The 288,358-nt window shown below is 47.2% G+C and overlaps 3 protein-coding genes and 1 long non-coding RNA gene across 12 annotated transcripts; 3 read left to right on the top strand and 1 right to left on the bottom strand.

Annotated features, from left to right (window-relative positions):
- Positions 1-13,651: 13,651 nt before the first annotated feature.
- LOC119956914 (octopamine receptor-like) lies at positions 13,652-18,702 on the top strand. Its single transcript, XM_038784479.1, has 2 exons — positions 13,652-14,858; positions 18,418-18,702. Exons 1-2 carry the CDS (start codon positions 13,658-13,660, stop codon positions 18,552-18,554), a joined length of 1,338 nt encoding a protein of 445 aa, XP_038640407.1. The 5' UTR covers positions 13,652-13,657; the 3' UTR covers positions 18,555-18,702.
- A 4,814-nt stretch (positions 18,703-23,516) lies between these two features.
- On the bottom strand, positions 23,517-67,958 carry LOC119956781 (creatine kinase U-type, mitochondrial-like). Of its 4 annotated transcripts, none has more exons than XM_038784191.1 (10): positions 67,940-67,958; positions 53,120-53,281; positions 43,617-43,815; positions 39,808-39,903; positions 36,389-36,610; positions 35,226-35,311; positions 31,505-31,628; positions 27,830-27,964; positions 24,252-24,377; positions 23,517-23,752 (listed from the first exon to the last, which is right to left on the bottom strand). In XM_038784191.1, exons 2-10 carry the CDS (start codon positions 53,257-53,259, stop codon positions 23,636-23,638), a joined length of 1,245 nt encoding a protein of 414 aa, XP_038640119.1. In that variant the 5' UTR covers positions 53,260-53,281; positions 67,940-67,958; the 3' UTR covers positions 23,517-23,635. The 4 variants fall into 4 exon arrangements, with proteins under 4 accessions (XP_038640119.1, XP_038640115.1, XP_038640116.1 ...); XM_038784187.1 differs by lacking the exon at positions 67,940-67,958 and adding an exon at positions 54,573-54,655; XM_038784188.1 differs by lacking the exon at positions 67,940-67,958 and adding an exon at positions 54,354-54,479.
- LOC119956782 lies at positions 53,243-81,974 on the top strand. The gene is made up of 2 exons (XR_005458681.1): positions 53,243-53,359; positions 81,753-81,974. It is a non-coding gene; the product is annotated as an uncharacterized LOC119956782 (long non-coding RNA).
- A 10,552-nt stretch (positions 81,975-92,526) lies between these two features.
- Positions 92,527-242,347, top strand: ppip5k1a (diphosphoinositol pentakisphosphate kinase 1a). Of its 6 annotated transcripts, none has more exons than XM_038784073.1 (30): positions 92,527-92,658; positions 109,693-110,123; positions 129,281-129,476; positions 130,247-130,337; positions 135,868-135,953; positions 137,556-137,710; positions 140,691-140,792; positions 141,644-141,805; positions 143,169-143,290; positions 146,172-146,273; positions 147,276-147,362; positions 153,282-153,357; positions 154,839-154,948; positions 155,884-155,969; positions 158,412-158,537; positions 168,468-168,589; positions 169,692-169,874; positions 172,241-172,382; positions 175,673-175,896; positions 183,499-183,626; positions 186,811-186,925; positions 187,177-187,284; positions 190,701-190,817; positions 194,535-194,702; positions 195,813-195,906; positions 210,613-210,738; positions 215,856-215,918; positions 233,522-233,659; positions 234,834-234,962; positions 241,625-242,347. In XM_038784073.1, the coding sequence occupies exons 2-30, from the start codon at positions 109,980-109,982 to the stop codon at positions 241,951-241,953; spliced, it is 3,831 nt and encodes a 1,276-aa protein (XP_038640001.1). In that variant the 5' UTR covers positions 92,527-92,658; positions 109,693-109,979; the 3' UTR covers positions 241,954-242,347. The 6 variants fall into 6 exon arrangements, with proteins under 6 accessions (XP_038640001.1, XP_038640002.1, XP_038640003.1 ...); XM_038784072.1 differs by lacking the exon at positions 92,527-92,658 and adding an exon at positions 218,142-218,321 and having other exon boundaries at positions 109,980-110,123; XM_038784074.1 differs by lacking the exon at positions 215,856-215,918.
- The last annotated feature ends 46,011 nt before the right edge of the window (positions 242,348-288,358 follow it).

The raw sequence follows: 288,358 nt of genomic DNA on the forward strand, positions 1-288,358 counted from the left end.
GGAGTCAGGAGGTGAGTCACTCTCCCTTCCCAGGCTCTGACCTGCTCTGGTAGCTACAGTATTTATATAGTTGGGTCCAGTTATGTTTCTGATCATTGGTAACCCCTGCGATGTTGCTAGTGGGGGATTCAGTGATGGTAATGCCATTGAAATGTCAAGGGGAGATGGTTAATGTTATGTATTCAAGTAACACTGTTTGCTGGTGAAATGTCATGTGATACATAATGACGTCAGAGGAGCATTTTATGACTTTTGGGGGAGTTCGCCATCTCACTCTGTAGCAGCAACATCTCTTAATAAACCCCGCACTATGTTTTTAAGAACATCAAGTGTGGCAACCCCATCTCCTTTTTTGCTTTGTGGCTAACACCAAATATCTAACAGTTAGATTCTCTCTTGTTGGAGATGGTTATTGCCTGGCACTTGTGTGATGTGAATGTTACTTGATCAGTCTAAGCCAGGTTGTCCAGGTCTTGCTGCATTTGGACAGGGACTGCTTCATTATCTGAGGAGTCGCGAATGGTGCTGAACTCTGTGCAGTCAGCCGCAAACATCCCCACTTCTGACCTTATGATGGAAGGGAGGTCATTGATGAAGCAGCTGAAGATGGTTGGGGCTGGGGATAGCACCCTGAGGAACTCCTGCAGTGATGTCCCGGGACTGAGATGATTGACCTCCAACCACCAGAACCATCTTATTTTGTGCCAAGTATGACTCCGACCAGTGGGACGTTTTCTCCCTGACTCACATTGACTTCAATCAGGGGCTGGTTTAGCTCACTCGGCTAAATCACTGGCTTTTAAAGCAGGCCAGCAGCGCGGTTCGATTCCCGTACCAGCCTCCCCAGACAGGTGCCGGAATGTGGCGACTAGGGGCTTTTCACAGTAACTTCATTGAAGCCTAAATCTGTGACAATAAGCGATTTTCATTTTCAATTTTGCTGGGGTTGCTTGATACCACACTTGTTCAAAAGCTCTTTCAACATCGAGGGCAGTCACGCTCAGCTCACCTCCAGTGTTCAGCTCTTTTGCACGTGTTTGGACCAAGGATGCAATCTGGCAAAACACAAGCTGAACGTGAGTGGGAAGGTTATTGCTGAGTAAGTGTTGCTTGATAGCTCTGTCAACGACCCCTTCCATCACTTTACTGACGGTTGAGAGTAGACTGATGGAGCTGATTTACTGAAATGGTTTCTCCCTGCTCTCTGTGGACAGGACATACCCAGCCAGACAGTACTGGAACAGCTTGGCTGGGGAGACGGCTGGTTTGGATGTACAAATCTTCAGTACTATAGCTGGGATGTTGTCAGAACATAGAACAGTACAGCACAGGGCCCCAGAGCCGTTGCTGTATATTTATTTGCCTTTATTTATGTTTCAGAACCAGTTGAAGTTGTTAAAAAAAAAAAGAGTTGCTGGCGAGTACTGAAGGGCCGGTGTCCAAGCCATTATCTCACCTTTTCTCTTCACATTCTGCCGGAATGTGTGGGTTTTCCAGAGGAATTCCTGTCCTTTTTCTCCCCCTTGATTCTTAGCGTACGGTGAATTTTCTGTTTCTGTTGCTTCGAAATTATTGTTCTTGCTCTCAGCTGGTGACCTAGTTGACAGTGTGACACACTCCCAGTGTTCAGGCACGTTGTCATCGCTGCCCAACAGTAAGGAGCTGGGAAGTGACAACAACGACTCCGATACGTTGGCATTTATAGATAACCTTTAGTATCAGAAAAGATCCCAAAGCGCTTCACAGCAGCATAACTCAGCCAAGGTTCGACACCAAGCCACGAACGGCGATATCAAGACAGGCGGCAAAAGGTTTGGCCAAATGTAGGTGAAGGAAGAGGGAGGGAGGCGCAGAGCTTTTGGGACTGTAGGGGTTCTATGATTCTAAGAACAAAGCCCAGGCAGCTGCAGGCACGGCCGCCAATGGTCAGCAATTAATCGGTGCTGTGCGTGAGGCCAGAATTGTTGAGCTGAAGGAGGTTACAGGGATGGGGAGGGGCGAGGGCGTGGCCCCATTCGGTAATGTTCTAAAGAACAGGAATGTGCCGGACTCAAACCCTGATCTGGAATCTCTCACTGGAATCACCAGAAATTATCCGGAGGCACCTGCCACCTGTTTCTGATTCCTATTTTGTGATCCCTCTTGGAAATGGTGGTGAGGTGGATATCTGGTAAGGACCCAACCAGAGTGTGATGCCTTCCAGAGCCGAATACCCTGCTGATGCCGACGGCCCGGCTTGCGCCTAAATCAGTGGCATTTGTGAAGGGGTCCGGCTGGGGGCCAGAATGAGTCAGCACCTTGGGCAGCATCGGAAATAAAACTCAACAGAACTCGGAACAACAGGGCCTCGCCCACCCTTCCCCGCCTGCCCAGTTTAAGCCGCGTGTGGCAGGGAGTGGGGGAGGTGCAGGGTCCAGTGAGAAACCAAAGATTTAAATTAATAAAAGGCTGAAGAAGTACTGGGATGGGGGTGGGGGGGAGAGAGAGAGAGAGGCTGGGCTGTTTTGAGAAAACACTGAAATCTCCCTGCAGTCCCACAGGAAGCAGTGGAACTAAACAAACAGCACTCGCTGAGGGAGGGCTGAACTGGTCAGAGACAACAGGATAAATCTGAAAATTACACTGAGGCTCGATACTGGTGAACAACACTTTACACCAGAATGTGAACACACACGTACCCAGACACACACCCACACACACAGACACCCACACACACACACGTACCCAGACACACACCCACACACACAGTTCCACACACACACACGTACCCAGACACACACCCACACACACAGACACCCACACACACACACACGTACCCAGACACACACCCACACACACACACGTACCCAGACACACACCCACACACAGTTCCACACACACACGTACCCAGACACACACCCACACACACAGTTCCACACACACACACGTACCCAGACACACACACACAGTTCCACACACACACACACGTACCCAGACACACACCCACACACACAGACACCCACACACACACACGTACCCAGACACACACCCACACACACAGTTCCACACACACACACGTACCCAGACACACACACACAGTTCCACACACACACACGTACCCAGACACACACCCACACACACAGTTCCACACACACACACGTACCCAGACACACACCCACAAACACAGACACTCACACACACATAAATACACCCACACACACACAGACATAGACACATCCACAAACACATACCCAGACACACACCCACACACACACACACACACATAGACACACCCACACACAGACACACAACTACACCCACACACACAGATTTGCACGCACATACAGGCACACAGATGCACACACAGATGCACATACATACACACACACACTGATACAAACATACATACAGATACACACACACATACAGGCACACGGATACACACACACAGATACACACGCAGATACACACACACACAGATACATACACACGCACAGATACACACACACAGATACACACACACAGATATACACACACAGATACATACACACACTGATACACACACACACACACACACACACAGATACACACACAGATGCATACACACATACAGATACACACACAGATACACACACACACACAGATACACACACACACAGATACACACACAGATACACACACACAGATACATACACACACAGATACACACACACAGACACATACACACACAGATACACACACACACACACACACACACAGATACACACACAGATGCATACACACATACAGATACACACACAGATACACACACACACACACACAGATACACACACAGATGCATACACACAGATACACACACTATCATTGTTGTCAAACTAATGTCCTGTAGGGAAGGAAATCTGCCGTCCTTACCCTGTCTGGCCTACATGTGACTCCGGACATGGCTGATTCTGAGCTGCCCTCGGAAATGGCCGAGCGAGACACTCAGTTTTAGGGCAATTAGGGATGGGCAACAAATACCGGCCCAGCCAGTGACGCTGTATTCTCAGGAACAACTACATTTAAAAAAAGGAGAGGTCCTCTCAGAAACAGACATGTCTCAGCTACGGACACACATTAATAACTGGGTGTATCAGCCAGCTCAATCCCATCATTGCCGATCATTGACTTTCTCCAGCAGCTGGTCACTTGTTAATCAGCAGGAATGCAAACCCAGACTAATATTTTTTAAACCCTTTCCTGCAGACGGCAGGAAAGGAGAGTTATGAACAGTAGCTGGGTCAGATTTAGTTTGAGACTTTCCAGTTCTCCAGCCACTCTTGCTGAGCTGATGTCTACGTACTTCCTCTAGAGTTTTTTGAGTGTTTCTAGAAGAACAAGTGTATTAATACCAACAAACGACGGAACTGCCTCTTTTCGACTAGACTCCAATGCAAACTAATACTGTGATCAGCAAGAATGATTCCTGTGGGCGGCACAGTGATTAGCACTGCCACCTAGGGACCCGGGTTCGATTCCCCGCTGGGTCACTGTCTGTGGGGAGTCTGCACGTTCTCCCCGTGTCTGTGCGGGTTTCCTCCGGGTGCTCCGGTTTCCTCCCACAGTCCGCAGATGTGCAGGTTGGGTGGGTTACAGGGAGTGGGTCTAGGTGGGGTGCTCTTCAGAGGATCAGTGCAGGCCCAATGGGCCGAATGGCTGCCTGCTGGATTGGAGGGATTCTCTGAAATTAATCCTTTCACAGTGTCCTTAACCTCATTTCCTTGCCTCCTTTTATGTCTGTGTGTTTCTGTCTTATTCCACCATCACATCAAAGGGCAGCACAGTGGTTAGCACTGTTGCTTCACAGCACTGGGGTCCCAGGTTCGATTCCCGGCTTGGGTCACTGTCTGTGCGGAGTCCGCATGTTCTCCCCGTGTCTGCGTGGATTTCCTCCGGGTGCCCCGGTTTCCTCACACAAGCCCCGAAAGACGTGCTGTTAGGTGAATTGGACATTCTGAATTCTCCCTCTGTGACCCGAACAGGTGCCAGAATGTGGCGTCTGGGGGCTTTTCACAGTAACTTCATTGCAGTGTTAATGTCAGCCTACTTGTGACAATGAAGATTATTATTATGACATCTCTGTTTGTGTGTTTTATTCTTTCGGGCTTTCTTTTCACTACTTTTTTTAAATCTCTGTTTCTCTATCCTTTCTCCTTGTGTCTGTTTCTCTCTTTCCCCCTCTCCATCTCTGTTTGCTCTATTTTCAAAGTATCTCAGTGCAATTCTCACTCCCTCTCTTTTGTTCCCCCCCCCCCCCCGGCTCAGTCTGTCAATCTGTCTGGTTCCCTGTCTCTCCGTCCTCTCGCTCTCTCTCCCTCCTCTCCCTGTCTCTCCCTCCTCTTCCTCTCTCTCCCTCCTCTCCCTGTCTCTCCCTCCTCTTCCTCTCTCTCACTCCTCTCCCTGTCTCTCCGTTCGCTCCCTCTCGCTCACTCATCTCCCTGTCTCTCCCCCTCTCTCCCTCCTCTCCCTGTCTCTCCCTCCTCTTCCTCTCTCCCTCCTCTCCCTGTCCCTCCCTCCTCCATGAATCTCCCTCCTCTCCCTCTCTCTCCCTCCTGTCCCTGTCTCTCCCTCCTCTCCAGGAATCTCCCTCCTCTCCCTCTCTCTCCATCTCTCTCTCTCTATCTCCCTCCTCTTCCTGTCTCCCCCCCCTCTCTCCCCCTCTCTCCCTCCCTCCTCTCCCTGTCTCTCCCCCCTCTCCCTCTCTCTCCCCCTCTCTCTCCCTCCTCTCCCTGTCTCTCCCTGTCTCTCCCCCTCTCTCTCTCCCTCCTCTCCCCCCTCTCTCTCCCCTCCTCTCCCTCTCTCTCCCTCCTCTCCCTCTCTCTCCCTCCTCTCCCTCCTCTCCCTCTCTCTCCTCTCCTCTCCCTCTTCTCCCTCTCTCTCCCTCCTCTCCTTGTCTCTCCCCCCTCTCTCTCCCCCTCCCTCTCTCTCCCTCCCTCCCTCTCTCTCTCCCTCCTCTCCCTCTCCCTCCTCTCTCTCTCCCTCCTCTCCCTCCCTCTTTCTCCCTCTTTCTCCCTCTCTCTCCCTCCTCTCCCTGTCTCCCCTCCTCTCCCTCTCCCTCCTCTCTCTCTCCCTCCTCTCCCTCCCTCTCTCTCCCTCTTCTCCCTGTCTCTCCATCCTATCCCTTTCTCTCCCTCCTCTCCCTGTCTCTTTATCCCTCCTCTCCCTCTCCCTCCTCTCCCTCTCCCTCCTCTCCTTGTCTCTCTCCCCCGCTCCCTCCCTCTCTCTCCCTCCTCTCCTTGTCTCCCCCCCTCTCTCTCTCCCTCCTCTCCCTCTCCCTCCTCTCCTTGTCTCTCTCCCCTCTCTCTCTCTCTCTCCCTCCCTCTCTCTCCCTCCTCTCCCTCTACCTCCCTCTCTCTCTCCCTCCTCTCCTTGTCTCCCCCCCCCTCTCTCTCTCCCTCCTCTTTCTCTCCCTCCTCTCCCTGTCTCTCCCCCCTCTCCCTGTCTCTCCCCCCTCTCCCTGTCTCTCCCTCCTCTCCCTGTCTCCCCCTTCTCCCTCCCTCCTCTCCCTCCCTCCTCTCCCTGTCTCTATCAAGCTCTGGTCCTGTAACAAGCTGAGAGTGAAATGGGACTGCCCAAGACGAGTGGGCTGGTTTGATAAAGGATTTTAGTGGGACAGAGGCAGGAAACATTCCACTTCCTTTACCAGGAGCTGTGGAATTGAGCCGAAGGCCACTGAAACAGCCGTCACTGCCTTCGACAGAAGGTCCATTATTCCGAGGAAAAGCTGGAAAGCAACACGGGGACATGTCCTGAGAAAAACTGGGAGGGAAACATGGGAATTCTAAAGGAGTGGAACAGAGATTCCAATCAAACCAACTGAAGATCAAATTAACAGTGGGAGATCCGATTTGCTGCCAAAGTGGGGTCGACAATGAAAATGGGTAAGAGCACAAATTAATTTAATCGTTGCAGTGACTTCTTCACTGAGTTGAAGTGATAGGTGTTGAGAATTTGGAATCTGCCTTTTGTTGGGCTGTGACCTGTTTGGCAGCAAACGTCATCAAAATGTCTAACGGATTTATTCAAAGTAATGTTTAAGGGTCACATTCCCACTTTTTTCAAAGTTCAGATTTGTTTTATACAGTATCACCAGTATGTTGATGTAAAGTGTGGAGGGTAAGGGCAGCACGGTGGCACAGCGGGTTAGCACTGCTGCCCCAAGGCACCGAGGACCCGGTTCGATTCCGGGTCACTGTCTGTGTGGAATTTGCACATTCTCCCCGTGTCTGCGTGGGTTTCACCCCCACAACCCAAAGATGTGCGGGGTAGGTGGATTGGTCAGGCTAAATTGCCCCTTAATTGGAAAAAAACAGATTTGGGTACACTCAATTTATTTTAAAACGTGTCGCGGGTTTGTGGAATAGGATTACATATGAATTAGGAGCAGGGGAGGCCTTTCAGCCCCTCGATTCTGCTCCACCATTCAATACGATCATGGCTAGTCTGACTGTAACCTCAACCCCACATTCCTGCCGACCCCCCGATAACCTTTCACCCCCTTATTAATCAAGAATCTATCCAGCTCGGCCTCAAAAATATTCAAAGATTCTGCTTCCCCGTCTTCTGAGGAAGAGAGTTTCAGAGACTCACCCCCCATCACAGGGAAAAACATCTCTCCTCAATATCTCCGTCTTAACTGGACGACCCCTTATTTTCAAGCTGTGATCTCTAGTTCCTGATTCTCCGACAAGAGAAAACATTGGGCACGATTCTCCGACCCCCACGCCGGGTGGGAGAATCGCGGGAGGGCCGGGCGAATCACGCCACGCCGCCCTGGCACCCCCCCGCGATTCTACCACTCCCCCAAAAATGGCGTGTCGCGTTTTTCGACAGGCCGCTCGGAGAATCGGCGCTCGCCGTTTCTCACTTCCGGGGCCGATTCTCCCCCCCCCCCCGGGCGGGGCTAGGAGTCACGGCGGCACGTCAAGCATCACGCCGGCTGAAGCGGCCGATGATGTAGGCCGCGCATGCGCAGGTTGGACGACGCCAACCCGCGCATGCGCAGTTGGCGTCTTTTCCCTCAGCCGCCCCGCAAGACGTGGTGGCCTGATTTTGCGGGGCGGCGGAGGGAAAAGAGTGCATCCATCACGGACGCACGGCCCCCTTGGCATGGCCGTGGTACTGCTGTGCCAATCGGGCCCCCAGATGCCTCAAATGGGCATCTGGCGCCCGTTTCACGATGGCAGCGAGCAGGTGTGTTTGCTGCCGTGTTGAAACGGGCGTGAAGGCCTGGCCGCTCGGCCCATCGGCTTTGGAGAATCGCCGCTCGCCGTAAAAAACGGCGTGTGGCGATTCGTGGCGTGTGTCGGGCGTGGGGGGGGGGGGGTGGAGAATAGCGGGAGGGCGTGAAAAATGTCGGGAGGCCCTCCCGCTATTCTCCCACCCGGCGTGGGGGGCGGAGAATCGCGCTCTCAGAGTCGCCTCTAAACTCCAGCGGATACAAATCCAACCTCTCGAACCTCTCCTCAGAAGACAACTTGCTCATTCCAAGTATCAGTTTAATAATAAAAGCGGAAAATACTGGATAAACTCAGCAGTCCTTCATCATCGGTGGAGAGAGAAACGGAGTTAACTTTCTGGATCAAAATGATCCTTCCATCTCTCTTTCTCTCTCCACAGACCCTGCCAGACCTGCTGAGTTTATCCAGCATTTCCTGTATTTATTACAGATTTCCAGTGCCTGCAATACTTTGCTTTCATTAACCTATTAAACCTTCATTGAACTGCTTCGCATTTGCTGTAATACCAATATTGTCCACTATACTCCAGTATCGGCCTCACCAGCTCTGTACATCCAAACATAACTACCCTATTTTTGTAATCAAACCCCCCTCACTTAAGGGCTGGTGTAGCTCCGTGGGCTAGACAGCTGGTTTATGATGCAGAACAAGTCCCGCAGCGTGGGTTCAATTCCCGTACCAGCTTACCCAAACAGGTGCCGGAATGTGGCGACTAGGGGCTTTTCACAGTAACTTCATGCTTGTGACAATGAAAGGTTATTATTATAAACAAAACATTCTATTAACTTTCCTCATTACTTGCTCTTTCTGTATGTCAGTCTTTTGTCATTCATGCACTAGGGCGCCCAGATCCCTCTGTATCTCAAAGCCCTGCAATCTCGCACCGTTTACATAATAAACCTTTTTATTCTTCCTGCCAAAATGGACAATTTCACATTTTCCCACATTATACTCCATTTGCCAGAGTTGTGCCCGACTCACTTAACCTACTAATGTCCCTTTGCAGCCTCCTTACGTCGTCTTCGCAACTTACTTTCATTTAAATCACCTCAATCGTCACTAACCCATTAAAACCAGTCGGGGTCTCTGATGGGTTGAACTGATTCCAAGATGACTGGGGTTTGATCTTGCAAGAATGGGACCAAGTTGGCACTTCTATGCCAGGTTCAGACACCTAGCCCCGAAGGGTTGGCAGTGTGTTATGGGCCAGGGTTTAGAAAACTCCAAAATATATTATGGCGTTCAGCTGACCAATAACTGCTTGTTGAATTTGGCTAGGATGGGCAGAATGGCCTGCCTTTCAGGCGTTATTCAAAGGACTTCTTAGGCGCTTTTAATCAAAAAACAAGCTTTATTCTAAGGATTTAGTTAACATTTGTATAAACACACACAGCAAGAACTTTGATCAACTACAAACATAAAGACCCCACACAACTACAGTAATCTATATATAACCCTTAATGAATTCCCCCTTAACTGTTCCAATTCAATAACAAAATCCAAGTAAAACCCTTTTCAAAGGTGTGGCCCAGCACACGCCATTCTCACTGGTATAAGACTTGCTCTTGATACTCTTGTTCCCCTTTTGAAGCAGCCGGTTTGAATTCCTTCCAGAAAGCAATTATCTCTTTAGTTACCAAGTAGTCAGGAGGCAGCTTTTAAAATGAAGATAGAGAAACAACTTTCAACCTGTGCAGTGCAAACCAGTCCAAAGCTCAAAGTAAAACTCCACAGAGCCACAGCCCAGCTCCACCCACACAATGACATCACAGAAGCCATGTGACAAGACAAAAGCCGCTATTAAAGGGACAATCCCACGGCAAGTGCTCCAGGACATTGCTGATTATTGACCAACCTGCCTGGCTCATTATTGGCTCTGGATACCGTTGTTACCCAAAGTCCTAATGGATTACGTCATTCTGCATGGACAGTTGGTGTGACGTTGATCCGCCCGTAAACGACGTCGATTTCACTGGTATCTCTCCAGCTGCACTGCCCGATGCCATCTGTCAGATGATCCAACAGACCAAGGTCCCAACTGAGGGAAGAGCTCTTTCCTTCACATCGGTTAGAATTATAGAATCCCTACAGTACAGAAGGGAGCCTTTCGGCCCATCGAGTCCGCGCCGGCCCTCCGAAAGATCACCCCATTCCCGTAACCCCACCTAACCGTTGGACGGCAATCCATCTAATCTGCACATCTTTGGGAGGAAACGGAGCACCCGGAGGAAACCCACGCAGACACGGGGAGAACGTGCAGACTCCGCACAAAACAGTTACAAGAAACCTCAAGTGAGAGATTTCACTGTAAAATTGATATTGATTTCAATGGTGATTTCTACGTTTGGAGGGTATTCAACATGCCAATTAACTCATTCAGATACTTTATTCATCCCTGCTGCAGAGTCTCAGGGTGGGCTGGGGACTCAAGTGATGAATTGCGGAATTCTGAGCAGTAAACGTCAAGGTGGGGAGGGTGGGGGTGGGTGCTGTAAATATTCTTATATTCCGGGTTTCGCTGTAACTTCGCTCATTAACTTTGTTGCAGTCGACACCCGGGCAAAGTGGGTTCAGACGACCGATTTACTGAGCGATGTGGTGTTGACAGTGCCTCGTGAATGATGCATGTCTGACTGAGCCTTCGACAGCTTGGATAGTTCCTTGTCGAATACTGGGACGTTCAGTAAAGGTGAAGCTCACGGCTCTAGAATTCTCGGCCCAAACAGCAATTGTCCCTTTGAGGAGCTTGGGTGAAGGGTCAGAGTTCACAATGGCGGACACACACCAGCGCGAAGAGAAGACCCTAACCCTAACCCTAACCCAAATCCAGCATTTTGGCAACACTACGTTTTTCTCAAAAGACTCGAGATCTCGGAGTTAAAGGGAAGGCCGGGGGAAGTAAAGGCTTTCAAAGCATTAACTTCCTGGAAACAATGAGTCACAGTAAAGGGATTGGGATGAGGCATAAAATACAAAGTGTGGAGTGAGGACAGAAGAGCAACATCCAGGGTAGCAAAAGAATATAGAGAAATAAAGATTGTGTGATAGAGATTGGGGGGGTGGGGTAATGTTGCGATTGAAAGCCTAAAAGTAGGAGTAATATAAAGGGTTAACAGGTGGGCTGTGCTGACGTACAAGGTGGATGATGGTGCACCATTAGTTAGTCACGTGTTAGACTGTCAAGAGAGAGAAGTTGGAGTCCATGCCTAAGAGCTACATGTCTACTCTGTAACCTGTTTTGATGTAATAATAAGTGTTAAGCAGATACCAGAATCTGTCTAAGAATCAAGTCCCATGGGCCCAAGAGAGAAGAACCTAACTGCAGGGCAGCAGAGGAAGATCACAACATTGATGATTAATTTAGATTGTTCTCTCTCACAGGGAGAACGGTTTCCTACCCTGGGTTATAAAGGTTTGTAGACAGTGTAACAGGCAATGGGTAACACTGGACTTTCCCATGAGTATCCCAGGACCATTGCTCCCAGTTACCTCTGAAAATGAAAATCGCTTATTGTCACAAGTAGGCTTCAATGAAGTTACTGTGAAAAGCCCCTAGTCGCCACATTCCGGCGCCTGTCCGGGGAGGCTGATACGGGAATTGAACCGTGCTGTGTTGCTTTTAGGGGTTTGACCATTCAGCACTGCCACATCTAAACCTGGCTTCACCCAAACTGGGGCTGAGAGACTTACAGTAAGCAGCAGAAACCCAGTCTGGGTCTCTCTTCCCCCCCCCCCCCCCCCAATCTCTCCCCAGCTCAAGCTACACCACACCTGACTGTTGACAGGCTACTGACCACCCAGCATAAACCTGGGGGGGTGGGTGATTAGCACAGTATCTGCAACGGGGAAATCTGTCCTCACGGCAGACATCAGTTGATGAAATGTCCAAACTAGGTTCTAATTGCCTGGAGCTAAAGGGGAGGAATTTTGCAGAGCGTTTTTCTTTCCTTATTGACTCTGGGTCATTTCTGGGTTTTTTGCCTCTTCCGATGAATCACGTGACTGATGACAGGCTGGGGGAAGGGAAGGGGGTGGGGGGTGAGATTAGTGACAGGAGGTGGGAAGGGGATTGGGCAACGGCATTGACATAGCAGCAGCCGTCATGGTGTTATGGGTCAGGCTTGATGGAATATTCACCATCCATCATTTTGAAATGTTTCTATTACCACAAATATATGTTCACAAAATTGAATTCAAGGCCCTTATTAGACACTTAACCTAACTTTCTGTAATTGGTAATGAGATAAAAATATTTTAGCTTTCGTTGTTTTGAACAGAAGGATAAAGAAGCTGTGATATTAAACGGCAGAGACTCCCTGGTGCCAATGCATCAGCAATTGCATGCTTTGGAAATCACATTGTTAAACAATTGCATTGTTAAAGACAGGTCACGATCATTGGCTCGACCTCCTAAATAGTGGGCACAGTTAGGGGGAAACCATAAGGATTTTTTGTAAATTTGCTGAGCCGTATGAAGAATAAACTTGCTGAAGGTAAAACACAAGCTGCTGTATTATTCCCCCACCATATTCTATTATTGATCTTAACAACCCATGTTATTTCTGTATCTTTTCAGGCTGATCAGAGCCAACTGGTCGTCTGCCTGATCCAGCCACCAACTGTTTCTACAAGTGAAGATAAGGCAGGGTATTCATGGGGCAACCTCCTGAGATCAAGAACCGGTGGACTGGCCTGGGTGGTGGTGCCAGGGTGTGACTGCCGGCTCCAGGGTCACAGAGCACCAAAGACCAACTCATTCACTGGGCGAAGTTTTGATAAACAAAAGAAAATTGTTTTGATATCGCATTTTTTTCACGACTGTTGGACATCTCAAAATGCGTCACAGCCATAGAAGTAATTTTTGAAGTGTGGTCGCTGCTGTCATGCAGGAAACGCGGCAGCCATTTTACGCACAGCAAGATTCCACAAACAGCAATGAGATAATGACCAGATAATCTGCTTCTTTTCCCGATGTTGATTGAGGGATAAATATTGGCCCCAGGACACCAGGAGCCAACACCCTTCCAGCGCCAATGGGATCTTTTGCATCCCCCCCAGTGGGCAGATAGGGCCTCAGTTTGACGTTTCATCCGAAGGACAAAGGCTCCAACAATGCAGCACTCGCTCCGTACTGCACTGGAGTGTCAGTTTAGCATTTTGTGCTTGAGCTCTGGAGTGGCTGTTGAACCCAAAACCTTGGAATTCAGAGGCGTGATTGTGGCAGTCATCTTTTTTTCTGTGCTAAACAATAAGTTATTTCTGTTTTCCAAGGGATTACTATTGACCAACCAGCCACGCTGACTTACTGAGCATTAATATCCCAGCAAATCAAACTGATGATAAGGCTTGTCTTCGCAGAGTCGCAGGTCACCACCGAGTTGAGTGAAGTTACATCAACGATGAGCAATCTTCAGAGCTTGACCTCAGAAACGTTGGGATCCAATAGCAGTGGACAACCACCACAATTTCTGGCAGCCACAGCTACCCAGGCAATCCTATATCTGCTCATCTTAATCATTGCTCTTCCATTGAACATCCTGGTCCTCGTGTTGGTCTATAAATGTCGACCTTTGAGAAGTATCCCCAATATGTTTGTGGTATCCCTGGCCCTGGCGGATTTGCTCGTTGCTCTTTTAGGCCTGCCGGTCATCATCATAGCAACCAGCGCCCAGAGTTGGCCATTTGGTGGGACCTTGTGCCAAACCTCGGGCTTCCTAACCTTCTCGCTGAGGAACGTCTCCATCTTGTCGGTGGCCGGCATTGCGGTTGACAGGTATTATGTCATCGCAAGGCCGTTTATACTCACCATAACAAGGGTCAACGCGAGGAAGATGATCGGGTTCTTGTGGTGGAGCGGCCTGCTCTGTGGAGTCCCACCACTTTTCGGTCTCGGCCTCTACAAGTTCTCCCCTGCAAGGTGTTTGTGTGACTACAGCTGGTCTGACGGAGGGTCTAGTCTGGCTTATGGGATCTACCTTTTCATTTGGATCTATTTGATGTCTTTGCTAGTGGTCGCCATCTCCTATTATCTCATATACCAAGTTACCCGTGACCATGTGAAGCACAAAACCCAGCGTTTCACCAGTAACCTGTCTCCTGAGCAGGAAGGTAGTCCCACCCTGATGGAACTGAGGTCCTTCAGACTATTGCAGTCAAGCCTTTCGCGAAAGTGGGCCAGCTTTATATCTTCCAACTCGACCTTTAACTTCAACGCAAGTAGCACTTCTGACATAGCAATGGAGTCAAAAACAACCAAAACCATCGCCGCTGTGTTAACCGCCCATGTTGTGACCTGGATGCCCTACTTCATTTTGAACTTTCACCCTGGCTCTATGTCCGGTAGAAAGGTTCCCAGGATGTTGGATTTCCTGGCAACTTGGCTGACCTTTGTGAACTGTGCTCTGAACCCGGTAGTCTACGCTCTCCTGAACCGTCAGTTCAGACGTTGCCTGAAGGAGAACATTCGCCTGTGGTTCGGGGTCTCCGTGCTACAGGCTTCAGAAGGGGTCCCAGGACCAGCTATCGTTGCCCAGAACGGGGGCATCAGCAAGAAGCAAACAGACAATGGAAATGGCCCGGCTCCTCTCTCTCTCACTCGAGGTAATGCCACCTTCTCCTTTCTTTCATCCTGAGCTTGGGGCCTGGAGGGGAAATTAACCTTTAGTCCGTTAAAATTTCTAGCACCTGTCGGAAAGTAGGAGCATTTGATAAAGGACCACATAACTACTTTGTCTCCAGAATAGAAGCGGAATTAAAGGGACGGTGATAACTTGGGTGAGACAATAAGTGAGCCTTTGACTCCTTAGGAAGCCAAAGGGAATTTTGCTTATTGCAAGATGATGGAACAAACAGTAGACGTGTTTTGCAACCGTTGTACAGAGTGATGGTGTGACAACATCTGGAGTCCTGTGTATACTTTTGGTCCCCTGATTTAAGAAATTATATAAATGCATTAGAAGCAGTTCAGGGAAGGTTCAGGACTGATATCTGGGATGGGGGTTTGTGGTGGGTGGGGAAAGGTCAAATGGGCATGTGTCCATTGGAGTTTAGGAGATTGAGATGTGAACTTTTATTAAATTAATTTACGGGATGTGGGAGTCGCTGGTTAGACCAGCATTTATTGCCCATCCCTTGTTGCCCTTCAGAAGGAGGTGGTGAGCTGCCATTTTGAACCACTGCAGTCCCTGGGGTGTAGGTACACCCACTGTGCTGTTAGGAAGGGAGTTCCAGGATTTTGCCCCAGCAACATTGAAGGAACGGCGATATATTTCCAAGTCAGGGTGGTGAGTGACTTGGAGGGGAGCCTCCAGGTGGTGGGGTTCCCAGGTATCTGCTACCCTTGTCCTTCTAGATGGTAGTGGTCATGGGTTTGGAAGGTGCTGTCTAAGGAACCTTGGTGAGTGAATCTTGTAGATGGTACACACGGCTGCCACCGTTTGTCGATGGTGGGGGGTTTGAATGTTTGTGGAAAGAGGAGCAATCAAGCTGCTTTGTCCTGGATGGTGACGAGCTTCTTGAGTGATGCTGGAGATGCACTCATCCAGGCAAGTGGAGAGTATTCCATTACACTCCTGACCTGTGCCCTGTAGATGGTGGACAGGCTTTGGGGGGGGGGGGGGTCGTCAGGAGGTGAGTTACTCGCTGTAGGATGCCTTGCCTCTGACCTTTCTGGTTTCCACAGTATTAATGTGGCTGGGTCCAGTTCAGTTTCTGATCAATGATAACTTTCCGGTTGTTGATTGTGGGGAATTCAGCGACAGTAATGTCATTGAATGTCAAGGGGCGATGGTTAGATCCTCTCATGTAGGAGATGGTCATTGCCTAGCACTTGTCAGCCCCAAGCCTGGATATTGTCCAGGTCTTGCTGCATTTGGACGTGGACTGCTTCATTATCTGAGGAGTCACAAATGGTGCTGAACATTGTGCAGACATCTGAAAACATCCCCACTTCTGACCTTATGATGGAGGGAGATCATTGATGAAGCAGCTGAAGATGGTTGGGGCCGAGGACACGACCCTGAGGAACTCCTGCAGTGATGTCCCGGAGTTGAGATGATTGACCTCCATCACCACAACCATCTTCCTTTGTGTCAGTGGCGAGCTCTCCCGGGATTCCCGTTGACTCCAATTTAGCTCGGGCTCCTTGATGTCATACTCGGTCAAATGCTGCCTTGATGTCAAGGGCAGTCACTCTCACCTCACCTCTGATGAACTTAGTGAAACATATAAGATCCTGTGGGTCCTTGACAGGGTGGATGCTGATTGAATGTCCCCCCAGTTTGGGAGACACTAGAACACAATTTAAAAATAAGGATCTCCCATTTAAGACTAAGTTGTTTCTCTCAGAAGGTTGGGAATCTTTGGAACTCTATTCACCAGAGAGTGTTGTGGGCAGAGGCGTTGTATATTTTTAAGGCAGAGGTTCAGAGATTCTTCACTAACAAGGGAGTCAAAGGTTATCGGGGGGTGGGGGGGGGGGGGTGGAGGAACGTGGAGTTGAGGTCACACTCAGTTCATCTGTGATCTTATTGAATGGCGGAGCAGGCTCGAGGGGCTGAATGCTCTACTCCGCTCCTAATTCACATGTTCCTACTTATTGAGTGGGAGGGTGCAGGGTTCAAGCCCCCATCTAGACATTTCCGACAAGTGGAGACTTGAACTTTGGTTCAGAATTAAGAATTGAAATCCTGCGGGTTGATTTTGCTCATTGGCTGGATTGGATTGGATTGGATGTGGATGCCTTCTCCATTAATGTCTAACCAACCCCTGCCCAGCATCAGATGGTAGAATGATAGTCCCAGTCATGGGAAAAGGCAGACAATTAATCCTTCCAATGGGCTTCAAGGGGAAGAATGAGAAGATGCAAGGACCACCTCTTTGTTTGAAATGTGGGACATTGGATATGGATAGGGTCACCTACATGTGTGATCTTCCCTCCGCACAACCCATGGTCACGATCTGGGAATGTTGAATGGGGTGAGATATCACAGAGTGGCCAGTAAAAGTGAAATCTGGACCTGAGCAGGGAGGCAACATCTTCAGGAGCGGACAGGACTATTATTGACTGCTCAGCCTTCTCTCTCTCTCTCCATCTCCCCAAACCAAGGCCATTGTGCCTATCAGCTTGCTGTTTCCAATGGCCCTTTCAAGATGGTAAATCTGGACAGGGACACGTGCCAATTAATCATAGCTTCAATCATATGAAATTGAAGACAGGGATCTCAATTTCAGGGTCCCTGGAAACTACAATGTTGTCTCTTCAGGTCATCAGGTCCCCCTTTGATTTTCCTAAGGCACCATTTGGTTATCATAGCCAACTGGTCCCAGCAAGACAGTTACTGTCACTGCACGATATAGAACACTGAGAGGAGGAAGGAGAAAGAGCAAGTAACAAAAAGAGACAAACCTCATTTACAGGTAGCACAGTGATTAGCACTGTTGCTTCACAGCGCCAGGGTCCCAGGTTCGATTCGTGGCTTCGATCACTGTCTGTGCGGAGTCTGCACATTCTCCCCGTGTCTGCGTGGGTTTCCTCCGGGTGCTCCGGTTTCCTCCCACAAGTCCCGAAAGACGTGCGGTTGGGTGAATTGGGCATTCTGAATCCTCCCTCTGTGTACCTGAACAGGCGACTAGGGGCTTTTCACAGTAACTTCATTGCAGTGTTAATGTAAGCCTACTTGTGACAATAAAGAAGATTCTTATTATTGAAAAAGAGTGAGTGTGAGAGGCTCTAAGGAAGAGAAAGATGCAACAGTGAGAGAGAGGGAACGAGAGCGGGGACAATGAGAGAAATGAAAATGAATATCGCTTATTGTCACGAGTAGGCTTCAATGAAGTTACTGTGAAAAGCCCCTAGTCGCCACATTCCGGCACCTGTTCGGGGAGGCTGGTACGGGAATTGAACCGTGATGCTGGCCTGCCTTGGTCTGCTTTCAAAGCCAGCGATGTAGCCCAGTGTGCTAAACCAAGAGAGGCCAAGTTTTCATTTTCTCTGTGAACTGTGACACAGGGTGATTGACCAACTGGTTACAATATAAATCTGACTGGAATCGCGCTTGTGCATTGGCATTGGCAGTGTTCCCTCACTCCTCGCACAAGCTGGTATAGCTATCAGAGGGTGGAAGCTAATTGAAATTTCTTTATTGTCTCCTGATTGTAGAGCTGCAGAGATCAGTGTCACCGGCATTCCTCGGGGATTCCTCCCTCTACAGAAACTCCCTGGTGAGACCACATTCGGCATCCTTCCAGCGGAGAGCTAGTCCTGCTCAGAGACATCCCAGCCACGTTGCCATGTGAAATTGAGACCAGCAACAAACCTACTCTGCAAGTGGTCAATGGACATCCAGAAAGAAGCAGGGGTCCCCAGCAACGTCAGTGACCTCCTGGAATGGTCAGTGACCCCTGGCAATCATCAGCGACCCCTGGCAATCATCAGTGACCCCTGGTAATGATCTGTGACCCTAGGCAATGATCAGTGACCCCTGGCAATGGACAGTGACCCCTGGAAATGGACAGTGACCCCTGGCAATGGACAGTGACTCCTGGCAATAGACAGTGACCCCTGGAAATGGACAGTGACCCCTGGCAATAGACAGTGACCCCTGGCAATGGGCAGTGACCCCTGGAAATGGACAGTGACCCCTGGCAATGGACAGTGACCCCTGGCAATGGACAGTGACCCCTGGCAATGGACAGTGACCCCTGGCAATGGGCAGTGACCCCTGGCAATGGACAGTGACCCCTGGCAATGGACAGTGACCCCTAGCAATGGACAGCGACCCCTGGAAATGGGCAGTGACCCCTGGCAATGGACAGTGACCCCTGGCAATGATCATTGACATCTCTCATTGCACTGGACCCCAGCAATGAATGGTCAGCACCAAATCTTGGTTTTCCTTTATGAAATATTCATGGATAATTTTGAAAATGAAAATAATAATAATAATCGCTTAGTGTCACGAGTAGGCTTCAAATGAAGTTACTGTGAAAAGCTCCTAGTCGCCACATTCCGGCGCCTGTTCGGGGAGTCTGGTACAGGAATTGAACCGTGCTGCTGGCCTGCCTTGGTCTGCTTTCAAAGCCAGCGATTTAGCCCAGTGTGCTAAACCAGCCCCTTCTGTCATTTGGAGGCATTGGGCCTGATTTTAACTCTGCAAATGGGTTTTATGTGAGTTAAAATCTCACTCAATATTGCCTCCATTAGCTCTCAAGGGTAATTCTATACATTTCAAATGTGTTGATTGGTGAAGCCTTTTATCGCTGCCCGGATATTCCATGCATCTAATGTAGATTTGTGGCAGGGCTGGTAGAATATTACTAAGATGTTAAGGGGTATGGAGCCCGATTTGCGAGCCCCTGCCAGATCACAGGTCAGCTTTCTCTACCAGCTATTGGTGATTGCATTGTTGAGGATTTTAAGGAGCTTGTTCTGGCAAAAGGAGATCATGAATACATGGAAATACAACAAACCTGGATGATCATTGTGGGTTCTACATGGGAAGTGAGAAATTGTCGGTCTCTCCCCTTTAATTAGTATCAATTGAGTAGCTTCAGGTTCGTCTCATGTTTTATCCAGTTCCCAGTGACTGCAGTTAAGGCAAAACATCATTTTCTGTTTTAAATTGAAACTTGCAGAAGAGAAATGTTGGCAACGCGGAGCTTGCGCTATCATTGGTCTGCAAGGCCAATCCTGAGGACAAATATCAGCGATGCATGAATGCTAAAATCCACCAGGAACTGGATAAGAAATACTTCCCTGCCCCGATCAACGTGTGCATTACATAACAGCTGGTCAACGCAAAATAAACCTTTGACTCTCACTGATTTACCAAGGTTATTAAACTTCTTGCAGACTGGATAATGGAGCTCCAGGTATAAGTGAAACCCGGAGCTCAGGCCCCAGAATGTACGAGAAATTAAATCAATTATCCTTGGACTCAAACTCTGAAGTCAGCATTTTGTTGTTAAATATGTCTTGATGTTATAAATCTGTTCACTTGTCATAACTTCTAACATGAGCGAGGATGACTGGTGCATTTTCCCTTTGCGCTATTTTGGGATGTTGAGTTTCAGACTTCAAGGATACAGGCACTTTGTCCACAGCACTAGCTCTTCCTTAGGAACTATCAGCCTCCCCCAGTGCAGTGAGACTTGAGTGTTGTTAAGCTAACAGACTATGGGGGGGCATCACATTCCCTCACTGACGTCCAGCGCTGCACTTGTGCAAACATAGGCAATGGAGAGTCATAGAGTTAAGGAGGTCTACCGGACAGAAAAGGCCTTTCAGCCCATCACATCTGTGCTGGTCAAAAACAACCACCTACCTAACTATTCGAAACCCACTTCCCAGAACCTGGCACATAGCCGTGTCTGCCCTGGGATCGCAAGTGCAAGTGATTCCCCCACATGGTGATGGGATGGGGGTCTGTGTCTGTGATTCCCCCACACGGTGATCGGATGGGGGTCAGTGTCTGTGATTCCCCCACACGGTGATAGGACTGGGGTCTGTGTCTGTGATTCCCCCACATGGTGATGGGTCTGTGTCTGTGATTCCCCCACACGGTGATGGGACGGGGGTCTGTGTCTGTGATTCCCCCACACGGTGATAGGACTGGGGTCTGTGATTCCCCCACACGGTGATAGGACTGGGGTCTGTGTCTGTGATTCCCCCACATGGTGATGGGTCTGTGTCTGTGATTCCCCCACACGGTGATGGGACGGGGGTCTGTGTCTGTGATTCCCCCACACGGTGATGGGACGGGGGTCTGTGTCTGTGATTCCCCCACACGGTGATGGGACGGGGGTCTGTGTCTGTGATTCCCCCACACGGTGATGGGACGGGGGTCTGTGTCTGTGATTCACCCACACGGTGATGGGTCTGTGTCTGTGATTCCCCCACACGGTGATGGGACGGGGGTCTGTGTCTGTGATTCCCCCACACGGTGATGGGACGGGGGTCTGTGTCTGTGATTCCCCCGCACGGTGATGGGACGGGGGTCTGTGTCTGTGATTCCCCCACACGGTGATGGGACGGGGGTCTGTGATTCCCCCACACGGTGATGGGATGGGGGTCTGTGTCTGTGATTCCCCCACATGGTGATGGGACGGGGGTCTGTGTCTGTGATTCCCCCACACGGTGATGGGACGGGGTCTGTGTCTGTGATTCCCCCACATGGTGATGGGACGGGGGTCTGTGTCTGTGATTCTCCCAAACGGTGATGGGACGGGGGTCTGTGTCTGTGATTCCCCCACACGGTGATGGGACGGGGGTCTGTGATTTCCCCACACGGTGACGGGACGGGGGTCTGTGTCTGTGATTCCCCCACACGGTGATGGGACGGGGTCTGTGTCTGTGATTCCCCCACACGGTGATGGAACGGGGGTCTGTGTGATTCGCCCACACGGTGATAGGACGGGGGTCTGTGTCTGTGATTCCCCCACACGGTGATGGGACGGGGGTCTGTGATTCCCCCACACGGTGATGGGACGGGGGTCTGTGTCTGTGATTCCCCCACACGGTGATGGGGCGGGGGTCTGTGATTTCCCCCACACGGTGATGGGACGGGGGTCTGTGTCTGTGATTCCCCCACACGGTGATGGGGCGGGGGTCTGTGATTTCCCCCACACGGTGATGGGACGGGGGTCTGTGTCTGTGATTCCCCCACACGGTGATGGGACGGGGGTCTGTGATTCCCCCACACGGTGATGGGATGGGGGTCTGTGTCTGTGATTCCCCCACATGGTGATGGGACGGGGGTCTGTGTCTGTGATTCCCCCACACGGTGATGGGACGGGGTCTGTGTCTGTGATTCCCCCACATGGTGATGGGACGGGGGTCTGTGTCTGTGATTCTCCCAAACGGTGATGGGACGGGGGTCTGTGTCTGTGATTCCCCCACACGGTGATGGGACGGGGGTCTGTGATTTCCCCACACGGTGACGGGACGGGGGTCTGTGTCTGTGATTCCCCCACACGGTGATGGGACGGGGTCTGTGTCTGTGATTCCCCCACACGGTGATGGAACGGGGGTCTGTGTGATTCGCCCACACGGTGATAGGACGGGGGTCTGTGTCTGTGATTCCCCCACACGGTGATGGGACGGGGGTCTGTGATTCCCCCACACGGTGATGGGACGGGGGTCTGTGTCTGTGATTCCCCCACACGGTGATGGGGCGGGGGTCTGTGATTTCCCCCACACGGTGATGGGACGGGGGTCTGTGTCTGTGATTCCCCCACACGGTGATGGGGCGGGGGTCTGTGATTTCCCCCACACGGTGATGGGACGGGGATCTGTGTCTGTGATTCCCCCACACGGTGATGGGACGGGGGTCTGTGTCTGTGATTCCCCCACACGGTGATGGGACGGGGGTCTGCGTCTGTGATTCCCCCAAACGGTGATGGGACGAGGGTCTGTGTCTGTGATTCCCCCACACGGTGATGGGACGAGGGTCTGTGATTCCCCCAAACGGTGATGGGACGGGGTTCTGTGTCTGTGATTCCCCCACACGGTGATGGGACGGGGGTCTGTGATTTCCCCACACGGTGATGGGACGGGGGTCTGTGTCTGTGATTCCCCCACACGGTGATGGGACGGGGGTCTGTGTCTGTGATTCCCCAACACGGTGATGGGACGGGGGGGTGTGATTCCCCCACACGGTGATGGGACGGGGTCTGTGATTCCCCCACACGGTGATGGGACGGGGGTCTGTGTCTGTGATTCCCCCACACGGTGATGGGATGGGGGTCTGTGTCTGTGATTCCCCAACACGGTGATGGGACGGGGGTCTGTGATTCCCCCACACGGTGATGGGACGGGGTTCTGTGTCTGTGATTCCCCCACACGGTGATGGGACGGGGGTCTGTGTCTGTGATTCCCCCACACGGTGATGGGACGGGGGTCTGTGTCTGTGATTCCCCAACACGGTGATGGGACGGGGGTCTGTGATTCCCCCACACGGTGATGGGACGGGGGTCTGTGATTCCCCCACACGGTGATGGGATGGGGATCTGTGATACCCCCACACGGTGACGGGACGGGGTCTGTGTCTGTGATTCCCCCACACGGTGATGGGACGGGGGTCTGTGATTCCCCCACACGGTGATGGGACGGGGTCTGTGTGATTCCCCCACACGGTGACGGGACGGGGTCTGTGTCTGATTCCCTTTACAAGGTGACCCGGTGAAGGGTGGATGATCAGATCTGAATGCAGTCTCACAGTTCCATTATAAGGTTGACAAAAAGCTTACAAGTAGCCAGAATTCTGTGAGTTTAGATGGTCGGGGAGTTTATTTATCTGGTTTGAAAGTGTGATCATTTCCAGACTTTTAACATGTCTAACGTGCCATCACTCTCAATAATGACAGAGTAACGCGAGGGATTATCGTCGGTTCTGGACCAGGGGGGCCGGGACCTTTATATCTTGCCCTTTCTGAAGCTTCTTCTCACACTCAACTAAATAGTTGACTCCATCAACCACCAACTGAACCAGCTCCACCTGTAGAAGGAAACAAGACCTGGTTACATCTGTTCAAAGGTTACGTCGGACTTGTTACACTATTTGCTGGAAAGATAACCCTTTCTTTACTCCGTTCTTCGCTTCCTTCTCCCGCCTACCCCTCGTCCCACCTGCTTATTCCTCACAAGCCCCTTCCCGAAAAAAACCCCTTCCTCTTCGCTGCCCCTGTATTCCCAAGGAGACCTGTTCCCTCGTCTGTCCTCACCTCACCTGTCTTCTCCTCACCTGTTACCCCTCCCCCCCTCCCACAACCATCTCCCCCAAAAAATACCGTCCCCTACCTGACCTTCTCCCATGGACATTCCCCTCATTCCCAAACCCCTCCCCCAAAATTCCCTTCCCTGTCCTCTCACCCTCCTCTTCCTCGTCCCCTCCCACACCCTCCCTCTCTTCTATTCCCCTCCCCCACATCACCCCTCTTCCCTTCCTCCGTCTCTTCGTCTCACGCAGATGCGTTTGGGTAGAAAGAATAACTAACCTCGGATTTCCCCAAACGGTCCAGGTTCGAGATGTCAAACACACTGCCCACGGCCGCAGTGTCCACTCCTCCTGTCCCACGTTTCTGCAAACGCAGGTTCTCCAGGATTTTTGAGAATCGAGGATCCTGAATCAGAAATATAATTGACATAACTGCTAGCTCCATCTAATATCTCTCTGTTAAAAGCAAACAAAGCACATTTCTCAGTCTTTGGGCAAGTGATGAGGGGTAGACATCAACAGCACAGGAAAGGCCCCTTCGGCCGATCGCGTCAGTGCTGGTCAAAAACAACCACCTAACTATTCTAATCCCATTTCCCAGCACTGGGCCCACATCCGTGTCTGCCCTGGGATCGTAAGCGTCCATCGAAATACTTCTTCAATGCTATGAGGGTCTCTGCCTCCATCTCCCTTTCAGGCAGCGAGTTCCAGGCCCCCCCACCCTCTGGGTGAAAGGTTTTTCCTCACATCCCCTCTAACCCTCCTGCCCCTCACCTTAAATCTCTGCCACCTGGTCACTGATCCCTCCACCAAGGGGAAAGGTTTCTTCCTGTCTATCCAACTATGCCCCTCGTAATTTTATACATTTCAATCCTGTCCCCCCTCAGCCTCCTCTGCTCCAAGGAAAACAACCCCAGTCTATCCAATCTCTCTCCATAACTAACACTCTCCAGCCCAGGCAACATCCTGGTAAATCTCCTCTGCTCCCTTCCCAGTGGCTATCACATCCCTCCTATAATGTGGATTCCAGAACTGCCCACAATACTCTAGCTGTGGCCTGACCAACATTTTATACAGTTCCAGCATAATAATAATAATAATAACCTCCCTGATCTTAAACTCTGTGCCTCGGCTAATAAAGGCAAGTATACCATCTGCCATCTTACCCACTGTACCCACCTGCTCTGCTACCTTAAGGGACGGGTGTACATGCAGACCAAGGTCCCTCTGATCCTCGGGGCTTCCCAGGCTCCTGCTGTTTATCATATATTCCCTTGCCTTGTTTATCCAGTCCAAATGCTTATCCGGATTGAATTCCATTTGCCACCGATCAGCCCCTCTGACCAGCCCGTCTATATCCTCCTGTAATCCCAGAGTGTGAATAGGCTGCTTTCTATAATTGGTGATTGGAGGCCTTCAGGAAAGGGATATGTACACACTCAACTCACACCTGCAATATGTTTCCCCTGCCCTTAACTGCTGAGAAATAGGCCATTTGAAGGGAGGGTGGCAATTCAACTTGGATAGATTCCTGGAGATTTCATCACATGACCTACCTTCGCCTGCCCCACCCAGATGCTCTCATCATTGGTCGCTTGATGTCCATATCACCAAGATAATCAGAGAGCATAACCGCTCTTCCAACCCAAATATACAAAGAACTGGCTTCCATTTACATTGTTCCCATTTCACAATGGACACAGATCATTCACACCACAACACAATGGCACGGGGAGTTGAATAAGGGCTCAGGTAAGTTTAGTTAAGGCTGTGCTGTCAACTGGGATCTGCACAGAGATGGTAAACCCCTTTATTCCAACGAAACTCACTTTATCTGGAGTCGCAGCTGGTATTTACTTCCTGATTCAGGCTGAGAATAGGTTAACTGGAAAAATGAAAGGTGTTAATGAATGATATGGCCTGGTGGGAACTTCAAATCCTCTGAGAATTTGAGCGTTTGTTTTGCTCTATGGTTCTTGTTTATTACAGCAAGACGCCTCGCAACAGGAAAAAAATACTTATTACAGCAATTTACAATGTGAGATTAGATACAGAGTAAAGCTCCATCTACTGTCCCCATCAAACACCCCCACGACAGGTACAGCATGGGATTAGATACAGAGTAAAGCTCCCTCTACACTGTCCCCATCAAACACCCCCAGGACAGCTGCAGAAGGAGGTTAGATACAGAGTAAAGCTCCCTCTACACTGTCCCCATCAAACACTCCCAGGACAGGTACAGCACGAGGTTATATACAGAGTAAAGCTCCCTCTACATTGTCCCGTCAAACACTCCCAGGACAGGTACAGCACGGGGTTAGATACAGAGTAAAGCTCCCTCTACACTGACCCCATCAAACACTCCCAGGACAGGGACAGCACGGGGTTAGATACAGAGTAAAGCTCCCTCTACACTGTCCCCATCAAACACTCTCAGGACAGGTACAGCACAGGGTTAGATACAGAGTAAAGCTCCCTCTACACTGTCCCCATCAAACACTCCCAGGACAGGTACAGCACAGGGTTAGATACAGAGTAAATCTCCCTCTACACTGTCCCCATAAAACACTCCCAGGACAGGTACAGCACGGGGTTAGATACAGAGTAAAGCTCCCTCTACACTGTCCCCATCAAACACTCCCAGGACAGGTACAACACGGGGTTAGATACAGAGTAAAGCTCCCTCTACACTGTCCCCATCAAACACTCCCAGGACAGGTACAGCATGGGGTTAGATACAGAGTAAAGCTCCCTCTACACTGTCCCCATCAAACACTCCCAGGACAGGGACAGCATGGGGTTAGATACAGAGTAAAGCTCCCTCTACACTGTCCCCATCAAACACTCCCAGGACAGGTGCAGAAGGGGGTTAGATACAGAGTAAAGCTCCCTCTACACTGTCCCCATCAAACACTCCCAGGACAGGTACAACACGGGGTTAGATACAGAGTAAAGCTCCCTCTACACTGTCCCCATCAAACACTCCCAGGACAGGTACAGCACGGGGTTAGATACAGAGTAAAGCTCCCTCTACACTGTCCCCATCAAACACTCCCAGGACAGGTACAGCACGGGGTTAGATACAGAGTAAACTTCCCTCTACATTGTCCCATCAAACACTCCCAGGACATGTACAGCACGGGGTTAGATACAGAGTAAAGCTCCCTGTACACTGTCCCCATCAAACACTCCCAGGACAGGTGCAGAAGGGGGTTAGATACAGAGTAAAGCTCCCTCTACATTGTCCCATCAAACACTCCCGGGACAGGTGCAGAAGGGGGTTCCCGGGACAGTTACAGCATAGGTTAAAAGTTAAGCTCTTCGTCCATGGTCCCCTTCACTGAATCCCAGCACTGACCCTAGTAAGGCTCCCACGCTGCCATCGTGATCATTGCTATTTCTTATACCTGTGGGCTGCCAACTCAACCTTGCCCCTCTCCTGTGGTATGGTGACCCTCAGATTAAATCACCATTAGTCAGCTCTCTCCCCCTCAAAGCAGAAAGCAGCCTATGGTGTCTGGGACGACATGGACTTTACTTCCACTTTCCATCGGTAGACTTGTCTAAGTCAGGTTCTGTTCAGTCCTGCTCCATTTACACAACTGGCTCCACGGGTCTGTTCAGTTCCTTGTGGCCCAGAATCCCTCATCCCCCAACCTGTTCCTGAATTTCACGTGGAGCTCTATCTGTATTTGAAAGAGGAAGACCAGTCCTTTTTCCCTGCACTGATATTCTGTGCATTTCCAATGTTGTTTTAAAACCCTCCTGTGCTTTTAAAGAATTTATTTCAGTGTTATGCACTCTTCAGAGAGCTGACGTTCATTATAGTCCATCTGGTAAATAAGATTGAAATGGTACCTTGCTGAGCATGGGGAGTTTGATGTGTACCCCAGCTCGGAGCCCAGTGCCCAGATTTGACGGACAGGCCAGAATGTATCCGAGTCTCTCGTTCCACATAAACTCCCAGCCTTTCTCAGCGATGAGTCTCTCAACCTGGAAAAACATTGTCCATTGCAGAGCTCGGCGTTAGTATCCAGTTTTCTCAGAGTTGGCAAGAATGAATGGACGCACAGAATGACATTGAGTGTACAACACAGAACCAGGGCATTTAGCCCAATGGCTCCATGCTGGTGTTTATTCTCCACAGCTAACCCCATCAACAAATCTTTCTATTCCTCTCTCTCTCTCGTCAGTTCATCTATCTTTCCCTTAAATGTATCAAAACTCTCTGCCTCAACTATTTCAAACGGTAGTGAATGTTCCACCGTCTCACCAATCTGTGGTAAAATGTTCAACTCTCCTAAAGTCTGATAATGGTTCAGAGACAGACAGGAGGAGGTTTCAATTCTGCTTTGTAACATCCTCATCTTTGAGACACAATTCAAATCTTCATTCCCACATCATCGGCTTGAGTGATATTCTCGGTGAGATTCCAATGTGAATGATTCATAGAATTTACAGTGCAGAAGGAGGCCATTCGGCCCATCGAGTCTGCACCGACCCTTACAAAGAGCAGCATTCTCAAGCCCACATCTCTACCCTATCCTCGTAACCCCCACTTAACCTTTTTGGACACTAAGGGCAATTTAGCATGGCCAATCCACCTAACCTGCACATCTTTGGACTGTGGGAGGAAACCGGAGCACCCGGAGGAAACCCACGCAGACACGGGGAGAACGTGCAGCCTCTGCACAGACAGTGACCCAAGTCGGGAATCAAACCTGGGACCCTGGAGCTGTGAAGCAACTGTGCTAACCATTGCCCTAGGTGGTGATAATCTAGGTGAGAGTTCCAATGTCAATGATATTCTAGATGGGAGATATATTTGTCTTGTTATGTGACTCTGATTTTAGGGATGCCTCCTCTCATGAGAAATACGGCCCATCCAATGGGTGGTCCTCGGGACTTGGCTCAACAACAGCTTGTCTTTTCATTGTGCCCGTCATGTAGCACAAATATCTCAAATTGTTTTCTAGGACTGCTAGCAGACAAAATTAGCTCTTTAGCCACACAGTAGAACAGGTGATCAAAAGCATTGTCGGAGAGGTAGGTTTTCTGAAGCTTTGCACAGGAGGAGGATGAGACAGAGAGACGGAGAGTTTTTGAGAGCAAATTCTAGAGCTCAGGCAGCTGAAGGCACAGCCGGCAATGTTGGAGTGATTAGAATCAGGGACACGCATGAGGCCAGAGTTGTATGAGTGCAGATATAATGGAATCCCTACAGTGTAGAAGAAAACCATTCGGCCCATCAAGTCTGCAGTGACCCGCTGATGGAGACCCCCCTACCAAGGTCCACTCCTGTAATCCCATAATCCCACCTAACCCTTGGACACTAAGGGGCAATTTTAGCATGACCAATTCACCTAACCTGCACATCTTTGGACTGTGGGAGGAAACCGGAGCACCCGGCGGAAACCCACGCACACACGGGGAGAACGTGCAGACTCCGCACAGTCACCCGAGGCCGGAATCAAACCTGGGACCCTGGAGCGGCGAGACAGCAGTGCTAACCACTGTGCCATCTCGTGCCTATCGCGGACAGATGTGGGGTTGGCGATTACTCGGATAGGGAGGGTTGAGGTCCTGGAGAGGTTTGAAATCATGATGGGAATTAAGAGTAGTGGAGTGAGCGTTGGTCAGGGGTGGGGGGGGGGGGGGGGGGCGGCACAGGGTGATTTGAGAACAGGACTTTGTGGGAATCAGCAAAGTTCTGGGTGAGCTCCAGTTTCTAGAGGTCGGAAAATGGGAGGTGGGTCAGGCGTGTGTCAGAGTAGTGAAGTCTCAAGATAAACTAATAGATAATAGGGCAGCACGGTAGCATTGTGGATAGCACAATCGCTTCACAGCTCCAGGGTCCCAGGTTCGATTCCCCGCTGGGTCACTACCTGTGCGGAGTCTGCACATCCTCCCCGTGTGTGCGGTGGTTTCCTCCGGGTGCTCCGGTTTCCTCCCACAGTCCAAAGATGTGCGGGTTAGGTGGATTGGCCATGATAAATTGCCCTTAGTGTACAAAATTGCCCTTACTGAGTTATGGGGATAGGGTGGAGGTGTTGACCTTGGGTAGGGTGCTCTTCCCAAGGGCTGGTGCAGACTCGATGGGCCGAATGGCCTCCTTCTGCATTGTAAATTCTATGTTCTATAAATTGCAATTTTGTGAAGTAACAGAGGGGTGTCCAATCTGTACGGTACAACACTCTAATACAAATCAGCACCTTTAACACACGGGAAAGGGGGGAACTAACTGAAGGGGCAATTACTCTGAGTTATATTTTGACATATTTGCTATAAGGGAAGCTTGGTCATTCCAAAAGTACATTGTGGATCTGGGCACTGACCTGCTTGAAAATCTCACAAACGCAATGCAGCGTCCATTCTGATCGCTGATACCTCACCGCGTTCACAAACCCAGGGGATGGACAGGTCATTATTGTGAAGAGCCAGGATTAATGGCCGGCAGCACAGCCAGAGTTTGTGTGGGAGGAGATTGCAGCGAATGAGCCCTTTGATGGCCAAAGCCCCACAGAGCCGGCTTTTGTTTGAAACCGCTTGGCTCCTATTTAAATTCAAGGGAAGCTGTGGGAAGTGAAATCCTTTGTCGTCTTTAGTGTTAGGCCCCACCCCAACTGCTAAACCCAGTCCTGACCAACAATGGGGTGTACAAAAGCAAGGCAGGGATCGAAAACTGAACAATTCTGTCGGAGAAAAGGAGGGGGGGGAGGGAGAGATCTGAAATTTAATGAGGAAGTGATTGAAACACAGAGCAGCTGCTGAAAGTGAAGCCAATGGCGGGGAGTGGCTGGGGGGTGCTTGGGATTGTTTCCTCCTGGACCACGTCAGATAGAATCACACTGTACTGAATGAGGCCGTTTGGTCCATTTTGTCTGTGTAAGCTCATTTAAAAAATAAAATAATTTAGAGTACCCAATTCATTTTTTCCAATTAAGGGGCAATTTAGCATGGCCAATCCACCTACCCTGCACATCTTTGGGTTGTGGGGGTGAAACCCACGCAGACACAGGGAGAATGTGCAAACTCCACACAGACAGTGATCCAGAGCTGGGATCGAACCTGGGACCTTGGCGCTGTGAGGCAGCAGTGCTAACCACTGCGCCACCACGCTAGCTCATTTTTTTTTAGCCAATATCTCCCATCCATCCTGCACTTTCCCCACAACCCTGCAAATTCCCCCCACACACGTTGAATGTTATGACAGAATCTGCTTCCACTGCCCTTTCACATCACAACAATTCATTGCTTTAAAAAAAATCTTCTCATCTTCTCTCTGTCAATTATCTAAAACCTGGGTCCTGGAGTCTCCAGTGAGACGAGTTACTCCCTGTTTCCTCTGTCGAAATTGGATAGATGCTTGAAGGGGATAAAGTTCCAGGGCAATGAGGAGAGAGGGTGGGAGCAGTGAGGCGAATTGAATAAGGGCCAGTACAGGCACGTTGGGGCTGAATGGCCTCCTCCTGTAGATTGTAAGAGAGTGGAGAGGGGATTCTGGTGGATGGGTTGTTACTTGCAACAGTTTACCTCTTTGAGACCTCGACAGAATTTATCAAACACCCGCTTCATGTTGCCTCCCTTCTCCATGGAGATGATTCGCGTGTGGTCTTCCTCGTTGACCCAGATTAAGAAAGTCTTCTCGTTATTGTGCCTGTAAGAGTAGACAGAGACAGAGCAGTTTAAGCCGTTTATTAAAAAAGAAGGCACGGTTGTATTGAAACTTGGAAACCTTTCTGTGATCACCTTACTCCGCCATCTTGTCCTTGCTGACCTACGTTGCTTCCAGATCTCCCAATGATCCATATTCAGATATTGAGCTTTCTTCCTGGTTTAATCCCATTCCCAAATCCATGATGTCTGGAATTCTCTCCCTAAAATCTCTCCGCCGCTCTCTCCTTCAATTACCTTCTTAAAACTTACCTTGTTGACCCAGTTTTTCAGTTCTCTCACCCCCTCCCACCCCTTGCAGGGGCAGTTTAGCACAGGGCTAAATCGCTGGCTTTGAAAGCAGACCCAGCAGCACGGTTCGATTCCCGTAACAGCCTCCCCGAACAGGCGCTGGAATATGGCGACTAGGGGCTTTTCACAGTAACTTCATTTGAAGCCTACTCGTGACAACAAGCGATTTTTCATTTTTTTCATTCATTTCAGATCTATTTCTTTGATTTGAGATCCATTAAAACAAAATATTTGTTAAGTGTCGGGTCATTTCTCTACATTATAGATTATTGCTGCTGATTGGAAAATGTTGCTTCGAGAATCTTATAGCATAGAAGGCCATTTAAACCATCAATCCTACACTAGCTCTTTGAAAGAACTGACCACAGAGCCCCACACACACCCTGATCTTTGCCTATAGCCTGCTCATACTTAATCATTTGAGTGTTTGCACAATAATCATTTGAAAGGTATTATTGGGTCTATTTCCACTACCCTTTTAGATCATCGTAACTTGTGTCCCTTCCTCATCTATTTGAATTCCCTTAATAGAATCCAGAGAATCCCTACAGTGCAGAAGGAGGCCATTCGGCCCATCACCTCTGCATTGACCCTCCTAAGAGCACCCTACTTTGGTCCACTCTCCCGCCCTATCCCCACAACCCATAACCCTACCTAACCTGCCCACCGTTGGACAGCAAGGGGCAATTTCGCATGGCCAATCCACCTAACCCGCACAGCTTTGGACTGTGGGAGGAAACCGGAGCACCCGGAGGAAACCCACGCAGACACGGGGAGAACATGCAGACTCCGCACAGTCACCCGAGACCGGAATCGAACCCGGGGACCCCGGCGCTGTGAGGCCGCAGTGCTAACCACTGTGCCACCCTCTGTAATATTATTTTAAATTTACAGGTGGAGCAAGGGACAAGGTCTCCAAACTGCTAACAGGTAACTTCTAGTCCAGGCAGCCTGGCAGTGAAGGATAGAACTGGAGCCCATCTTTACACACTTTACAAACTTTAATTCCAAGCACATTACAAACATTCACCTCCTAATCCAGCCACCATAGTTTCAGTCTCCACCCCAGTTCATGCTCACCGTCTGAATAAAATTACATACTCGATTGCTCTACAATTGCAAATTCTTCATTCCATGAAAGAAACTCCCAAACAGAATAATAAAGATTAAAACCAGGGAATTGTTTAAAAACAAACGGATGCTGCAGCGTGGGGAATGGCAGAGTTGGGGATTTAAATGGAGCCATTCTAGTTGCGTTCTCCCTCAACGGTGGCACAGTGGTTAGCACTGCTGCCTCACAGCGCCAGGGTCCCAGGTTCGATTCTGACCCTGGGTGACTGCCTGTGTGGAGTTTGCACATTATCCCCAAGTCTGTGTGGGTTTCCCCCGGGTGCTCTGGTTTCCTCCTACAGTCCAAAGATGTGCGGGTTAGGTGAATTGGCCATGATCAATTGCCCAAAGGTCAGGTGGGGTCACGGGGCTAGGAGTGAGGGATTGGGCCTGGGTAGGGCACTCTATTGGAGCAAGGGCCGGTGGAGACTTGATGGGCCCAGTGCTCTCCTTCTGCGCTGTAGGGATTCTATGATAACTGATTTGGTGACCATACATTTAGCTGTCTGGACCTTAAGCTCTCGAATCTCGACCCCATCCCCCAAACCTCTCTCTACCTCTCTTTTCACCGTTAAGATGACCCTTAAAACCAAAGTCTCTAAGCAAGATTTTGGCCATCCTGTCCCAAAATCTCCTTTTGAGGCTCATTGCCAAACCCTGTGTTAAAGCTTTTACTTCTTGTGTTGCTGTTCAATGTCAGATGGCTTTCTCTCCCAGACCTGCAGTGTGTTTCCTACAGGGTGTTGGGAAAATGATTGTTTTGGCTTTTGGACCACGGTATATCTGGTCGGCAGCTTGCTCCTTCAATATTCAGATAAATCAAACACATTCCACTCTACCAGCCCAATAACTGAACCCCTCCCCACTAATCCACCTACAGAATGGTTGGCTTGGGAATGATAGACCTGCTGTACAATCGAGCCTTGCCCTACAAAGATCGGCAGCCTGTCGTCAAGTTGCCTGGAAACTGCGATGAACGATCATGCAGATGAATAAAGCGAGAATCGCGACCCCGAAACACAGATATAATCACGGCTCACCCAAAATTTTAACCCTCAATAAAACATTAAAATCCCAATGAAAGTACTGAGCGTGATTCTGTGCAATATGGTCCTGCCGATGTAGATCAGATTGGCCACTCTGGATTGAGCCATTGCTGGAGTTTTGGCCGCGTAATGTTCCGACCACATCACCTGACTTTGGCAGAAGGTTGCATATACCGCGTGAAGGTTGGGTCCCGTTGCCATTGATTATTTTTGCTCATGAGTTTCCACCGCCACAGGGAAGAAATGCTGCAAGAAGCAGGAATCCAGGGTGGGCAAGGTGGGAGCACGACGGAGAGGGGATACGAGGAGTTTGGGGGAGGAGAGACATCTACTCTGGCTGCCACTCTGGGCTGGGGAAATATTCAGGCCGCAACCTGAAAAGACAAAGCCTTCCAACCTCTGTTGGGATATCAAACATTCGATTCCCACACCCATCATATTCCATTCACTGTCTTGGTTCCCTTATCCACAATTTCCGTGTTCAACAGAAAATCCACCACAATATAGTTTCACAATTTTCAATTGGCCTCCAGTGTCCTCCTCCTCCATCTCTCCCCCACAACCCTCCAACATCCTCCTCCTCCCCTGCCAGTGCCCCCACACCGCCCAGAGTTCTCCCCTCCTCCCCTTCCCCTGCAACCACCCGCAGTGTCCCCCCCCCTCCTCCCGTGTTTCTGCCCGCCCACCGCCCCCCAGAATCCTCCCCCTCCTCTCCGCACCACTCCCGCCCCCAAACCTCCCCAACATCCTCCACTTCTCCACCCTTCCCCTGCCCATGCAACGCCCCACCCAGTGACCTCCCCCTCCCTTTGCCCCTCCCATTGTCCCCCAGCATCCTTCCCCTCCTCCCCTCCCCCTGACCCAGGCACCAGAGCAGCCTCCACTACCCTCCCCCCCCCCCCCGCTCTCCAGCACCTGCACCCCCTCCCAATATTGTCCCCCTTCATCTCTCCCCTCCCCCTGCATCCCCCCCAGCATCCTCCCCCTCCAGACAGAGCAGTGCTTTGGAAGAATTTTCTCTATCCTTTGATCCGTGCTACCGGCCATCAGACGAGACGGGAATAGATTCCTGGAGGACAAATGGAAACGGCCGGCCTGGGATTGGGATGTAAATGTGGTTCTGATAAACTCACCAAATGCCACGGGCATCAGGCCAATCCCGAGCCATCCCTGCCGACATCAACAACGGTGACACCGGTTTGTCAAACAAGAAGTGATCCTATGGAAATAAATGGTCATATTTTTAAAATCTGTTTACTCAGAAACCAGGGAACGTGACCAACAAAGCTACTCACCCAGTGCCATTCAGGTCACATTGTTAACACTTGTGTCTCTGAGTCAGAAAGTAGTTGATTCAAGTCCCATTCATCAGACTTGAGAAAAGAATTTAAACTGTCCCCATCAAACACTCCCAGGACAGGTACAGAACGGGGTTAGATACAGAGTAAAGCTCCCTCTACACTGTCCCCATCAAACACTCCCAGTACAGGGACAGCACGGGGTTAGATACAGAGTAAAGCTCCCTCTACACTGTCCCCATCAAACACTCCCAGGACATGTACAGCACGGGGTTAGATACAGAGTAAAGCTCCCTCTACAGTGTCCCCATCAAACACTCCCAGGGCAGGTACAGCACGGGGTTAGATACAGAGTAAAGCTCCCTCTACACTGTCCCCATCAAACACTCCCAGGACAGATACAGCACGGGTTAGATACAGAGTAAAGCTCCCTCTACACTGTCCCCATCAAACACTCCCAGGACGGGTACAGCACGGGGTTAGATACAGAGTAAAGCTCCCTCTACACTGTCCCCATCAAACACTCCCAGCACAGGTACAGCACGGAGTTAGATACAGAGTAAAGCTTCCTCTACACTGTCCCCATCAAACACTCCCAGGACAGGTACAGCACGGGGTTAGATACAGAGTAAAGCTCCCGCTACACTGTCCCCATCAAACACTCCCAGGACAGGTACAGCACGGGGTTAGATACTGAATGAGGCTCCTTCTATATTGATGAACAAACCCCTCAATCAAACTTAGAAGGGAACTCTCACTGCAAATGCTTGTGTCCTCTGAATATGACAGTTAATGAACATAGACTGTGATGTAATGGGCCCATTTGGAATTTGGTTAAGATTTACAAAGTCATTCAGCTATGAACCCTTACAGATACAGGACACTTTCACCCCAGCATCTCGGCTGAATTTGAGTCCTGTTGGGAAATACTAGCATCAAAACCCAGAACCCCATCCAGTGCCCAGGAGCTTAGATTAAATGTAAGTTTGGTGTCTTACGTCAATGAGTTGCTGCTGCTCCTTGTCCGTCATACTGGCCAGGCTGTAATATTTTCCAGCGAGGTCACCCTTTAACCCAGCCAGTGCCTCGACAGTCACCCTCTCCACTTCTCTCCTCTCAGCCCGAGTGCAAGCAGGGGGCATACTGAGTCCGCGGATACTTCGACCAGTCCTCACACGGGAGGAGAGGACATAATTGTTATCAAACTGTCCGTTCCTAATCTGCGAAGAGAACATTGAGGAGTAGTACAGACATTATAGTTGGTTCAATGAAGTCTTCAAAGTTTTTAGCAGGTAAGGTATAAGAATTTATTAGCTACTGGAAGTATTTACAAATACATAGTAAAGGGTCCGAGCTCGGAGCTGTCACCATGCTTGCCACTACACACATCTCTGTCACCATGCTTGCCGCTACACACATCTCTGTCACCATGCTTGCCGCTACACACATCTCTGTCACCATGCTTGCCGCTACACACATCTCTGTCACCATGCTTGCCGCTACACACATCTCTGTCACCATGCTTGCCGCTACACACATCTCTGTCACCATGCTTGCCGCTACACACATCTCTGTCCATCACTATGCTGACCCTTGGATACGGGACATGTATGTTCTTGTATTACTGTGTGAGCGATGTTATACTCAGTCCCACATTAACCCAGATGATACAGAAAGCGAAGGGCAGACAACTAATTTAATGTTCTTGCTTTATGGAGCCATTTTTTGGCAGCAGGAACTATCTCTGAGTTTGTGATCATCACAAAGTCTCTTGGAACTGGATGGGGTTGATCTTGATTATATGTGTTAATACAGGAATATAGGAGCACAGGGGTACGAATAGACCATTCAGCCCAAAGGCTGGCTCTGCCATTCAGGATGATCAGGGCTGATCAACCACTTCAATGCCTTCACCCCCACACTCTGAATGTAAGGCAAGCAATAGTGAGTCAGCAGCTCATCTTATCATTTCTGCTGATTTTTTATTTCCATTCTCCACCCATTTAAACCCCTCCCACACCCCCATGTACACTCTCCCCTATCACTGACTCTACCCACCCATTTAATCCCCCCCACATCCCCAAGTACACTCTCCCCTATCACTGACTCTAACCACCCCCTCCCACACCCCCATGTACACTCTCCCCATCACTGACTCTACCCACCCATTCACTCCCCTCCCACACCCCCATGTACACTCCCCCCTATCACTGACTCTACCCACCCCCTCCCACACCCCCATGTACACCCTCCCCTATCACTGACTCTACCCACCCATTTAATCCCCTCCCACATCCCCATGTACACTCCCCCCTATCACTGACTCTACCCACCCCCTCCCACACCCCCATGTACACCCTCCCCTATCACTGACTCTACCCACCCATTCACTCCCCTCCCACACCCCCATGTACACCCTCCCCTATCACTGACTCTACCCACCCACTCCCACAGCCCCATGTACACTCTCCCCTATCACTGACTACCCACCCCCTCCCACAGCCCCATGTACACTCTCCCCTATCACTGACTCTACCCACCCCCTCCCACAGCCCCATGTAAACCCTCCCCTATCACTGACTCTAACCACCCCTCCCACATCCCCATGTACACTCCCCCCTATCACTGACTCTACCCACCCATTCACTCCCCTCCCACAGCCCCATGTACACCCTCCCCTATCACTGACTCTACCCACCCCCTCCCACACCCCCATGTACACTCTCCCCTATCACTGACCCTACCCACCCCCTCCCACATCCCCATGTACACTCTCCCCTATCACTGACTCTACCCACCCCCTCCCACATCCCCATGTACACTCTCCCCTATCACTGACTCTACCCACCCCCTCCCACATCCCCATGTACACTCTCCCCTATCACTGACTCTACCCACCCCCTCCCACATCCCCATGTACACTCTCCCCTATCACTGACACTACCCACCCCCTCCCACAGCCCCATGTACACTCTCCCCTATCACTGACTCTACCCACCCATTCACTCCCATCCCACACCCCCATGTACACCCTTCCCTATCACTGACTCTACCCACCCATTCACTCCCCTCCCACACCCCCCTGTACACCCTCCCCTATCACTGACTCTACCTACCCATTCACTCCCCTCCCACATCCCCATGTACACTCTCCCCTATCACTGACCCTACCCATCCATTTAATCACTTCCCACATCCCCATGCACACTCTCCCTATCACTGACTCTACCCACCCATTCACTCCCCTCCCACATCCCCATGTACACTCTCCCCTATCACTGACTCTACCCACCCATTCACTCCCATCCCACACCCCCATGTACACCCTTCCCTATCACTGACTCTACCCACCCATTTAATCCCCTCCCACACCCCCATGTACACTTTCCCCTATCACTGACTCTACCCACCCCCTCCCACAGCCCCATGTACACTCTCCCCTATCACTGACTCTACCCACCCCCTCCCACACCCCCATGTACACTCTCCCCTATCACTGACCCTACCCACCCATTCACTCCCCTCCCACATCCCCATGTACACTCTTCCCTATCACTGACTACCCACCCATTCACTCCCCTCCCACATCCCCATGTACACTCTCCCTATCACTGACTCTACCCACCCATTCACTCCCATCCCACATCCTCATGTACACCCGCCCCTATCACTGACTCTACCCACCCCCTCCCACAGCCCCATGTACACTCTCCCCTATCACTGACTCTACCCACCCATTCACTCCCATCCCACAGCCCCATGTACACTCTCCCCTATCACTGACTCTACCAACCCATTCACTCCCCCCCCACAGCCCCATGTACACTCTCCCCTATCACTGACTCTACCCACCCCCTCCCACACCCCCATGTACACTTTCCCCTATCACTGACTCTACCCACCCCCTCCCACAGCCCCATGTACACTCTTCCCTATCACTGACTCTACCCACCCCCTCCCACAGCCCCATGTACACTCTCCCCTATCACTGACTCTACCCACCCATTCACTCCCCTCCCAAACCCCCATGTACACTCTCCCCTATCACTGACTCTACCCACCCCCTCCCACTCCCCATGTACACTCTCCCCTATCACTGACTCTACCCACCCATTCACTCCCCTCCCACACCCCCATGTACACTCTCCCCTATCACTGACTCTACCCACCCCCTCCCACACCCCCATGTACACTCTCCCCTATCACTGACTCTACCCACCCATTCACTCCCATCCCACATCCCCATGTACACCCGCCCCTATCACTGACTCCACCCACCCATTCACTCCCCTCGCTGAGTCTTTTACCTCTGGGAACCTCCCTGGAATATTGCACCGTTAAAAATAAATAAATTTAGCGCACGTTTGTGCTCACGTTTGTTTATATGCTTTTACAGTAACACACATCTCCTACTCACTTTACTTGAATCGAGATCTGTGGGATGCTTCATCGTCTTTGGATCATATCCATTGTGCCTTTCCATAATCACAGGATCAAATATGTCAGCAAAGACCTGCGTCACAGGAGGAGACATTGATGGGAAATGATCCATAAAGGTTAACGTCAAAAACCATCAAATAGCCCAGTATAATAAATTGAGTAAAACTCCCTCACCCACAGAGCAGAACAGACAAACATAGGGGGCGGGATTTTCCCATTCGGCGGCAGAGTGTCCACGCTGCCGGGAACGCCGTCGCATTTCACGACGGCGTGAACGGGCCGCTGGGAGGACCGATTCTGGTCCCTACAGGGGGGCAGCACGGCACTGGAGCAGTTCACACCGCTCCAGCCTCCCATCTGGCGCTGCACCAACCCGCGCATGCGCAGTGCGTGCTCCAACCCGCGCATGCGCGGTGGCCTCCCTCAACGTGCCGGCCCCGACGCAACATAGCGCGGGTGTTCAGGGGCCGGCGCGTAAGAAAATAGGCCCGGGGAGTGAGAGGCCGGCCTGCCGATCGGTGGGACCCGGTCGCAAGCCAAGCCCCATCGGAGGCCCCCCCATGGGATCGGAGCCCCCCTCCTATCCCCCACAGGCTACCCCCCCCCCCGACCCTGCACGAGAGTTCCCGCCGGCTGCGACCAGGTGTGGGCGGCGCCGGCAGGACTCTGCCTTTTCAGAGCGGCCGCTCGGCCCATTCTGGCCGGAGAATCGGCGGTCCGGCCGCCTGGAGCGGCCCACGGCCGGCGCTGCCGCAAACGTGGCGGCGCCAATGGAGCCGAGGAGAATCGCGTGCCGGCGTCAGGGTGGCATGGCTCGGTTGCGGGGATTCTCCGTCTCGGCGCGGAGCTGGGAGAATCTCGTCCCAGGGTAACTCATTAAGGACAGTTTTCAGAATGGGTACAGTCAAAACTCTCCTTTACAATTGCAAAATATTTGCTGACTTCTAAAAAAGGTTGCGGAAATCTCACAAAATGTGTTTCCATAACCCTGAGGCAAGGTAACTGAGCGAAGAGCAATGGAAAACTTTGGCAACAATGTGTTTCCAAATTAGATAAAGCAGTGGTTGAATATAGAGTAAAGCTCCCTCTACACTGTCCCCATCAAACACTCCCAGGACAGGTACAGCACGGGGTTAGATACAGAGTAAAGGTCCTTCTCCACTCTCCTAGTCAAACACTCCCAGGACAGGTACAGCACGGGGGTTAGATACAGAGTAAAGCTCCCTCTACACTGTCCCCATCAAACACTCCCAGGACAGGTACAGCACGGGGTTAGATACAGAGTAAAGCTCCCTCTACACTGTCCCCATCAAACACTCCCAGGACAGGTACAGCACGGGGTTAGATACAGAGTAAAGCTCCCTCTACACTGTCCCCATCAAACACTCCCAGGACAGCTACAGCACGGGGTTAGATACAGAGTAAAGCTCCCTGTACACTGTCCCCATCAAATACTCCCAGGACAGCTACAGCATGGGGTAGATACAGAGTAAAGCTCCCTCTACACTGTCCCCATCAAACACTCCCAGGACAGGTACAGCACGGGGTTAGATACAGAGTAAAGCTCCCTCTACACTGTCCCCATCAAACACTCCCAGGACAGGTACAGCACGGGGTTAGATACAGAGTAAAGCTCCCTCTACACTGTCCCCATCAAACACTCCCACGACAGCTACAGCACGGGGTTAGATACAGAGTAAAGCTCCCTCTACACTGTCCCACCAAACACTGCCAGGACAGGTACAGCACGGGGTTAGATACAGAGTAAAGCTCCCTCTACACTGTCCTCATCAAACACTCCCAGGACAGGTACAGCACGGGGTTAGATACAGAGTAAAGCTCCCTCTACACTGTCCCCATCAAACACTCCCAGGACAGGTACAGCACGGGGTTAGATACAGAGTAAAGCTCCCTCTACACTGTCCCCATCAAACACTCCCAGGACAGGTACAGCATGGCGTTAGATACAGAGTAAAGCTCCCCCTACACTGTCCCCATCAAACACTCCCAGGACAGGTACAGCACGGGGTTAGATACAGAGTAAAGCTCCCTCTACACTGTCCCCATCAAACACTCCCAGGACAGGTACAGCACGGAGTTAGATACAGAGTAAAGCTCCCTCTACACTGCCCCCATCAAACACTCCCAGGACAGTACAGCACGGGGTTAGATACAGAATAAAGCTCCCTCTACACTGTCCCCATCAAACACTCCAGGACAGGTACAGCACGGAGTTAGATACAGAGTAAAGCTCCCTCTACACTGCCCCCATCAAACACTCCCAGGACAGGTACAGCACGGGGTTAGATACAGAGTAACGCTCCCTCTACACTTTCCCATAAAAGTCTTTGACATTTAGATTACTGGCAGCTAGTTTCACCGCGCAGTTAAAGGCGTCCTTGATGTCATCAGTCTGAGTTGGACGTGACCTGGAGCAGGGAGATGGAAAACCAAGTCTGACCCACTATATCCAGCCCCTCCCCAATGTGATGATGTCGCCTGTTCAGATTTATACCAAGTGCTGCGTGGTATATCTGTTCTCTGTCGGAAGCAGCCTGTTAATAAACTCATGTGATGTGTGTGATTTTATTCCTGGTGCACAACCTTGGAAACTGCAATGGGTCAAAGTCAAATAGTTAAACCAGTTCAGCTGTTGAAATGTTGAATGTCCCCAGAAATCATGATGTACGTGGTTCTGTATGTAACTTACTAACAATACTGATGTTTAAATTATGCTCTTACATTTCATTCTGAATGTCTTTGGGTAATAAGCACCTATCAGCGTTTCTGTGAATAGTGTAGATTGGAATGTCTATTTATTTTTACCTCTGCTTATGTTAATCGTTTGTTCAACATATCGGCTTTAATCTGCTTTCAGTCAGTGATCTGAAAACTGTAGTTCTGCACTCCACTGACACCCTCCTGCTCACACTCCATACCTTTTAAATCTTCTGATATTTCAAACAATAATTCATTGCCATTTACTTCTGGGACCTGCTGCATCATGTGACCCCCTCCCCCATTCACCATCTTTTCCAAGGGAATGTGATCGAGATTGGCTAACAGCTCAATTCCTCGTTTCCCACTCAAAGACTCTTAGAAGAAAAGAAATGTCTCGTGTCCTGTCCAGCGTGGAGTGCGGCAGATTTGATGATCCAGTCGTCAACTTGGGATGTTCGTCTGTTCCCTCAGAAACCCGTGTGAAAGATGGAAGATCAGGGAAATACTGAGGTCAAAAAAGTATGAGCGAGACCAAGGAACATGAAGCAGTCCTGGTTGGCTGACACCAGCCCCGTTATTAAGAGCCTGTAGATTCTAGAACATTGTTGAAAAGAGACATGTTGCCAAAGTTTTACATCCTGCACTCATCCGGACAAACACAAGGATGCCAAATTTCAAAAATTCACAGCAATTTATGCGACAGGAGAAGAGGTTGCTGAATGGTTGGCAAGTTAACTCTGATTGGTTGAGGTGTTGCTATGGAGAAAACAATAGGGAACTATAGACTCCCTCAGCTCCTGGGTATTTAAAAAAAAAGGTGCAATGCTTGATCATATTCCTTTTGTTTGCAGAATGAATGCATGTCATTTTATACGGTGTAAATTATGAGCTTGACTGAGTCTTTTAAATTCAATGTTAGTTCAGCTATTAGCATACTTAGGTCATGTCAGTACTTCACTGATACTTGACAATGCTGTGCCTAAACTAGACCATAACGTAATCAAATGTTGTTGTGCTCTTTCTGTGTTTCCTCTTTGTGCACATTCACTGCACAGTTATCTTTACCTCATAGGATTCCTCATCCCCCGCGACCATGCCCACGGTCTTGATGAAAGGGTGCCCGGGATTGTCCACTCCAGTCTGGATGGATTGGTCCAGTGTCCAGCCCATGGGTGTAGTCTTATCCCGAAGCTTGGCATATATACCAGGGGTCAGACAAGAGGACATGCAGTTGTTGTGCTTTCGAAGGTCAGGATAGTCTGCACTGAGAATGTAAAGCAGAATTAATATACATCCACAACTATGTTTGTATGTCTATCTCGCCTTTAAAGAGGTTAAAAAAGAGCCTTCACGGAAACATAATCCAAACAGGAACTGACACCAAGCCAAAGAAGGGGTTGTGTGGTTGAATAGTGAAGGACTCGGTCACAGGAGTAGGTTTAAAGCAGCGGCTGAAAGGAAGATATAATGTTTTACTAAACTAAGCCTAGACTCGAAAATTTACATTACTGGATAATGAAAGGACCTCTGACCCACACTGGGGTCCAGCGACACAGTGGGCAAGTCTCACATGAACTTGCTCCTGAGTTTGATATGTGTTTTGGTGAAATCGTATTTCAGAGGTGACACTTGAACTCTGCCCCGTCCCCACTGGCAGACCCACTGAATGTCAAGCACACGAGCAGAACCCACGGGTGATACTTCTTCCCCCCCCCCCCCCCCCCCCCCCCTCACCCCCCACAAAGACAGTGGATGCTGACAGCAGGGGGCGATGTAGTTGGGGATGTTAGTAGTACCTCTCCTGCTGCAAGTACTGTACCTATACCTTAATATCAACAGCTATATTAATACAGTTCTCCATTTGAAAAAACAGAGTAGCTTGTGTACCTCATGATACCAAATTAGCTTTCCAATTTACTGAAGTTCAATGGGCAGCAGCGGCCTCTAACAAAACACCACAGGATCAACCACAAATTTCTTTATTCATGATCCCAAAAGGTTTTCCTAATTTCCAGTGTGTTCAATCTGTTGTGGTGACCTACCAGGGCCACGCGTTTAGGCCCGATTAAAATTGGCCATTTCGAATGAAAGGATTGGACACTTTTAAACAAGCCCCAGTCGCCCCAGCACAGCCTCATGGGAATTCGGACTGGCCAAGTTTGAATACACTCGAGGTCAGACAGGCTGACAAGACATGTTCAGACTTGCCCTGTCAATCAGCAATCAAGCGAAAATCAATCTAATTGAAATGCACCGGACTATTGTTACAAACCCAGGTCCGGTCAGACTCTCGAGCACCTAGAGTTCCCACCGTTACCTTATTTGGTAAGGGGTACGTGCAAACAAGGTCACAGGAGATGGACACCTGGGGTGGGTCCAGGTGACCTGTCAATAGGGCATCAATTGGATCATTGGACACTAACAGCCTTTTTCGATACTCCATTGGCAAAAGGTCACAGGAAGTGCGAAAAGGGCGTGAAGCCAGAGGAGTATAAAAACAGGAACTCCAGACCCCTCGGGAGCGAAGACTCGGGATGCGAGGTGACCTTGACCAGATCGGGGAAGTGAAGACCAGACCAGGCCAGACCTTGACCAGGCCAGAATGAAGGAAGGAAGAGACCATCAGCAAGAAGCAGCTTCGTAAATCGGGGCAGAGAAATTCCAGGGATCAGATCCATAGCCGACCAAGCCACCGTGAGACCCACGCAGACACGGGGAGCTGCCAAGCCACCGTGTGACCCACGCAGACACGGGGAGCTGCCAAGCCACCGTGTGACCCACGCAGACACGGGGAGCTACCAAGCCACCGTGTGACCCACGCAGACACGGGGAGCTGCCAAGCCACCGTGTGACCCATGCAGACACGGGGAGCCACCGTGTGACCCACGCAGACACGGGGAGCCACCGTGTGACCCATGCAGACACGGGGAGCCACCGTGTGACCCATGCAGACACGGGGAGCCACCGTGTGACCCATGCAGACACGGGGAGCCACCGTGTGACCCACGCAGACACGGGGAGCTACCAAGCCATCTTTTTAATAATAATCTTCATTGTCACAAGTAGGCTTACATTCACACTGCAATGAAGTTACTGTGAAAAGCCCCTAGTCGCCACATTCCGGCGCCTGTTCGGGTACACAGAGGGAGAATTCAGAATGTCCAATTCACCCAACAAGCACGTCTTTCGGGGCTTGTGACCCAAGCCGGGAATCGAACCTGGGACCCTGGCGCTGTGAAGCCATTGTGCCAACCATTGTGCTATCGTGCCGCCCGGGTAGTACACACTGATCATGAATATCGCTCTACGAGTAGTATACAATGATTTTGGATATCGCTAGTATTTTGTGGGTAATTTAAGGGTTAATTGTGTTCAATAAACATCGGTGAATTTTGAACTCGTGTTATGGTTTGTTTTCTCGCAAATAAAGGCACCCGAGGTAAAACCTTCGAATAAGTAAACTGGTCAAAAGTTGAGATTTTACAGAAACATCACTGCAAACCCAAAATTCAAAGCTGTTTTATCCTGGAGGACTTCCCACTCCCCGCCGATCATTTGAGTGGCCTGAATCTCAGACAGATAGATTGAGAAATACAGCACAGAACAGGCCCTTTGGCCCACGATGTTGTGCCGAACTTTTGTCCTAGGTTAATCATAGAATTTTGGACACTAAGGGCAATTTTTCATGGCCAATCCACCCAACCTGCACATCTTTGGACTGTGGGAGGAAACCGGAGCACCCGGAGGAAACCCACGCAGACACGGGGAGGATGTGCAGACTCCACACAGACAGTGACCCAAGTCGAAATCGAACTTGGGACCCTGGAGCTGTGAAGCAATTGTGCTATCCACAATGCTACCGTGCTGCCCTTAAGAAGAAGTTAATCTACACTCCATTATTCTACCCTAATCCATGTACCTATCCAATAGCCGCTTGAAGGTCCCTAACGTTTCCGACTCAACTACTTCCACAGGCAGTGCATTCCATGCCCCCACTACTCTCTGGGTAAAGACCCTACCTCTGACATCCCCTCTATATCTTCCACCATTTATCTTAAATTTATGTCCCCTTGTAATGGTGTATTCCACCCAGGGAAAAAGTCTCTGACTGTCTACTCTATCTATTCCCCTGATCATCTTATAAACCTCTATCAGCAGGTAGAGAGCTTGGCACTCACGTCTGAGTCACAGGGTTATGGATTCACACCTATTTTGAACACACGAGCTTATCATTTCGGGTGACACTGCCAGGCCAGGACTGAGGAAGTGCTGTCAAAGGCATCACCTTTAAAATGAGGCATTAATCTTTCTTTCATCCGTCACCTTGTTTACACACACAATAATTATTGTCTTCACAAAGCAATAGCTGAATCATTACACCTTCTCTTTCCTCAGCAATTTGGAAAAGGTGACGATGATTTCGTGTATTTTATTTCTTTTATTTTGAAAAATATTTTTATTCTCCATTTTCAGATTTTCTTCAGAGTTTACACCCATCAACAAATAACCAATACAATGTCAATCCACCTACCAACAACAACGATCCCATCCTCCCCACCACCCTCCAAACAACAGCCCGCCTGACAATATAAGCATCAAATAAAACTAAACCTCCCAAGGAGGAAAAAAGAAAACGGAATCAGGAATCGGACCTGGTCACCGTTGACATATATAGTTTCACCCCCCCCCCCCCCCCCCCCCCCAACCCCACCCTAATATTCAAAGCCATCCAATCCCTGAAAGAATACCGTCAATGGCATCCATGAATTGTAGACAACCCCCTCCCAGACTCCTCCCCTCCACTTCCTCTTGTAAACCCCTCCCCCCAAGCTCGGTTCCTTCCCCCAACTTTTCACCCCGGCTAGACTCTCCGAAACCTGTTCTGCCAGGCTCCGATGGTCGCAGCCCCTCCCCCCACCTCACTCCCATTCACTGGCCGGCTTAAACCGGCCAGCGTGGAGGCCCCCCCCGCCCGGGTCTCCTTCCCCCTTGCCCGCTCCCAGGAAAACCAAGAAATCCCCTTTAGCACACAACCCCCGCATACACACCCAAGCCCCAAAGAACCATCATTGCAAATTAAATTCCCAACTCCTCCCTTGTCCAAATATATACAGCGTTGACTCATTTAGTACATACACCAACACGCAGTGAAAAAATAAAGTTACATGAGGCTACATCGGTACACGACCCGCTCTCACTCCCATTTCTCAATTCTGCCACAGTCCTTCTGCCTTCGCAAACTCCTTCGTTACTTCCGCCGTCCCAAAGTAAAAGTCCTTGGATTTGTAGGTCACCCTCAGCTTTGCTGGATATACTATGCCACACTGCACCTTGCTAATGTACAGTGCCTTCTTCACCCAGCTAAAGGCAGCCCACCTCCTCGCCAGCTCCACCGTGAAGTCCTGGTATATGCGTATACCGGCTCCAGCCCACTGCACCACCCGCTTCTGCTTTGCCCAGCACAGGACCTTCTCCTTCACACTGTACCTACGAAAACACAAAGTTACTACTCTTGGCGGCTCACTTGCCTTTGGTATAGGCCTCCACGACCGATGAGCCCGATCCAGTTCATATCGAGAGGGATCGTCCCCCCTCCCCCAATAGCTCCGCCAACATCGTGGCAAATACTCCGTCGGCCTCGGGCCTTCCACCCCTTCGGGCAGACTCACAATCCTCAGAGTCTGTCGCCTGGATCTGTTTTCCTGTGCTGTGATACTGCCTCTTCCACTTCCTTCAGTGTCTCCCCTTGCTCCCGCAGCTCTGCTGCTGCGCTTGATACTGCCACCCTCACCGGGGCAATCGCCTCCTCCACCAGCACTTTCGATACCACCCCCATCTCCTTCTTCATCGCTTCCATGTGCTTTGTGAACTGGTTTTCAAGTTCCACAACCATCACTTTGGTCATTTCTTCTGCTGGGAGCGATGCGGCCTCCCCTGGTGCTCCAGCCTCCACTTTCCTTACAGTTCCTGCGCTGACTTTTCCACTCACCGGCGGACTTTCATTAACCCCTTTTTCACCGTTGTTCTTTCTCCCAAGCTTGGACATTTCTCCTCCCGGTGCCTTCTTACAGCTTTTTCAGCCCCTGTTGCCCCTGGGACTGGGTGTTAAAACCGCAAAATTTTTATTCCCGAGCGGGAGCCCTCCAGTGTACGGCTGCCTCCCGCTCGCCGTCACCGGAAATCGTATTTTACTTCTTTAATCTCTCCAATTTTCACACAAATTCGTCCAACTTTTTGACACCTCTTGTATTTGATGGTTCCATCATATTAGGGGGAATATTAGGGGGGGGCAGCACGGTAGCCTTGTGGAAAGCACAATCGCTTCGCAGCTCCAGGATCCCAGGTTTGATTCCGGCTTGGGTCACTGTCTGTGCGGAGTCTGCACATCCTCCCCCGTGTGTGCGTGGGTTTCCTCCGGGTGCTCCGGTTTCCTCCCACAGTCCAAAGATGTGCAGGTTAGGTGGATTGGCCATGCTAAATTGCCCTTAGTGTTGGGTGGGGTTACTGGGTAATGGGGATAGGGTGGAGGTGTTGACCTTGGATAGGGGGTAGGGTGCTCTTTCCAAGAGCCGGTGCAGACTCGATGGGCCGAATGGCCTCCTTCTGCACTGTAAATTCTATGTAATCATGAACACATTTATAATTATGGCCTCACAATGTTTGCGATCTGAAACATTCCCCCACCATTAAAACCGACAGGAAGAACCTTCTTTTCCTTTTTTTAACCAAATACTTTATTTCTCCCCAGCAACTGATATCTCTGCCAAACCAATACGGGTCTGTCCAAGATTTCAACCTTTTTTCAAAACTGAGAACTCTCTTCAAATGTCCCTACTTGAGACCAGTTTTCAAACATTTCACCGAGTACAAGAAAAAGATTATCATGTGACAGGTGATCATTCTTTGTCTTCAGAGTCACTGTTGCAATCTTCCTTATCTTTCTTTTATCTGTCTAGCTCTGATCATTGCTCTGGACTTTACTCTCCCGTTCAGGCCTGGATTTAATTAAGTCTCCAGACCCACAGCAATGTGGCTGACTCTTTGAGAATCTTTGAGAATCATAGAATTCAAAGTGCAGAAGGAGGCCATTCGGCCCATCCAGTCTGCACCGGCGCTTTGAAAGAGCACCCTACCCAAACCCACATCTCCACTCTATCCCTATAACCCAGTAACCCCACCCAACACTAAGGGCAATTTTGGATACTAAGGGCAATTTATCATGATCAATCCACCTAACCTGCACATCTTTGGGCTGTAGGAGGAAACCGGAGCACCCGGAGGAAATCCACGCAGACACGGGGAGAAGGTGCAAACTCCACACAGACAGTGACTCAGGCTGGGAATCGACCCTGGGGACCTGGAGCTGTGAAGCAATTGTGCTAACCACCATGCTACCGTGCTGCCCCATCTGACCGAGTAAACCACTCAGTTCAAGAGCAATTACGGATGGGCTACAAACGTTAGCCTGGCCAGCGATGTCCACATTCTCTATAAAATCAAACCTTTGTTTCTTACAGAATTTACAGTACAGAAGGAGGCCATTCGGCCCATCGAGTCTGCACCAGCCCATGGAAAGAACACCCTACTTCAGCCCACACCTCCACCCTATCCCTATAACCCAGTAACCCCCAACTAACCTTTTGGACACTGAGGGCAATTTATCATGGCCAATCCACCTAACCTGCACGTCTCTGGACTGTGGGAGGAAACTGGAGCACCCGGAGGAAACCCACGCACACACGGGGAGAACGTGCAGACTCCACACAGACCCAAGCCGGGAATCGAACCCGGGACCTTGGAGCTGTGAAGCAACAGTGCCAACGTGCGGCCCGTTGTAATTTTAGAGAGTCACATGTGGGCCTGATTGGGTAAGGGCAGCAGATTTCCTTTGTGAAAGGACATTACATTAGTGAACCAGATGGGTTTTTACAGCAATCCATGATAGTTGTCATGGTCTCCAGCACTCGGACTGGCTTTTCAGTTCCACATTTTATTTATTGAATTTAAATTCCACCAGCTGCTGTGGTGGGATTTGAACCCCTGTCCCCAGAGCATTAGCCTTGGCGTCTGGATTAGTAATCCAGAGACAATACCACACCACAAATGTTTGGGTCACCCAATTCCATCACTTTGAATTTTACCTAATCTTTTCCTGTTTCCTCCTTCAGTGAAAACCTCAAAAGTGCATCTTATAATTTCACCTGGCATTCGCAATGAAAACTATTTGGAGCAGAGGCAATTATACATTGAGTAACACACTAACCTCTGGGTGACCGCCTGACAATCTCATTAACTGATATGACAACTAGCAACATACTATGACTAATGTGTAATCTACAGGGGCCAGCACGGTAGCACAAGTGGATAGCACTCTGGTTTCACAGCGCCAGGGTCCCAGGTTCGATTCCCCGCTGGGTCACTGTCTGTGCGGAGTCTGCACGTTCTCCCCGTGTCTGTGTGGGTTTCCTCCGGGTGCTCCGGTTTTCTCCCACAGTCCAAAGACGTGCAGGTTAGGTGGATTGGCCGTGATAAATTGCCCTTAGTGACCATAAAGATCAGCCATGATCTCATTGAATGGCGGAGCAGGCTCGAGGGGCCAGATGGCTGACTCCTGCTCCTAGTTCTTATGTTCTTATAAAGGTTAGGAGGGGTTATTGGGTTATGGGGATAGGGTGGAAGTGAGGGCTTAAGTGGGTCGGTGCAGACTCGATGGGCCAAATGGCCTGCTTCTGCACTGTATGTTCTATGTACATGCCGAGTGTCCAAAAAAGAAAAATCTTGGTAGGGTTACTGGGTTATGGGGATAGGGTGGAGGTGTGGACTTGAGCAGGGTGCTCTTTCCAAGGGCCGGTGCAGACTCGATGGGCCAAATGGCCTCCTTCGGCACTGTAAATTCTATGATGTAAAATTACTGATATATTTTGGACGCCACTCTTGTTCAAGAGTTGATACTTAGCTGTAATGTTATTTTTCTGTCCTCTGAGGTGACAACTGAACATGAGGTCCAAATTGGATTTCAGTGCCATGTAAGGATGAGGCTGTGAAATGTCACAGTTTTCACATGAATTGTGAAAAAAACCTTGTGATGAAACTCTATACTATGTTCTGCGAATTGGAGAAAGCATTTTAAGCTGTGTCACCACTGGGGTGAGAGACAGGCGCTGGGATCAATTTGAAATGATATATTAATAAGTACCAACCAGTTTTACATCTGGGTGACCTGACTGTAAGTCCACCCCCCCCCCCCCCCCAATAGTGAATGGTACAAGATCTTAAATAAACCCAAGACAATCTGTTATCATGTTCAATTTACTGTATCTGACTGACAATTATAGCTGTTACCTTATCTCAAGAATGATTCTGGATTAAAGGGTTTAATACCAGGTTAATGCTGGCTAGACTGCAAATCTCAGGTTGAATAATCGTCAAACAGATGTCCAGAATGTTGCAGTGTTAATGTAAGCCTACTTGTGACACTAATAAAGATTATTATTATTGATCCACACTAGCTAATATTTCTATCTCCTGCACTTTCTGATACCCAATGTTACAACGTGGTGAGAGACATCCTCCACATTTCCCACATTCCCACAAATAAAACATTTGCCTTTTTCAATCATTGTCGAAGCTTTAATCTGGGCACCTTGGCTTGGGTATGTTGACGTTACTCTGACATATTTTCTGGTTCTTCCCCGAGCCCCAGATTGTGTCCTAACTAAATAAATAATGAGGTGCGTTTTGGTGAGGGCTCTCCACAATACTGCAGTCGACATCATAGAACATACAGTGCAGAAGGAGGCCATTTGGCACATCGAGTCTGCACCGACCCACTTAAGCCCTCACTTCCACCCTATCCCTGTAACCCAATAACCCCTCCTAACCTTTTTGGGCACAGACAATGACCCAACAGGGAATCGAATCTGGGACCCCGGTGCTGTGAAACCACAGTGCTAACCACGTGTGCTACCGTGCTGCCCAACGACTGGAGAAAAGATTCCATGAGCTAAACCCACTCACAGCAAGATCTTTTCAGTTTCTATTCAGAAGGCCACAGCCAGCTCACGTGAACAGCTTTCCTATTTGGCGATGGGATTAGTGTTTGAACCTGGGCTTTAAGCAGCATACAGAGGCTCCTTGACGAGGTTTGGAGAAGAGTTAAATATAGCCAGACCCATCTGTCACCCAATTTTGCATTACTCCTTCAGATGAAATTTCCAGCTTCTTGTGGAATTAAACTCTGCACATTTCCTAAAGTTGGGGTTGGCGGGCCGGGGTGAATGGGGGGGGGGGGGGGGGAGGGTTGCTGTATTATTGGGTTGACCTTGGGTGGGGGTCACACATTTAAGTCGAGGATTTAACAAAGAGAGAGAGTCTGCTTCGATATAAAGCAGAAAAAGCACAGCCCAGCTAGATAACTCTGTCCAATAAATAATCAGATATCGACCAAGATATCTGTTAAAATGGCTATGAATGATCGATTTAATAATTCCATCACAAGTTGGAACTCTTTATTCTCTAAAGCTCTCCAGCTCCTGAAATGCTAAGTAGTTTTTTTAAAAAACTCTTACCTGGCGGGGTATAGTCTCTTCTGTTCGCTTCCTGCTTTGACATGGTCCCTGGTGAGCAGGTACCCCACAGTCAGAGATCCGGCTGCTAACAGTGGCACGCTGACCCTCTTGCTCCAGACCCGGGCAGCAGTGCTGAACATTTTCAGAGCGAGTCCCAAGAACCTGCAAGGGAAAGACGGCAGCGAGAGGATTGAGAGCAGAAGGAGGGGGACGTGATGTGAATCCAGAGGAAGCTTTGGGGTGAGTGCCACGCCGATTACAGCAACGTGCGCAGTCAGAATGCCGCAGTGAGCACATTCCTGAGACACACTGCCCAAATCAGACACACAATGTCACACAACTTCCCCCAACAAACACACACACACACCAGTCCCCCATCTCAAAGGAACCTTCATTATTTGCTCAGCCCATCTATGTTCTGAGCACATTTTAAACTAATATCACCAACCTGACTTCACCTTTTTTAAAACATCTCCCTGTGATTATTAATGTCCCTTAACCACCCACAGCAATCATTCCAATTGCTTTCCCCTCCACCTGTTTGTGTGGATGACAAGTTATTAGCAGTGGGCATGTTATTTATATTATTGTACGTTATTTACAAAGTCATTTGAGTGCTACACACATTGGGATTGTTCGCCTTCTGGTCACGATGGAAGCACATTCCAAAGCTGGGTTTGTGCAGTGGGCGTTCTCGCTGTTTGAAAGGTCAGGGAGGGAGGAGATCAGCAACAATGTGGGCGCACAGGCTCCGGTTTCAGCACCAGGGCGGTGGACAGCGCCCAGTGGCACCAGTCCCTGGGACCCAGGCAGCAGAGGCTGGGGGGGGGGGGGGGATAGACACCCTGCAGGGTCCAGGAGGTGGCAGAATAAACTGGGTTAACCATTCCCCTGCCTCCCCCCCCCCCCCCCCAACCTGAGAGTATTGAAACCCTGCAGATCATTATCTCCATTCTATATCACAGACACACACATTCTCCATACCCCCAAATCAAACAAATCCTAACCCTAACCCCGCCCGAAATCAGCATGGTGTATTAATAAACCCCCCCCCCCAAAAAAAAAACACCAGATAATTCCTTCAATTGCCAGCAATAATCTCCCCGTCAACGCAATGCAGTAAAACAGCTCCACACTCTGCATTCACCCCTAGCCCTCTCTCCTCTCGGCCACCACGGGATGTGTCAACATTACACATCGGACACCCCCCAATCCCCAAAATGTGAGACCTCACCAGCACGTTTTCCACCTGCAAGCAGCGGTATGGCTGCCGTCCAGTTCCCTGTACAACATGTGCCTTCTATCCAAACGCTTCAACATGCAGGGATCTCTCCAGCCAATAAAGGCTCTACAGATATACAATAGTGACCCCCCCCCCCCCCCCCCAGCAAATGTACATCATTTACCAGCACTCCCTCTCCTTCGGAATGTCCTACAATACGCAAGTACCCACCCCCCTTTCCGAATTGTGTTCCGCTCCCAGCCTCCCCCCGGCCAACTAAAGAAGAACATTTTCTTCATGCCCAGAATAGCGAGGATGGGAGTCTGGAATAGTCGAGGTGAATAACGCAGATACATTTACGGGGGAATCTACATAAACACAAGAGGGAGAGAGAGATGGGAGGTTGGGTTGAGATGATGTAGCGGCTGGGAGGTGGCTGGTGCGGAGCATAAACGGAGCATGGACTAGTAGGGCCGAATGGCCTGCTGCTGTGCTGTCTATTCTATGCAATGTTTTGAGCCCTTAATACAGAGCTCTATGCAGCTCCCCCATTATATAAGATGTAACTTTCCGCAGCTATGCACCACCATAGGAATTCCTCAATCAATACAGAATAGTGGGAATAGAGTGTATCAGTGACACTATTTCAGAACTTCACCCACCCCAAACCATCTCCATTTCTCCTGTTCAGTCCGACTATGGCACCTAACAGACCCTCTATCCAAATATGACAGGCCACACAGTTGCAAGCTTTTTCCTGTTAAATATCTTAAATCATGTTGTTAGCACTGTTGCTTCACAGCGCCAGGGTCCCAGATTCGATTCCCGGCTTGGGTCATTGTCTGTGCGGAGTCTGCATGTTCTCCCCGTGTCTGAGTGGGCTTCCTCCGGGTGCTCCGGTTTCCTCCCACAAGTCCCAAAAGACGTGCTGTTAGGTAATTTGGACATTCTGAATTCTCCCTCCGTGTTCCCGAACAGGCGCTGGAATGTGGCGACTAGGGGATTTTCACAGTAACTTAATTGCAGTGTTAATGTGAGCCTACTTGTGACAATAAAGATTAGTATTAATCCCTTCCTCCAAATAATGGCAGTCCAATTCGTCCATTCACCATTTTATATCTTCTTCACCTAAATACCTTACCTGTACTCCCATTATTCAAATACATCCATGTACGGACATATCCCACAGTCAATTACAGTGACTACTTCTATTGATATATTCCCTTGACACAATAAAACATCCCAAGGTGCCTCCCAGGAGACATTCTAAAACAACATTAGACACCGAGCCACGTAAGAAGATATCAGGGCAGAACGGAAAATGTTGGTCAAATAGGCAGGGTTTAAAGAGCATCATAAAGGGAGAAAGGAAAATCAGGGGGAAGAGGTTTAGGGAGAGAATTCCAGGGTCAAGGTCCATGCCACCAAAAGCACGGTCACCAAAGGTGTCGTGATTCAAATCAGAAATGTTCGAGAGGATTAGCTAAGTGTAGAGACCTTGGAGAGTTGTAGGGCTTGAGGAGATTATACAGATCGGCAGGGGTGAGGCCATGGAGAAATTTGAAAACTAGGGTGAAATAAATGTAAAATGGGAGCCTGTCAGGAAGTTTCAGTAATAATCATGGGGTATTTTACTCTACATATAGACTGGAAAAATTAGATGGACAAAAGTAGAGGATGAATTCATAGACTGTTTTGGGTTAGTTTCTTAGAACAGCACACTCTGGAGCCAACCCTAGAGCAGGCTTTACTAGACCTTGTATTGTGCAACGAGCTTGGATCAATTAATAACCTATCGTGAAGATGCCTCGAGGCGACCCATGTTTACAGAAAGGCCGACTATCGTGTCCCTCACCACATTCACAAAAGGTTCTCCATAATTACTGTTAAAAAGTCACAGTCATTGTTGGCACTTCTGTATTATTGAATGTAAATTTGTAAACGGGGCTGCTGTTTCACCGTAAGTGACAGTTCCACCCTGACACATTGCTTAAGGGTGGAACTCAGGATTATTTGATTATTTTACTTCTTCACACCCATTGTTAGCATTTGGAAAATTGCGTGCAAGCGCTGGAAAGATTAACAGGCTCAATATTGCACAGTTTAACAACGTCATGTTCCCGCATTCAAAACCTAGCAAGTCCTCGGATAGGAAATTACACTCAAATCTTCAACTTCAGAAACAGGGGCCCTAACTGTTGAACGAAAAACACGGTCAGACAGAAAGTCACTGGATGCCTGTTAGTACCGTTTCCAGGTAATTACGTAACAGACTTAAAGCACGCTAAACAAAAGCAATGATGGGCACAGCTCAGCTGACCAATATGCAAAATGTGCAGACATATTCCATACCATACACCTGCAGCATTTTATCATCAGGCAAACTGAGGTATTTTCAGTTGATATCATTGAGGGATGACATGTAACTGAGATATAGGAGCAGGAAACCAGAATTAAGAGCACAGGAATGGAAAGAGGAGCCATTGCTGGCAATTCTCTGGCTGTGATTAGATACAGTAAGAAGTCTTACAACACCAGGTTAAAGTCCAACATGTTTCTTTCAAACACTAGCTTTCGGAGCACCTTCCTCAGGTGAACTGAAAATACCTCAGTCTGCCTGATGAGCCGATAAAATGCTGCAGGTGTATGTGTCTGCACGTTTTGCATATTCACCTGAGGAAGGAGCAGTGCTCCGAAAGCTAGTGTTTGAAACAAACATGTTGGACTTTAACCTGGTGTTGTAAGACTTTCTACTGTGCTCACCCCAGTCTAACGCCGGCATCTCCACATCATGTGAATAGATAGATAGGGATGGAAGCATGTTTGTGCAGGCCCACCCAGCAAGATGACAGTGGCGAGATATTGAAGGATGATGGTGTGGTCAATCTGTCAAAGGCTACAAACTGGATGAGGAGGAATAATTTGCCTTTTAAAGATAGATAGGATACTATCTTGTGACTTGGATAAGATGTTTTTGTTACTATGGCAGGAGCAGTTCTGCTCAAAACTCACTGTTTACTGTTGATAAACCAATGTTTCATCCAAACTGACACTGTCTACGTGGTCCTTCATCGTAAAATCTATAAAGGCAACATCCATTTCACTCCCTCAACAACTATGTCTGTTACTTCATCCAAAAACATTTCTGTGGTAGTATGAACTAGGGGTATTACGGTATCTGGGAGTGTGAGCTGCCATTGGTGCAGAGGGCTTGCTGCCCATTGGCCCAGGTATTGTGTTTCTCCGTATTCCTATTGACTAAGAAGGAGGTAGCTCTGCCTACCAGGCGGGGTATAAGAACCCGTGTTCCCCAGCAGCCAGGCCATTTCTGTACATCTGCTGCCGGGCTCACTTCTTGATGATTAAAGCCTTCCGTTTCAGACTTCACCTATGTTTCGTGTCCATTGATTGTGCATCAATTTCCTTTAAGTTACACAAAGGCAATCTGTCTTCTCCAAATCTGTGCTGTCCCTCCTTAATGCACAAATCTCTCCCAGTCCCTGTTGACCTTCCCCCTAAAACCGTAGCCACCACTGATACGTGTAGTGTCTCCCTCCTCCTCTAACCAAAAAAAAAAGACTGTGTTGATAAGGAGCAGCGGCCTTCAGATTCTCGGCGGGAGCAGTGGCCAGGAGCCGTTGGGAAGGTAAGTTTACCTCTTTAAAACTTTAAAAACTTACCTGGAAGAGTGACATCACAGCAAAGCAGTGACTGATTGGCTGGTAAGGAAAGTGCTCCAATTAGCAGCAGCTGGGAGAAATTTAACTCTTCGTGTGTTGGTAAGTATTGTGATTGGTAAGTAAAATCTTTGTTCCTTTCACTTATTAATTATTTGATAGTATAGTTTGTAGTCAGTTAAGGTAAAGGGTAAAAATGGCAGGAGATCCCAGACCCGTGTTATGCTCCTCGTGCTCAATGTGGGAGTTCAGGGACGCGGCCGATGTCCCTGACTCCTTCATGTGCGGGAAGTGTGTCCAGCTGCAGCGCCTGTTAGACCGCATGACGGCTCTGGAGCTGCGGGTGGACTCACTTTGGAGCATCCGCGATGCTGAGGAGGTCGTGGATAGCACGTTCAGTGAGTTGGTCTCACCGCAGATTAGGATTGGTGAGGGAGACAGGGAATGGGTGACCAAAAGGCAGAGAAAGAGCAGGAAGGCAGTGCAGGTGTCCCCTGCGGTCATCTCCCTCCAAAACAGGTATACCGTTTTGGATACTGTTGGGGGAGATGACTCACCAGGGGAAGGCAGTAGTAGCCAGGCTCATGGCACCATGGCTGGCTCTGCTGCATAGAAGGGGAGGAAAAAGACTGGCAGGGCTATAGTCATAGGGGATTCAATTGTAAGGGGAGTAGACAAGCGTTTCTGTGGTCGAAAACGAGACTCCCGAATGGTATGTTGCCTCCCGGGTACTCGGGTCAGGGATGTCTCCGATCGGCTGCAGGACATACTGAAGGGAGAGGGTGAACAGCCAGTTGTCGTGGTGGTGCATATAGGCACCAACGATATAGGTAAAAAAAAGGGATGAGGTCCTACAATCAGAATTTAGGGAGTTAGGAGATAAGTTAAAAAGTAGGACCTCAAAGGTAGTAATCTCAGGATTGCTACCAGTGCCATGGGACAGTCAGAGTAGAAATTCAAGAATAGTCAGAATGAATACATGGCTTGAGAGATGGTGCAGGAGGGAGGGGTTCAGATTTTTGGGACATTGGAACCGGTTCTGGGGGCGGTGGGACCATTACAAACCGGATGGTCTACACCTGGGCAGAACTGGAACCAATGTCCTGGGGGTGCTTTTGCTAACACTGTTAGGGAGGTTTTAAACTAATGTGGCAGGGGGATGGGAACCAGATTAGGAAGTTAGAGGTCAGTAAAGAAGTAGCAACTAAAGCCAGTAAGGTACGAGACAATAAACTCAATGTGACTAAGGGGAAGAGTAGACAGGGAAGAGATGATGAACGCAAAGGGACAGATGGTCTGAGGTACATTTGTTTTAATGCGAGAAGTGTAGCAGGTAAGGCAGATGAACTTAGGGCTTGGATCAGTACCTGGGAATATGTTATTCGTATTACTGAGACTTGGTTGATGGAAGGGCAGGACTGGCAACTGAATATCCCAGGGTATAGATGCTTCAGGAGGGATAGAGAGGGGTGTAGAAGGGGTGGAGGAGTTGCATTACTCGTCAGAGATGATATCACAGCTGTGATTAAGGAGGGCACAATGGAGGATTCGAGCACTGAGGCAAGATGGGTGGAGCTGAGAAATAGGAAGGGTGCAGTAACATTTTTGGGACTTTACTACAGGCCTCCCAAAAGCGAGCATGAAGTAGAGGTACAAATATGCAGACAGGTTATAGAAAAATGTAGGAGCAATAGGGTGGTTGTGATGGGAGATTTTAACTTCCCCAACACTGAATGGGATTCGTGTAGTGTTGGAGGCGTAGATGGAGCAGAGTTTGTAAGGAGCATCCAGGAGAGTTTTTTAGAGCAGTATGTAAATAGTCCAACTCGGGAAGGGGCCATACTGGACCTGGTATTGGGGAATGATCCCGGCCAGATGGTTGATGTTTCAGTCGGTGATTACTTTGGGAATAGCGATCACAATTCTGTAAGTTTTAGAATACTCATGGACAAGGACAAGAGGGGTCCGAAAGGAAGAGTGCTAAATTGGGGAAACGCAGAGTATAACAAAATTCGGCAGGAGCTAGGGAATGTGGATTGGGAGCAGCTGTTTAAGGGTAAATCCACATTTGAAATGTGGAAGTCTTTTAAGGAAAGGTTGATTAGAGTGCAGGACAGACATGTTCCTGTGAAAATGAAAGATAGAAATGGCAAGATTAGGGAACCATGGATGACGGGTGAAATTGTGAGACTAGCTAAGATGAAAAAGGAAGCATACATAGGATCGAGTCAACTCAAAACTGATGAAGCTTTGGAGGAATATCGGGAAAGTAGGACGAATCTCAAACGCGCAATAAAGTGGGCTAAAAGGGGTCATGAAACATCTTTGGCTAACAGGGTTAAGGAAAATCCCAAAGCCTTTTATTCGTATGTAAGGAGCAAGAGGGTAACTAGAGAAAGGATTGGCCCACTCAAAGACAAAAGAGGGAATTTATGCATGGACTCAGAGGAAATGGGTGAGATTCTTAATGAGTACTTTGCATCGGTATTCACAAAGGAGAGGGACAAGACGGATGTTGAGGCTAGGGATGGATGTTTAAATACTCTAGGTCATACTCTAAGTTGTCATATGGAAGGGGGAAGTTTTGGGTATTCTAAAAGACATTAAGGTGGACAAGTCCCCAGGACCGGATGGGATCTAGCCCAGGTTACTGAGGGAAGCGAGGGTCGAAATAGCTGGGGCCTTAACAGATATCTTTGCAGCATCCTTGAGCATGGGTGAGGTCCCGGAGGACTGGGGAATTGCTAATGTTGTCCCTTTGTTTAAGAAGGGTAGCAGGGATAATCCAGGGAATCCTCTGCACCAATGGCAGCTCACACTCCCAGGTACCGTAATACCCCTAGTTCATACGTCCCGTCAGTGGTAGACAAACTGTTGGAGAAGATACTGAGGGATAGGATCTATTCACATCTGGAAGAAAATAGACTTATCAGTGATAGGCAGCATGGTTTTGTGCAGGGAAGGTCATGTCTTACAAACCTAATAGAATTCTTTGAGGAAGTGTCAAAGTTAATTGATGAGGGAAGGGCTGTAGATGTCATATACATGGACTTTAGTAAGGCATTTAATAAGGTTTCCCATGGCAGGTTGATGGAAAAAGTGAAGTCGTATGGGGTTCAGGGTGTACTAGCTAGATGGATACAGAACTGGCTGGGCAACAGGAGACAGAGAGTAGTGGTGGAAGGGAGTGTCTCAAAATGGAGAAGGGTGACTAGTGGTGTTCCACAGGGATCCGTGCTCGGACCACTGTTGTTTGTGATATACATAAATGACCTGGAGGAAAGTATAGGTGGTCTGATTAGCAAGTTTGCAGATGATACTAAGATTGGTGGAGTTGCAGATAGCAAGAAGGACTGTCAGAGAATACAGCAAAATATAGATAGATTGGAGAGTTGGGCAGAGAAATGACAGATGGAGTTCAATCCAGGCAAATGCGAGGTGATGCATTTTGGAAGATCAAATTCAAGAGCGGACTATATGGTCAATGGAAGGGTCTTGGGGAAAATTGATGTACAGAGAGATCTGGGAGTTCAGGTCCATTGTACCCTGAAGGTGGCAACGCAGGTTGATAGAGTGGTCAAGAAGGCATACAGCATGCTTGCCTTCATCGGACGGGTATTGAGTACAAGAGTCGGCAGGCCATGTTACAGTTGTATAGGACTTTGGTTAGGCCACATTTGGAATACTGCGTGCAGTTCTGGTCGCCACATTACCAGAAGGATGTGGATGCTTTGGAGAGGGTGCAGAGGAGGTTCACAAGGGTGTTGCCTGTTATGGAGGGTACTAGCTATGAAGAAAGGATGAGTAGATTAGGATTGTTTTCATTGGAAAGACGGAGGTTGAGGGGGGACCTGATTGAGGTCTACAAAATTATGAGAGGTATGGACAGGGTGGATAGCAACAATCTTTTTCCAAGAGTGGGGGTGTCAGTTACAAGGGGTCACGATTTCAAGGTGAGAGGGGGAAAGTTTAAGGGAGATGTGCGGGAAAGTTTTTTACGCAGAGGGTGGTGGGTGCCTGGAACGCTTTACCAGCGGAGGTGGTAGAGGCGGGCACGATGGCATCATTTAAGAGGCATCTAGACAGGTATATGAACGGGCGGGATCAGAGGGAAGTAGACCTTGGAAAATAGGAGACAGGTTTAGATAAAGGATCTGGATCGGCGCAGGCTGGGAGGGCCGAAGGGCCTGTTCCTGTGCTGTAAGTTTCTTTGTTCTTTGTTCTTGAGCTGACCGACAGCTTACATGTGATAATATCATTACTGAAGATTTTGGTTCAGTGCTAACAATAATATGTCCTACATACATATTCCCAGTTGGAGTGGGATCCTAAATTTGATTAAGAATGTTAACATTTTTTTCATTTTTGGCAGACAGTCACATTCCTTATCAATAGCTGAATTGCAAGTTAAAATTGCTGCATTGGAATTGAATAAAAGATAACTATAATTGCAATAAGAAGTCTTACAACACCAGGTTAAAGTCCAACAAGTTTGTTTCGAATTATTAGCTTTCAGAACACTCAGTGCTCCGAAAGCTAGTGATTCGAAACAAACCAGTTGGACTTTAACCTGGTGTTGTAAGGCTTCTTACTGTGCCCACCCCAGTCCAATGCCGGCATCTCCACATCATGGCTATAATTTCAATAGTCAGGATTAATAAATCAATAAGATGTTGAGAGGGTATTTTGGTGATTATATTTCCATCCTCCCTCCCCTACTGCACTGCCTCAATGGGTCACGCTTTTGCATCTGAATTGGAAGGTCGTCCTACTCCAGACACTGGAACAGAAAGACTAGGCTGACGCATCCTGTGTATTACTGAGGAAGTGCTGCAATGTTGAAGGTGCTATAGAACATAGAACAGTACAGCACAGAACAGGCCCTTCGGCCCTCGATGTTGTGCCGAGCAATGATCACCCTACTTAAACCCATATACCCGTAACCCAACAATCCCCCCATTAACCTTACACTACGGGCAATTTAGCATGGCCAATCCACCTAACCTGCACATCTTTGGACTGTGGGAGGAAACCGGAGCACCCGGAGGAAACCCACGCACACATGGGGAGGACGTGCAGACTCCGCACAGACAGTGACCCAGCCGGGAATCGAACCTGGGACCCTGGAGCTGTGAGGCATTGATGCTAACCACCATGCTACCGTGAGGCCCCGGAGGCCATGCTATCTTTCAGGCAACGTGTTAAACGTGTCTGCCTCCTCAAGTGGGTGTAAATGATGCTTTGGCAATATTTTGGAAAACATCCCTGGTGTCCTGTACATTAAAAAAAAAATCCTCCTCAATCAACATCACTAAAAGCAGATGATATGGTCCTTATCAGACCAACAGAATACAACCACTCTGATAAAGAAGGAGAACCTTGGCCACCTTGTGGTCACCGACACCATGGACAATTCTTCCAATGCTGCCTGCGCTTGGCGATAGTAATCATAGATTTCATAGCATTTACTGTGCAGAAGGAGGCCATTCGGCCCATCGAGTCTGCACCGGCTCTTGGAAAGAGCACCCTATCACCCACACCTCCACCCTATCCCCATAACCCAGTAACCCCACCCAACACTAAGGGCAATTTTGGACACTAAGGGCAATTTATCATGGCCAATCCACCTAACCTGCACATCTTTGGATTGTGGGAGGAAACCGGAGCACCCGAAGGAAACCCACGCAGACACGTGGAGAACTTGCAGACTCCCCACAGACAGTGACCCAAGCCAGAATCGAACCTGGGACCCTGGAGCTGTGAAGCAATTGTGCTAACCACTGTGCTACCGTGCTCCCCTAGAAAGAGGTGTAACGAAGAGGGAAGAAGGGGAGCAGAGGAATACAAGATGTGGCAACCCAGACTGTGTGGCTTGAGCAGTATATAAAACAGAGCCACAATTTCAGCTCTCTATCGACGGGCGAAGGATCCCAATGCAGTGAGCATCTAGAAAGTTCACATAGATTTGGAACACGGGTTTGTCCTCCGTTCTGTTTACTGGAATGTTTATTACTGAATGAACTCTTGAAGTGACTGTGTCATTTGTGGTTACAGTCATAGAGTCATGGAGTTTAACAGCACAGGAAGAGGCCCTCCGGCCCATCGCGCCTGCGCCAGCCATCAAGCATCTATCCATTCTAATCCCACTTTCCAGCACTTGGTCCATAGCCTTGTATAGTCATAGAGTCATAGAGGTCTACAGCGCTGAAATGGCCCTGCAGCCCATTGTATCAAAAACAACCACCTAACTATTCTAATCCCATTTTCCAGCACTTGGCCCTTAGCCTTGTATGCCCAGCCCATCTATTTTGGTGTTGATCACACCATCAGGGCAACCTTCAGCTTCCTTCTTCCTCATGCGTTTATCAACTTCCTTGAATGTATCTATACCCGCGACCGTTACATCTGCTGAGACTGCGATGACCGAGGAGTGCCCAGCTATGGCGCTGGACGCTCACGCCCAGGTGGGGCCTGAGGAAGGCCACCAAGGCCCTCAAGGTCAATGGGGCATCACGAAGGGTGGGAGGAGGTTTGTGTGAAACATGAACACCAACAAAGATGGGATGGGCCAAATGGCCTATTGCTGTGCCGTCACCTCCATGTAAAGCTGCCAGCAAGGAATGCAAACACAATGCCCTGAATTTTCAGTGTGGCATGCGAGCGAGATTGGTGGACCTGGAAGAATCATAGGAGCATAGAATCATAGAATTTACAGTGCAGAAGGAGGCTGTTCGGCCCATCGAGTCTCCACCGGCTCTTGGAAAGAGCACCCACTAAAGCCCATACCTCTACCACATCCCCGTAATCCAGTCGCCCCACCTAAGCCTGAGGGCAATTTATCATGGCCAATCCACCGAACCTGCACAACTTTGGACTGTGGCAGACACAGGGGGAACATGCAGACTCCACACAGGCAATAACCCAAGCCGGGAATCGAACCCTAGAGGAAGTGGAATCCGCTCTCACCTGCAATCAGCTGTTGAATTCAATTTCATTGTGGCTGGCCAACTAACTGTCGGCGAGTGGGAAACACGTGCTGGGTACTGAGAAAAGGAAGGGTACAGGCAGGGTTTTAGATGCAGCAGGCACTGGATTGGAAGCAGTGACATTAGCTGTTAGCTGCCGAGGCTAAAAGATGCCAAAACCAAAATGCCAGCAAAGGGCATCGTCATGGGTTTTGTACAGAGAGATTCACCACAGGAAAGTTACACCACAGAATGAAAATCAATATCTTGCAAACGGTCTAATTTGAGGGCTATGGTGATGGCAGCATTGCCAATGGCTCCGAGTAGGTATTCAGGGAGCCCAGTGGTGCAGTCCACGGTGAAGATGTGGAATCAGTTGAGGAGGCATTTTAGGATGGAAGGGATGTCGTGCAGCCAGCTGGGATGGCCACTTACAACAAGAAACATGGACGTTCGCAAAGCCTAAAGGGAAATGTGGACAATGTACGATTCAGGCAGGCACAGAGCCTGAATGTATATTTGTGAGCAAAGAATCCAGACAGCATCAAAACCCCCAGCCGATTGGCATTTTGATTGGCATCTCCGTAAGACAGAGGGCTGATACTCGAGTAACCGATACAATCCCTGACATTTCGGTGCCACTCCCTTTACTCAGGAAGCATCAACAACAGGGTCAATGACCGCTTAGGACATGCCCAGCCATCAAGGCACCCGCCCCTTTATTGGCCCAGATCGAAGACAGTGATTGAGAACTGTCCAATTGATGGGGTCCAAACCGAGGGACCGCCCAAAAGAGCGCGAAGCTCCCCAAGGATAAAGAGAGACACCGCCATGTGTTCGCTCTCTTTTGGACCGGGCGCTCCGGCAACGTCCGCCTCCAATTGCAGCGCCACCAGAAGCAAGTCCAAGTTCAATGCTCGCTACCAGACGGATGAGCCCAGCCGAACCGCAGTTACTTCTCCAGACCCAGCAGATCCAGATTCAAACAAAGGCCACTGTTCCTCTGACCTAAGCCGGGTGCTTGAAGTTAAGTACAGGTTGTCATAGTTGTTAGGTGTAGTTTAACTAGTAGTGTTTATGTTGCATGTTAATCTTGTGTGTAAATAAAGTACCATCGATCTTGAACTAACTAACTGGTGTTTGGTCTTTGATCGATACCCGGTTGAATCTTGTAGCGGTATCATTTGATACCTGGTGACTCTGAGCAATATAATATCGATATCTAAAGAAAGAAGGGCAGCCTTATTGATTGCCATATTTATAGCAGGTAAAAAAGGCAACAGTCAGTGCTAACGCCACTGTGCGAGAATCATGGATTTGAGCTGGGGGGGGGGGGGGGGGGGGGGGGTTGGATAGTGTATACAGGAGGTGGAGGGAGGTGGGCTGGTCAAGGTGAGGGATTTGTATTTGGAGGAAGGGTACGCCAGTCTGGAGGAGCTAAGGGAGAGGGTAGTGAGTTCAGGTATCTGCAGGTTAGGTACTTTGCACAAAAGGTTTGGTGGGGGTTCCCTAGGTTGCTGGGATACACCCTGCTGGAGCGACTGTTGCCTCCAGAGGTGGAAGGGGAGGGAAAAATTGGGGATATATATAAGTGGCTGGGGAGCAGGGAGGTGAGCGGGTGGTGAAGATCAAGGAGAAGTGGGAAGCGGAGTTGGGAATGGAAATCAATTTGGGAGTATGGAGTGAGGCACTGCGAAGGGTAAACGGGACCTCCTCTTGTGCAAGGATGAGCCTGATACAGTTTAAGGTGGTGCATGTGACTCGGGCGAGAATGAGTGGGTTCTTTCAGGGGGTAGCAGATGAGTGGGAGAGGTGTGGGCGGGGGCCAGCGAATCACACGCACATGTTATGGGGTTGTGAAAAATTGGGAAGATTCTGGGCGGGTGTGCTTGTGGTCTTAGCCAGGATAGTAGAGGAGGAGGTGGACCCGGACCCTTTGGTGGCGATATTAGGGGTTTCAGAGTAGCCGGAGCCCATGGAGAGGAGGAAGGCCGATGTCTTGGCCATTGCCTCTCTGATTGCACGGCGGCGCATGTTGCTGGAGTGGCGGTCGGCATCGCCAACGGGGGTAGCGGCTCGGTTGGGTGACCTGTACAACTTGTAACAGTTAGAGAAGATAAAGTATGAGTTCAGGGGGGGGGGGGGTTTGAGGAAAGGTCGAGGATGTTTGTGGCCGTGTTTGAGGAGCTGTTCATCGTGTGGGGGTGGGGGATAGGGAAGTGGGAGGGTGAAAGAGGGGTAAAATTTGTACAGACTGTATAGGTGATTGTTGGGAAGTATGTTTCCCGGGGTGTTTACTTGCTGTAACCTGCTTTGAACCATGTTTGTAATAAAATATGTTTTTAAAAAAAAGAGTGAACATCAATATTGGCTTGTTCACTCTGAATCACCAGGATACATTCACAATTTCCAAAGTGCAATCTGAGGGAGTGGCAATTTAAACAAAGCGCTTCTGGATTTTGGCCATCTACAGTCATAAGGAAAAGATTACCAGCTTCTCAGTCCTTAAACCAAGGAAAATGTGATTTAAAAGGCAATTAAAAACCTATATATTTTTGAATAAATTACCTAAGCTTTCGATGGTTAAAACTTAGTGTTAAATAAACAGAATCCAAGAGAGAAATTACGTTAAATGGAGTTTGGTTTATGTTGAGCAGATGCATCTGGAATGTTTTCAAAATACTTTACAACTGAAGCTTATATGAATTAACAATCAAACATTGATATAATAGATTCTCTCTTTTCCTTGATGTTCGATAGTCAGGTAAAATTGTGTTTAATTAGAAAGATAAAGTGACACAGTAAACCAGGAAGTTCTGTTACGTGGTAGAAAAATAGCAATATAATGAGGATTAACTAAGTGTGGAAACAAAGCTAATTCAATAAGAGTGCAATACATAATAAGACGACATTTTATTTTAAAAGAGTTACCTATTTAACAAAGATAATCACTCACCGTTAAGAGCTGCTGAATCTCAACTGCTGAGCTGGAGTTTGGAAAAAAAGCGTGGAAACAGGTTGGTGTTCCAAGTACTCTGCCGGAATCTGATTGGAGGAGGGATGACTCACGTTGCCAAGTTAGGGAGGATTGCCAGATCTGCTCCGATAACAGGGGATCACTCTTGCCAACAATTAATTTGTCTTTCAGCAACTTCTGCGAATTGAGACGAGCAATCGCCGTCCTGCACAGCTCTTGGTGAGTGTGGGGAAGTTTGAAGCAAAGGATATTTTCTTTTCCCAGTGGGAATATTGTAACAATATCCTTTCCAATCTTCCTTATGGAAACTCCAGATGTCAAACGCTCTCTGCCACAATCCTTTGTATGACTCAACTATTCGGTTGGAAACTAATTACTTTAAAAGCTCTTCAATTACAGATGAATCACCACAGTACAGATTTCAACATCAATTTAACAGACGCCCCTTTTGGATTCTGTTTAGTTAACACTACGCTTAGCCTATCTAAAACTACGAATTTGTTTTAAAAATACATATTTTAATTGAATTTAAAATCACATTGCTCCCCTAAACTTGCATTCTGCGTTTTTACGAAGCTCCCCTCGGCCTATGCGTTTGTGCGTGTTGACTTGGAATTGGACCAGATCACCAAGCTGATACAATGAAGTCTTTATTTAAACCTCAAAAAGTGTGCGGTTTTCACGCTGCACAAAGTTTACCGAGTGAAATGGCAAAATTATTTTTTCCCCTAGAGATACGGCCTTCAACCTTCCCTCCTTCCAGAAACGGGACATGACAGGAGCATGAGGAGGTCTCACTGTGCAGAGGGTGGAGTAGCTACCACTGGGCCAAACGCTCCAGGTTCAAGTCCCAGATGGCCAAGGAAGGCGTGTTCATAACACGGCCAGACAGATCGGTTATCAGCCTGCAAATCCTCCCAATGCAGGCGGTAAAAGTGGGGGTTTCCTGAGCAGCCATTATGCAGAAGGCAATGGCAGACCACTGCAGTCATTTGCTAAGTTTAATTGTGAAGAATCCAATGAAATTCCATGGTTGCCAATTCCATAGAGTCGGAGAGTCATGGACATTATACAGCACAGAAAGAGGCCCTTCAACCCACCATAGCTGTGCTGGCAGTCAAGCACATCTTTATTCTAATCCCGGGCAAAATTCTCTCCTACCTGGTGGGGCGGGGGTCCCGGCGGGACGGAGTGGCGCCAACCACTCCGGCGTCAGGCCTCCCCAAAGGTGCGGAATTCTCCGCACCTTTAGGGGCTAGGCCCGCGCCGGAGTGGTTCCCGATCCGCCGACTGGCGTCAACGGCCTTTGGCACCATGCCGATCGGCATCGGGGCTGGCCGAAAGGCCTTCGCCGGTCGGCGTGAGTCCGCGCATGCGCCGGAGCGTCAGCGGCCACTGACGTCACCCTGGCGTATGCGCGGTGGAGGGGGTCTCTTCCGCCTCCGCCATGGTGGAGGCCGTGGCGGTGACGAAAGAAAAAGAGTGCCCCCTTGGCACAGGCCCGCCCGCTGATCGGTGGGCCCCGATCGCGGGACAGGCCACCGTGGGGGCACCCCCCCCCCGGGGTCCGATCGCCCCGCGCCCCCCCCCCCCCCCAGAGCCCGCTCGCGCCGCCTGCTCCCGCCGGCACAGAGTTGGTTTAAACCACGTTGGCGGGAGAGGCCTGACAGCAGCAGGACTTTGGCCCATCGCGGGCCTGAGAATCGCCCCGGGGGGCTCACCGACCGGCGGGGCTGCGATTCCCGCCCCCGCCGATTCCCGGGTGGCGGAGAATTCAAGACACGGCGGGGGCGGCATTTATGAAGGCCTGGGGCGATTCCCTGACCCTGCGGGGGATTCAGAGAATTCCACCCCCCCATTTCCCAGCACTTGGTCCATAGCCTTGTTTTGCTATGGCGTTCCACGTGCACATCTGAACATTCCTTGAGCATTGTGAGGGTTCCTGCCTCTATAACCCTTTCAGGCAATGAGTTCCAGATTCCCACCGTCCTTTGGGTGAAAAGAATCTTTCCTCGCATTCCCTCTAAATCCACTGCCTCTTAAATCTATGCCCCCTGGTTATTGACCCCTCAACTAAGGGGAAAGGTTTCTTCCTATCTACCCTATCTATGTCCCTCATCATTTTATACAACTCAATTCCATCAGCCTTCTCCGCTCTAAGGAGACCAACCCCAGCTTATCCAGCCTCTCTTCATAGCTGAAGTGCGCCAGCCCATCTGCCCATCCAGGGCACAGCCCAGTCCATCACACAAACCTGCCTCCCATCCATTGACTCTGTCCACACCTCCCACTGCCTGGCGAAAGCGGGCAGCATAATCAAAGACCCCTCCCACCCGGCTTACTCACTCTTCCAACTTCTTCCATCGGGCAGGAGATACAGAAGTCTAAGAACACGCACGAACAGACTCAAAAACAGCTTCTTGCCCTCTGTTACCAGACTCCTAAACAACCTTCTTATGGACTGACCTGATTAATATTGCACTCCTGTGTGCTTCACCCAATGCCGGTGTCTATGTATTTACATTGTGTACCTTGTGTTGCCCTATTATGCATTTTCTTTTTCTTTTATTTTATTTTCATGTACTAAATGATCTGTTTGAGGTGCTCACAGTAAAATACTTTTCACTGTACCTTGGTACATGTGACAATAAACAAATCCAATCCATTCAAATCCAATCTTGTGCAATTGCATGCTTCCTATAGCGTGGCGACCAGAACTGCACACAATACTCTAGCTGTGACTTAACCAGCGTTCCAAGGTCCCTCTGGTTCTCTGTTCTTCTTAGCGTCCTTAGAATGAATAGAAACATAATAGTGAAAAAGGGGCCATTTGGTAGATCGAGTAGGCAACGGCCCTACAAAGAGGCACTTGATCTACGCTCTCTCCCCGCCCCATCACTGTAAACCGGCGCATCGATCATGGCTAATCCGCCCAACCAGCCCATCTTGGGACCGTGGGAGGAAACTAGAGCACCTGGAAGAAACCCACACAGGCACGGGGGAGAAAGTGCAAACTTCACACAGTCACCCAAGGCTGCGATCGAACCCGGTCACTGGCGCTGTGAGGCAACAGTGCTAACCACTGTGCCAACGTGCCGCCGCTCATGCCATCTTAGGGCCACCACCTGTAATGAGAGAGTGAGTGGCTGCACGAGCGGTTGTATGTTAATAGAGCTAAGATGTTTATATTTTGTAAAAATTTCAATAAAAATTATTTTTAAAAAAAAGGAGTGTTCCATGAAAAAAACTCTAAATTTACACACGAGTTTGTTCGATTGGTAGTTGCTATAATTTGTGCCCTTTACAAAGATTTGTGCCTTTTTTCTCCTAATGTTCCCTTCTTCACTTCCCTTATGCAGCGAGTCATTGTGATCTGGTGGGTGTTGCCTGGAAGGGTGGTGGAAGCAGATTCATAGTTCGAGCAAAGAGCCGGCACAGACACAATGGGCCGATTGGCCTCCTTCTGCGCTGTAAGGGGGTAGGAGTTTCTGGTCCTGCTGCTCTGAGGCAGGAAATTCCCACCCAAGGTCAGTGGATCTTTCAAAGGTCCGTCAAATTGTCTGTCCCGCCCGTGACGATTCCTGGGGAAGGCAGGACCGGAGGATTTACCGATAAATCTTTCCATCTTTCTTTCTCTATTTGCTCAGGGGTGCGGGACTCAATAATAACACCTGAATTATCATTACAGGAGGGGTTGACTAACTCTCCATCAGTCAGAGATTAAACCCTTTGCAAGCATCCATAGAAAGTACCGGGGTGCTGGAACACACATTTAAAATGCAAACTACGTGGCGGTGCGTTGGCGTAGTGGTTAGCATTGCTGCCTCACGGTGCCGAGGACCCGGGTTCGATCCCGGCCCCGGGTCATGTCTGTGTGGAGTTCGCAAATTTACCCCCTGTCTGCGTGGGTTTCGCCCCCACCACCGCAAAGATGTGCCGGGTAGGTGGATTGGCCGCGCTAAATTGCCCCTTCAGTGAAAAAAAAATAAAATGTGAAATATTTCACCAGGTTAACACCAGTCTGCCTCAGAATTGAATCAGCTCTCCTTTTATTTAGATAAGGCGTGGCTTTCATTGCACGTTTGCAAAGTAGGCGCAGTTGTATTAAGTAACAGCACCGTTTGCATATAACCTGTATTTTGACACTGACATCGTTTTCATCCATCCAGGCAATGGAAGAATCCATTTCATTGTGGCCGTGTGTCCCTTTGAACATCTGGTTTTACTGTTTGTTAGTTGCAAATATTCTAAAATATCTGAAATCAAACCCTGGATCATCTCCAGCAAGGGAGAAAGTTCGGGAGGTCAGGTAAAAGTAACATTACTAAAACAACAGCCCTTGGAGCCTTGACTAATCTACCTGCCTAGAGGGCTGGAAATCGGGAGGCAGTGGGGTAGTGGTGTTGTCGCTGGACTATTGACCCAGAGACCCGAGTAATGCTTCTGAAACTCAGTGTTGACACCAAAGCAAAATTTGCGGACTTTCACGACAGAAAAACTTGCATCACATCTGGACCGATTCCGGTACCATTGAGGGGCTAGCACCTGGGCCACGTGGAACACAATCGATTCCCATGGAAAATGGTGCGGGATTCGCCAGGTCCATGATTGACACTCGGGAGGCTGACAAGCTGCAGCCGCACAAACACATTACGCTCCCCACACACACTCATCCCAGCCCCACACACACATTACACTCCCCGCACACACTCATCCCAGCCGCACACACACATTACACTCCCCACACACAATCATCCCAGCCGCACACACACATTACACTCCCCACACACACTCATCCCAGCCCCACACACACATTACACTCCCCACACACACTCATCCCAGCCCCACACACACATTACACTCCCCACACACACTCATCCCAGCCGCACACACACATTACACTCCCCGCACACACTCATCCCAGCCGCACACACACATTACACTCCCCACACACACTCATCCCAGCCCCACACACACATTACACTCCCCACACACACTCATCCCAGCCGCACACACACATTACACTCCCCACACGCACTCATCCCAGCCAACAAGATGGCACTGGCTGTGCTGGGGTGCGCCCATACAGCTGATGGGTCGGCTGGGGCCAGAGGGCACCTCGGGAGGTGGCCTGGGGGGACACCTATACGACCCGTGGCTCTGAGTTCACAGTAGGCTGTTGGCGCTGTGCCCAGCTGTATGGCTGCCTTGCCGGGTGCGGCAATGGTGTTCCGTGCCCGTCCCACCCTGACCCCACAGCTCACCTCTTGGTCACCCCCTGCTATTCCCCCCCCAGCCAGCGGAACAACTGTCAACAAACTATGACGATGTCGGACACTTTCCACCTTCCCTCTTTCTCCCTCAGCAGCCGGGGACCTCGGAATGGCGTAGGGAGGGGTTGAAGATGTCGGCGAACATATCTGCCAGCTGTTCCGTGAAGGATCTGAGCACACGGCCAGGGACCCCATCAGGACCCATCGCCTTCCGAGAAGGGCACTTTTCATGAAGGCTGATCTGACTTTGGAAGCTGTGACAGTGGGTACGGGTATGTCCAGGGCTGCCGGGGCAGTTGGCAACGGTTTGATAGTTTCGTGCTCCAACCGAGCACAGAATGCATTGAGTTCATCGGGGAGGGGTGCACTGCTGCTGGAGATTCTGCTCCATCTTATTTTCAGAAGTGCGATCGCGGGATAGATGGGTAGGTGACCGTGATTATTTCTACTCTTGCGCCAACAGGATGGTCATGATGCCCACTCTTGACAAGGATTTGGACCTTTTTTCCATCTAACTTTCTCTCTTTCTTGAAGGTGATGATTCCTGCCGTATGCATTGTGTTTTTAAATGCAAAGCTACTTGTCCAGTTCAGTCAACCTTTCTCAGAGTCAAACTAGTTTTCATGCTGCGGGAGCAAGGTAGGGCTGTGGCTCGTTTGGAAAGTTTGATAAAAACACGGCAGTAAATCACTGACCTTTGTAACTGACTGTGTGCTGGAGAGTGAAACCTGTAAATGCTTCATTCACCAAGTGTGCCAGACACCAAGATCATAATTTAGGAATCTTTCTTTCAACATTTCTCGCCTCTAAAAATGAGGGCGCATTCAAACACCTTATCATCCCATACAGGCATTACAGGTATTACCACAATTCATGGATAGAATCAGGAGTGGAACCCTGGTTTATTCTCTTTCCTCTGCGACCATTCAGCATTCAACCTTATCCATCAGCAGGGGCGGCACAGTAGCACAGTGGTTAGCAGTGTTGCCTACGGTGCTGAGGACTCCGGTTCGAATCCCGGCTCTGGGTCACTGTCCGTGTGGAGTTTGCACATTCTCCCCGTGTCTGTGTGGGTTTCACCCCCACAACCCAAAGATGTGCAGATTAGGTGGATTGGCCACGCTAAATTGCCCCTTAATTGGAAAAATGAATTGGATACTCTAAATTTATTTTTTAAAAACCCTATCCATCAGCTTCCTTCTGATTGTTATTTGTTAAGGTGCAAACGTGGTGACTGCAGCATCAATCTGTAGTGACAGTCTTCAGCTGTCATTGCAATAATGCTGTATCCTGCAGGAGTCTGTAATCACTTGGTCTCGATGGGCTGAATGACCTCTTTCCGTGTCATCGTGGTTGTATAACTCACACCTCTCATCAGTGGTTGGGATAATCACAAGCAACACGGCTCGGCTGGAGAAAGCTGGTACTCTGCCCTGTGCTCAGAGACTTGCCCCCTTCCCATCACATCTGCACCGTGAAGGGTAAGGTGACCAGGAAGACAGTGCTAGGATTGTTACTGCTACTGGAGCAGCTGGTGGTGGTGGGCACAGTTGGACTGGGGTGGGCACAGTAAGAAGTCTTTTTTTTTCTAAAAATTTAGTGTACCCAATCATTTTTCCAATTAAGGGGCAATTTGGAGTGGCCAATCCACCTAGCTTGCACATTTTTGGGTCGTGGGGGCGAAACCCACGCAAACACGGGGAGAATGTGCAAACTCCACACGGACAGTGACCCAGAGCCGGGATTGAACCTGGGACCTCAGCGCCGTGAGGCCGCAGTGCTAACCCACTGCACCACCGTGCTCCCCTGGCACAGTAAGAAGTCTTACAACACCAGGTTAAAGTCCGACAGGTTTGTTTGGAATCACTAGCTTTTGGAGCACTGCTCCTTCCTCAGGTGAGTCGAGGAGCACTCCTAAGCTAGGGATTCCAAACAAACCTGTTGGACTTTAAACTGGTGTTACATAGATACATAGAAGACAGGAGCAGGAGGAGGCCTTTTGGCCCTTCGAGCCTACTCCGCCATTTATCACGATCATGGCTGATCATCCAATTCAATAGCCTAATCCTGCTTTCTCCCCATAGCCTTTGATCCCATTCTCCCCAAGTGCCAAATCTAGCTGCCTCTTGAATATATTCAATGTTTTAGCATCAACTACTTCCTGTGGCAATGAATTCCACAGGCTCACCACTCTTTGTGTGAAGAAATGTCTCCTTATCTCTGTCCGAAATGGTTCACCCTGAATCCTCAGGCTGTGACCCCTGGTTCTGGACACCCCCATCATTGGGAACATCTTCCCTATATCTACCCTGTCTAGTCCTGTTAGAATTTTATAAATCTCTATGAGATCCCCCCTCATTCTTCTGAACTCCAGCGAGAATAATCCCAACCGAGTCAATCTCTCCTCATATGACAGTCCTGCCATCCCTGGAATCAGTCTGGTAAACCTTCGCTGCACTCCCTCGAGAGCAAGAACATCCTTCCTCAGAGAAGGAGATCAAAACTGCCCACAATACTCCAGGTGTGGCATCACCAAGGCCCTGTACAATTGCAGCAACACATCCCCGCTTCTATACTCGAAACCTCTCGCAATGAAGGCCAACATACCATTAGCCTTCTTTACCGCCTGCTGCACCTGCATGCTTACCTTCAGCGAATGGTGCACAAGGACTCCCAGGTCCCGCTGCACACTCCCCTCTCCCAATTTACAACCATTCAGGTAGTAATCTGCCTTCCTGTTTTTGCTTCCAAAGTGAATAACCTCACACTTATCCAAATTATACTGCATCTGCCATTGGCTTGCCCACTCGCCCAACCTGTCCAGATCATGCTGTAGGATCCCTGCACCCTCGTCACAGTTCACCCTCCAACCCAACTTGGTATCATCTGCAAACTTTGAGATGTTACATTTTGTTCCCTCATCCAAATCATTAATATGTATTGTGAATAGTTGGGATCCCAGCACCGATCCCTGTGGCACCCCACTAGTTACTGCCTGCCAATTTGCCTGCCAAGACATCTTACTGTCTTTAAAGTTTGATTTGATTTGATTTATTTATTGTCACATGCACCGAAGTACAGTGAAAAGTATTTTTCTGCGGCCAAGTGAAAAAGGGCTTGCACTTGGCCATGTTCAAGGCTCCTCAATGTAATTGATCAAAGCCTCCCCTGATCGAGGCTCCTCAATGTAATTGATTCGAGCTTCCCCTGGTTGAGGCTCCTCAATGTAATTGATCAAAGTCTCCACGCCAGGGTTCCACTCCTTACTCCCCTCCTGATTTATTTGAGGAAGCTCTACCTGCTGTGTACTAATCTCAGTGACCCTGGCAAGTTGCCAACAGGGTGGAGACAGGTGCCCAGGCTGTTCAATCCAGAATTGCGAGTCAAAACGGTTCTTAATGTCCTATTTGAATACTTTAATTATTGACCTGACAGCTACAAATCCCACCCTGAAGAAATCGCAAGATTTCGAGGCGAGAAATGTTTAAAGAAAGATTTCCTAATCTTGGTGTCTGGCACACTTGGTGAATAAAGTACGTACAGGTTTCATTCTGTAAGCACGCAGTCAGTTACAAAGGTCAGTGATTTACCACCATGTTTCTATCGAACTTTCCAAACAACAGCCCTACCACCATAGCACGAAAGCTGGTTTGATTGTGTCTAAGACTTCCCTTCCCCCCACCCTGCGGTGATCAGGTTCCCCCTCAATGCTCGGCCTCACATGCAAGGAACAGCAACACAGGAACGGAGAAAAGGAGAGGTGAAAGAGTAAGGGGGAAGAGGGAGGGAAGGATGGAGGGGTTAGAAGGTAAGCAAGAGGAGAGAGGGATAAGATTCTGGGTGGGACTGTTCACGATCTTAGCCAGGATAGTGGAGGAGGAGGTGGACCCGGACCCTTTGGTGGCGATATTTGGGGTTTCGGAGAAGCTCATGGAGAGGAGGAAGGCCGATGTCTTGGCCATCGCCTCTCTGATTGCACGGCGGGGAATTTTACTGGAGTGGCGATCGGCATCGTCATCGGGGGTAGCGGCTTGGTTGGATGACCTGCGGATGGGAGAAGATAAAGTAGGTGTTATGAGGTTCTTCAGGGGAGTTAGAGGAAAGGTGGAGCATGTTTGTGACTGTGTTTGAGGAGCTGTTTGTCGCTGGGGGGGCCGGGGTTTAGGGGAGAGGGGGGCAGAATTTGTACAGACGGCATAGGTGATTGCTGGGAAATATGTTTCCCAGGGTGTTTATTCGCTGTAATGTGTTTTGTTCCATATTTGTAATAAAATACATTTTAAAAACAAAGAGGAGAGGGGGATGGCGGGGTGGTAAGGGAAGTGAAAGAGCTTTAATCAGGGAAGAAGGATAAAGGAGAAGAGAGAATGTGAGAAAACAGGAGGCAAGAATGAAATGAACGTTTTATCTAAATAAATTGCTTGTCGAGCCCTTAAACACCATTCCTGCTTCCAATTCGCTGTAACATTTTTATTTATTTTTTAAATTTAGAATATCCAATTCATTTTTCCCAATTAAGGGGCAATTTAACATGGCCAATCCACCTAACCTGCACATCTTTGGGTTGTGGGGGTGAAACCCACGCAGACACGGGGAGAATGTGCAAACTCCACAGTGACCCAGGGCCGGGATTCGAACCGGGGTCCTCAGCGCTGTAGGCAGCAATGCTAACCACTGTGCCACCGTGCCGCCCCGCTGTAACATTTTAAACTTTCTTCTTTTCTTCGGCAATCCCTGGGGAATGAGGATAGCTTGCTGCTATTCCCGTTTGATGGGTTCTCCGTTCCTCAATGAATGATCTACAGGCTCTTCCACCGGCCAAGTATGTGGTGATTGAAGGGCTTGTGTTGTTTGCCAGTTTGTGTGTTCCCGCGATGTCTTGGCATCTCTTCTGCGCATTCCCGTTGAAGACTCTCGCTGTGTTGGGTGGCTTCCCAGATGAACTTACTCCGTTCTGGCACAGGGGGCAGGCTGACAGAGGTGAAATACATAGAGGCCGGAAACCAAATAAGGCCCAGGCCAGAATCGATATTGGCCTTCTGCCAGACCACTCAAGTCAGCACAGAAACTCATAATCGTTAAAACGAACTTTATGATCACCCAATTACAGTATTTATCCCGTTAACGCAAAAGGATAAAATGACCATGCTATGAATATGTAACTAACTCCGAGAATACGTAACTAACTCACGCACGGCGGTCAGCACTGCTGCCTCACAGCTCCAGGGTCCCGGGTTCAATTCCGGCCTTGGGTCACTGTCTGTGTGGAGTTTGCACGTTCTCCCCGTGTGTGGGTGGGTTTCTTCCGGGTGCTCCTGTTTCCTCCCACAGTCCAGAGATATGCAGGTTACATGGATTGGCCATGCTAAATTGCCCCTTAATGTCCAAAAGGTTAGGTCGGGGGATAGTGTGGAGGCGTGGGCTTGGGTAGGGTGCTCTTTCCAAGGGCCGGTGCAGCCTCAATGGGCCGAATAGCCTCCTTCTGCACTGTAAATTCTATGAGACAGTACAGATCAACTTTGCAACAGGAAGAACGATAAACAACCAACTATGATGGTATGAGACATGTGTTGGCTATGATAGACTGGGGAACATGGGGCAGCACGGTAGCATGGTGGATAGCACAAATGCTTCACAGCTCCAGGGTCCCAGGTTCGATTCCCAGCTTGGGTCACTGTCTGTGTGGAGTCTGCACGTTCTCCCCGTGTCTGCGTGGGTTTCCTCCGGGTGCTCCGGTTTCCTCCCACAGTCCAAAGATGTGCAGGTTAGGTGGATTGGCCATGATAAATTGCCCTTAGGGTCCAAATTGCCCTTAGTGTTGGGTGGGGTCACTGGGTTATGGGGATAGGGTGGAGGTAGGGTGCTCTTTCCAAGAGCTGGTGCAGACTCGATGGGCTGAATGGCCTCCTTCAGCACTGTAAATTCTATGTCTATGTCCATTACTGAAAGGAAGGACAGTGGGCAGGCAATGGCAGCATTCAAGGAATGAATAGGTGAACTGCGAAAGTTGTTTAGTCCTTTCTGGCGCAAGAGCAGAAAGGAAACTGTGGCAAATCATAGCTCACAAGGGAAATTAGAGATAGTATTAGATTCAAAGAGGAGGCATACAAATTAGCAAGAAAAAGCCATAGACCTGAGGATTGGGAACAGTTTAAAATTCAGCAAAGGTGGATGGGGGGATTGATTAAGAAGGGGAAAACTAATGTAGGCCCCTTACAGTCAGAAAGGGGGAATTTATAACAAAGAAATGGCTGTGAAATTCAATTTGTACTTTGCTTCTGTCTTCAGAAAGGACGTTTTAGTGAGGAGCTGAAGGAAATTAATATCAGTAAAGAAATGGTTTTGGGGAAATTAATGGGATTGAAGGTGTACTTAAGTGTCCCTGGAAATATTGGATCCATTGGCAGTCATTTTTCAAAATTCTTTGGACTCTGGAATGGTTCCTACAGATTGGAGGGTAGCGAATATAACCCCGCTTATCAAAAAGGGAAGTAGAGATAACAGGGAACTATAGACCAGTGATCCTGTCGTCGGTAGTAGAGATGTTGCTGAGTCCATTATCAAGGATTTCACAGCACAGCATTTGGAAAGCAGTGGTGTAATCAGACAAAGTCAACATGGATTTACAAAAGGGAGATCATGCTTGACAAATCTACTAGAATTCTTTGAAGATGTAACTAGTGGAGTTGACCAGGGAGAACCGGTGGATGTGGTTTATTTAGACTTTTGGAAGGTTTTCGAAAAGGTCTCACATAGCCGATTACTATGTAAAGTTAAAACACATGGGATTATGGGTCGAGTATTGAGATAGAAAGCTGGTTAGTGCACAGGAAGCAAAATATTGGAATAAATGGGTCTTTTTCTGATTGGCAGGCAGTGGCCAGTGGGGTACTGCCGGGATCTGTGCTCGGACCCCAACTGCTCACATTATATATTAATGATTTGGACGAGGGAACTAAATGTATTATCTTCAAATTTGCAGGTAATAAAAAGTTGGGTGGGAGGGTGAGCTGTGAGGAGGATGCAGGGATGCTTCAGCAGGATTTAGACAGGCTGTGTGAGTAGGCTTATGCATGGCAAATGGAGCATAATGTGGATAAAGGTAAGGTATCCACTTCTGTAGCAAAAATAGGAAGGGATTTGAATGGATGTAAATTGAGAGATACTCAATGAAACTTTGATGTCCTTGTGTATCAGTCACTGAAAGTAAGCGCGCAGGCACAGCAGACTGTAAAGATGGCAAATAGAGATTTTTTGTTTTATCAATTTAAAGTACCCAATTTTTTTTCCCATTAAGGGGCAATTTAGCGTGGCCAATCCAACTACCCTGCATATCTTTGGGTTGTGGGGGTGAGACCCACTGTTATGGGACAGGGTTTAGAAAACACCAAAGTATATTATGGAGTTCACCTGACCTCTAACTGTTTATTGATTTTGGTTACGAGGAGCACAAGAGCCTTTCAGCTGTTATTCAACGGAGTACATAGGCACTTTTAATTTAAAAAAACGTTATTCTACAAATTTAGTTAACATTTTTATAAAAACACACACAGTAAGCATTTTTATCAACTTCAGACATAAAGACCTCACATAGCTACAGTACTTTGTGTATAACCCTTCATAAATTCCCCCTTTAACTGTTCCAATTCAATAACAAGATCCCATAAATAAACAAATCCCTTTGTACAAAAAAAAGTAGGTAATTATAACCATTGGGTTTCTTCCTTGGAATAACTCTTTAAAATTGGAAATAGAGAGACAGGCCAAAATACTTCTCTGTCTGAGTACAGCAGCTAAATGGGAAAAACGAAAGTAAAAACTCAGAGCCACAAATCAGCTCCAAACCCAAAGCGAAGGTAAAACCAACTCCCAGAGCCACAGCCCAGCTCCACCCACACAATGACATCAGTGAAGCCATGTGATAAGCATTTCTTAAAGGGACACTCACATGACACCATGCAGTACTGCTGCCTCACGGCGCTCAGGACCCTGGTTCGAATCCCAGCCCTGGGTCACTGTCCGCGTAGAGTTGGCACATTCTCCCTGTGTCTGCATGGGTCTCACCCCCCACAACCCAAAGATGTGCAGTTAGGTGGATTGGCCATGCTAAATTGCCCCTTAATTGGAAAAAACATAATTGGATACTCTAAAAAAAAATTTAAATTCTAAATTCTCCCTCTGTGTACCCGAACAGGTGCCAGAATATGGCGACTGGGGATTTTCACAGTAACTTCATTGTAGTGTTAATGTAGCCATGATGTGAAGATTCCGGCGTTGGACTGGGATGGCCACAGTAAGAATTCTTACAACACAATGTTAAAGTCCAACAGGTTTGTTTCGAATCACTAGCTTTTGGAGCGCAGCTCCTTCATCACTCACCTGATGAAGGAGCTACACACCGAAAGCTAGTGATTCCAAATAAACCTGTTGGACTTTAACCTGGTGTTGTAAGACTTCTTACAGTTTTAATGTAAGCCTACTTGTGACACTAATAAATATTATTATTATTATTATAAAAGAAGGGACATCGGGATACATCATCAATGACAACCTGGGAAACCCAAAGGGCAACCATTGCAGAAGAGGAGACTTGAGCTCGGACGGGAAGATATCCACATCGAGCAATCATAGTCCAGTCAGCCTCCTTCACTACTGCGGATAATACCTAGGTCTCAGTTGTGATTTGTGTTGTCTTTGTGCTACATTCTCAGAAATCGTGAATAAAATAGAGTTGTAAAAAATTCAGGTGTCTTTATTGTCTCTGTCTAAGCTGGTCGAGCAGGTCTACGTCATTTTGATTGGTCACAAGCCAGGGAACCCATGAGTCGGCGGACAGGTTGATCTCTTTCGGGAAGCTTTGGGGATCCCGAAAGCATTTCCGCTGATCATTTATTTAAATTACTGTTTGTAGATCCTTCCTTGTGATGATTGGCTGCCTTGTTTGCCTACCAAAAAAACTTTCAAAGTAATTGAGTAACTGTGAAATGCTTTTGGATACCACCTGAACATGAATATTGTTACTTGAATCACAATCCTGCTCTTTCTTTCTTAATTAACAAAGACCTTAACCCATTTAAAATGAACAATAAATTTCACTTGAATCATACATAGATACATGGAAACATAGAAGATAGGAGCAGGAGGAGGCCTTTTGGCCCTTCGAGCCTGCTCCGCCATTCATCACGATCATGGCTGATCAACCAACTCAATAGCCTAATCTGCTTTCTCCCCATAGCCTTTGATCCCATTCTCCCCAAGTGCTATATCCAGCTGCCTCTTGAATAAATTCAAAGTTTTAGCATCAATTACTTCCTGTGGTAATGAATTCCACAGGCTCACCACTCTTTGTGTGAAGAAGTGCCTCCTTATAACTGTCCGAAATGGTTTACCCTGAATCCTCAGGCTGTGATCCCTGGTTCTGGACACACCCATCATTGGTAACATCTTCCCTGCATCTACCCTGTCTAGTCCTGTTAGATCCCCCCTCATTCTTCTGAACTCCAGCGAGAACAATCCCAACCCAGTCAATCTCTCCTCATATGACAGTCCCGCCAACCCTGGAATCAGTCTGGTAAACCTTCTCTGCATTCCCTCTAGAGCAAGAACATCCTTCCTCAGAGAAGGGAACCAAAACTGCACACAATACTCCAATAGTGACCAAGTTCAGAGGAGAACAGTTGCTTTGGGAGTGTGGTGTCAAACATATGATGACGTGACCCACCCAACAGCTGGTTTTGAGTGATTGAGGCCTCAATTCTGGGTTTGTTGGTTTGGGAGAGGATGTTGCTGTTGGATTCCCTATTTTGTCACCAGATTTGGAGGATATTGCCAAGGCACCGCTGGTGGTACCTCTCCAGTGCTTTAGATTGTTGAAGTCTCCGAAATGTATAGGCACGCGGCGATTACTGCTCTCTGGAAAACCATGGTCTCGGGTTTGAAATCCTGGCCCTCACATAAACTGAAATATCTATCTTGTCAACTGTTAACTTATTGGAGACAGATATGGTCGTATGTGCAGGAGCTGACAGTGTGAAATACACTAAAGGATATCTCTATTGTTGTGTAAGAATGACACACCAGACAGACACTTTCATCCATGAGTTTAAAGAGGCTAACAGTTGCAAACAAGCAGAGTTTCACTTTTGATGGAAACCTGCAGGTTCTTCTATCTGATAGCAAATCGAATTATGTTAGTTTAATGATCCTCATGAGACCCATGGGGCAGAGGCCCATCAGCTGGGGCTGGTGGAAATCAGCTCCTTAAAGCCGGCCCAGATTGGGACAGGTATGATCGCTGGTCCCCTTTGGGATCTTTGTGCTGTACACTGTACTGCGGCCTTTACTTTTGGCAGAAAATAAGTCACCATTTTGATTTACCCTCTCGGGTCCCCTGAGCTTTCATCATTGGCATTGTGCTAAAAGGGAACTTAAAAGGAGGTTGAGGTACTTCACGTTGTAGCCACCGAAGTTGGCCATTCCCTCAATACAAAATGGAGGAATGTAAAGCTCGCAGGTCAAAATGGACAATGTTTGCAGCACAAGCAGACTGCACCAAGCCAATGTGTATTCTGTCTGCTAAGAGAGCAGACAGCACCAAAACGAACATTCCGCATACTAATGAGGCAATCTCCGGGATAGTTAACATATTAATGGAACGATCCCAGGGACAATGGACACAAATGGGGAAGTGATTGCAACATGGGAAACCAGACACCCCGGCACCAGTGGGGTTCGAAAACAAATCACCTGAAGGCCCGCCCAGTAGCCGAGAGATAGCCTCAGTATTGGGGGGGATTCAAACAAATCAATTGGGAAGAGACCCAATCAATTCCCAGCAGGTAGAGGGTCCGCCCAAAAGGGCGGGAAGCCCCGGGACCTATAAAAGACAGGTCCCAAACTCAGTTCGTTCTTCTTGACCAGCCCTCCTCTCTGGACCAGCCCCTCGACCAGCTTTTACCGAAGAAGACCTTGACCGAGAGAGAGGAGAGGTTTGGGACAGCAGCCGCCAGCAAGTAAGTGTCTCACAATGATTGCTACCAGAGATAGACACCCCTGACCCCTTTTTAACCCGTACCAACCTGAAGTCTGCGGACCAGTGCAGAGCAAGAGGCCTTGTCCCCTGATCCGGCAGTTCCCTTTAAGATAAGTATTGGTTTATTTAGTGGTAGGAATAGTTTAATAATTTTAGCGTGTGCATCGGTAGTATTATAATTGTATTATAATAAACTCAGTTATTTGAACTTACTAATTGGTGTATGGTTTTATTGCTTTGAACTTCACCTTGAACTTGTGGCGGTATCTTAACGGTACCTGGCGACTCCAGAGCTAAGTAATGAAACAGAGCCAAATTGAGTGTTAAGCACACTCACCCAGAACGAGCAACAACGTGAAATCCTTCTACCTTGCTCAAAACCAGTTCGACTCCAGCAGAGTCCACCACAATTCCTTATTAGCCTGTGCTGGGCTGGCACATGGGGTTAACCCAACTCTCCGACCAGCTGAAGGATGAATGCAGATGAAGCTGGTGAATCTGTCCAGGGTACCTTACCCAAGGTGCTTGGTGTGAGCGTCTGGACAGTGAGCATCAGAGTTCAGTGAATTCAATGCTCCAAAGATCAGGGGTGGGATTCTCTGTCCCACCGCACCCGTTTTCTGGTGCGGCGCGCCCCCCCGCTGACAGGGGGATTCTCCGTCCTAGCAGCCGGCCAATGGGGTTTCCCATTGTGGCCATTGGGAAATCCACGGGCGTGAGAGCGCTGCCGGCGAAACGGAGCATTCCGCCGACGGAGAATCCCGCCCAGGTATCTCTTCCTTCCAAATCTCCAAAGGGCAAAGCTCTCTCCCTGATGCGGCACCTTCCCTTCCAAAAACTAGGCGGACGGAGGAGCCTCGATTAAAGGACAACATAAATTTAAAATCATCAGCAAAACAAGGAAGAAAGGAATTTGAATTTCCTCACGGGGTGGATTCCTTGGACAAAGAATCCGCGAGACGAGAAACAGAATCTCTAACAGGCTTTAAAAAAGAAATGCAGGAGAAAGAAAAACGATTGAGAAACGGGCAGGGGAATGGAACTATAAGGGCAGATCTTTTGCAGAGCTAGCATAGATGCGGTGGGTCGAATGGCCTTGTTCCACGCTGTAAGCTGCTATGGTTCTTAACCTGAGTTTTCTCCAGCCGTTTGATTCCGTACGAAACTCAACAATGTATTCGTCCGCAGCTCATTTGTTTGCCATCTTGCAGAATCATTTTTAATGTCTTTTTAAAAACTGCAACATAACTATTAGCCATCATCTGCCCGACAGCATTGACAAATAAATCATTGTGTTGCGCTGTAACCTTGCCTGTTTGACAGCGCACCCTCTATTTGCCAAACTAATATGTGTAATTATTATCTATAGTCTGGACCGAATTAGTTTCCATGGTGACCACGAATTTCCCAATCCTGTTGAGAAGCTTCAGTGGGGAAATTTATTTCGGTGCTTCTGAAAGCTTAAATCAATTGAGGCAACACGGCATTGCGAGCAGCGATGGTCTAGTGGCTGGGCCTGTCTGAATTGGAAGGTTGGGCACTGCAGTGACTTTGAACTGGGGAATGGTTTAGCACAGTGGGCTAAACAGCTGGTTTGTAATGCAGAACAAGGCCAGCAGCGCGGGTTCAATTCCCGTACCAGCCTCCCCGAACAGGCGCCGGAATGTGGCGACTCGGGGCTTTTCACAGGAACTTCATTGAAGCCTATAGAACATAGAACATAGAACAGTACAGCACAGAACAGGCCCTTCGGCCCTCAATGTTGTGCCGAGCCATGATCACCCTACTCAAACCCACGTATCCACCCTATACCCGTAACCCAACAACCCCCCCTTAACCTTACTTTTTATTAGGACACTACGGGCAATTTAGCATGGCCAATCCACCTAACCCGCACATCTTTGGACTGTGGGAGGAAACCGGAGCACCCGGAGGAAACCCACGCACACAGGGGGAGGACGTGCAGACTCCACACAGACAGTGACCCAGCCGGGAATCGAACCTGGGACCCTGGAGCTGTGAAGCATTTATGCTAACAATTTGTGACAATAAGCGATTATTTTTATTATGTAAAGCCAGGCAGGGTTGTTGAAGCTGATCGCTGTTTAGGAGGCCTAGTTGGAAAGTGTCCAGCAAACATTGCCAAGGCTGATTCATTCAGCATTTCTCCCGGCTGAGCCTCAGGGCCCTACATGGCCAATTAGTTGTGGATGAGCCTCCTTGGGCGTCAGTTGCAATTACCTTGATCTTTTCTCTACATCCCACTTTTGACTGGAATGTTACATTCTGTGTCTCTCCCTCCTTCCCTATGTACGGTATGCATTGTCTGTACAGCATGCAAGAAACAACACTTTTCACTGTATACTAAATACATGTGACAATAATAAATCAAATCAAAAAATCAAAGTGAGGTGACATTGTCTGACGTACAAAGGGGAGCGATTCTCCACCCCCCACGCCGGGTGGGAGAATAGCGGGAGGGCCTCCCGACATTTTTCACGTCCTCCCACTATTCTCCCCCCTCCTCACGCCCGACCCATGCCACGAGTCGCCGCTCACCGTTTGGGGCATCTGGGGGCCCGATTGGCACGGCAGTACCACGGCCGTGCCAAGGGGGGCATAGGCCCGCGATCGGTGCCCACCGATCGCGGGCCGTGCGTCTGTAATGGACGCACTCTTTTACCTCCGCTGCCCCGCAAGAGCAAGCCGCCGCGTCTTGCGGGTGGCTGAGGGAAAAGACGGCAACTGCGCATGCGCGGGTTGGCGTTGTCCAACCTGCACATGTGTGGCCGACGTCATCGACTGCGTCAGCCGGCGTGACGCTTGACGTGCGGCCTTGACGCGCTCCTAGCCCCGCCCGGGGGGGAGAATCGACCCCGGAAGTGGGCGTGAAGGCTGCCGTGGGTCACAGCCTGTCCCACGGCAGCCTTTACTATTCTCCGCATTTGCGGAGAATCTCGCCCCGGAGACTTTGAGAGGTTTACCTGCGCAAGCTCCAGAACCTCTTTCTATATGTTAATGATGTGTTCCACCATGGTCCTGGTGCCCACATATTTCTCAGTACATGTCTGATCACCTTTTGTGGGCGGCACGGCAGCACAGTGGTTAGCACTGTTGCTTCGTAACGCCAGGGACCCAGCTTCGATTCCCGGCTGAGATCACTGTCTGTGCGGAGTCTGCACATTCTACATGTGTCTGCGTGGGTTTCCTCCGGGTGCTCCGGTTTCCTCCCACAAGCCCCGAAAGACGTGCTGTTCTCCGTGTACCCGAACAGGCATCGGAGTGTGGCGACTAGGGGATTTTCACAGTAACTTAATTGCAGTGTTAATGTAAGCCTACTTGTGACAATAATAAAGATTATCATTCATGGCTGTCTCAATGGTGTTATATTACCTTGTGTAATATAGTATATTATTCTTTGAACCAGCTGAGTTGATGAAATGAACAATAGTCTTCTTGTAAAGGTGATCTAATTTATTGAGTAATATAAATAATATTTGCGAGTCCTTTGTACTCAATATGAAAAATGAAAATGAAAATCGCTTATTGTCACGAGTAGGCTTCAATGAAGTTACTGTGAAAAGCCCCTAGTCGCCACATTCCGGCGCCTGTCCGGGGAGGCTGGTACGGGAATTGAACCGTGCTGCTGGCCTGCTTGGTCTGCTTTCAAAGCCAACGATTTAGCCAAGTGAGCTAAACCAGTAAAATAAATAAAATACAGTAAAGACAACTAACTAACTGCACAATGTAATAATTAAATAACTTATAACTTCTCTCTCTCTAGCTCTTCTATGTCTTGGCTGTTGGCTCTCCTGAAGCACACGCTCTCAGAAAGAGTGGGAAAGTCTTTCTTATATCATCTGATAGTGAGACATCTAGTGTTGAAATGACTGTACTAGTTTTACACGCATTGATCATGTATATTGATATGCAGAGATCACTACAAATGGAGTTATGAAGTTGGGGAAACCTTTGTCTACCTAGGAACCATGAAACTAATCTTCCACTCTTCCAAAGCGAAGGTACTCAGATCAGATATCCCCTGCACTTTAATGCACAATGCATTCTGGGAAGGAAATCTGCCGCTCTAACCTGGTCTGGCCTCCATGTGACTCCAGACCCACAGCAACATGGTTGACCCTTAAAATGCCCTCTGAAATGGCCAAGCAAAACCACTTAGTTCAATGGCAATTAAGGATGGGAAATAACCCAGGGCTTGTACCTCAGAGGTAGGGCTGCTTCCCACTGAACCACAAGAAGGCCTGGGCCATCTACACAGGCCACATTAGTACATATTGTATTACTACCAACAAACTCAGGAAAAATTGCCTTCAGGTCACTTGTATTCACTGGTGTATTTTGAGGCCTTTTGGGAGGGTCTTGCATATTGCGTGTGAGAAGGCTGCTGTGCAGAAACTCCTGCCAGCAGAAGGTTGCGTGCATTAGGGATGAAAGGGACTTAAGATTACTCGCCTGATTTCCCAATCCACATCCATTCCACTGATATAGTGAATTGGAAAATCCCCACGAAATCCTTTAATTTTAAGTAGAGTTTCACAGCTCCTCCATTACTTCAGTTTTCCACTTTCTGCCAATCTGATACACTGGACTGAAAGGTGGTAGGTTTACATAGAATTTACAGTGCAGAAGGAGGCCATTCGGCCCATCGAGTCTGCACCGGCTCTTGGAAAGAGCACCCTACCCAAGGTCAACACCTCCACCCTATCCCCATAACTCAGTAACCCCACCCAACATCAAGGGCAATTTTGGACACTAAGGGCAATTTATCATGGCCAATCCACCTAACCTGCACATCTTTGGACTGTGGGAGGAAACCCACGCAGACACGGGGAGGATGTGCAGACTCCGCACAGACAGTGACCCAAGCCGGAATCGAACCTGGGACCCTGGAGCTGTGAAGCGATTGTGCTAAGCACAATGATACCGTGCTGCCCTCACTTCAGAATTGAGCACCTAATCTAGATGGGCATCTCAGTACAAGTACTAAGGAATGCTGCATTGTCGGAGGCACCTTGTTTCATGTGAGATATTAAATTGGGGTCCTTTTCTGCTCTTGCTCAGGAAGGTGTTAAAAACCTCATGGAGGGGCGAAGGTTAGCACTGCTGCCTCAAGGCGCCGAGGTTCCAGGTTCGATCCCGGCTCTGGGTCACTGTCCGTGTGGAGTTTGCACATTCTCCCCGTGTCTGCGTGGGTTTCACCCCCACAACCCAAAAGATGCGCAGGGTAGGTGGCATGGCCATGCTAAATTGCCCCTTAATTGGAAAAATGAATTGCATACTCTAAATTTATTTTAAAATGACCCTCATTGCAATATTGGAAGAGGTCCAGGGAGTTCTGGCCAACATTCCTCCCTCTCCCAACACCATCAAAGCTAGAGGGTCCAATTTGTAATTTTCAGAATCTTGCTGTGTACAAATGTTTGCCCAGAGAGCCACATTCTGTCCATTTCAAAGGTAACCCATTGGCTGTGAATAGTGCTGCTAACTCCAGCTGGATGTGTTCTCGGCGGTGTTATCGCACAATCTCCTATCCCATCCGCACCGCTCCCAGCCCAATGCCACCACCTGCTGCCCGAAATATAAAACTCTTCCATTACCCAACTGGACGAGTCTTGGCCCATTGACAAATAGACTTTTCCCAATTCCAATGCAATGAACAAAAGTGTTTAAAGAAGGAAGCAATCTTTTACTTTTAATGCCCAGGATTTTTTTCCCTCGGACGCTTCTTCACTTCAGTTTCCCAGAGACTAACCTTCAATGTGGTTGACTCTTTACTGCCCCCTCAAGGGCGATTAGGGATGGGCAATAAATGCTGGCAAGGCCTGCGACTCGTACGTCCCATGAACAAGATAAAAAAAAATATATAAATTAAGGTTGGCAACTATGATAATGTATTCCTTTTTAAAATAAATTTACAGTACCCAATTTTTTTTTCCCAATTAAGGGACAATTTTAGCGTGGCCAATCCACCTACCCTGCACATCTTTGGGTTTTGGGGGCGAAACCCACGCAGACACGGGGCGAATGTGTAAAATCCACACGGTCAGTGACCCAGGGCCGGGATTCAAACCCGGATCCTCAGTGCCGTGAGGCAGCAATGCTAACCACTGTGCCACCATGCTGCCCTCATGATAACGTATTCCTGAATGTTTCATCACATCATTCACATGATCAAGCCAGTAGTTGGCCAATACATCCATACTTGTACTGCCTGCCTCTATCAATTGGAAAGCATAAACAATTGCAGCCTTTATTTTCCCATATTCACTCATTTTTCACTCATTCACGGGATTTGGATGTCGCTGACTGAGGTAGCATTTGTTGCCCATCCCGAACTTCTCTCCATTTCAGAGGGTCTTTAAGAGTCGTAGGAACATAGGAACATAGGAATTAGGAGCAGAAGTCAGCAATTAAGCCCCTCGAGTGTGCTCCGCCATTCAATCAGATCATGGCTGATCTCTTCCTGGTCTCAAATCCACCTCCGTATCTGTTCCCCATATTCCTTAAACCCGTTTTTAAAATTAGAAATATATCTGTCTTGAAACCATTTAATGACTCAGATTCCACCGCACTATGGGGGTAGCGAGTTCCACAAATTCACCACCCTCTGCAAGAAGTAGTTCCTCCTCATCTCAGTTCTAAATCTACCACCTCTCAACCTATATCTGTGACCTCTCGTTCTAGAGTCAACCACAATTTCTGGGTTCACTAATAAACACTAGTGAACCAGATAGTCAATGTTAGATATTTAATCCCAGATCTTTTCAGATTTCAAATTTCACCATCTGCCATTGTGGGATTCGAACCCAGGTCCTCAGTGCATTACCCTGGGTACCTGGATTACAAGTCCAGTGACAATATCACTATGCCACCACCTCCCCCTTATACCTGGTAAAGTGAAATGGTCAAAGGAAATGGCATGAAAATTTTTTTTTTTCATATCCTGATGGCTTTTCTCCAGGGTTGCACACAGCAATGTCCTGGGGAATGATATTCAACTCTTGGAGACTTGGGGCCATCCTGGAGAGTTGGGAACCTTATCTGTGAAGCAGCTTGGCATTTGAAGGGTGCTCTGAAAACGTAAGTTCTTATGTGCATTGCCAGGTTTATGGGTGAGGTTGGGACACTGGGGGTCTGTGGGGTGAGGTTGGGACTCTGGGGGTGTGTGGGCGAGATGGGACTCTGGGGTCGGTACCAGGTCTGTGGGTGAGGCTGGGACACTGGGGGGTGTGGGTGAGGTTGGGACACTGGGGGTCTGTGGGGTGAGGTTGGGACTCTGGGGGTGTGTGGGCGAGGTTGGGACTCTGGGGTCGGTACCAGGTCTGTGGGTGAGGCTGGGACACTGGGGGTGTGTGGGTGAGGGTGGGACAGAGGGTGTGTGGGTGAGGGTGGGACACTGGGGGGTGTGGGTGAGGCTGAGACACTGAGGGTGTGTGGGTGAGGCTGAGACACTGAGGGTGTGTGGGTGAGGCTGAGACACTGAGGGTGTGTGGGTGAGGTTGGGACACTGAGGGGTGTAGGTGAGGTTGGCTCTCTGGGGATAGACATAGAACAGTACAGCACAGAACAGGCCCTTCAGCCCTCGATGTTGTGCCGAGCAATGATCACCCTACTCAAACCCACGTATCCACCCTATACCCGTAACCCAACAACCCCCCCCCCCCCCTCCCCCTCCCCCTTTAACCTTACTTTTTAGGACACTATGGGCAATTTATCATGGCCAATCCACCTAACCCGCACATCCTTGGGCTGTGGGAGGAAACCGGAGCACCCGGAGGAAACCCACGCACACTCGGGGAGGACGTGCAGACTCCGCACAGACAGTGAACCAGCCGGGAACCGAACCTGGGACCCTGGAGCTGTGAAGCATTTATGCTAACCATCATGCTACCGTGCTGCCTGTGTGGGTGAGGCTAGGACACTGGGGGTCTGTGGGGTGAGGTTGGGACTCTGGGGGGGTGTGGGTGAGGTTGGGACTCTGGGGGTCTGTGGGGTGAGGCTGGGTCTCTGGGGGTCTGTGGGGTGAGGTTGGGACTCTGGGGGTGGCAGTGCCTGGTTTGCAGCTGCAGTTACACCTCCACGCCAGTAGGTGTGGAGCGGGCGCTGTTTCCCCGAGTCCCTGCTGCAGATCGGCGGCGGTGAGTGGCGGGTGACGTCACGACGCCGCCCCGCCCGCCGGCCGGCAGCTCCGGCCGCTAGCAAGTTAGGATGTCACTCATCAGGCGGCCGACTTCCGGTGTCAGGTTCGGTTGGCCGGGAGGTTGCTAGGGGGCGTTTCCAACCGGGGCCTAAACGGTGAGCGAAGCCCGAAATATAGAGGCTGTCCAGAGTGAAGCAAACTTCACTGGGAAATGACTCTGAGGGACGGCCTGGTGAGTATTTAAGACTTCCGTGCAATCTGCTAGTGTCGATGAATTTTATTTTCGATGCGATGAGGCAAATTTGGAAGAAATCCGTTTTCATGACTGAGCAAAATTGGCATTGAGTTTAATTGGAATTATTTTTATTAAAAGTAATGAATTATTTAACTGTTAGATTTGCCCAATCATGTGGGCAGTGCACAGGGGAGGGTGCCCCCTGGTAGGATGGTGTTTGGTGACTTCAGCCATTTAATGTCATGCACCAGGGTTTTGTTGTTGACATTAAAGATGCCCATCTCAGATGGTGGGCATCGGTCTTCCCACTCGGGGTGTCTCAATGGTCAGTTGTCGTTGGAGCTCTTGCATTTGGAAAGGATGTTTCAATCTGATGGCAGGACGGTTGGCACCTGCCTCCCTCCAGTGCCTCCCTGTTGGGGTTGTGATAGCCTGAAGCCTTGTAAGCGACCCTGCAGAATAGCTTCATCTTGTTTGTTTGTGTTTACCTTTTTTAAAGATTTATTTCCTTTGAACAAAGCTTGCGGCTGTCCTGTCACTGCAGGTTGGCCATGAAGTTTCAGGCGCTTGTTAATTTTCTTTTGCTTCCTGTTGAACGTTTGTCTTTGCCACTTTCGCAACAAATGGGAAATGAGTGTGGCAGAACATCTGTTTTGTGTTGTGGATTTACTTTGATTAAAGGCCAACTCATTGCAATCAATTCAAAACTGGACACCCATGAGGCGCAGTGGGCCATCAGTAGCAGTGGAATTGTATTTGAGCATATTCTGTAACCTCACATGGCCTGGCATATCTCCCATTCTACCAACATTCTGAGGGAATCAACCCTGGTTCAATGAAGAGGTGCAGGAGGGCATGCCAGGAGCAGCACCAGACATATTAAAAAATGAAGTGTCAACCTGGTGAAGCTACAAGACCAGGCTGCTTGCATGCCAAACAGTGTAAGCAACATACAATACACAAGAGCTAAGCAATCCCAACAACCAACTGATCAGATCAAAGCACTGCCATCTTGTCACATTCAGGTTTGTGTGGCAGTGGACAAGTAGAACGTAGAACAGTACAGCACAGAACAGGCCCTTCGGCCCTCAATGTTGTGCCGAGCCATGATCGCCCTACTCAAACCCACGTATCCACCCTATACCCGTAACCTAACAACCCCCCCTTAACCTTACTTTTATTAGGACACTACGGGCAATTTAGCATGGCCAATCCACCTAACCCGCACATCTTTGGACTGTGGGAGGAAACCGGAGCACCCGGAGGAAACCCACGCACACAGGGGGAGGACGTGCAGACTCCACACAGACAGTGACCCAGCCGGGAATCGAACCTGGGACCCTGGAGCTGTGAAGCATTTATGCTAACCACCATGCTACCCTGCTGCCCCAAAGTAAACAACTTTCTGCGGGAGACTCTTCATATATCTCCATTCTTGATGATGGGGGAGGCCAGCACTTAAGTGCAAAAGATGAGGCTGAAAATTTTGCAACAGCCTTCAGCCAAAAGCGCTGAGTAGATTATCCATCTAGGCCTCTTCCTGAAGTCCCTAGCATCACAGATGCCAGTCTTCAGCAATTTAATTCAGTCCAGATGACATCAAGAAACAGCCGGAGACACTAAAGACTATGGGCCCTGATAATATTTTGGCACTAGTACTAAAGACTTATGATCCAGAATATGCCGTGCATCTAGCCAAGATATTTCAGTCATGGGATATCGCTGCAGGAGCTCTCCAGGGTCGTGTCCTCGGCCCAACTATATTCATCAAAGACCTTCACTTTGTCATAAGGTCAGATGATTGCACAGATGTCGAGCACTATTCAAGATAGCTCAGATACTGAAGTATGTCAACATGCAGCAAGACCTTGACAGCATTCAGACTTGGGCTGATAAGTGTCAAGGAACATTCATGACACCCAAGCTGCCAGGCATTGAGCATCTCCAATAAGAGAGAATTTAATTGTCCCTCCTTGACATTCAATGGCATTAGCATCACTGATTTCCCCCACTATCAATATCCTGGGGGGTTACCATTGACCAGAAACTGAACTGTAACGGTCATATAAATACTGTGGGTATAAGAGCAGGTCAGAGGTTGGGAATTCTGCAGCTAGTAACTCTCCTCCTGATTCCCCAAAGCTTGCCCACCATCTACAAGGCACCAGTCTGGAGTGTAATGGAATACTCCCCACTCGCCTGGATGAAGTATATTTCCAACTAGCTCAACACCATCTAGGACAAAGCAGCCCGCTTGGTCAGCACCCCATCCAACACCGAAAACATTCACTCTCTCCACCGCATGTGCAAAGTGAGAACAGTGTGTACCATCTACAAGATGGGAAGGTTCCTTGTATCTCCACTTCCTTGACGGAAATTAGGGATGGAGAATTAATGCTGGTCTTGCCAGTGTTGCCTACATCCTGTGAAATAATTAAATATTATACATATATTATTACTCTGAGAATAATTTGTAGTAAGGGTTTGGAGTTATGCTAGTTTTAGTTAGTAGAGGTCATGTTCACTGATGAGGCCATGTGTATTATTTACTGAGCAACCTGGGTGAAGGCTTAAGACCCATCGTACTGAACATCGTCAAAGTTGGAGAGAGTAGAAGAGAAACCAGTTGAATGAAGCCATCATGTTGACTGTACAGTACTCTGGGATGTCCCAAGGTGGTGAAATGTGCCATATAGTTGCAAGCTTTTCTTTGGGAGAGAGTCTGTTATCAGCTATTGGTTTCTTTATAGAATTGGATGAGTGCTTGAGGGGAAATCAGCGTTCAGGTTTATAGGAATAGAAATCATAGCACCACTACATGCAGAAGGAGATTTGGCCCATCAAGTCTGCACCAACCCTGCACCCTACTTATGCCTACGTCCACCACCCTATCCTCACCCAGTAACCCCACACAACCTTTTTGGACACTAAGGGGCAATTTAACAGGTCCATTCCACCTAACCTGTACACCTGTAAACCGGAGCACCCATAGAGTGGGGGATTTGAACTTAATAATCTTTATTAGTGTCACAAGTAGGCTTACATTAACACTGCAATGAAGTTACTGTGAAAAGCCCCTAGTCGCCACACTCCGGCGCCAGTTCGGGTGCACCGAGGGAGAATTCAGAATGTCCAATTCATCTAACAAGCGCATCTTTCGGGACTTGTGGGAGGAAACTGGAGCACCCGGAGGAAACCCACGCAGATACGGGGAGAACGCACAGACAGTGACCCAAGCCGGGAATCGAACCCGGGACCCTGGAGCTGTGAAGCAACAAGTGCTAACCACTGTGCTACCACGTCGCCCACTTTTTTCATTTTAATTTTTTTATTTTTGATTGGATTGCTCTGCAGACTGCTGGCATGGACTTAATGAACTAAATGGCTTATCTCTGAGCCATTATGACTCTATGTACCCTGTGACAATCTGTCTTGAGTCAATTCATGTGCTGGAAGCTATGACATTAGATAATTGGTGAAGGTTAACATTAGTTGCAGGCACAGGGTACTTGAAGTGGAAAAGTGTTCCATAACACTGCGGTAATAATCGATCCCCAGACGTTAGCAATTTTAAATTTATTTTCCTCTATATTTTGCAGTTTTTAGAAATATGTTGCAACAGAGCACAAAACTGCTCCCAGTTCCTGGTTGAAGTGGTGCAGCATTAATGAAGGATGTGCCTCAACGCAACTTTGAAGGAGTATCCCTTAATATGGCAGTGTGATATTCTTGAATTTCTATCCTCTTTTCCTTCAGAAATGGCTGTAAATGAGCAGCAAATTGATCAGAATTTGAAATGTGGTGTTGCATATTATTTATAGGACAGAAGCAGACGATTCAGCCCAGTGACTCTGTGTTGGTGTTTATACTCCACATCTGCTCATCACAACGCTTTCAGCAGCCCCTTTCTATTCCCTTTTTTGTTACATACTCATCTAGTTTCCTTTTCAAAGCATCAAAGCTTTTTGCCTTAACCACTTCCTTTGGCAGCCAGTTCCACATTGTCACCACTCTCGAGTAAAAAAATTTATCCTTATTTCCCTGCAGGATTCATCAGTAACTGTCTCGTATTTATGGTCATTGGTTTTGGATTCTCTCCCACATCGACCCTTTCTGACCCATTCATCCTGCTAAAATTCACTAGCTCGCCTCCTTAGTCTTTACTTTTCTAAAGAAAAAAGCCTCCAGCCTGTTCAAAGACATAGAATTTACAGTGCAGAAGGAGGCCATTTGGCCCATTGAGTCTGCACCGATCCTTGGAAAGAACACCCCACACCTCCACCCTATCCCCGTGACTCAGTAACCCCACCTAACCTTTTTGGACACTGAGGCCATTCCACCTAACCTGCACATCTTTGGACTGTGGGAGGAAACCGGAGCACCCGGAGGAAACCCACGCAGACACTGGGAGAACGTGCAGACTCCGCACAGACAGTGACCCAAGCCGGGAATCGAACCTTGGAACCTGGGGCTGTGAAGCAACAGTGCAAGCTACTGTGCTGTTTGATCTTTCCCAATAGCTGCTGTGATCCCTGCTGCCGTACATGGGCCAAAAAATGGAGCCGATGAACCTGGCGGCAATTCACAACATGACACCCAGAGGAAATGAGTCTGAGCTGCTGTAGAAATGCCAGACGAGCCTTTCATGTTTCCCAGCACGTCCAATGGCGAGGGATCCGCACATGTTCTATCAGCTGGGTTGTATAGATTACAGTGGAAGCAATCTGATCCTTCTCCTGTTGTCCACGGGCTATCTGTCTGGAGCCTAAAAATAAAATGAGTTTGCCCTATCAGCTTAGAGAATGAAAAAGTTGCGAGGGTCTCGCAATGTTTCTTTAGAACTTTGTAACTGAATATTTTTCAGAAAGGAGGTTTCATCCTGGTGTTTATGTTTTGAACTGGCCCGGGATTTAAAACCTTTAAGAATCAGTACAACGTCCAAACCTCAAATCTAAGGCAGACATTCTGTGCTTTAGCCACTCTTTCGTCCAGGATGCTTTGAGGTAGAGGGAATGTTTTAAAATGAAACTATTTGATATCAGACTTTGGCTGTTGTTTTCAGTATTCTAGTACTCTACGTCAGGTGTTCAATGTCAGCCTGACCACTGTGTGTGTATCTTAAAATAAAGATAGATGTACATTTTGTGGATGTACATTGGGTGGAATCTTGTGGCGGTGAGGAGCGTCTTGGCCGTCGGGTGTGGAACCAGCGAGAGCCCCGCGTCGCTTCCTTTAGGGAAGGCCCAGGGCCTCGTGCTAATTGGGGATCTAACAGGGCAGTGGCACCAGGGTCCTAGGTGGAGGTCCTGCCCAACGCAAGCTGTCTGCCAATCTGGTAACTCTTCTATATCCAGTAGCTCCACTGGGGAAGAGGTTGGCTGTGCCCGATGCTACACCCACCCAAGACCTCAGACCAAGGATGAGTCACAGTTGTGGAGTTTGACAGCACAGACAGAGACCCTTCGGCCCATCATGTCTGCAACGCCCACCAAACATCTATCTATTTTAATACCATTTTCCAGCACTTGGTCCGTAGCCTGGCATGCTATGGCATTTCAAATGTTTATCTAAATGCTTTTTTTCCACTCCTCCCCCTCCCCAAGCCCCAATTCACCTATAAGGGGGTCCTCAAGGCCATCTCATGTGCACATGATACCCCTGGGTCTGATGCCCGTCAGTAAAAGAAAGCCATCTTGGGACCGTGGCAGTGCCACCTGAGCCCCGTGGCACTACCGGGGTGCTAGGCTGGCACCAGCAGTGTTAGGATGCCATCCTGCCCAGAGGGCAAACACCTGGGGGGCCTCCGATCCCCTTGAGAGACCCCCATGAGTGTCGAGGTTCTAGGTTCAATCCCAGCCCTGGGTCACTGTCCGTGTGGAGTTTGCACCCTCTGGATGAAAAAGATTTTACTCACATTCCCTCTAAACCTCCTTCCCCTGACCTTTAATCTACGCCCCCTGGTTATTGACCCCTCTACCAATGGGTAAAGATTCTTCTTATCCACCCTATCTATGACCTTCTCATTTTATACACCTCAATCAGGTGCCCCCGCGGCCTTCTCTGTTCTAAGTAAAACAACCCCAACCTATCTAGCCTCTCTTCATAGCTGAAACGCTCCAGCCCAGGCAACATCCTGAACATCAGCAGTTTAGTGATGGTGGGGTGGGGACCGCAAGGCATGGGGCCAGGGGATTTTGCAGCAAGGGCATGAGGTGACTTTCAGCAGACCCCAAGACGAGTTCCTCGATCAGGCACCAAACGCCTTTGAATGAAGGAACATGCCTGGAAGCCTGCAAGAAAACATACTGGGATTGTCTTGTCATGCACCCCGCATGGCGAGCCCGCCCCCTGTCTGCTGGTGGCAGCGGCAGGATGGGGCCCCTCCAAGTGGGCATTAATGTTCCATCGTGGCGGAGCAGAGTGGAGGCAGGACTTGTCCCCTGCCACCAAACTCGTCATGTGGGAGGGCAGAATGTTCTTGTGCCTTTCACCACTGCAGGATGTCCCAGAGCATTCGATAGCAATGCTCGTTTTAAGAAAACGAGGCAGCCGATTTGCACATAGCAAGCCCACAAATACCAATGGATAATGACCAGATAACCGTTTTGGTGATATGACTGAGGGATAAATGTAACACAAGACATTAGGGAAAAGCTCCTCTTTGTTGTAAAATAGCGGGGCGATGAGGGCAGGTGGGACCTCGGTTTAACATCGGACACAAATCCCAGAAAAGCAACCTCCAACAGTGCAGTGCTTCCTGCACTGATAGCATCGGCCTGCATCATGCGCTCAGGTATCTGGAGTGGGACCTGAACTCGCTTGATCTCCTGACTTAGCAGCGAGAGTGCTTCTAATTGAGCCAGAGCTGACACTTGATGCCCAAGTCATCATGACTGTATGGGATGGACTAGATGAACTAGTGGGCCTTTTCCCACACTGTTGAGTCACAATCACAAGCAAGTTCAAAGGAGACTTGTACTTAAAAACCAAGAAGGACTTCCATGTTCTTGCTATCCCTTTCTAAAATGATAACAGATTGTGCGTTTGGATTCCAGTTGAAAACAGCAGCAAATAGGATGCAGGTCTTGGACTATAGCAATGTGCGGACTGTAAAGAGCGACAGTTTTAAGTCCTGTTATAGTATTAAGTTAAGCAGCTGTCATATTTTAGCTGGGTAGTCATCTGCAGCTTATGGTATTGCGTTACACGTGCCTCAGCAATAACCGTCCCAGCACGGATCTCTGTGAGTACCTGGAACAAATCTTTGTTAACAAATTGCTAAATAATAATAACTAAATATCCCTAGAATTTGAATAAAGCATGGCGAAACTTGCTTTGCGATTTCGGCTGTCGTTTAAGAGTGCCAGATTCCAGCTCTGAAATCGTTAACTGCTGGATTTTTCTGCTGAGCTGTTGGCAAGACCACTACCAACTGACTGCTAATCTATTTGTACGTCCCACTTGGTTTAATGAGAAAGCTGTTGGCAACCCCTTCAGTAGCTCATTGTACCGTGGTAGTTTAATCAAGAGGAAACTGAAATAAGGCATTGCAGAGAAATCACTCCTCTCGGTGTCCTGAGAGAGGGATTTTCACATTGTAAATGGGCCACTGTAATCAAGTGTCCTCTAGCAGCAACGTTCAATTCTGACAACCTGTCTTGTTAACTATCCAGGTTCGATTCCTGGCTTGGGTCACTGTCTGTGCGGAGGCTGCACGTTCTCCCCGTATCTGCGTGAGTTTCCTCCGGGTGCTCCGGTTTCCTCCCACAAGTCCCGAAAGACGTGGGTAACTTCGACATTCTGAATTCTCCCTCTGTGTGTACCCAAACAGGTGCCGGAATGTGGCGACCAGGGGCTTTTCGCAGTAACTTCATTGCAGTGTTAATGTAAGCCTACTTGTGACAATAAAGATTATTCTAAGTTATTCTAAGAAGTGAGTTATTTTGCGACTAGAAACAGCAATAAAAGTAGAGTAAAATAACCAGGGACGACAAAAGTTTGCAAAAGAAAGACAGGCTCATGTTTTGTTACGGCTTTATATGAATGATTTGGGTGAAGGGACTGGAGGTATGGCTGAAGACCCAAAGATAGGTAGAAAAGTAAATTGTGAAGAGGACATAAGGAGGCTGAAAGGGAGATTGATAGGTTATGTGAGTGGGCAAATATCTGACCAATAGAGTATAGTGGGGGGGGGGGGGGGGGGGGGGGGTAAAGGTGAAATTGTCCATTTTGGCAGGAAGAATAAAAAAGAAGCTTATTATCTAAATGGTGGGAGATTGCAGAGCTCTGAGGTGTAAGTAAATGAAATGAAAATCGCTTATTGTCACGCGTAGGCTTCAATGGCGTTACTGTGAAAAGCCCCTAGTCGCCACATTCCGGCGCCTGTCCGGGGAGGCTGATACGGGAATGGAACCGTGCTGCTGGCCTGCTTGGTCTGCTTTAAAAGCCAGCGATTTAGCCCACTGAGTTAAATCAGCCCCATGGTGTATGAATCACAAAAGGCTAGTATACAGACACAGCAAGTAATGGGTCAGTTAAAAGAACATTATTGTGAGGGGAATTGACGACGAATATAGGGATGTTTTGCTTCAGGGCATTGATGGGACCACATCTGGAGTATTGGTCTCCTTATTTAAGGAAAGATACAAATGTCTTGGAAGCAGTTCCGAGAAGGTTTACTTGGCAAGTACCAGGAATGGGCCGGTTGTCTTACGAGGAAAGGTTGGAGAGGTTAGGTGTGTATCTACTGGAGTTTAGAAGAGTAAGATTGAAACCTTTTAAGATCCTGAGGGGTATTGACAGGATCTTAATGGATGTGGAGAGGATGTTTCCTCTTGTTGGAGAATCTAGAACAAGGGGCTGCCCATTTAAGACCGCGATTATGGGAGAGGGCCCGGGGGGGGGGGGGGGGGGGGGGGGAGAAGATTATCAGGAGTGGGCAGGAATGTGGGGTTGAGTTACAATCAGATCAGACATGATCTTATCGAATAGCGGGGAAGGTTCGAGGGGCCGAGTGGCCTACTGCTCCTAATTCATATGTTCGTATGTAACCTTGACCAGAATTAGAAACACACACAAACATGAATGGGCTATAGTGGAACCTTTGATAAGATTGAGCAAGCCAAGATTAGATCCTTCGGTTCAATAATGACCACAGCATTGCTGTGATAAGATTGACTGCAAAAACTGCTAATCAAATCTTTAACTGATATTTCCTCTTCACATATGCTGATAAACGTGCTCTATGCCAGCATCTCCTGTTTTTATTTCAATATTTCATTGCAATTTTTCATTTTGTCTAAAGCAGGAAATTTACTTTTAATATATTGTTTAGTATTTTAATTTTGTAGAAATTTGGTTTTTTGCCTTTTTGTGGGTGACTTTGTATGTGTGTTTCAGTCTGTACGTGCGTGCTTCTAATGTGACAGACTGCAGATAGTTTAGCAGCCATCTCAGAACCCATCGAATCAAGTCTGAGAGCCTGCCTTAGAAAAAGTGTGTGTGTATGTATTGTAGCCATCTGGGATTGGCCACTTTCAGTATATAAAATGGACACTCGCAGAGCCTATAGGGAAAAATGGACAATACTAAGCAACAAGCAGGCACAGAGCCTGAATGTATATTTGGAAGGCAGTCAGCAGACGGAACCGAAACTCTCGGTCGATTTACATATTGATGGCCCATCTCCGGGAAAGAAAGGACTAATGCTCAGGTAGCCGATACTGTCTCATACATTCCGGCGCCACTACCCCAACCAGAAGACACAAACAAAGCAAGGCCAACAGCCACTTAGAACACGCCCAGCCATCAAGGCACCCACCCCTTTATTGGCTTTGATCGATGGTAGTAATCAAGAAGCTGCCCAATTAATTGGGACCAAGTTTAAGGCCCGCCGAAAAGTGTACGAAGCCCCTCCAAGTATAAGAAGGAACCCCCGCCAAAGGTTCAGCCTCTTGGATTTGGCTCTCAAGCGGAGAGACCCTTCCACCAGAAGCAAGTAAGTTCAAGTTCAACGCTCGCAACCAGACGGACAACCTTAGCTGTTCTCCTGTTACCTCTTCGAACCCAACAGCCTTAGATCCGAACAACGGCCATTGTTCCTCTGACCTAAGTGGGCACCCGAAGTTAAGTATAGGCATTAGTGATAGATATAGTTTAGCCTGTAGTGTTATTGTGCATGAGTAAATCATACTGTGTAAATAAAGTAGTATTGACTTTGAACTAACTAACTGGCGTATTGGCTCTTTGATCGGTATTCGGGTTGAACCTTGTATCGAGAGATACCTGCCGATTCTGAAAGTATACTCATAATTAAGATTAAGAAAGGCGACCTTATTAACTGCCATATTTATAGCATGTAAACAGAGCAATATTATCTCCATGTGCTCTATTGTGGTGCTGGCACTGACACTCAATTCTGCTTTCACATTTGATGTGTCACAATAAAATCTTGTGATGTTTTCCAATTTCTGTTTCTGAATCGCCTTTCATCACAAGAACATATTGCCTTTTTGGAAATGTGTTTGGATCCCGGGCGAGAACCCAACTATTTTCAATTTGTGAAACTACGAGGAAATGTTACTGCACCACAGGAGTGACAACACTGACCCATCTGTATCTTTTATGTCAAAACAAACCTTAATTTAAATGCAGAATTAACCACATGAGCAACAAATAAATAGCGTTATAGTTAACAGTTACAACAGTCCTTAAGGAATCTGTCAGTGCATGCATTTGACGTCATGGGAGAATATGTTAAGAGAGTTAAGAATGTACAAACGGTTTTGATAATTCAGTCCACTTCCATCAGAATTGAGGGGCAATTTAGCGTGGCCAATCTACCTACCCTGCACATCTTTGGGTTGTGGGGGCGAAACCCACGCAAACACGGGGAGAATCTGCAAACTCCACACGGACAGTGATCCAGAGCCGGGATCGAACCTGGCGCCGTGAGGCAGCAGTGCTAACCACTGCACCACCGTGCTGCCCATATAAGTCCCACTTCCATCGCAGTTAAACACTGAGCTTGATGCTGGCATCATTTGATGGCCACATTAACAATTTCCAGCAGATGTCACTGGTCATCTAGTTGCTTATTTATTTTCCCTCTCTAGCCAAGAAGATGTGAGAAGGGTTCAATATATACGAGAGGACCCATTCTCTGCAAACAAAAGGAATATGTTCAAGCCTTGCACCTTTTTTGAATTACCCGGGAGCTTGAGCCAAGAGTTCCTCATTGTTTTTACCATGGCAATGCCTTGGCCAATAATTCACCTGCCAACCAATCAGCACCTTTGTTTCTTGTCGTATACATTTCCCGTGATTGTTTGAAATGTGATATTCTTGCATTTGTCCTGATGGAGTGCAAGGCGAAAAGCTTCAGCAACCTGTATCTCCATTCAGCAAAATTCAAGTGGTATTAGGTCAGATGCACAAACGTTTGGTCAAAGAGGGAGGTTTTTAAGAAGCGACTTGCATGAGGAGAACAAGGTAGAGAGAAGAGAGAGGAAATTCCAGAGCTTGGGCCGAGGCAGCAGAGGGTAAGGACACCAATGGTGGAACAGTTCGGATTAGAGGTGATGAAAATGGGTGATGAGGTAACTAATGTCAATATTCCCAACAGTGAGATATTGTGGGTGCTGTTATTTCAATGCGAAAACAATGTGGATACCATTAAGGACTCTCCCTTGAATGTGCAGTTTGCTTATCTTGACCAAAGCGACTCTACCCGTATTGCCTCCAGGCTAGGCTCAAATGTAGTCAGGATTACGTAGCAACAATTTTTATCTTTGTTCCCTCCCGTTTCCCCCGCCTTTCGATCTTCCTCTGATCTCCCATTGCCCCCATCCGCTGTAAATCTATGTCGATGCATCCTGAGTGTTACAGGGTTGGGCTGTCGGTGGTTGTGGATAACTAAGGCATTGCTAACTAGACCATCATTTGCTGCCCATCTCAAATTGCCTTGTGCAGGTGGTCTTTTTGAACTGCTGCAGTCCATGTGGTGTAGGTGCATCCATGGTGCTGTCAGGAAGGGAGTTCCAGTATTTTGACCCAACGACATTGATATACTTCCAAGTCAGTGTGGTATGTGACTTGGAAGAGAACTTGCAGGTGGTGGGCGTTCATGTGCATCTTCTGCCCGTGATTTTCCAGACAGTAGACAACGTCACAGGTTTGGAAGGTGCTATCAAACTAACCTTGGCAGGTTGCTGCTATGTGCTTTGTAGACAGTACACACTGCTGGTACTGTGTGTTGGTGATGGAGGGAAGGAGTATTTAAGTTTACGTATAAACAAGGCAGCTTGGGAGCAGTTGTGTATCGTGTCTGTCAGCTGTAGAATCACACTGCAGTAAGGCAGGAGAGAGGATAACAAATGGATTGCATTGTAGTCTACACATTATTGGGACAAGCTGGAGCCTTTAAATTAAAGGGGGCAGCGCTATCCCTTCTTTATTAGGTGCTATGGTAAAGACTCGGAGGGTGAAATTATGAGCATTTGAGGTTTTGGAATGGCGCAATATGCTTGATTACTATAGTCATGTACTGTGGTCTTAAATGCTGATTCATCCAGAAAGGGTAGGAAGGAATGTTGCTAACTCTGGGATTCTGGTAGCTTATTGCTTAGGTTTGTAATTAGCAAGACTTGCGATTGCTGATGCACCCGACCATAGTCTAAGATCCACCAATGTTTTACTAGTGGGCACCTGTTGTTTGTCTGCATAAATCCATATAGAAGAAACACCGATAGCGCCGGGTTTTATTGGCCTTCATGTTGCATTTTCTCTTTTCAGTGGATGCTGTGTGTTTTTAGTCATTGAAGAACCATTTTGGTTTTGCAGTCTTGTGCTACGTGTTTAAATTCCCTTTTAAAAGCACTTGTTTATTCGATTTTGCATGAGTTAATGCTTCGCAACCCAAATTACTTCACAGCCAAAGAAGTACTTTTGAAGTGTTGTGTGTGCAGTTACTACAATTGATTTGTACACAGCAGGTTCCAACATACAACAGTGTGATGATCAGATGAGTCGCTATTTTACAGTGATGCTGACTGGGGTACTGGGGAGAACTCTCCTGCTCTTATTCAAATAGTGCCACGGAATATTTTGTGTCTAAGGGGAACGACTGGGCCTCAGTTTAACATTTTGGTCTGAAAGGTAGGGCGGCACGGTAGCACAGTGGTTAGCACTGTTGCTTCTCAGCACCAGGGCCTCCGGTTCGATGCCCGGCTTGGGTCACTGTCTGTGTGGATTCTGCACGTTCTCCCCGTGTCTGTGTGGGTTTCCTTCGGCTTTCTGCCATATGTCCCGAAAGACGTGCTTGTTAGGTGAATTGGACATTTTAAATTCTCCCACTGTGTACCCGAACAGGCGCAGGAATATGGCGACGAGGGGATTTTCACAGTAACTTGATTGCAGTGTTAATGTAAGCCTACTTGTGACAAAGATTATTATTATGAAGGAAATGGTGGATGAAATGAACAGAGATTTTGCTTCTGTCTTCATGAGAGGATGCAAAAACATTCCAGTGATAGCTGTAAATCAAGAGGTGGAAGGTAGAGGGGAACCTGATGAAATTTCAATCACCAGGGAAGCTGTTCTGAACAAAATGATGGAGCTGCGACTGGCAAGCCTCCGGGATCTGATGGACTCCCTCGTAGGGTGTTAAAAGAGGTGGCTGATGAGGTAGTAGATCCTTTACTGTTAGTTTTCCAAAATTCGCTATATTCTAGAAAGGTTCCATCAAATTAGAAAGTAGCAAATATAATCCTTCTATTCAGGAAGGGAGGGAGGCAGAAGACAGGAAACTGTAGGCGAGTTAGCTTGACCTCTGTCATGTGTAAGGTGTTAGAATGGATCGTTAAGGAGCTTATAAACTGGTCACGTCAAGGCATACCTTGCGCTGTGGACAGAGGGGAACCTGTAGACGTGCTGTACTTGGATTTCCAGAAGGCATTTAATTATGAGCCATATCAATGGTTATTGTAGAAAATAACATCTCATGGTGTAGGGGGTAACATACTAGCACGAACAGAAGATTGACTGGTTGGCAGAAAACAGAGAGTATGCTTAAATTAAACATTTTTCAGATTGGCAGGGTGTGACAGTTGGAGTTGTGCGTGGGGTTTGTGCAGGACACTCAACATTTTCCAATTTATTTCAATGTCTTAGATGAGAGGAGTGAAGGCATGGCCATTAAATTTGAGATGACACAAAGATAGGTAGGAAAATATGTTGTGTAGTGGACATGCGGAGGTTACAGATGGATGTAGAGTGAGTGAGCAAAAAATCTGATAGATGTGAGTAGATGTGGGGCGGCACGGTAGCACAGTGGTTAGCACTGTTGCTTCACAGTGCCAGGGACTCGGGTTTGATTCCCAGCTTGGTTCACTGTGCGGAGTCTGCACATTCTCCCCGTGTCTGCGTGGGTTTCCTCCGGGCGCTCCGGTTTCCCCCCACAAGTCCCGAAAGATGTGCTTGTTAGGTGAATTGGACATTCTGAATTCTCCCTCCGTGTACCCGAACAGGCGCCGGAATGTGGCGACTAGGGGCTTTTCACAGTAACTTCATTGCAGTGTTAATGTGGGCCTACTTGCCACACTAATAAAGATTATTATTATTATAATACAGTGAGAAGTTCACGAAGAATAAAAAAGCAGAGTATTACTTAAATAGAGAAGGACGGCAGAATGCTGAGGTGCAGAGGGATCTAGGTGTTCTAGTGTATGAGGCCCCAAAAGCTAGTGTACAGTTAAAATTAAGCAAGTAACTAAGAAGGCTAATGGAATGCTGCCTTTATTACGAGAGGAATTGAACATAAAAGTAAGGATTCTGAGAGGTCATACAGACTCGAGTCATTGACTCTGTTTCTCTATCCACAGATGCTTCCAGACCAGTTGAATTTTTCCAGCAATTTCTGTTTTTGATTCAGATTTCCTGGATCCGCTTGCTTCAGTTATGAGAGCATTAATGAGACCATATCCTGAATATTTTGCAAATGTTTGGGTACCCAATTAATTTTTTCTAATTAAGGGGCAATTTAGCTTGGCCAATCCACCTATCCTGCACATCTTTGGGTTGTGGGGGCGAAACCCACACAAACACTGGGAGAATGTGCAAACCCCACACGGGCAGTGACCCAGAGCTGGGATCGAACCTGGGACCTCGGCGCCGTGAGGAAGTAGGGCGAGGCGGGGGTGATTTGATTAAAGTGTGGAAGATCCTAAATGGTATTGACAAAATGGATGCATAAAGGATGTTTCCTCTTGTGTGGGAGTCTCTAGAGTGGGTCTTGAACCCGCAGCTTGACCATTTATCCTTTTCGCAGGTTTGCTGACATGGATGATGTTTTGAGGGGACTGGCTGCAAAGTGGTCCAACCAATCAACGCTCACTGTCCAGCTGATACCTTTGATGTTCTGCTTTCCATGTCTGTTCAAGCTAATGTGATAAAAGCCTGTTTTGGCTGTGTGGAGGGCATGCTTGAATTGGGTTTGGATAAGATCCTGCCGGGTGCAGACCCACAGCGTAAAACCACAAATAATTTAGCACCAAATGATACTTCCCTGGCTTTCTCAGTCAAGGAGGGAATAAATAGTCTCACCTGATGTGGGAAACACTGTGCAACAGAGGATCCCGTGGCTGTCGAGTGACACACGATGGGAACTGTGTGTGAGGTTTGTGTTGAGATATTACAATTCAAGGGGATATCACAAATATATCACGTGCTCACTGTCACAAATTATGAATGAAATTTAACAATCTCACCAGCGAAACTCCAACTCCCTGTGTTCGGGCAATGGTTTGAGCCCATAACGTCCCCACTTGGTGCTGAGTTCCAGATCGCACCTATACTGGTGATGATGGGGCTGAGTGGGGGAAGGTGGAGGCTAGAACTAATTGTCGGGCCATGTCCTCTAAATGTTTTGCACCTTCCAGTGGTCGGTTACAAATAGTGGGGGTCTTTTCAACGACTTGATGTATAGGTGGACTTGCAATGAGTAATACCGAGCCATATAATAATAATTTTTATTATTGTCACAAGTGGGCTTACATTAACACTGCAATGAAGTTCCTGTGAAAATCCCCTAGTCGCCACATTCCGGCGCCTGTTTGGGTACACGGAGGGAGAATTCAGAATGTCCAATTCACCTAACAAGCACGTCTTTCAGGACTTGTGGGAGGAAACCGGAGCACCCGGAGGAAACCCACGCAGACACGGGGAGAGCTTGCAGACTCCACACAGACAGCAGACAGTGACCTAGGCGGGAATCGAACCCGGGACCCTGGCGCGGTGAAGCAACTGTGATAACCGCTGTGCTACCGTGCCGCCCACATATGTCAAAGTCAGGTGTTTGACTCTGATCAGTGCTGATATTACTGCCTTGGGTCACCCCAAAAGCTCCCAATTGAAAGGGAGAGGAGGAGAAAATCAGAAAATGTGTTGAGTTTGTTTTTATTCAGTCAGAAAATGCAAGACGGGAAAAGCTGCAATGACCAGAAGGAAGATCTTCCTCTGTGAATTGTCAGGTTTGGTCTGGCTGAACTGTTCTTCAGTGAAGGTTCCTCCAATCTTTGGTGTTAAAGGAACTGATCTAGGGGGGACAAAATTATAATATCTGGCGATGATTAAACAGTTGAAATGGGCAGCACGGTAGCACAGTGGTTAGCACTGTGGCTTTACAGCTCCAGGGTCCCAGGTTCGATTCCCTGCTGGGTCACTGTGTGGAGCCTGCACATTCTCCCCGTGTCTGTGTGGGTTTCCTCCGGGTGCTCTGGTTTCCTCCCACAGTCCAAAGACGTGCAGGTTAGGTGGATTGGCCATGCTAAATTGCCCTGAGTGTCCAAAAAGGTTCGGAGGGGTTATTAGGTTATGGGGATAGGCTGGAAGTGAGGGCTTAAGTGGATCGGTGCAGACTCGATGGGCCGAATAGCCTCCTTCTGCACTGTATGTTCTATGTTAATACCATTTAGCAGTGTCTGTTGTTAAAAGGAGTAAACTTCAGTTCTCAATTCAATTTTCTTTCCACTACAGATAGTTAAACTCAGGACGACGAAGAAGCCTAAAGAGGTAGGAGGAAGAAATGTTTATTTGGCATAAGGAAACTGCTAGTTTGACTCTACCTGTGCAAGCCTGAAGTTGTGCTGAAATTACTACCTATTCTGGAGATCTGGACTGTGCCCCGAGGGCAGATCATAAACTGGTTAATAGCGATGATACCGAGGCTGGAATTAGTACCTTGGGAAGTTTAGTTATTTGTCTCTCGCTCTCCCTTTTTAAACGATGACTAATATCCGTGATGAAAGGTCAACCAGGTTGTCATGACAACACCCACCTCTTTTGAGGGGGATCGCTCGGCTCCTACATTCTTTGTCGGGTGCGAGGAGGATGAAATTGAGGATCTGGAATCAAACATGAAGGCAGAAGACCTTGACCTTTACGACGGTGAAAATGATTCAGACTCGGTAAGGAAATGCATCGCTTTTTTTCTAAAACTTTGCTCACTTTGAACCTTTTTTTTTTAGTTGGTGTTCAGATTAAAAACAAATCAGCAATAAAATAGTTTAGATCTCACTTTAACCAGAGAAGCCGTAACAATATCAATGGAGCAGTTTTGCATCAAAGTAATATTCCTCAGTAAGGCTGATGTGATTTTATTTAGTGGGTCACGTTTGCAGAACGGCAGTATAGTTCTGTGGTGTTATTTTGTCTTTTATGTTGTGGAAGAAAATTAGCTTTTATCTATAGTGAACTTTTTATGTTGAAACAAAATTAACTTACTTCCAGAGGTGCTGCTGCTAAAGGTTAGGTGTACTGCTTTCGGTGTACTGTTATTCTGTGTTTTTGAATAGCTGAATTGTGCTTTTATCGCTATACCATTGTGTTGTACGTGCCTTTCAAGTGCTTTTTCTCCTGAAGATGTTGAAATCGGGTACAGTTATGTAGATGCCTCAGCCACCTGGCTCATTCTTGATCTGTGAGCTTGGATGGTGAATGTTGGCAGGCTATTTGACCATGTGGATCATCGCACTTGAACCTATTCCTGTTCAAATCTGGTGCCATGGTTCAGTTCCACTGGCAGCCTTACCCTGTCCACCTTCCCAGATGACTGTTCTTCACTAAGATTTACAATTAATGTTGGCAGGCTCTTTTACTGTGGAGGCTATCACAGCTGAGTGAAGTAATTTATCCTTTCTCCATATCTGCTTACTTGACGAAGCGATTGTTGATAGCAATGAGGAGGGGAAACCCTGTCCTTAATTTGGGGAGGCGCAAGGGTAAATCATGGCGGTCGTCAGACTAGCTGATGGGAGTCAGTGAGTTTGCTTGGTATGTTTCACTTAATTAATGATTTTTATAAGTGGATATGCATGTTCCCCGACTGGAACAATATCATGTATTGGAATAAATAGGTAAATAAGTGCTTGATGGCTGGCACTGACTCGATGGGCTGAAGGGACTCTTTCTGTGCTGCAAAAGCTCTGTGACTCTGTTTTCCATTTTCAACCATTGCAATGTCTCATGTAGATCATAGAATCATAGACTCTAGAATCATAGAATCCCGACAGTGCAGAAGGAGGCCATTCGGCCCATCGAGTCTGCACCGACCCTCTGAAAAAGCACCCCATCTAGGCCCCCACTCTATCTTCTTAACCCAGTACCAGACCTAACCTTTTGGACACGATGGGAAATTTAGCATGGCCAACCCACCTAACCTGCACATCTTTGGACTGTGGGGGGAAACCGTGGAACCCGGAGGAAACCCACGCACACACGGAGAGAACTAAATGTACCATTTCATTTGTATGGATATTGAACTGCATCTCATTCACAACTTTTCAATTAAGTCTTTATTTTTATCCTCCATTTTATCATTTTTCTTGCCTCTCCTCTTTCCAAGTGAACTCATTTTGTGATAGGTTTTTGTGGGTGGCAGATGCTGTCTTGGTGCTTTGCCTAAGCAGCTGCTTTAGTGGGCAAGCCTTAAGCATAGAGGACTGAAATCGCAAGGCTCTGCTGCTGTCGAACCCTGCTGGATGAATACTCGAGACATAGAATCTGACAACAGAGTCTCGCAGTCTTTGAGCTCGGGTGTCAGCAGGATATTCACTCGAGCGCAGGGATCATGGGCTGATGTAGGGGTTGGTTTAGCTCAGTGGGCTAGACAGCTTGTTTGTGATGCAGAACGAGGCCAGCGGCGTGGGTTCAATTCCCGTACCAGCTGAGAATTCTGAATTCTCCCTCTGTGTACCCGAGCAGGCGCCGGAATGTGGCGACTAGGGGCTTTTCACAGTAACTTCATTGCAGTGTTAATGTAAGCCTACTTGTGACAATAGAGATTATTTATATTTATTTATTTTATGGCTGAGACCTTGCTTGATTACATCTCGCATGCACGGGTTACAGTCACAAAACACAACCGGAATTGCTGGACTAAAATGACCAAGATCCTTCTAGTTCACCTTTTAACCATCCTGGTAGTCACATCATACATTTAAACTATAAGATAACGGAGCAGAATTAGGTCCTTCGACCCATCGAGTCTGCTCCGCTATTCGATCATGGTTTTCGTGACGGAAAGTTCCGTTCCATTCGATCATGGTTGATATTTTTTTCATCCCCATTCTCCTGCCTTCTCCCCATAACCCCTGATCCCCTTATTGATCAAGAACCTATCTATCTCTGTCTTAAAGGCTCTCTCTGATTAATGGAGTTATTGACCAATCACAGTGATCAATGTTTGTCAATGAGAATGAGAATCGCTTATTGTCACAAGTAGGCTTCAAATTAAATTACTGTGAAAAGCCCCTAGTCGCCACATTCTGGCGCCTGTTCAGGGAGGCTGGTATGGGAATTGAACCGCGCTGCTGGCCTGTCTTGCTCTGCTTTAAAAGCCAGCTATTTAGCCCTGTGCTAAACCAGCCCCACAGACCCAGACTTGAGGTGAAGAAAACGGCCAGTGGTGGAGAGATTTGTGAACCAGTGGTCCAAAGTCAGCTGTTCTCAACAAATACTTGTCTACCGCATTGCAAAATGTCGCTTTCTGAAATGTTTCAATACTAACAGTTTCCGCCCTCTTCCCCCAGGGCACTGTTTCATAAATTGATCACTCATCGGAGTTTGCACTTTCTCCCCGTGTCTGCGTGGGTTTCCTCCGGGTGCTCCGGTTTCCTCCCACAGTCCAATGATGTGCAGGTTAGGTGGATTGGCCGTGATAAATTGCCCTTAGTGACCAAAAAGGTTGGGTTGGGTTAGGTGGGGTTACTGGGTTACAGGGATAGGTTGGGGGTGTGGGCTTAGGTAGGGTGCTCTTTCCAAGGGCCGGTGCAGACTTGATGGGCCGAATAGCCTCCTTCTGCACTATAAATTCTATGATTCATTGAGATATTTATGTATTATTTTTCAATTTCTCTCCCCTTCAAATGCCATGTCCTCTGGTTTTACAGTCTTGGGCAAAGTGGAATAGCTTGTGATGACTGCCATTGCAATCACTGGTATCATTGCTTTTGGTGGCGTCTGTTGCTACTACATTTATTTTGATTTTAGTCTATAACTTTGCCAAGGAATTGCAGGATTAATAAAGAATATCAGTCTGGGTTGGTCTGTTGATGCGGTTTTCATTTTGGGCGTTTATTATCAACCCCAAGCAGTAATGATAGGTATAACACAAATGAATACAGCCAGAGGGAGTATAGAGTAAAACTGTTGCCTTTTCTACCCTTGACTACATCTGGAACTGGGGCTCAAATGGCGGGTCGACTAATCTCTTAAAGTGACCCCGAGAACAAATAACAGCTGTTTGGGATTTCAACCCCTGGCAAAAACATTTTATTAATGAGCAAGTTAAAGCAGATTAGCAAGTCTTGCATTAACCGACGCTGCCATTAGTTACGAATGTAAATAACTATTTGGTCACATGCAGTTTATAGCTGCTATAATATGCTTGGCTGTCAGTTTACACAATATCCTGAGTTGCCAATTCCTCCGTGATTATTAACCCACTTGTTTGCTTTCATGTTAAGTGGCACCCACCGGTGTTATGAAAGCTGAATTACAGTTGTGACACACTGTCGTAAACGCAAAGCAATTTTTCCCTGTGCTTTCTTATTTTCTGCGCCTCTCAACGAGGTCTTGAGTATTGAAATGGTTTGATCATTTATGGCCATTAGTTTTGGGTTCGTCCGTAAATGATCAAACCATTTCAATACTCAAGACCTCTAAGGTATTTACTGATAAATTCAGGGGAGATTGGGGAGAAATTTCTTCATCCAGAGAATGGTGAGAATATGGCAATCTAACGCAAAAGAGTAGTTGAGGCAAAGAGCATTGATGTAATTAAGGTGAAGCCAGCAGGAGGGATAAATAGAGCATATGCTGGTGGGGTATAACGAAGAGGGGTGGGAAAAGGCTGATGTGGAACATAAACACCAGCTGTCAGGCTGGATAGCCTGTTTCTGTGCCCTGTGTTGTTTTAAAACATCACCCCCAAAATTAAAGTTGTATATTCATTTAAAAGGCATCTTGTGGGCTAGAAAGACAAAAAATGATCTACAGTAATACTCTATAAAGAAAGTAAAGTCGCCATAGTCCCAGATGACCATAGGCTGCTTTTCCACCTTTGAGGGGGAGAGCTGACTGGCGGTGATTTAACCTGAGGATCACAGCACCTCGGGCGAGGGGCAAAGTTGAGAAGCATTTCTCAAGTGGAATGTGCCACTTGAATCTACAGTAATCAAAGAGACTGCTTGTGTTCGCTCCGCAATGACTCAATTAAGCTTGTATTTACAATTGGATGTTTTTGGGTTTGAAGATCCTACCTGCTTGGGTTTATTTAAGGCTTGTTCCATTGCAAGTCTGCAAAGTGGTATTCCAAGGATCTACTTGGCCTGTTAAATCCTTCTTGAACAATATACAAATTTACCCAATATTTTGGAGCTATATTTCCATTCCTTCACGGTCATGCGTGTGTGTATGCACATCATGTACGAGAGTCATGTGCATGTCTGCTTGTCATGCCTGTGCACTTATGGTGCTTGTCATGTGTGTCAAACATGTACATATATTGTGGTCAAACGTGTGCAGTATGAAGCTTTACCATTATCTGTGTAGACTTGTGCCCTATTGTGCTGGTAAATATTCTGAGGTTGTGTTCATGTGCAGACCCTGAAGCAGCGAATCTGTCGCCACTTTTCAGTCCCTTTCCAAGTTCCCTAGACCCTTGACAGTACTGAGAAGGAATTTCAATCTTTAAATGTGACACTTTCATCCCATTATTCCACAACCACGAATTCCAAGCTGGTACCCAGCTGCCCAAGCCTCCAGCAATTTGGTTCGAAAAGTGCGTAAATCGTTTTCCACATTGTACCTGTATTCCTTTGTGGCTACTTTGGGCTGGTGCTTTGAAAATGGCCGTTGTTTGTCCTGTTGCCCCATTGGTGAATAAATCCCAAATCAGAACCTGAAGATTTGTTATCAGCTGTTTCGGCTGTGTGCAAATCAACGACAAGTTTCATTCAAACTCTCTGGAAGAAAGGACCTGCATTCCTGTAATAGCTGCATTCCTGTGGCACCTTTCAGCACCTCAATATATCCCAAACGCAACCTTGGCAACTAATGAAACTTTTGAGACGTAGTCAGTGCTGGATGGTGACTTTTGAGTGAATTTTTGTTTCCTTACACGACTTCTACAAGGCATTGCAGTCATATGGCCTGTGAGGGTCGAGTTCTAGCAAAGATCTATTTTGCTGCACCGTTGCATTTAAAAGATTCTTTTCATCACATTGCTTCTTTACATTTTTAAAACATTTTTCACGATATTAAAACGTTATTCAAAGAAAAAAGACCTTGGTTTTTCTTTATGGATCCAAAAAACAAATGGCACGGTAGCACAGTGGTTAGCACTGTTGCATCACAGTGCCAGGGTACAGGGTTTGATTCTCGGCTTGGGTCACTGTCTGTGCAGAGTCTGCATGTTCTCCCCGTGTCTGCATAGGTTACCTCCGGGTGCTCCGACTTCCTTCCACAAGTCCCCACAGACATGCTTGTTAGGTGAATTGGACATTCTGAATTATCCCTCCGTGTACCCGAAGAAGCGCCGGAATGTGGCGACTAGGGACTTTTGCCAGTAACTTCATTGCAGTGTTAATGTAAGCCTACTTGTGACAATAAAGATTATTAACAATTTAAATTAAATGCGCCTTGCCCCTGTGGATGTGGAAGTGACGCAAATAGTCGGCAGCTTCATTTCGCCAGTTGGCTTAGTTCTCCTCAGTGATTTATATCTCCTCTTGTATTTTTTTAAATATAGTATATTCCCTTGTAGGATCTAGATTTAGAAATAAGCCGTAGGACAGTGTCTCATAGGCTATAATACAAAGTTACAGGGATGACTCAAAAGATATTCTGTCTCATTATAGGTCTGAGATGCTGAAGAAGTTAAAGATGATGAAATGGAGGAAGATTTTGCCTTATTGTGCAAATGGACATTGTTCAGGAAACATATGCATAACCTCTGTTTGTTTGTGACCGAGTGATATTATTGCACGAGTTGTCGGGGCTTTTATTAAATGTGACTTTTAAAAATGGTACATAATTTACATTAAGTCAACATTGAATACGGTAGTACAAGGGAGAAGGAAAGATTTTCCAGTTTGTTTTCTGTGTTTTCCAGTTCCTCCACCACTCGCCTGTTCTTGATTCTCGTGAAACATTGTCATTATCGGCTAAATATCTGTCGGGCCGAAACAGCAGATAGTCATTTCACACGAATAACTGTTCTGCAGAGGTCACCTCTGTGTCTTAGCCATTCCATGTGTCAACTCACATCAGGCCTGATGTTGGGATCTGAAACAAGAACAGAGAATGCTAGAAGACCTCTGGCAGCACCAGTAGGGAGAGAAAACCAAGCTAACCTGGCCGCTGGAGCTCTTGGATGTAGAGCCTTGAAATTTGGCTATCAATGGTCATGAGATTAAAACGGGAAAGTGGAGTTGAGGATTATCATATCAGTCATGAACGCATTGAATAGTGGAGCAGACTCGATGGGTTGAATGGCCTACTTCTGTTTCTACATCTTATCTTAACATTGAGTCTATTTGACTAAAGAGAGGGAAGATGAGTTGGAGAGATTGCAACAAAATTGTAGCAAACTTAAGAACAAGAGATGACCCAGCGTGAAGGGTAAAGAGGATTTGCATTGAATCATAGAATCATAGAAGTTACAGTGCAGAAGGAGGCCATTTGGCACATCGGGTCTGCACCGGCCCTTGGAAAGAGCACCCGACTTAAGCTCAAGCCTCCACCCCTTCCCAGTAACCCCACCTAATCTTTTTGGACACTAAGGGGCAATTTAGTGTGGCCAATCCACCTAACCTGCATAGCTTTGGACTGTGGGAGGAAACTGGGGCACCCGGAGGAAACCCGCTCAGACACTGGGAGAAGGTGCAAACTCCACACAGACAGTGACCCAGCCGGAATTGAACCTGGGACCCTGGAGCTGTGAGGCAGCAGTGCCAAACACTGTATCGCCGTCCTGCCCATCTTTCGCGTCCACCTTAAGCTAGTTTTTAAAAAAATTATTTTTTGTCTCAATGCATCAGGGAGGCATTTAGGGGAGGTGGTGAAACGCTGACGAGTAATCCAGAGACCCAAGATGATGACCTGGGGACCTGGGTTTGACTCCCACCACGGCAGGTGATGGAATTTAAACTCAATAAAATATCTGGAATTAAAATGGGGCAGCAGGGTAGCATGGTGGTTAGCATAAATGCTTCACAGCTCCAGGGTCCCAGGTTCGATTCCCGGCTGGGTCACTGTCTGTGTGGAGTCTGCACGTCCTCCCCCTGTGTGCGTGGGTTTCCTCCGGGTGCTCCGGTTTCCTCCCACAGTCCAAAGATGTGCGGGTTAGGTGGATTGGCCATGCTAAATTGCCCGTAGTGTCCTAATAAAAGTAAGGTTAAGGGGGGAGGGGGGGAGGGGGGGGGTTGTTGGGTTACGGGTATAGGGTGGATACATGGGTTTGAGTAGGGTGATCATGGCTCGGCACAACATTGAGGGCCGAAGGGCCTGTTCTGTGCTGTACTGTTCTATTCTATAAAAGTCTAATGATGACCATGAAACCATTGTCATTTGTCATAAAAAACCATCTGGTTCACTAATGTACTTTAGGGAAGGGAATCTGCCGTCCTTATCTGGCCTACATGCGACTGCAGACCCACAGCAATGTGGTAGACTCTTAACTGCCCCCTTAATGGCAATTAGGGATGGGCAATGAAGGCTGGCACAGCCTGCGTAGCCCCCGTCCCATGAACGAACTAAAACAAAATCAGAAAATACCCCAAAGTACCTTCACAGGAGTATTATTGTACAAAATCTGACACTGAGCAACACGAGATATTAAGGCAGATGACCACACGCTTGGTCAGAGAAGTAGGTTTCAAGGAGCATCTTAAAGTTGGAGAGATTAGTCGAGGCAATTTAAAAAGCTTGGCAGCTGAAGGCACGGCCGGTAATGACAGAGCAATTAAAATCTGGGATGCTAACGGGCCAGAATTGGAGGAGCGCAGAGATGAGGTTTGTAGGGTTTGAGGCGAGAACAGAGTAGAGAGGGGTGATGCCTTATCACTGACTATCTTAAAAGTCACCTGGTGCTACCCCTGTACCCAGTATCGGCACGTCCTGTACACGTATCCTGCTTTCGTCCCGAGATTAATTAGTCAGCTTTCTGAACGGAACTTTATCAGATGCCTTTTTAAATACACAGGGATTATCACCTTGGGCTGTTACTTCCCCAAACAGATCAAGGAGATTGGTCAGGCAGGATCTTATTTTCCAAGGCTGTGTTGACTCATTGTGTATTTTATGTTTGCCCTATGTATTTTCTTTTCACCTGTGGAACGATCTGTCTGAACTGTACGCAGAACAATGCTTTTCACTGTACCTCGGTACACGTGACAATAAACAAATCCAATCCAATCCAGGTTACCTGGTTGTTATTATTACACATGTTCCTCCAGTTTATGCCTGATGATGATTGCATTATTTCACACACAGACGCTGGTTCCCTGTGTTGGGTTTGTTAGCCTTTTTGAATAATGGTGGTAGAATAGCTTGTTTCCAATCTGCTGCTTCCCCATTGTTCATTGGCTCGTTCCCACTGATTCTCATTACCGTGCATATCTCTTCCCTCGCCTTTCCTATTCTCTGGGATAAATACCATTGTTATATGTCCATCTCATCGAGGCATGAATTCTTCCCTTTGCCTTGATATTCCCTTTGTCAAAATGATCAGCCATCTGTCATGGACGATCAGCCATGAACGTGGGGCCTCACGGTAGCATGGTGGTTAGCATCAATGCTTCACAGCTCCAGGGTCCCAAGTTCGATTCCCGGCTGGGTCACTGTCTGTGTGGAGTCTGCACGTCCTCCCTGTGTGTGCGTGGGTTTCCTCCGGGTGCTCCGGTTTCCTCCCACAGTCCAAAGATGTGCGGGTTAGGTGGATTGGCCGTTCTAAATTGCCCGTAGTGTAAGGTTAATGGGGGGATTGTTGGGATCCGGGTTACGTGGGTTTAAGTAGGGTGATCATTGCTCGGCGCAACATCGAGGGCCGAAGGGCCTGTTCTGTGCTGTACTGTTCTATGATGAACATAATGAAGGGCTGAATGGCCTCCTCCTGCTCCTATTTTCTATGTTTCAAGGGAGGTTTTATATGAGCTCTTTCCTTTTGAGTACTTGATGGAGATAACTGTTCAGAATAATTACTAATGTGTATATCCTCAGTTTCAATTACATCTTTCAGTGTTCTCACTTCTTGCGTTGGTAGTACATTGTCCTGTTTTGCCTGTGCAAACTATTTTTTCTAGATCTTTCCTTTGCCTCTTAATTTATTTTTGTGGGGTCTTGTATTCATCCCAGGGAGCCTAACTTAATTTTTCCTGAGGACGGCATGGTGGCACAGTGGTTAGCACTGCTGCTGTGCTCCAATTTCCTCCCAGTCTAAAAATGTGCAGGTTAGGTGGCTTGGCCATGTTAAATTGCCCCTTAGTGTCCAAAAGGTTAGGTGAGATTACTGGGTTACGGGGATATAAGGGTAATAATAATCTTTATTATTGTCACAAGTAGGCTTACATTAACACTGCAATGAAGTTACTGTGAAAATCCCCCCAGTCACCACACTCCGGCGATAGAGTGGAGGTGTAGGCTTAAGTAGGGTGCTCTTTCCAAGGGCTGGTGCAGACTCGATGGGCTGAATGGCCTCCTGCACTGGAAAGTCTATGACTATTTCCTCCTTCATATTTGTTTCTAAATTCCATTTAATGTCCGGCTTGTTTAACCTAAGACGTTGATCTTTGATTTGATTTTGTCTTTCACTGCCACTGTTGTTTGTTTGAATATGTTTCAGTTAACTTGGGCTTCATGTTCTTCAATTGGCATCCTCGAATATTCGAGGGTCACTGAATAATAACATATACCATAGTGTTACTACTGGGCAGGTTGAGGTGGCAAGCCCCAGGTCTACCTCAACCGGAACGAGGATTGAATCCTGCACTGTTGCTGTTATACTGAACCACATGCTAACCACTCTTCCCACCTCCCCAACCTGGACTGAAGATGTTGTTAAAACATTTTCCCCTTTGAAAGTGATGTTTGTAATGGAGCAATGCCATGGTCTTTGCTATAACTGGGTCCTAATTCATATTACAATTGATTGTTTCTTCCCACCCACCCCCCAAGGGATTCTACATCTCCTGTTCACTATACATTTACAAATATTGGGTCAAGGTGTGTGCTGTTTCTTGCGCACTATGTTTTGAGGAAATTGAATGTTATATGTCTGACTGTACACGTGATTTTTTTCCTTATTTATATGGGGTTGATTGAAGTTGTCCATGAAGGCTTCAAGAACTGACTTGGATAGTTCAGGATTTATTAACCACTAAAGTAATTTTTGTCATTAATATTGGCTTTATTGAATGCATGCCCTTCGGCTAAATACGGAATGGGTTTGCCATCCCCCCGCCATCCCCAACTCTATAATGCTTAATTACCTGCTGACATTGACTGAGCCAACACCATTCCTCTTTTTCTCAATTAAATAATTGGCTGGCTTCGAAACCCACCTCTAAATATTATCAATGTACTGTGAACCATTATTGCCTAGGTTCAGATTGATAAAGAGATCAGGGAGCCACATGATAGCTCTTTGAGGTAAATGCATAAACTTTGAGGTAAGAACTTTAATATAATGTGGGAGTAACATTAGTGTCACTCCAGTTTAGGCGAAGTTGACCCTTTCGTAGGTTGCTATGAGCAGGTGATGATCTGCATTTCACTGGGTGTGACTTCCTGACGTTGTGCATGGATTATCAAAAACATTCTGCTACTGAAGTTAAAGAAGAGTTTATCTTGTCCATAAATGGGCAACACAGTGGTTAGCACAGTTGCTTCACAGCTCCAGGGTCCCAGGTTCGATTCCCAGCTTGGGGTCACTGTCTATGTGGAGTCTGCACATTCTCCCCGTGTTTGCGTGGGTTTCCTCCGGGTGCTCCAGTTTCCTCCCACAGTCCACAGATGTGCAGGTTAGGTGGATTGGCCATGATAAATTGCCCTTAATGTCCAAAAAGGTTAGGTGGGTTACGGGGATAGGGTGGAGGCGTGGGTTTGGGTAGGGTGTCCTTTTCAAAGAGCCGGTGCAGGCTTGATGGGCCGAATGGCCTCCTTCTGTACAGGAAGGTCTATGATTCCAGAATCCCCTGTTCTCATTTTGCTAGTGATTAAGTGATATCTTCACAGAAGTAAAAACTGCCAGTGCTGTTCTCGGGTTATTTATTATATTGTTGTTCCATGTCTGTCTTACTTATTTATTCACAAATTTACCTTGTTATACTGTTCGTGTGAATAAAGTAACTGGGATTTACTGTTTTATATATTGCTAAAATGATTGTAGGGAAATATGGGTTTGGGCAGGGGGAAATGTTTAGGTCTATGCATGTCTGAAATTTTGCTAAGAAAGAGATACAGAGCTTTCTGGTGGCTCCGGCCTCCACACTGTTGGAGGAGGGGCTGACGGCAGGGGGAATGGAGAAGGGGGTGATGTCGGTGATTTTATGGGGTGATTCTGGGAGAAGAGAAGACACCGCTAGAAGGGTTTAAGGCAAAGTGGGAGGAAGAGTTGGGAGAGAGCATGGAGGAAGGGTTGTGGTGTGAGGTGCTCCGGAGGGTGAATGCCTCAACTTTGTGCGCGAGATTGGGGCTGATACAGCTGAAGGTGGTGTATAGGGCATATCTCACAAAGGTGAGGATGAGCTGACTCTCTGAGGGGGTAGAGGATGTTTGTAGGAGGGGCGCAATCTGCATTCATATGTTTTGGTCCTGTCCAAAGTTGGAGGAGTATTGGAGGGAGGTATTCAGGGTAATTTCGAAGGTGTTACATGTGAGGCTTGAGCCGGGTCCTCTGGCGGCAATATTCGGGGTATCGGATCGGCTGGGATTGGAAGCGGATGCAGGCACAGATGTTTTAGCCTTCGCCTCGCTGATCACCCGAAGACGGATCCTGTTGGGGTGGAGGTCAGTTTCTCCACCCCAACAGGATCCTTGCCGTGACGAGGGGATGCCGTGGTTGGAGTTTTTAACACGCAAGAAGGTGAAGTTAGAGTTGAGGGGAAGGATGGAAGGGTTCTACAATTCATGGGCTTTGGTTATTATGCACTTTCAAGAATTAGATGACATCGAACATTAGAGGGGTGTTGGGGTGGGGGGGTGGGTGGGCTGTGTATGTTATTGGTGACTATGTATGGGGTGAATGGTGGATTCTTGAATCCTTTTCTTTGATGTTTGTATTATAATATTGAGGGTTGGTTGGAGGGAGGAATTGTTGGCCAGGGGATTGACATTGTATTTGTTACCGTTGATTGTTGGTGGGTGTAAATTTGGATGAAAATGTGAAGAAGGGGGAGATAAAAATGATTATCTTCCCTTTTGCCTCGTCATTGATTTCATTTTTGATTCTACTCTTGATATGTTTTGTTTCCCGTCTCCATTTCCTCCAAGGCATGGCCTTGTATTATTGATCTTTAGGAAGCTTTGACAACTGCTTTGACAGGAGCACAGTGGAACCTGTGCTTGTATAGATGGACCTGTATGGATATGGTCGCTTTGAAAATAGCAGTTCTCATTGGTGTGGGATAATTATGCAGATTCTCCTTCAGAATTTTGTGTAGTCCGTGTAGAATTTGTCAGCCTTAAATACTTCAGCTAAACAGTGCCTTTAAACCATGAAAACTATCAATAGTTTGTAAACCAGGCCCTGTGTCGTAAATTGTGACCTGGTGATTGATGACAATCCAAAAAGATCAGCAGGAGAGTCGCTCCTAAAATATCACAGGACTGGAGGAATGACTAGTGACCTTTTCAGCAATTGTGAACCATTCACACTTTCACTTCACACTGCATGCTGTGAGAACTCCGATGACACAAAAACAGAAAATGCCGGACAATCTCAGTAGGTCTGACAGCATCCGTGGAGAAAGAAGGGAGCCAACGTTTTGAGTCTGGATGACTCTTTGTCCAAGGTAGAGAGAACTGGAAATAGAACGAGGCGCAGATCAAAATGAAACTGGGTAGAAGGACAGTTTCGAGATGGAGTGAGTCGGCGTTGCTGGAGCGAGATAGCAAGTGTGTGCACATGGCGGCGCGTGGCACTGAGCGTGGATTTCTGGATGCGGCAAGAACAGCAGTACGAGGAACGTTTTGAATGTCCTGGAGATACCTGTAATCCTGGGTGAATTCGAAACATGAGGGGTGGAACTTGAGTTGGAATCCACGTTGGGTAAGTTGAAGACGGAGACAAGTGGCAGCTCTCTGCCCCAATCTCATTCATTGCTCCAGCTGCTGTTCTTAAGCAGTGCGATACTGTATTTAAAATTCCAAATCTCACTACCAATTTAATATCTCCGCTTACCATTGCACTTTCCTTACTTCACTGGATGCAACAAATTCTGAGCAAGGAATTTCTGATCTTATGTTTGCTCCAGATTAGTGCAGGTTAGTAGCATCCTGCTTGCAAGCGTCCTTCCTGTTGTTCCTGTTTATTCCCCGTTTATTCCCTTATTTTCCCTTTCTTTTATTTTTGCAGTTAACATTTTTCATCCATTGATGTTTAATGGACCTGTGACTTTAAGTGTAAGCCGCCTGTGTCTTTAAATCAAACAGAAGGACACAGAAGGCTGTGCTTTCTTAGAGTGCCCCACCCCCCCCCCCCAAAAACCCATACAGGGTGCCCCCAGCCCGATCGGCACTGCGTGTAAAATGGCACCTTGACAGTGTCAACCTGGTATCCTGGTAGTGACCCTGCCAGCTGGCAATGACACCTAGGCACCTTGCCAGTGTCAGGCTGGTACCCAGGTGGCACTGCCACCGTCTGGACCCCGTTTGTGGAGACCAGTACCGAACGAGGCTTGCCCGAGGTCTCCAAAGGCGAAAGATCTCAACACCTTGGGAAACTGCATATTAAAGTGAGACTAGCTGTCTCGCTCTAATATGCAGATTTGGCAAAAAGTGGGCGGGATTCACATTGCAACATCTCACGAGATCGCGTTAGATCTCGCAAGGCGAGCTGGGTGGATCCCAGGAGCAGGGTCTTCCGGTCTCCATTGGCCGTGGTGCCCTGCCTTTCATGCGCAATGGCCAATCGATCAATCGATCATGCCCTGCAGCTTGGATGTAGGATTCTAATTAAATCTTCACAAAAAGATTTAACTAAACCTTCTCTATAAGGCCTCTGTGGGGCTGACTCTCTCTCTCCAGTAGATCTGGGTGTCATTCTCTCGAGACTGCAAACGCTTGAAGTCAAACCACGAGCTGAAAGCAAGGTTTGATGTGGGTAGAATGTCTATACAGAAAGATATAGACCTGAATGTCAACCTCGAGCTGAAGGCCCAGTTTGATAAGAAATAAACCATCTCCAGAAAGTCTGCTGCCAATAAGTACAAAATTCTCGAAGCTGAATGAATGACTCTGTAAGGGAGACCATTACCAGTTGTAAAGCAGGGACTTTATTCAGCCAGCGTGCTGCGAGGAAGAGGTGCTAAAGAATCACCATTGGAAGCAAAGACTCTTATCTTTTGACCTTCAACCTTATTATTTTTACTCCTTCTCCCCCCCCCCACCCCACTGTCTTAGTCTGTGTTGTGTGTGTGGGTATAGGGTGGGACAGTAAAAAAGGGGTAGTAGGTTAGCTTGCTTGTTGTTCAGTTGCATTGATTGAATATTTCATCATTATCCTTGCTATAAATAAACAGTAATTGCGATTCAACTTACAAACCTGGCGACTGTAATTATCAGGCAGCTATGGGCCAAAGACTTTGGGAATTTTGATCGGAATTATTGGTTAATTCATTTGTGCTGTGAGTCTGGGGCCTGTGCGGCTGGAATTGACTGCACACTAGCCCAGTGTGGTGTAACATGCTGTAGGAAGGTGTAAATCAGTTTGACCAGTTGTGACAATTGTAGGCTTGCAGGTTTGTTTTCCTTTCAAACTTCAGAAAAACATTGTTTCTTTTCAAAGTGAAACCCGCCAATATTGTACCATTGTTTCTCAATTCTTAATGTGTGGGAAAGGAATAAATTTGCATTTACAGAGCAACGTGGTGCCTCCCCCAACCAATTCATTTTTAAGTCAACCACTGTTATATAGATGAGCTTTTTCACACAGCGAGTGGTTAGGGTATGGAATGCACGGCCTGGAAGTGTGTTGGAGGCAGATTCAATTGATGCTTTTGTGAGAGTATTAGATGATTAACATGAACATAGAGCATACAGTGCAGAAGGAGGCTATTCGACCCATCGAGTCTGCACTGACCCACTTAAGCCCTCACTTCCACCCTATCCCCGTAACCCAGTAGCCCCTCCTAACCTTTTTGGACACAAAGGGCAGTTTAGCACGGCCAATCCAACTAACCTGCACGTCTTTGGACTGTGGGAGGAAACCAGAGCACTCGGAGGAAACCCACGCAGACACGGGAGGACGTGCAGACTCCGCACAGACAGTGACCCAGCGGGGAATCGAACCTGGGACCCTGGAGCTGTGAAGCCACAGTGCTATCCACTTGTGCTACTGTGCCGCCCAACTTGAATTACTTGAATAAAAACAATGTACGGGCATATGGGGACAGTCCAGGTAATGGCACTAAGACATGATGCTCATTTGGTGCAGATACGATGGGCCTCCTTCTACGCCTTAACAATTCTGTGATGTGATAACTGCTCCTCACATTCGGCAAATGTGTATATGGTTAAACAGTGATGCTGACCGGAACGTCCGGGAACTCCTTGCATTTCTTTGGGTATTGCTATAGGCCCTATTATGTCCAGTTGAGCAGGAAACAGGGCCTCTGTTTAATGCCTCATCGGGGCCTCACGGTAGCATGGTGGTTAGCATCAATGCTTCACAGCTCCAGGGTCCCAGGTTCGATTCCCGGCTGGGTCACTGTCTGTGTGGAGTCTGCACGTCCTCCCTGTGTGTGCGTGGGTTTCCTCCGGGTGCTCCGGTTTCCTCCCACAGTCCAAAGATGTGCAGGTTAGGTGGATTGGCCATGCTAAATTGCCCGTAGTGTAAGGTTAATGGGGGGATTGTTGGGTTGCGTGGGTTTGAGTAGGGTGATCGTTGCTCGGCACAACATTGAGGGCCGAAGGGCCTGTTCTGTGCTGTACTGTTCTATGTTCTATAGTACAGGATCCTCTGATAGTTCAGTGCTGGAATGGGTCTTGAACCCATGACCTTCTGATTCCAACAGAAGCAGGCGGAGTTTGCTGTGTGCAATTTGGAAGCTGTGGTTCCTAAATTACAACATTGCCTATATGTCAAAAGTACTTCATGATTGTTGAATACTTCAGGACAACCTGAGATTGTGAAACGTGCTAAAGAACTAAACCAGGGAAAAACAAGTGGGAAAACCTACTCTGTACAGCCAGTAACAACATTGTACAGCCTCTGATATTATGCTGGGTATATCTATGTACAAGTGGTATCAGAATGCATCGTTCTAGATGGACCAAAGTTGTCAAATAAAAGTGTAGCATATCTCGGATTGGATTGGATTGGATTTGTTTATTGTCATCTGTACCGAGGTACAGTGAAAAGTATTTTTCTGCGAGCAGCTCAACAGATCATTAAGTACATGGGAAGAAAAGGGAATAAAAGAAAATACATAATAGGGCAACACAAGATATACAATGTAACTACATAAGCACCGGCATTGGATGAAGCATACAGGGTGTAGTGTTAATGAGGTCAGTCCATAAGAGGGTCATTTAGGAGTCTGGTGACAGTGGGGAAGAAGCTGTTTTTGAGTCTGCGTGTTCTCAGACTTCTGTATCTCCTGCCCGATGGAAGAAGTTGGAAGAGTGAGTAAGCCGGGTGGGAGGGATCTTTGGTTATGCTGCCCGCTTTCCCCAGGCAGCGGGAGGTGTAGATGGAGTCAATGGATGAGAGACAGGTTTGTGTGATGGATTGAGCTGTGTTCACGACTCTGAAGTTTCTTGCGGTCCTGGGCTGAGCAGTTGCCATACCAGGCTGTGATGCAGCCCGATAGGATGCTTTCTATGGGGCATCTGTAAAAGTTGGTAAGGGTTAATGTGGACATGCCAAATTTCCTTAGTTTCCTGAGGAAGTATAGGTGCTGTTGTACTTTCTTGGTGGTAGCGTCGACGTGGGTGGACCAGGACAGATTTGTGGAGATGTGCACACCTTGGAATTTGAAACTGCTAACCATCTCCACCTCGGCCCCGTTGATGCTGACAGGGGTGTGTACAGTACTTTGCTTCCCGAAGTCAATGACCAGCTCTTTAGTTTTGCTGGCATTGAGGTCGTTACACCACTCCACTAGGTTCTCTATCTATCTCCTGTATTCTGACTTGTCATTATCCGGCCCACTATGGTCGTATTGTCAGCAAACCTGCAGATGAAGTTGGAACCAAATTTTGCCACGCAGTCGAGTAGAGTAGGGGGCTAAGTACACAGCCTTGCGGGGCCCCGGTATTGAGGACTATTATGGAGGAGGTGTTGTTGTTCATTCTTATTGATTGTGGTCTGTTGGTCAGAAAATTGAGGATCCAGTTGCAGAGTGGGGAGCCAAGTCCTAGGTTTTGGAGCTTTGATATGAGCTTGGCTGGATTATGGTGTTGAAGGCGGAGCTGTAGTCAATAAATAGGAGTCTGATGTAGGAGTCCTTGTTCTCGAGATGCTCTAGGGATGGGTGTAGGGCCAGGGAAATGGCGTCTGATGTGGACCGGTTGCAATGGTATGCGAATTGCAGTGGCTCAAGGCATTCTGGGACTATGGAGGTGATGCGCTTCATGATCAGTCTCTCGAAGCACTTCATTACGACTGAAGTCAGGGCCACCAGACGGTAGTCATTGAGGTACCTTCTTTGGCAACGGTATGATGGTGGTCTTCTTGAAGCAGGTGGGGACCTCGGAGTGGAGTAGGAACAGGTTAAAGATGTCCGCGAACACCTCTGCCAGCTGGCCGTATTGTTTGACTCATTTTGGCTCACTGTGGAATTGATTTCTCTGGTCAGAATTTCTCTCGCAGCTGGTTTCACCAGTGGCTCAGTTCATTCAGTTGATGTCTAGAACAGAGATGCAGACTCAGAATTTCCCAGGTATTCAGTCCCTGGTACTATTGCAGTTTGGCAAGTAGGTTGCCGAGAAAAGGAATCAGCCAGCCATTTTCGTTTTCTTATATATAAATTTCGAGTACCCAATAATTTTTTCCAATTAAGGAGCAATTTAGCCAATCCACCTACCCTGCACATCTTTGGGTTGTGGGGGGCGAAACCCACGCAGACACAGGGAGAATGTTCAAACTCCACACGGACAGTGACCCAGGGCCGGGATTGAACCCGGGACCTCGGCCAGCTCGCCTTTTTCTTGTGGTTATCCAGTAACTAGCTGAAAAGTGGACGTGTATATTCGTCTGACTCGTGAGAGCAAGGTTAGGATTGGCTGTAATCATTCTACATGGTCAGATAGCCTTATTATTATCTTTATTATTAATTATTTATTATTCTTCCGGAGCACCCGGAGGAAACCCACGCAGACACGGGAGAATATGCAGACTCAGCACAGACAGTGGCCCAAGCCGGGAATCGATCCTGGGACCCTGGCGCTGTGAAGCTACGGTGCTAACCACTGTGCTACCATGCCGCCCGTTTGGACAAGATACTAGAAAATTCTTTGCGCTGTGCCGCTATGCTTCAGGACTGGGGAGGGAAAATAAATGGGTTTGGGATTCTAAACGTTTGTAAAGAATGTACGTGTTGAAATTAATGGGTTATAGAAAAGAGAATTAAAGATTTGTATTTCCGCAACACCTTTCACAACCACAGGACGTCCTAAAGCACTGAACAACCATAAAATACTTCTGCCGTGTAGTCACTGTTACAATTTAGGAAACGCAGCAGCCAAATTGCACACAGCAAGATCCCACCAATTGTGAAAATGAGCAGATAATCTGGTTACAGCTATTCAGCAGATTTTTAAAGAGATATGTTAAATTTGAAAGTCTTAACGTTATTTTTTTTCTCTTTCCCTCCCTCCCTCTCCCTCTTTCTCTCTCATCCAGCCCCCCGAGCGCCAAATCCTGGTGGGGATTTGCGCAATGGCGAAAAAATCTAAATCAAAACCAATGACACAAATCCTCGAGCGTCTGTGTAAATTTGAGTACATCAGTGTGGTGATATTTAATGAGGATGTCATTCTGAATGAACCTGTGGAGAACTGGCCAATGTGTGACTGTCTGACGTCTTTCCATTCCAAAGGTGAGAAATAGCAAGAATGGGAACTGGTGATAATGATTAAGAGAAAATGCCCGGTTTACTGGAGTTAACTGCTGCCGGTGATTTTGCACAATATTAGATTAAATGAATGCTGGGACTGGGAACAAGAATTGCGAGCATTCGCATTTCTATAGCACCATTCGTTGTCCAAGGACATTTCATAAAATCATAGAATTTACAGTGCAGAAGAGGCCATTCGGCCCATCAAGTCTGCACCGACCCTTGGAAAGAACACCCTACCCAAGCCCACACCTCCACCCTAACCCCGTAACTCTACCCCACCTTTTTTGGACACCAAGGGCAATTTAGCATGGTCAATCCACCTAGCCTGCACATCTTTGAACTTGTGGGAGGAAACCGGAGCACCCGGAAGAAACCCGCGCAGATACAGGGAGAACGTGCAGACTCCACACAGTGACCCAAGCCGGGAATCGAACCTGGGACCCTGGAGATGTGAAGCAACTGTGCTAACCACTCTGATACCGTGCTGCCCACGGTACAAAGTACTTTACAGCCAATGATTTCCAAAGCCTTCTGAAAATCCTACCAATTGAGCCAAAATGACTGTACAGATGAGATGCTTTTATTCACGTTTATGGAGTGGACGGAAACCTATGTAAATATGTTTTGCTGGGATGAGGGTCGATTATATCTGTTATGTCAGTAAAAGTTGTGTTAATAGGTGGTCATGGCAAATTAATTTAAAGGTCCAGATTTTGAGCTGGTGTCAATTTTCCCTTTCTTTCTCCAAGGGTTTCCTCTGGATAAGGCAGTGGCTTATGCTAAACTCAGGAAGCCCGTTCTCATCAATGACCTGAATATGCAGTATTATATCCAAGACCGGTACGTGTCAAGAGTTAAAGCTAAGGATTCATCCATTTATCTCAGAAATGAGATCCATGAGCATCTATTTTGTATTGAATTGTTTTCAGTCAGTTTATATCATCACAGTAGATTTGATTCTGAGAATTTAAGTTTGCTTTAGTTCTGTGTTACACTAGCCTCTAAAAGCTTTCAGTCTTCATTAAACAAGCCAAGATTCACGCTAACATACTCATAAAATAAGACATATCTTTATTTCATCTGCAAACTCCGTTCCTTCTCCCAGATTGTTAATGTATATCGTGAATAGTTGTGGTCCCAACACTGATCCCTGCGGAACATCGCTTAGTCACCGGCTGCCATCCTGTAAAAGACCCCGCTATCCACACACTCTGTTTTCTGCCAGTCAGCCAATCCTATATCCATGCCAGTACCTTGCCCCTAATATCATGGGTTCTTAACTTACTTAGCAGCCTCCTGCTTGTCAAAGGCCTTCTGGAAATCCAAATAGATCACATCCACTGGCTCTCCTTTGCCTAACTTCCTTACTACCTCCTCAAAGAATTCCAACAGATTTTGTCAGGCATGACCTCCCCTTGACGAAGCCGTGCTGACTCAGCCCAGCACGTCCGAGTACTCTGCAATCTCAACCATTAATAATGGACTCTCGAATCTTCCCAACGTCCCGAATTCCTGAGGCTAGAAAAGATAAAGTTTGAAATAAGAGGTTCAGAGGAGAGGATATGGGAAATGGGGAGGAGGCCCACTCATTGGAGGGAGGGATCGCAGGCCTCACTCACACAGGGAGAAGCCGGGGTAGCGAACGGACCCACCCTCCCTCGAAAACTGAAGCTTGAGGGGGCGGGGAGGGAGGAGGAGGAGGTGGCGGTTAAAGCTGAGGGCAACCCCTACTGCCAGACAGGAACTCCGACCAACCATTGAAATACCGAACGCTAATGTATAGATGTAAATATTAAGTAGCATTGGAGTCCCAGTCACGGTTATGGTGACAGCAAGGGGCTGTAATCTTGTTGATCCTATTGTTGGTTATTATTACTTTTGTTGCATTGTCTGCTACATGCAAAACTCTGTTTCCTCTTTCGTCTTTCCCCATAATCTATAACTCAAAACACCAATAAAAATATTTTTCAAAACAAAGTCAGGCTAACCGGCCTATAGTATCCCATCTTCTCCCTCCCTCCCTTGTTAAACATTAGCCAATTTCCAGTCCTCTGGGACTCTCTCTGACTCCAGTGATTCCTGAAAGATCAGAACCCTGGGGCGTAGTCCATCTGGCCCGGGTGATTTATCCACTTTCAGACCTTTCCGTTTCCACGACACCTCCTCAGTGATGACCACTACACTCACCTCTGCCCCCTGGCTCTCTTACGTTCTGGTATGCCACTGGTATCTTCCACTGTGAAGACTGATGCAAAGTGCTTGTTCAGTTCCTCTGCTATTTCTTTGTTCCCCATTCCTACTTCTCCAGCCTCTTTTCCCAGTGGTCCAGTGCCCATTCTTGCCCCTCTCTCTTGCCTGTTATATATTGAATAACCTCTTGCAATCTTCTTTTATATTAGGAGCTAGCTTACACTCGTTTTTCATTCTATCCCCCTCTTGCGTTTTTAGTTGTCCTCTGTTTTTAAAGGCTTCCCAATCCTCTGGCTTCCCAGTAGTCCTCACCACTTTTGTATGCTTTTCATTTGCTTTTATGCTGTCCCTGACTTCCCCCGTCAGCCATGGTTGCCTCGTCCTCCTCTTAGCATGTTTCCTCCTCCTTGGCATGAATTTCTGTTGTGCCTCCTAAATAAGCCCCCAAAGCTCCTGCTATTTCAGTTCCTCCCTTTTCCCTGCTGTTCTCCCCTTCCAATCATCTCTGGCCAGCTCCTCCCTCATGTCTTTGTAGTTACCCTTATTTAATTGTAATACTGCTACATCTAATTCCAGCTTCTCCCTCTCAAACTGCAAGGTGAATTCTAACATATCGTGGTCACTGCCCCCTAAAGGTTCCTTCACCTTCAGTTCCCTAATCAACTCTGCCTCATTACACACCACCAAATCCAGAATTGCCTGTTCCTTAGTGGGCTCTATCACAAGCTGCTCATTAGGCATTCCACAAATTCCACTACCAACCTGATCCAACTGCATATTGAAATCTCCCATGATTATTGTAATATTGCCTTTCTTCCTTTTCTATCTCCTGATTTATTTCCTGCCCACATCCTGACTACTGCTAGGGGGCCTGTATATAACACCCCGTCAGTTTCTTTTTTCCTTTGTGGTTAGAGTTGAGCAATTGCACAGATTCTGCACCTTCCGACCCTATACCGCATCTTGCTATTGATTTAATTTATTTCTTACTACCTGCCTTCTCTGAGCATCTGCCTCTCTTTTCGATAGGACACATATATCCTTGTATATTTAGATCCCAGCCCTGATCCCATTGCAACTATGTCTCTGTGTTGCCCACAACTCTTTAGCTCAAGGCCCTATTTAATGTTGTATGACGGCTTCCCATTCCCCATGCTCAACTGGTTCAGCGGCGTATGATTGGCACTGAGCCAGACTGGATCCAGTTTTTGGCAATTTAAAAACAAAATTAGAGTACACAATTATTGTTTTCCAATTAAGGGGTAATTTAGCGCGGCCAATCCACCTAGCCTGCACATCTTTGGATTGTGGGGGTGAGAGCCATGCAGACACTGGGAGAATGTGCAAACTCCACTCGGACAGTGACCCAGAGGCCGGATCGAACCCGGATCGTCTGTGCCATGAGGCAGCAGGGCTAACCACGGCACAGCCGTGCCGCCCAGTTTTTGGCAAATTTTATTGATTAGTCAGAACACATGGTTTCTCTCGCTTTACTAGTCAGGGTAGATGTAGAAAGGATGTTCCTGATGATGGGGTAGTCTGGAACCTGGGGTCACGGTCTAAGGCAATGGGGTAAATCATTTGGGAGTGAGGTGAGGAGAAGTCTCTTCACCCAGAGAGTGATGCGCCTGTGGAATTCCCTACCATTGGAAGAAGCTGAGGCTAAAACATTGGAAGGTGTTAGATTTAGCTCTTGGGGCAAAAAAGCAGGAGAAGGTTACTGAGTTGGATGATCAGCTGTGATGGTCATGAATGTCGGAGCAGGCTCGAAGGGCTGAATGGCCTTCTCCTGCTCCTTTTTTCTATGTATTCTCAAACTGAAGAGGGGAATTATTGGCCATCATTCGCCACCTTGACCGCCACCATTGACTCTGCCTGAGGTGAGTGAGCACAGCCCATCTGCTTGTAAAATGGTTGAATTTTGCTACAATAATCCTCATTATGCTGTGTAGACTGCCAGTGCTCACCATCCAGCCTCTCATCAGGAAAGCAGGGGAATAGTTTGCAGAGAAAACCCATGACAATCGTCCTCTGGTTCTTCCAGGCTTTAGGGGCTGAATGGCCTACTTTTGTTCCTATATTGCCCACCTCCTCACACGCACGCTTTGATTATATTGAAACAGAAAATGGCTTAAAGAGCCGTATCGATTTAATTTTGTTTTTCCTGAGGCTGTCCTATAAAGCTCATTAATAATTATTGCTGGTACATCCTGTCAGAACCTGAAGAAATGGGTCTGTGCTTTGAGCTGCAGTTGAATTCATGCATTAAATTGCAATGTGTCTTTGGCATTTATTACTAATGTCCGAAAGTCTTAATGTAAGCAGAAAGTTGACAGTTAATTAAATTCCAGTAAGGAAAAACACAGATTTCATTGGGTGTTTTTGTTCAGGCTAAGCCCTATGCGCGTAGACAGAAAACAAACCAATAAAATTCAGTAATCAAGACCGGCCAGAAATGCTTCTATTTCTGAATAGGTGGGACTTTACCTTCGTGGAGAATTCTAATGGTTGCTCAGTTGACATATGTTGACACATTTAGTTTATTTTTGACAAAAACAGGCCCACATTAAAGAGTAAAGATCATCAGCTGCAGATTTATTCACATCAGTGTTGATGTGAAAAATAAACGTACTTATTTTGGTCTGAACACCTGAGACAGAAGGTGTTGCCGGTTTGGTGATCCCAGCATATGCTATATTGTTCGTGTAAAACGAGTGTCTCTCTTTCTCTTTTGATTTGCCCTTTCCCTTTCAGTGATTGGGACTTGTGCTGAGTTCTATGGCCCAGGCGATTTCACATGTCAATCTGGAAGGTAACAGTCGGCAGGCCGGTGCACTGTCCAGAGCAGTAAAGCGGAGCCAAACCCGTGTCCACGCCTGACACCCACATGCACGTGTATTCTCCATCGGGTTGATGAATAACAGCCAGAAGTGGAGACCTGGCATTAGCCCAACTTGCTTCTTTAGCCTCGATGCTGGAGCCACTTTTCAGTTGTTCAGACCCTTGTTCCCTGCTGAGATCAGCAGTCAAGCCAGGATCTACCTGGACTTTGATGCTCCAATTCCAGGCTGGCAATGCACTTCACAATGCAGCCTTAGGTGTTGAGAAAATCTTTCATTGGCATTCTTATTTCCATTTCCTGAATGCGTCAGAACCAAACCGCATTCTCCAGTTGCTGAAGAAACAAATCACTTTCCCAAACTAATTTGAACCCTCTTATGAAAGTCTGAATATCGATATAAAAAGTTATAATTCTTGTGTGCCTGCACATTAAACCTGTCACTTTAATTCCATCTCCCCACCAGTCGCGATACATAACTGTAGACCACCCTGAACAGATTATCTTTCACCCTTCAATCCCATTTCACCTAAAACCCCAATGCCCAATTCTAACTTGCTCCAAATCATTCACTCACTCCCCTCGTACAGCACCGTACAGGGTTATAACTTCTAAAATATTAATACAATTGAGATGGTGGATATTTCCTTGGAGGATTTAACAAAGAATGCAATTTACAAACAAATCAATCTATCTTGAAAAGACGATCTTTGAGAAAATGTGCAGACATATTTTTTGTACTTCGCAAAAATCCGTCTACAATTAATTTTAAGATTTGCAGTTTTCTAGCAGCCCTGTTTCAGACCTCTTCCGTTCCCTTGCAGGTGGCAAGTTCTAGCTATAAGTGTTGCCTTAAAACGAGAAGCATCAAAAACAAAACACATTGAAAGTACACAGCAGTTCACTTCCCATCGAGATGATGAGACAGGGCAGCTGTAACTTTTATCAGAACTGCAGGAGGTGCAGTTCATATCAACAAATTCAAAAATAAGCTGCATAATGTTTCAGGAATACAAGTGACTTGAGGACATGAGAAATGGGGTGACTTTTTGAGATTCTCAAAGCAATCTTTGCTGATCCTATATGCTCCAGTGAAAAGACGCACTCCTCTTTGTTTCACATATTGACAAACCAGTTTGACACTTCCTACCTTTTTTATTTCGAGTTATTTTTAAGTCATGAGTTTTTCTATCCATCTTGTCTTGTTTAAATTACCAGTAGTGCTTTGAAGAACTGACATATGGCAACATTGAGAAATAAAGTCTTGTCCGACACCTACACTAATCTTTCTGGATTGAAATGCTAGAATTAGTTCCTATATTTTCTTTTTACGCCTTGCAGGAGGGAAGTCTATCGAATTTTACAGCAAGAGGGAATAGATCTTCCCCGCTATGCAGTGTTGAATCGGGACCCAGACAGGCCTGACGGTTAGTGTTACTGTTTCTGCAGTCACATTTTTTGCACAGCTAAATTAGGGGCTAAGATTTATCATTTGTTCTTGTAGCTCTGAACGCAGGCTCTTTTCACAAAGGTTGATTTGGCCTGGGTTACCTTTTCCCTTTCTTTGAAAGGATTATTTTGTGTAGAATTTTTTTAACATTTAACTTCTCTGAGACATTTTCTGTATTTATATGGGAGCCGAGTTGTGGCTTTTAAAACTATTTGTATTTAAATGTTTGCTGCAAAAGTTTATCGATTTTGCGTGGATAGAAAATTCCAGTAACCAGTGCTTTAAGAAAAGATTCACAACTGCTTAAAAGCAGAAAATGCTGAATATATTCAGCAGGTCTGGACGCATCTGTGGAGAAAGAAACAGAGTTAACATTTTGAGTCAAAGATGACTCTTTAAAACGGGTTGGGTTTCTTGCAAACTCCATTAAGGTTACTTTAAATGCCTTTTATAGAATTCATTTACTGTGGGGCGGCACAGTGGTTAGCACTGCTGCCTCACAGCGCCGATGTCCCAGGTCCGATCCCGGCTCTGGGTCACTGTCCGTGTGGAGTTTTCACATTCTCCCCGTGTCTGCGTGGGTTTCACCCCCACAACCCAAAGATGTGCAGGATAGGTGGATTGGCCGTGCTAAATTGCCCCTTAATTGGAAAAAATGAATTGGGCACTCTAAATTTAAAGAAAAAATTGATTTACTGTGCTTGTTGCATTGAAGAATTAATTTTTTAACACGGTTTTTCCACCATCTAATAAATGAAATGAAATGAAAATCGCTTATTGTCACGAGTAGGCTTCAATGAAGTTACTGTGAAAAGCCCCTAGTCGCCACATTCCGGCGCCTGTCCGGGGAGGCTGGTACGGGAATCGAACCGTGCTGTTGGCCTGCTTGGTAAGCCAGCGATTTAGCTGAGTGAGCTAAACCAGCCCCTAAATCCAATAGGGTATTCCAGCATCCAGAAAGCGGTGAGAATGTTGAACTCCCTACCACGGGAGCAATTAAGGCAAATAGCCTCCGCACTTTTAATGGGAAGCTAGATAAGCAGATGTGGGGAGAAAGAAGCTGATCAGGTTAGACAAAGAGGGTTGGGAGGAGGCTCATATGGAACATTTCCACCGCATAACCATTTGGGGCGCATTGTCCCTTTCCGTGCTGCATGTTATATGTAATATGTTGTCTGTCTCTGTTCCATGCAGTTTGATATCCAGGAGGATTACATGATTCAATTTTAGAGATTCCCTGATTTTTTTTTTTCTTTTTGTTGTCATAATTTTTGTCGTTCACCTGTTGAAGGAGCTGTGCTCCGTAAGCTAGTGATTCAAAACAAACCTGTTGGCCTTTAACCTGGTGTTGTCAGACTTCTTACTATAATTTTTGTTGTGCTAAAGTCCAGAGAGGCTGTACAATATTGAAATGAGGACATAACGCCCAGGTGGGTAAAGGCAGCGCCTGGTGGAATACTAAACCATCCGGCTGGCCGCTTCCTGCCAGTTTTGTATCAGACTTGATTAAAAGCTGCAATTCCTCACGGATGAAGTTCATGTCCCCGAGTCAGACATCTTCCTGTTTCTCCATTTGCAGAGTGTAGTCTGGTGGAAGGTGACGATCACGTGGAAGTAAACGGAGAAATCTTCCAGAAACCCTTTGTCGAGAAACCCGTGAGTGCAGAAGACCATAACGTGTATATTTACTACCCTGTGTCGGCAGGGGGAGGGAGCCAGAGGTTGTTCCGTAAGGTACTATGATACACAACACTGCATCATATAATCATACTGCACTGAAGGACGCTGTGTCTGACCTGGCTCTTTGAGTGAGCAATCCAATTGGTCCCGCAATCATGTTCTTTTTCCATGGCCGTGCAAATTTCTCCTTTTCAACTATACATCCAATTTCCTTTTCAAAGCTGCCGGCGAATCTGCTTTTATTACCCCTTATGAGTGGTCCATTCCAACTCGCTGTGTCCAGAAACAAAACAGACAAGTTAAGTAATTTAAAACTCCTCCCAACCGTTTCGCTTTGAAACCTGGGGCAGTTGCACCGTGTGCCAGTCAGTGTGCCAGTGCAGTTCAGAGGGTAACATCCTTGACCCTGAGACGAAAGGCCGTGGGCTGGATTCTCCATTCCTGCGGCTAAGTGCCGGCTCGAACGGAGAGTCCGCGGGATGCGAAAAGAATCGACGCGAACCCCTCATCGATTCCGGTACCGGTGAGAGGCTAGCACCGGTGCCGACCAAAATCCCCGCCCCCCGCGGTGAAAACAGCCGGAGAATGGCTGGGTCCCGGGCCGTGCATACACACCTCTGACGACCTGCAGCGTTCATGCCGTGCAACATGGTGCCAGCCGTGCATGGCCCCAACCCGCCATCCGTGACCCCACACCCCACCCCCTGGCCACCCCCCCCCCACCAGTCCCCCCAGCCCTTGCGGAAGCCCCCCCCCCCCGGCCAGTGGCACGGATCCCGGCCGAGTTTGGCGGCGCTGGACACACCGTGGTCGGACCATCGTGAGTGGGACGACCAACGAGGCGCCAAAGGCACTGCGACTGTGCCCGGTGCGCGTAACGATGACGTTGGTTTGGAGAGGGCGGGAACTCGCAAACCAGCCTCGATTCCAGCGTCGGAATTAGTTCTACGCCCGATCGCTGATTACGATTTTGGCACGGGCAATGGAGAATCCTGCCCATTGTGTTCAAGCCCACTCCGAAGACCTAAGTTGACAATTCAGGCTGACGCTCCAGTGAAGCAGCCAGGTGAATCAGAGTGCTGTTCTATAGGTGAGACTAACTGTTCGATGTTAAAGCATTTGTAATGGGAGCGTGACACCGTTGGCATTCTGGGAAGACTGACAATTGCTAATTTTTTAAAAATTGTATTATTTTTTAAAAAAATTTAGATTACCCAATTATTTTTTCCAATTAAGGGGCAATTTAGCGTGGCCAATCTACCTACTCTGCACATTTTTGGGTTGTGGGGGCGAAGCCCACGCAGACATGGGGAGAATGTGCATACTCCACACGGACAGTGACCCAGAGCCGGGATCGAACCTGGGACCTCAGCGCCGTGAGGCAGTTGTGCTAACCACTAGGCCACCGTGCTGTCCTTAAAAATTGTATTATTTAAAGGAGGAATGTTGACCAAGTATATATTTCGAACAAGGACTTGACGAGAACCATTTCAGATTGAATGCGATCAGGTCGCTACCAATTCTTTCCCCAAAGTGACCCCAGCCTTTCTGATTGCCTTTTCTGGCAAGTTTATAATTTTATGTTGGTGAATCTTTATAGCTTTAGTTGGGCCTCAAATGGGAGTATTTCGCTCAATTCTGGACAATGCATTTGAAGAAAGACATGAAAGCTTTAGAGAGAGGGAAGAAAAGGCTTACGAGAGCGGTCCCGGGGTGAGGGGCTTCAGTTATGTGGGTTGCTCTCCTTGGAGATGAGATGATTGGGAAGAGATTTGATAGAAGTCTTCAACAGAGGGCCCTAGACAGAGTATAGAAGGTAATCTGTCCCCATTGGCGTAAGGTTGGAGAATCAGAATGTACCAATTTAAGGTGATTGGCAAAGGAAAACAACAGTGGGATGAAGAAAATTTTTCATACTCATGTTTCGGATCTGGGTTGCACTGCCTGCAAGTGTGGTGGAGGCATCGCGCATTTCAGAAGGGAATCGGATAAACAGCTGAAGAGAGAAAATATAGGGATAGGGGAGGGGGATGGGTCTAGCTGAGTTGTTCTCTGAGAGCTGGCCTGCTTTTGATGGGCTGAAAAGTCTCCTTCAGTGCTGGAGCCCATTTTATAATTCTATTCTTCAAGTTTCAGTGGGCGCGCAAGACCTTTTAAGAATTCAAAATGTTGGCCATCTTTCTGGCACTTTTTTGAAATAAAATGGTCTGTCAATGATTAAAGCAGGTTCATTGAATTTACAGTGCAGAAGGAGGCCGTTTGGCCCATCGAGTCTTCACCAGCCCCTGAAAGAGCACTCAACCTAAGCCCACATTTCCACCCTAACCCCGTAACCCAGCAACCCACCTAACGTCTGGACACTATGGGGTGAATTTAGTGTGACCTGCACATCTTTGGACTGTGGGAGGAAGCCGGAGCACCGGGAGGAAACCCACGCAGACACTGAGAGAACGTGCAGACTCAGCACAGGCAGTCACCCAAGCCGGGAATCGAACCCGGGACCCTGGAGCTGTGAAGCATCAGTGCTGCCGTGCCGCCCCTAAAGTAATTTATTAATATTAATAGGTTGAGCTATAATTGTGCAAAATTAATGTTCTTAATTTTATGAAAATAACATTTATAATTCCTTTAAGTCTGAAATAAAAGCTAGATACTGGAATACTAGATGAGATAAGTTTGGCTAACTAAACCCCTGAACTCATTTGGGCGTTGTTGCAGAATGCTGACTCTCTCTCACCTCCAGCAAGCTTCTTCACCAGGATCTTTCCAGCTGCTGATATTGTCTGGTAACTGCTCTCTATTTGACTTCACAATCCTCTGGTCTTTCTGTATCTGAAAGTCGCGTTCCATGCGTGTCAAGTTTTTTTTCCTGCTGAGTATCTTTTATCTCTCTGTGGAAATCAACACGAGAGCAGCCCTGAAACACGGATATGCAAGTCTCCAAGTACTTTTTGTTTTGTGCATCAGTAGAGCACTCTAGATTAGACTGTGTTACATTACGTGGCTTCACACTGTGACTTATTTACTCTTTAAGATTGGAAGTCGGAGCAGCGTGTACTCGCCTGAAAGCACAGTACGTAAAACTGGGTCTTATATCTACGAAGAGTTCATGCCAACAGATGGAACAGATGTAAAGGTGCCAGTCACACGTTTATAACCTGCTGTATATCGTTTGTTTAATGTTTCTTTGGGGAAATGAATGTCCATGGGAGTGCCTTTTATTGAAAGCACGTACCTGCTTGGTAATGAGGAGATTGATTTGTTTACAGTATTTGGTATTATCAGATATGTAACTCGGGCAGAACCATACCATATAAAGGTGACCTAATTGCTAAGCGCTCTAATGGCATCACTTGTAGGCAGTGCCCTGTAGTCGCTCCATTGAAAACAGCGAGTGCTGTGACCTTGAACAAGCCTCAGACCCAATCTGTGCCACCTCGGGAACTGGGAAACCATGGTCACTGCTTTGGGGAGGGAAGGAACGCACTTCACCCCACTCGGGGACAGATCTGAACAATGGGCAGCTTAGACATGACTGTGGCGCGATGAAGCTCCGAGATAAATAAAATGCAACATAACATGTAACGGAACCTCTTGTGTACAGTTTCTGTTTGAAAATATATTTGGCGTTAAATGCAAAACACGAATCGGCAGCTTAGTCTTTGTACAGAACTGCATGTTCAGGCATCGTACGGTTGCATACTTCAGAATTGGGATGTGTTGATGGCATTGGCTACAAGATGGGGGCCTGTAGTTGCACCTAGTCTCCTAGGCCACCTGATCTTATCCGTACATGTCATTATGTCGGTCATTGTTCTTTGTAACAGGGGAGGGTAGTGGAGAATTAGTGGGGAAATCAGTGACCAGAATAACCTGCTGCCTGGCTGATGATGAGCAGGCCAGGGTCTAGAGAACATAAATGACTTTTTATGCCAAGCAGGGCAAGTCAGAAGTCAGCTTTGAACTGTGATGCTCTTCTTCCTTCAGGTATATACGGTTGGTCCTGACTATGCTCACGCTGAGGCCCGCAAATCGCCAGCTTTAGATGGAAAAGTGGAACGAGACAGTGAAGGGAAAGAGATTCGCTACCCTGTGATGTTAACGGCCATGGAAAAACTAGTTGCTCGGAAAGTCTGCATAGCCTTTAAGGTTTGTCGGAAATCCAGGAAAATGAAAGAGCAAACAATTCAGCGATCCAAAAATGCACGCTGCAGTATTTTGAATGTTAAATTGAATAAACTGCAGTGATGTTTCAAAACAATTCTTGTTGCGTTAACGAAATTTCAAGATTATCGACATGTCAGTGTGCCATTTTTCTCTTCTGGCCATATTACCCTGTCCTTTGAACTGTCATTCTGTATAGGGTAGCACAGTGGGTAGCACTGTTGCTTCACAGTGCCAGGGTCCCAGGTTCGATTCCCGGCTTGGGTCACTGTCTGTGCGGAGTCTGCACATTCCCCCCATGTCTGCGTGGGTTTTCTCCGGGTGCTCCAGTTTCCTCCCACAAGTCGTGAAAGACGTGCTGTTAGGTGAATTGGACATTCTGAATTCTCCCTCTGTGTACCCCAACAGGTGCTGGAGTGTGGCGACTAGGGAATTTTCACAGTAACTTCATTGCAGTGTTAATGTCAGCCTACTTGTGACAACAGTAAAGATGATTATTATTAAAGTTTCAATCTTGCCACTTTTCTCTGGGCTTTCAAACACTTCGTAAGAATCCTTCAACCGTGGTGTTGCACCCGTTGCCCCCCCCCCCCCCCCCCCCCCCACACATGCCCCCCGGGCCCATCCTTCCTGTTTATTGGCCGGGGGTCTTCCTTTCCTTTCTAAGTGGGAAACATGCAAGTTTTCCTTGGTTCTACTGAGGTTTTTTTTGCAAAACATCAGCGAGGGTTCCTACTCCTGGTCTCTGTCCAGTCAGCCCTGTGGATACCGTAAGCGTGCAGGTCACGGATGCAAGGCCAGCTCAAGGCACCGGCAACTCGGGCAGTCGCCCGGGGCGCCATGTGCTCGGGGGCGCCAGAGACTCTGGACCCGCGCATGCGCAGTTGGGCCGGTGCCAACCAGCGCATGCGCGGTGGCCGCCCGCCCCCAGGGCGGCCCCCCCGGCTCGGTCCGCCCCCCCGCTCAGTCCCCCCCGCCCCCCCTCGGTCCGCCCCCCTGAATTTCCTGACTATCGGTCGGCATGGCGACGCAATGGCTATCACTGCTGCCTCACGGCGTCGAGGACCCGAGTTCGATCCCCGCCTCGGGTCACTGCGGAGTTTACACATTCTCCCTGTGTCTGCGTAGGTCTCACCCCCACAACCCAAAAAGATGTGCCGGCTAGGTGGATTGGCCACGTCAAATTGCCCCGAAATTGGGGAAAAAAAGAATTGGGTACTCTAAATTTGAAAAAAAAAATTAAACAAATAGAATTTCCTTATTCAGTATTGGGAATTAATTTCTGCCGGATTTCTATTGAATGCAGGCTGCATTGATTTGTGTTCTGTGTACTCTTTCTTTTACGTAGCAAACAGTTTGTGGCTTTGATCTGCTGCGTGCTAATGGGCACTCGTATGTTTGCGACGTTAATGGATTCAGCTTTGTGAAAAACTCCATGAAATACTACGATGACTGTGCGAAAATCCTAGGGTAAGCATCAGACGAGGATATCTTTGCGCAGCACTCAGTATGGGCGGGATTCTCAGTCCGTCGGCTGCGTTTTGCCGGCGTGGCGCGTCCCCACTGGCAGCGGAATTCTCCGTTCCCGCAGCCGGCCAATGGGGTTTCCCATTGTGGCCACATCGCGCCCTCGGGAAAACCCTGGGGCGCGGGTGCGGTGCCGGCGGAGGGGAGGATACCGCCGATGGAGAATATCGCTGCATGCTCTTAAAATGTGGACGTGTAACACTTGTGCTGAAAGGAACAATCAGGTTTCACCACCAACAGCGATAAGCTGTGGAGCTGAGTGGGAGCCATGGCTCAAACAGGTGGGGTAGGGCCCGGAAGCTGGATTAAGTGTCAGGGCTGAAATGGGCCAGAACCCAGCAAGTGGTTGCCCTGGGCTGGGCTCAGCAGCCGGATAAAGTAGACCACAGCCTGGCAGAGAGTTGTTAATTTTACATCTGGAAAAAAAATTAAATCTGAGATGGATAGATTTTTGTAAAGCAAAGATGTTAAGGGATATGGGCCAACGGCAGGTGTATGGAATTAGTCACAGATCAGCCATAATCTCAATGAATGGCGGGACAGACCCGAGGGGCTGAATGGCCTACTCCTGCTCCTATGTTCCTCGAGTTTTTTTTAAAAGAGAATAAAAATTATAAATAGGCAGCTGAAAATAAATGTAGGAAATAAAAAAGCAGTTTCTACATTTTGTGAGTCATGAAATGAAATGAAAATCGCTTATTGTCACGAGTAGGCTTCAAATGACGTTACTGTGAAACGCCCCTAGTCGCCACATTCCGGCGCCTGTTCAGGGAGGCTGTTACGGGAATTGAACCGCGCTGCTGGCCTGCCTTGGTCTGCTTTCAAAGCCAGCGATTTAGCCCTGTGCAGTCTGACCAGTAGTGGGCGGCACAGTGGTTAGCACTGCAGCCTCGCAGCTCCAGGGACCTGGGTTCAATTCCGGCTTGGGTGACTGGGTGGAGTTTGCACTTTGTCCGCCTGTCTGCGTGGGTTTCCTCCAGGTGCTCCGGTTGCCTCCCACAGTCCAAAGACGTGCAGGTTAGTTGGATTGGCCATGATAAATTGCCCCCGAGTGTCAAAAAGGTTAGGTTACTGGAATAGGGTGGAGACATGTACTTAAGTAGGGTGCTCTTTCCAAGGGCCGAATGGCCTCCTCCTGCACTGTAGGGCGTCTATGGTTCTGTAGTGTCCAATAATAAGTATTGACCAATAATGGGATTTGACCCAAGATGTCCCATAATTAATGAAGAGCAGAAAATTAAAGGTTCAGTACAAAGTTATAGGGAGGGACAGTATTGCAATATCAAGACTTGTAATATATTTAGATGCTGTAGATAATAGCCCAAATAAGGAAGAATGACTGTAATTGTTTCCTTCTAAACTAGGGGCTGGTTTCGCACAGGGCTAAAGAGCTGGCTTTTAAAGCAAGCCAGCAGCACGGTTCAATTCCTGTTCCGGCCTCCCCGAACAGGCGCCCGAATGTGGCGACTAGGGGCTTTTCACAGTAACTTCATTTGAAGCCTAGTTGTGACAATCAGCAATTTTCATTTCATAAAGAGAATGTTTCGCTCTTGAATTTTTAGACAGCTTTGCATTCACAATGTTTAGTCCAGCATTTCAGAGGTGTGATTTCTCGTGTCTGCTGCATACAATGGCTTGCTATCTCCTGCTACCATTAAAATATATCCTTCTGGGGCAGCACGGCGGCGCAGTGGTTAGCACTGCAGTCTCACTGCGCCGATGTCCCAGGTTCGATCCCGGCTCTGGGTCACTGTCCGTGTGGAGTTTGCATAAAGATGTGCAAGGTCGGTGTATTGAACACCCTAAATTACCCCTTAATTAGGAAAATATTAATTGGGTACTCTAAATTTATATTTTAAAAAATCTCCTCCTGCTTTTAAAAAACAGTGCTTGCATACTGCTACCATTTAAAAATACATTTCTATGGCTATTTAAAACAATGGGTAAGTGAATTTAAGATAATCAAGAGTCTGGGTTTATGTTTGGTTTCCTCGCTTATGCTCCAGAATTTGAATTCCAAATAAAATGGATTTCATCATCGGAACTTGGAGATCAAGTTAAGCTTGAATTGGGTCTCACGGTAGCACAAGTGGATAGCACTGTGGCTTTACAGCACCAGGGTCTCAGGTTCGATTCCCTGCTGGGTCACTGTCTGTGCGGAGTAAGAAACGTTCTCCCAGTGTATGCGTGGGTTTCCTCCGGGTGCTCCGGTTTCCTCCCACAGTCCAAAGATGTGCAGGTTAGGTGGATTGGCGATGATAAATTGCCCTTAGTGACCAAAAAAAGGTTAGGAGGGCTTATTGGGTTACGGGGATAGGGTGGAAGTGAGGGCTTATGTGGGTCGGTGCTGACCTGATGGGCCGAATGGCCTCTTTCTGCACTGAAAGGTTCTATATTCTAAGCCTTCAACTCACTCTGCTGTCTGATTGTGCCTTGTAATGTGAACCAACTTTTTGATTTCTCCAGTCATTTCGTTTTAAGTGTGGTGTGTTGGTGTGCAATGTTACTATTAAAGGATATAAGTGGGTATTAATATTAACAAAGGGAGCATTTAAGTTTTAACTTAGTGAAAAGATGATGAGCCAAACTGGAAATGTGGAAATACAGTGAGTCGATCAATGTCTGGAAAAATCGGGTTAATACTTCAGGAGGAACCTTGGTTTGCAAAACAGGAACCCATTTTTCTCTCTCTTCAGATGTTGATGAGCTGATGTGCATTTTCTGTTGTTTTTCACAATTTATTTTAGGACTTGTACACTCCCTCTATGCCATATCACTGTGTATAGAAGAAATAGGATTGAATTTAGTTTGTCTTTCTTTGCAGTAATATAATTATGCGGGAGCTCGCTCCTCAGTTGCAGATACCCTGGTCCATACCCACAGAAGCTGAAGATATTCCCATTGTTCCAACGACCTCCGGCACTATGTAAGCTAAAACTCGAGATCAATAAATGTTATGCAGGAGACTTCTGATCATGGAAGCTGAGATCAGAGGCCTATTTAAAACTGTTACTTAAGTTGCTTGATTTCCAAGAATGATAGCAGGGATAGCAGGTTAGTTATACAAACAGCCCGCAGAAGCTGGGGTTTCACCTTAAAACAGAGACGGCTAAGGGGAGATTCAATAGAGGTATTCAAAATCATGAATGGTTTTGATTGTGACAGGAGGACAGATTTTGAATTGATGGGGAAGAGAATCAGAGGGAACAATTTTTTTACATGACAATTTGTTATGATCTGGATGCTCTCCTGGATCGGACAATGGAAGCCAATTCAATGGCCACTTTCAAAAGGAAACCTTTGAAAACTGGGGCAGCACCGTGGCACAGTGGTTAGCACTGTTTCTTCACAGCACTAGGGACCAGGGTTCGATTTCCAGCTTGAGTGACTGTCTGCGCGGAGTCTGCATGTCCTCCCCCGTGTCTGCGTGGGTTTCCTCCGGCTGCTCCAGTTTCCTCCCACGGTCCAAAGATGTGCGGGTTAGGGGGGATTGGCCATGCTAAAATTGCCCCGTAGTGTCCCAAAGGTTAGGAGGGGTTGCTGGGTTACGAGGATAGGGTGGAGGTGTGGGCCGGGTGCTCTTTCAGGGATCGATGTAGGCTCATTAGGCCGAATGGCCTCCTTCTGCATTGTAAATTCGATGATTCAATTATGAAATATTTGAAGGGAAACCCTTTTTAGTGCTGTGGGGAAAAAAGCAGGGGAATAGGATTCATTGAATAGCTTCACCTAAGGGCCTGCATAGGCACAATGAGCCAAGCGCCCACTTTCTTTGCTGTATTGATCTGTAATTCTAGGATATTACGATGCATTTTCATACCTAAAAATCTTTGACTTGTTTGATGGACCTGTTTTCTGTGAAGCTTTTTGTTTGAATTTTGCTTTTTATGTTCGGATTAAAGTACTCATTGTGCTGCGTGTTACACAGGATGGAGCTGCGCTGTGTGATTGCAATCATTCGACACGGTGACCGAACTCCCAAGCAAAAGATGAAGATGGAGGTCATGCATCCAAAGTTAGTGAAAATCTGCTCTGATCGTAAAGGTTGTGAGGATTTGTTGGGAGGAGGAGGGGGAATGGCAGCTCACTCGACAGCAATCGTTAACTTATCTCTGCCTAGTTGGTGGTCCTCGAGGCAGTATTTCCAAGCTATGGCTTGGCAGAAGCATTCTTGTGTGCAAGTCAGAAGATCATGTGTTCAAGGCCCACTCTGGAGATTTGAGTGCTTCATCCAGACTGACACTTACTGACACCAGGGGCTGGTTTAGCTCACTCAGCTAAATCGCTGGCTTTTAAAGCAGACCAAGCAGGCCAGCAGCACGGTTCGATTCCCGTACCAGCCTCCCCGGACAGGCGCCGGAATGTGGCGACTAGGGGCTTTTCACAGTAACTTCATTGAAGCCTACTCGTGACAATAAGCGATTTTCATTTCACATTACAAGACTTGGGGAGTGCTGCACTGTCAAAGGTGCCTTTTTTCAGATGAGGTGTTACACTGAGGCCCCATCTACTCACTGTGGTGGTCGTAAAAGATTCCCTGGGCAGTAATTCGAAAACATATTCCCTTGTGATATGGTCAACATTTATCCGTCGACCACCATCACCACAACAGGTTATCTGGGATCTCTGACTGCTGCTTGTGGGATCTTTCTGTGCGCATATTGAATGCTTTGTTTCTTACATCACAACACTTAAAAAAAATACTTCATTGGCTTTAAAGAGCTTTGGAACGTCTGGTGGTTGGGAAAGGCACCTTTATAAATACAAATTATTTCTCTCTGTTTCTCTATTTCTCAGCTTTTGACAAAGGATCATCTGGACTCGAAACATTAGCTCTTTTCTCTCCCTACAGATGCTGCCAGACTGGCTGAGATTTTCCAGCATTTTCTTTTCTTTTTATTTCTCTCTCTATTCTTTCATTTGCTGTCAGTTTGTTGGAGGCATGTTGATGCTCCATGCAACAGTTCATATTCCAGATGCCACAGTGTTCAGCAGGATAATGCTGCCATTAAATTTGATGTTACTTTTTTATTCGTTCAGGGGATGTGCACATCGCCGGCCAGGCCCAGCATTTATTTATTTTTAAAAAATTATAAATTTAGAGTACCCAATTCATTTTTTCCAATTAAGGGGCACTTTAACGTGGCCAATCCACCTACCCTGCACATCTTTGGGTTGTGGGAGCTAAACCCACGCAAACACGGGAAGAATGTGCAAACTCCACACGGACAGTGACCCAGAGCCGGGATCGAACCTGGGACCACAGCGCCGTGGGGCAGCAATGCTAACCACTGCGCCACCGTGCTGCCTAGGCCCAGCATTTATTGCCCATTCCTAATTGCCCTGAGAAGGGGGTGGTGAGCTGCCTCCTTGAACCGCTGCAGTCCATCTGATGTAGGTACATCCAGATGGCAGCACAGTAGCATTGTGGTTAGCACAATTGCTTCACAGCTCCAGGGTCCCAGGTTCGTTTCCGGCTTGGATCACTGTCTGTGCGGAGTCTGCACATCCTCCCCGTGTCTGCGTGGGTTTCTTCCGGGTGCTCCGGTTTCCTCCCACAGTCCAAAGACGTGCAGGTTAGGTGGATTGGCCATGATAAATTGCCCTTAGTGTCCAAAACTGCCCTTAGTGTTGGGTGGGGTTACTGGGTTATGGGGATAGGGTGGAGGTGTTGACCTTGGGTAGGGTGCTCTTTTGAAGAGCCGGTGCAGACTCGATGGGCCGAATGGCCTCCTGCACTGTAAAGTCTATGATCCACTGCTGCTAGGGAGGGAGTTCCAGGATATTGCGACAGTGAAGGAACGGCGATATATTTCCAAGTCAGGGTGGGAGTGGCTTGGAGGGAAACCTCCAGGTGGCGGGGTTCACATGTATCTGCTGCTCTTGTCCTTCTAGATGGGAGTGGTCTTGGGTTTGGAAGGTGCTGTCTTGGGTGCCTTCGTGAGATGCTGCAGTGCATCTTGTAGATGGTACACACGGCTGCCACTGTGTGTCGGTGATGGAGGGAGTGAATGTTTGTGAACGGGGTGCCAATCAAGCGGGGCTGCTTTGTCCTGGATGGTGTCGAGTTGTTGGAGCTGCACTCATCCAGGCAAGTGGAGAGTATTCCATTACACTCCTGACTTGTGCCTTAGAAGGTGGACAGGTTTTGGGGAGTCAGGAGGTGGGTTACTCACATCAGGATTGCTTGCTGTTGACTGTCGCATTCACATTGTGTATCTAAATGTTGTACGTTATTTGCTCCTTTAATGTGGTGACTTCCTGACTGGATTCAGGCGCACGAGTTGCTGATTTTCCCAGCTTCCCTTTTAAGCTTGATACACGTCAGCACCATTGGTTAAACTGGCTTAGAGGCACAGGCTTGGTATGACCCTATGTCCGATTCTACATTTACCCTCAGTCTGGCCAGGGGCTTGGAGGGCCGAAGGGCCTGTTCCTGTGGTGTATTGTTCTTTGTTATAGCGACTGCATATACAGTGATTTCTGATAATCAGGGCATAATATTCAGTCTTCTGTCTGAATGATTCGCAGTGATCTTTGAGACTTTGGTGACACTGTAATTCCGGGTGTATACAAACAGTCAGGCCTGCCACATCCCCATCAGCTGTCAACTGCCTCTTTAATCCAATGTGCACACAGTGTACACTATTCCAGTCACAATGCTGTTCACTTTCCCCTGAAGAAAACATTTTCCCACTGAAGAGATATGGTGTGATTTTACACATTACTGCCCATGACGACAACAAATGTTTTATACAGCACCTTCAACATTGGAGAAATGTTTTAAGGCACTCCACAGGAGAGTTGTTAAACAAAAGTTGACGTTGAACCCCATAAAGTGGTATCAGGACAGCTCAGTCAAATATTTAGGTTATTGGTCATTGGTGTCAGGCTTTTATTGGGACAGAACCAAACCCATCCGATTTTGATGCTATGTCCCCACGCCCGCGCGGGAACGGTGGTGTTTTACGACTGAAAATTTGGCGTAAAACGGCCACCGATCCTCCATTTGGCCGAGGGCTAGCATGCGGGCAGCGTAGAGCACCCAGCTCTAGCTGCCGACACGGCCCGGAGAATTGCCGGGAGCATGCGCACGGCGGCGGCCTGCAGCCCCCTTTGGCCGGCTCGCGAGCCCCGGACCACTCCCCAACACTGCCCCCAGCCCTTGACAGAGTTCTCCCTGCCCGCTGATCGGCCCTCCCCCGACCTGCGGCGACGCAGGACTGAGTCCGCAGCCACCACGCCGAGTTCCTGACGGATGATAGCACACGCGACCGACACCGTCGGGAACTCGGCCGGTCTGGGCGGAGATCCGGGGGGGGGGGGTACTGCATTTTGTGCTGAGGTCTTTGAAGTGCCTCGAATCCACAAACCTCTGGCTCTGAGGCCAGAGTTCTAACCACTTCTGACATTTGAGCCATTATTCTTGTTATTACATCATAGCTGCCCAGACTTTGTTAACCGTTCGATAATATTGTTCACCAAGGAATAAAACTAGAAGCTAAACGTTTTGGAGTTTTGTATATGTGCACAAACAAAATGGAAGTGGCTGTAAGAATACCTTGCTGTTGAACTGAGATTAAAAACTGTCTCAGAAATCTGGTATAGCTCCCTCCAATGGATTATCAGTGCAATAACTGCACCAAGGCCGGGTTTCATGCAAACTTTACTTTATTTGGATAAGGCAAAGAAGGGCGGCAGGGTGTGGTTAGCACTGCTGCCTCAGGGCACTGAGGACCCAGGTTCGATCACTGCCCGGGTCATTGTCCGTGTGGAGTTTGCACATTCTCCCTGCGTCTGCGTGGGTTTCACCCCAAAGGTGTGCAGGGTAGGTGGATTGGCCGCGTTAAATTGCCCCTTAATTGGAAAAAGCAGAATTGGGTACTCTAAATTTATTTCTAAAAATTCAACGCTAAGTCCGGAAGTCATCAGGAATGCCGGTCCGGTTCTGAGCTGCAGGTTTTACACTCCTGCCGAATAGTTCCAATTGGCCCACTCAATAGGCAAACCCTGAAAAACCCCACAGAAGAGATCTATCGAAGATTTCCCGTAGCCTCCCTGGTCATACCATTCCTCTCGCCTCTCCTTTTCACCCGCGATGCTTCCACAGCGAGGAGGTCACCTCCCCCTCTTTGCACTCGGCCTCGAGTATGTGGCAGGGGGAGCCGGATTGGGAGGGGCGAAGCTGATCGGCTATCTTCGCTTCTGCAGGCCGCGCCTAAGGGTCACAGACGTCGGTCCTTCTTTTGTGTTGGCTATCAGGGAACCCCCAATTCCTTGGCCTCAATATCTGAACCCGAGCCCTCACAGTTGGGCGAGACGGGCATAGGGTCCTCTACGGGCAGTAGCCTACGCCAGCGGCAGTCACCACTGGGGTCGGAGGTGAGGCCTCAATGGGGGGCAGGCTCAATGGGGGGCAGGCTTAACGGGGGCATGCTGGAGCCGATCTCTCCCCTAAAGACTTGGTCCCTTTCGTCACACGAGAATGAGTGGTGGCCAGGCTGACTGATGTCTGTAGGTCACTGGGTCGACCCGATTCCCATAATCCGTAAAGGTTCCCCTGTGTAGGTGGCGAATAACTCTGGCGTCCTCTAAGCTCAACGGTAGGAGGTCAGTCTGGAGACGATTAAACGTCTGTTCTCCAGTAGCGGACACAGCACCCCTTGTGTCTACCTCTATTTCTAATGGATGACCGTTGCGAGTATCCGTGTCATTATTGCCGCGGCGTACAGTAGCCTAGCCTGGGGACCATCAGGAATGCTGCTCCAGGTCTGGGCTGCAGGTTGTAAACTCCTGCCAAATAGTTCCTATTGAGTGAGCCTCCACCAACTCAATAGGGGAGCTCATATACCGCAAACCATACGGGGAAATCCATTGATGAGCCTTCGTGGTCGTCATCACAAGCGAACTTCACGTTAAGCAGTTGGACTTAACTGTACAACCACCCCCGCATATCAGTTGAGTGTTTTATAGCCAAGCTTGGAGTAATAGCATATCTCTATGGGAAGAAGTGACAGAAATAGACATCAAAAGTGTCTGACTCTCTTTGAAGTCCAGATAATCTTTTTAACATCTTGATATGAGTTTATCTGGAAGGTTGAAACATATGGCTCAGCTAAGTGTCCTAAACTAGGGTACCAAAAACAAAAACAAAAAAAGAAAGTAAACCAAAAACAATACTGCGGCAGAGCACTGTCAAATTTGACAAGTCTTAGAATGGCATTTGGGAAGCCATTTTATTGACACAGGGTGATCAACAGCTAAAATGGGTTTGACAGCAAGAGTTGGTGAGATAGGACTTGAGAAGCAATACCAATGGTTGAGATGCTGGGCTGAACCATTTTTATCCAATCTATTTCGTGAATTAGTACGCTGTGAAATTGTGTGGCTTTTGACGAGCAATGTTTATTAATTAGCATTGTACATCACTGCTAACATACAGGCATTTTGTTGGGAACAGTTAAATACATAACACGCTTACGGCCAACGTTAATACTGTAACACAACAGCGATTGGCCATACTAGATTGCCCCCTTAGTGTCCAAAAGATTATGGGGATAGGGTGGAGGCGTGGACTTAAGCTGTGTGCTCTTTCCAAGGGCCGGTGCAGACTCAATGGGCCGAATGGCCTCCTTCTGCACTGTCAGTTCTATGATTTTATATATTCTTTCATCCCAGGTAGGTCCACTGAAACTTTCAACCTTTCCAGGACTGATTTGTTTCATTTGTCTGTGTAGGTTTTTAATCACCTCGAGAAAGATTTTAATAACTTGCATCAAATTACTCGAGCAAAGAGAGGAAATTTGAAGTTACCCGTAAATTTAGTAGCTCCCACAGGATTAAATGCTCTAAATTTTTGCCAAAATGTTTACAAGGCTTCAAATTGATGTCTGACTGTCTTTGTTTTCAATGTGGCAAATGCTTCTTCCTGCAGGTTCTTTGACTTGTTTGAGAAGTATGAAGGATACAAGACTGGCAAACTAAAGCTAAAGAAACCAAAGCAGCTTCAGGTACAGACAATTGTGTAGTGCAATGCATTTTGTTACGGCACCCTGGGCTAGTGCGCAGTCAGTTCCAACCCCCTTGACCTGGCATCACAACACAGGTGATTTATATTAATACCTGTGGCTTTATTTGGGTTATGTTGACTACAGGGGTTTGTAAAACTTAAACACAAGTAACCTTTTATTATCAGCAGTAATTATAATTAAATAGGCCAAAAACATAACTGGCATTCTACTATTTAATTTCCAACCCCACGCGCGTGGGATATAATAAAATAAAAGGATAAAGGGTCTTTGATTTAGATGGATGTCCTCCAGTTAGTTTCTGTCTCAAGCTTTAGGACTTCAGTTGGGTACTTTCCTTTCCTTCAGTTGTAATTATCTTCGCTGCAGACTCACAGAGACAGCAGGCAATCTGCAGCAGAGAGAGGGAGAAAACACAGTTTCCTCTTCCTTCGAGTGGCCAGAGGCTTCTGCCAGGTCCTCCCCAGCAGGAACCAGTTGTTGACTGTTGTCAGGTAGAACACTGTCCCTGGCCAGCCGACTTTCTCCGAAAACCGGTTCCTAAGATTCACTCGGCACCGGCAAGTCTGGTTTCTCCTCTCCAAAGTACAAAACCTAGGAGCGCGCTGTCCTGGCAAGCGCTCTTCTGCTTAAAGGCACATTTCAATGATGGGTCCATGGATCAAAAATAATTAAATAAAAGAAATGGAAACAAAGGAAATAAGCAGGAAGGACTCTTACAATTTCAAATGTTTGTGGAGGGGGTACCAAGTGCAAGTATTGACGGCTCCCAGGAACTCCCTTGATCCAACGTATAAACAGTAGTTTCAGTTATAGAACATACAGTGCAGAAGGAGGCCATTCGGCATATCGTGTCTGCGCCGACCCACTTAAGCCCTCACTTCCACCCTATCCCCGTGACCCAATAACCCCATCTAACCTTTTTGGCCACTAAGGGGCAATTTATCACGGCCAATCCACCTAACCTACACGTCTTTGGACTGTGGGAGGAAATGTTGTCTCCACCACGGTAGCATAGTGGTTAGCACAGTTGCTTCACAGCTCCGGGGTCCCAGTTTCGATTCCCAGCTTGAATCACTGTCTGTGCGGAGTCTGCATGTTCTCCCCGTGTCTCCGGTTTCCTCCCACGGTCCAAAGATGTGCAGGTTGGGTGGTTTGGCCATGATAAATTGTCCTTAGTGTCCAAAATTGCCCTTAGTTTTGGGTGGGGTTACTGGGTTATGGGGATAGGGTGGGGGTGTGGGCTTGGGTGGGGTGCTCTTTCCAAGAGCTGGTGCAGACTTGATGGGCCTAATGGCCTCCTTCTGGACTGTAAATTCTATGATTCAGAGGAGACCATTAATGCCTGCTGCAAAAGCAGCATCAGGAGAAGCTGCGTTGGGGCTAGTACCGTGTGTTCGCCAAGGGGGTGAGAGTTGCCGCTGTATGTAATCTGGTTGTAATTGCCGGCTCTTGATTCTTAGGAAGTTCTAGACATTACCCGTGAGCTTCTAGCTGACCTGGGGCAGCATAATGACTGTGAAATAGAAGAGAAGAAATCAAAATTGGAGCAGCTGAAGACTGTGCTGGAAATGTAAGTATAATAATAATCTTTATTAGTGTCACAAGTAGATTTACATTGAAGTGTAATGAAGATACTGTGAAAATCCCTTAATTGCCACATTCCAGCGCCTGTTCGGGTACACAGAGGGAGAATTCAGAATGTCCAATTCACCCAACAGCACTGTGGTGATTGTGTATCAGTGTAGATGCAATACAACTGAGCAAGCACTAGAGGGAGCACGGGAGAGCTATAAATACAGAGGGACGGGAAGTGAGGACACACTTCACGGAAGGGAGAACTGGTAGCAAGACACAGACACAGGCAGGCAGGCAGCATTTGAGGTAGCCATAAGTTAAGCTCTGAAGACAGAACAAATTCACAATAAAGCATCTTCTCCAACTTTGAGACTACGAGCTTTATTAAGACACAAGGAACAACACAAGCACGTCTTTCGGGACTTGTGGGAGGAAGCCGGAGCACCCAGAGGAAACCCACGCAGGCACGGGGAGAACGTGCAGACTCTGCACACGCAGTGACCCAAGCCTGGAATCAAACCTGGGACCCTGGTGCCGTGAGGCAACAGTGCTAACCACTGTGCTACCGTGCTGCCCTACTCCAAGGGAGAAAGTAATTGCAATACAGATGTCACTATGCTAATCTATTTAGAGTTTGTGATAGCTCTGTTACCGTTAGCTGGTTTTAGACTGGGGCAAGGTTTGTGTTGTTTACTGAGATTCTAAGATTACACTGGCCACCTTGAACTGCCACCCAAACACCACCTATCGCTACAGTTGAAGATGGTGGCTCAACCTTCTCCATTTGCAACCCTGCTGTACCCATATCCGTTAGAGGCTGACTGACGTGCTGCGTTCTGTCAGCATTTTCTGTTTTTCTATTTGAACTCCATCATTTATTGGCTTTTTAGTTTCATTTCTTCATGTGCGTGTATTTTTTTTTGTTAAAAGGTACGGTCATTTTTCTGGGATCAACAGAAAGGTTCAAATGACATACTTGCCTCATGGACAACCCAAAACGTCCAGTGAAGAAGAAGGTATGGAATTTTGTTACAAGCCCAGTTGATGATATAACCAGTCGGTAAGGTTCCAGAATGGAACCCTAACTGAAAAGACCATTACTTTTACTTTTTGTTTTAAACGTGGAGTAACAGAGTCACAGGACAGCTAATTAGTTTTAACAACAAGAAACATTAATTTTTTAAACAAATTTTGAGTACCCAATTCTTTTTTTCCAATCAAGAGGGAATTTATCGTGGCCAATCCATCTATCCTAAGACCATAAGACACAGGAGCAGAATTAGGCCACTCGGCCCATCGATTCTGCTCTGCCATTCAATCATGGCTGATATTTTCTCATTCCCATTCTCCTGCCTTCTCCCCATAACCCCTGATCCCCTTATTAATCGAGAACCTATCTATCTCTCTCTTAAAGACACTCAGCGATTTGGCCTCCACAGCCTTCTGCGGCAAAGAGTTCCACAGATTCACCACCCTCTGGCTGAAGAAATTCCTCCTCCTCTAGTTTTAAAGGATCATCCCTTTAGTCTGAGATGGTGTCCTGCACATCTTTTTAGGTTGTGGGGGTGAGACCCACACAAACACAGGGAGAATGTGCAAACTCCACACGGGCAGTGACTCGGGGCCGGGATTGAACCTGGGTCCTCAGTGCCTTGAGGCAGCAGTGCTAAGCACTGCATCACTACCGCCAAAAAATACATTTATTAAACATGAAAAAATTGAATTATAAACAATATTCTATTACTTTCCCCTTAGTTTAACACATGCACACAGATTTTAAGATTAACACGGATTACAAAGTACATATTAAGCTACACTGGTCTCATTAGGCACATAGTCTCTTTTAAGCACACATGACGACCGTGGGAAAATACACTTGAACCCCAAGTGAATGTCTGTGGATGCCTCCTCAAAGTACCCCCAGACGTTTCTTCTCCCAAACTTGAGAGTTTCCAAACTCCTCTCCCAAAAACACGCTTTAAAATTTTCTCTCATAATTATGCTTTCCCTTAGGGGGGGTTTGCATTCTGAAATCCAGTCCAGGTTTTCCAAATGACACTTTTTTGAATCAAGCTTTGGCTGCACATTTAACAGCAAATCCAGTCCAGGATTTTACACCAACCCATTTTTTTGGTTTACTTTGTCTCAACTGCTTTTACACAACTCATTGATCCAGCCAGTAATTTCCATAGCTATTTCAACCCACGTTCCACAGGCTGTAGTAAAATCTCACAAACCTGAAAATCACGTCCGATATCTTTCTTGCATCGCAGCCTCCTTCTCAGCTCTGTCTGTTTTTACTCCTCTGTTCCAGGACCTTTAACTCAGACTGCTTGGAAACATTTCATTTCTCTCGTTTCCTTAACCAGCTGCTCTTCAGATCTCTGCACTTGTTTTCTTTACCATTAATCCATGGTATTGCTTTTCTTCTAGCAAAGCTGGGAGAGATGTTCCCTGACCAGGCATCTGAGCCAACTGCTTCCAGCAGAGCTATGAGAGCTGCCTTCTCTCTCTCATACCTATCTCCAACTGCAATCAAATTAGCTAAATTAAAATCTAAAAGCCTTTTTTTGCCTTACAAGGCCCCAGTTGCTAAGCAATGCACACATATACATCTGCTGGCCTCTTTATTCTTCATGACATAGTCTTCTCTAAGCACAATAGGAACACAGATGGAACTTAACCAATCACCCTTTGTCCAGAATGAATCTAACTATAGGCGTTTACCCTTCCAGACACACAAACATTAAATTAATCACACTTAAAACCATACTATATTTCTAATGTCTACAAATACAAACCTTTGCTGTCCTAACAATTTACGGTTAGATACTCTAGCTGAGAGGGCAGACTTTGTTTATCATTTAATATGCTGAAACAGCATCTCCAACAATGCAGCATTTCCTCAAAACTGTGCTGGGAATGTCCACCTGGGTTGCGTGTTCACGTCACTGGATTAAATATGAACCCATGATCTTTCAACTCGGGCGATGGGGGTGGTGATGACTGCTACACAGTGTTTCATTCCAGGGGCTGCCTCCAAATGTGAGTCCAGAAAATGGGTCTCGGCAAACTATTCAACCTTCCACAAGATAGCATAACCAAGCTGACTCTATCCTTGGATCAAAATCCAAATCCACGCACTTTTCAGCAGTGTGTGCGAGACCAGACCATGATCTGAAACGTGAACACTGAATGATCTCCGTCCATCACCCAGCACACGAATGCTGCGACCCCATTGCAGCTCCTCCCTCTACTGCCCCTCTAACACTTAAACACTGCAGATCAAACCCCAGATCTTCTGGTTTATGTAGCTGATATCTGGACGCCCATTACCAACTTAGTGGGGTAGGGGGGGAAAGTGTTTATCTGCCGTTGATTATAACAAATATTTGTAATGTGTTGAAAAGTTAACTTCTGCTGAAAGGGTTCATGGCCGTGACTTGGTTGTGCTGCAGATTCGAGGGGAAATGATCCGTCGCTGCTTTTGGTGTTGAAATGGGGAGGGGAACTGACTCCAGCAGGCAGGGTACAAGCAGAGGAGCTTGGACGAGCATTCAGATGCATGTACCCTGGAGGCCAAGGTAGGTCCATTTAAGTACATTCGCAAAGCACACTTTCTAAGTGCATTGTGCAGTTTTGGGAGAGGTCCTTTCATGTTGAAGCATTGTTACCTTCCAGGCCTTGCTGTGATTCTGGTGGAAGCTAAGCTGCCTTTGGGATGGGATACCTGGCTCCCATAAAGTCAGAACTTTAAATCTGTACTGTGATGTAATTCTGACAGGTTGCCATTTTGAGCTTGTTATTTCTGTGCGTGGTAATAATACTGACTGGATCGCGGATAGCTTGCTTTGGAAGCATTTGGATAAGGGATCTGCGGCATTATTTGACTATTTCCAGAGGGTCATCATTCAAAGTATGAAAAGCAGTGACTGACGTGTTCCACTGGTGCGGTCGCACTCCCTGTATCGCTTAGGCCCTCTGCAGAGAAGTGACCATTTCGTTCTGACGGAATATAGCTGTGTGCAAAATCCTCAAACACAAGCAAAACCCACCAGTTACTGACACAGCTGGAAATGCAGCAACATCTGTAACATTACCGGCACTCCACAGGATTCTCCCCTGGATTTCTCTGCATAGTTGGATGCTGCGATGGATTCTGTGGGATGCTGGAGCTGATGCTGTGTCGGAGGCTTCTGAATATTGTGCCTTCAATGGTGGATGGAATAAACCTCTGTGTTGCAGCTCAGAAGCAATTGTAGTAAAATAGATCTTTTTAAAATTAAGCTGCATGGTACAGCGCTGTTTCTGTGTTGAAATTACGCACCATTGTAGAGACATGAGGTGGTTTGTCTTGCCTGCAATCTGGTTTATAGACACTGGAATCTCTCCCCTCGCACGGATGTCCAGCCTGTGGCCTTACCACAAGTCCTGAAAGACGTGCTGTTAGGTGAATTGGACATTCTGAATTCTCCCTCTGTGTACCCGAACAGGCGCCGGAGTGAGGCGACTAGGGGATTTTCACAGTAACTTAATTGCCGTGTTAATGTAAGCCTACTTGTGACAACAATAATAATAATAATTATTATTAGAGCCACATGCTACCTTCAAGCGTAGGCATTCTCGTCCTTAAAAAAAAAAAAGGTTAGGTGGGGTTACTGGGTTATGGAGATGGGATGCGTCTTGTTATGCTCTTGATGTAGCATAAGCTGCTTCTTGATGTGTAGTCTGACAAAGGAACGTTCAGACTTGGAGATAGCTTTAACACGTTTATTAAACTGTTAACGATTCTCTTACTTGGATTCGACTCTCCTGTTAATCCTGCTATAGCTACTCAGACTGACGAACCAGTCTGCTACAATCCACGTGGTGGGTGTGATGTGTTCCAAATCAACCCTGTGTACTCACTGAGTGTCGCCCCTGGAAAGAGGAAGATCATGGGTGCTGTGTCCTTTTATATGGGTTGGTGTAATGCCACCCTGTGGTAGTGTCACCTCTTTGTGTGTCGTGAATGCCCATTGGTCGTGTCCTATCTTACTGACCTATTGGTTGAGCGTCTGTGTGTCATGTCTCTGGTGCTCCCTCTAGTGTCTAGCTAGTCTACGTGTACTTACATTAACCCCTTGTGTATATCACCACAGGTGGAAGCATGGGCTTAAGTAGGGTGCTTTTTCCAAGGGCCGGTGCAGACTCGATGGGCCGAAGGGCCTCCGCCTGCATTGTAAATTCTATGATTCTATTCCCATTTTCCCCAGTCTACCTTTTTTCTGATTAGTCCTGTTTTTGTTTTGTGTCTGGGGGTTTGGAATGGGCTGTCCTTAGAGCTGTTTGCCTCATTGATGGACAAATCTTCAGCCGGGACGCTAAGACCGTTCAGTATCAGCAACCTGAGATGTCGGCAAAGTATTGGTATCTTCGGTACATCAGTTGACCCACAAAATTAAAAGCATTTTTTTTGTTATCTGAATAACTAAAATTATAAACTTTTCATGGATATTTTGGCATGATCACCCAAGGCATGATCCCCAAAATGGAACCAGTGCAGGAATTACTATTTTTCACCGCCCAGCCATATATATATATATACTGTGTTGGGGAAACCCTCCGATTTGTATTGCTGTTTTCCCCCAACCCATAAGCTAACCAACCCATGAGCAAAACAGTTAAAGGAATAGGGTGTAGATTTCTGTCCCTGTGCATTACTTGGTGGAAAGGGAGATAGCTTCTAATTGTAAAAATCCTTTTAATGTCACTGTCTTGTTGCCACAGATTGTATCTTTGATGTTTGACTCAGCTATAACTTTCCCTCCAGCTTTGACAAAGCGTCATCCAGACTCGAAACGTTAGCTCTGCTCTCTCTCTCTCTCTCTCTCTCTCCACAGATGCTGTCAGACCTGCTGCGATTGTCCAGTATTTTCTGTTTTTGTTTCAGATTCCGGCTTTTACCTGCATAATTGTGTTGCCAGGGGCAGCGCGGTGACGCAGTGGTTAGCACTGCTGCTTCACGGCGCCGAGGTCCCAGGGTCGATCCCGGCTCAGGGTCACTGTCCGTGTGGAGTTTGCACATTCTCCCCCTGTCTGTGTGGGTTTCGCCCCCATAACCCAAAAAGATGTGTAGGGTAGGTGGATTGGCCACGCTAAATTGCCCCTGAATTGGAAAAAATGAATTGGGTACTCTAAATTTATTTCTTAAAAATAAGTAATTAATTGTGCTGCCAGACAGATCTTGTGGAATTAGTAATGTCTCGTGAGAGTATGTTTATCAGGCAGGGACTCAGCACTATTTTAAACTGCAGGTGACTTTAGTGTTTGACTCTTTTTTCTACACTTGCTAACTCGCTGGCTTGGAATCAGTGTGAATGTATGACTTTGTTCCCTCCCAGGCAGAAGTCAGTGATCTTACCGTACCTATTTTTGCATTTTCAACTCTTGCCTGACGTGGTTACAAAGCTGGAAATTTGAATGGTTTCTTCAAAGACTGTGTTTAGTTTTAAATCACAGTTACTGAAAGACAAACTGGATTCCTGTTTCAAATGATAGTGAGGCCCAGGACCTCTTCCAGGCTGCTCTGTAATTTGCAACAGCAGAATTGTTCACCATGGAAAACTTGGTTAAGTGTGACGGCAAGAAGCACAGTGGTGTGTCTTGATGCCTCTGGCCAAGGGAGGAAGTAATTCTACTGGTGTTGTCAGAGGATACAGCAGAGCAGGATTTAGATCGTTTGGAGACTTGGGCAGAGAGATGGCAGATGGAGTTTAATCCGGACAAATGTGAGGTAATGCATTTTGGAAGGTCTAATGCAGGTAGGGAATATACAGTGAATGGTAGAACCCTCAAGAGTATTAAAAGTCAGAGAGATCTAGGTGTATAGGTCCACAGGTCACTGAAAGGGGCAACACAGGTGGAGAAGGTAGTCAAGAAGGCATACAGCATGCTTGCCTTCATTGGCCAGGGCATTGAGTATAAAAATTGGCAAGTCATGTTGCAGCTGTATAGAACCTTAGTTAGGCCACACTTGGAGTATAGTGTCCAATTCTGGTCGCCACACTACCAGAAGGATGTGGAGGCTTTAGAGAGGGTGCAGAAGAGATTTACCAGGATGCTGCCTGGTATGGAGGGCATTAGCTATGAGGAGCGGTTGAATAAACTCAGTTTGTTCTCACTGGAACGACAGAGGTTGAGGAGCAACCTGATGAGGTCTACAAAATTATGAGGGGCATAGACAGAGTGAAAATGAAATGAAAATCACTTATTGTCACGAGTAGGCTTCAAATGAAGTTACTGTGAAAAGCCCCTAGTCACCACATTCCGGCGCCTGTTCAGGGAGGCTGTTACGGGAATCGAACCGTGCTGCTGGCCTGCTTGGTCTGCTATCAAAGCCAGCGATTTAGCCCAGTGTGCTAAACAGCCCTAAACAGGATAGTCAGAGGCTTTTTCCCAGGGTAGAGGGGTCAATTACTAGGGGGCATAGGTTTAAGGTGCAAGGGGCAAGGTTTACGAGGCAAGTTTTTTTTTTTACACAGAGGGTAGTGGGTACCTGGAACTCGCTGCCGGAGGAGGTGGTGGAAGCAGGGACGATAGTGACATTTAAGGGGCATCTTGACAAATAAATGAATAGGATGGGAATAGTGGGATACGCACCCAGGAAGTGTAGAAGATTGTAGTTTAGTCGGGCAGCATGGTCGGCACGGGCTTGGAGGGCCGAAGGGCCTGCTCCTGTGCTGTACTTTTCTTTGTTCTTCTTACCCCGGATATGTTTCAAAAACATCTGCTGGAATGTTGCAGTTGGGGTCAACTGTGCTGCGTCTCCGGTTGAATGGCTTCTGGGTGAGACAGTGGACAGCAAACATCCCTGTGGGGTATTTACTGAATGATTAAGTAGCAATTTGAAATAGAGCCCAAGTATAAATGGAATTTACTTAGTTTTGTTTCTGCTCTGCTCACTCGAGGGCAGCCAGCAAATATCTAACATTGGTCTACCTTCCTATCCCTACTTTTCTTTTTATAAATTTAGAGTACCCAATTATTTTTTCCAATTAAGGGGCAATTTAGAATGGCCAATCTACCTATCCTGCACATCTTTGGGTTGTGGGGGTGAAACCCACGCAGACACGGGGAGAATGTGCAAATTCCACATGGACAGTGACCCAGGGCCGGGATTCGAACCCGGGTCCTCAGCGCCGTAGGCCGCAATGCTAACCACTGTGCCACCGTGCTGCCCTCCTATCCCTACTTTAACCAGGTGTTGTAAGACTTCTTACTGTTCCTATCCCTAAACAGGCAACTTCTCCCAGATGCCTAAACAGCCAACTCGGGCATGCACAATATTTCAACCATCTCTCCTTTCTCTATCCCATCTACATGCTGTCAGTAGGTGGCATCATTCAATGGCCAGGGTTAGCTTTCATCTATTAGATGACTCAACTCTGCTTCTCTGACATTGTTCCTGGCTCCGTGACTCGTGCTGGGTCTCCGAGTGCTTGTCTGACATCAAGTTGTGTATGAGCAGGAGCTTCCTCCAATTTAAGGCTGCAAGAATAAACCTCCACACAATAGTCTCCCTCCCTCCCTCCCTCCCTCTCTCCTCCCCTCCCTCCCTCTCTCCTCCTCCCCTCCCTCCCTCTCTCCTCCCCTCCCTCCCTCTCTCCTCCCCTCCCTCCCTCTCTCCTCCCCTCCCTCTCTCCTCCCTTCCCTCCCTCTCTCCTTCCCTCCCCATTCAGATTTTTCTCAGCAGTGCACAATCATGGTATCCTGCGTAACCATTTTATTATGTTGAAGGTGCTGTATGCGTTCAAGTTATTGCTGATTCGGATCACTTTGGGTACGAGGGGTGAATGATGTTAATTCATGTGTCTTTCCCTCCAACCTTTACTCGAATATAGATGATAGCAGCACAGGTTTGAGCTGTGAATCTCCTATTGACTGTGGTAAGGGATTGATTGAGTGTCTCCTGTCTCAGTGTGTGATAAATTAACACTCTCTTCATTCCTCTTGCATGTCGGCCCCAGGACTGATATTATCTGTACACCAGTCTGGTTAAAGCAGATCTGAAACTGACTAATTATAGAGTGATTCACAAACGGAGTGAACCTTTCATTCTTCTAACAGTAACAATAATCTGGAATTGTAACTCCAGAGCCTTAAATTCTGTTCACTTTGATTTGCTAATGTATTCAAGCCAAAGGTACCCATTTCGTTGCCAGCACATGACTGTGCAGAGAAACTCGTGGGAATTTGTTTTTTTTTTAAACTTACATTATTAAATCTACTCCACCTCTCCTCAACTTAACTTAATTTTAGGTTTTGTTTGCTGGTGTTATTTCAGTTCTATGGCAGTTCTTCACCCAAAGAGTGGTAAGCGTGTGAAAGCCACTATCTCAGGGAGCAGTTGAAGTGGATAGTATAATGCATTTAAGGGGATGCTAGGCAAGCATAATGGGGGACTAAAAATGGGAAAGCGCGATAGCGCGGTGGTTAGCACGGGATGCCTCACCTCGCCAGGGAGCCGGGTTCGATTCCCGGCTTGGCTCACCCTCTGTGCGGGGTCTGCACGTTCTCCCCGTGTCTGCGTGGGTTTCCTGCGGGTGCTCCGGTTTCCTCCCACAGTCCAAAGATGTGCAGGTTCGGTGGATTGGCCATGTTAAATAGCACCTTAGTGTCCAATGATTTGGTGGGGCCGGGTCATGGGGATAGGGTGGGGAATTCGGCCTAGCTGAGGTGCTCTTTCAGAGGGTCGGTGCAGACTCGATGGGCCGAATGGCCGTCTCTGCACTGTAGGGATTTCATGAGAAGCAGAAAATTCTGGACAATTTCAGCAGTTCTGACAGTATCTGTGGGGAGAGAACAGAGCTAACGGGTGTGGATTTACCCCCAGCCCCGCTATCAAGCAGGACCTTTTTATTTTTGGCCTCGACGAGGAACGGCCCGTCGAGGTTGCACTTATCTCACTTCTACTGAGCTGAGCTCATCAGTGCAGGAAGAGATCTGCACCCCCCCACCCCTCCCAGCTACCTCTGGATCCCTCCAACGCCCCAACCTACCTGTTAGGGGGTCCTCGAGTCGAGCCTCCCCCTCACCCCACCAAATAAGAGCGGGTCACCCCTGGGCCCGATCCCCTGGCAGGGGCAACTTGGCACCTGGGCATCTTGGCACTGCCGGCCTGGCAACCTGGCAGTGCTCCTGCTGGCCAGGCAGTGCCAAGGTGCCCGGGTGGCAGCGGGAGTCCAAAGGTACTTCCCTGCCCAGAGCCCAACCACCCGGGGTTCTCCTGCGCCCTGAGAGACCCCACCCCTCCCCAAGTGCAGTTAAGCCCGGCCCACGTTTGTGTGGACCAGTGCTGAACAGCGCCTGGGTGAGATCTCCCAGCTCACTTAAATATGTAAATCTGGATCGCGCCCAGCGAGCGCGAGATCCAGATCGGCATTCCCAGGGTCATAGATCTTGCAAAGGGCCTCCCGCGAAATTTAACGGCCTCGTTGTGTCACTGAGTCGGGGCCGAGGTTTTAGAGTCTGGATGCCTCTCTGTCATAGACTCGAAACGTCAGCTCCGCTCTCTCTCCACAGATGCTGCCAGATCTGCTGAGATTGTCCAGCATTTTCTGTTTTTGTTTCAGATTCCAGCATCCGCAATGACTTGCCTTTATCTAAGCAGAATAGGGAGATGGTGTATTTAGATGAGAAAAGATAGGAGGAGGCTTGAGTGGCAGCGCAGCAGTTAGCACTGCTGCCTCACAGCGCCAGGGACCCGGGTTCAATTCCAGCCTCAGGTGACTGTGCAGAGTCTGCACGTTCTCCCCTTGTCTGTGTGGGTTTCCTCCCGGGTTTTCCAGTTTCCTCCCACAGTCCTAAGATGTGCAGGTTAGGTGGATTGGCCATGTTAAAATTGCCCCTTAGTATCCAGGGATGTTAGGTGAGGATGGGGATAGGGCAGGGGATTGGGCCTAGGTAGGGTGCTCTTTCAGACAGTCGGTGCAGACTTGATGGGTCGAATGGCCTTCTTCTGCACTGTAGGGAATCTATGATACACACTGGTTGGGCCAAAAGGCCTGTTTCCGTGCTGTTTATCCTATGTAATATAATTATTTCCTTTCAAAGATACAGAGTCCTCCTTTAACAAGTCTCACCTGCATCAATTTTTAATGGGCTCGCTTTCTGCCTTCCCACTCTTTCTCTTAATATATTTATAAAACCTTTGCTGTTGGTTTTGGTGTCCTTTGCAAGCTTTTTCGTATTCCCGTTTTGCATCTCCTATTACTTTCTCTGTATCCTTTAGCTGCTTTTTATAGCTCTTCTAGTACACTGGATTTCCTTTCATCCTTTTATTTTAGCTCGATATTGTCTCTTAGCTCATTTGACGACTATGGTTGCTTAGCTACACAAGTGGAGTCTTTCCCTTTTGAGGGTATTACTGTTCTTGTATTCGATTCCATGGTTTGTAGGTTTGCCCACTAACTGTACAGCCTCCTCTGAAATGTATGGTGTCGGGAGGCTGCCACTGCATTGAAATAGAATCGGACATTGTGAATTACATGGTACAACACCTCTGTCTCTATAAAACGATGCACCATTGCATTTACATTGAGGAACCCCACCAGCGATCACTGGAAACGTTATTGATCTGTTTGTAATCTTTCTCCAGTGTGACCTTTTCCATACCCTGATCATGCATATCTAGATTGTCAATGGAAAGGTGCCCCAAGGATGCCAGCCCTTTAAGACCTTATTGATAAGGTTAATAGTGGGATGATTCCTGTATTCCCGAGCTGTATATAATGGTGGATTCCCTAGGTTGCCGTCTGGCTTGTTTTCCCCATTATCTGCAATTAGCAAATCTGGTCTACTTCTATTTGGAACTATTGATCCACTTAGGTTCTTGCCGTCTCTGCAATCCAAGGGATGTTCTTTACTTCACAGAGCCAATATTTTAATAACTCTTCTTCCAGTCTAGAGTGCCGCTGTTGATCTTCGGGCATTGTATTAAGTGGTCCTGGTCTTTCACAGAGATTGATGATCACAGCAGGCTGCACTTTAAAAACAAAAAAAATTGGACTGGGATGAAGTTATCGGCAAGAGCAGCCACTGGTGTCCCTGAAAAGCCTCAGCAGCTTTTTGGTGTGAACAGGCAGTGCCCACTCTCTTGCAGACTGCACTGCATCAGGGGGAGATAGATGCTGGCTGCCAAATGCCAAGGGCTGTTTCTAGAATTTGGAAATTGCCCCAGGTTCAGCCTAGAAGCCTGTCTAATACTGTTCAGATTGGGTCCACTTTTCAACCCTCTAGAGAGGGGCAACACCCTTGGAGGTGGTTCCTCTGCTTCCATGAAAGTGTGCTGCTTTCTTCTTCTCCTTCCCCACCCCCTTCCCATTGACTTATCCCCCTCTAATTTCACTGCAACAACAGATCAAGAATCGCAATAATTTCTGGCCCTGGTTTCTGATCTGACCAGCTGCCCCAATGAGGATACTCTGGAAATTAACAGGAGCTGCCACAATTGTTATTCCAACACAGATGACGAGAAATGCCCGTCATTGTCTTGTCCAAGAAGGCTTCTTATAAACCCCGAGCTAGCATTAAAGAGGAGGAAGCAAAACAAAGGACAGCAGTTTATAATCTGTGAACAGGTTCTACAGTTCATTGAGCGGTGGTTTCTGAGTGAGTTAGGAACGGGCGCTCCAGTTTCCTCCCACAAGTCCTGAAAGACGTGCTGTTAGGTGAATTGGACATTCTGAATTCTCCCTCTGTGTACCCGAACAGGCGCCGGAATGTGGCGACTAGGGGCTTTTCACATTAACTTTATTGCAGTGTTAATGTAAGCCTACTTGTGACAATAATAAAGATTATTATTAAGTTGGCAGTAAAATATGAAAACCTAATGCTTCATTTTAGGGTATTTCTTGGGATTAAGTTGTAATGCCAGGATAGTTCAGCCCCTATTAATAAACCCATCTTTATTCATTCCCTTGATTCTAAAATTCCTGAGTTAATAACCAGAACTTAGTAACCATAACTACATGGTGCAATAACAGTAACTGAATGGAATCTAGTTGAGACAAGAGAGCATTTCTTTCTATTTTCCTGCTCCTGTGTTGACCTTGAAAGGGTGCAGCGCAGATTTGGCAGCATGATACTGGTAAAAAGAAATCATAGAATGGTCACAACACAGAAGGAGGCCATTTAACCCTTTGTGTCCAGGCCATCTCTCTGAAATAGCAACTCAGCTGTTCCCACTCTGCCCGTTCGCTTCCCCATCGTCTCCGATTCCTTTTTGGAAGCCACAATTGAGTGTGCCTGCAACACCCCCCTCCTCCAAGACATGCATTACAGATTCTAACCACTAGCAGCGTAAATGGCTTTCCTCGTGTCACCAGTGGTTCTTCTGCCATTTCACCTGAACGAGGTCTCCGCTCTGAATGACAGGACAGACTGAGAGTACGAGTGGACCAGCTCCTGTTTCAATGTTCAGCTGATCAATGAGATGATTTTGAACACTGAGTGAAGTGGTTTCTGTTCCCCAGGGGATTACGCTGGCTTTCCTGGTTGTGGTTTACTTCGTCTACACAGCACCTACAGGCATGACTTGAAGATCTACGCGTCCGATGAAGGCAGAGTGCAGATGACTGCAGCAGCTTTTGCTAAGGTACTTGAGCGAAGGACATCTCACCTCGCCCAATCCTAGAATCCCTACTGTGCCGAAGGAGGCCATTCGGCCCATCAAGTCTGGACTGATCCTGCGAAAGAGCACTCTACCCCCGGCCCAGTCTCCCCGCCCCATCCACATAGCCCCACCTAAACCTGCACATCTTTGAGACTTAATAGGCAATTTAGCATCGTCAATCCACCTAACTTGCACACCTTTGCACTGTGGGAAGAATCTGAGCACCTGGGGGAAACCCAAGGCTGAAATCGAATCCAGATCCCTGGAGCTGTGAGGCAGCAGTGCTAACAGTTTCTAATTTGCAGTCATTTTCAATCAAACATCAGTCGCCAAGACCACGCTTTTCTAGTGTGAGCAATGGAGGGTAACAGACTGATGCAGTGAGGGTTGCTGCCTGTATTCCAGTGTTATGGGCCAGGGTTTAGAGAACCCCAAAGTGTATCATGGAGTTCACCTGACCCACAACTTTTAATAGATTGTGGTATGTGGAGCGCACGGCCCACTCTACAGGTGTGGTAGAGCAGAAATGGAAAAGTAATTTTTAAAGCAAAACAATGTTTATTCTATGAACTCAAGTTAACCTTTTTAAAACATACAGTGAACATTTTCGCAATCATTAATTCAAATACAACCCCCAAAGAGTATAACATTAAGTAATGCTTAATAACTTCCCAAACAACATCCAGAAGACAGAAGAAACACCTTTCAACAGAAGCACATCAGGTTAAAGTCACTACTGTTATTAGTTTTAAATCACCAGGATCGATTTACAGTCTTTAGATGACAGACAGAGATTCATACACCTTCTGGCTGTGACTGCACCTATCCAGCTCTGAAAACGAAACTAAAACACACCCTGCAGCCTGCTCAAAAACGAAAGTAAAAAGCTGACAGACAGCCCAGGTCCTCCCACTCTCTGACATCACTGCAGTAGTAAACACCCATTTCTTAAAGGTACTCTCGCATGGCACCAGATAAAGGAGCGTTTGATGCCAGCGTTTTGAGCAGATGAAATGAACAATGTTACACTCCCGCATAGCGCCATCCTCGATATGTAACCCGCCCTCTGTGTACTCTGTTACAGGGACTCCTAGCACTGGAGGGCGAGCTGACTCCAATTCTCGTGCAGATGGTGAAAAGTGCCAACATGAATGGTCTGCTGGACAGTAACAGCAACTCCTTCAGCAGCTGTCAGCATCGTGTTAAAGCACGGCTTCACGAGATCATGCAAAAGGATCAGGTGTTTGCAGAGGAGGATTACACCAGGGTAACTGATGGACTGTGTGCCTGGACTGAATATGGGCCAGGGATGGATTGGGGGTGGGAGGTGGGGGGCTTCAGGATGACGGCAGTTGGTTCCTGCATTTATTTATTTTTCTGTGGGTTGTGATCTCAAACGGGGTCGCGAGACAAGATTTTGGGATCACGAGCTCAGATGCATCAGGCTGATTTCTGACAACCGTAGATCCTCGTGTTTTACTTTTGGTGGGTGTGGCCTAATTGATTGCTCGCTGAGGCCTATTTACTGCTCCAAACAAAAATCTGTGAAAAGGTTTTTTTGTAGAGAGCCTGTTCGATAATCAGGGTCATTTTGCATCTCATCAAAATCATTAATAGTCACGGCGCCGAGGGTCCCGGGTTCGATCCTAACCCAGGGTCACTGTCCGTGTGGAGTTTGCACATTATCCCCGTGTTTGCGTGGGTTTCGCCCCCACAACCCAAAGATGTGCAGGGTAGGTGGATTGGCCACACTAAATTGCTCCTTAATTGAAATTATTTTTTAAAAAATCATTAATGATCCTGCTTCCGTGGCTGGGGTTTTCGGCTCCCGTTCTCATGGGGCTTGTTCACTGATGGAAGCAGAAAATATCACCAGAGGCACAAAGACACGTTTTATGTCTACGTAGATGCGTGATGCAGTTATCACCCACCACCCCGTCAATGACTGGCACGTTTCATAGTCGTCATAGAATTTACAGTGCAGAAGGAGGCCATTCGGCCCATTGAGTCTGCATCAGCTCCTGGAAAGAGCACCCTACCCAAGGTCAACACCTCCACCCTATCCCCATAACCCAGTAACCCCACCCAACACTAGGGGCAATTTTGGACACTAAGGGCAATTTATCATGGCCAATCCACCTAACCTGCACATGGTTGGACTGTGGGAGGAAACCGGAGCACCCGGAGGAAACCCACGCACACACGGGGAGGATATGCAGACTCCGCACAGACAGTGACCCAAGCTGGAATCGAACCTGGGACCCTGGAGCTGTGAAGCAATTATGCTAACCACAATGCTACCCTGCTGCCCGTGCTGCCTGATGTGGAATGTCAGGAACCTCACTTGAATACATTATCGTGTAGTTATCAGGTTCGTACGCCAGAATTAAACCCCCCCCCCCCCTCCCCCCACGCGCCCCCCCCGCAGTCAGAAAGTCCATCCATGTGATGTGACAGCAGAAAGGCATGACGCCCAACCAGTTTCTGAGGGTGTGCACTTGGGGAACAGACCTCCCAGGAGGGCAGTGCTTAGAGGGGAGAGGGTCATGCCATGGTAGTACCTGAGCAACCCCTAGCACTGCCTAGGCCCCCGCACTGCCTGGGAGGGGGATGCCAGGCGGGGGTTCCAGGGTTAATTAGTTTGGTCGCTGTGCGCCTCGATCCTTGTGTTTCTAATTTGCTAGTGGGCAGGTGAATCAGAGGCCGCCTGCCAGCGATATGTCTTGGTTCCTGATTCATTAAGTTTTTTATCAAAGTCCTGGACTACATGGCTGAGCAAGCTGCCATTGCCACCGGTGGCATCAATGCCAATTTTACCGCCTGCCATCGGCCGTTGCTGATTCCTGGGAAAATCCCGCCCTCAGAATCAGAATTCTGTTGCATCAATAATGAGGATCCTATTTTTAAATTTTTTGCTCTGGGTGTCAAGTCTTTGCTATAAAAATGGGATCACACTGGGAAAAGGTTTGGGAAACGCTGTTCTAAAGCTCTAAGTCGGCCTTCATCGTGACTCTTCCATCTGCCGACACCCTTCAATCTCACCACACTGCTTCATACTCCAACATCAGTAATATGGAGGTTCTCTCGTTTAGCTGTGTCATCTCATTGCTACCTCTTGACTTGCTTTCTCTTCTCGTTCCTGCTGTGATCAGACTTGATGGCACCCCGCAGTACAGTTATAGACCGTTGCCCAGTTTCTCTGTAAAGTGCTAGCTGGGAAACGTGGGAGGACATGAATGACAGTAACATTACCTTCCGATTTTTTTTTTTAAAAACCGGGAATAAGCGCTATGTGAGTGATGAAAACAGATGATTTAATGCTCAAGTTTTTGCTAAGCCTTTATAATTAGCAGTTGTGTGGCATTGGACATGTTACATAATATGATTCCCTGTTTTATAAGGAGGAGCATTATAATGCACAGCATTCTGTTTCTGAGGTAGAATTGTGTCTCTTTCAGCCACACAGTTTAATTGTTAAGTAAACAAAGCTTCAGGCTGAATTGTTTGGCGAGGAAGTTGGCCCATTTGAAAATCTTAAATTACAAGATGTCAGAAGCACCCGGCATCTAATGGGACTTGCTTTTCTTGTTTAAACTATTTGCATCTGGTCTATTTTCATTCTTTGTTTTGTAGCTGGCTCCCACTGGCAGCGCTTCTCTCATTAACTCCATGAAGTTGATTCAGAACCCCGTCAATACCTGCGATCGAGTTTACTCCTTGGTCCAGAGTCTCACCTCCCAGATTAAGAAGAGATTAGAAGACCCCAAATCAGCAGGTAAATGTGTTTCTCTCCTTTTCGCTTCTGTCAGCGGGAAAATGAAAGTTGTGGAAGTGCAGCAGCATCAGCAGACTTTGGGCTGGATTCTCCCTTTGGAAGACAGTGGGCTGCATTCTCCGCCGGCCGGCTACTCCGTTTTGCCAGCAGCCTGGGGGAGGGGGGGGGGTTTCCCCGACGGCGTGGGGCTGCCCCACAATGGGAAACCCCATTGACCAGCCAGTGAAACGGAGCATCCCGCCGGCGTGGGGCTGCCCCACAATGGGAAACCCCATTGACCAGCCAGTGAAACGGAGCATCCCGCCGGCGTGGGGCTGCCCCACAATGGGAAACCCCATTGACCAGCCAGTGAAACGGAGCACCCTGCCGGCGTGACGCACCAGAAATGTGGTGCGGGGAACTGCGAAACCTGCCCAATGTTCTCCTGCCGGAGTTGAATTGCACCAGTGTTACTATCCCCTTGGGGTCATAAAGCGGGAAGCAATTCCGCGTTCCTCGCCATGAAAATCTATGCATGCCGTGGTACACGAGAGAATCCAACTATCGGGCTGTCTTCTTGAACCAGGCAGTCATACCCCCCCCCCCCCCCCCCAAGCTGGAGAGAAGTCCAGACAGAGGCTGAGAGGAATTGCAGCTGTAATACGTACCTTGCCGCTCCACATGTCCATTCCTCGAAAGAGAGCAGCTGTGACCTGCACCTGCTTCCCACAGATCCATTGGTTGCCAGCCATTTGTGGCTTTCCAGTAGTGGTCTGCGAATGACCGCTTCTACAATCCGTCTGCAGCTTTGACTCATTAATCTCCCTTCACGGTTTAGTGGCTCGAGTGGTGAACCCCCCCCCCCCCCCCCCCCCCCAATGTTTGTAATCATGGACCACATCAAAGTGAGTTAAGTGCATTGAAATCACACACTTGAGTGCTTGGAATGGACCTCGTTCATGCCACCGGGGGTGGTGGGGGGGGGGGGGGAGGAGTTGTGTGTCTGTGTGCTCGGACCGACGCCCGATTCTCTGTCCCATTGGTGAATGCATTCTGGAACGGAATGTGTTATTTTGGGCGAGTTTGGCAGCGTGTTTCCTGTTGGCTTTTTGGGTGAGATCCAGACCGGTATTCACCCAGACGTAACCATTGTTTTGGGCGCCTTGGGGTGCTACCTGCCAGTCCACACTTGCCGATCTTTTCTGCAGTGGGTAACTATTTTGAAAGAGTGCTACGATCTCTAAGTGAGCTTTGCGGTGCCTCAGACCCCCCCCCCCCCCCCCAAGGACAATGCAACCTCCCACAGATAGGGGCAGCACACCCTGCAATCGGGTCGCTGAGGGCTCCCATCATACCACACCCCCCCTTTCATGGGCAGACCACCACCCCTCAGGCCCTGACACTTGGCAGTGCAAACTGGGCAAACTCTGGAAGAGCCGCTGGCAGTGCCAACCTGCCAACTGTGAGGGTGCTAAGTTGCCACTACAGGGTATTGGGGCACCAGGGGGGTGCCTGGGTATTGCCCTGAACCCAACCACCTGAGGGGGCTTCAATGGCCTCCGAGACCCCCGGGTGGAAGGGTTCAGACCCTGTGCTCCAGTTTCCTCCCACAGTCCAAAGATGTGCAAGTTAGGTGGATGGCCATGCTAAATTGCCCTTAGTGTCCAAGAAGGTTAGGTGGGGTTGCTGGGTTACAGGGATGGGGTGAAAGTGTGAACTTAGGTAGGGTGCTCTTTCCAAGGCCCGGTGCAGACTCGATTAAACCAAATGGTCTCCTTCTGCACTGTAAATTCTATGATTCTATGAGGTTAGGTGGATTGGGCATGCAAAATTGCGCCTTAGTGTCCCTCTGGGATTATATGGTTCTATAGCTAATTTAAATATTATTACCTGGATCATGGCCAGCGAGGGCGTGATGCAGATCGCCGCGGGCCGGGTGACTCGTGTACCGTTTTCCCCTCAGCTAGAAGCCCGATTTAGGCCTTCCCCCGCAATGTCCCTGGCTCAACAAGATCGGTGGTGGCCGCAGTGGGAAAATCGTGCCCAGTGTTTCAGTCTGACCTGCTGAGAGTTTCCAGCAACATATTTTTGTTATTTCTGATTTCCAGCATCTGCAGTACAGTATTGTTTTGGCGTTAATGCTTATTTTGGATATTATGTGTATTTCCAGCACTTTCTATCTTTTATTTGTGATTCCCACCATTTGATGATTTTTGTTTAAAATCCTGTTTAAGTTGATTGTATTGCTGGAGCTTGGAGGCATTTCTGAGCCTGATGCGAAGGAGCTGCCTTAACACCAGCAGGAGTGCCAGCATTTTGGCTTGAGGTGCTCCATATTATCAGCCCCATTCACACTATCTGGTTCGCTAATCCCTTCAGCTACACATCAGTGCCCTGAGTTATTGAAGCATAATCAGTTATTTTTGCATTAAATTTAACAATTGCCTTCTCACGAATGCACTTGTTCTTTAAGCTTGGATAGTCGTAGACCAAGGGACCAGACCACAGTATTGTAAAAATTGAGTGGCCAGGAATCTCTAATAATACACACAATTAAATTTCATACAGTCAGTCTTCCAAACCCCTGAAATCTGCTGTATCTGCCCCTCTCCATTTGTCAGCGCTGCAGCTCTTTCACGCTAGTTGGCTCGTACTCCACTCAGAGGCAGTTGAATGGACTTGTTTGACATCAAAGCTCAAATGGCTTAAACAGTGCTTGGTGAGTCAACTTTCATTCAGTCCCAACTTCCTCTGTGGTCAGATGGATGGGAGAGAAGCAGAAACTCAGGTGAGACAGTAAGAGACCAGACACAGGCAGAACAACACAAGGAGGCAGGCAGGCGATGTATATGTAATGTAACCATGACGCAGAGAGAGTAATGCTCCCAAATTGAGTAATGTTTGCAGAAGGTTTTGGTTTGCGAAAGTTGGCGCCTATTCTAATACAGTAAGTGGATTTTCTTTCTCTTTGCTTCTTGCTTTTTTTCTGGCGGTTTATTAACTCGGGGAAATAAACTTTGGCTTGTCATCTTCCCGGATTTTAGTCTGGTGAATCGAAAATGTTTATTTAAATCAAAGGTTTTGGGGTGGCACGGTGACGCAATGGTTAGCACTGCTGTCTCACAGCGCTGAGGACACGTCAGTGTCCTTGTGAACTTTGCACATTCTCCCCGTGTTTGTGTGGGTCCCACAACCCAAAGATGTGCAGGGTAGGTGGATTGGCCAGGCTAAATTGCCCCTCAATTGGGGAAAAAACAAATTGGGTTCTCTAAATTTAAAAAAATTTAACCAAATGTTTTTGTTTCTTGCAGACCTTCAGCTGTACCACAGTGAGACCCTGGAGCTGATGCTGCAACGCTGGTCAAAGCTGGAGAGAGATTTCAGGATGAAGAGCGGCCGCTACGACATCAGTAAAATCCCAGATATCTACGATTGCATTAAGTACGATGTGCAACACAACAGCGCCTTGAAACTCGAGGACACGTTGGAGCTCTTCAAGCTCTCCAAAGCCCTTGCAGACATCATTATACCTCAGGTAGGAAGTTAATTGGACAGAACAGTGCATGCTGCAACATCGGCAATGCATGGTAGAGAGATAATATCCCGGCTGGATTCTTCGATTCTGGGGCTATGGCCCCACACCAGCGTGGGAACGGTGGCGTTTTATGCCAGGAAAACTGGTGCAAAACGGCCACCGATTTGGGGGCTAGCATGCCGGCAGCGTAGAGCACCTGGTTCCAGCTGCCGATACGCCCCGGAGAATTGCCAGATCCGTGGCCGCACGTGTGCGCGGCGGTGGTCTGCAGCGGCCGCTCCGTGCTTCATGGCGGATGCACCCCTTGGACCCGGCCCACAAAATAGTTCCCCCCCTTTCAGCCTGCTCACGCACTCTAGACCAAACGTGTCCAGTGTCGTCGGGAACCCAGCCGGTCAGGGGCGGAGCATCAGGGGCAGGACTCAGGCAATGTCCTGAGGCCGTCGCTAAGCGGCGCGGTGTGCTCAGAGGGGGGCAGGCACCGCGAAATTAGCACTGCCCCCCGATTTGGTGGAAAACTTGGATTCTCCGGCCATTCGTCGAACACTGATTTCAGTGACGGTGACCGTAGAATCCAGCTCTCCGTGTCTTCCAGTATAAACAAGCTCTCTGTCCCTACATAGTCTTAATCACTGCCCTGGTGTTAAACTATGATAACACTGCTCTAACGCACCTTGGGTTATTTTCCTGTGTTAGAAACACTGTAAATGCAAACTTGGCATCTCGCCTTCCCTCACCCACTCCGAAAGCAAAACAAATCTCCTCTTGACACAAACACAAAATGCTGGAAATGTTCAGCCTGGTTAGGCAGCATTTACAGAGAAAGAAATGGGCATTGTTTCAGGTAGATGACGTTTCACCAGAACTGGGAAAATTCTGGGATGTAACAGAATTTCAGCAAGGGGGAGAGTGGGACAGGGGGAAAAGGGGACGGGGTGAAAGATGGGAAAGTCTCCCAGTGTGGAAGATAAGGGAGATGGGGCAAGAAAAGGAACGAGGGAATAAAAGATGTACCTGGGGCTGTTGTGCTGGTGTCTGAAAGCAAAAATAAGAGGAGAATCGAACGTGTAGAGAAAAGGAAACAAAATGGCTGGGGTGGTGGGGGGGGGGGGGGGGGGGGGGGGGGGGGGGGGGGGGGGGGGGGGGGGGGGGGGGGGGGGGGCTGAAATTGGGGATCTCGAATTTGAGGTCAGATTCTTATTAAAGCGAAGGGGTGGTAGAATAAAATGTAACGTTTATCGAACGGAAGCATCCTGTATTTGAAATTTTTGTGCAAAGCTGCAGTTATGCCATACACCCAGTAGGTGGCACTGATAACCACAGTTACCCAAAAGCTGTTGAGTTTTGAAAAATGAAATTGCTTATTGTCACAAGTAGGCTTCAAATGAAGTTACTGTGAAAAGCCCCTAGTCGCCACATTCCGGCGCCTGTTCGGGGAGGCTGGTACGGGAATTGAACCGTGCTGCTGGCCTGCCCTGGTCTGCTTTCAAAACCAGCGATTTAGCCCTGTGCTAAACAGCCCCTGATTTTGCTGCAGGCCCCTCCATAATTTTAGCTCCAGTCCCTTGGCTTCAGCCTCCTGTTTGGCAATCCTAAATAAACTTGGTCATCCACATATGTTTTCATCAAACTGGAAAGTACCGTGAATTGAAGTACTGCAAATGTCTGGCACTTCTTGAAGGTTACATTTCATTCTACTGTTACGCCACACACAGAAATAGAACAAGAAGCTTGCCCTGAATAAGGCATATTTGCATATCTGTTCCACACACGATCCGCGCAGAAAGCTCTCTGGCTGTGTTCTAGTTGAATGGCTTAACTCGTTCAATGGCAGAAAAAGCCTTGCATTTATTGTACAGGACTCTTGGACGTGCAGAACTCCATAGTTCTGGTCTATACTATATTAAAAAACAAAGGACCGCATTGGAGAAATTGCAAGCAAAGATCTACGAGAATGCGACCAGAACTGAGAGATTGCAGCTAATCCGGAAGATTAAATGGTCTGAGGCTATTTTTCCTTTAACAAGAGATGACCTGATACTGGGTTTTAAAAAGATGAACGGGTTGGACGCCATTAGATTGAAATATAAAATAAAATAATCTTTACTGTCACAAGTAGGCTTACATTAACACTGCAATGAAGTGACTGTGAAAAGCTCCTAGTCATCACACTCCGGCGTCTGTTCGGGTACACAGAGTTCCCGTACCAGCCTCCCCGAACAGGCGCCGGAATGTGGCGACCAGGGGCTTTTCACAGTAACTTCATTTGAAGCCTACTCGTGACAATAAGCGATTTTCATTTTTCATTTCACAAGAGGGAGAATTCGGAATTCTCAGCCGGTACGGGAATTGAACCCGCGCTGCTGGCCTTGTTCTGCATCACAAACCAGCTGTCTAGCCCACTGAGCTAAAGCAGCTCCAACTGGATTTGGAGAGAATGTTTCCCCGTATGGGAGAACCCAAAGCAAGAGGCCGTTAATGCAAGACCAGGATATAGGAAGCAATGTATTTGATCAGAGAGCAGTGAGAATATGGAATTCATTCCCACAGGACATGGTTGAGGCCAAAAGCTGAGATGATTTCAAGAGGAAACTAGATGAGTGTATGAGAAGAAAGAGAGTAGAAATCTGTGCTGATAGGCTGAGATAAGGGAGATTGAATGGGAGGAAAGCCGTGTACAGTATAAACACCAACACCGAGTAATTGGGCTGAATGGCCTGTTGCAGACTTGATACAATTTCTATGGCACTTTAGGAAGCTTCTCCAATATCTCACTGAGCTGTACACGTAATTAATTATTTGGAATTCGATTGACTGCTGCTGGAGGTAAATTTTCTGCATGTTTCATGCATAGCAATATCCCACTGGCATCACAGAATTCAGCCCATCGTGTCTGCACCAGCTCTCTGAATGAGCATTTCACCGAGTTCCATTCCCCTGCCTTCTCCCTGTAACCCTGCAGATTGGTTCTTTTCAAATAACCGTCCAATTCTCTTTTGAAGGCCTTGATTGAACCTGCCTCCACCACAGTCTCAGGTAGTGCGATCCAGATCCTAACCACTCGCAGTGTGAGAAGGTTTTTCCTCCCGTCACTTTTTTTGCTTCTTTTGACAATGTCTTTAAATCCGTGCCCTCTCCAGCTCAATTATTTCATGAGTGGGAACAGTGTCCCACTGGCCTACTCTCTCCAGGCCCCTCGTAGTCCCGAAAGGCGTGTTAGGTGAATTGGACATTCTGAATTCTCTCTCCAATTAGCGGAATAGGTGCCGGAGTGTGGCGACTAGGGGATTTTCATTGCAGTGTTAATGTGAGCCTACTTGTGACGCTAATAAAAATTGTTATTATGATGATTTTGGATAGTTGTATCAAATCTCCTCGCCGCCGCCTTTTCTCAAAGCGATTCCCTTGAGCTCTTCTGCACTCTCTGCAGCTCCTTCACGTCCTTCCTAAAACGCAGCGCCCAAAACTTTATGCAGTATTCCAGCTGAACTCTAACTGGTGTCTTCCATAGGTTCACTGTAATCTTGTTCTTCTACTATTTGACCCTGGGAATAAAGTCTAGGATACTGTAGGCTTTATTAACTGCTCTCTCAAACTGTTCTGCCGCCTTTAGTGACTTAACCACGTGCACCCAGGTCCCTCTGCTGATCCACCTCCTCTGGAGAAATACCCTTTGTTTTATGCTGTTTGTCCATGTTCTTCTACCAAAGGGAATCACCTCACATTTAAGGATTCCGATACTGACCTCTGGGGTCCCTTGCACTACAAACCTTCTTCCTTCAGCCCGAAAAACATCCATTAATCACTTGTCTCTGTTTCCAGTCATTTGGCTTATTTTCTATCTAACTTGCTGCTGTCCCTTTATTCCACGTTTCTCACTTATCTGTTGTGAGGCATCGCGCCAAATGCCTTGTATACCACATCAACAGCATTTCCCTCATCAATTCTCTGTTACCTCTTTGGAAAAACTCCAGATTTTCCCTCAGTGGATCATTTAATACCTCCCTGCTCCCATGTGTAGATCAAGTAATAACCACAATATAAACTGTGTGTAGGTGTGTGTGGGTACCTGTGTATATGTGTGTGTGGGTACCTGTGTGTATGTGTGTGTGTGGGTACCTGTGTGTATGTGTGTGTGGGTACCTGTGTGTATGTGTGTGTCTGGGTACCTGTGTGTGGGTACGTGTGTGTGGTGTACGTGCATTGCCAAATGCCACCCCCTCCCCCTTCCGCCTGCCCCATGGTAGTACCAACGTGACCCTCTCCCTGGCACCCTGGCAGTGGCACTGCCAATAGGCCGTGCCAGGGCAGTGTCTAGTCATGTCCCTGACCTCCCGGGGGCTACAAAGACCTCCAAGCATCCGGGCATGATCATCACGTCTATGCAGAGAATTCAACAGTGGCTGTAAGAAGAACCTCCTTGGGGAACCCTTGCACTTTAATGTATGAGAGGCACCAGCTGCTTCGATGGTGGAAAATTCCCTCTGAGGCATGCTGTTCAAGCATCAAGGCTTGGAAAAAGATCCAGCTTTTAGAAATTGGTGTTGAACAGAGCAACTTATTTCTAGAAAACACTTGAGTAAAAAAAAATCCACTGTACAAAAATGTGGTCAGACAGGACACCTGCTCGAAAGAGAAAGAACTTCAGGCTTAATGGACCATGAAATGTTATATAAACAAACTAAGCTAATACCTCCATTGAGATGTCCATCATCTATCAATCATGAATCTTGCAAAAGTCAGTGGGGTGTGAAATTCATTGTAAACAACCAAATACAAAGGGATAAAAGAAAACATACTGCGACAGTGAGGCTTGAAGGCGAGTGAAATGCTTCTCCCAATAAACTAGCTGCAGAATGGCTCTGTCCTGTGAGAGGATTTCAGGACAGACAGGTTGCAGCGATGCTTTACCCTGTTATGAGGTGTTTAACATGAAGAAAGCAGGTTTCAAAGCTTCACAAACCCAAAGCGAGACCCATCAACCCGGCTCCCTCCAGTCCAGGCTGAGGTAATCGTAACTAAAAGAAAAGATGCTGGAAATGCTCAGCAGGCCAGGCAGCATCTGTATAAAGAAACAGTTAGGTTTCAGGTCGATGACCTTTCATCAGTTCAGTCTCTAATTTATTTAACTCTCTGTCGTGATGGCCTTTATGGGATTTTTCATTGTTGCAAATGTAAAAATCAATGTAAGTATAACAGTCAAGGTCAGCACCACACAACAGTGACAAGTCAGTATGTGTCTACCGACAGAACTGCCAGATTTCACTCACTTGACTTAGGAATGTCGTCTGTTTTGGCATATTCCACTCCTTCCAATAAGTGGAGCTCCTATTTGTTTAAATGGTTTCTGTGAGCCTGCCTCACTCTCTGATCGTAAATCACTGTGTACTGTGTTAACATTTCCCCAATGTTGACGTCTCTCTCTCTCTCTGTGGATACAGCTTTAGTATGCAAGCTATGCAGGCGCTGTCTGCACGTACAGTCTGTTCTGTTTGAGCTCCACCCATTCTATCGCAATGGGTACAAATCTCCCTGATGTTTTGTTTCAAACATTTCGTTTCCTGTGTTCTGCGGCAGCTGAAAATTAAATCGCAAATGCATTTCCACAATGGTGCAAAATCCGTGTTTGTTGCTGGCCTCGATAAGAGATGCACTGACTGTATTTGTACCTCTTTCTATGTAATATACATTGAGACGGGCTTTGCCAGGCTGTTGTCTCTCTCTTTCTGTTTCTCTTTGTTATCCTTCTCTCGCTCTCTCTCTCTTTCAATCTGTACCTATACCTATCACTGTGTGTAATGATGGTCCGTATAATAATAAAAATGTAGAGTGAGAGAGACACAACAGTGTCTGTCAATAAATACGTTAATGACACTGTAATCAACAAGGGGAACTGATTGATGCAGTGTCTATGTTTTAGGCTGAATCCTTGCTGATGGAAAATAATTATACATCATCCCAGCATTGGTAGTGTACCCATCTGTCGCTCCCAAATGAGAAATTCACCTTGTCGGTTGCAAAAACTCTGCCTTTGTCAGTATTCTGGGATTACCATGTAGTCGCGTGTTGGGATTACAACCATGATTCGTTCAGATCAGATAATCTCATTAACTCTCCCCTCCCCTCACCCCCTCCCACATTCCCATGCTAGTAAATTAATTAATTGCAAATGAATTAAAAAGCTAATTTGTGGAGAGTAAAATTCCCTGGAAAGCTAATAAAGTTAATGTGATATTGCAGTCTACCATCGCCATTGCTCTAGAATGAAAGTCCTTCTCTTTCCACACCGTTCAGCATTCCTCACTCCAGTAAGTAATCTTGAGGTCTGCTTTATGAACAGGTTGATTTGACTGAATCAAACACTGAATGTCTCTTCCTTTTTTAAAAACAATAAATACATTTAGAGTACTCAATCCTTTCTTTTTTCCGATTAAGGGGCAATTTAGCATGGCCAGTCCACCTGACCTGCGCATCTTTGGGTTGTGGGGGTGAGACCCACACAAACACGGGGAGAATGTGCAAATTCCACGCGGACAGTGACCCAGGGCCGGGATTCGAACCCGGGTCCTCGGCGCTGATGAATGTCTCTTCCTTTACAATTGAAGTCTGGTTAGCACTGTTGCTTCACAGCTCCAGTGACCCGAGTTCAATCCCGGGATTGGGTGACTGTATGGAGTTTGCACCTTCTCCTCGTGCCTGCATGGGTTTCCTCCGGGTGCTCCGGTTTCCTCCCGCAGTCCAAAGATTTGCAGGTTGGGTGGATTGGCCGTGATAAATGGCCCCTTAGTGTCCAAACATAGCACATTACCACGCAGTACAGGCCCGTCGGCCCTCGATGTTGCACTGACCTGTGAAATCAATCTAAAGCCCATCTGCACTATTCCCTTCTCATCCAATGACCATTTGAATGCGCTTAGTGTTGGTGAGTCCACTACTGTTGCAGGCAGGGCATTCCACGCCCTTACTACTCTCTGAGTAAAGAACCTACCTCTGACATCTGTCCTATATCTATCTCCCCTCAATTTAAAGTTATGTCCCCTCGTGCTGGACATCACCATCCAGGAAAAAGGCTCTCACTGTCCACCCTATCTAATCCTCTGATCATCTTGTATGCCTCAATTAAGTCACCTCTTAACCTTCTTCTCTCTAACGAAAACAGCCTTAAGCCCCTCAGCCTTCCCTCATAAGATCTTCCCTCCATACCAGGCAACATCCTGGTAAATCTCCTCATGATATGTCGGTTAGGTTATAGGGTTGTGGGGTTGGAAGGAGGGAGTGGGCCTAGGTTGGGTGCCCTTTGGAAGCGTTGGTGTAAACTCAGTGGGCCAAATGGACACCTTGTGCGCATTTGGAATTCTATGAATCTATGATGATTGATTCACCTGATGAATCTGCACTGTATGCTTTCTGTAACTGTAATGTCCTTCCTGTAATGGAATGGTCAGTGTGCTAAACTGTGGTGGCTCCATTATTTTGCATGCATTTATTGTTCTCCTTTATTCTTGTACTGTTGACACTTGTGCAGACTCTTGTTTGCTGAGAATACTGGGTCTTTCACTTGGCTGCCTTGCTGCAAACTCCAGTCTGATTTGTTTTCTGTAGGAATATGGTATTAACAAAGAAGAGAAGCTGGACATTGCCTACGCATATTGCCTCCCGCTGATCAAGAAAATGCAGCTGGATCTACAAAGGACGCATGAAGATGAATCTGTCAACAAACTCCACCCCCTGTAAGACAGCCACTTGGAGTGTGAGCCTTTGCTGCATTCAGAGTCTGCCTATGCACTGGATGGACAGAGTTCTAAATCCATCTGCAGTTTGCTTTGCCTTTCTGTGGGAAAATTCTTGTAAAACTAAACAAAATGTCGAGAAAAGAAACAGGGTGGCGTGGAAGGAAAACATTTTTGTGCAGTGAATTGTTACAATCTGGAATGCACTGCCGAAGGGGTTTAGAAGCAGATTCAAGAGCAACTTTCTAAAAGGCATTGGACAAGTAGTTGAAAAAGAAAAATGTGGAGAGAGAGAGAGAGAGCAGGAGTGTGTGACTAATTTCAAAGAGCTGGCACAGAAATGAAGGGCCGAATGGCTTGGAGCACATTGATTCCACCTTGCCACCATGAATACCCAAGGCAAATGGTGCGTTGGTCTTCATAGCGAGAGGATTTGAGTATAGGAATAGAAACGTTTTACCACAACTGCAGAGGGCATTGGTAAGGCCACACTTGGAGCTAAAACACGAGCATTTCTGGAACTGCAGTAGGAGAAGTGAGAAGTGAGTGATTTGGAGCTGATATGGTTCCCAGTGTTAATAGAGGGTGAAGATGCTGCCTGATAGAGTAGCGAAACCTCATTCTAGGTCCGAGCTGAGTTTTCTAATCTGTCCTGCGACCTTGACGAAAGACTGCGTGGTGTCAGAGAGGCAAGGGATGGTGGTGGGGGAGAATCAGCCTGGGTTCCCCATTTAAAACTTTCCACAGTCTAAAGATGTGCAGGTTAGGTGGATTGGCCATGCTAAATGGCCCTTAGTGTCCAAAAGGGTTAGGTGGGATGACTGGGTTACGAGGATAGGGTGGAGTTATGGGTTTAAGTCTTTCCGAGGGCCAGTGCAGACTCGATGGACCTAAGGGCCTCTTTCTGCACTGTAAATTCTATGAAAATCCCCCCCCCCCCCCCCCCCCCCCCCCCAAAGGAGCTATGATGCCCTTTAATGTTAAGCTGTTTGACCATATCTTGTCCAGCTTTCCAGATGAAATGTTTTTTTGTCTTTTATTCTTTTTTTGGGATGTGGGCATCACAGGTGAGGCATTTGTTGCCACCCCTTATTCCCCTTGAACTGAATAGCGTGCTGGACCATGGTCGGTCACATTGCTATGAGACTGGGGTCACATGGTAGGCCAGACCCAGTAAGGAAGGTAGATTTCCTTCCCTAAAGGACATTCATGAAGCAGATAGGTTTTTACGATTATTGCTGATAGTTTCATGGTCATTATTACTGAGATTAGTTTTTAATTCTTGTTTTATTGAATTTGAATTCCCCCAGCAGCTGTGGTGGGATTTGAACCCACGTCCCCAGAAAATTAATCTGGTCTCCCTGTGTCTGCGTGGGTTTCGCCCCCACAACCCAAAGATGTGCAGAGAAGGTGGGTGGATTGGCCAGGCTAAATTGCCCCTTAACTGGGAAAAAAAAAATTGGGTACTCTAAATTTAAAGAGAAAAGAAAAAAAAAAAGAAAATTAATCTGGGTCTCTGGAACTAGTCCAATGACAATCTTGCAATGCCACCATCTCCCCCGGAGATAATCACTCGGGCAAGTTACTCGAAGGCCTTTGGCCTCTGAGGGTCATTACCTTGGCAGGAATCAGTCTCTTCTTCCTAAATCTGTCCTCCTTTAAGCCCCCTTCCCTTAAAACACACCACTTTCACTTAGCTTTAGGTTGCCCGCCTGCTAACTCTTCCTTTGCCTCGGCATTCAGTCTCACCTGCCTTAAGCTTCTCTGAAACACTTGGTATAAACATAGAACATACAGTGCAGAAGGAGGCCATTCGGCCCATCGAGCCTGCACCGACCCACTTAAGCCCTCACTTCCACCCTATCCCCGTAACCCAATAACCCCTCCTAACCTTTTTTGGTCACTAAGGGCAATTTAGCATGGCCAATCCACTTAACCTGCACGTCTTTGGAGTGTGGGAGGAAACCGGAGCACCCGGAGGAAACCCACGCAGGCACGGGGGGACCGTGCAGACTCCGCACAGACAGTGACCCAGCAGGGAATCGAACCTGGGACCCTGGCGCAGTGAAGCCACAGTGCTAACCACTTGTGCTGCCCGATGTCTTCCTAAGTTAAAGGTGCTATATAAATACAAGTGCCGTTTAGGAAAGCTGGGGTGGGGGTGATCAGGAGGTAAAGTAGTGATTGTTTGTTGCATCAGTTGTTGCTCAATGGCATCACTCGCATCTCGGAGGTTGTGGGTTCATGTTCCACTCCTGAGAAATTAGTAAAGGAAATCTAGGCTGTCAGTCAGGTGTAGTATTGAAGGAGTGCTGCACTGTTGGAGATGCTGTTTTTCCAGATTAGACATTAAACTGAGGCCATCTGCCCTTTCAGGTGGATGTAAAAGATCCCATAGCACTATGGTGAAGAAGAGCAGGGCGGTCCCCCCCGTGTCCTGGGACAATATTCATCCTTCAGCCAACATCACTAACACAGATGATCTGGCCCTTCTCTCCTTGCTGTTTGTAGGAGTTGCTGTCGGCTGCCACGTTTCCTGAATTACAACAGGAACTACACTTTGAAAATGACTTCCTGGGCCGTGAAGCACTTTGGGGTCTCCTGAGGTGGTCAAAGGTGCTACATAAATGTTGGTTCAGCCACAGCTAGAGTATTGTGTGCAGTTCTGGAATCCACATCAAAGGAGGGATGTGATAGCCACTGGAAAGGGAGCAGAGGAGATTTCCCAGGATGTTGTCTGGGCTGGAGAGTTTGAGCAATGGAGATTCGATAGACTGGGGCTGTTTTCCTTGGAGCAGAGCAGACTGGAGGGGGGTGGTGGTGACATGATTGGGATGTACAAAATTACGAGGGGCATAGATGGACTGGAAGAAACTTTTCCCCTTGGTGAGGGGATCAATGACCGAGATAAGGGAGGGGAGGTTTAGAGGGGATGTGAGGAAAAACATTTTCTCCCAGAGAGTATTTAGATGTGCACTTGCGATGCCAAGACAGAGAAGACTATGGGCCCAGTGCTGGACAATGGGATTAGAATAGTTAGATGACTGCTTTTGACCAGCGCAGGCGCAGTGGGCCGAAGGGCCTTTTATGTGTTGTAGACCTGTACAACTCCAAATGTAAGTATCACTTTTCTTTCTTGGTTACAGCAGTGCTGACCTGATTAGCTTTTTGTTCTGTTGTTTAGCTATTCCAGAGGGGTGATGTCTCCTGGGCGACACGTTCGAACACGGTTATATTTCACAAGTGAAAGCCACGTCCATTCTTTGCTGAGTTTGTTTCGTTATGGGGGTCTCTTGGGTGTAAGTACTTTCACTTCCACAAGATCAGATGTTCCTCAATGGGTGCTCCTGACAATGGATGAACTTTGAGAGAAAAACATGTATTTTTGATTAATTCTCCCCCCCCCCCCCCTCCCTCTCCCCAGTATGCCCTTTGCCCTCGTTGTTACTCCCACCCCGTCGCGTATCTTCCATCCAATTCCAAAACTATCACAGAAAATTCTTCAATCGATTTTTGTCTGAATTAATGGACTTTCTTCTCTGATTCTCAGGAGCTAAAAGATCAGCAGTGGAAGAGAGCCATGGACTACCTTGGGGCAGTCTCGGAACTGAACTACATGACGCAGATTGTCATAATGTTGTATGAGGATAACAATAAGGTACGCTCTTCGTAAATATATCCAATGGATTCACTGTGTAGTGAGGTGATCGGTAGTAGTTTGAGTTGTATTTTGTCAAACGTCTTTCCTACCTAGGTTTGACATTCCTCCAGTTCCAGCAACTAACCCAAGTAGCCACCTTCGGAACACGGGCTTAGACAGTGAGCATCTGCAAGCAATTCAACTAGAAAATGAGGTTTGGGGCTAATCCTCATCTCCGCACTTGCCAGCAGCAAGCGGATACCGCAGGAACTGCGGCTGGCTTGCTCAGACCAGCTAATTCGCCACAGGGCAGCCATTGAACAGGAGTCTTTCTGGTCCGTACCATTCACCTGGACGTTGCTCTCTTTATTTGAAATGTTTTGGTGTTACTCAGGAAATTATTAACGATAATAGTCAGAATTTGGGCGCCGTGCATTGATGGTCTGACATGCAAATGAAGCTCATGAGCCTGACTGGTCCCATAGTGTAGTAATTATTACGCCTGCTTTACACGCAAGACGATCCTGGGTTCGAGCCCCAGCGGAACCAGATTTTGGAGCCGCACGGTAGCACAGTGGTTAGCACAGCTCCAGGGTCCCAGGTTCGATCCCGGCTCTGGGTCACTGTCCTTGTGGAGTTTGCACATTCTCCCCGTGTTTGCGTGGGTCTCACCCCCACAACCCAAAGATGTCCAGGCAAGGTGGATTGGTCTTGCTAAATTGCCCCTTAATTGGAAAAAATAAAATTGGGTACTCTAAATTTATTTTAAAATAAGGACGCTGCAAAGGAAATAATATTCGGCATATCTCTTACAGCCTAATTTATGAGGCACAGAAAGCTTTTAGGTTGAATATTGAATCAAATAAATGCCTGAAATTAATGTTTATTTATCAGTGTGCATGTTAGCGAATGGTTTCAGCTTGAAGTCTTACATAGTTTCTTACATAGAATTTACAGTGCAGAAGGAGGCCATTCGGCCCATCGAGTCTGCACCGGCTCTTGGAAAGAGCACCCTACCCAAGCTCAACACCTCCACCCTATCCCCATAACCCAGTAACCCCACCTAACACTAAGGGCAATTTTGGACACTAAGGGCAATTTATCATGGCCAATCCACCTAACCTGCACATCTTTGGACTGTGGGAGGAAACCGGAGCACCCGGAGGAAGCCCACGCACACACGGGGAGGATGTGCAGACTCCGCACAGACAGTGACCCAAGCCGGGAATCGAACCTGGGACCCTGGAGCTGTGAAGCAATTATGCTATCCACTATCTTGATAGTGCTGCAGAAGGAAAGGCAGTTCCTTGAGTGCTCCATGTAATTGGAGCCATTTTTAATATACAACACTAAACAGTGATTGAACAACAATGAGGAGCTTCAGGTATACTGCAGTAGGTAATGCTGGTACCCTAACTGGGTCTGATGCTCAGTCTCCAAGCCAGTGACCATGATTGTTAGCATTCCTGGGTATTCCTTGGGTAGCACAGTGGTTAGCACTGTTGCTTCACAGCGGCAGAGGCATGGGTTTGAATCCCGGCTTGGGTCACTGAGGAGTCTGCACGTTCTCCCCGTGTCTGTGTGTGTTTCCTCCGGGTGCTCCGGTTTCCTCCCACAAGTCCCGAAAGACGTGCTGTTAGGTGAATTAGACATTCTGAATTCTCCCTCTGTGTACCAGAACAGGCGCCGGAATGTGGCAACTAGGGGCTTTTCACAGCAACGTCATTGCAGTGTTAATATAAGCCTACTTGTGACACTAATAAAGATTATTATTATTAATGTTTAACTTGTCAACTCAATAACCTTGAGCTCTTAACCTGCTCTGGAATCTGTGGATCTTTGTAAATCAGCTGTTGGGTTCAATTTGGAAATGATTGCTCGGCACCTTCAATGTACCGATCCACCTCTTCAAAGTATATAATCTACTCTGATCATGAGGACACTGGGACATATGGGAGAGGGGATAGTATGAGATCTGACGCCTCTGGGGAATTGTGGAATCCTGAAATTGATTGAGTTAGGAGGTGGGCAGGGAATTTTTCACAGTAAACATAGAATCTTAATAGTAATAATCTTTACTATTGTCACAAGTAGGCTGACATTAACACTGCAATGAGGTTACTATGAAAAGCCCCTAGTCCCCGCATTCCAGCACCTGTCCGGGTACACAGAGGAGGAATCCAGAATGTCCATCTCACCTAACCTGCCCATCTTTGGACTGTGGGAGGAAACCGGAGCGCCCGGAGGAAACCCACGCAGACACTGGGAGAACGCGCAGCCTCTGCACAGACAGTGACCCAAGCCGGGAATCGAATCCGGGACCCTGGTGGTGTGAAGCAACAGTGCTAACCACTGTGCTACCCGTGCCGCCCATAACTTGCAGCACAGAAGGAGGGCATTCACCTTATGCCTGTGCCAGCTGCCTCAAAAGAGCAATCCAATTAGTCTGGTTTCTCCATTCTTTCTCTCTCAGCTGTGGAGTTTTCAGTTCTTCCTGAAATTGGCCGTAATTTTTATTTCCTATTTGTTCTTGCCTTCCTCAGGAGTGGGAACACTAACACTTGGGGTGTGGTAGGAGACAGGATTGCACTGCTCATCAGAGGGGTGGGATCTGGTGGGGAGGGTGTTTCCCCATCCTTTTCATATACGTCTCTCAACAACCTGCTCACAGGGAATAGACTCCTCCCAATAAAGTCAAATTAACAGTATTAAAGAAGAACCTCTCTTGCAGCCACTCTGTTTATAAAGTCGTACATCACAGAATGTGTTCATTCAGACATTGTGCCTATGCCAGCTCTTTGGGAGATCTACCAGATTAGTCCCACTTTCACTCTGTTCTTTCACCATATCCAACAAATTCTTCCTTTTTAATTATTTATCCAGTTCCTTTTAAAAGTTATTATTGAATTTACTTCCACTGCCATTTCAGATTGTGCATTCCCTATCATCATACCTTACTGTGTAAAAAATAAATAAAAGAATTCTCCTTGTCTCCGATCTGGCTTCTTTCCATAAACAGTTATATTGCCCTCTTGCTGCTGACCCTCCTGTTACCTATCTGCTCTTCTCAAAACTGCTCATCCTTTTGAAACCTCTGTTAAAACTTCCCCTAACCTCTGCTGTCAGGATAACAATCGCAGCTTCCCTGGTCTCTCCATGTAAGGGAAATCCGTCATGCCTTTCTCATAATTCTTCCCTGCCCCTCGCCAACACCTCGGCATCCTTCCTAAAGGGCGGTGCCCAGAATTGGACTCACTGTTCCAGATCTAACCAGTGATTTATGAAGGTTTAACGTTATTTCCTTGTTTTTTGCACGCTGTGCTGCTTCTATGACCGCCGATGCCTTTATTAGCAGCTTTATCGACTTGTCCAATGCTCTTGTACCTGTGACGTATACCATGTAATTTTGAAGTGTTTTGATTATTTAATATTAGGACCCATCGTCAGAAGAACGATTCCATGTGGAGCTCCATTTCAGCCCAGGTGCTAAAGGTTGTGACGAAGACGAAAACGCCCCCACAGGGTCTGGGTTTCGGCCTGCATCAGCTGAGGTAAATCCCATTGGAATCCCTTGGGCAATTTCCCTTCGCTGTCATTTTTTACAAATTTCTTTGATGAACTGCAAAAATAATCTGATTTGCCGCAATATCTTGCTGACTTGCATGTATAACTGATCCTTCTTCAAACATGGGTCTGAACACGTCAAAAACTAACATTTCAGGCATTCATATTCTCTGATGAAAATAATTATAAGTCAGTCACAGCTCAATAGGCATTCTCGCCTCTGATGAGAAACGTCAGCGATGAGAATAGATTGGAGAGGTTGGGACTGTTCTCCTTGGAGAGAAGGATGTGGAGATGCTGGCCTTGGACTGGGGTGAGCACAGTAAGAAGTTTTACAACACCAGGTTACAGTCCAACCGGTTTGTTTGGAATCACTGGCTTTCAGAGCGCAGCTCCTTCCTCAGGTGAATGAAGGAGCTGCGCTCCGACAACGAGTGACTCCAAATAAACCTGTTGGACATTAACCTGGTGTTGCAAGACTTCTTACTGGGGTGAAGGAGGCTAAGAGGAGGTTTGATAGAGATGTTCAAAATCATGAGAGGGCTGGACAGAGTAGACAGGGAAAAAGTGCTCCCCCTTCGTGAAAGGGTCGAGAACGAGAAGGCACAGATTAAAAGTGTTTCGCAAAAGAAGCAAATGTGATGTGAGAAAAAACTTTTGCTTCAGGTCTGGAATGCATTGCCAGGAAGTGTGGTGGAAGCAGGGTCAATCGAGGTATTGAAGAGGGCATTAGTTGATTATTTGAATAGAAACAATGTGCAGGAGTACAGAGGAATGGCATGAGGTCATAATGCTCAAATGGAGAGCTGGTACAGACAGGATGCACCGTAATGATTCTCTGATTCTGAGAGTCATAAAGTTGTGAGTTCCTGTCCCACTCGAGAGACTTGAGCACAATAATCCACACTGAGGCTTCAGTGCTGTGCTGAGGGAGTGCTGCATTGTTGCTGATGTCGCCTTTTGATTGAGATGTTAAACCGGTGCTCATAGCCATTAAACCGAAGCTCCGACTATCTTTCAGGTGGACATAAATGATCATATGGCACTTAAAGAGGAGCAGGAGAGTTCTCCCGGTGTCCTGTCCAACTTCGACCAACACCAATAAAACAATTACCAATCCTTTGTGAGAACTCGCTCTGTGAAAATTGGCTAACACATTACAACAGGGGCTATACTTCAAAAATATTTAATTGGCTGTAAAGCACTTGGGAACCTCTTGAGGTCCTGCAAGGTGCTGGAGAAATGCAAGTTTGTCTTTCTTGAACTTTTTCAAGTTCTGCAAATGGTGATGAAGCAATTTTGTCTTGAGATTTGGCTTGGGATGTGCTTTAATTCTGTCAAGAACATAATAACTAGGAGCAGCTTTAGGCAATTCAGCCTCTCGAGCCCGCTCCAACACTCAATACAGTCATGGCTGATCTCCTCTCGGCCTCAACTCCACTTTCCTGCCCGTTCTCCATAACCCTTCAACCCATCACTAATTAAAAATCTGTCCAACTCCTCAAATTTACTTAATATCCCGGCATTCATCGCACTCTGGGGTAGTGAATTCCACAGATTCACAACCCTTTGGGAGAAGTCATTTCTCCTCATCTCCGTTTAAATCTGCTACCCCTTATCCTAAAACCATGGCCTCTCGTTCTAGATTGCCCCACAGGAGGCAACATCCACTCTAAGTCTACTTTGTCAATACCTTTTACCATCTTCTATACCTCAATACATCTCTCCATCTTCCAAACTCAGGGAGCATAGGCCTAAATTGCTCAATCACCCTTTATAATTCAAACCCCTCATCTCTGGCATCAATCCAGTGAACCTCCTCTGAACTGCTTCTCATGCAACTACGTCTCTCCCCAAATAAGGGGACCAAAACTGTGCAAAATGCACCAGATGCGGTCTCACCAATGCCTTGAACAGTCACAGCAACACTTCCTACTTTTATACTCTATCCCTTCAGCTACAAAGACCAAAATTCCATGTGCCCTCCTTATTACCCGCTGTACCTGCAGGCTAGTTTTCTGCAATTCATACACAAGAACACCCAGATCCCTCTGCACTGAAACACTCTTGAAATTTCTCTCCATTTAGATAATAAGTTGCCTTTCCATTTTTCTGACTGAAATTGATAACCTTACACTTGTCCACGATAAACACCCATCTGCCAAATTTTGGCCCACTCCCTAACCTATCTACATCCATTTGTAAATTACTTGGGCGGGATTCTCCATTAGTGGGACTATGTCCCCACGCCGACGTCAAAACGGTAGAGTTTTATGCCAGAAAAACTGGCATCAAAGGGACACGTATTTCTAGCCCTGCAGGGGGCTAACAGAAACCCGGAGTAGATCTTGCGGCTTTTGCTGCAGATACAGGCCCCCGCACCTCTGGGTCGGAGGCCGTGCGTGAACACGGTGGCGGCTTCCAGCGACCGCGCAGTGGCTCCATAGCGGACTCGGACCGTGGAGCTGCACCCAAAAAAAGAGACCCCCCCCCCGATCGGCCGCGTGCCCGACCCTCAACCCTCGCACAAGCATTTACTGGCCGCCGATAAGACCCCCCGCCCCCGACCAGGACGGCCACGGACTGAGTCCGCAGCCGCCACGTGAGTCTCCCAACCAGCTGGACCAGTTAGATCCACACCGTAGGAACTTCGGCCGGTCAGGGGCAGAGGGTGGGGGAGCGAGCCTCTGGCAATAAGCCCCAGGCGGCGCGGCGTACTCTCTGGTGACGCCACGTTTCGGGGCCCGCAGAATCGGGGAACTGCCGCTGATTTCGATTTCTTGCAGGAAAATGGATCCCCCCCCCCCCAACCTTGCGCCGGCCGCGATTCTGGCGTCGGGGTGCAGAGAATCCAGTCACATATTTCCTCATTGCAACTTACTATCCCACCTATGTTAGTGCCATCTGCAAATCTGACTGTAGTGCACAAGGAGTTAAAAACAGCTTGGTTCAGAGAAGACTTCGTCTGGCTGATATCATTATTGTTGGACGTTTGCCCCAGGGCAGAATCAACCCATTAGGCTTAAACTGAGAGATTTGTTCAAATATGTTTATAATAGATAGTAACAGAGCTTTATTATATTTGTTAGCTCCCACTCACTTTTATGGAAGATATTTCTCTTTCTTTTCCTTTTTGAAATCACTGAGTCTGTCTGTAGCCTTTGGAGGGACATAATAAGGCGGCTGGCTTCCAATTAAGGCGAGTAAAAACAAGGACAGCTAAGTATAAGATTATCACTGATGCCATAGTTGAGCACAACTGTTGAAAGCTATTATTTTCTACTACACAGAATTCTACAGCCTTGACTACGAAACAAATGCCATTACTGCTACAGTATTGTTTACTGTTAAATGTATCTGTTTGGCTGAGAAAGCCCAATTCAGAGCAGTGTTAATCTGCAGTCTTCCAAAGATGAGAAGGAGAAAAGCTAATTTTTTTTAAATTTAGAGTATCCAATTCTCTTTTTTCCAATTAAGGGGACAATTCAGCGTGGCCAATCCACCTAACCTGCACATCTTTGAGTAGTGGGGGTGAGGCCCACGCAGACACTGACTGGGAGAACGTGCAGACTCCACGCACACACACACAGTCACCCAGGACAGGAATTAAACCCGGGTCCCTGGCGTTGTGAGGCAGCAGTGCTAACCACTGTGCCAGCGTGCCGCCCAAGAGATTGCCATAATGCTGTTTCTTTCTTCCCTAGAATGAAGGCGGCTCCAAAACTGATCAGGGAAGCATGGAGGATCTTTCGGAGAATCGGGGAAGCGATGATGTGGATGGATTTCCTCCAGCCTTGCCCCAGCTAGCAGAGCCCTTCCAGATTCATAAGAAGTCTGCCCTGACCAAGACAAGGAAGATGGGCTCAATGGAGGTAAATGATGGTGAAGCACATCGTGCCCGTCTGGAATTACTTCTCTCCTCTAGGGAGAGAAATCGCCGCTATTCCAGGTTCTCCACGTGCCTAATAATTTTTCAAATAATAATCTTTACTGTCACAAGTAGACTGACATTAACACTGCAATTAAGTTACTATGAAAATTCCATAGTCGCTACACTCTGGCGCCTGTTCGGGTACACGGAGGGAGAATTCAGAACATCCAATTCACCTAACAAGCACGTCTTTCGGGACTTATGGGAGGAAACTGGAGCACCCGGAGGAAACCCACACAGACATGGGGAGAAGGTGCAGACTCCACACAAACAGCGACCCAAGCCGGGAATCGAACCTGGGACCCTGGCGCTGTAAAGCAACAGTGCTAACCAGTGTGCTACCGTGCTAGCTAATTGTCTCCAGAACCCACTTGTACCTGCCAGTGCAGAATCTATCCCTGGTCTATAAAAGATATCTTTGTTAGAGATGCACCTTACATGCAGGATAAAATTTTAACCTCCCAAGCATTATCTCGGGTTAAACCTTGACTGCGAGACCAGTGGATATAGAAATTAACTGGTTAAAATGGTCATTTATTTCTAGCCTGAGTAGTATTATGTTTACTGCTCTCCATAGTTCAGATCCATGTGATGGTGGAAGTTGGCACCCCTCTCTGAATTAACCTGCGCAGTGCCGAGTCCCTACTGTCAAGTGTTTCAGACAAAGTGTGTTCTGTGCCCCAACTTAAGATTGCAAACAAAGGAAGCTTGCTTCGAATGCGGATTAATAGGCACCACATTTTTCTGAATCCACAATGATCTCCGCAAATTGGATTATTTTTACTATGAGCTGCTGTCGACTGAGACCAGTTTGCTTTTTGACCGGCTGTACACTCCCCTCCCCCGGTGTATAAGCTCCTGGGGTTACATTTTTGTTCCTCTTTTTGAAGGGAAGGTTTCCCCATGGTTGCGACGAGAGTGTTACTCTGCATCAGCAGAGTGGCTGGTTGAGAGTGCAGATCTTCCCCAAACCAGTGGGTTTCGTCGACAGTTACTGAAATCCTCAACTTGACTGGGCTTCCTTTTCATGCAAAATATCTCTTGTTGGAAGGTGCTGTCGGAGAATTCCTCCAAGTGCGGTGGATACCGGCTGCTGGCTCCTCCATATTCCAGACAGCTGTCCGATGTGAAACAGAGCGGTCTGGGTAAGAGATTTTGACATTCGGAAACCTGTTTACAATGCAATCGCGGTGCAGCCTCACTATATGCACGCCACCGTAAATAGTGACTTTGTGAACTTGCAGACCTGCTCACGAGCACCAACCTAGCATGCAAAACCTTTTAAAGGACTTACTTTTGGATTTTAACAACATTTTAGAGGTGACTTTATTCATCAAGCATTGGCTCTCTTTAGGATTGCTGGGAGCTGTTGACTGATTTCCAAAGTTCAGCTGGGGCAGGGCATAGATTCAGGCAAACCCTTGGGGTGGGGGTGCAATTTGTTTGCAAGTGCTGCATAGGCTTAGTGACTCACTGGGGCTGGCAGCATCACTGGTAGCTCCCTACGCAGTGTTCTTCAACGATAGGAAGCACCATCGCATGAACAAAATATCTCCCTACTGAACTTTGAAAGCAGAGTTGTCTTTAATCTTTCAAAGTTTGAGGACAAGTTGCTAAAATTGTTTTTTTGGGGTGAGTGGGAGGCAGGGGACACGTGGACAGGGACATGGGGCACAAAAGCAAACGGGGAATGTAATGCACTTGTTGACCGGGCTATAGTTTTCGAATATTGTGTCCACTGCAGGAATGCCAAGAGTACAGAAGAGATTTACTGAGGTGTTACTTAGACAAGACTATAAAAAGCTGTGACTTTTCACGAGAACATGAAGTTTAGAAGGAGGCTCAGTAGAAGTGGGATTTTGTTAAGATAGAGAGAAGCTGTGACTGCTGGTTTTGAGTTAGTAACGAGACAAAGATCACAAATAGGACAAAAGATGTGGTTAGGAAAGATATTTTAATGATTGGAATGACCTGGCAGTAACAGTGGTGGACAGAGGAGCTTTAAGTAGAAACAATTAAATATTTGCAAAAAGAAAAACTGTGAATGGTAAAGGAGAAGGGGCAAAGTGATAGAGATAGAGAAATACAGCACAGAACAGGCCCTTCGGCCCACGATGTTGCGCCGAACTTTTGTCCTCGGTTAATCATAGAATTTTGGACAATTTTTCATGGCCAATCCACCCAAACCTGCACATCTTTGGACTGTGGGAGGAAACCGGAGTACCCGGAGGAAACCCACGCAGTCACGGGGAGGATGTGCAGACTCCACACAGACAGCGACCCAAGTCGAAATCGAACTTGGGACCCTGGAGCTGTGAAGCAATTGTGCTATCCACAATGCTACCATGCTGCCCTTAAGAAGTTAACCTACACTCCATTATTCTACCCTAATCCATGTACCTATCCAATAGCCGCTTGAAGGTCCCTAACTTTTCCGACTCAACTACTTCCACAGGCAGTGCATTCCATGCCCCCACTACTCTCTGGGTAAAGACCCTACCTCTGACATCCCCTCTATATCTTCCACCATTTATCTTAAATTTATGTCCCCTTGTAATGGTGTGTTCCACCCGGGAAAAAAGTCTCTGACTGTCTACTCTATCTATTCCCCTAATCATCTTATAAACCTCTATCAAGTCGCCCCTCATCCCTCTCCGTTCTAATGAGAAAAGGCCTAGCACCCTCAACCTTTCCTCGTATGACCTACTCTCCATTCCAGGCAACATCCTGGTAAATCTCCTTTGCACCTTTTCCAAAGCTTCCACATTCTTCCTAAAATGAGGTGACCAGAACTGCACACAGTACTCCAAATGTGGCCTGATCAAGGTTTTGTACAGCTGCATCATCACCTCACGGCTCTTAAATCCAATCCCTCTGCTAATGAACGCTAGCACACCATAGGCCTTCTTCACAGCTCTATCCACTTGAGTGGCAACTTTCAAAGATCTATGAACATAGACCCCAAGATCTCTCTGCTCCTCCACATTGCCAAGAACCCTACCGTTAACCCTGTATTCCGCATTCATATTTGTCCTTCCAAAATGGACAACCTCACACTTGTCAGGGTTAAACTCCATCTGCCACTTCTCAGCCCAGCTCTGCATTCTATCTATGTCTCTTTGAAGCCGACAACAGCCCTCCTCACTATCCACAACTCCACCAATCTTCGTATCATCTGCAAATTTACTGACCCACCCTTCAACTCCCTCATCCAAGTCGTTAATGAAAATCACAAACAGCAGAGGACCCAGAACTGATCCCTGCGGTATGCCACTGATAACTGGGCTCCAGGCTGAATATTTGCCATCCACCACCACTCTCTGTCTTCTATCGGTTAGCCAGTTTTTTTTATCCAACTGGCCAAATTTCCCACTATCTCATGCCTCCTTACTTTCTGCATAAGCCTACCATGGGGAACCTTATCAAATGCCTTACTAAAATCCATGTACACTACATCCACTGCTTTACCTTCATCCACATGCTTGGTCACCTCCTCAAAGAAGTCAATAAGACTTGTAAGGCAAGACCTACCCCTCACAAATCCGTGCTGACTATCCCTAATCAAGCAATGCCTTTCCAGATGCTCAGAAATCCTATCCCTCAGTACCCTTTCCATTACTTTGCCTACCACCGAAGTAAGACTAACTGGCCTGTAATTCCCAGGGTTATCCCTATTCCCTTTTTTGAACAGGGGCACGACATTCGCCACTCTCCAATCCTCTGGTACCACCCCTGTTGACAGCGAGGACGAAAAGATCATTGCCAACGGCTCTGCAATTTCATTTCTTGCTTCCCATAGAATCCTTGGATATATCCCGTCAGGCCCGGGGGACTTGTCTATCCTCAAGTTTTTCAAAACGCGCAACACATCTTTCTTCCTGACAAGTATCTCCTCAAGCTTATCAGTCTGCTTCACGCTGTCCTCTCCAACAATATGGCCCCTCTCGTTTGTAAATACTGAAGAAAAATACTTGTTCAAGACCTCTCCTATCTCTTCAGACTCAATACACAATCTCCCGCTACTGTCCTTAATCGGACCTACCCTCGCTCTAGTCATTCTCATATTTCTCACATATGTGTAAAAGGCCTTGGGGTTTTCCTTGATCCTACCCACCAAAGATTTTTCATGCCCTCTCTTAGCTCTCCTAATCCCTTTCTTCAGTTCCCTCCTGGCTATCTTGTATCCCTCCAGCGCCCTGTCTGAACCTTGTTTCCTCAGCCTTACATAAGTCTCCTTCTTCCTCTTAACAAGACATTCAACCTCTTGTCAACCATGGTTCCCTCACTCGACCATCTCTTCCCTGCTTGACAGGGACATACATATCAAAGACACGCAGTACCTGTTCCTTGAACAAGTTCCACATTTCACTTGTGTCCTTCCCTGACAGCCTATGTTCCCAACTTCTGCACTTCAATTCTTGTCTGACAGCATTGTATTTACCCTTCCCCCAATTATAAACCTTGCCCTGTTGCACGCACCTATCCCTCTCCATAACTAAAGTGAAAGTCACAGAATTGTGGTCACTACCTCCAAAATGCTCCCCCACTAACAAATCTAACACCTGCCCTGGTTCATTACCAAGTACTGAATCCAATATGGCCTCCCCTCTGGTCGGACAATCTACATACTGTGTTAGAAAAGCTTCCTGGACACACTGCACAAACACTACCCCATCCAAACTATTTGATCTAAAGAGTTTCCACTCAATGTTTGGGAAGTTGAAGTCACCCATGACTACTACCCTGTGACTTCTGCACCTTTCCAAAATCTGTTTCCCAATCTGTTCCTCCACATCTCTGCTGCTATTGGGGGGCCTATAGAAAACTCCCAACAAGGTGACTGCTCCTTTCCTATTTCTGACTTCAAAAAAATAAGCTCATTCAGTATTGATGGGCCGAATGGCTGTGCTGTAAAATCCTGTTATTCTAGGCACCTGTTGGTAGTTAATAATCCTTATAAAGTGGTTATAATGTGTGCAGTAATGGTATTGCTTCATTAATTGAATATGAAGGAAAGTCGAGGTCCATATAGGGTAGGGACCAAGCACTAACTTTCCACTTCTGAAAGATGGGCTAGGAGCAGACCAGAGCTGGCCGCAGGACTAGGAAGGTTTCATTCCAGACCCCATTGGTGGTCCGAATGCTGGCCCCAGGCATCTTTGATGGGAAAGGAACTCAAGAGCCCTTTGAAGCTCCCCTGCTTCTCCTGGTCTACAAGTGACGCTGTAAAGGCTCTTAACTCCTCCCTATTGCTATTCTCACCTTGCTTCAGGTACCAGGCTTCCCAAGGCCTGGAAATCATAGATTTCCTACAGTGCGGAAGGAGGACATTTGGCCCATTGGGTCTACACCCACCCTTCATAAGAGCACCCTACCTAGGCCCATTCCCCCACCCTAACCCTGTAACCCCATAACTCCACCTAACCATTGGACACTAAGGGGCAATTTATCATGACCAATCCACCTAACCTGCACATCTTTGGATTGTGGGAGCAAACCTGAGCAACGGGAAGAAACCCACGCAGACACGGGGAGAAGGTGCAAACTTCACACAGACACCAAGGTTGGAATTTAACCCGGGTCCCTGGCACTGAGGCAGAAGTGCTAACCACTGTGCCACCATACTGCCCACAGTAAAACCTTCAAAGAAGGTGAAGCCAGAGGCCACCAGCCTCAATACCATAATTAAAATGCTCATGGGAGTGGCGTTGGCTTCCCACTTTTCCTGCCTCCGTTAAAAGAGGCCCTTCACTGTCGCTGGGTCAAAACCTTGGAACTCCCTTCCTAGCAGCACTGTGGATGTACCTACACCACATAGACTGAAGAGGCTCACCGCCACTTTGTTGAAGGAAGCTCAGGATGGGCCATGAATGCTGACCTTGCCAGTGCTACCCACATCTCACGAATGAACAAATAAAAAAAAACTCTGAAGGTGGTGGGTCAGAGCTGACTTCCTGATGCAATCAGAATCTTTCCCTTTTTCTTAACGCCACCCCCTCCCCCAATGCTCTGTGTTCACCCATGTTAAAGCCCCATTGTGTGTTCAGAGCCAAGAGTAAATGTTTATGTTGGCTGTAAATGAATTTTGACACATAGATTTCTATTGGCAAGGTGGGAGACGAAAATGTTGGCTGCAATGTTTTACGAAAGAGGCTAGTTCACTCGGTTGGCTGGTGTGGGAATTGGGACAATGTCACAATAGTACAGTGAGGGACTGCTGCTTTATGATTGGGGCTAGTATTCACTGTTGGAGCAGAGTGGAAACAGTGGGTGTAATTCTCTGTGGCCCACTGCGGGCAGCTGCGTTCCCGATGTGGCGGAGAATCGGGCATCAGGGAAGAATTGGGATGGGTGCCAGGCGTTGATCCGTTTGCGATGTTTCGGCTCCCCGCTGTCGGCGGGATCGAGATCGAGGTTGCAAATGAATCTTAATGACCCAGCTAGCGGAACGAGCCCCATATTCTCCGGGTCCGGGTGAGTCTCCGGCCCTCTGGGCTGGGAATAGCGTGGGTGGGATTTACTACATGTATTTCCCAGGGTGGCCCTGACGTGGTGGACCTCGCAGTGGGGAAAGGGGGTACTTCCTTAAGTGAGTTGCCCCCAAAGTCCATCTGTGGACCACCCCCCTCCACAATGTACGAGCTGCCAACGAAGATGAACCCTGAGCCACAGAAGGAGATACTAGGACTGGTGACAAAAAGTATGCTCCAAGAGATAAGTTTGTTAGATAGGTTCCTTTTCTTAAAGGAAAGAAAAAACTTACAATTATATAGCATGTTTCATGTCTTTGGCCTATCCCAAAGCATTTTAAAGCCAGTACAGTACTTTTGAAGTGTGGTTAGTGTAATGTAGGAAACCGGGCTGTCAATTTACACATTGCAAGGTGCACAAGTAGCAATATAGTAATATCCAGATCCTCTGTTCTAGTGTTGCTGGCCAAGATAAAAGAAGGGTGGAGAGACACATTTAGGATGGGAGAGCTTAGGAACAGATGCCTGAAGGCACAGTTGCCAGTGGTTAAGCACAGATTAGAGACTGTACAAGAGAGCAGAACTGGAGAAACAGAGTGTGTTCAGACGGTTGTAGGACTGGCGAAGGTTATCGAGGTGTGGCGAGACTAGGTCACTGAGGGCTTGGGTCCTAGATTTTCAGGCAGGGAATGGAAAAGCTGAAAAGGTTAGATTGAGTTCTGCTGGGTATCCAAAGACGTTACAGCCTCAATTGGTGCCGTGCTGGGCCCACTGAATGCTGGGCCCTACTGCACAGAATAGAAAATGGCCAGCTGCCTGATACCTTAAAGGAGTCCCTTGTAGCAGCTGTAGAAGTGATAACCAATAACTGTATGGCCCCTTTTGGCCATCAGGATGGCCATTACGTGTGCCTTGCTGCTTAATCCTCCCCCACGTACTGGACAATGTTGACCGTCACCCTCCCCTCCCTCTTCATACTAATCGACCCAACCTGCCCCCCCCCCCCCCCCCCAAAGTCCGGAGCTATCAGCAATTGGAATTCACAGTGCAGTTGACCAACTGAATGCAAATGAACCTTGTGCAGCCGATTACCGCACCAACCCTATCCAACAACTGCCAGTAATGAAAATCAACTCCAGTCTGTCCAAATAGATAAAGTGCAGAGAGCTGTCCCTGAGCTGAGTCCACTCTCAACATTTATACCTTTCTCCCACTTTACACAGGGGAAATAAACATGAGCATATCAGTTTTGTTAACTGTACTTTGTTACTTTTTTCCAATCCAATTTATCTTCCAATTGAGGGTCTATTTTTTTCACTATTACAACAAAACCTTGTGAAAACAAAATACAGAACACTACCAAACCTATCCCCAGTCACACAGCTGCCATAGAGGAATGTGGAGCCTTGCTTAAACTTTGGCAGTGCTATTGCGTCCTTCAGGGATTTTAAACTAAATGGTGAATGGCAGAATAGAAGAAATGTACTGTGGAGTACTCTTTAGGCTCTTTGTTCTTCAGAATTTCTGGATAAATCCATTTCCTTCAGTGGGAATAGATCCTAGTCCTTTTTGGCCTGATTCATGCAACAGCAATCAATGGTCAGACGATTGCACGCCCTCCCTGGCTCTGTTGGTGAAAGCACTGCCGGCAGTAACACTGAATCAGACAGAGCAACAATGCCACTCAGTGACTTCGCCAAATATCCAGGTTACAAAAACAAGGGACCGCATTTCACCAGCTTGGCATGGCCAAGGATGAGCAGGTTCTCTCTCTGCAGACATCAACTGCTCTCCATTTTGGTGGCCGTACAAGTCCAGTCCGTGAGTGTCAATAGCCGTTCGACTGTGAAGGGCATCATTGCCAAGCCCAATCTCACTGATCCCATTCAATGTCCGCCCTCTGGCAAGAGTCACTGTGTAGCATTCAGGAGCAGGATCACTTTGTTGCCTTTACCTCCTTTGTAACTCAGGGCCCTGAAGCCTGTTTAGCAGCTCCAACCTCTGCCACCAGTCAGCTCTGGTTTACGTTGGTAATTTACCCAAGAACCTGTTTGCTTTTTCCCCCAAGCTGATCTATCTGGGGCAGTTCATATCAAAACAATTTAATATTTTTAATGTATTGAGCATCATATTTTAATATGTTGGTTGTAACAGTGGACTGTTACATCTGTGTTCACTTTCGGCATTATGTGACGTGTCGAATCATCCTGCCACACACACTGTGAGTTTCCCTGGTCCCCTCAGCTTGCCAGTTACTGACTTTGAGCTTGCTGGAGAAACCTTGGAGGCAGTGGGCGCACCGACCACTGAACAGTTAACCACCTATTCCAACTGGAGTCTTTGTGCGTGTTCAGTGGTATCATACAGTGCGTTGGCTCATTCCGATGCAAAATGTTGATGATATTTGAATTGAAGATCTGGGAAGTTGAACTTTTGAACCTCCTGTTTTAAAATTGCACCATTGGTTTAGGGATTTACTTTAATATGGAGCCCTTAACCAATATGAAAAGAGCCAGAGCAATTCAAAGTAAAATCAATTTTGATTTTGGGATTATACAGCTGTCTGGTATAGCTTTTGTAGGTCTTTTTGGTGGGGGGGGGAGGGTATAATCCACTGTAATTTACTGTGTTTTATCCTGAACGAATAGAATTGTAATTTAAAGATTCAGTGGCTAGTGTGTCGTCTGTTTTTTTTTTTCTCTTACCCCTCTTTTTATTCTGTTCTGGAGTGCAGTCCCACAGTGTAACACTTTCTCTGGTACTTCCTGCAAATGGTTGTACTTCTGATGTGGGCCTGAATGGTGAATTTTGAGACCTTGCTGAAATTCACTTGTCCATCCCTGCAAATGAAAAACAGGCTCTTGGCAGAGGGACCAGAGCCTGGGAAGATGAGGTAAGTTACATTCTTTTTAAAAAAAGGCCACGGTTTCCATGGTTAGAATGGCAAGGTATTGCAAGTGAGACTTGCAAAGCATCCAACATGTGACTGGCCGAGTACACTTTCATTTAGTGCAACTTTCAACATATTTGTCCCACTCAAGCATTGATTGGACCTCTGGAACAAGCAATTAAAAAAATTTTTTAAGTGATCACAAATACCTACTAAGATATTTAATTCAAATTGCTTTGATAACCTCTGTTAGTGTCACAAGTAGGCTCACATTAACACTGCAATGAAGTTACTGTGCAAAGCCCCTAGTCGCCACATTCCGGCGCCTGTTCGGGTACACAGAGGGAGAATTCAGAATGTCCAATTCACCTAACAGCACGTCTTTCGGGGCTTGTGGGAGTGAGGAAATGAACAGAAAGGCATAATGGGTAGTTAGGCCAAGTTAGGAGTAAAATTTTACTGCAGTAGAATAAGGAGTTAGGTTAGTGGACTTTTAAACATCAACTGGGATTCAAGGAAGGAAGAGGGGGATGGGCAGCCACGAGGACCATTTCTTTGTTGCAAGGGATACTGGGAAAAGGGGCCTCAGGCCAGGTTAAGGAATATGGGGAAAGCCTATGGGAGCTTTGCATTTGCACCGTTGCCTTATTTGGCCGTATGTAGATGAAACTTGATGCAACTTGAATGTATATGAAATGAGATGTTTTGTCCCTTTGTCCTGTACTCTGGCTGTTGAAGATTCAGGAGACTGGTTGTGTCCTGCTCTCCCAATAGAGTGAGTCACCCAGCTAGCTGGTTAAAATAAACAATAATTGATACCTGCAAATCCGTCTCAAATTTTATTGAGACCAGACTGACGGCGAAAGAATCAGGATTGGAACCCGGGACCCTGGCGCTGTGAAGCAACAGTGCTAACCACTGTGCTACCATGCCGCCGTGCCCATAAACACATGCACCTAGCAGTTCTCCCAGCCGTCATTTTGACTTCTATGGTTCCTTCTGTAATTAGTTAATGCGTTTTAAAAAAAAATAAAGAGCAGAAAATGCTGGGAAGGACTTAACAGGTTAGGCAGCATCTGTGGAGAGAGAAATAGTGTTGACGTTTTGAGTTGGTGACCCACCGTCAGAACAGGAAGAAGTTAGAGGTTCAACAATGTTTAAGAAAGCATAGAGAAAGGAGAATAGGGGAAAAGAACAAAATGAAAGGCCTGTGATAAGACTGGAAGGCTGGAGAGGTTAAGTGACAAAAGGGATGATGCAGGACTAAAGACGATGGGAACAGAAGAAGCAGGCAGCAAAGATAGCTCTGGAAGGAGTGAGAATGGCAGCAGCAGCAGAGCCATTACCGATACCCACTGTCCAAAATAATGGGAGCAACGATTACGTCCTGAAATTGTTGAACTCGCTGTTGGGCCTGAAATGCTGTAAGGTGTCTAATTAAGAAACCAGATGCTGTGCAACACGGTGGCGTAGTGGTTAGCACTACTGCCTCACGGTGCTGAGGACCCAGGTTCGGCCTCAGGTCACTGTCTGTGTGGAGTTTGCACATTCTCCCCGTGTCGGCGTGGGTCTCACCCCCACAACCCAAAGATGTGCAGGGTAGGTGGATTGGCCACGCTAAATTGCCCCTTAATTGGACACAAAGGAATTGGATACTCTAACTTTGTTTAAAAAAAGAAATCGGGTGCTGTTTCTCAGGGTCATGCTGTGGAACAAGCAGAGGAGCTCAGGAAAACAGTCACCCATCCTGCGTTTAGCCTAACTCCTGGTATTGAAGACAGTGGCCAATTCAGTATACCAAATTGGAAGAGGGGCTAGTCGATCACTGTGTCTCCTTCAAGGAGCATTTAGCGTCCTGGATGGGGGAGAAAAGGAGTTGTGTATCAGTGACATGGTTGGAACCTGACTATTATGGTATTATCTAGTGTCACATTTTGCCTAGACTGAGTTGAATGGCAGTTTCCTTCTCTGCCGGACGTCAGTTTGGTTTTTGTTGCAATCCAGTCGCTTTCATGATTGACTTTTCTAATTTCTATTTATTTTTTTCTATTAATTTCCAAAGCCTTTTTAAAAATGAATTTAGAGTACCCAGTTATTTTTTTACAATTAAGGGGCAATTTAGCGTGGCCAATCCACCTACCCTGCACATCTTTGGGTTGTGGGGGCGAAACCCACGCAGATTCAGGGAGAATATGCAAACTCCACACGGACAGTGACCCAGGGCCGGGATTTGAACCTGGGTCCTCAGCGCCGCAGTACCAGTGCTAACCACTGCGGCACATGCTGTCCTTAATTTCCAAAGCTGTTGAATGCATTCACAACCCAGTGTAAAATGGGATTGTGTCACGGTGTGGAACTCCATCTGATGCTGCACAATCACTCTGACCAGATAACAAGCAATTGAGAAAGGGAGCAGGTAACTAATGCAACTATGACCTGGCCAATAAGGGGATATTTGAACATTTTACATAGAATTTACAGTGCAGAAGGAGGCCATTCGGCCCATCGAGTCTGCACCGGCTCCTGGAAAGAGCACCCTACCCAAGGTTAACACCCCCACCCTATCCCCACAACCCAGTAACCCCACCCAACACTAAGGGCAATTTTGGACACTAAGGGCAATTTATCATGGCCAATGCACCTAACCTGCACACCTTTGGACTGTGGGAGGAAACCGGAGCACCCGGAAGAAACCCACGCACACACGGGGAGGATGTGCAGACTCCGCACAGTCAGTGACCCAAGCCGGAATCGAACCTGGGACCCTGGAGCTGTGAAGCGATTGTGCTATCCACAATGCTACCGTACTGCCCACAATTTCAATTTCACTTCCTCTTGAAAGGACTTTGGATGGGACATAGTAAGAAATTTCATAGAATTTACAGTGCAGAAGGAGGTCATTCTGCCCATCAAGTCTGCACCGGCCCTTGAAAAGAGCAACACACCCAAGCACACACCTCCACCCTATCCACACACCTCCACCCTATCCACACACCTCCACCCTATCCACACACCTCCACCCTATCCACACACCTCCACCCTATCCACACACCCCACCCTATCCACACACCTCTACCCTATCCACACACCTCTACCCTATCCACACACCTCTACCCTATCCACACACCTTCACTCAATCCACACACCTCCATCCTATCGACACACCTCCATCCTATCCCGAAACCCCACCTAACCGCATAGCCAATCCACCTAACTTGCACATCTTTGGATTGTGGGAGGAAACCAGAGCAGCCAGAGGAAACCCACGCAGCTAAGGGGAAAACGTGCAGACTCCGCACGGTGATCCAAGCCAGGAATGGAACCTGGGACTCTGGAGCTGTGAAGCAACTGTGCTACTGTGAGAGCTGATCATCACCGGACTAACGCACCAGCCTTTTCTGTTAGCCAAAATGTAGTCTGCTGGTCCTGGGCAATATCTGAGGACATTAGAGTATCGGTGTCCAAATCATCATGGTGTTTTGGGTTCCTTGACCCTCCAATTCCCAAGTTACCATCTTGATGACGCTGTCACAGGTGGAAAGAAAGTGGAGCTGTATTTGTATTGTGTGGTGTTTATCATTCACTGATATGTCTTCAGGCACTTCATACTGTAAAATACTTTTGAATTGCTGAGACTGTTAAAGAAAAAAAATTCAGTCCTAAAACTTCTCTAAGGCAGAGCGAGTTATCCAGCATTGAACTCCCATACAGCTAGTAGATTGGAAGCCGCTTTTTTATTTGTCCTCTGGGTGGGTAAATAGTTTGCAGGCAGAAGAAGAAAATAGCTGAGGAATTTCATGCTGTCACAATAGATACATTTTACTATTGGACCCGTTCCTCTTGGGATAGGAATCTTGCAAAAATATCAAATTTTAAGGATTTTGCTATGTCTATGTTGTCTAAAACTCAGTATTGCTAAAGTTGTCTATTTCCCACTGACAGGTTTCAGCCCACAGATCATTGCTCACTTGAAAATGAAATGAAAATCGCTTATTGTCACGAGTACACTTCAATGAAGTTACTGTGAAAAGCCCCTAGTCGCCACATTCCGGCGCCTGTCCGGGGAGGCTGGTACGGGAATCGAACCGTGCTGCTGGCCTGCCTTGGTCTGCTTTAAAAGCCAGCGTTTAGCTGAGTGAGCTAAACCAGCCCCTTGGGTAAGTGGCAGTAAGTCAGACAGGAAAGGAACATCCTTTGTTCTATCCTCGTTAGTGGCAAATTAGCTGATCTACAATTGGGCGGGGAGGAGAAGGGGATAAAATTCAACCAAAGTTCCCACTCCTGTCAATCAGTGCTGGAAATGCTTGTGTGACATATGGAGGACAAATTCAAATTGTGACGTTTTCATCGGTGAATAACTAGATAGTTCTCAGCATCTGGATTTTGTAATCAAGGTACCAGAGAGCCTGATTCACCTGTGAAACAATACCAGCAGGAACCAGCACTACTGGAGAGGAGAAATCAATGCTGTGGTTGTTATCAAATAAACTAGATTTACGAAACTGAGAATTTGAGTTACAGAAATTAATACCAAATATTGTTTGTTGTCATAACTTTTAATTAGTGGCTGTTGAAATAATTAGTACATTTTTATATCTGTATATGTGCACAAGATGGTGACTGGAGTTGGGGAGAGACAGAACAAACTCCCTTCGTATGTCCAGCTAGTGGCCAGATCTTGTAACGACATTGTGATATTAGTCATGGCAAAATCAATTGGGAAACATTGACATGGAGGTTTACAGTGTAAAAGGTTGCTAGAAATATATGACATCAAGAAGTGGGATTTAAAAATAGGATGTTGTGCGGTATTCGAAATGATGTCTCCTGCTATCCTTGTGCCAGTTGAGAAACTGGCATTGTAAGATTACACCTTGCATTATATTGCAGAGATTGCTTTGACTCTTTTTTCACCACTTCAGGTTAAATATTAAATCATTACTTATTCATGTTATAAAGTTGTTTTATTTTTAAAATCATGCCCTAGTTTTCTTTTAGCTGTATTTTTTTTACACCCCATTTATTAAAACAATGCATCTTTTGGCAAAATGTGTTAATTTGTAAAGTGTTATAAATAGCAGTGTTATAAATAGCAGGCACAGCCAAACCTGAAAAGGGAGCAGACAGTTTTAATTCAGAATCTGAACTAAAAAAAACTCGGCAGGACTGACAGCGTCTGTGGAGAGAGAAACAGTTAATGTTTTGAGTCAAATGACTCTTCTACGGGACCGACAATTTTAATCTTCCAGGTTGTCCCCCCCCCAACACTGCTTGCTGTTTTGTGACCACTGCCAAAAAGTGACCATTGAGTGATGTCAGGATTTAGATCATCTTGCACGCTCCTCGTTATATAGCCGCAGAAGCTCATGGGATGGCCTCATGGGTGAGCTGCCGGAGAGCATTGTACCCGAGGAACCAGACACCATCAGGACCCAGGGATTCACATACCAACAAGACACTGCACTTGAAGAGGGAAGGAATTAATAAGGTAGCTAGAGGTAAACTATTTGCCCTGGCGAGGGAGTGCGGATCAAGAGGGCACCACTTTAAAATTAGAGCTAGCCCACGTGAGGGTGATGTTGGAAAGCAATTCTCCAGGCACAGGGTAGTGAAAATCTGGAACTTTCTCCCCCAAAAGCTGTCACGGCCAAGAGGCCAATTGGAAATATCAAAACTGAGATTAATAGATAATTGTTAATAAAAGGTAGCAAGAGGGCAGCACGGTGGCGCCGTGGGTTAGCCCTGTTGCCTCACGGCGCCGAGGTCCCAGGTTCGATCCCGGCTCTGGGTCACTGTCTGTGTGGAGTTTGCACATTCTCCCCGTGTTTGCGTGGGTTTCGCCCCCACAACCCAAAGATGTGCAGAGTAGGTGGATTGGCCACGCTAAATTGCCCCTTAATTGGAAAAAATTAATTGGGTACTCTAAATTTATTTTAAAAAATAAAATAAAATGTAGCAAGGGCTATGAACCCAAGGTGGCTAGATGGAATTAAGGTATAGATCAACTTTGATTAGCGACAGACTTGAGGGGCTAAATGAACTTCAGTTCCTATAAGGTCTAGATTTGATTAGGCTGCTGAAATGTTTACTGTCTACATAGATGGTGAAAACATGCTGAGGGACCATATGTACCGATTCAGTGCTTCTGCTCTTGGCTTTCTGTTTGGCGAACGTATTGAGCTGAAACAAATGTGAAATACTGGGTTGGTTAGAGGTCTGTCAACTGGTTGTGGGTGCAGTCGGGGACTGCTGTTCTTGGACATCTGTAATGAATGAAGTTTACCTTCACTTTTTTAAAATATAAACAAACAACTAACATGATCTCTAACTTCTCAGACTGAAATTCTGCAATGTTTCTGGATGTTGTTTCAAAAATTATCCCTCGTCTGTCCTGCATGAATGTGTATTGCATCTCAAAAAGGCATGTAGCATGGGGAATTGTTACTAAACCTTTTTTTTTTGGACCTAACGCCTAACCATCTCGTGTGCAGGTTCCCAGTGTGCTGGTTTGTTCAGTACCACAGTACTTGGTGGCTCCTCTAGTGCCCCTAACCTCCAAGACTACGCCCGCTCGCACCGCAGAAAAAGTGGCTCCAGTTACTTTTCTCTGAAGGATGGTAGGTTGTTGAGAATTGTTTTCAATTTGCTGCTTCGACAATGCTGGGAGAAATCCAAATGATGCATCTTTAGACTACTCTTATTCTTTCAGTAGAAATATCTTATTCTAGGGAGGAGAGGTGGATTAAAAAAATTACCAGGGACTTTTCAACTCCTAGCCAGTAGTTCCTCCCTGATTGTACTCCAACCCTCTGTGATATTATCATGTGAGCCCACAATTACGCATGGTGATATTATGATGTGAGCAGCATATCCAATTTCCCCGCATACAATTTTAAGAAGCGTTGACCCAGTTACATTAAATACCTCCAATAAAACAGCAGGGCAGTTGAATTCAATGGTGCAATCCAGTAATACCACTCATTGTGGCAATATTTTCCCAAAAACGCTTTTTGATTTAGTAAGTGCATCGACTAATCAATACCTTGAGAAATAACTTGCTGAGAGCTTCCAGTAATGTCTTAAATTGCCATGGCTGTTTCTGAGCATTATCTCATTTTTGGTGCATGGCCACATAGAAAGAGCCCCCTTGTTTTATGGTCAACATGGTAGTATTTCTTAAATTGCCAACGGTTAATTAACTGAAGGACATTTTGAGAAAGGGAAGCAGGAAACTGATCAATCGATCAGGCCCTCACACAAACCGCGGACTACAATTGTCTGCGCTGTCAAATGTGCTGTGAAATGGAATTAAGGTCTTTAGGCTCAACCCCTAATGCTTAGTCGAGCTGGAAGGCCTCAGCTAGTGTTTTGGATGCCCTGTAGTCAACCATCATTCTCCTACGTTTTGACTCTGGTCTGGTTTACAGGCTCTGCCTCGATGCCCTTTCCAGTTGAATAACTTATTGGGTCACCACCTTAGCTCAGGGGGTGGAAACTGGCTACTCGGCCAAGGGGACCTTGGTACTGTACTCCAAAAAGAGTCGGTGCCTTCAGGATAGCCAGTGAAGCACTGGAGGAGAGGGAAGAAATTAAGAAACGGAACCTCACGGTTATACAGTTTGAAGAGTAATCGGCTCTCTGGTTCACTGAATTAAATACTGAATTAGTGAATGTGTATTTTAGAGCTTGATAAAAATAATTTAGTCTCTTTCGCCAATCAATTGAGTAATGGATTTCACTGTCAGCAGGATACAGAGTCTGACTGATAGTCTTAAGTGGTGGCTCTTTCTTGAGATGCAAGGGCTAGGAGCAAGCAGAAAATTTACTATAATAATATTTGTTAATGTCAGGGTCGAGTTTTGCCACTGGTGCCTGCAAAGTGCGATGTGGAGCCAACTGACCAGAGTTATACTGCCAGTTTTCAATTTCTTCCCTGTGTTATAAGAACTCTGATGCATGTGTGTTTGCATGGGTGTAGGATTGTGTTACCTGCTTTTCCAAAGCCTGCTTAATATTTGTTTTAAGTGGGGCAAAAGTTAAGCTGAAATACAATAAAATTCAGGTGGGTCCTGAGATCTATAAAGAACGAAGTGATTTTTTATAAAATGTATTTATTCATTCCTGAGATGTGGGTGTCACTGGCAGCGTTTATATCCCACCCCTAATTATCTCCAAATTAATCGATATACCAGTCTCTGTTGGATTATACTACAGACTTGCACTTGTTCCTGGGGAAGGTAAGCTGTTTTGCCAGCTTGACATTTTGTTGATTGCAATGTGAGAACGTTTGACAATCTGTTAGTAAGATATTTCAAACTGTTTCAGTGGGAGAGTATATTATGGATGTGTCAGGAATGCAGGAACGGAGAATGCCATCTCGCAAGGCAGCCATTGACTGCTGTTGCATTCACACACATCTCGTTTATGCAGTGTCTCACTAATTCATGTCCAATATTCATTATCGCTTGGTTATAATCCTCTGTAGATACTAGTATTTCAGTTCGTGAAAAACTGTAATCTGTTGTTTTGACAGTGTGCAGGATGCTTGAGTTGAATAAATGAATGCAAACATCAGTAGAGTAGACTAAATAGAGCTAAAGATCTTTCGGCTGCCAATGGAAATGGATTCCGCTGCAAGATAAAGTTTGCCCGTCATTATTTACACTGTGCAGCTTTGGTAATGTTTTCAGGTGAGATTTAACTCTTCTTTGGTCTGTCATGAGTTATCCTTTGACTTCTCCTTGGTGCTAAACTTACACACACTTTGCAATAGTGGTACATATTGTTCCAGTGTTTGAAGGAAAGTCTCCCTGCTACATAGGCTATGTCCAATTTTGACAACATAATGGCAAAGTCTTAATTGTGCTGGTGTAACAACCGAGGATTTAAGAAATCTTGCTGTTAGCTAAAACACGTGAATAATTTTTATCAGGTTTGTTTTGTAAATATGTTTTTATATGGAGCTTCACACCTCCAGGAAATGCTGATGCCAACTCTCCTGCCCTGTAAAGAATGGCCTGTTGTACACTGAAGTTTTGGGCTTGACTTGTATCTTCCTTACACACCCATGGAGACGATATGAGTGAAGAAAGCAACTGTGCGACAGGGAGAGGTGTGCCGAGCTGTGTTAGATCCTTCAACGAGTGCACGTGGGATAATTATATTGCAAACCCCACCTTTAAAAAGTGGTAGTTTGAGTTCCTGAAAGCTGATTGTAATGTTGCAACCTTCCACTAATTAAAAACACACACTGACTTTAAAGCTCGGCTTTGCTAAATCATAGGATATACGCCATCAGTAAGGGTAACGGCAGAATTCATCTTGATTAATAACTTGGAACAGGGCAACAGAAATGTGTGTCTGGGATATTTTAGTTTACACTTTTTTACGACCTTGGAGAAGGAAACATCTGCAGTATTCCTGCCATCCTTTCCCTCTCTTCCTTATCCGTGCTTTCTCTTAAGTTTATCCCTTTGTGACTCTGCAGCTTTTTGCCACCCCTTCATAAAGCTCTAAAGTTGTGTTTTTTTTATTATCTTCCTCCTTCGGATTCTTTGCCCTTCTGATTAAAATGTTTTGGATCTTTTTAAGCGCTTCGAGCTCCCACCCAGCAGGTGATGAGCTGGTTTGCAGAGCTCACTCACACTGACAGGTGAACCTATTGAACCCAGAAATCAGGGAACTAATCCAAGTTGGCTTAAGCTCTAATACTGTACAAACTTTTTTTTTTCAAAGCAATTCATCATCAGAAGGAATAATAATATTAATGTGGATTGATTGACCGGCTCGGCAACACTTAATCCCTGACAGGATTTTCCATTCTCAGGACAAGGATTGAAGTTGAATTTCAAAGTGAATGATTAAAGATCCGTGTATCGGTAATGGTCGTTATCCAGCCTCCAGTAAATTCTGGCTGGAGTGGAAAATTTAGGGCTGATTGCTGCCCAAGCTGTGCTCACCAAATAGAGTAGGTCAGGTGATTAATGTAGTTAATAGCGGAGCCGCACTAAATCTCTGGTCCATACTGTGCTCACTGGGGCTGGATCAAATCTAGGGCAGCAGTAGGGGCGCCACGGTTATCCTCCATGAGCATTGGTGGGAGAAGGGACACTCCTGATCACTGTTCAGTCATTCTTACTGGAATCTGTATGTTGTGTCCATGTGCACGTGCGTTAGGTTGTGTTTTTGTGCCTTACTGGGAACCTGCATAAGAGGCCGTTAGACAAAAAGAGGGTCAACTCGACTGCGACGTCCCCTTTCGTTAGATACGCTGTTAAAACCAGTCACTTGGCAAAGGGGAACCATGAGATGGTATCTCAGCAAGAGTCAGCAGAAGAGGGTAACCACTAACAGTAAAACCCCCCTGCACTGGGGTTAGTTTGAGCATTTCCATCTTCAGTTTTCGTGCTAGCCAGTGGTCTGGTCAGTTGGTGCATGTCAAAGTCCGAGTTGTCTTCTACATTATTTTTTTATTGCATCATCCCGCTCATTGTGACCACAGTTCTACGTTTGGCAACCTAACACATTTGGTAGCGATCATTCCAGTCATGGAGAAAATATGCAGTGATCAGTTTTGCCCTCTCTCTCTCTCTCTCTCGCTCTCATTCTTATTCCAGTCTCCAGTAAATGAAAGATGTTAACACTAATTGATTAGCTGCTTCAGAAGATGCCTCAAGGAATCGTAAGCTACCATGGAGATTGGATTTACATTGGGAACTCTCCTGTGAGAGCATGGGAAAATTCAGTGGTGTTTACTATCGCTGACTCAGTGCCAGGTATAGGCAACTCTAGCTGCCTTCCTAGTGCAGTGACACTGCCAATGTCTTAATGACAAAGGGACAAATGATGAGACAGGCCTCTGCTCACCTTCCCCATGGAGTGATACATCTCTGCACAAGTGATTCAAATGCATGCAATGAGTGCCATTCTGCAGCAAGGCAGTTTTTAATTTACTTAATGGGAAGCAAATGGGACAGTCCGTAACAGTAAAACGATGGGCTAGGAGGGACGTCTTAATTTCACCTTGTTTTGCTGAAGGGCAGACTTTGTACTGCCACTGTTTGTACTGCTCCTGGAACGCAACCATTGTCTGGAGGTATTCCAGTTTTTCCAACAACAGGCTACATTGCCGGTATACCAAATACAGAACTGCGGCGTGAGTATAAAAGTGTAGCAGGTCTGACCATTCTCAATATAGTTGACATGCCAATACCAGGCACCGCAAAGGAAACCTGACTCTTCAGATATGGCATTTGGGAACTGTGCTGTTTAAAGTACCCATTTACATTTTTGAAATTTTTGAGCCTGTTTACATTTTGAACTGTTCTCACCACCCCACTTCCCCCGCCGCCCCCCCCCCCAAATCTTGGGCATAAGACTTTTGATACTCAAACCGGCTTTTGCGTCCATTCCCTAAAGGAAGAGGATTGTGCCTGGTCACAGCAGAAACATTTGGTTGGATGGACGTAGAAAAAGATGCATTGTCAGCCTTAATGCAGGCTAAACATCCCCCCGAATAGTTAAGTTCAGGGGCAGCGCAATCCATGCAGGGTAATCCAGCCTTCTCCCCTAGCAGCACCACCAAAGGGGGGAATGTTTAAACAGGAGGCCCCAATGTGAAAGAATTGGGGTTGCATCTTTCTTCTAAGGAGTCACCACCCGCTCATGTGATGTGAGACGTTCTGCGTTAAAACTGCAGTGTTAGTTTTAACTTCAGTCCTTTTTGTTTCCTCAGAAATGTTATCTATGCCAGCCGTTAAAAGATTTTCTGTCTCGTTTGCAAAGCATCCGACTAATGGTATGTTTGCTTCTTTTCAATTATCTTTTACAATCTTAACTTTTTGATTTTTTTTTTTTGCATGGTTCTTAAATGCACTTGTGCTTTTTAAAATCTTTTAAATGTCCACTCCAATCTTTCTTTTCTCAATTTTTGTTTTTCCCCCCCCCCCCCCCCTTATTATTTTTTTTCATTACTTCAGCATCACCACACCGAAATCTTTTTAAATGATTCCACTTTAATATGGAGAACAAATCCACACATTCTTAACCTTTTTTTCTTAAGTTGATGACTTTTCTTTTTGATGAAACCTCCATCAGTTTAGAATAGCAATCGTACCTGTCAATCACTCCATTTCACCAGCTTCGAAACCTCTGACTGGCAACCATCTCCACCTCCTGATTTCACTTCACTGTCCAGCTAACCATCAGAGAACTTGACTATTTTTTGCAGGTTTCGTGATGCATGGCCAGGTTTCACTATCAAATGGGTCCTTGGTGGTGAAGGTCACCAATAAGGATCAACTCCTGCTCGAAGAGGCCATTCTGCTGACTTAACAATCGATATTGGTGACATAGGAAGGAGGGGGGAGTGGGATGGGCAGTAATCGATTGAACCTCTAGTTCCGACATCTGATTTTTAAAAATACATCTCTTGTGACGGGGGCAGGCTCTCACTATAGGTGGAGTAATGGAGGGGCGCTGGAGGCTAAATCACGGTATCCCAATAAGATGGTGCCTTTGGCCGAGGAGGGATTATAATTGAACTTCGAGCCCAACTCTTGCACCAGGTAGAAGATAAAATCAAGCTAACAATTGCACAGGAGTAGAAATTAAACCTCGGTCAGCAATTCGAGTATATTGCTGCCCATTTATTTTCTCTTGCATATAATCTAAGACAGGAGGCAGAAAATATATGTAACACCCCAGCAGTTGTCGCCGCACCGAATAGATTGAGAAAACCTGGTTCAGATACTTCTGATACAATGGTTGATTTGTTCTCGGAAGTGGTGTTCTGCTGAATATGTTACATCGGCAAAGTCATCGAGATCCCCTATCACTCCTCTCTCCTCATTTAATCATATGCAGTGTCTTCTCACGGTCTGCATGTGCCTTCTTTTCACTTTCACACTCGATACACTAAAGAAAAGTAAAACTTGGAAGTGTGCATTGCATACCTCTCAATTGTTCAAATTGTCTCACTCCCACTTCTTGCTGGTGTTTGCACCTGGAACTTTATTTACAAACTCTGTTCGACTCCTGACCCCGATGTCCCAGATAACTGCATAAATAAAGCATGGGCTTTGCTCCACAAGTTAATACATCCCCTCCCGCCCAAATTTCTCCCCTTCTGAATGTAGCACCAGGGTATGGTTGCACAGATTGTAACTAATCATGTTCTCATCTAACGTCTTTACGCTACACCATTTGTTTTCATTCACTTGCGTCACAGTGGAAGTTTGACAGACGTAAGTGTTTATAGTTTTGGAGCTAAGATTTCATTTCTGAATAAAACAAAACAATCATCAGACAGAGAGTGCAAATGTCTCCATACCCCTCCGCCCCCCGTCCCGTTCTTTCTCTCCCCCCCCCCCCCCCCCCCCCCCCCCGCACTGGACCAGTCGGCTTTCAGACGGGCATGAAAGCCCCTGCAACACTATTTCAATATGCTGGCTGATATTCATTCCTCAATCAGCATGGCGAAAAGCAGACTGACACTTTGGTGCAGTGCCAGGGGAGCTCTGCAATGCCATGGGTGCCATCTAGCCGATGAGATGTTGAACTGGAGGCTCCATTGTCTGTTCAGTTGAGTGTGGAAAGATCTTTAGGCACTGGAAAAGAAAAAAAGGATATTCAATATTCGTCCATCAACCAGCATGGTTGACTTTTGGATCTAGATGATAATGCGATTGCTATGTTTGCCTATAAAAGTCTGCCGCAAAAACAATTGATGCGCCTTGAGATGTTTTGATGATATAATCGGGCAGTAAATAAATGCAAGTATCTTTTTCTTTCCGATTTTTACTTTGAGAGATATTAATGTATATTCTTTTGGGTCAGGGTTGAGATCAGCAGGTTATTGTTGTTCTGTCTTCGTCTGGGTTCATTCTTTTCTTTGCTGTTTCAGATTCTTACAAATGCCTTTTCCTTAAAGTGGTAATAATGATGGTAACTTGTGTCCTCTTTTTTTTTTGGTGCTTTTATTTTGATCTTTTTTTTTCTTTCTACTGATGCCATTCCCTAGACTTGCTGGACAATCACCACGTGGCACAGTTGCTGAGGCGGTTTTCAGCTGATTACAGTTTTGCACAGAACCTGGCCCTTGACGGTGCCGTGGCCCGGCACCTCCACCAGTGCTCATATCACATTCGCCTCTTCAAGAACTGGCTCATCTCTGGGCAGGATGATATCAACTGCCTCTACGGTATCACCTGCACCTTACTGCTGCATGGTCGACTGTGGATGAATCTTGTTTCGGGCCATTGCAGCTATGAGGCAGCTTGCAGATTTGGACCCAAGTGAGCTTGGCCAAGACAAAATCGGAGGGGGTGATGGGGGAAGTAAATCCCCCCCCACCACCACCCGCGCAGTCTTTTAACTGAAAGCGCTTGCTAGGTTTTGAATTGTGGATGGAAAAATCCTCGCTACTAACACAATGGTCGGGCACGTTTACAAGTTAAAAGTCAGACTGCGCATCGACTGAAATTCCTTCTATTTCGCCACTGTGCAATCGCACGTTGCTGATTGCAAGACCCCCAAGGATGCTGATTCTCAACAGAAAATGATGGAAATGCAAAAGAAAAAAGACAAGCAAACATTCCAGTGGCAGACCCTTCCCGGGAGCCTGTCACGGCCCTGACGGAAGGACCGCGCCGACAATGTTAGCTTGTTTATTTCCTGTATTCCCAGCCTCTTCTGTGGTGTTTGCAGGTTTCTCACCAGAGCTAATTATCAGCGTGAAGAAAAATTGTACTTTAATTACTGGGTAATTGCGAGTCTGATTTTTAATTGGTGGAAACGATGAGGCGTTGTCTGTTTTGGAAGAAGTGGTTGTTAACCGCGACCGTGTTTCGCCTCCTCCGACACTGCACGGTGTAGGCTACTTGGGGTGTCCAACGGCAGAGCCTTGCAGTTCACATTGGCGGCTTTCGAGCGAAGGGAGCTGATACGCTTTTATGTTTTATTTTGATTGTGTGCCTGGCTCTTTTTTTTCAGCAAGCTTTGAGCTATTGTGTTTGATGTTAAATGCTAACTGTTGGCACGGATTTGTCAGCGATCAATACGGAGAAATGTTTCCCACTCTTCTCCCCAGAAGTAAAATAGAGGGAATGGAATCAAAACTGATGATAAATGACCAAAGCGGAAAAAAGTTGCTCAGCCCTCCAAATTTTAAGTTGAAATCAATAGTACTTAGCAAAGTGAATGCAAAGTAATCAGAAATAAATATTCTACATTAAATCCATTTCAGGCATGAGTTATTAAGTGAAATGTTTGCTGGGTTTAATTCAAAGCAAATCACTTTTTATTTCTGCATTGGTTTTGATCCCAGCCTGGTAACTATGGCATCACAACCATATAGATGGGAACATAGAAACCCAACATCTGTGTTACATCAAATCTCTGAACACAGGTCACATATTAAGGGCCTACCGATTTTTGTAAACTCTCCTAATGGCTCAGGGTAATGTCACTATATAATTGATCCTTGAAGACCTAGAAGCTCTATGTTCGGCCTCTAGCATTTTCTTACTAAGTTATCAAATTTCAGTCAAGGCTGCTGCTACGCTCCGTTGCTCTACAATGGGAGAGGGGGCAAGGGAGGAGCTGGAGTGAAGTTCAGGAATGTCAGTCGTAATGGTAATGGTGTAGGGCAGCACGGTGGCACAGTGGGTTAGCCCTGCAGCCTCACGGCGCCGAGGTCCCAGGTTCGATCCCGGCTCTGGGTCACTGTCCACGTGGAGTTTGCACATTCCCCCCATGTTTGTGTGGGTTTCGCCCCACAGCCCAAAGATGTGCAGGGTAGGTGGATTGAACACGCTCAATTGCCTCTTAATTGGAAAAATTAATTGGGTACACTAAATTTATTAAAAAATGAAAAATAAATAATGGTTGTGGCGCAGTGGCTATTAGCACTACTGCCTCACGCCGCTTGGGACCCGGGTTCGATCCTGGTCCCAGGTCACTGTTGGTGTGGCGTTTGCACATTTTCCCCATACTGTCGGTGTGGGTCTCACCCCCATAACCCAAAAATGTGCAGGGTAGGTGCATCAGCCACGCTAAATTGCCCCTTAATTGGAAAAAAAACATTGAGTACTCTAAATTTTCTTTTTAAATAATGGTAGTTATAACTATCAGGATAAGCTGTACAGTCGGGGGCTCCTGTCTCATTTTATTTTAGAAGAGAGGCTGCAGGGAGGTCTGATAGATTTTGTTAGAAGAGGTTTGATGGGGTAGATGTGGCGATACCTCCACTTGTGGGGCAGACCAAAAGGATAAGCCTTAAATATAAAGATGGTCACTAATAAATCCAACATGAAATTCGAGAGGGCAGTTAAATGTGGAACTCACTACAAAATGGAGTTGTTGAGGTGATAGCATAGATGTATTTCAGGGGAAAGGAGACAGGAAATAGAAGGATATGTTGATTGGATCAGATGAAAGAGAGTTGGAGGAGCCCTTGTCTAGAGCGTAGATGCCAGCATAGACCTCTTAGGCAGAATGGCTGGTTTCTGTGTAATTCCACGGCCTAATTGCGGAAAGTTCACTTCCATAGATATTCAGGGCAGGTCTCACGTCCGCCGTGACCAAGGAAATCATCAGCATTCTCTCTGGGCTCACCAATGGAAAGTGGTCACTTGGTTAAAGTACTCGAAGGTACTTGTCATCTGCAGAGCTTTAGCTCAATGGGAATCGGATGAGAAGAGGGGCAGGAAAAATCCATTAATATTATCCCAATTAAAAAAAATCAACTTCAGGCATTCCTGTAAATCCCTGGATCTCTTTCTCATTTCTTTGGCGAAGGGGAATATAGAAAAATCTGGTGTACAGCTAAGTAACATTTAATATTCTGTTTTGTGTAAAATGGCAGCGAGTGTTGATGAATATTCAATAATTGTACGACCCACTTCATTATATTCATTACTGAATATCTTCTGCCCACTTAACTCCAAATGCAATGTTCTGCTTTCACTAATTCAAATGAAATTGGCACTCGCCTCCCAGGGAAATGAAAGCCATCTGAAGAAAATCATAAACTCGGGGAGGATTAATGTGCAGATTAATGACCAGAAGATTTGTCTACAAGTAGCGCCATAAGGTCCAAGGAGAGAAAAAAAGGTCTGATCTAAATAAGTTCCCTCCCTCTTTCCCCCCCTCCCCCCCAAAAAAACTTTCTAAACAAAATGGTTGTTGGATACTGAAGCCAGAATTCTCCGGCCGTGGGGATTCTCTTTTCCCACTGGCAGTGCACCCCAGGGGTTTCCCGGTGGCTTCAATGGGAAATCCCATTGCCCAGAGAATCCCGCCCAAAGTGCATGCAGGCTTCAGGATAGCTGTTGTCTGCGGGGAAAAGCCAGTATGTCTTCTCTTTTCATCACGTTTCAAAATGGGGCGTAGCGTAACAACGATTGCATTTTGGTGCAATTTACCTTTCCTCTGGTAAAATTACCTTTGTCCCAGGCAGCTTTCTGGTAAGGAAGGTAGCGTTTCCCCCTCCAACCACCTTCGTACAGCTCTCAATATCGTCCCCATAAACAAATCCCACGTTGGACAGCATCTCGTTTTGAAGCCTAAATTATTTAATTAGATGCTGAAACTATTATTTCTTTGAAGCTTCTCTTGCCTCAATCACTCTGTTTTGCAACCCGATTTTGTTTCTGTGCAAATTCCAAGTATTTATTTCATTGACTATTTCTAAAGCATTTCATTTATTTCATCTGGTTTCCCGAACCTTCCAGGCAGACCATTTTCCTTCCAGAAATAAAAGCCATGTCCAGCTCCCCTAATGAGTGTGAGGAGCATGAGGCTGTTCTACTGGCTGTCAGTCAATGTGAACTCAACATGCAGAGTGTTTATCCATTAACGGTCGCCCTGCGTCACAGCACAAAGCAGCTTACTTGACGCCACGTTAGTGGTCTCATGCCGAGCTTACAGAATAGCTGCTGTGTGGGACTAAGGGGCGCTGTTTGGGTCAGTTAGGTACGCACAGAAAAAGGTCATTGTAACTTGGTTGAGTTCCTGTTTGTGAGCCTTACCAAGTATTACCGTTGAGTTTATTTCCTCAAGTGTGTCTCATTTCTTTTACTTCCCACTATTCTCCTCTAGATAGTGAGGATGAGTAAACATTCAATGTCATTCATACCTATACCTCGGGGGCACGGTTGCACAGTGGTTAAAACAGTTGCTACACAGCTCCAGGGTCCCAGGTTCCATTTCCGGCTTAGGTCACTGTTTGCGGAGTCTGCACGTTCTCCCTGTGTCTGCGTGGGTTTCCTCCGGGTGCTCCGGTTTCCTCTCACAGTCCAAAGATGTGCAGATTAGGTGGATTGGCCATGCTAAATTGCCCTTGGTGTCCACAAAAAGGTTAGGTGGAGTTACTGGGTTACTGAGTTACGGGGATAGGGTGGAGGTGTGGGTTTAGATAGGGTGCTCTTTCCAAGGGCCGGTAGAGACCCAATGGGCCGTATGGCCTTCTGCACTGTAAATTTTATGATTCTATGATAATCTTTATTATTGTCACAAGTAGGCTTACATTAACACTGCAATGAAGTTACTGTGAAAATCCACTAGTTGCCACATTCGGGCGCCTGCTCAGGTACACTGAGGGAGAATTCAGAATGTCCAAGCACGTCTTTCGGGGCATGCGGGAGGGAACCGGAGCACCCGGAGAAAACCCACGCAGACACTGGGAGAACGTGCAGACTCCGCACAGACAGTGACCCAAGCCGGGAATCAAACCCGGGTCCCTGGCGCTGTGAAGCAACAGTGTTAACCACTGTGCTACCATACCGTGTAAAGAAGTGACTTTCACTGTGGGTCTGGAGTCACATGTAGGCCACACTGGGTCAGTGCGCCAGGTGGGTCTTTACAACAGTCAATGCTAATTCTCATGGTCACAGTTACTGAGACTAGCTGTATAATCCAGATTTATTAATTGCATTCATATTCCACCAGCTGCCGTGGTGGGATTTGAGCCCATGTCCTCCCAGAGCATTAGCCTCAACGTCTGGATTGCTGGTTCCTGGACGTTGCCACCACTCTACCATCCCCTCCAAAATCCATTCCCAGGTTCTATCCATGTGAATATACCTCTTCCCCCCCCCCCCCCAAAAGAAAATGAGCAGAGTTGCAGCCTTTACACGTGCTTATTGATTATAAACCCTGAGTAGGTCACAACCTGGACTAGCATCTCTTGCGAACTTGGCCAATGGTGGTTCAAAATCACATTATTAATCTGCTTGCTTTGTTTAGCTTTGTCATATTGCAAAAGAGACAGTGCAAGCCAATTTAAAATTGTTCCACAGCCTTTAGCAATTTTATCCACATAAAATAATTCTGCAGCGGAACACCTGAGTGCTCACTCCTGGCCAAATAAGCTATGTTGCATGTGGAATGAGTCCTGGTAATTGTGTGTTTATGGATACATGTTTATGATGTACATGAATAATTATTTTCTGTTGTATGGTTTTATTGCAGTTTTCACTCAGGCACCTCCTTAGGACTGCATGCATGACACAAATGCTGTGCATCTGATGTGAGCTAAACCCAGCTTATCAGATTGTGGAGTGTAAATGCTTTAAATGGTTTGCACTAACATTGATGTGATCATTATTTGGTTGGCTTTCATGCTGGTGTATTTTACTTGCTATCTGTATTCATGATCTTGCTCTGAGCGCATTTTTGTTTTAATGTGCAATGGTACGAACATTCACCCCTGCCTGTCCTTAGGTTAGCGTTAGTAGTTATTCGTTACTGAGCCTGTGAATGGTAATATTAGTACAAATCTTGTAAAGTGCAGTAATTGTGTGCGTGTGTTAATTGAATTATTATACTGTAACAGTTTAGTTATGTTCAAGTTTGGTAGATAATTTTTGTCTGATTCTTTGAATTAAAAAATGATGGCAGGCATTGTTTAAATATTACGATCAATTTTCCATTTTTCCCTCTGTGACGCTGTCCATTTATCTCAGTTGGGACAGTAGCTTTATTCAGCACCCCTGACCCAGGGAGCAGAAAGATCAACTCATCACTGTGTCCTGTTTCACCCCCAATACTGGAAACTGACCATTTTGAATATGGGGGGTTGAACAATGCTTGCTTTAATTCCCCTTCATAGTTGACGAGTATGCTCGCTGTTTGGACGGACGTGCAAAGAATGGTCACTTACATGTGATACTGGAGGCTGCCACCTAGGGAACTCTACCTTAGGAAGACTCGAAGTACCAGGAGAGGAGGGAAAAATATCACAAAAGTCTACTATGAGGAAACCCAGTTTAAAGCATCTTATTTACCCCGATAGGCTCAAAGAGCTGGAGCTCTGTACTTTACAGAAGCTTATACTTGGATGATTTGATTGGGGTACACAACATGATGAAGGATTAGATTGTCTTCATGTAGAGAATTTGCTTCAACCAAGTAGGTTAGGGTGGATCGGGGGGGGCATAATCTCCAGTTATGGAACGGCAGAACTAGCTTAGATATTAGGAGGTGGTTCTTTTCCCAGGGAATGGTGCATCTGAGGAACCGGTGTTAGCTCATGCGGCGAATGCTGATTCGCCAACTTCCTTCAAGTGAGAACGGGACCTGTTTCTGACTTGGAAGGAAATCACCCTGAACAAGAGGTAGGTACCATAGCACATGAATTAGGGTCCGAGTGATCTTCTAGGCTGGTTTCAATCAGCTAACGGAATTGGAAAGCAGTTTTCTACATCTTTGTTCCACTAATAATTGGCTGGAGCTTTTGATCTCTTCTTGACCTTACCGTGGAGATAGAACATAGAACAGTACAGCACAGAACAGGCCCTTCGGCCCTCGATGTTGTGCCGAGCAATGATCACCCTACTTAAACCCACGTAACCCGTATACCCGTAACCCAACAATCCCCCCCATTAACCTTACACTACGGGCAATTTAGCATGGCCAATCCACCTAACCCGCACATCTTTGGACTGTGGGAGGAAACCGGAGCACCCGGAGGAAACCCACGCACACACAGGGAGGATGTGCAGACTCCACACAGACAGTGACCCAGCCGGGAATCGAACCTGGGACCCTGGAGCTGTGAAGCATTGATGCTAACCACCATGCTACCGTGAGGCCCTTTGCTACCGTGAGGCCCAATGATGTGGTTTCTGGGTTGGTTGGGAAGTTTCAGTATCGTGATACACAAGACAAGTTGGATGGACCAGTCCCACGTTTTTACAGTGAGAGGGTTTCACTTTTTCTTTCATTGTTTGAAGAAACTGTAAATAACGTCTTGAAATTAAAATGAAATGAAAATTGCTTATTGTCACAAGTAGGCTTCAAATGAAGTTACTGTGAAAAGCCCCTAGTCACCACATTCCGGCGCCTATTTGGGGAGGCTGGTACAGGAATTGAACCGTGCTGCTGGCCTGCCTTGGTCTGCTTTAAAAGCCAGCAATTTAGCCCTGTACTAAACCAGCCCCTTCTGTCATTTAGAGGCATTGGGCCTGATTTTAACTCTGCAAATGGGTTTTATGTGAGTTACAATCTCACTCAATATTGCCTCCATTAGCTCTCGAGGGTAATTCTAAACATTTCAAATGTGTTGATTGGTGAGGCCTTTTATCGCTGACCGGATATTCCATGCATCTAATGTAGATTTGTGGCAGGGTTGGTAGAATATTGCTAAGATGTTAAGGGGTATGGAGCCCGATTTGCGAGCCCCTGCCAGATCACAGGTCAGCTTTCTCTACCAGCTATTGGTGATTGCATTGTTGAGGATTTTAAGGAGCTTGTTCTGGCTGTTATCGTCTATTAGCTTCTGCCACAGGTAAGTCACCATCAGGAATGTCTGTACCCTTGAGAGATTTGGGTTCACTCTTCGGTGATCCTTTTTCTACCATATCTATGGATTTTTTTCCCTTCTTAGTGTCATCACATTGTTGATTCTTCAACTAGTATAAGGTCCTTCTTCCATTAGCAAAGATCTGTGAGTGCGTAGCTCAGTGATTTGTTTAGATGCATTTGAGCTCTGACCCTAAAATCTAGGGAAGCCATTTTATTAAAGGCCACAATTTGTAATAGACGGCAGTATCTGCTTCATCAGATGGATTATGAGGATCCTCCAGTATTACTTACAGAAGAGCCCTGGCTAACACTTTTCTCACGATCAACATGGCTAAAAAGGGCAGCATGGTGGCGCAGTGGTTAGCACTGCCGCCCCACGTGCTGAGGACCCGGGTTCAATCCCGGCCCCAGGTCACTCTCCGTGTGCAGTTTGCACATTCTCCCCATGTCTGCGTGGGTCTTGCCCCATAACCCAATGGTGGATAACCCAAAGGATGGAGCAGCATTATCCCACATCAGAGTCGGTGTCCTTTAGAAGTAATTCAATGTGTGATGCATATTGAGATATTCCGATTTTTGCTTTGATGTGCAGCCCTGCTCAAACTCTGCGAAGAGGACCAAGGAAAGACCGATCCTATCTAATAGGTTGGGAACCTTTTTTCTTAAATTTAGAATACCCAATTATTTTTTCCAATGAAGGGGTAATTTAGCGTGGCCAATCCACCTATCCTGCACATCTTTGAGTTGTGGAGGTGTACCCACGCAGATACTGGGAGAATGTGCAAACTCCACATGGACAGTGACCTGGGGCCAGGATCGAACCCGGGTCCTCGGCGCTGTAGGCAGCAGTGCTAACCACTGCGCCACCGTGCCGCCCTATTAGATTGTAAGCCTAACCAAAACTGATCATCTCCAATTACCCCTTCAGCTAGCACCATCAGCTACCTGTATCTCTCTGTGCTTCATCCTAATGCTATGCAGCTGACAGTACTGTGTCCAGGTTTCCGATTCTACCCTCTTGTACACCCACAATTCTAATTGCTTCACAATTGGTGGCTGTACCTTCAGCTGCCCAGGCCTACGCTCTGAAATTCCCTCCATATATGTCTCCATGCCTCATGTGGGTCTAGTCACTGTGGATTAGTGCATTGTTCGATTATGGGAGTAACCCAGCGAAACAGAAATCCTGCCCATTTCAGTGACCGCACACACTCTTGCCTCTCTCCTTTACTGTCCTCCTTAAACTTACTTCTTTGACCCAACTTTTATCTCCTTATGTGATTCAGTGTCAAATATCGTTTGATTACATTCCTGTGAAGCGCCTTTTGACAGTTTGCTGTCATTGTTGGATGCATAACGTGTGACCCTACAGTATATAAGTGCCATTGGAACCCTGGTAACAACAATTGATCTCCCACTACACCTCCATATGTTTCTTCAACTTGAATTAGTTCGGCTGAAAAATAGTCTAAAGTAGTAAATTTGTTTGGCAAAGTCAAATGGTGAAAGCCTTCCTTACATTCCCTTTTGTTTTGGAGTTGAAACTATCTAGGGTGACTGTGCTATTAATGAGAGCTTGGGCAATCACATGGTGGAGAATACATATTGTACAGTTGCCCTTTTTGTGTTTTTAACAAAGCCTGGCCCTTGTCCATGATATGTGAAGAAGATTAATTCAGGAAGCATTCCTCCGAGAGGTACGTGGTCTGCCTTTCTCAACATGCCCTGTAGACCTTAGTGTAAGTGAGAATGATTATTCCATTGATTTTTTTTTTGACCGAAGAAAGAGAATCTTTCGTGTTTCTATTTTTATTCTTTAACCTACAATAGAAGGTTCTGAAACGGGGGGGAGGGGGGAGGGGGTGCCTGGGCTCCGGGGGGAGGGGTGGGGAGGAGGAGTATCTTCTTCAATGGTCCATGCCTCATGTGGGTCTAGTTACTGGATTAGTGCATTGTTCGATTATGGGGGTAAACCAGCAAAACTGAAATCCTGCCCATTTCAGTGATCACACGCAGTCTTTAAAGCAGGGGTGATTCAATTGTGGTCAAGACCAGGGACCATGGTTGTTGTTTTTTTGTTTCACTATAAAATGGTGCTGTGGTCAAATGTCTGAGGTCAAATGTAACATCCCGACCCCATGACTGTAAGCCAAGAACATCCAGAGAATAAATCAAGGACCTTCCCATTGAGTACAGCTCAGACTTTAAAAAAATATATATAAATTTAGAGTACCCAATTATCTTTTTCCAATTAAGGGGCAGTTTAGTGTGGCCAATCCACCTATCCTGCACATCTTTTGGGTTGTGGGGTTGAGACCCAAGAGACTTTAATTAAAAAAAATATATATATATACATTATTCTTCTATTTGCCCACGATAATATGCCATTAAACAGACAAGTCAGCAGACATTTGATTCGCCGCTGACTTGTTTTCTAATGCCATACTTGAATCAATTGCTAAAAAGAGTGAGTTTCCCTTTCCTGTTTGTGGTTAAATGTTTTGTCTCTAACAGTTACCAAAACAGTGATTAGCAGATCTTTGTTAGGAATTGCTCGTGGAAACCTTGCCTATCCTCTGTGGCCCATTGCATCCCTAACGAACTGTGCCGCTCAAAACCATCTATTAGATGGATTGCTCGTTATTATTATAACGCAGTTCCCACCATCTGTTGTTTTCCCTATAAACAATCCCAGTTATTCCACCGCTCCTGTTAACGTCTTCCCTGGCGTAAGTTAAATGAAGCCATGCTCAGAACCCAGAGCTAATAAAATTCACCTCAACGGTAACATGTGACCTCTAATCACAAACCAGCCAGACGCTCTCAAATCAATTTCAGACATATTATTAAAAGAACTGTCTGATCCTCTTTTATGGTAGCTGAGAAATATATATATCACTTCTCTGTTCGTGGCTATATAGTTTTATTGAGAAGCCAAAGTTGAGGACACTCAGAACCTGCAATACATAATTCTTCTTTGCTTCCAATTTGAAGTCGTGATCCGACCACACCGTCACACCTACTCTCCGAATTGTGAAATTCCACACTGCCTCCAGCCCACAACATTTTTAGCCAAAGTTTAGTATCACTTGATTACTGCTTCTTGACTTGTTTACCTCCTAACTTTTTCAATTTTGAACACTCACCACAAGGGTTGAACATTTGCATTGGTTGTCCTCAAGTATAGGTACCTAGTGCCCATAAACATTCTGATGTGTCCCCAATTCATATTCTAGGATAAGAGCATGATACAGGAGCAGTAACATGAGTAGACAAAATGGCATCTTGAGCCTGCTGCGCTCTTCAATGACCGGAATTCTCCAGTCATCGGGATTCACTTTTCCCACTGGCAGAGCATCCCCAGCAGCGGATTTCCGGGCGGCATGGGGTGGCTTCAATGGGTGCGCGAAGAAAAACACGGCTCGGAGACCAGATAATCCAGCCCCGTGACTCCACTGCTCAGCTCCACTTTCCTGCCCACTCCCCATTTGCCTGAGAAAATGTTGGCCTTGAACAATGAGCTAGGGCAGCACAGTGGTTAGCACTGTTCCCCAGGTGCTGAGGACCCGGGTTCAATCCCGGCCCCAGGTCACTGTCCGTGTGGAGTTTGCACATTCTCCTCAGGTCTGCGTGGGCCTCACCCCCACAACCCAAAGATGAAATGAAATGAAAATTGCTTATTGTCACGAGTAGGCTTCAATGAAGTTACTGTGAAAATGTGCAGGGTAGGTGGATTGGCCACGCTAAATTGCCCCTTAATTGGAAAAAAAATCTTGGGTACTCTACATTTTTTTAAAAAGAACAATGAGCTAAGTTTCTGTTGTTGTTGGGAGCATTCGGAGTATGAAGGGCATGAACTTGACTTCCACTCCTGAGACTTGAGCACCACAATTCAGACAGAGACTCTGTACTGTGCTGTCTTAAGATGCCCTGTCAGATGAGAGGTCAAACCAAACTGCTCCCTCAGGCGGGCATAAAACGACATTCCACAGCACTATTCGAAGAAGAGGGAGCAAGTTCTCCCTAGTGTCCGAGTCAATATGTATTTCCTCAACCTTAAATTACTAGGATAGACTGCCTGGTCGCAATCGCGTTGCTGCTTTTGGCCTTTGCAATTGGCTGCATCAAAAATACTTCACTGGTAGGAACACCCCAAGGTTGCGAATGATATGATAGTTTGTAAATTTCGAGTCTTTTAAGAGCTGAGAGTTGAATGAGATGAGCCATGCTGTTTGTAGTCTTGGCCCCCACCAGCTAATAATAATTTGCTTTGATTTAACTTGTAAACCTTTAGCTCTGCCTTAAATGTCAAAAGATTCCAAACGTTTTAATTACACACAGTTCTGAAGGATTTTCATCCTCACTAACCCTGTAATGAGGCATTCCTGCTTCCAGCTGTTCAGTTGAATAACATTTCATTCTCTTCTGGTTTGTTGATTTCAAATCACTAATCAGTCAATGTTCTAAATCCATCTTTCTTTCCTCCCAAAGGTTTACGCGACCAATTTCCCTCTTGATCCCAGAGAAGATCATTCTCTCTAATTCGTACTCCCCTTTCCAAAGAATTTGCCGATTGATCAAAGCTTTCTTATTGCTAAAGAATATTTTTCTTTCCATGCAGTTCCTTCTAACTGGTCTCCTTTCTAATGTGCGAGAGTACAATACTCATGGCAATAGCAGTAAATGCCCTCCATTGGTGATGGGCTTACTGGATTTGGAATTTAGTGATGTTTTTAAAGGGCATCGGTGAAACAGATATGTTTTAATCAGGTCACCGTTATGGATATTAGCTTTATTTAATTAAATTTGAGGGGCCAGGTTTATTAAATTACATTTAAATTCCCCAGCTGCTATGGTGAGATTTAAACTCCTGTGTCCAGATCATTAATCCAAGCCTCTGGTTTATTGGTCCATCTTCATCGTGCTACCATACCTATTAAGAGGCACTCACGATGGACGGTACGGTAGCACAGCGGTTAGCACTGTTGCTCCGCAAAGCCAGGGTCCCAGGTTTGATTCCCGGCTTGGGTCACTGTCTGTGCGGAGTCCGCACGTTCTCCCCGTGTCTGCGTGGGTTTCCTCCGGGTGCTCCGGTTTCCTCCCACAAGTCCCGAAAGACGTGCTGTTAGGTGAATTGGACATTCTGAATTCTCCCTCCGTGTACCCGAATAGGCGCCGGAGTGTGGCGACTAGGGGATTTTCACAGTAACTTCATTGCAGAGTTAATGTAAGCCTACTTGTGACAATAATAAAGATTATTATTATTGTTATAGTTTTTAATGCATAACTCTAGTCCATTGGGCACCTTAAATACTGTTTGCATTCCAGTCCCTGACTTGTACCCCCTTGATGTTTTTTTTTAAATTTAGAGTACCCAGTGAAGGGGCAATTTAGCGTGGCCAATCCACCTACCCTGCACATCTTTGGGTTGTGGGGGCGAAACCCACTCAAACACTGGGAAAATGTGCAAACTTCACGCAGACAGGAACCCAGAGCCGGGATCGAACCTGGGATCTCGACGCCACGAGGCAGCAATGCTAACCACTGCGCAACCGTGCTGCCCTCCCTTGATGTTTAAAGGGGTTCAATCCCCAGTGTGGCACTGAGCTATGAGGCCCAGGAAGAAGCCCCAGGTTGAATTAGGAGATTGTGCTGAGTTAGCTGCTGCACTGCCTGGGTGGCCGTAGGGGTGTAGGCATTGTATTAAGTGTCAGATTCACATATGTTGGCGCCTAGACCAGAGAGAAAGTGAAAGAAAAAAAGTTGTGGTTTTGTTTGTCAACATAAAACAGTTTTTAAAATCATCAATATTGTATGGGTTCTCCAATATATTCTCAATCTTCTCCAGCTCTTACTCCTGCGGGTGACCTCCTCAAAGCAACAGAACCCTTCAGAAATATTAATGAATCTGCCCTAGCGCTCGGCATCTGATGTGTCAGAAACACAGTCTCTAACAAAGCTATGTTTTTAAAATATTGCTGAGCACAATGCCTTGATAGTCTGAATGTTATTAGTGTAGTATGTGCGTTATGAGCCGTGTCCCTTTATAGGCATATATTTCTCAGCTGCACTCGCTACCCCAAGGTGTTAAACTCAGGACTAATTAATAGATTAAAATCGAGGAAAGGGATGACTTTCTTTGTGGGTGACCTAAAATCTGTTTATAGTAAAGCTCCACGTGAGATATACAATAAACTCCCATCATTCCTAGCTGTAAATATATTCACATTTGAACCTACACTATGGTATCATCTTGCGTTGCCCAAATGGGATCAATATTATCAGGTACACAGAGTAAGCGAATGAATACTGCAAACCTGATCTCTTAAAGAAAGAGGGCAGGTGTATAAGACAAAGGAGGAGAAAATATGATGTGGAAATGCCGGCGTTGGACTGGGATGAGCACAGTAAGAAGTCTTACAACACCAGGTTAAAGTCCAACATGTTTGTTTTAAACACTAGCTTTTGGAGCACTGCTCCTTCCTGAGGAAGGAGCAGTGCTCCAAAAGCTAGTGTTTGAAACAAACATGTTGGACTTTAACCTGGTGTTGTAAGACTTCTTACTGAGAAAATATTACGTTAACATTGAACTTGGATCTATATCGCCGTTCTTTCCCTGGCTGAAAATCCTGGAACACTGTCCCTAACCGTGGGACTATCTGCACCACATGAACTGCAGCAGTTCCAGAAAGCGGCTCAATACCACCTTCTCAAGGGGCACTTTAGAACGGACAATAAAAATGCTGACTCAGCCAGTGATACCCATGTCCTGTGAAATAATAATTTTTTTAAATTGCAGGCTTAGCCCCTTCCTCAGAGAGCACTGTGCATTGTCTGTACTATAATCAAAAGTTGACCGACCTGTACGATGTTCTATATATATTGCAGCCAGATTTAACCATGTTCCTATCCATTATTCTGGCAAACGGGTGATCTATTACCCATTGCCGGGGTAAGATATGGTGCGATTTACCATGTGTACAGACACTGTCATGGCTACATGTTCAACATTGGGATTCTTGCTCCAAGGTAATAATGTACAACTTGCACATAAGTTTGTAAAAGTACATCTCAGGACACTAACATGTGTCTGAAGACACCCCCTTTCCACTACTTTAATAAATGTATTAACCAAGCTAGCACATGTAGTACAGAGGGAGAGCCCAGCTGACTATGTTGGTAACTGTGGGCCTCTAAAAGTCCCTTCTGCTTTGTCAGGGCTGTGGTTTTAACTAATGCAGAGAAAAATGGGGACTTGGGCCATCCATCCTTTCACCGCTAACGTCTTCAGTTTAGGGATTTTGCTTCTCCCAAGATATTCAGGCTGCTACTTACCAGAAATACCCTTCGCCCTGCAGAGTTCTGATACCTGCAATACGTATTCAGATTCTCGCTTTACGTGTCCAGTGCTGTTGCGTTTGCCTGTCACGTTTTGGTTTGGCTCATCAACTGCTTTTCATAACAAAACAAAATCCGTTCTCCCTGGGAGAATGCTGGTTGTGATGTGAGCCGTTTCAGTGCCTTTATATTTAGGGTTTATTAAGATCCTGTGAAATTAATTAATCGCGGGTATTTTTGTTTCTCGATTTTATTTAGGTTTTGAAGGATGCTCGATGGTTCCTTCGATCTATCCTCTCGAAACACTCCATAATTCTCTCTCTCTGAAGCAAGTGAATGAATTCCTTTCATCCATTTCTGAAATTTGTGGAAAATCTCACGACGGCGCATCAAGAGGTAAAAGTTGCACTTATAGCCAAGGCTGAGGTCCCTCCCTTGGATGTATTATCTGTTAAAGCATGAGCTGAGCCTGTGACGTCCCAGCGCTGTTCAACATGTCACACCATACGCCTCAGCCCCAAAGCTCAGCACAAACAAAATCAATTTTCCACAGACATGGCTGGTATGTGGAAAGTGAAAAATATCACACTGCTTCTCAGGCTGGCCTGAGGCACATTTGGTACCCGCCTCTGAATGAAAAGGCTCTGGGTTCAAACCTCGTTCCAGAAACTTGAGTACTGAAGTTGACACTCCAGTGATGCATTGTCAAAGGTGCTGTTTTCTGGAGGAACTGAGGCTCTATCTGTCCTCTTTGATGGATTTCAAAATGCAATGCACTATTTCTGAGAAGAGCAAGGGAGCTCTCCCCCCTGGTCTCCTGGCGAAGGTTTATCCCTCAATCAACATCACTGAAACTGCTTATCGTTATCGTGCTGTTTGTTGGAGTTTGTGATGCACAGATTGGCTGCCACGTCTCTTACATTACAACAGTGGCTACACTTCAAAAAGTACTTTCACTGGCTCCATGAATGCTGAAATCCCTCTCAATAATATTGCCTTGCTTGCTGTCAGTGAAGGAGAGAGGACAGAACTGAATCCAGCACTCCCATGACATCCCACAATAGGCTGATCTTATTTTTTAAAAATTTAGTGTAGCCAGTTATGTTTTTTTTTTGCAATTAAGGGGCATTTTAGGTGGCCAATCCACCTACCCTGCACATCTTTGGGTCCTGGGGGTGAAACACACAGATACGGGGAGAATGTGCCAACTCCACACGGACAGTGATCCAGAGCCGGGATCGAACCTGGGTCCTCAGCGCCGTGTGGCAGCAGTGCTAACCCACTGCACCACCGTGCCGCCCTACTATAGACAGATCTTGAACAGTGAGCCAAAGACGCACTGAACAGCATACCTAGTACAAGCACACTCACCGGGCAGTTGAGTCCCAAGTGATTGCCGGGTCATGTTACGATCCAAAAATGCCATTTGTACAACACTATTCCCAACACCAGGACCTCCCAAAGCACTTAATAGGCATTTAAATTTCTTTGAAGTGTAGTAATCGGTAGCAATGACCTCTATTTTGAGTCTATTTGCGGTTTGTATAATTATTATTGTATTACATGACAGAACTTTCTGCAATGTTTGAGACCATGGGAAATAGCCAGCCTACAGTGGACGAGTTTATCCCTCAACAAGTTCTGCCCTCCGCAGTTGCCTCCCTCTCGTCACGTCCTCACTCGGAAAAACCCCCATGGTGTAAGTAACCTTTGTTTTAAAATATATAATAATAATCTTTATTGGTGTCACAAGTAGGCTTACATTAACACTGCAATGAAGTTACTGTGAAAATCCCCCAGTCACATTCCGCCGCCTGTTCGGGTACACAGAGGGAGAATTCAGAATGTCCAATTCACTTAACAAGCATGTCTTTCCGGACTTGTGGGAGGAAACCGGAGGAAACTGACTATCTAATACCCCTTTCCCAACACCCCCCTTCCTAACTCGCCCATTCCCTAAATGGAACACACACACAGACAGACAGACACACAGACAAACAACACAGAAGGGAAAGGGTGGAGGAAAGGGAAAGAAAATGTTAAGAATAAGTAAAAGGATAAGGATCTTTGATGCACTGGGATGACTTCTAGTTAGTGTCTTTCTGAAGTTCAGTTTTTGTTTTAATACTTCTTCCTTCTAGACATGAGATGGTTTTCTCTGGCAAGGTTGACCACTATCTCTACAGACTCCACATCCGTTCTGGTTCACAGCAAAGGATGTGCCGGGCACTCGCTGCCTTCAGAACAATAAAGCAGATCTTTCACTTCAGTAAACATGAAAGAGAGAGATAGAGCGCGATCCGTTCACTTCTAAGGTCAAAAGGCTCCTGCCCAGCACTCTGAGAGCATCAGGCAGGAACCAATCACTGACTGCTGTCAGGCAGAACACTACCTCTGGCCAATCCACCAGTTGCCAGTTAACCAATGATCCGACTCTCACCAAGCCTGGTTCGTTCCTAGGATCCACTCCGTGATTTGGAGTCTGGCTTCTTCTCTCCAAAAACAAAACCTGGGAACACCGTGTCCTGACAAGCAGGCTGTTTAAACCTGGAGCCTTCTGCTTAAAGCCACATCCCGATTATGGGTCCACGGACCAAAATAATAAAACAACATAGAAGAAATGGGAACAAAATAAATAAACAGGAAGAGTTCTTAAAAGATTTTTAAAATGTTGAGACGGTCTCCAGTTTTTAACGGAGAAACAGGCAAAGAGCCAATACCCATAGGCCGCAACTTTCCGGCCCTTCCTGACAGCGCGATCTTCCAGTCCTGCCGAAAGTGTTAAAAGAGGCAACCAGAAACTTGGTGAAAGCAAAGATTGGTTTGGAAAGCAGCAAGGATTCTGGTATGCCACCATCCTGCCGAAGTACATGCCCTTCCCACCTTCAAGCTAGCAGCCAGGGAAAGCAGAAGATTACGCCCAGCCACTCTGTGACCTTTCCCGCTGAGATTAAAATACTCTACCATGTATTCAGTTCCCTCCATGGCCTTGTTCCCCCCCCCTCACTTTCTGTAACCTCCTCCAGCCTTAAATGCTCTGGGCACCCAGGGTTCAAATGCAACCAGGGCAGATGTTGAAATTGAATTCAATAAAAATCTGAAATTAAAAGTCTAACGAGGGGCAGTACGGTGGCGCAGTGGTTAGCACTGCTGCCTAATGGCACCAAGGTCTCAGGTTCGATCCCGACCCCGGGGTACTGTCCGTGTGGAGTTTGTACATTCTCCCCGTGTCTGCGTGGGTCTCATCCCCAAAACCCAAAGATGTGCAGGGCAGGTGGATTGGCCACGCTAAATTGCCCCTTAATTGGAAAAATATAATTGGACACACTGAATTTTAAAGAGTCTGATGATGACTATGAAACCATTGCCAATTGCCATAAAGACCCATCTGGTTAACTAGCATCTTTTAGGGAAGGAAATCTGCCGGTCTGACCTACATGAAACTCCAGACCCACAACAATGTGGTTGACTCTTAAAAGCCCTCTGAAATGGCCTAGTAAGCCTTCCAGTTCACGGGAAGTTAGGGATGGGCAACAAATGCTGGCCCAGCTACTGATGCCGACACCCCATTAAAGAATTTTTAAAAACTAGCCCAAATGCTCCTCAAATTGCAGCTCTTGTACATTCCTGATTTTTTTTTAAAATTTAGATTACCCAAATATTTTTTCCAATTAAGAGGCAATTTAGTGTGGCCAATCCACCTACTCTGCACATTTTTGGGTTGTGGGGGTGAAACCCACGCAGACATGGGGAGAATGTGCAAACTCCACACGGACAGTGACCCAGAGCCAGGATCGAACCTGGGACCTCGGCGCCGTGAGGCGGTTGTGCTAACCACTAGGCCACCGTGTTGCCCTGTACATTCCTGATTTTAACCGTGTTACTATTGCAACCCGTACCTTCAGCTGCCTAGTGCCCAACATTCTGGAATTTCCTCCCTAAATCTCTCCATTTCTTGTACCTCTCTCTCATCCTTGTCGATTTAGTAGGTGCCATGTGGCGCAGTGGATAGGACTGGAACTGCGGCGCTGAGGACCCGGGTTCGAATCCCGGCTCTGGGTCACTGTCCTTATGGAGTTTGCACATTCTCCCGGTGTCTGCGTGGGATTCACCCCCACAACCTAAAGATGTGTAGGTTAGGTAGATTGGACAAGCTAAATTGCCCCTTAATTGGGGGAAAAAAGGTCCAAAATTGTGTTGACTCTACTGACTGATGTGGTTTAATTCTTTTGGGCAGCACGGTAGCATTGTGGATAGCACAATTGCTTCACATCTCCAGGGTCCCAGGTTCGATTCCGGCTTGGGTCACTGTCTGTGCGGAGTCTGCACATCCTCCCCGTGTGTGCGTGGGTTTACTCCGGGTGCTCCGGTTTCCTCCCACAGTCCAAAGCTATGCAGGTTAGGTGGATTGGCCATGATAAATTGCCCTTAGTGTCCAAAATTGCCCTTAGTGTTGGGTGGGGTTACTGGGTTATGGGGGTTAGGTGGAGGTGTTGACCTTGGGTAGGGTGCTCTTTCCAGGAGCCGGTGCGGACTCGATGGGCCGAATGGCCTCCTTCTGCACTGTAAATTCTATGATTCTCTCTCTCTCTCTCTCTCTCTCTCTCTTTGTGACATTCCTTAAAACCATTTCTCACCTGTCCCAGATCATTTTATGTGACTCGGAGATAATACTCCTTGATATTTTACTGTGTGTTAAAGGTGCTACATAAATGCAGGTTGCTGGTGTTGTCAACTGTTTGCCCCACCCATCCCTTTGTTTAGATGCTCAGGCGCACCTTCCCTCAGTACCATGGAATATTCTGCACTGCCCAAGCCCTTCAGTCTGAGGGGGGGGGGAAAGCGATGACATGGTGGAGGGTGGGTTTCTGTTCCCTCAATCATCTGCTTTGTTGTACAGTCGCACATCTGCCAGCACCTAATTCCCTGTGACTTAAGCTGATGATGAATTACTTTTGCTTTGGATTTTCTTTGACCTGGTTACTGCTAGTAGTTTGCAACTGAGGTTAAGGCAGACTGACCCAAAAGGAGCTGGGTTCCATTACTGATTTGTACTTAAGCTAGTTGAACCCATGCAGGGGGATTGAGGGAATTAATTATCCTTACAGCGAAGCAGCAATTCCTGGTATTTGCTGTAGACTTATAGAGCCCCAATTCCATGCACAACTAACACGTATACTATCTCTGTGGTAGTGAACATTAAGATATTACTGTCCTTTTTAAAGATTCCTCCTCACAAAAGCGGGCAGCATAGGATTGTTGCTTCACAGCGCCAGGGTCCCAGGTTCAATTCTCGGCTTGGGTCACTGTCTGTGCGGAGTCTGCCCGTTCTCCCCGTGTCTGCGTGGGTTTCCTCCGGGTGCTCCGGTTTCCTCCCACAAGTCCTGAAAGACGTGCTGTTAGGTGAATTGGACATTCTGAATTCTCCCTCTGTGTACCCGAACAGGCGCCAGAATGTGGTGACTAGGGGATTTTCACAGGAACTTCATTGCAGTTTTAATGTAAACCTACCTGTGACACTAATAAAGATTATTATTATTATACTGTAGCTAAGCTCATTAGGTGTGCACAATGGAAATAGCACCATCATTTTTTTAAAATTCAGTGTACCCAATTATTTTTTCCAATTAAGGGGCAATTTAGCCTGGCCAATCCACCTACCCTGCACATCTTTGGGCTGTGGGGGTGAGACCCACGCAGACACGGGGAGAATGTGCAGTGACCGGGATCCAGCCCGGGTGCTCAGCGCTGTAGGCAGCAGTGCTAACCACTGCACCGCCGTGCCGCCCAAAATAACACCATCAGATCGTAATTTATTTCATAGAATTCATAGAATTTACAATGCAGAAGGAGGCCATTCGGCCCATCGAGTCTGCACCGGCTCCTGGAAAGAGCACCCTACCCAAGGTTAACACCTCCACCCTATCCCCATAACCCAGTAACCCCACCCAACACTAAGGGCAATTTTGGACACTAAGGGCAATTTATCACGGCCAATCCACCTAACCTGCACATCTTTGGACTGTGGAAGGAAACCGGAGCACCCGGAGGAAACCCACGCACACACGGGGAGGATGTGCAGACTCCGCACAGACAGTGACCCAAGCCGGAATTGAACCTGGGACCTTGGAGCTGTGAAGCCATTGTGCTATCCACAATGCTACCGTGCTGCCCAAACTTTCCACTGATACATTAAGTGAAAATGAAAATCGCTTATTGTCAGGAGTAGGCTTCAATGAAGTTACTGTGAAAAGCCCCTAGTCGCCACATTCCGGCGCCTGTTTGGGGAGGCCGGTACGGGAATCGAACCGCGCTGCTGGTTTGCCTTGATCTGCTTTCAAACCCAGCGATTTAGCCCAGTGTGCTAAACCAGCATGGGTATATTGTTTATTCTGATTTTTTCTGATCTTGATCATCTTCAATTAGCCTATTATAAGCTTTTTGTCTGTTTTTGAATGTTTCCCAATATGAAAAATAAATTGTCTTTGAATTTTTTTTAAAATCTAGAGTGCCCAATTATTTTTTTCTAATTAAAGGGAAATTTAGTGTGGCCAAACTCCACACGGATAGTGACCCGGGGCCGGGATTGAACCTGGATCCTCTGCTGTATGTAGCAGTGCTAATCACTGTGCCACCGTCCCATCCACTGGCATTGAAAATTGAGATTGAAATAAAGATTGTTCACTTATTGACAATCAAACGTTTGCGTATTTTCCATAAGACCATAAGATATAGGAGCAAAATTAGGCCATTTGGCCCATCGGGTCTGCTCCGCCATTTAATCATGGCTGATGTAGGAATCTCTTTCCAAATGCTGTTGTATGTGAATAAATAGAGTTTCTGTGCATGTCTTTCCGGGCGTATGTTTGTGATTTTAAAGTCCTTCACGTTCTGTTCCAGGTCAGCCTCAATCAGCTCAGTACAGCTTAGCGATGGAACACGACACCTTTTAGATCGGACTGCCTTTCTTGACCTAAACTACTTTAAAAAAAAAAATTTAGAATACCCAATTCATTTTTTCCAATTAAGGGGCAATTTAGCGTGGCCAATCCACCTACCCTGCACATCTTTGGGTTGTGGGGGTGAAACCCACGCAGACACGGGGAGAATGTGCAAACTCCGCATGGACAGTGACCCAGAGCCGGGATCGAACCCGGGACCTCGGCGCCGTATTCAACAGTGCTAACCACTGCGCCACCGTGCTGCCCTGACCTAAACTACTTTTAACTCCAAACTTTGCATACGGAAATTAAATCTGTGCCCCATGACAATGAATTCGTTTCGAAGTGCAGTCAGTGTCTTGTATGTACGCACGGAAAGTCCAGAGTCAGAAATGAGTTGAATGTTCATGTAATCTGTCTCCAGTGGTTGGAGGGAAGTATCTTTAACACTCACCTGACCACTGGAATTGGCAGCTGGGGGCTCAGTTTAATGTCTGTTCTAAGTTTTGAACCTTCAAAAGTGCAGCATCCCTTAGCACCAGCGAAATTATAGGAAAATAAAACTGAGAAATAAGAGAGGTTGAATTTGGAGAAAGTGAAGTTTCTAATATGGTGTTGGCTTTGCGTTGACTACATTGCAAAGAAAGCAACACGCTTAAACTGTGATGTGTTATCTGTGTTGGTCTAACATCTACTGCAACTGGATGCAGTAAAACGAGAAACAGGCTTCCGACACAGGAGATGGTCCAACACGGTTTTATTGAACCTGTTGATTGCTGTGGGTTGACACTCTATTAACCTAACTGATAACCTCCTACTGGCTTGACCAGACTAGCTCTCTATCACATGGTGATGATGTTCATTGGCCTGTGCACTGCGACTATCTCCCTAGCCGTGTCCTGTGTGTGAGAGAGAGAGCCTTGATGCCCTGTGGGCTTTATAGTGGTGGTGTCCTGTCTGGTGATTGGCTGTTCTGTGTCGTGTGTGTTCATTGGTTATCCTGTGTGTCAATCACTGCCAGTCTACATCTCATGATATACATGAGTGGATATTATGACAATATACTCTTAATCCTTCAGGATAAAGGCAAAGGGAGTCGGATGAGTAACACAAAGAAGAAGTTTATTTATAATACGTACTATTTACAAAGGGTCCCGGCTAGACTTCACCGGATCCTCTCTCTGTCGGTCGGCTCCTATCTGGCTGACCTTGTATACACATGGTAATAACCCCGGGGGATAGCGGGTTAGCAGGGAAGCTCCACCTCTTCTAGCCACACAGGTAAAACAATCAAACCGGCCCCGTGTGCTCCGCGCCGGTCATTACAAGTAGGAAATAATGTGGAGCATTATTCATTCATTCCTGAGAATTTCCATTGCTTAACGAATTTCTTTTTGATTTGTCTATCTTTTAAATACAGATAGCAGCGGTCCGTCAAGCACAGTGTCGAGTGCTGGCCCGTCGTCCCCCAACACCTCCGACAAATCGCCCAGGTTTAGTTTCAGCGAGAAGTCATCACTCACGTCTCAGAGCAGCGAAGAGCAGCAGCAATCCAGCCACCCAGCCGCCCCGGGCCAACATCCTGGCTGCAATCAAAAGGACCCACAGCTGACACCAGCTCTTCAAACCAGCCAGGGGCAGCAGGTCGTTCAAGGCCAACAGCCGTACCAGAATCACAGCGACCTGCAGCTCTCTGGAAGTGTGGCCGGGCAAGGGAAGCTGGTGGTGGACGGGCTGGTGGAAACCTAGCGTCGAAGATGGTGGATCGCTCCACGGTACTGTGCCACAAACGTGATGTCCACTGTTAGACTTCTGTTATTGAATAGGGACTGTGGCTGGACATTTTATAACTCCAGTCAGATGGCTCTGGTGTCAATACACTGAATGAATACCGCACTGCAATACATAGGAGTTAGACACTCCAGGTTTGGACTGTGGTGTTTTGATGTCACCTTGTACCTCTGACCTACAGATTAGGTGTCTGTATCTCCTTTGTGATGGGTGATGTATTTGTATCTGGTACGTGTCAGTCTTACTCCTATAACCATGTACAGAAAGCCAGCTGTTTCTTCATCCATGCAGTTTGTAAACTAAAAGATTATTTAATGATGGTATTTTGTAAATAAGGAACAATTTAATCTTCTGGGGGATGTTAGACTCCAATCTGTTTTCCTTTCACCCAATTTCTTTCCATAAATATAACTGAGTGTTGTAGAGCCTCGTGAAGCAGGGCCAACAGGGAGCGTGCATCTTCGGTGGCTAGCTGAGTTGCCATTCTGGTAAAACACAAAGACCGAGCTTGGCTTGTGGGGAAGCTGGGATGTCCTGTGTGCAGTCCCAACAAGGGAGATTTGAGGCTCGGTCTCGCTCTCTGCAAAGTTAGCCAATTTCAACCAGAGAATAGTTGAGGCGCTACCATTGGCCTTGATGTCCGTGGGTTGGTGAAGGGGAAGATTCCACCAACGGTTCCTGTTCCTGATCACTGTACCTTGCTGATTAGATCAATGCCTGAACCTTTACATTTCTTTTGCACAGTTGTGCACATGGAGTATCTTAAAAGGACAGCTTGTGAGCAGCCTGCATGGCACCTTATGATTACTGGGCTTCCGTGCATAGCTTAGAGGGATCATTGCTTGTTGAGTGTCAATCCCCTAGAGACTGAATAACTTGTTAATATGCTGCCTGGGTTCACTGGACACGATGACTGCTTGGATGAGATACTTTAGGGTTTCGGGACATATGGAACTCTCAACACGAGGCAAGAAGAGGGTGGCACAGTGGTTAGCACTGCTGCCTAACGGCGCCGAGGACCCGGGTTCGATCCCAGCTTTGGGTCACTGTCCGTGTGGAGTTTGCACGTTCTCCCCGTGTCTGCGTGGGTCTCACCCTCACAGCCCAAAATGATGTGCAGGGTAGGTGGATTGGCAATGCTAAATTGGAAAAAAAAGACTCTAAAATTTAAAAAAAAAACAACCTCTGCAAGAGGAGGAGAGAAATTGGGTTGGGGAATAATACAGCAAAACACGCCATGTGCCCCAGCTAAATAATACAGCAAAACACACCATGTGCCCCAGCTAAATAATACAGCAAAACACGCCATGTGCCCCAGCTAAATAATACAGCAAAACACGCCATGTGCCCCAGCTAAATAATACAGCAAAACACGCCATGTGCCCCAGCTAAATAATACAGCAAAACACACCATGTGCCCCAGCTAAATAATAAAACTTTTAGAAAATCCAAAGTTAACTTAGCACTCATGAGAATTGGTTTCAGTAAATTTTAACAGTTAATCCATAACATCACACTTCACTTATCCCTGATAACCGCCACTTTTTTTTCCCAAGGGCAATCCGGGATGAGCAACAACGAATGTTGGTTTTGCCAGTGAGGCTCGCAGTGATAAGTAAACCTCACAATGTTACGGCTTAGATGTGGGGTCGCAGCCATAAAATAAGGAAGAAAAGTGAATTTGCTTTGTGAACTTAGCTGAATATATCTGAGCTGTGTATTATCAGTACGGAGATGTCAATCTTTATACCTGTCCCATCCGCAAGTTTCACTCCACATCCTGAGCTCAGGGAAATAATAGACAGTCAGAGTTGGAACTGCTGTTTGCTGTCAAACGATGTATGCAAGTGTGAGATTCTGTGCATGTGTCTATGTGGGTTTCTGTATGTGCATGTTGGGCACGGACAGGATTGGATACAACTGGGGAAGAGTCTCTGGAACTCTCCTCGAAAGGTGGTGGAAGCAGAGTCTTTGAATATTTTTTTAGGCAGAGGCAGATAGATTCTCGATTAACAAGGGTGGGGGGGGTGGAAGGTTATCGGTGGGGGGGCGGGTGGCAGGGATGTGGGGTCAAGTTACAATCCGATCAATCATGCTCTTATTGAATGGCGGGCAGGCTCGAGGAGCCGAGTGGCCCACTCCTGCTCCTAATCTGTATGTTTGCACGTTATACCAGAGCTAAACAATCTGTTGAAGCTTCCTAGACTCGCACTTGAAGAATGGTCACGGGTGAGACATTAACAGATAGCTGATTCCCGTGGATCCACGATCGCCAGCGCGAGTCATCACCTCCAAGAGAGGAAGACATTTGCTATTTGTGAGTTCATTGTTGTCTTGTGCTGTAGTTATATCCTGGTTAGGGCTGTAATATTAAAACGGTGCATAGTGTCATCAGCAGTGGCATGTGAAAAGCAATCACTCGAGGATATGGATGCCACGGTGAAGGCGGCGCAGTGGTTAACACTGCTGCCCGCCGGGTTCGATCCCGGCCCCGGCTCTCTGTCCGTTTGGAGTTTGCACATTCTCCCCGTGTCTGCGTGGGTCTCACCCCCACAATCCAAAGGTGTGCAGGGTAGGTGAATTGACCGCGCTAAATTGCCCATAATTGGATAAGAGTTGAATAGGGTGCTCAAAATTTATTTATTTTTTAAATGGATGTCACAGTGTAACAACCACAGTAATCGAAAAATTATCAGCTAAAAAATGTTTTTGTTTTCTGTTGGGCAGAATAATCTGCACTTTCACCGTTTAAAGATTGTTGTGATACAAAATGACTGGCGTCAGTTAAGATGCAGTTCCTCTACCGGGCAATCAGCTCCATATCGCAGGTCAGCTGGGAGTGTGGAATCAAACCCACAAGTTTCAAAATGAGACTGGGAAATCAATCATCTTGAGGGAATTTTTGAAGTCTGCTTTTAGTTTTCTTCGACTTTGAGCTGGAGTCACTAAGATTCAGGTGGGTTTATTCTGTAAGGGTTGTGGTAGTGCTCTGCTTGCGGTGCTGGATTACCTATTTGGAGATCATGGGTTCAAATCCCCTTCCATGGGAAGTTTTAAAATTGAATTCAATAAATTGGATGTTTTGTGGACCAGCGCTGAAACGATAAATATTTTTTCTTTGGTTAAAACCCTTCAGTGAAGAGACCCTGCCCCACCTTTGGTCCAGCCTACATGTGAATGTAGTCTCTCACTATATCCATGGTCCTTAATGTCCTCGTGCACATATTTTTAATAGTGCCAAGACAAGTTTTTAAAAAATAAATTTAGTGTGCCCAATTTATTTTTTCCAATGAAGGGGCAATTTAGCGTGGCCAATCCACCTACCCTGCACATCTTTGGGTTGTGGGGGCGAAACCCACGCAAACACGGGGAGAATGTGCAAACACCACACGGACAGTTACCCAGAGCCGGGATCGAACCTGGGACCTCAGCGCTGTGAGGCAACGGGGCTAACCCACTGTGCCAAGACAAGTTAATGAACCTGTTAACAAATCATCCAGGACCCCAAACTTTATTAATACTGTGAAAAATGGGTGTTATGCTGAACCTTTAGAAAACGCAGATTGGGTCCCAGCTGGATTGTTGTGGACAGTGCTGGCACCACACTTTAATGGATGAATGAATGAAAATTGCTTATTGTCACAAGTAGGCTTCAAATGAAGTTACTGTGAAAAGCCCCTAGTCGCCACATTCCGGCACCTGTTTGGGGAGGCCGGTACGGGAAATGAACCCGCGCTGCTGGCCTTGTTCTGCATTGCAAGTCAGCTGATTAGCCCACTGTGCTAACAAGGTTTCAGAGGTACAGGAATTATACCAGGTTTGAGAGATTTCAGTCCTGTGGAAAGGCTGGATAAGCCGGGGTTTCTGTTCTTAGAACAGAGAAGGTTAAGAGGAGATTTAATAGATGTGCTCAAGAGTGATGAGGAATTTTAATTTTAATAAGTTAAATAATTAGAAAATGCTCCCAATGACTGGAGAGTCAGTAAAGTAGGGGGACGGGTTTAGGATAATTGGCAAAAAAACTGGAGAGAGGTGAGGTGGAATGTATTTATGCAGCAAATTGTTATAACCTGGAATGCGTTGCCTGGAACGCTGGTGGAAGCACATTCAATAAAACTTTTAAAAGGGAACTGGATGAATACTGGAAAAAGAACATATTCAGGACCATGGGGGTAAAGCAGAGGTGTGGTTCTAATTGGATAGCTCTTTTATAGAACCACAGAAAAGTTATGGTGCAGAAAGAGGCCATTCAACCTATCACGTCTCTGCTGGCCAGAAAAGAGATGGGGGGGGGGGAAACTAGCCGCTCATTTGAATCCCATTTTCCAGCACCTGATCCGGAATCTTGCAGGTTTCAGCACTTCAGATGCAGATCCGGATATCTTTTAAATGAGTCGGGCTGGCACAAACATGATGGCCTCTGCCCTGTACGATTCTGGAAGGTGGACTGGCATGCCGGTTTCTACAAAGGCCGAGGCCCAGCACTTTGTGGGGCAGCTAGGCATAAGCAATACATGCCTTCCAAATCCTGAGACTAAATTAGCAACTCGGCAGCATTAACCATCATACCCAGTCCCAGGGTGAGGCACCTGCAACTGTTCAATGTCCTGGCAAATGTCGGGAAACCCACATACAAGGTTAATATTGTGTGACCATTTCTTATGACCTGTCTTTTGCTGGCAGCACAGTCGTAACTTAAAACTTTACCGTACTCTTTCCAGACCAAGAGAAGCTCTGGAAGGGCAAAGTAGACTCGTGTCTACTTTAGGTAGACATGGAATAAAATCTTCCAACACCCACCGTTAGTGAAACCCTGTTGCTCATATATTTTAACAACAAGTTCAATTGGATTTTTCTTAACTCTCACAGCTCCCGATTTTCACTTGAGAGAAAGAATGATACTGACAGCCCTTCACTAAAGAATTAGGGCGCGATTCTCCCAAAACGGGAGAAATCGTAAAGCTGGCGTCAAACCCGGGCGGGTTTGACGCCAGCGCGCCCCTTCCCGACCGGGAACCGATTCTGGTCCCCGGTCGGGGCTAGCAGCCCGACGCCGTAGGCTCCGGCATGACGGGCTTAACGAATATCGTTAAGCCCGCTTGCCGGAGTTAGCGCCGGCTGACGCGTCATATGACGTCAGCCGCGCATGCGCGGATTGGAAGACTCCAACCCGCGCATGCGCGGATGACGTCATCGCGTATTTGCGCGAAACCCACGCATGCGCGGGCCGGGTTGCCCCTCAGCCGCACCGCGAATGGATACTGCGGGGCGGCGGAAGGAGAAAGAGTGCGCGGGCATCGGGCCCGCTGCCCGCGATCGGTGGGCACCGATCGCGGGCCCATGGCACCCTTGGCACGGCCGTGGTACTGCCGTGCCAATCGGTGCCATGGTTATGAAAAGCGAGTTTGTGACGCCGTTTTTACGAACGGCCAGACCAGGTGTGTTTGCCGTTCGTAAGAACGGCGTAAAGGGCTGGGACTTCGGCCCATCGAACAGCTGTGAATCGCTGCCGGCCGTAAAAAAAACGGCGGCAGCGATTCGGGTCGGGAGTTGGGCGGGGGGTGGGGGAGAATAGCGGGAGGGCGGGAAAAATGTCGGGAAGGCCCTCCCACTATTCTCAGACCCGTCGTGGGGGTCGGAGAATTTCGCCCTTAGACTCTATGTTCTGCATCCTGATGGGGCATTGAGAGAGAGAGAAGTCTGGGTTTGTGCTGGAGCACATATCTAAGAATGGATGATGTTTATATGTTTTTAAATAAAATCTCAATGCCTCATCACTTAGAATTTTAATGCAGATTGCGATTAGTTCTGTGATGATCTCAGCCAACGTCGAATTTGGGAGGTAGCAAGTTGCCCCTTAATGCTCTTGAGCAAAGGAGGATTCCTGTTTCTCGTCATCCTCGATAGGAAGAACACACATGTGAGTAAAGAAGGCGGCTTGGTTGCTGATTCCTGCCTTAGTCACATTGCCTAGGAGTGCACAGGAAGTGTCTCTGGCACTGAGCTCCATAGAACCTGTACCTTAGCCGGAGGAGATTTGGGATTTATTTTCAAATCTTATTCTGATTTAAAACTGAATTATATATTTTTTATGGCTCAGCAAGATTCGGTCAAAGGTTGTGGCCTGCTTAGTGAGGTACCTTGAAACTGATTGTGTGTAAAATAAGCATAATAGTTCAGTGTGTGGCAACGCACAAGTATGGTCACTGGACAAACCCCACTTTTCTTATTTTACTCACGCATTTGTTTCCAGACGGTATACTGAGCTGATGTGGACAGTGGGTTTACTCGCTAAGTAATTGGACTTGGGGGGGGCACGGTGGCACACTGGTTAGTAACTGCTGCCTCACAACGGCGAGGTCCCAGGTTCAATCCCGGCTCTGGGTCACTGTCCGTGTGGAGTTTGCATATTCTCCCCATGTCTGCGTGGGTCTCACCCCCACAACCCAAAGATGTGCAGGATGGGTGGATTGGCCACGCTAAATTGCCCCGTAATTGAAAAATAATTGGATACCATAAATTTATTTTTAAAATAAATTTTTTAAAATAATAATAAATAAATAATTTGCCAGGTGGACGTAATAGGAACAGGAAGTTGAGGTCGAAGGTTTAATGCAAGTATATATCTTGAGGAACCCACAGTTGAGGAGTTTAGAAGATACACACGGGATCCCTGAACCTTCATTTTGTTTTGCTTTTATTAAATCTGTAATCTTACTAATGCTTTTATTTGTCTTTCATTTTTAATTATTAAAAAGTTACAATTCACGTCAGAGAAAGTGTGAAAATTAAAATCTTCCCTGGTTATATTGGTGCAGTTAGGGGAGCATTATTTAAAATGTAATATCTGACTGAGCCAGGATGTTGCCGACAAAGAATGGAAATGCAGTCCTGGAGAGAGACTGGGGAGTAGCAGTCACAAGATGTGCTGTTTGCTAACACAGGGACTGGGCAGAATAGGGGCTGCAACATCACAGCTGTAATACTGGTTCAGACTCATCTTCTAGCTGTGGACCAGGATTAGCTGCAGTATAGTGGATGGGGACCCAGAGCAAAAGCACTGGCCTAGATCAACTGAACCAAGTGGATCTTCTTCAGCTTTAGATGTGTTAGCATCACAGACTAATGTTTAGTTTAGTTTAGCACAAGCTAAACCAGGCAAGACCTGCTGAAATGGTAGTCCTTTATTAAAACATTTCCAATTTGGGGACAACTTGGTGTGACCAATCCGCCTGCCCTGCACATTGTGGGGGTGAGACCCATGCAGGTACGGGGAAAATGTGCAAACTCTACACAGACAGTGACCTGGGGCCTGGCTCGAACCCGTGAGGCAGCAGTGCTAACCACTGCGCCACCGTGCCGCCCTGGAAATGGTAGTCCTTATAATGAAAGCGTACAAACGGAAATAATCTATTTCCCCCCTCACTGTTTTTATTTCAAAAGTTTTCTCAGTTTTACCACGATCAATACAAGCTGGCACTGTTGAATCAATGTTAACCATAAATCTTTGATGCACAGTAAAGCAGGGTTGTAACACTAGCTATATTTTCACTTTCAGGCTAAAGGCAGTTTCTGTAATTCTGTCCATTGCGCCGTTTTGTTACACTTTCATCGTGGTTTTATTCTTGCAGTGAAATAAAACCCACGTAGAAATAAGGGGTTGGACTTCAGCATGCAGCACTGAACTCCAAGAAAACTCAACGTGCTGTTTGTTTTATAAACTACGCCCATTGGGCCCAATCTTTCCCCTTGTTGGAGCAATCCCAGAACTAATTCCAAGACCCCAGTCTCTTCCCACAGTCCGATATCTTCCTCAGTTCAGGCTACCTAGATCTGGAATTTCCTCCTTCTACACCTCTCTCTGCTCCTAAAAACGTAACTCTTTGACCAGCCTTTTGATCACCTATTTTAGTAATTCCTCGTGTGTCAGACTCTAGTTTAAAGGTAATGTGAGCTGTGGTTTAAAATATTTTATCTGTCCATCGGGAGAGGTTTTGGCCTCTGTCACAGCCACTCCCTGTGACATTGCCTCCCACGAAAGACATTTCTCCTAACCCCTCATTGGTTTCTTATTGTTGAATGTTTTTTAAAAATTGGATTCTTACTGTTTTTAAAAGAAATCGCATTGACAATATCCTCCAACAAGGCAGGCAGATCAACATTGTGATGAGGAATAGTAATAAATGGAAGCTAGATATATAAAGGCAGGCCTTTTCCCGTTTATTAAACTACTAAACTGCACTATCTCATTTATTCTGCTTGGAGCCACTTTTTATTTTTAGATATTTTTTTTAAAATAAAAAATTTAGAGTACCCAATTCATTTTTCCAATAAAGGGGCAATTTAGCATGGCCAATCCACCTACCCTGCACATCTTTGGGTTACATAGAACATAGAACAATACAGCACAGAACAGGCCCTTCGGCCCTCGATATTGTGCCGAGCAATGATCACCCTACTCAAACCCACGTATCCACCCTATACCCGTAACCGCAAACTGCACACGGGCAGTGACCCAGAGCCGGGATCGAACCTGGGACCTTGGCGCCGTGAGGCTGCAGGGCTAACCCACTGCGCCATTGTGCTGCCACCAATTCCCGCTTAGGTCGTTGTCTACACGGAGTCTGCACATTCTTCCCGTGTCAGCGTGGGTTTCCTCTGGGCGCTCCGGTTTCCTCCCACAAGTCCCAAAAGACGTGCTTATTAGGTGAATTGGACATTCTGAATTCTCCCTCTGTGTACCCAGACAGGTGCCAGAATGTAGCGACTAGGGGCTTTTCACAGTAACTTCATTGCAGTGTTAATGTAAGCCTACTTGTGACAATAATAAAGATTATTATTGTTGTTATTCCTCTTCAGATCCTTACTGCAGATGGTACAGATTTCCACTACCTTCTCTCTGAGGAAGTGCTTCCTCACATCACCCTCGTTAATAAAGTTTTTTAAATGCCTGATAATGGGGCAGGGCTAATTTTCTACTGGATGCAGAAACTTGCATTTATGCAAAACGTCCCAATGCGCTTAACAGCACTCTTGTCGGCCAAAATGGAACAGAAGGCGATACTGTATTATGACAGATGATCTAAACCTCGTACAAAGAGTTGGTTTGAAGGAGTCTTTTCGGAGGAAGAAGGGGATGAGAGTTGGTAGGGATGGTATTCCAGGGCTTCAGGCCTTGGCAGCTGCCAGTGTTGGAACGATTAAAATCGGGGACGTAGGGGAGCACAGATATCTGCCCAGGATGTAGGACTGGAGGAGGTTACAGAGATCAGGATGGACAAAATCATGAAGCGATTGTAGAACAAGGATGAGGATTTATAATTGAGACGTGGTTCAACGTGGGAGCCGCTATGTGTCATTGAACACACCCGTGATGGACGGATAGGAGGGGGGGGGGGTGCAATTGGGATATGGCTGCAGAGTTTTGGAGGAGCTTGGATTTGTGGAGGAGGGGAGGCTGAGGTGGTGGATAGAGCTGTGTTGGTGAAGTCGAGACTAGAGATAACAAAGGCATGGATTTGGTATTTTCAGGGAGCAGCACACTAACAGAAATATCTTTACTGCAAAAAGATTAAAGAATAAGAACCAGTCATTAATTGGTACAAACAAGCTCGTCCAATGCCACCCAAGCACCTCTAAACCAGGCCCTCCCATCCCCTCAGTTGCCTGAAGAGCCATTTGATTGTTTCCCGAGCTCAGTTATTGCTCATTTCGATGGTAACTCTTTCTCCAACTCTGCCCTTTGACTCCACTTCTCACCTTCTCCAGCGCCTTGCCCCGTTTGAGCTGGTATTAAATCCTCGGCCACCAAATTGCCTTTTTAAACATCTGTTACCTCACAGATCTACCTCCTGCAATGCGAGCGAGAAATGTGAAATGACTTGCCCTAAATCTGGGAGACACACACTGCCAGTGGTAAATGAGAAGTTAGCGAGTTGCACTTGACTTATGTGCGAAAATTGCACTTTTCTTTGATCTATCCTTTACCCATATTAAACAAAAAATAATTTGCACTTGCTGTTCATTTTCTAAGTTAAATGCCAGAACATATTTCACTTTGATGAATTCAGATTAGTCAACGATGCTGAATCAGTTTTCAGTGGGTTTTTTTTCTGAAGGTGTGTGTCAGAACAAGAAAATGTATTGCAAAATGACGAGCAAAGCCCAGTGACGAAAGCCGTTGAGCTTCTTCATATTGAGTGAGTGTCTCATGTGTCTTTGATTAAGTGTTACTTGAAGCGAGCCTGCTTATGTTGCTTACATGAGATGGTATTACATTGTTGGGGGCTTGTGTGTAATGGGAATTGGCAGCTGAATTGTCTCAAACAGTGTCAAAGCAGCAAGAGGGGGAGAGAGGGCTGCCCTGTAGTAGGTTAAGCAAGCTTCTGCATCCAGCTCTGGGAACCCCTGGTGCTCAACCTGGGCAGTCTGATTTTCAAAAAGAATTATTTTAAATGAGTTACTCGGAGATTTTTCTAAAACATAAACTAGGTGCCAAACTTTTGTTTCAAGCTTTGTTGTGTGACTGTTGTGAGGTGGAGGGATTTATCATTTAAGAGTTTCGACCGTACTTGGGCTAGATTCTGGGGGGGCCGGGAGGGGGGGGGGGGGGGTAGAGGGCACATTCAACCCCTCAGCTTATTTAACTGTGCTTCATACTCGACTGTTGCCAATAGATTGCCTGTTACTGGGAAATCATCACCTCATTAATCTGTCTTGCTCTCATACTTGTACAAGAAAGGTTTATGTAACCAGAACCTTAATTGGTGACACATTGTTCTATGCTTACGTCAGAGAGCAGAGTATTTTTATTTTTAATACCTTCTATCTTTATGATCAGAGGGTGGGGAAGCATGGAAAATATGTGTTATATTCATGGAATCATGACACCTTAACTTATTGAACTATTTCCCATTGTGCAATTTTTAAATTATTTCATTAATAAAGCTTAACAAATAGTCATTTGGCAGTGCACATGACATCATTTTGTGTTATATATCATGCAAACTCATGAACGGGCCAAAGGCCATCACCTATGGCCTGGAAGTGTCCAGTTTATCTTGGAAAGGCAAGAAAAAGTATCTTTAAAGATCTGGGCAACAGGTGAAGCCAGCAAACTGCTGCCAAACAGTAACAACCCGAGTGGTATTCTCCACTAGCAGGATGTCCCCGTCAAGCCAAAAAGACATTTTGCCCGCCGCGCAAATGAGGAATGTGGTAAATGAATTTCAATGCCAGTGTGATGCCAGGTATGTAGGGCGGAATCCCAATGACTGACGGATCGCATCAAACAGCATGCCCCAGCCACGGTTGACAATGACTGACGGATCGCATCAAACAGCATGCCCCAGCCACGGTTGACAATGACTGACGGATCGCATCAAACAGCATGCCCCAGCCACGGTTGACAATGACTGACGGATCGCATCAAACAGCATGCCCCAGCCACGGTTGACAATGCCTGACGGATCGCATCAAACAGCATGCTTCAGCCACGGTTGACAATGAGCAAGGTACAGCCTATACCCAACCAGCCTGTGCTTGCAAAACTCAAAACACCGTGCCAACATTAGATGTGATTCCGCAATTGAACAACATTTGCTAAATAATGCTCAGAATTACGCCGACAATCAATTTAAGATTGTCAGTCGGGCTCGCAGTGTGGCACATTTGCGTGTACTGGAAGCTACATATATATTAATAAACCGACAATAAAAACAATATCACTTATCGTCACAAGTAGGCTTCAGTGAAGTTACTGTGAAAAGCCCCTAGTCGCCACATTCCGGCGCCTGTTCGGGGAGGCTGGTATGGGAATTGAACCCTCGCTGCTGGCATTGTTCTGCATTACAGGCCAGCTGTTTAGCCCACTGTGCTAAACCAGCCCCAGACACCATTGGCAGACAGAAAGAATATGTACACACATTGCTCCTGTTTCAGCTAATGACAGCCATTCACTAGTCCATTCTCCAGGGCAATGCTTTGACCAATGAAGGCCAAGCTGCTTGGTTTAAATTTCAAACATAGCTTGGTGGTTATCTGTCAGGCACCTTCAACTGGTGCATTCTCCATGACAACACCTACCAATCAGAGTCCACTTGCCAACCAATCTGCATTCGCTTCTCGTACAGTAAAAATTGTTGTTTTTTTCCCTTCTACTGTCCTGATGAGTGCACGATTGGAAAGCTTTGACGTATCTCTTTTTATCACCAATACCCAAAACTGAACAAAAGCACTTTGCTGTGTCTGATACGGGAACGAGAGCCTCACCCTCTTGCATCCTGTGGATTGCAGCAAGCTGTTGGGGGGGCTCACAACCTCAGCGACTCTGCTTCCACCGCCCTCTCAGACAGCACATTCCAGATCACAACATCACACCTGAAGATAAAATTCTCAATTCCCCGCTGCCTCTTTTGTCAATGGCCTCTTTTTTTTGTTTTTAAAATAAAAATGTATTTTTACGAATCGCTTTGCGTACTGCGCACAGTGGATTGAAACCGTGTTGTCTGCAGTTGGAGGATGAGAATTACCTGCACCAGCGCATCAAGGTGTAATTAAATGTCCTTTTTAAAAGTTACGCATCCTGTCCTTTTGCATTTCCATTATAGTTATTTATATTGGGAATTGGTGATGTAATGATGCCTTCCTGCACTGCAGCACCTCTACTTAATTGCAACATGACGTGGTTACGTACAGTTTCTATTATTTTATTTTATTAAATTTAGTGTATCCAGGGCAGCACGGTGGCCTAGTGGTTAGCACAACCGCCTCACGGCGCTGAGGTCCCAGGTTCGATCCCGGCTCTGGGTCACTGTCCGTGTGGAGTTTGCACATTCTCCCCGTGTCTGCGTGGGTTTCGCCCCCACAACCCAAAGATGTGCAGGGTAGGTGGATTGGCCACGCTAAATTGCCCCTTAATTGGAAAAAATAATTGGGTAATCTAAATTTATTTTTTTTTTTAAATTTGTGTATCCAATTCATTCTTTTCCAATTAAGGGACAATTTAGCGTGTTCAATCCACCTACCCTGCACATCTTTGGGTTGTGGGGGCGAAACCCACGCAAACACGGGGAGAATGTGCAAACTCCACACAGACAGTGACCCAGAGCCGGGATCGAACCTGGGAACTCGGCGCCGTGAGGCAGCAGTGCTAACCACTGCGCCACCGTGCTGCCGAACAGTTTCTATTATAAATGAATACAGAGGATTGTAATGAAAGCACCTGGCAGGAAGTACAAGATATGTGAGATTGTCTCAATTTCCAAATTTGCATAGACAAAACCTGTCATCAATTATGGAGATTTCTAATGGGAAAAGCTTAAGAACAGAAAGCTAAATGGTCCAGAAATTGTTCAAGTCCTCTAACCAGGAGATATGGATTCCCTCTCTACCCTATCCCCTTTAATATCACAAAAATCTGGGTCAAATGACGTCCTAAATTGCAGGGAACACAGCGCTAGATTGTTCATAGAATCCCTACAGTGCAGAAGGAGACCATTCAGCCCATCGAGCCTACCCCAACCCTCCAAAAGAGCACTCTACACTGGCCCACTCCCCCGCCCACCCCGCCCTATCCCTGTAACCTGTAACCTAAGCTGCACATCCCTGGACACGAAGGGGCAATTTATCATGGCCAATCCACCTAACCTGCACGTCTTTGGACTTTGGGAATTAACCGGAGCACCCGGAGGAAACCCTCGTAGACACGGGGAGAACGTGCAAACTCTGCACAGGCAGTGACCCGAGGCTGAATTGAACCCGGGTCCCTGGCACTGTGAGACAGCAGTGCTAACCACTGTGCCACCCGTGCTGCCCTGTGTGTCATCACACCTTGCAACTTAACCGATTGGAGCCCAGGAATCATTCTCATTGATCTATTATGCACTTAACCCAAGGCCAATATTTCTTTCCTATACTGTGCTGCCCAGCTCTGCCGGCAATTCTCCAGGGATTTAAATGACTGAGGCATAACTTCCCTACTCCCTTGCATTCCAGTCCTCTGGATAGAAAGGCCACGTTAGCCTTTTTTTGACATAGTCTGTACCAGTTAATTCTATTTTAACCTATGTACCCTTGCATTCGATGAAAGAATATCTGTATATTGTAACTGATCATGGTTTGCCTTGTTGAGTTTGGTGATCGGTATCTACAGATAGCAGGGCTACGTGCTTGGCTTTCAAAGGATTTAATCATTTCATTAATATCTGAAATGTGCCTTCGCTTGTTCGAGCAAAATTACTTTTGTCGGAGGAACCGTTGGCTGGGGCAAGTTGTAAGCCGTGGGGTCGCCAGGGTTCACCCGCCTGAAGTGGCAGAAGACTGGACGAAATGGAAATGCCAAGGCACAGCGTGAGGCAGCCCAGGCTGAGCTGTGCCCCGTGCTCTCTGTGTGTACATCAGATAAATAAGCTGCCACTCTCCTTCCGATCGCAAGCTGCCCGCGGCCAATTCTCTTTGTTTTACTTGCAGTAGCAAACAAATCATGAAGCAATCAAACGAGCCGGAGCTGTCACCCAGCCACCATCTTAGCGCCTTCGTCAAGCGCGAGGCAAATGTCTAAGGCACAACGGTCACACGGGGAGAACAAGGGGTTTAATTCCATGTCGTTAATTCAGGTGTTGTGAATAGCATTCTGTTCCTCCCTGTTCTGCTTGTCCCGAGTATCTTTCTGTGGCAATATTGCATCTTTGTCTGCAGTCTGGGTGTTTGTGTGTGTGTGTGTGTGTGTGTCTGCCATCCACCTGTTCTTTTTTTAATCTAAATTTAGAGTACCCAATTCTTTTTTTCCAATTAAGGGGCCATTTAGCCTGGCCAGTCCACCTACCCCGCACATCTTGGGGTTGTGGGGGTCAGACCCACGCAGGCACTGGGAGAATGTGCAAACTCCACACGGACAGTGATCCGGGCGGATTGAACCCGGGTCCTCGGGGCTGTGAGGCGGCAGGGCTAACCAGTGCGCCGCCCCTCTCCCCCGTTCTGTGTGTATTCCCCCTTTTCTCTGTTTTTGTTGCCATCCTGTTTTTTTAACCTCTGTCTGACTATCTTCCCACTTTGTCTGTCACTCACACTCCACACAGGGCTGTCTCACTGAGCATCGCTCCCACAGCTGATTAATCAAATCGGCAAAGAGAACCGAGGATCAAATACAACAAATTCAAGTGAGAAATATTTAATGATGGAATGCTAAATAAAACTCTCTTCTACAAGGCAGCTTGCATCATTAACTCATTCTAAACCCTTACTTTATTCAGACACATTGGGCTGAATATCCCGTCTGTGCATTCAGAACAGCTTTGATGCCAATTTATCATTTGAAAGATTGTCAAGTGTAATATGTAATACAGACGTATAATAGCTGTGTTCCATCTTTAAGGACTACCTACGTTCTGCTAAGTGGGTTAGGTGCAATCTCATAAATAGCTACCCACGTCCATTAAGATGTTGAATCACCTGTTACGTGGCACAGACTTCCTTCGACAAAAGATTTGTGTTTTTCATCCGTTTAACTGGGCTCCTGTGAACCCGCGGCCTGTTTCTATTTCACCGTTTCGGTGCTCTGCCCTCTGAAGGTTTCCTGATATTCGGACGAATTATTCTTCGGCCACTTAACCAAACTCTGGAGCGAAGAACAGGAAAATGCAGGGAACACATCTCTGGGCAGAACAGAAGATTTAAGGGGTGAGCTAACATAGAACATAGAACATTACAGTGTAGTACAGGCCCTTCGGCCCTCTATGTTGTGCCGTCCTGTGAAACCCCTCTAAAGCCCATCTACACTATTCCCTTATCGTCCATATGCCTATCCAATGACCATTAGAATGCATTTAGTGTTGGCGAGTCCACTACTGTTGCAGGCAGGGCATTCCACGCCCTTACTACTCTCTGAGTAAAGAACCTACCTCTGACATCTGTCCTATATCTATCTCCCCTCAATTTAAAGCTATGTCCCCTCGTGCTGGACATCACCATCTGAGGAAAAAGGCTCTCACTGTCCACCCTATCTAATCCTCTGATCATCTTGTATGCCTCAATTAAGTCACCTCTTAACCTTCTTCTCTAACGAAAACAGCCTCAAGTCCCTCAGCCTTCCCTCATAAGATCTTCCCTCCATACCAGGCAACATTCTGGTAAACCTCCTCTGCACCCTTTCCAATGCTTCCACATCCTTCCTATAATGCAGCAACCAGAATTGCACGCAATACTCCAAATGCGGCCGCACCAGAGTTTTGTACAGCTGCAACATGACCTCGTGGCTCCCAAACTCAATCCCTCTACCAATAAAAGCTAACACACCGTACGCCTTCTTAACAACCCTCTCAACCTGGGTGGCAACTTTCAGGGATCTAATTGAGGTGTTTAAAATTATTTAATTTTTTTAATATTGGGGTGGCACGGTGGTGCAGTGCTTAGCACTGCTGCCTCACGGCGCCGAGGACCCTGGTTCAATCCCGGCCCCCGGTCGCTGTCCGTGCGGAGTTTGCACATTCTCCCCGTGTCTGCGTCTCACCCCCACAACCCAAAAAGATGTGCAGGGTAGGTGGATTGGCCACTCTAAATTGCCCCTTCATTGGAAAAAAGAGAATTGGATATTTTAAATTGATTAAAAAGTATAAGGTTGATAAAGAAACCATTTCCTGGGGCGGAGAAACACAGAACAAGGGAGAATAATCTTTAATTGGAGCGAGGCCATTTAGGGGCAATGACAGGATGAGTTCACACGTGGATGAGTGGTAATCTGAAACTCTCCCTCAGCAGACTGTTAGAGGCCAGGGATCAATTGAAAATGTAATCACTGAGGGTCAATAGGTTTTTGTTCAGGTAAGGATCTGTTTGATTATGGAACTAAGGCAGGCAGATGGAGTTAAGGTACAGAACAGCCATTACCTAACCGAAGCGCAGAACAGATTCGAAGGGCAGAATGGCCTCCTCCTGTTCCTCTGTCAGGCAGCAACTGTGGAGAGAGAAGCTGAGTTAACCTTTCAGGTCAATAACCTCGCGTAACTGACTTGTCGGCCAGAACAATTGGCAGAACACCCCATTATGTATCAATACCAAAACCTTAATTTCTAACAATGTTAACTGGGCAGCACCTTTAACAACTCTTAGGGCTGCCAAAACTCTGGAGGCGTGTTAGACTGTCCAGGAATTAAAGATTTACAGATATGAGGAACACAAAAATTAAATCATCGGACTGTTAACATTGTTTTTAATAAACATTTTATTGAGGTACTTTTGGTATAATAACAACAACCAAATAAATAATATACATGAAACTATAAACATAGTGCAACAGCGTTTACCTCTCGTACAGGTCCCTCCTTTATTAACCCCCTACTCTAACCTAAACTACTTCCCCCCCCCCTGCCCCACCCTTCTGCTGCCGATTAATTTTCCGTGAAGAAGTCGACGAACGGCTGCCACCTCCGGGCGAACCCTAACAGTGACCCTCTCAAGGCGAACTTGATTTTCTCCAAACAGAGAAAGCTAGCCATGTCAGATAGCCAGGTCTCCGACTTCGGGGGCTCCAAGCTAATAGTATCCATCTCCGGGCTACCAGGGAAGCAAAGGCCAGAACGTCTGCCTCTTTCTCCTCCTGGATTCCCAGGCCTTCCGACACCCCGAAAATCGCCACCTCTGGACTCAGCGCCATCCTTGTTTTCAACACCGTGGACATGACATCTGCAAACCCCTGCCAAAATCCCCGCAGCTTCGGACATGCCCAGAACACGTGGACATGGTTCACTGGTCCTCCCGCACATTTAGCACACCTGTCTTCCACCCCAAAGAATCTGCTCATCCGGGCCACTGTCATGTGAGCCCGGTGAACGACCTTGAATTGTATCAAGCTGAGCCTGGCACATGTTGCGGACGTGTTGACTCTACTCAACACGTCCGCCCATAGACCATCCTCTATCTCTCCTCCCAGCTCCTCCTCCCACTTGCGCTTCAGCTCCTCGGTCTGCGTCTCCTCTGACCCCATAAGTTCCTTGTAAATGTCCAAGACGCTGCCTTCTCCTACCCACCCTCTGGAAACTACCCTGGTACTAAATCCCCCTGAGCGGTAGGAGCGGGAAGGTTGACTATTAACATTTTTAACTGAAAACACAACAGCACAGTCCTTTATTAAATATTAGCTCGCTATCCCGTCGGGGCAATACTCCGATATTGATGCTGCTGCATATTCGAAGTACAGTTGACACATTCCACCATTTCGGGACCTTTGGTTTCTATAGAATTTGACCAATCTGTAACGACGGCAGTGTGAGCTCTCCCAAACTCGCCTAATCTGCCAATAAGCCAAACCAGCCAAAGACAAAACCTCCGAGTAAACTCCCTCTTAAATTCAGCACAATTCTGTCCATCTAATCAATCTCATTGCATCGTCTCCTCTAACTCGTTCTTTCTCAGGACAGTGGATCTCCTCCTTGCCTTCCTCTGGGTTCCACCCCTTCTACAAGCTTTAGGCTTTTGACTTTTTAAAATAACTTTAGAGTACACAATTAGTATTTTTATCCCAATGAAGGGGCAATTTAGCCAATCCACCCACCCTGCACATCTTTGGGTTGTGGGGGCGAAACCCACGCAGACACAGGGAGAATGTGCAAACTCCACACGGACAGTGACCCAGAGCTGGGATTTAACCCAGTCCTCAGCGCCGTGAAGCAGCAGTGCTAACCACCGTGCCGCCAGTACTTGCACAGTTACACAGTGTTACTGACCACAGCCAGGATGGTTCTAATAATTATAATAGTAATCTTTATTATTGTCACAAGTAGGCTTACATTAACACTGCAATGAAGTTACTGTGCAAAGCCCCTAGTCGCCACACTTCTTCGCCTGTTCGGGTACACAGAGGGAGAATTCAGAATGTCCAATTCACCTAACAAGCACGTCTTTCGGGGCTTGTGGGAGGAAACGGGAGCACCCGGAGGAAACCCACGCAGACACGGGGCGAGCTTGCAGATTCCGCGCAGACAGTGACCCAAACTGGGAATCGGACCTGGGTCCCTGGTGCTGTGAAGCAACAGTGCTAACCACTGTACCACAGTGCGACCTGCAAATGGCCTCAGAGACCCTGACTGACGGAATGGAAAATCAACTTTTACTGAGTGACCTCTGCCCAATAGTGCACAATGGCTGAGCCTCTTCCTGGGCAAGCCCATGGAGGTAATTGGTCAAGGATGAAATAAACACAACTGTGATGATCCCTCGGTTTAATAAACTGTTGATGCTGTCTCAACTTGGACTTGGAAAAAATGGCCTCTTGGACAGGTGCTGTCTTGGGGGGGGGGGGGGGGGGGGGGGGAGGGGGGGGAGCTATCATGATGATGGATCAAAACACTGAATTACATATGGATATATTGAACTTTTAAATGGACATGATTTTTTTAAAATAGACACACTAACCAAAGGGGGCTGAGAATGTAAATCCAGTGGCTGTGTTGCCCTTGTGTGGATTATACTGATTCCTGAGAGACAATAGAATGTTAAACCTTTTTCCAGAAAGGGACACATCAAGGGAAGACGCAATACAGAAACTTACTATCATCTCCTGTGGAGAAAATGGAAGCTGATTAACATCGCAGCAGGAATTATATCCCGTGTGGTAAATTTGTGGGTTTCCCTCTCCCAGGGACACACAGGGGACTGGGATAAAAAGTCAAGTACAGGGCTGGCCAATCTGCACCCACTTAACTGTGCCAGATTTCTTCAGTGCCTGTCTCGCCCAACCTTCCAGAATCAGGCTGGGTAAGAGCAGGTATCTATGTTTTGGGTAACTGCTGCCTCACAGCACCAATTCCGGCCTTGAATGACTGTGTGGAGTCTGCACGTTCTCCCCGTGTCTGTGTGGGTTTCCTCCGGGTGCTCCTGTTTCCTGCCACAGTTAAAAATATGCAGGTTAGGTAGATTGGACATGATCAATACGCAGGGTTATGGGGATAGGACGTGCGAGTGTGCCGAGGTAGATTGCTCCTTCGGAGGGTCGGTGCAGATTTGATGGGCCAAATGGCCTCCTTCTGCACTTTAGGGATTCTATGGAGCTCTGGTGTTACTACTCAAGGAGAATTAGGGGGGGTTCTCCCCAGTGCCCTGATCAATACTTCTCCATTAACCAATGTTGCTAAAAGAGATGAGCTGGTCATGTTCCTCACAGTTATTTGGACGATCTTGCTGTGCGTAAATTGGCTGCTGTGTTTTCTACAGCAACGACTACACTACAAAAATAGTTAACTGGTTGTAAAGTGCTTTGGGGTGTCCTGAGGTGTTGAGAGACAATGTCAGAATGCGGGTTCTTTGAGTGTTTTAATTATCTAGACAATACCAGCACTGTTGACGCCGGGAGTGTTTGATGAAAGGATTCTGTATTCATCCCCAATCTTTACTCCATCAACGGTGCCTGAATGAATGGCCCTCAGGATGTTACCATGAGGCCACGATAGTGCGTGACAAACACCGTGTACACATGGTTTCAGCTGCATCAAGTGCCATTTCCGTGCCTCTGGAGTGCAGGTGTGACCATTCCAAGGTTGGAACTGCAGAGACGTCCCCACTCTCGCTTCGTTTGCAGCGACCGTTGAATAATAGTTTTAAAACTATTTTTGCGTTCCGGGTCTTCTGGCTGAATTTGCTGAGCGTGTGTAAAACCAAAAATAAATTTGAAGTTGTTGGTGCCCCAGTGAGCCACCTGAAGAATAAAGTAGGTCAGCGAATTGTTTTCACTGAACTATTTTTAATGTTCAAAGCTGTGCTGGGAATGTTGGAAATGAAGAGTCTGGGGCTGAGCGTTAAAACAACAATTTGCAATTCCTATAAACACCTTCCACCACCTCAGGGTTTCCCCAAAGCAGTTTACAGCCAATTAAATGTCTTTACTGTTGCGATTTAGGTCTGTGGGCTTTCTGCTGTTGTCCTTAATGTCACGCCTTGTGTTTCTGTACTTTCTTCAGCTGGAGTGTTGGAATAAGAAATGTCTTCCGTGGAGCCAACACATTACATTTATGATTTAACCCAGAATGTTGCTTGTCTATAATTCTCCCTCTCTATCTCCAGCACAAAGGAGGTTGGGATTTGTCTAATTAAACACGGCAGTAACAATTTCCTGTTTCCTGACCATCTATTCCACTCACCACTTCAAGTGCACATCAACAATCGTCAATAAGGGCCTAGTGGTTAGCACAACCGCCTCACGGTGCTGAGGTCCCAGGTTCGATCCCGGCTCTGGGTCACTGTCCGTGTGGAGTTTGCACATTCTCCCCGTGTCTGCGTGGGTTTCGCCCCACAACCCAAAAATGTGCAGAGTAGGTGGATTGGCCACGCTAAATTGCCCCTTAATTGGAAAAAATAATTGGGTAATCTAAATTTATATTAAAAAAAACAATCGTCAATAAATCTGCTGGGAGGGGCAGCACGGTGGCGCAGTGGGTTAGCACTGCTGCCTCACGACGCCGAGCTCCCAGGTTCGATCACGGCTCTGGGTCACTGTCCGTGTGGAGTTTGCACATTCTCCCCGTGTTTGCGTGGGTTTCGCCCCCACAACCCAAAGATGTGCAGGGTAGGTGGATTGGCCACGCTAAATTGACCATTAATTGAAAAAATGAATTGAGTACTCTAAATTTATTTTTAAAATAAATAAATAAATCTGCTGGGGGTTTTTTTGGGGGGGGGGGGGAGTGAGTTACCTTCTTTTTTTTGATTCCCAGCTGTTGATTGGTTCACAGGACTCCGGCAGAATGAGAGCCTCTGTAAACAAAAAGACAGAATGTGGAGATGCTGGCGTTGGACTGGGGTGAGCCCAGTGGAAAGTCTTACACCAGGTTAAAGTCCAACAGGTTTATTTGGAATCACTAGCTTTCGGAGCGCAGCTCCGTCAGCAGGTGAGTGAAGAGGTGGGTTCCACAACCACATATATAGACAAAGTCAATGATGCAAGGTAATACTTTGAAAGCGAGCTTTGCAGGTAATTAAGTCTTTATAGGTCCAGACGGTGTGACTGGAGATAGGGGGTAATCCCAGGTTAAAGAAGTGTGAATTGTCTCAAGCCAGGACAGTTGGTAGGATTTTGCAAGCCCAGGCCAGATGGTGGGGGGTGAATGTAATGCGACATGAATCCCAGGTCCCGGTTGAGGCCGCACTCATGTGTGCGGAACTTGGCTATAAGTTTCTGCTCGGCGATTCTGCGTTGTCGCGCGTCCTGAAGGCCGCCTTGGAGAACGCTTACCCGGAGATCAGAGGCTGAATGCCCTTGACTGCTTGTTGTAAAGAGATTGGGGGGAGGAGGGGTCTAGAGGCAGGGAGGCCTGTGTCCCTGTGAAAACAGAATCTGTACATGTACAAGGTTAGGGGTGTTGGTGAGGATGGGGGATGGGGGGGGTGGCTGGGGGTTTCGAGGATGGGGGTGGGGTTGAGAGAGAGTGTCCAGTTCCCCAATACCAGGTGCCTCGCTTTCTCTCTGCACAGCTGCCTCTAGCCTACACAGCACTGGGCTGGCACAGAGTGCTGTTCGCACTTCCCAGTAATGAGTAATGTGCGGTAATGATAGGGCTGCGGATAGATTCCTGATTGCAGGTTTGGATTGTTCCAACAAACCTACGTTCAACTGATCCTGACAGAACCTAATATTAAAAGGTGGAGCGAGATGCAGATATGAGTGGCGAGTCAATGAGGCTTCAATACCTCAGCATTTACCGTGTCACTGACGCCATCGTCTCAGGGCATCTGGATGTGAACATGGAACCCGACGAGAATCTTCTATTTGACTCTAAACTCTCAGCAGGGCCTTGAAAGAAGTAACTCTTCCCAACTTAGTTCTTCCCAACACAGAACTGACCCTCCCAGGGCGGCAGCAAGGGTGCAGGTTCCATCTACCCCCACCCCCACCCCTGTCTCATCTAAAGTCGCCATAATCCCAGATGACCATAGGCTGCTTTTCCCCTTTGAGGGGGGAGCGCTGACTGGTGGGGATTTAACCTGAGGATCACAGCTCCTCGGGCGAGGGGGCGAGGTTGAGAGAGCGGGGCCATTGTGAATAAACCCAGCTGGTACGGGGATTGAACCCGTGCTGGCCTCGCTCCGCATCACACACCAGCCGCTCAGCCAATGTAGCTAAACCAGCCCCCTCGAATATTCACCTGAATATTGATTGGAAATTCCGAGTCTCGGGCGTGGTCTTTACCCGCTCCGGTTTTCCTGTCGTCAGGTCCTGACAGGTTCCCCCCTGTATGGAAGCGTGGTTATCAGGCCTAGCTTTCGATCGGGCGGAAGCATCAGGAGCAGAGCGTGGAACTGGGAGGGGGGGTCAGATAAATCCTGACCCCAGGAGCCTTAGTCTCGGAGAAGGACTGCCGACCAAACAGCGCTCCAAACAATCCTGTAACATTCTCCCTTAAACTGTCCTTGCCTCTCTCCAGCTGAATGTTTCCTGAGGCCTGGGACTCTGCAAAGCAGGTTATATCAGAGGCTGCCGCCCTCGATAACATCCCTAAATTTCTGTATGCAGTTTGCATATTCTCCCCGTGTCTGCGTGGGTTTCACCCCCCACAACCCAAAGATGTGCAGGGTAGGTGGATTGGCCACGCTAAATTGCCCCTTAATTGGAAAGAATAATTAATTGGGTCCTCTCAATTATTAAAAAAAAACAAAACATCCCTTTATTGCCAAACCTTCTCCCCTCTCCCCTCCCCCCTCCCACCGTGTCACATTGCCCCACCTTTCTTCAACCTGGAGGTCGGCAATGAGGGTGGGACCTCCTGTCCAGATGGAATGGAGGAGATTCACAGTCAACACTGTCACAGGGGGTGGTGAGGCGGGTGGGGTGGGTGGGGGGTGAGGCGGGTGGAGTGGGTGGGGGGTGAGGTGGGGGGTGGGGGGTGAGGCGGGGTGGGTGGGGGGGTGAGGTGGGGGGTTGGGGGGTGAGGCGGGGGGTGAGGTGGGGGGGTGAGGCGGGGTGGGTGGGGGGGGTGAGGGGGGGGTGAGGTGGGGGGGTGAGGCGGGGGGATGTGGGGGGTGGTGTGGGTGGGTGGTGTGGGTGGGTGGGGGGTGAGGTGGGGGGGGTGAGGCGGGGTGGGTGGGGGGTGGGGTGGGGGGGGATGTGGGGGGTGAGGCGGGGGTTTGTGGGGGGTGGTGTGGGTGGGTGGGGGGGATGTGGGGGGTGGTGTGGATGGGGGGGGGGTTGTCGGTAAGATCCCCAACATTATGGAAAAACCTGGCCCCGCATATTGGAACCGTATGGTTGCAAAATATTTGTGGCCACATTTTGTTGTTGAGGTTTACAGAATGACCCTAACAGCAAAGCAATGGCTGAGTATCAGAAAGTTTCTCAATAATCCAGAGCCTTGTGCTACCCCCCCCCCCGCCCTCCCACAGTTTAGCCACCCCCCCATTCCGTCCCCGCCCTCCCACAGCTTAGCCACCCCCCCCATCTCCCCCCCCCCCGCCCCTCCCACAGCTAGCCACCCCCCCATCTCCCCCTCCGCCCCTCCCACAGCTTAGCCCACCCCCCCATTTCACCCCCCTTCCCGCCCTCCCCCACAGCTTAGCCACCCCCCCATTCCCCCCCCCCCCGCCCTCCCACAGCTTAGCCACCCCCCATCTCCCCCCCGCCCCTCCCACAGCTTAGCCACCCCCCACATTTTCCCCCCCCCGCCCTCCCACAGCTTAGCCACCCCCCCATTCCCCCCCCCCCCCCCGCCCTCCCACAGCTTAGCCACCCCCCCATTCCCCCCCCGCCCTCCCACAGCTTAGCCACCGCCCCATCCCGGCAAAGGTCAGGGTGCCAGCTGCCGTAACAAAGTCACTGTTCATTTTGGAGAACTGGGACAAGTCACAGGCAGCAGAGCCTGAACTAAAAAGAGATTAAATGAGCAGAACCTGATCTTGTTTGAGATTCACAGCACGCACCGTTTGCCCAGACGAGAGAATTGAGCACATATCCTGGGCTGGCACTGTCAGTTCCATAAAGCAATGGATGTGATAAACCTCTTGCATAGGGACTAGGCAGTAAAACCTCTCACATAGGGTCTGGGAAGTAGCAGATAATCTCCTGATTGCTGTACTGTGTCTTCTGTGAGAGGTCAAGGGTTGAAGGGAGGGCCAGGTGATGCTTCCATCGTTGATTAATCTGCCGATAGTCAGACTTCCACATATGGAATCATACCAGACCTGAGGGATTAATATTTATCAGAGAAGATTAAACAGGCCTGGGCTCTTATCGCTGATAAAGGGAGGGGTCCTGAAGGGGGTCTTTAAGATCATTGAGGGGTTTGATGTAGAGAAAATGTTTCCACTTGCAAAGAAAACCAGCTGGGAACAGGCCGAAATGCAAAGTAATCACTAAAAAATCCAATAGGGAATTCACCCGGAGAATGGGGAGGATGTGGAACTTGCTCCCACGTGGAACAGTTGAGGCAAATCGCATTTAAGGTGAACACACGACAGAGGAAGGAATGTTGATGGGGGAGGGGGGAAGGAGGTAAAGCCCAGAATAGACCAGTTGGGCTAAATGGTCTGTTTCTGTGCTGGAACTACTCGGTAAGGCCCACATGGGGTGAAGCACAAGGGTTATCACTGCCACAGGACCATTCGCCCAGCAGGAGTTGGGCCTTCAGGAGAACAGGGGGAATGAATTGCAGGTGCCAAAGAATCTAATGGGTAAAGAAAGGAGCCAATTATGTTACAGTATTAGCATTCTTTATTGTCATGGAAACATCCTAATTGCCTGTTCTATTTTTATTTTAGTGAAAATATTTTGGAGAGAGCCATCATGGAGCATTTAGCTGTGGAGATGCAAAAGCCTTTGATTGTTCCCCTAACCTTTGCTCCCTTCAATCCGGGTTGTTATGACCAATTGTAGCTGCTTGATGGCTGCCTCTCTTTGCCTCAGTACCACAGATGATTGGTATTTGGACAATAAAATCACTGAGCGAGTTTCCGGACTTTTAATTTTTTGCTTGTTATAATCCCCACGAGACCCACACGGACGACTCGACTGATCTCCCCATGGGCCGTGAGGAACGAGCCCCCTCGCTGAGGGACGGGTGGCCCAGCAGCGCGTCCGCTAATTCCCGGAGATAAATGCCGGCCCGGGAAGGAGCCGGAATTTCGGGATGGTCCCGGTCAGGTCTGGGACTGTTGCTGGATTACTGCATTTCCCAGCTGCGAGCAGGAAATTAACCACTTTTAGGATTCCTCGCGATCACAATATTGCTGACGGACCTCAGGATTGAGCGGCGTGGGCAGAGGCCGAGCAAATCCCTGACATGTTAGGAAAGGAAAGCAGGAAATTCCCAACAGCTGAGGGGCTATGATATAACGGGGGGGGGGGGGGGGGGGGACATCAAATAGTCCTGATGCTTCAATCACAGACCTGGCAGCTTTGGGCTTTGGGCCTACTACCCAGGGAAGCCTCACTACGCCAGTGGATGCTCAGTTGCCATGGAAACCCATTTAGCCGATGGAGCCCAAACTCCCGGCAACAGCCTTGGATGTAAGAAATATAAATCAGCACATGGACTGCAGGCGGGTTCAATAATGAGGCAGAATCACAGAGACGCGTGCTCGAGAGGCAGAACGCAGGATGAGACCAATTTCCATAAATTTCACATCTTTGTTCAACAAATCAAAATAGGGTGAAAACATTTTGGCAGAGATGTGGCAATATTGATCATGGAGAATCTCAGAAACCACCTTCCCTCTTGATAATTCCCAGGGCGCTGGTACATCATCTCTCCCATCGCCGTGTCAACCTGCAAATCACTTATTCATCATCCAGACAGACATTTCTGCAGAATCCTGTGACTTTCCTCGCCTGCTTTTCCAGTCGGTTCCTCCCTCCTGGCTTTGCAGGAATAGAACATAGAACATTACAGAAGTCGGAGTTTATTTTCTATTGTAAGTAGCAACAAAGCAGGCACTAGCACATAGGTAATTTCTTAAATCTTCCCCCCGATTTACTGTACCGCCCCCACCCCCCTCCTGTTTAACACCCTCCGCCCCCCCCTGTTTAACACCCCCCTTACACCCCTCAATTTAATTTCTGATTTATCCCCCAATACACGCACCCTCGATTAACACCCCCTCCATTAACACCCCCTCCATTAACACCCCCTCCATTAACACCCCCCTCCATTAACACCCCCTACCATTTACACCCCCTCCATTAACACCCCCTCCATTAACACCCCCTCCATTAACACCCCCTCCATTACACCCCCTCCATTAACACCCCCTCCATTAACACCCCCTCCATTAACACCCCCTCCATTAACACCCCCTCCATTAACACCCCCTCCATTAACACCCCCTCCATTTACACCCCCTCCATTAACACCCCCTCCATTAACACCCCCTCCATTAACACCCCCTCCATTTACACCCCCCCAATTTTACACCCTGCTCACTTGGCCACCATTCAAGATGGATTTCTGCCACTGGTCAGTGACAGCCGTACTGGTCTGATGTCCGTGTGCTCCCTGTGTGAGATTAGTTGGATATCTTTGCTCATCTACCTCTGCAGGACGTAGGGACAGGGTGTGGCAAACCTCGAAACCCGGACCTCTCCTTGTTGAGGCAACGTACATTCCCGCTCCTGTGGGAGACATTGAATCAGTCAAGAGAAATTTCTGTCGGGGGAGGCACGGTGGCGTAGTGGTTAGCACTGCTGTCTACAGCGCCGAGGACCCGGGTTCGATTCCCGGCTTGGGTCACTGTCTGTGTGGAGTCTGCACATCCTCCCCGTGTCTGTGTGGGTTTCCTCCGGGTGCTCTGGTTTCCTCCCACAGTCCAAAGATGTGCAGGTTAGGTGGATTGGGCATGCTAAATTGCCCCTTAGGGTCCAGGGATGTGCAGGGTAAAGTACCCAACTGATTTTTCCCCAATTAAGAGGCAATTTAGCGTGGCCAATCCACCTGCCCGGCACATCTTTGTGTTGTGGGGATGAGACCCACACAGACACGGGGGGATAGTGCAAACTCCACATGGACAGTGACCCGGGGCTGGGATCAATCGTGGGTCCTCGTTGCCATGAGGCAGCAGTGCTAACCCACTGTGCCACCCTGCCGCCCTTCCACTCTCTGGAGTTTTGAAGAACGAGAGGCGACTTCATTCTGAAGTGGGTTTGACGGGGTGGACGCTGAGAGATTGTTCCCACTGGCCAGTGAATATAAAACACTGGGGAGGGGCTCAGTCTCAGGATAAAGGGGGCCAATCATTTAGGACTGAGATGAGGAGAAATTTCTTCACTCAAAGGGTTGTGAATCTTTGGAGGTCTCCACCCCATTGGGTTGTGGGTGCTCCATCGTTGAGTATATATACGGCCAGGGACAGACAGATATTTGATCTCTCAGAGAATGAAGGGATATGGGGAGTGGGCGGGAAAATGATGTAGACAGTCAGCCATTATCCTATTGAACGGCGGAGCAGGCTCGATGGGCCAAATGGTCGACTCCTGCTCCTCTTTCTTTAGATTGTTGCCAGGGGATGCACACTCATTCTTCAACTGCCAGCAGCCCAGGTTGTCAAAGGGGGGGGGGGGAGCTGCCCGACTGTGGGTGGCTTCACACCATTGCCGCCCAAGAGGGCCTCACCGTCCAAACAGTGGCACATTCACACTGTCAGGTCGGCCTCCTCGTTGCCTTGTCTATTATACTGCCTCCAAAGGAATGTCGCCACATAATCTCCACGTTAGTTACCGTTACTAAGGAGAAGGAGTGTGTTGCTAGGCCTGGCAATTCAGGGCCCAAGAGGTTTTGTTTTTACCCTGAACTAACAGTTTGAATTTGAACAACACAAAGGGCCTCATTTTCTTTCCAAGACATGCCCCAACCTGCAGCTCGAGAAATCAGTTGCCATAGTAACCTCTCGACTCTAAGAGGAAGCACTTCGATAGGTCTGAGTTTCCAGCGTCCGAGGCCTTCGGCCTAGCTCTCTTCAGATGAGACAAGCCTCAAAAATCTAAATTGCTAAACAACATTTGTGGACTTAAATTTCAATATGTGGAGGTTAATGGGGTTGACACAGGAGACATTTAATAACTGAAGGCTGTGCGGGTTATAGATGAGAGTCTTGTGGATAGAATCGAGAGAGAACACGTTTCCTGTGGTGGGTAGGAACAGAACTGCAGGCTGTCAGGACGAAGTCACCCAGAAATCCAGTCCGGAATTCAGGAGAAACCTTCTTCTCCAAAAAGTGGTGAAGAAAGTGGGGCTCGCTTGAAACGGAATAAATATCGGAGAGAGGAAGGAAATGGAGGGGTAGATTTGGATGAGGGAAGATGGCAGAAGGCTCGAGTGGAACATGAACACTAGCATAGGCCATTTGGGCTGAATGGCCTGTTTGAATCCCATGTAATCCTGTGTAATCAGGGTGAAGGTGATTGAGGTGAGCAGGAAAGTGAGAAACGGGTTCCTCTCGTGCCGGTGTAGATTTGGTGTTTGATTCCCGTATTTCTGAACCTGGCTGTCTGCTCTTGTTTTATTCTTTGTTTTCTTTTCCAATTAAGGGGCAATTTAGCATGGCCGATCCACCTACCCTGCACATCTTTGGATTGTGGGGGTGAAACCCACGCAAACACGGGGAGAATGTGCAAACTCCACAGTGACCCGCACAGTGACAGTGACCCAGGGCCGGGATCGAACCTGGGACCCCGGCGTCGTGAGTTAGCAGTGCTAACCACTGCGCCACCCTGTTGCCTATGGACTCCCCTTTCTAAACACTCCCCAGGTATGGAGTAAAACCCGTCCCCATCAAGGAGCACACGGCTGTAAAGTGGATGGTGCCTCAGTTGAATGTGGTTGCCTGCGGTGGGGCGGGAAATATAAAAATATAATATGCTGAAAGAGGCCAGCATCCTTCCATCTGCCAAATATGACGGACGCATATTTCTGATGTGGTGTCTTCATGTGGCTCACCTTCGTTGGCAGTGTTTTGTACATTCTGCTTGCTCGGGTCCATAGTGTCAATCTGTCCCTTGCTGCAGAACTTATCACAGATTCCCTACAGTGTGGAAGGAGGCCATTCAGCCCATCGAGTCTGCACCGACCCTCTGAAAGAGCACCCCACCCAAGCCCACTCCCCCACCCTATCCCCATAACCCCTTAACCTAACCTACACATCCTTGGAGGTTAAGTGGCAATTTAGCACGGCCAATCCACCTAACCTGCCATCTTTCGGACTGTGGGAGGAAGCCGGAGCACCCGGAGGAAACCCACGCAGACACGGGGAGAACGTGCAGACTCCACACAGACAGTGGCCCAGCGGGGAATCGAACCCGGGACCCTGGCCCTGTGAAGCAACAGTGCTAACCACTAAATACAAGTCATTGTTGCACAGATTACAGTCTGAAATCTGTTCAATAAAATCTAAAGTTTGACTGACCTGAGTCGGTAGGATTTGAGGCGAAACCTCTTTACCCCGAGGGTCGAACTCACTACCACGGGGAGTGGTTGAGGTGAATGGGATCGATACATTTGGGGATGACGAATAAACGTTTACGGGAGAATAGGATGCGAGATGGAGTAGGCCGGAGAATAAAGACGGGGACGGTGCATTTGGACTGAAAGGCTGCGGTCAATGATGTGGATCAGTAATTGTAAGAAGCAGACATCGAGGTGAGGGGCTGGAGAAATCTCATGCGCTGTCTAATTAATATGCAAATTACCAGCCTCCACTGTAAACGGCTCCCAATATTGAGAGATAATGAATACTTCGAGCCTTTCACATGTCATACTCTGGCAGCTGTACATGTTTACCTAACCATTTATTAAAGTGTTAGACCAAAAATATATTACATTTACCATGACTGGCATCAGTGGAACATCGAAAAGCTACCCCACTAACATCTAATTTTCTCCCACCAGATGCGCGTGTCTGAGGAACAGAAGCCGTTTCCATGCTCACTCTCCTTCGAAAACTGTCGCCGTTTATTAAGTTGCATCGGTCCCCCTCACAGAATTCCGCTCTCCTCCACCTCGTCCGCTCAGACAGACCATCCAACGGAATCCATCGCAGAATCTCTCGGTTATCCACTGGCCATGATTCCGAATGAGACCGTTACGTTTCCTCGGCCGGCCAGTGACGCGATGTTAGGGGTAGGCCCGTGTCCGTTCGCCGCCCGCCCGCTGCTTCCCGCGTGGGTCCACCTCAGGACGACCCTGAGCATTTCGCAGCCAAGGGAGCACTTTTCTGAAGCGGGGTCGCCAGTGTAACTGAAGGAGACTCAGCAGCTAATTTGTGCACAGTATCATCCCACGGACAGCAACGTGATAAAGCCTAGTAAGCTGTTTCAGTGATGGTGGCACTGTCACTGGGCTAGTAATCCCAAGGCCCAGACAATGCTCTGGGGACGTGGGTTCAAATCCTGTGAAAATTCAATTCAGTTAATAAAATCTAGAATTTAAAAGTCGCCCTCAGTAATAGAATCTGACATCATTAAAATCCCATCGGGTTCCCTGTCCTTTAGGGAAGGAAATCTGCCGTCCTTACCTGGTCTGGCCTACACGTGACTCCAGACCCACAGCGATGTGGTTGATTCTTAAATGCCCCCTGAAATCATAGGGTCTCGACAATGCAGAAGGGACCATTTGACCCATCGGGTCTGCACTAGCCCTCTGAGAGATCACCCTACCTAGGCCCAAACTCCACACCCGGGGCCAATTGAGCATGGTCAATCCGCCTGTGGGCGACACGGTAGCACAGTGGGTAGCACTGTTGCTTCACAGCTCCAGGGTCCCAGATTCGATTCCCGGGCTTGGGTCACTGTCTGTGCGGAGTCAGCACGTTCTCCCCGTGTCTGCGTGGGTTTCCTCCGGGTGCTCCGGTTTCCTCCCACAAGTCCCGAAAGACGTGCTGTGAGGTGAATTGGACATTCTGAATTCTCCCTCCGTGTACCTGTACATGAAGGAATATGTTTTTAGAATTGCCCATTAATTTATGTTATAACCCAAAGAGGAGCACAGGAAACAATCATTGATCTCCTTGTGGGCCTGATGGAGTACGAGATCCCTCGGAGGGTAACCGCCTGGGGTTTGTTAAGGCAGGACACAAAAGCAGGCCCAACTCAGGCCTGATCTGATCTCTCCTCCCAGTAAGATCTGCGCTGGGAGTGAGATGCTGCACTAAATATGTCATTGTAAATATGTAAATAAATTCACCTTTGTTCACGACAGCTTTCTGATGAGTTTTTATCTTTTCTCCTTGGGGTATGGTTCCAGTCTTGTGTCACGGATCATGCTGGCAATGTCTGCGAGGGTATCCCAAATTGAATCACTGCTTCGTGGGGGGGTTTGCCTTTGATTCTGGAATGTTGTGAGGCACAATTCTCTGATTGTGACCGAAACAGAAATTTATTAAAGGCTCACATCTCACCCTTGTTAACACTGCCGTTGGGCGGCACGGTGGCGCAGTGGGTTAGCACTGCTGCCTCGCAGAGCCGTGGTCCCAGGTTCGATCCCGGCCCCGAGTCACTGTCCGTGTGGAGTTTGCACATTCTCCCCGTGTCTGCGTGGGTTTCACCCCCACAACCCAAAGATGTGCAGGTTAGGTGGATTGGCCACGCTAAATTGCCCCTTAATTGCAAAAATTAAAAATAAAATGTTGCCATACACCTATTGGACTGTTTCACACAGTATATTGTACATAATTCGATGCTGACTTTAGCTCCTGTCTGTGTGATTATTCGGTGTGTTTATAACGGAGGAAATTGAGACACTGGCGACACTTCACACACAACGCCACCCACCCTTTAATTAAAATCATTTTATCAAAGAGAACATCATTTTTTTTTCAATTTCAAGACAAACATGAATTTTAAATCCCTAATTATGTGATGCTGAAGCCTCAGTGTTCAAGCTGTTTCGACCTTTATTAGGTGTAAAACAACCAGCTGTCTGGATCCAAACGTGGGATGGTTATCCTTTCACCATTATTGCAAATTTGCACCTTACAGAACTTCACTCAGTGATGTTCAGAGCCACAAATATCAGGATTTATTACATTTGGCACTGAGTTTGAGAACACAGCCAACATTCACAACAGAGTTCACATTCTCTGTCTTTTGTCGGAGGGACAGCTTGGTGGGAGGAAGCTACACCCCACATCTAACTCAGGAGTGGCAGTGTTTGACTAGGAGAGTGGAGAAGGACCTTTACTCTGTATCTAACCCTGTGCTGAACCTGCCCTGGGAATGTTTGATGGGGACAGTGTAGAGGGAGCTTTACTCTGTATCTAACCCCGTGCTGTACCTGTCCTGGGAGTGTTTGATGGTGACAGTGTAGAGGGAGCTTTACTCTGTATCTAACCCCGTGCTGTACCTGTCCTGGGAGTGTTTGATGGGGACAGTGTAGAGGGAGCTTTACTCTGTATCTAACCCCGTGCTGCACCTGTCCTGGGAGTGTTTGATGGGGACAGTGTACAGGGAGCTTTACTGTGTATCTAACCCTGTGCTGTACCTGTCCTGGGAGTGTTTGATGGGGACAGTGTAGAGGGAGCTTTACTCTGTATCTAACCCCGTGCTGTATCTGTCCTAGGAGTGTTTGATGGGGACAGTGTAGAGGGAGCTTTACTCTGTATCTAACAGCGTGCTGTACCTGTCCTGGGAGTGTTTGATGGGGACAGTGTAGAGGGAGCTTTACTCTGTATCTAACCCCGTGCTGTACCAGTCCTGGGAGTATTTGATGGGGACAGTGTAGAGGGAGCTTTACTCTGTATCTAACCCCGTGCTGTACCTGTCCTGGGAGTGTTTGATGGGGACAGTGTAGAGGGAGCTTTACTCTGTATCTAACCCCGTGCTGCACCTGTCCTGGGAGTGTTTGATGGGGACAGTGTAGAGGGAGCTTTACTCTGTATCTAACCCCGTGCTGTACCTGTCCTGGGAGTGTTTGATGGGGACAGTGTAGAGGGAGCTTTACTCTGTAACTAACCCCGTGCTGTCCCTGTCCTGGGAGTGTTTGACTAGGAGAGTGGAGAAGGACCTTTACTCTGTATCTAACCCCGTGCTGTACCTGTCCTGGGAGTGTTTGATGGGGACAGTGTAGAGGGAGCTTTACTCTGTATTTAACCCCGTGCTGTACCTGTCCTGGGAGTGTTTGATGGGAACAGTGTAGAGGGAGCTTTACACTGTATTTAACCCCGTGCTGTACTTGTCCTGGGAGTGTTTGATGGGGACAGCGTAGAGGGAGCTTTACTCTGTATCTAACCCCTTGCTGTACCTATCCTGGGAGTGTTTGATGGGGACAGTGTAGAGGGAGCTTTACTCTGTATCTAACCCTGTGCTGTACCTGTCCTGGGAGTGTTTGATGGGGACAGTGTAGAGGGAGCTTTACTCTGTATCTAACCCCGTGCTGTACCTGCCCTGGGAGTGTTTGATGGGGACAGTGTAGATGGAGCTTTACTCTGTATCTAACCCCATGCTGTACCTGTCCTGGGAGTGTTTGATGGGGACAGTGTAGAGGGAGCTTTACTCTGTATCTAACCCCGTGCTGTACCTGTCCTGGGAGTGTTTGGTGGGGACAGTGTAGAGGGAGCTTTACTCTGTATCTAACCCCGTGCTGCACCTGTCCTGGGAGTGTTTGATGGGGACAGTGTAGAGGGAGCTTTACTCTGTATCTAACCCCGTGCTGTACCTGTCCTGGGAGTGTTTGATGGGGACAGTGTAGAGGGAGCTTTACTCTGTAACTAACCCCGTGCTGTCCCTGTCCTGGGAGTGTTTGACTAGGAGAGTGGAGAAGGACCTTTACTCTGTATCTAACCCCGTGCTGTACCTGTCCTGGGAGTGTTTGATGGGGACAGTGTAGAGGGAGCTTTACTCTGTATTTAACCCCGTGCTGTACCTGTCCTGGGAGTGTTTGATGGGAACAGTGTAGAGGGAGCTTTACACTGTATTTAACCCCGTGCTGTACCTGTCCTGGGAGTGTTTGATGGGGACAGCTTAGAGGGAGCTTTACTCTGTATCTAACCCCTTGCTGTACCTATCCTGGGAGTGTTTGATGGGGACAGTGTAGAGGGAGCTTTACTCTGTATCTAACCCCGTGCTGTACCTGTCCTGGGAGTGTTTGATGGGGACGGTGTAGAGGGAGCTTTACTCTGTATCTAACCCCATGCTGTACCTGTCCTGGGAGTGTTTGATGGGGACAGTGTAGAGGGAGCTTTACTCTGAATTTAACGGGCAGCACGGTGGCCTAGTGGTTAGCACAACCGCCTCACGGCGCTGAGGTCCCAGGTTCGATCCCGGCTCTGGGTCACTGTCCGTGTGGAGTTTGCACATTCTCCCCGTGTCTGCGTGGGTTTCGCCCCCACAACCCAAAAATGTGCAGAGTAGGTGGATTGGCCACGCTAAATTGCCCCTGAATTGGAAAAAATAATTGGCTAATCTAAAGTTATATAAAAAAATAAATAAATAAAAAACAAATACTCTGAATTTAACCCCGTGCTGTACCTGTCCTGGGGTTGTTTGATGGGGACAGTGTAGAGGGAGCTTTACTCTGTATCTAACCCCGTGCTGTCCCTGTCCTGGGAGTGTTTGATGGGGACAGTGTAGAGGGAGCTTTACTCTGTATCTAACCCCGTGCTGTACCAGTCCTGGGAGTATTTGATGGGGACAGTGTAGAGGGAGCTTTACTCTGTATCTAACTCCGTGCTGTACCTGTCCTGGGAGTGTTTGATGGGGACAGTGTAGAGGGAGCTTTACTCTGTATCTAACCCCGTGTTGTACCTGTCCTGGGAGTGTTTGATGGGGACAGTGTAGAGGGAGCTTTGCTCGATATCTAACCCCGTGCTGTACCTATCCTGGGAGTGTTTGATGGGGACAGTGTAGAGGGAGCTTTACTCTGTATCTAACCCCGTGCTGCACCTGTCCTGGGAGTGTTTGATGGGGACAGTGTAGAGGGAGCTTTACTCTGTATCTAACCCCGTGCTGTACCTGTCCTGGGAGTGTTTGATGGGACAGTGTAGAGGGAGCTTTACTCTGTATCTAACCCCGTGCTGTCCCTGTCCTGGGAGTGTTTGATGGGGACAGTGTAGAGGGAGCTTTACTCTGTATCTAACCCCATGCTGTACCTGTCCTGGGAGTGTTTGATGGGGACAGTGTAGAGGGAGCTTTACTCTGTATCTAACCCCGTGCTGTACCTGTCCTGGGAGTGTTTGATGGGGTCAGTGTAGAGGGAGCTTTACTCTGTATCTAACCCCGTGCTGTACCTGTCCTGGGAGTGTTTGATGGGGACAGTGTAGAGGGAGCTTTACTCTGTAACTAACCCCGTGCTGTCCCTGTCCTGGGAGTGTTTGACTAGGAGAGTGGAGAAGGACCTTTACTTTGTATCTAACCCCGTGCTGTACCTGTCCTGGGAGTGTTTGATGGGGACAGTGTAGAGGGAGCTTTACTCTGTATTTAACCCCGTGCTGTACCTGTCCTGGGAGTGTTTGATGGGGACAGTGTAGAGGGAGCTTTACACTGTATTTAACCCCTTGCTGTACCTGTCCTGGGAGTGTTTGATGGGGACAGTGTAGAGGGAGCTTTACTCTGTATCAAACCCCTTGCTGTACCTATCCTGGGAGTGTTTGATGGGGACAGTGTAGAGGGAGCTTTACTCTGTATCTAACCCCGTGCTGTACCTGTCCTGGGAGTGTTTGATGGGGACGGTGTAGAGGGAGCTTTGCTCTGTATCTAACCCCGTGCTGTACCTGTCCTGGGAGTGTTTGATGGGGATAGTGTAGAGGGAGCTTTACTCTGAATTTAACCCCGTGCTGTACCTGTCCTGGGGGTGTTTGATGGGGACAGTGTAGAGGGAGCTTTACTCTGTATCTAACCCCGTGCTGTACCTGTCCTGGGAGTGTTTGATGGGGACAGTGTAGAGGGAGCTTTACTCTGTATCTAACCCCGTGCTGTCCCTGTCCTGGGAGTGTTTGACTAGGAGACTGTGTAGAGGAGCTTTACTCTGTATCTAACCCCGTGCTGTACCTGTCCTGGGAGTGTTTGATGGGGACAGTGTAGAGGGAGCTTTACTCTGTATCTAACCCCGTGCTGTACCTGTCCTGGGAGTGTTTGATGGGGACGTGTAGAGGGAGCTTTAGCTCTGTATCTAACCCCGTGCTGTACCTGTCCTGGGAGTGTTTGATGGGGACAGTGCTAGAGGGAGCTTTACTCTGTAATCTAACCCCGTGCTGTCCCTGTCCTGGGAGTGTTTGATGGGGACAGTGTAGAGGGAGCTTTACTCTGTATCTAACCCCGTGCTGTACCTGTCCTGGGAGTGTTTGATGGGGACAGTGTAGAGGAGAGCTTTACTCTGTATCTAACCCCGTGCTGTACCTGTCCTGGGAGTGTTTGATGGGGACAGTGTAGAGGGAGCTTTACTCTGTATCTAACCCCGTGCTGTCCCTGTCCTGGGAGTGTTTGATGGGGACAGCGTAGAGGGAGCTTTACTCTGTATCTAACCCCGTGCTGTACCTGTCCTGGGAGATGTTTGATGGGGACAGTGTAGAGGGAGCTTTACTCTGTATCTAACCCCGTGCTGTACCTGTCCTGGGAGTGATTGATGGGGACGGTGTAGGGGGAGATTTAATAGATATAAATTTAATTTAATTTGCACGATGCACCATCTGGGAATTAACCAGAATTAATTAAAAAGAAAAGAATTCCCTGGTGAGTCTTTGAGAATTGATCCTTGTTTATAAACATACCACACCTTCCAGACAGCCTGAGAAATGGGGAGGGTGCAGTTCGGGAGTTCTGGTCAGTGAGCTGCATAAATCTGATCACGTGGGGCCTCAGTGCTTCAGCAATGCAGGTTCTGAGTGAACTGAGATCCTGCAGAGTCTGTGTCTAGACAGCAACCTCGCTCATGACAGCTCCCATTAATGTTTGTGTGCACACACCACAGTGAGTCAGCTGTGAAGATGCTGTTGCTAAGAGAGATTAAAGGCATCTGAGATGGTTGGAGGATGAACAAGAAATTCTCCTGGGACTCAACACAACAAAATCCCTCCCTACTGAGACGCACACATGCCCATACACATACAGCCACGCTCACAGATACTCATACATATCTCGACACGCTCATACATGTGTCGTTATGCCCATATGTATATAAACATACACAAACGTGCTTATATGCAGACATGCAGACATGAATAGACACGCTCAAACATGTATAAACAAGCACACCCATTCTACAGACACACATGCATTTAGAGTGCCAGACATCAGAGTGGTGGGGGCTGGAAGATGGGGGTCAGAGATTGTTTGGGTGACCGAGGGTGAAGGCGTGGGTGTCAAGCTGGGGGTGGTGAAGGCTGGGGGTGGGAACGGAGAGGCGTGGGTGGAGGGCTGTTGTGGGTGAAGCTCAATGTGAAAGCCGAGCGATCAGACTGAACAACGGAGAGTAGAATCGGAGGGCCACTAAACCAATGTTTCTCCCAATCCTGTCAGATTCCTGCTGAGGTGCGGATAAAATTGTCCTGGGCTTTGCTGTTAAGACAAAAGTGTTAGCAACGGGATGGAAGCAGAAAGTTAACTCCTTCAATGCCCCATCAAAACCAGTCTTTTTCCAATTCGCATAACAGACCATAAAAACACACAGAATGTGGCCTTCAATAAATGCAGCTTTTGTTACTCTGTGCGCCTGACAGACAGAGTGAAATCATTCACATTTCAAATGTTTCACTGCTCCTTTCCAGATGCAGTTTTGGCTTAATTTGTGCGTTAGGTATTGTGGGAGGTCCATCCCAGTCGTGATCTGAGGGAGGGCTGCATTGTTGGTGGGACTGTTTTTCCGTAGTGACATTAACCTGAGGTGCTATCTGTCAGCGCTGGTCTGTGTTAAAGATGTCTGGCATGTAGTTGAGGGAAGATTTCTTGTCCAGTATTCCTCTCCATACCAGATTCACTGGCTGTTCGGTACTTTGCCGTTGCTGAGATTATGCAGTGTGTAATTTACCCATTGAACAACTGCAAATACATTTCTGAAGCAATTTTTAGGATGTGTGGCTGTTTGAAACATTCATGTGAAAGATAATGAGATGGTGCAAAACTCAACTTCTTATTTAATGGTTATTTTGTTGTTTCAAAATCAAACACTCCCAGAACACCACAGCGTTAGATACAGAGTAAAGTTCCTTCTACACTGTTCCCATCAAACACTCCCAGGACAGGGATAGCACGGGGTTAGATACAGAGTAAAGCTCCCTCTACACTGTCCCCATCAAACACTCCCAGGACAGATACAGCACGGGGTTAGATACAGAGTAAAGTTCCTTCTACACTGTCCCCATCAAACACTCCCAGGACAGGTACAACACGGGGTTAGATACAGAGTAAAGCTCTCTCTACACTGTCCCCATCAAACACTCCCAGGACAGGGACAGCACAGGGTTAGATACAGAGTAAAGCTCCCACTACTCTATCCCCATCAAACACTCCCAGGACAGGGACAGCACGGGGTTAGATACAGAGTAAAGCTCTCTCAACACTGTCCACATCAAACACTTCCAGGACAGGTACAGCACGGGGTTAGATACAGAGTAAAGCTCCCTCTACACTGTCCCCATCAAACACTCCCAGGACAGGTACAGCATGGAGTTAGATACAGAGTAAAGCTCCCTCTACACTGTCCCCATCAAACACTCCCAGGACAGGTACAGCACGGGGTTAGATACAGAGTAAAGCTCCCTCTACACTGTCCCCATCAAACAATCCCAGGACAGGTACAGTAGTGGGTTAGATACAGAGTAAAGCTCCCTCTATGCTGTCCCCATCAAACACTCCCAGGACAGGTACAGCACGGGGTTAGATACAGAGTAAAGCTCCCTCTACACTGTCCCCATCAAACACTCCCAGGACAGGTACAGCACGGGGTTAGATACAGAGTAAAGCTCCCTCTACACTGTCCCCATCAAACACTCCCAGGACAGGTACAGCACCTGGTTAGATGCTAAAGTGGGTTGAGTAGCAGAGGTGATAATTATTTTTTTTTAATGTATTCATTGAAAGTCTTTCAATAAGTTTACAAAACCCTACAAAAAGGAAAATAATACAAAGAAAGAATGGCAACATGCCAACAGAACAACTTAACCCTCTAAACGATAAACAGTTTAGCAAATTAGCAGCCAATTCAAAACAGCATAGAGCATGCGTCCCTTACAAAAAGGAAAAGATGTCCTGCCCCCACCCGCCCTCCCCGGATTGCTGCTGCTGCTGTTTTTTTTTAAATTAAGGTTTTGCAAAATTTTCCATATTAAATAGTGATAATCTTAACACAGCAAATTAGTGAACATTAACGTAGGGAATAAAGCGAATATACATCAGCAATCCACTAGACATTACCCCACGCGCCTCAGTCCTCCCCCCCCCCCCCCCCCCCCCCCTCCTCCCCGCCCCCCTCATGGGTCACGAGGTGATAATAATAATCAAACAATCTTTATTGTCACAAGTAGGCCTACATTAACACTGCAATGAAGTTACTGTGAAAAGCCCCTAGTCGCCACATTCCGGCGCCTGTTCGGGTACACAGAGGGAGAATTCAGAATGTCCAATTCACCTAACAAGCACGTCTTTCGGGACTTGTGGGAGGAAACCGGAGCACCCGGAGGAAACCCACACAGACACGGGGAGAACGTGCAGACTCCCCACAGACAGTGACCCAAGCCGGGAATCGAACCCGGGACACTGGAGCTGTGAAGCAACACTGCTAACCACTGTGCTACTGTGCCGCCCAGGGGCATTCATGGTTACGACATAGCAATCCTTAAAAACCTGAGTTTAGTGGATACAAAAGGAGGAAAGGAAAAGGGAAATGTAGGAACCTGGGAGCACATGCGGGATTGAGTTGTGTTTCAAATGTGTCAATGTAAGAAATCAGCGACCTAACACCAGTTCAAGATATTGATGTTTGATCTAGATATTGCTCCAAGCGTGAATCCTATCTCTGTAGCCCGCTCCACTTCAATTATTGCCTATGTTATATTCAGTTTAAAGACCAACGTGCTCCACACCCAGTCCTCCAAAGAAAATACACTTCCGCTCCTCTGGTTTGAAGTCTCCCAGTCCTTTAATACTGCCTGTGGTTTATTCACTCACATTAACTTTATTTTTCTCTATGTAGATTGGGTTTATTCTCTCAAGTGTTATGGGTGCCAGAATTGCTTCTGTTCTACATACATTTTATAAATAAGCTTCAATCCAACATTACAAGCAGCTCAAAGACCTTTGAGGGAAGGTGGATAGTGAAAGGCATGTGGGTGTTGCTGGCTAGTCCAACATTTATTGTCCATCCCTAATTATCCTTGAGTATGTGATAGTGAGTTGCCTTTTTGGTGGATACATCCACGGGGCTGTTAGGGAGAGAGGATTTTGTCCCACTGACAGTGAAGGAATGGCGACTTTTCCCAAGTCAGGGTGGGGAGTGACTTGGAGGGGAGCATCCAGGTGGTGGGGTTCCCAGGTATCTGCTGCTCTTGTCCTTCTAGATGGTAGTGGCCGTAGGTTTGGAAGGTGCTGTCTCAGGAGCCTTGCTCGAGTTGCTGCAGTGCACCTTGTAGATGGTACACACGGCTGTCACTGTGCATCGGTCCTGGAGGGAGTGAATGTTTAAAGGTAATGGATGGGTTGGGAAGGAGAAAAATAATAGTGGAAGAGGGGCATGCTGGAAAAGTTTCGGAACGCAGGGATGCCCATAACAGAGGGTTATTCATAGTGGGATGAAGTGACAGAGGGTGCAGTGATATGGAGTGTGGAGCAGAGGGAATGGGGAAGGGGAAACAGGCTGGGTTTGTAGAACTGGAGAATACGACCAAAGCCTGGGAAATTCTTCAGGGAACAAGTTAAGCTGCACAGGTATATCTTCACTGCAGAGAAACCTTGTTAAGTGCACTTCATTAATACGTCACGGAAGTTTGACTTTCTCCAACATTGAAGACACTGAAGAGGTTCCACAAGTATCTCCCATCATTTTAAACATTTTTTTCCCCCAATTAAGGGTCAATTTAGCGTGGCCAATCCACCTACCCTGCACATCGTTGGGTTGTGGGGGCGAAACCCACGCAGACACGGGGAGAATGTGCAAACTCCACACGGACAGTGACCCAGAGGCGGGATCGAACCTGGGTCCTCGGCGCCGTGAGGCAGCAGGGCTAACCCACTGCGCCACCGTGCTGCCCTAGTTATAAATTTATTAACACTACTGATTTGGATTCGACGCACACTCCTAAATAATACACAGTTGCTAAGTAACATATAGTCTACACTCACCTACAACTAATCTCTGCACTATAATAAACTATGATCTGCTCTCACTCACACTATCCTTCAGTCTATGTTCTAGCTAACTCCTTCACTGCTCTCCCCCCCCCCCCCCCCCCCCTCCCCCCCCCCCCCCCCCCCCCCCCCAGGCTCTGCATCAATGTCTTATAAACTTGTAAATTCAGCTCCCTCTGGTGGCTGATCTAGACATTTCTTTAACCCTTGCAATTCCTACATTTATGATAATACCACAAGCGTGTGACCCTCAATCGATCTGACGATTGCCTCTAATGCAGAGAGATGTCTACGGTTCCTCATGCACTATGGCTAATTATTTGGCCTCAGAAAGGATATGAAGACTTGGCAGAGGGTTCAGAAGCGACTTGGTAAAATAGCTAAAGGGAGGGACTGCCCGTTCCATGAATGGGTTGGAGGAGGTGGCCTCATTCTGCTTGGAGCAAAGAAAGTTGAGAAGAGATGTGATGGAGGTTTTTAATATCAGGAAGGATTAAGATAGAGTCAATAATGAAGAATTGTTTCCCGTGACTGAAGGATTGATAGTCAGAAAGCGCAGATTTAAGGTGATTGGCAAAATAGCCAGGAACAACATCTGGAGAAATATTTTCATACAACAAATGTTTAGGAGTGGGATGTGCTTCCTGATGGGGCAGTGTGATGAATTTCAGACGTGTTGTATCCTAGGCATTTGGTGCAGTAGGGTTAAATTCCTGGGTTAGTGTGTGACTGGTGCAATAATGTTTTTAGAAGTCCTGGTTTGGAAGGCAGCTAGGCTTTTTAGAGACTGCGGTGCAATTAAAGCATTGTAAAAGTTTGGGCTAATGGAATTTTGATTCTTTTTGGAAGATTTCTTGGGGAGTAGCTAATTAGAAACAATGGAGTGAATTCTCCAACCCAGGATGCCCAAAGCGCATTTCCCGAACTGACAAAGAATTGAAGAAAACATGCTTGAGTGCTTGGAATGCACTTAGTAATTGGAAAGCACTTATCTCTCTTTGATGTGGTTGATGTTTTTCAACATTGGAGTTTCAGCTCTTACCATCCCTCATCCATGAAGGGAGATGAATGGATCAGTTGTTATATGGAAGCTGTCAATCACAGAATGTAAATCATAGAATTTACAGTGCAGAAGGAGGCCATTTGGTCCATCAAGCCTGCACAGGGTCTTGGAAAGAGCACCCTACTTAAGCCCACGCCTCCACCTTATCCCCGTAACCCCACCTCACCTTTTTGGATACTAAGGGCAATTTATCATGGCCAATCCACCTCATCTGCACATCTTTGGACTATGGGAAGAAGCTGGAGCACCCGGAGGAAACACACGCAGACACGGGGAGAATGTACAGACTCCGCACAGACAGTGGCCCAAGCTGGAAATCGAACCTGGGTCCCTGGCGCTGTGAAACAACTGTGCTAACTGCTGAGCTACCGTGCTGCCCTAATGGATCTGAGGGGTTGAAACACGGGTCAGAACTGTTCTCTTTGCACAAATGGACATGTGGAGCTTTTAGGTAAGTGTTTCACTGCCTCTATCTGGACTGCTCTCTAACTTCTAGACAGGGGTCTCTTTTCTGAGGCAGAGGGGCCTGTGGAGTGGGGGGGGGGAGAAACTCTTTAGCCAGGGCGTCCCTGTGCGGTGTCCTTTTGGTCAAGGGGTCTGGTGGGGATCCCTTTAGTCAGGGGATCTCTGAGGGGGGGTCCTTTAGTTCGGGGGTCCAGGGGAGGGTCATCAAGTCTGCACCGTCCCTTTGAAAGACCACCCTACCTGGGCCCAATCCCCTGCCCTGTGTGTAAAATAACTCCTGAGCGACGTATTCTTTGCTCACAGCCTTACAAATTAAATAAAATAGCAGGGTTCTTATCCAGTATCCTAGCAACTGTTGGGGTCTGGTCTGTGATCGTAATAGCGGCGGAAACAGATTTAATAGTAGGATTCAAAAAGGAATTGGATAAACACTCAAAGGAGAAAGAATTGCACCGTGTTGGGGAAAAGAAGAGGGGAAAGAAATCAACTGGGTTGTTCTGTTGAAGGAGGTGATGCAGACTCAAAGGGCCAGTGGTCTACAATTCGCACCATCCACACATTTGCAACACTGGACACTGATTGGCAGCTTTCTCTCCCCTCTGTGACCTCGCGGGCACTGAGGCCAATTCGAACTTCCTGCCCTTTAGGAACGAGCTGACCCGGGAATGGGGCCGGGATCGCAACAGCGTGCATCGTAACTCATGAGGCCACGGGAGGATTCATTGAGTTAGTTTATGTGTTCAGCTGTTTCTTTCGCTGGAGGATTTTGAGGCTGAATTCAGTCACTTATATAAGTGGAGCCTGGTTGACTCAAATGCTCGGGCCTTGTGTGGATCACTGAGCATTCCCTGTACCTCAGATAACCTACGATGCTTCTGGCTGAGCTGTCAGTACAGAGCGCGCCAAGCCAGCGTGATGAGTGGAAACACAGACAGATTACATAACACAGGCTATAAATATTGAAACAGTTAGACAGATCATTTTTTTCTCCAATTAAGTGTCACATTTGGAAACTGGGATTTGAGGACCCTGAGGCAAAACAAAAACAGACTTGAAGTTGTTGATTGTGCGAAAGCTTTTCCCTCTGAGCTGGCCCACACTCCAAAATGTCATGAATAGAAAGAGATTGTGCACTTCATACTTCTTTGTTAGCAATTCCAGTTACCATCTCTTTATGAATGCGATTTTTAATACAAATATTGAGACGCCAAAGAGCCATTCATTAAGAATTGACTGCTTTTAACGGTTCTTCAGCCTAATATTATCAAATGTTTGCAATATGTAGTTCTTAGAGAACTATCTTTTTTTTCAACTAAGGGGCAATTTAGCGTGGCCAATCCACACATTTTTGGGTTGAGACCCCCGCAGACACGGGGAGGATGTGCAAACTCCATACGGACGGTGATTCAGAGCCGGGATCGAACCCGGGTCCTCGGCGTCTTGAGGCAGCAGTGCTAACCACTGCGCCACCCTGCTGCCCTTTAGAGAGCCATCTCTAAGCGAAAGTCTTTTTTTGCACCGAGTGTCAGAGAGGCACGGTAGCACAGTGGTTAGCACTGTTGCTTCACAGCGTCAGGAAACCAGGTTCGATTCCCGGCTTGGGTCACTGTCTGTGCGGAGTCTGCACGTTCTCCCCATGTCTGCGTGGGTTTCCTCCGGGTGTTCCGGTTTCCTCCCACAAGTCCCGAAAGACGTACTTGTTTTTTTTCTATTAAGGGGCAATTTAGCGCGGCCATTCCACGTACCTTGCATGTTTTGGGTTGTGGGGGCAAAACCCACGCAACACGGGGAGAATCTGCAAACTCCACACAGACAGTGACCCAGAGCCGGGATCAAACCTGGGACCTCGGCGCCGTGAGGCCACTGTGAGGCTGGTAACCCACTGCGCCTGCGAGCTGCCGAAGACGGCAGGTAGGTGAATTGGACATTCTAAGTTCTGCCTCTGTGTACCCGAACAGGCGCCGGAGTGTGGCGACTAGGGGCTTTTCACAGTAACTTCATTGCAGTGTTAATGTAAGCCTACTTGTGACAATAATAAAGATTATTATTATTACAATTAAATGGGAAAAATGAGAAGTGTGGCAGGTGTCAAGCGACTATAGATGGGAGGAAGGACGAGGACGGAGTGAAAAGAATACACAGAGGTCACGATTTGAACCTGTTGCGTTCGATATTGGGCCTGGATGTCTGGAAATTGCCTCATTGAAGGATGAGGTGCGGTTTCTCGAGTGTAGGTGCAAGAAGTGAGTGTGGGAGTGGGGTAGAGAGTGAAACCAATGGGCTTGTCCTTCCATATTCTATGTGGAGTATCTATGTCGATATATATCGCAGGATATGCTGAACGGTATCGGCTCTTCGCTAGGACACCTCGGTACAGGGAGGATGTTAAAGCGATGGAAGGACCACAGCGTAGAGTCACCAGGAGATCACCAAGATTAGGGTTTACGGTTCTGAAGAGAGGCTGGAAGAGTTTGAAGGTTTTTGAAGGCCGCAGGGTTAGGATTGTGGAGGATTATAATGAGACAATGAGTGAGAGGTTGTTTTCACTGGCCATTGAGACAGTGCCGAATGGGAATATATTTTAAGATAGAAAAAAAAATAGA

This window comes from Scyliorhinus canicula, chromosome 24 (genome assembly GCF_902713615.1).
Source record: "Scyliorhinus canicula chromosome 24, sScyCan1.1, whole genome shotgun sequence".
Taxonomy (NCBI): domain Eukaryota; kingdom Metazoa; phylum Chordata; class Chondrichthyes; order Carcharhiniformes; family Scyliorhinidae; genus Scyliorhinus; species Scyliorhinus canicula.

Coding starts and splice junctions, on each gene's coding strand:
- LOC119956914 (XM_038784479.1), top strand. CDS start 13,658: ATGAGCAATCTTCAGAGCTTGACCTCAGAAACGTTGGGATCCAATAGC. Junction 14,859..18,417: donor TCCTCTCTCTCTCACTCGAG/GTAATGCCACCT, acceptor TCCTGATTGTAG/AGCTGCAGAGATCAGTGTCA.
- LOC119956781 (XM_038784188.1), bottom strand. CDS start 54,439: ATGTTGAAGCGTTTGGATAGAAGGCACATGTTGTACAGGGAACTGGAC. Junction 35,312..36,388: donor AGCAGCAGCAACTCATTGAC/GTAAGACACCAA, acceptor TTATTTCCATAG/GATCACTTCTTGTTTGACAA. Junction 27,965..31,504: donor TCTGTCGAGGTCTCAAAGAG/GTAAACTGTTGC, acceptor ATGTTTTTCCAG/GTTGAGAGACTCATCGCTGA.
- ppip5k1a (XM_038784072.1), top strand. CDS start 109,980: ATGACAACACCCACCTCTTTTGAGGGGGATCGCTCGGCTCCTACATTC. Junction 130,338..135,867: donor CAGTATTATATCCAAGACCG/GTACGTGTCAAG, acceptor TACGCCTTGCAG/GAGGGAAGTCTATCGAATTT. Junction 143,291..146,171: donor GACTGTGCGAAAATCCTAGG/GTAAGCATCAGA, acceptor CTTTCTTTGCAG/TAATATAATTATGCGGGAGC.